The 222,547-nt window shown below is 57.1% G+C and overlaps 1 protein-coding gene, 1 long non-coding RNA gene and 1 other non-coding gene across 3 annotated transcripts; 2 read left to right on the top strand and 1 right to left on the bottom strand.

Annotated features, from left to right (window-relative positions):
- The first annotated feature begins 39,452 nt into the window (after positions 1-39,452).
- Positions 39,453-39,525, top strand: TRNAG-CCC (transfer RNA glycine (anticodon CCC)). The gene has a single exon. It is a non-coding gene; the product is annotated as a tRNA-Gly (tRNA).
- A 48,951-nt stretch (positions 39,526-88,476) lies between these two features.
- On the bottom strand, positions 88,477-182,674 carry NUP210 (nucleoporin 210). Its single transcript, XM_069562148.1, has 40 exons — positions 182,306-182,674; positions 168,301-168,437; positions 166,200-166,331; positions 161,441-161,537; positions 156,940-157,090; positions 154,315-154,447; positions 148,592-148,750; positions 147,967-148,035; positions 146,909-147,015; positions 146,063-146,203; positions 145,105-145,242; positions 144,002-144,157; positions 142,078-142,276; positions 138,483-138,628; positions 135,522-135,743; positions 134,856-135,029; positions 131,784-131,976; positions 131,197-131,303; positions 130,559-130,663; positions 130,368-130,469; positions 118,763-118,891; positions 116,314-116,441; positions 116,080-116,215; positions 114,530-114,592; positions 114,196-114,375; positions 112,461-112,541; positions 111,080-111,211; positions 109,729-109,887; positions 106,443-106,534; positions 104,522-104,696; positions 102,506-102,681; positions 99,991-100,211; positions 98,692-98,828; positions 96,560-96,683; positions 95,152-95,298; positions 93,485-93,735; positions 92,056-92,272; positions 91,290-91,385; positions 91,119-91,202; positions 88,477-89,857 (listed from the first exon to the last, which is right to left on the bottom strand). Exons 1-40 carry the CDS (start codon positions 182,476-182,478, stop codon positions 89,757-89,759), a joined length of 5,670 nt encoding a protein of 1,889 aa, XP_069418249.1. The 5' UTR covers positions 182,479-182,674; the 3' UTR covers positions 88,477-89,756.
- A 102-nt stretch (positions 182,675-182,776) lies between these two features.
- On the top strand, positions 182,777-201,557 carry LOC138424766 (uncharacterized). Its single transcript, XR_011250959.1, has 3 exons — positions 182,777-183,178; positions 192,277-192,428; positions 200,956-201,557. It is a non-coding gene; the product is annotated as an uncharacterized lncRNA (long non-coding RNA).
- The last annotated feature ends 20,990 nt before the right edge of the window (positions 201,558-222,547 follow it).

Here is a 222,547-nt window from a genome sequence, read left to right as displayed (position 1 = left end):
TTAAATAAGCAGGGTGACAATATACAGCCTTGACGTACTCCTTTTCCTATTTGGAACCAGTCTGTTGTTCCATGTCCAGTTCTAACTGTTGCTTCCTGACCTGCATACAGATTTCTCAAGAGGCAGTTCAGATGGTTTGGTATTCCCATCTCTTTCAGAATTCTCTACAGTTTATTGTGATCCACATGGTCAAAGGCTTTGGCATAGTCAATAAGGCAGAAATTGATGTTTTTCTGGAACTCTCTTGGTTTTTCAATGATCCAGCACCTGCCCTGCCCCATTACAAAAAATACATTTCTCATATGCAACTGGTCTTCACTGGAATTTCCAAGTCAAAGTTTCCAAAACCCTTGGACTTTCCTGAGCGCTTAGAGCTGCGGGAGCAGCCGTGAGTCAGACAGAGCCTCCAGTTCGCTTCTCAAACAGCCAGATCCTTAGTCACAGGCCGAGGTGCCCAGGCCCTCCTGGCAGCACCCGGGTAGTCCCTCGCTCTCAGTGGACACGATAAGATGGCAGGCGGTTCCCAGGCCTCAGCCGCCCCTCCCAGAAGGACCCTGGACTCCCTTCCAAGTGGGCATCAGCGGCGCAGCCACACCACCCAGGGCGCTCTGCCCCTGCCCCAGGGTTCGCGGCAACCTCAGACCAGCCCTCTGTCAGCTGGAGACTCTTCGAGGCGTTCTCAGGAAGCCCAAAGCAAAGGCCAGAGTGGGCTGGTGAGGAAGCGTGATGCCCAGTCCAAGGAGCTTGTCAGTAAGGCTGCCTGAAGCTCCCTGCCACGTGCAGAGGCAAGGGTGGCGTCCACAGAAGACAGTGCATCCCAGGCCCGGGGCCCAGCAAGGGCCTGGCAACCCAGAGTGCTCCAGCTTGCTGTGCGAAGAACCCATGATGGAGCTGGCCCCCACCTCACACACCAACAGCCACACCCGGCAAAATCACGTTTACGCGAAGGACAGCCCGTTCAAAGGATACCCTTCAACCGCGTGGCATATCGTTGCCAGTCCTAGGAGAGAAGCAGCAGTGCATGGCTCAGGAGGAAGGGGCAAGAGGGGTGGCCGCTGGGCGGGTGATGCCCGTGCGTGTGTGTGGCTGTGGCGCCCATGCGAGCTGGGCAGCAGATGGCGGGAGCCCCCCAGAGCCCTCTGGTTGCCGCCCACGGCCATGGGGTCCCAGGGGAGGGTGACTGCCCAAACTGGCACGCACGGAGGCGAGGTCACAGGAGCAGCCTCAAACCCCTTCACCCACCCCCAGGGGACTCCCCCGCAGGTCATCCAGAGCCAGGATGAGGCTTCACACGTGTGCACCTAAGGCCGGTCAGCGATGCCTTAGACTGGGATGCTCAAGACACACCTGGGAATGAGGATTCTTCTGGCACCGGAAGTTTGCTTGGGAGGTGAAGGCTAGCGGGTAGGGAGGTGAGAAGAGGGACAGCAGGTGCTTAATCATGGTTGTGATCGATCCGCCGCCCCCCATGGGAGACCCCACTGTGGGCAACAGGGAGTCCTGGGGGCTGGTGCAGAGTCCCCACCCAAGGGGTGAGACTGCTGGGGTCCTGCCGAGTCTGCTCCCGGGGGACAGCAAGTCTCCACGTTTCAGCCTGCCACACGGGAGGCAAGGGGTCGCCAGCCTCAAGAGAAGACCCCAGGCCCAGAGGTGCTGGCAGCTGGAAGTGAGAGGCTGGGGTGAGGGGCTCTGTGATCAGTGCTCCCTGGACTGAGAGAGAGCCGCTGTGGTCCTCACGATGCCCCCACGGATAACTGAGCCGCCGTGTGGACTTCAGAAGGTTGAGGCTACGAGTGATCGTCTTGCCCTCTGGTTTCACTTCAGCGGTGGGTCCTGCAGATGACTCATTCAGCATGTGTACCACCCCCTGCTTCCCTGCCCTGGGTACGTTAGCCTCTGGAAAACTGAACCCTGCATTTCCCAGACACCCCTGCAGCTAGGGTTCGCCTGGTGGCTTAAGTTCCTCTGGACAGATGTCAGTACGAGATTTAAGAACTGGAAGGAAACAATACAGGCTGGTGGAGGGACGGGGCTCCTAGCTGGCAAGGAACAGGGGCGCCTGGCCCTGGGCATTACAGACAGTGGGGTTTCCGTGGCAACAGGGTCAGATGGGGTTAAGCGACGGTCCGGGCCATGTTGTCCCTGGTGGTGGGGTCCCCTGGTAGTCCTAGCATCTGAGTCCTGACACCCAGGAATAAGTCCCCCCCTCTGTTCAAATCGGAAAGAGTAGATTCTGTCATCTGCAGCTAATCACTGTGACTGATACAAATTCAGATTCTGAAATCATCAGTCATTGTTTTCTTATGTGAAAGAAATACAGAAAAGCTTAACATGAGTAAAAACCATCTGTAATCCTACCACCTGGAGGTACTGTAATATTTTTGCATGTCTATTTCTAGACTGTTTTTTACATTATTTTCAGACAGTTAAAATGATGCAGTTTATGTCATTCTCTGCCAGCTCTGCTCACTTAATATGAATTATGAACATGTCCCTGTGGCCTTATCCAGGAGGCCGACAGCTCCTGAGACCAAATCAGTTTCCTTCCCAACTTGTCTCTCTCTTTTCCAACTATCATATTGAGGTATAATTGACATAGAAAAAGGTGTATGTATTTAATGTAAACAACTTAATGACTCTGGTTCAGTTCAGTTCAGTTCAGTCGCTCAGTCGTGTCCGACTCTTTGCAACCCCTCTTTGAATTGCAGCACGCCAGCCCTCCTTGTCCATCACCAGCTCCCGGAGTTTACTCAAACTCACATCCATTGAGTCAGTGATGCCATCCAGCCATCTCATCCTCTGTCCTCCCCTTCTCCTCCTGCTCCCAATTCCCCCCATCATCACAGTCTTGAGATAAGATTAAAAGCAGAGACATTGCTTTGCGACAAAGGTCCATATAGACAGAGCTACGGTTTTTCCAGTAGTCACGTATGGATGTGAGAGTCGGACCATAAAGAAGGCTAAGCGCTGAAGAATTGATGCTTTCGAACTGCGGTGTTGGAGAAGACTCTTGAGAGTCCCCTGGACTGCAAGGAGATCCAACCAGTCAATCCTGAGGAAATTAACCCTTAATATCCATTGGAAGGACGGATGCTGAAGCTGAAGCTTCAAAACTTCGGCCACCTGATGCAAAGAGCCAACTCACTGGAAGAGATCTTGATGCTGGGAAAGACTGAGGGCAGGAAGAGAAGGGGACGACAGAGGATGAGATGGCTGGATGGCATCACTGACTCGATGGACATGAGTTTGCGTGGACTCTGGGAGACAGTGAGGGACAAGGAGGCCTGGCGTGCTGCGGTCTGTGCGTCGCAGAGTCGGGCATGACTGAGCGACTGAACAGCAACCTTATTCCTGTAAAACCATCATCACAAACGGTGACATCAAGATATCCACCAGCTCCAGAAGTTTCCTCCACCTTCTCTGTTGTCTTTTTGTGATAAGAACACTTAGCAGAAGACCAACCCTCGTAACCAAGTTCCAGGCATATGATGTGGCATTCTTGTCTACAGGCCCCACGCTGGGCAAACGTCTAGAACTCACTCTTCGTGCGTGACTGAAGCCTTGTCCCCCTTGACCATCACCTCTCCATCTCCCCCTCTCCCCAGCCCCTGGCGACCACCGCTCTCCTTACTCTCGTCTATGAGTCTATTTTATTCTTTCACACTAATCTCAGCGTTTATGTGGGCCGTGCTGGGTCTCACTGCGCGGGCTCTCCCGAGTCATGGCGAGCAGGGGCTACTCTCTTGCTGTGGAGCGTGGGCTCCAGGGTGCATGGGCCTGCGGGGCAGCAGCAGCGTGCTCAGCAGCTGTGGCTCTCGGGCTCCAGAGCACAGGTTTAGGAGCCGTGGCGCACGGGCTTAGCTGCTCCGCAGCATGAGGGATCTTCCCGGACCGGGGATCGAATCTGTTTCTCCGGCATCGGGAGGCGGGTTCTTTACCACTGAGCCACCAGGGAAGCCGGAGTCTGACTACCGTAGATTCCTCATGTAAGTGTCGTTATGTAGAATTTGTCCTTCTGACATTCCACGGTGCATCACATCCCCCAGGTTTACTGATGTTGAGACACGACAGGGTTTCCGTTTTTGAAGGCTGGCGAGTATCCCGTTGCCCGTATACACCATACTTTGTCTGCCCGTTCATCAGTCAGCAGACATGTATGTTGCGTCCGTGTCTTGGCTACTGTGAACATGGCCGCAATCAACATGGGAAGGAGATACCGCCTTGAGACCCTGACTTCGGTTCCTTTGGGTACATACTCAGAAGTGGGGTTGCCGGATCCTATGGTGGCTTGACTGCTAATTTTTTTTGGTCTGGCTTTAGTATCAGAGTAACGCTGGCTTCGTGAAAGTAGCTCAAAAGTGTTCCTTCCGTTTTTTGGAAGAGTTTAAGTAATGATTGATATAAACTCTTCTTTAAATGTTTGGTAGATTTTGCTCGCAAAGACAGCTGGTCCTGGGTTTTCTTTGTTGGCAGGTATCTGGTTACTGATTCAACTGTTTCAACCTCCATATTTATTGGCGTCCTGCTCGAGCTTTCTATTTCTTCTTGAACCCATCGAGGCAGGTTATATGTGTCTAGGAACGTGTCCATTTCTTCTAGGTTTGATTCACTGGCGGGTAACTGTTCATGACAGTTTCTTATGGTCTCGGGGTAGAGCATCCTCTGTCCCCGCCTCCCTGACTTTGCTCAGCAGCGTCTCCGGAGAAGCAGTAGCGGCCCCACCACGGAGCATGGACATGTTCAAGGCTCCTTCACACGCCCGGCCACACCGCCCTCCAGAAGACCTGACACCAGTCCCGTCACCCCTGGATGGGGAGGCTAAGGGGCGAGAGTGGTTTGTTTCTTTCACGTTTATTTGGCGGTGTCAGGTCTTAGCTACGGAACGCGGGGTCTTTCGTTTCAGTGTGCTCACGGGCCTAGTTGCCCCTCACCACGTGCGATCCTGGTTCCCTGGCCAAGGATGGAAGCCACGTCCCCTGCCCTGCAGGGCGGCTGTTATCCGCGGGGCCACCGGGGCGGTCCCGAGAGACGAGTCTGCAGGTCAGCCCTGCACGTTGACCTCCCGGAGACCTGATAAAAATTCACACTGTGATACAAGAGGCCCGGGGGAGATGCTGTATTTCTAACAAGCTCCCCGGAGGATTCCCCCGGAGGCGCTCATTCGTGCCCGTGTCTGGGGTCCATGCTGACCCAGCCCCCGGCGCCTCAGCGCGCCAGGCCAGCAGCTCCTGCAGGATGGCCTCTGCCTGCCCCAGGCCGTCTCCATCCACCCTCAGCGCCAGGCCCCAGGGCCCCGGGTGCATGTCCGGTCCTCCGGGTTCTGAGTGGGCTTTCCACTCGGCGTGTGGTGTCCCTCAGGTCCCAGTGTACCCGCTGCCCGGGGGTGGGGTGGGGACACGGGGCGACTACGTGTCCTGCCTGCCCTCTTTCTCCTCATCTGACGCCAATAATACCCCTTGTTTTTATTTTGAAGACCCTCACCCAGGCACCCGGCCTTTCCTAGTCCATGTGGTTTAGGCGAAGTTAACCCTCTGTAACAGCAGAACAACCACAAGCTGAGCACGCGCGCTAGGCCTCTCCAGGCCACAGAGCTCACCGTCTTTGTTTCAGTAACCGGTCTGAGGATGGACACGTGACCTGGGTCCAGCCAGGGCTACAGCCACTGCGGAAGAGGGACTTTCCTGGCGGCCCACGGGGTAGGACCACACGCTTGTCTCTGTGTGTGCTTCCAAAGCAGGGGCACAGGGTCCAGCCCTGGTTGGGGAACTAAGATCCCACATGCCACTTGGCGTGGCCAAAAAATAAACTAAAAAAGCACTACTGTGGGTGAGACGGTCTCTCCACTCTGAGGGCTCTGCCAGGGACACTACAGGCAGCTCCCTGCCCAGACAGCAGAGCTGAGATACCTCCTGAGGTCAGAATTGGAGCCCCTGGGTCAAGCCGGACCTGAAGCTGACTTTGGTCTGGATGGTGGTGGGCCACAGAGGAGCTAAGACAAAAGCCATCAAACCAAGGCACCAGCTTGGGCACCGAGGCTCGTGTGTGTGAGTGAGTCTGTTCAGCACAAACTAGGGCGAGAAGAAGCTCTAAAGAGAAACCCAGACAGCGCTGATGCCCCTCTCCCCCCGCCACGCACCCACACGCACAGGGGTCCACGCGCAGTCCAGGCCAGAGCGGCAGAGGGCGTTGGTGGGAGCAGGCGGAGCGCCGCCGATGGAGAAGGGGACCCTTCCGGCCTGATGGGAGGGTTCACAACATTACTGGTATCTTCCCACGACATGCAATTAGCTTCAAGACAGGAATAAAAATGCGGGACGCATCAGGCGGCTATTAAGTAGCTTAATGGGGGCGTGAGTCAAAACAGCATTTAAATACGGTACGCCGGCCGACTTGGAGGCTTCAAGCAGCCACGCGGCTTCCATCTCTCCCTGGTGAGGAGGTCCTCGGCCTTGTCTTCCCCGAGTGCGGCGTACGGCCCTCAGATGCACCCTCTGGGGATCCACAACAGGAGGTGGCCGGGTCAAGGTCACACAGCCCAGGGCGCAGGCGGACACACAGACTAAAGCTCCTCTTACTGAAACCCTGGGTTTGGCTCCCCCTCAGGGGCAGCTTTCCTGGCGAGCAGCGGATGCTGAGACCCCAGGGCACTCGCTTGTTTGGCCCCATCTTAGACCTGACACACCGAATCCTGGGTTCTTTTTCTTAAAAAGCACCACCCGAGCTGTATACATTCTGTGCTTTGGGCCCCCCAAGGCGAGGATCAGCCCCAGCTCCCCACCCACCCGTTTCCCACTTCCTTTCTCCCACTCTTCAAGAATCCCAAACCCAAGGGCGTTGTCACAAACTCAAGACAAGTACCGCAAGGCGTCTGCTTCCAGGGTATCTCTGCCCACCCTCATCTGCAGTTTCTTCCCTGTATCTGATGATTTAGACACTTGTCATACAAACGACATCTACAGAGACCCTTTCTCAGAACTGCTGACGTGCCTCTTTCAAAGGCTTCTGCATCTTAAAATAAAGCCACATCCTCCTGCTCCTCCTCGGGCCAGTGCTGGGGCTTCCTGCTGCCAGAAACGGAGAGGCCCACGAGAAGCCCCCAGCCCTCCAGAGTCACCCCCACCTCCGGTCCCCTGCCCTCCAACCTGCCAGGGCTGGAGGAGGGTTAGAAGTCACAGCTGTGGGTGCCAGTGCTTGGCCCTGTCTCAGCCTCCATCCAGACACCCCCTGTCTGCCCTTTAGGACTTGTCAGACTCCCGGGGGCGCCTGAGGCACAGACTAAAGGGGCACACCTGCCTTTCCCGCCCCCGTGCAGAGGAGCTCCCAGGCTGGCAGCACCAGGCGGGGGCGGGGGCGCCATCCACAGGAGCTGGCACTCTCACCAGACCACCTCCTACCTGGAACGGGTGACCCTCAGCATCCCTGGGGACCCCACGCCCCCAGTATCACAGAGGACCTCACGTCTCTCAGTGACACGACCCAGGCGCGTGATTTTGCAGAGCCGCTCGAAATAATAAGTATTATTACTGTTACAACAACTAACATTTACTCAGCACTTGCCACATACCAGGCGCTGCTCTGATCACTTTGCAGGGACTGACTCATTTAAACGGCGCCCTGGGAAGAAGGCAGCGCTTTTATTTCATTTAACATTTCCGCTTGCCAGGGCTGCTTCGCTGTACCTGCAAAAGGAACACGTGCTCCTTGGAGCAAACAAACCAGAGCAGGGGCATGCGCAGAGCAAGCTCCCAGCCTGCCTCTCGCGCCCTGTCCGCCCGGTTCCACCTCCTCTCCCAGCACAACCAGGGCAAGCAGCCTCATGCACTCAGCCTGCCTTACGCCAACACATGGAAGCATGTATCGGAAGGCTCCTAAAATTAGCCTCCCCGTTTTCTGGATAACAAACTACAGCTCAGAGAGGCTAAGTGACTTGCCCAATGTCACACAGCAGGCAAGTGGAGGAGCTGGCAGTTACCTGACTCCCAAGTTTGATGGCAAAGCCTGTGACCTTACCCGCTAGCTTCCACTGCCTCCACAAACCATCAGCTTCGCGCAAAAGGAGTAATAATGATCATACCAGAAAACAGCAGCGCAGGTCACTGAGCACGGATCCCAATAGCATCGTTTTGAGCTGTGGTGCTGGAGACACTCCAATCCTTTGGCCACCTGATGCAAAGAACTGACTCATTTGAAAAGACCCTGATGCTGGGAAAGACTGAAGGTGGGAGGAGAAGGGGGCGACAGAGGATGAGATAGTTGGATGGTATCACCGACTCAATGGACATGAGTTTGAGTAAACTCCTGGATTTGGTGACAGACAGGGAGGCCTGGCGTGCTGCAGTCCATGGGATCGCAAAGAGTGGGACACGACTGAGCGACTGAACTGAACTGACACACGTCGGCCTAGACGTAACCAAAGCATCGCGAGCTGGTCCTGGGATGTGCCCATTTCACAGATGAGAGAATCGAGGCTTCACGAGGGGAAGCCCCTGGCCTGACTCACGCAGCTCTTGGCAGGACTCAGACTCAGGTCCTCTGACTGCCTCAGCCCAGGAAGGCAGGCTCTGCGTGGGAAGGGGCAAGGTTTGGTACTGAGTCAACAGGTAGAATGGCCACAGTCCCCGCCCCAAGCTCTCGCTGGCTACCCTGTGGCTCAGTGGCAAAGAATCCACCTGCCAGTGCAGGAGAGAACGGACTCAACCCCTGGCCCAGGAAGACCCCACACGCTGCAGACTAACCAAGCCCACGAGCCACAGCTATGAAGTCTGTGCTCTAGGACCCAGCAGCTGCGACTATGGCGCCCACGAGACGCACCCACGGAGCCTGAGTGCCTTAGAATCCATGCTCTGCGGCGAGAGAATCAGGCCCCGCTCCCCGGAACCAGAGGGAAAGAGCCTGCACCGCAGGGAAGACCAGCGCAGCTGAACATACACAGACGTGCTTTCTCTAAAAAAGGCGGCCCCCCTCCCCTCAGCCTTGAGTGGCCGAGATAACGCCCATTCCGCCTTCAGGGCTCCTCAGGCCCTGGATGAACCCCCAAAGGAAGGGAATTCACCCCTCCTTTGCTACTGAATTCTTGAAGCCGAGCAGGGCATCTATGCACTGCAGACATGGGATAAACACACGTCCAGGAAACTAGCGTTCAGGGAATAACGCGATCCTTCAGGGGAAGGCTGAGCCAGGCTAAAGCGACACGGTGCGTGAAGGATGCAGAGAGGCTCGGGGTCGGATGGGGAGTGCGGCAGGGCAGCGGGCAGGCCCAGCAGGGTCAAGGTGAGGCCGGTGGGGAGGGCAGGGTTTCTGATGAAGTGAGGCACACGAGGACGCTCTTGCCTCCCCTCAGGTCCTAACGGGAGACTCAAGTCTAATGAGCCCAGATGGCTCTCTCCACTGCCCTTGTTAAAATCTTCCCCAAAGAGCGTCCATCTCCCAGCGTGAGCGCTTGGAGGCAGGACGCCACCAGCGGGAAGGACGCTTGCAAGGCGCCTGGCTAGGCCGTGCTGACCGATGGAGCCGGCCCTGGGCACCTCGGGGCCAGCGTGCGGAAGTGCACCGCCAGCCTGGCTTCCCGCTCCAGGGGAAAGGAGTCTGAGAGGTCTCCCTCCGTAAACGCTCAGTCGTAAAAGATATTTGTGGCAAAGAATCGATAGCCCTGGATCAGGCTGAAGGCAGCGAACCGGAACCTTATAAATGTTCCAATCAAAGCCTTGCGCACGTTAAATGCTTCTGCTGTCCCCTTGGTGAGAATTATGAACTCCTTCAGACAGATGATCTTCGGAAAGGGAGGATGCGCTGAGAATGTGAATTAGGTCTCCAAGCAGGCTCCATCAGACCCTCCGCAAGTGTTGCGTCTGCAGCAGCACCGAGTTCAGCCTCACATGTGGCCTCGCGCGTCTCCCGGAAACTCTTTCCGGCAGTCACCCCATCCGGCTCCAGCGGCGGCAGCGTGGGGTGGGTCCTTGTCAGTTAGATCTGGAATTCCAAGGGGAGACCCAAGTGTGTCTGGTGGGGACCCCCAGCTGGTGAGGAGTGGCCGGCAGGGCTGCCCTCAGACGTGGCACAGCTGCCCCAGGGCAGGGGAGCAGGCAGAGCCAGCGACGTGGCCGTCTCCAAGGTCCCTTCAGCCACTGGGAGAAGTCAGGATGCTGAGATCTGACTGTTCCTCCCTATCAAAGCATAGCCAGGAAGCTCCTCGAGGGCCAGAGAAGGGGCGGCAGGGCATGAGACGGTTGGATGGCATCACTGACTCGATGGACGTGAGTTTGAGTGAACTCCAGGGTTGGTGATGGACAGGGAGGCCTGGCGTGCTGCGGTCCTCAGGGTCACAAGGAGTCAGGCAGCGCAACGACAAGGAAATGCCTCGTGGCCGGCTCGTGGAAAGCAGACTGCGTTTTGCAGGTAAAATAGTTCCCACGTGACGTGTGTGTTTCTGTCTGTCCCCGCAGGTCACTGCACAGGAAGCATGTGAAAAGCCCAGGGTGCCGCTGGTCCTGGGGTGGACGTCAGCAAAGCCCAGAAGGGCCTCTCAGGGCCCGGCTCCTGGACAGGGGGGACGAGGGTCCCCGACAGGACACAGGCTGAAGGGTCGGGGGGACAACGAGGGAGGCTTCTGGGAGGAGACGAGAGGGCAGCCACCTCCCAGAGGCATGTTCACTCACCCAGAACCCGGGGCAGGGCTGCCGCTTGTCTACACTTCCTCGCCTGTCCGTGGGAGGACTCACCCTCCCCATCCAAACCACACTGTGAAAACAGAAAGCCTGACTTTCTTCTTCCCTCCTCCCCGGCTGAGGACGGGGGACGGTCTCTGTCTCCAGCTGGTCCAGGTGCTGGGGGCCGGGGCAGGGGCGGGCAGGGCTGCACGCGGGGGATGTGTTTTCCAAGGTCCAGGTCCCAGGGAGCCCAGCAAGATCTGGAGTGGAGATGCGCTGGGTGAAACACCCCAGGAAGAGCACTTTAGTCCCGAGGATCGGGTTCCCAGTAGACCGGGGCAGGGGCTTGTCCAGAACAGCAGAAATCGCTGAGATCAGTGCTCCCGGAGCGGGGTGACGGGCTGCGTGCTCTGACCTGAGGTCTCTATCAGCTGTCTCGTCCTTTGCTCACACAACTCTCAGCGGTGGTGGTGGGGGGTGGTGCTGGCCACTGTCCCCGTCCCCTTTGTACAAACGAGCTCAGCGACCTCCCCAAGGTCACACAGCAGCACGTGGTAGCTCCAGGCCTGCACCAGGGAGGACAGTGTGTGCCCCCGTCCCCCTGCCGCCTCCGGATCTTTAACTACAAACAGGGGTGAGAAACACCCCCCCCTCGTCCCTCAGGGAGGTTGCCTGTGACCCAGAGACCCCGCATGCTTTCCCACCGCACTGCAGGCAAACAGCGCCGGGGAGAAACCCCTCTGCCTTGTTACTTCCAGGAGGAGGAGGGGAAAAACCCAAACGATTTCCTTGAAAGGCCAGTGGTAACCCAACTTGCTCCTTGGAAGACAAGTTATGACCAACCTAGATAGCATATTGAAAAGCAGAGACATTACTTTGCTAACAAAGGTCCATCTAGTCAAAGCTATGTTTTTCCAGTGGTCGTGTATGGATATGAGAGTTGGACTATAAAGAAAGCTGAGCGCCGAAGAATTGATGCTTTTGAACTGTGGTGTTGGAGAAGACTCTTGAGAGTCCCTTGGACTGCAAGGAGATCCAACCAGTCCATCCTAAAGGAGATCAGCCCTGGGTATTCTTTGGAAAGAATGATGCTAAAGCTGAAACTCCAGTACTTTGGCCACCTCATGTGAAGAGCTGACTCATTGGAAAAGACACCGATGCTGGGAGGGACTGGGGGCAGGAGGAGAAGGGGACGACAGAGGATGAGACGGCTGGATGGTATCACCAACTCGATGGACGTGAATTTGAGTGAACTCCAGGAGTTGGTAATGGACAGGGAGGACTGGCATGCTATGGTTCATGGGTTCGCAAAGAGACGCTACTGAGCAACTGAACTGAACTGAACTGAACCCAACTCCCTGGCATTTTGAATTTTTTTTTTTTTTCCTCAAAAGGAGTCTGGAAGGAATTACACAGTGTTCACAAAGACTGGAGAACTTCCAAGGACTTGAGAGTTCCCCATACGTGCCAGCTCCGAATCAGTCACCTTGAGACAAGAGCCCACACTCCCTCAGTGGGCACCTTGGGGGGAACTGTCCCATGCCCTCCGGCCACGTCATGTGCTTGAGGACATCCCTGCATGCCCTCCACCAGCACAGCAGGGCCAGGAGCCTCGGTCTGGCAGCCCTTCCTCCTGGCCGGGACCCCGTTCGGGGCAGGGGCGACCTCAGTGTCCAAGTCTGCCCAGGGTCTCAAGCCCGGTGGAGCAGACCCAGGGCAGCCTCGCCCAGCGGGACGGAGGGTCCCCCTGTTCCTGGGGGAGGTCAGAGCCTGGAAGGGTGGGCCTGCAAGCCCTTCTCTGCAATGGAGAGAGCCTGGGGCCTCCTGGGGGCTCCGAGGATCCCCCAGAGCCCTGCACAGTCAGCACGGCCCTGGGCTCTCAGCCTTCCCCAATGCTTGGAGAGTTCTGTCTCCAGCTTCAGCTAAAGGGCTTCCACCTCCCACAGAATCAGCATGGGTTGAAAACCAAGCCTCCACGGTCAGCCCCGAGCCACCAGGACGCCTGCCCCAGTGGACCGGCCCCACGGGGGGCGCCCTTCAGAGGGGGCCGGGGCAGTCGGCTTTGCCATCATCCTGAGCAAGCCACGTGAGCCATCGGACACCCTCAGCAGGGTTTAAAGCAGATGATCACAGTTCCATCAGAGCCAGGGGAGAGGGTTTAGGGCTCGCCTGCTCACCCCGAACGACACCGGGGAGCAATCACAGCTTCTCTGGAAGGTTCCACAGCTGCCTCAGCAGGCGGGCAGGCTCAACGGGACACGGGCGGCCAGACCCTGAGCAGCAGGCAACCACCTGGGGCCCACCTCAGGCTGGAGAGCGAGGCCCCAGGCGAACTGTTTCTGGGAAGAAGTTCACCCCACGGTGCAATTTCCGCTCATGAGCAAGTTTTGAGAATATGAGCATCTTTAAATAAGAATATTACAGTTGTGTCCTTAAATGTGACTTTAAGAAGGCATTGCTGGGCTTCCCTGGTGGTCCAATGGTAACAAATCTGATCGCCAAAACAGGAGACACAGGTTCGATCCCTGGTCCAGGAAGATTCCACATTCCGAGCAGCAACTTAGCCTGTGCACTGAAAGTACTGAAGCCCGCGGGCCCTACAGCCTGCATTCCGAGACAAGAGAGGAGCCCCCGCTCGCCGCAACCAGACACATCCCGAGCGGCAGCAACAGAGGCCCAGCTCAGCCAAATAAGTAACCGTTAACTTTAAAAAATAGAGGCCACTGCTCTCTCGCTCGGGAGTTGTGGCATCAGGGGGTCAAGCTCACCTCCATTTCTTGCCCCTCCCACCCCGTCCCTTCTCGCTGCAGGAGAGGAACTTCCCTTTCACGGGGACTGACTTGGCAGCAGAGCGCTGGCCAGGAGCTCACAGACACGCAGTGAGCCCGGCGGGTAGGGCAGTGAAGACGTAAGGCTCAGAGAGGCCCTAGGTTGTGACCGGGTCCAATGTCCACACCGAGGGTGCATGGAAATCAGACTACACACGTCGGCCCCACGGCCCACCTTTAACACATCTTTGCACGCTTAGAACTGAGCACAGCGTGTGGCCCACAGCAGGCGCTTATCAGCAGAGTGGACGTGTGGGAGAGAAGCCTCCAGCGCGGTGGTGCTGAGCCAAGCCCTGCGGAGACACACACACACACACAGACAGCCCGGGCTGGCGAGTTTGTTTGACACCTGGATTAAGCCTCACCTGAAGCCAGACTTTCCCTGGAATTCAACCCCATGAACCAATGCACAAATCCTCTCCTCTCTCCCAGCTTTTCCAGGGCATCTGTTTAAACTGGCCTTCCCATCACTCACAACAAAGTTCACACACACAGTGCAAACGTGCAGGTGTGCCTGCGTGTCCCGCCGTGGACTCCGGCCCAGCGGAGGACGGGCAATCCCCTTTCCCTCCGTCCTCCCCCATCACGCTCCCACTCTCTGAGCCTCTTGCTCCCGGCCCCCTAGCCCCAGACTCCTGTCCTTTCTGACGCTGTGGTCGGCTGTTCCCCCAGCAGGACCTCGGGTGCAGCCAGCACAGCCCCTACTCGAGGCCTCTGCACCCGCCGCTCCCTTCGCCAGAACCTCACGTGTCCCGCTGTCCTGCTCCCCGCTTCACTCCAGATCCGATCAAACATCGCCGCCTCAAGAAATCTGCTCTCCGCCACGCTGCCCTGAGCTCGGCCTGAAGTCACATCCACTTTGCGCGTGGACTCTCCGCCACCCCTGGAGCGTCCGCGCTGTGAGGGCCTTGCCATGGCCCCAGCACCACGCCTGCTGTGGATGGAGACAGTGGCTTGAGTCCGGGAGAGATCTTTCCTTAGACCATAATTGTGATCGAGGAAGGAACAGGGACTGAATCTGTGCAAATACGGTCCTCATCAGAAATGAAAAGTCCGACTAAGAGGGGGTTTACAACGGCTGCAAATATCACATCTGCGAAGAGCTCATTTGAGGGGATGAGACAATCCGCGGAAAGGGCTTCCGAGGTGGCTCAGTGGTAAAGACCTGCCTGCCGATGCAGGAGACACAAGAGACGCAGGTTCAGTCCCTGGTTGAGAAGATCCCCTGGAGGAGGGCATGGCAACCCATTGCAATATTGTTGCCTGGAGAATCCCATGGACGGAGGAGCCCGGCAGGCTCTGGTCCCCGGGGCTGCAAAGAGTCGGACATGACTGAAGTGACGGAGCACGCACGCAGGCGTGTTTAAAAGACGTGCCTACTCTGTAGTTCGGAAGGGGAGTGGGTGGCTTGGGTCAGAGCTCCTGGCGCTCGGGGAGGACCTGCTGATGAACGTGGCTGAGGCGTCTCAGGCATCTTCAGACAAGCGGGAGCGTCCGGGGATGAGCCGGCCTTTCTCTGAGAGCCGGGGCGTGGCCGAGCTCAGGGAGGGCGGCACCACGGCTGACCTTTGTGGGCGGGCACCGGCCGACCACCCTGCACTTCTGCGATGCTCCCCGCAGCCTGGCCTCGGCCACTGCCTCCAGGGCAGCAGCTTCCCCCCCGGGGACAGGGCCCGGAAGGGCAGGGCCCTGTCTCCCTCCCTTCCAGACAGCGCACTCATTCAGCTCCCCCTTATATTCTCCTCTCTTCTATTAAGCCTCCGCAGCTTGGACGCCGGGGCAAGAAGTTTCCTGAGGTCACCTGGCCCAGCCCTCCCCTGGTGCTTCATCCGCTTGCACTCACCACCTTCCCAAAATCAATATATATCCTTGAGAAAACAAACAAAAACACAAAACAAACAACGTGCTTCCGGGCAATAACCTTCCAGCCGCCAGTCACTTTCATGACAGCTCCTGGCAGGGGTGGGGGCCCTGCCCACGGGCCGTCGACTCCAGAGCACGGGGCCTGGCACCGAGTGACCCACGGCCGCCCCAGCCTGAAGGTCGGGGGGCCCGGGATCCCAGGAGTGAGGCAGGACAGAAACGTGCCGTCTCTCCCGGCCACCCGGCAGCAACGGCGTCCGCACCCTCCAGCCCCGACGCCCGTAGAAAGGGGTGGGAGCTGCAGGGACATCCACACCCGTGACGGACGCCACAACCCTCTCATCAGCCTCTGGCAACAGCCCGCGGGCGCTTGCCCCCTGCACGCGGCTGCCAGGGCCCTCTCTTGATCCCAGAGGCACCCGCGTGTCCAGCGTCTGTCATCCGCTCCCAGGCTCAGCCCCAGGAAATGCGTTTCCCGGAGCAGCGGCCGTGCAGCACCAGCGATGCCCGGGAACGGGCCCGTCCACTTGGAGGCCACTTGGAGGCCTGTGGACGGCTTGACTCTGCCCCCGTCATGAGCCAGGCGGGCTCTGACTTCCCCTTGAAGGATTAAAACCAAACAAAGCCAAACACAACCATGCTGAGGCAGGAGGCCAACTGCCTGCAATAACCATCCATTTCCAACCAGCGTGAGAGAGGCCCTTCAGGCAAACATGAGCCCCACACACAAACCGCCAGCCGCCCCAAAGCCCAAGACTGTAATAACGATAATTACTATCACCGTTCCTGTTATAATAGTAGCTTGCATTTTAATAGTCCTTTGCAGTATGAACAAAATCACGGCAGACGTGTAGAGAGAACTGGCTCTGTACAGGCGGCCGTCGAGGCGCTGGAGGAAGCGCACTCTTCTTCGGGGGACAACTGAGCTCATGGTTCACTGACCCGAACCTCACGCCCCGTACAGGAATGAACTCTGCACCGATCGTGGGCTAACGTGCAAAAATGAAAAACCAGAAACCCAAAAACCATCAGGAGAAAACCAGGGCCTGGAACTGGAAGCCTGTCACTCGAAACTGAAAGGGCAACCAGAAAAGGAGACGTCAGCAAGTTGGAACTCAGGGAGTGCAGCAGTTTTGCCTCATGAAAGGCTCTACAAAGACGGTGAAGAGACAGGCTATCAACCGGGACGCGTATTTGCAAACCACACACCCGACAAAGGAGCGGCGGTTAGAGTTATCCAGATTAGTGAAGGAGTGCACACAGTCCAACCGAACAAAACCACCAGCCCAGCTGGAAAATGGGCAGGAGACACGGACACATCGCCTAGTCAGACAGACAGGCGGCACAGATCAGCACACGAAAACATTCAACGTCACCAGCCGTTAGGGAAACACAAGCAAAAACCAGGGCGTTCCACCACCCGCCCCTGGTGAAGCTGAACGTCAAAATCGGAGGAACGCCAAACGCTGGGGAGAATTCGCTGGGACTGCAAGACGGCGGTGCGGCCACTCCAAAGACGCTGGGGGTGGTTTCTGATAAAACTAAAGATACAATTACCACGCGAACCGGCAATCCCGCTCTGGGGCGTTTATCCCAGGAAATGAAAGCTTCTGTTTGCACAAAACTCTCTACAGAGACGTACACTGCAGTTTTATTGTCATAGCCAAAAACTAGGAACAACCCAGGTGGCCTTCCGTGGTTGGTGGTTAAGCACATCCTGGACCATCCACAGCACAGAACGCCGCCCAAGAGGGAACACCGCTTGGATGGATCCCAAGGCCACAAGCCAGCGTGGAGAGAGCCAGTCCCAAGAGGTTATGCACAGTCCGCTTGCGTTTACATCACATTCTTAAACGATAGTTACAGAGACGGAGACAGCTGAGTGGTTGCCAGGGGTGATGTGATGCAGACAGGCGCCGTGTGTGGTTGCGAAAGGGCAGCGAGGGGAGTCCTGCGGTGGAGATGCTCCTCTGCGCCTTCGGCACCTTGACGGCGGGGGCGGACGCGCGGCCAGGACTATCTCTCTCTGTCTCTCTCTGTCCCTGGATGCTCACGGTGGGAGCCCGGCCACCAGGCTCCGGGGACGACCACACCACACGGAGCGGCTCTGTCAGTGGAGAGCCTCTGCCAGACCCCGAGATGACACCAGCATCGTCAGCAAGACAGGGAGCAGTGGAGACACCAGGGGGCCCAGCCTCCGCCCCAGGTCACCCGGAGCCTTGATGCCCGCCAGCTGGTGCCCCAGCCACGGTGCGGCTCAGGCCACGCAGCTCCACGGGGGCTAGCATCACACGGCATGAAGTACCGAGGTCGCAGAGCGTGGGTCCCCGGCTGAGTCCTCCTCCCCGCCCCCCGAATCAGGCCTGCGGTCCTGGCCGCCTGTCACTCAACTCCACCTCCCAGTCACTGGCAGGGGGCGGTACGGGGACTGGGGGGGTTGTGAGCAGCCCCCCAGGTCTCCTTGCTTCCATCTTCCATCCAGAGACCACGCACGTCCACAGGAGCGGCCCAGAGGGGTGACAGAGGGCAGCAGAGCCAGCCCAGAATCAGGGGCTTGTCTCAGGCAGGCACGCGGGGTCACTGAGGGGCTTTCTTGGGCTGCTGCAGACAGCGCTCCCGCCCCCAGGGCACCCCCACCTGGACCTGCAGGGCCGCCCCCGCTGGATGTCTCGGATCACAGGCAGGGGCGGCAGGCGCTTCAAAGGCAGCCTCGTCCTGTGCTGCGGAGACGGGCAGGCCTCCCGGGACCCACAGAAACCTTCCCAGAGAGGCAGCCCAGCACTCGTCTCCCTTCATTAGAGTGGGCGCGCCTGCTCCCCGGGCAAGTGGGATTCACAGCCTCGACTCTGCCCCTCGACTGTGCCCCCAGGCACGTCCACAGGGCCACGAGGGCTTCCTGAAGGTGGCGTTCTGCCAGGCGGGACTGCGCTGCGGGGCCCTGCCAGGCTGGGGCAGGGAGCGGGTGCTCCTTCTGTGAATCCCCCTTATACGCAGTCTGGAGACAGGAAATAGCGCCTGGCCCGTCTCCTGCAGGGCGGGAGGCTTCTACACGGCAGCCGCCCCCCACACCCGGCCAGCATTTACAGCTCAAACCAACTCCAGGGCGAAGCTGCAGACATGACTTGGAAACCCACTGCAGTCAGGGCACAGGGTCCCCAGGGCCTCAAGCGTCGTTAGACGGAGAGTGACTAGGGACCCCGAGATAGAGCCATTCTGTCCCCATCAGCGGCACCTCAAGGAGTAGCCAGACCGGGCTGGTCCTCACAACACCAGGCAGTCACCAGGGGGAGCTCCATCTTACAGATGAGACTGAGGTGCCGAGAGGTGACCTGCCAGGCGTGGCTGGCATCTGGCATCAGAACCTGCTGGGGATCTGTGTGCCCATTTTACAGGTGGGCACACTGAGGTCCAGAGGCGCCTTGTGCGGCAGTGGGAAGAGCTAATGCCCTGAGCAGCTGATTTAGAGGAGACTTTGGGGGGACTTGGTGTCAGCCGGGGCTGGGAAGGTCCAGGCTGTAAGCTCAGGTGAACCCTCTAGTGACCAGCCACCCTCTCTCTCTTGCCCTAGCTGGCCTCCAGCCCACCTGCCCCGATCGGGCCCTGGGAGGTGAGGGCCTCCCGCAGCCAGCCTGGGTCCACGCCAGTTCTACCTCAGTGCAGGCCAGGCCCTAAGATTGAGCAGAAGGGAGGCCGTGAGGTGCGTGGGAGTGAGCCCCCTGTCAGTACAGCGGGAACCACAGGCTCGGAGGGCCCGAGGGACCTGCCCGAGGTCACAGGCCTGGAAGCACAGCCGGAGCCCGCAGCCGCCCCCGCTCCCTGGCCTCCCTGCTGCAGGGACTCTGCCTTGAGCCCCCAGAAGCGTTTTCAGTCCGAGCAGCACGTCTGAAATGACAGAGATGACACCGCCTTCCCAGGGAAAGCAGAGCAGAGCACGCCAAGCCCGCCCAGAACGCAGCGAGCCAAGTGGCCTGCCTGTTTCCCTGATTCGAACAATTTCCGCTTATCCCCCACAGAGGACCTCTGTAATTCTGCCCCGTGGTCAGCCAGCTTATCCGAACATTAAAAGTTAATTTACTCGTTGCTTCTCCTGCCCGTTACAGCCCGTCTGTGGGCTTTCTTCCCTCCAAAGCATAAGCCTTGCCTCCTTGTAAACATGAAACATTTAATCAGCAATTCCGAGGCCTGAGCCTTGGCGTCCGATCACGTCTTCCCCGGGGGCTCTGTGTGGCCATAGCCACGGCTCAGCACCACGCGGGCCCCGCGGAGGCCCAGCCCGAGAACGCCCCCGTCGCGGCGGGCAGGCGCAGGGAGGCACTTGGCTAGAGTCAGAGGCAAGTCCAGCATCCGGCATGAAGGGGGCTCAGCGCCCACACAGTGCCGGTCTGATGGAATTTTCTGCAGCCACGGGGAGCCCTGTCCTGTGGCTCCGGGCCCGTGTGCCAACAGTGGGGGCGGCCGGATGGATACTCGGAGTCAGACCCGGCACAGGCCGTGGACCCGGATTCTGGCTCCAGCCCCAGCCGCTGGTGCTCCTGTGTTCCCGTGAGACGCTGGCAAGTCCCTTCCGTTGCCCACACCAGTGCTCCTCGGCCATAAGGTGGGGTCAAGACCAGCCACCCCCAAAACACTGACGTGCGGAACGTGAAAGCTTAGGCCCCGTGCCCTCCGAGGGGGGGTCCCCATTCTGAAGAAAAGCAGCAGCCCAGTTTCTGCTGCGGGTAAGAAAGCAGCGCACTGACGGAGGAACGTTCTAGAAGGGGACACACAGTGATGACATCAGGGCTCGCGTAGGCTGACGGGCCGGGGATTTTTTTTTTTTTTTAGCCTGGATTTTCCAAGCTTTCTGTGCGTTTCTGTCTTGCGTTGACCATAAAATCACGTATGTGTTGTTGTTCAGCCGCTCCGTCGTGTCCGACTCTACGACCCCATGGACTGCAGCACGCCAGGCCTCCCTGTCCATCACCAACTCCCGGAGTTTGCTCAGACTCACGTCTGCTGAGTCCGTGATGCCATCCAGCCGTCTCATATTGACATTAAAATAGTGCATCTGATCATCCGTGCATTCAGTAGCCACGTGCTGCCTGCTGGTGGCGCTGAGGGAGACTGGGAGCAGCTCCGTGTCACCAGAGCTGCGGGGTGGATGGGGGTTGAGGAGCGAGAGGACTTCCTGAAGGAGGCGGCGCCTGCCCCTTCTCAGGGGGCGGAAGACCTGACGGGCCTTTGTGGAGGGGTTTGAGGGCAGATGTGGGGCTCGGGCCATCGCCCCGCCCCCCCCCCCCCACGCCCGGCTGTTAGGACTCAGAAAACACGATATGTGTCGACTTTCATCCTGAAGCATGCGGCAAGCACCCCGACTTCCTTACAGGGGACATCGGGGGTGTGGGAATGCACAACCTCTCTGCAGAGTGACGCCCCCCCACCCTGAGCCGGGCCCCCAGGCTGGGTGGGCCTGCATCCTACACCCTGCAGGGGGGCCTCAAAGCCCATCCTGCTGCAGAGGCCACAGACGCCTGGCGCTCAGGGGCCTGCCCAGGTGGCTCAGGGCACCATGAGGACCCAGGCGGGCACCTGCAGCTCCCCACGTCCTTTGCCACCTCCTTGCTGGCCGGCCTCTCGGGTCCTTGCTGCCACTGCAGAGGCCAGCCCCTCAGTCAGCGGTCAGCCCGCCCCTGGGGTGGTCTCGCATGGCTGCTCGGGGTCACGCAGGCATCCTTTATCAAAGCCCGCGGTGGCCGTCGGGACTCCCACGTGCTGTCCCGGGGGGCCTGCTGGACTAGAGGGACGCCCCCTCCGGGACAGCTGCCCCCGCGGCTGAGGCTGCCGGGCTGACCACGGCCCCCGAGGGCCTCCTTCCCGCGGTGATGGGTCCAAGTCCCCACACCAGACCCTCTTCCCTACAGGTAACAGGAGCAGACGGCAAAAGCGCCCCGCAGGGCTCTTCCAGCCCGGCCTTACTAGGTGTGCCTGGACCGGAAGCACACGCGGCGATCCGAGAAACGCACACAGCACGGCCGCCCCTCACAGCTAACTTCCTCTGGGGGCGGCGGCTGTGGTGAGAAAACTAAAAATCTGGCTCCAAGGCGGCCCTAGTGGGAGAGAACCCACTTGCCAATGAGACGTGGGCTCCATCCCTGGGCGGGGAAGATGCCCTGGAGAAGGAAGGCGCCCCACTCCAGTGTTCTTGCTGGGAAATCCCACGGACAGAGGAGCCTGGCGGGCTGCAGTCCACGGGGTCACAGAGAGTCGGGCACGACTCAGCCCAGGCACACGGCCCCGTGCGGCACACTAGACCCCAGGGCGCGCTCCTCTCACACTGGACCCCGGGCCGCGCTCCTCTCACACTGGACCCCGGGCCGCGCTCCTCTCATGAAGGAAAGAGAGCGCCCATCAGCCAGCGCCTCTCCCTTCCCGACCCTCAGCCCCCGGCCACTGTCAGTCTCAGAGACTTGGCATTCTTCATGTCGATGGGACCGTCTTTCTCCCCCGCTTATCTCACTCAGCGTAAGGCTCCCCAGCCTCTTCCCTGCTGTCAGGATGGGAGGATGTCCTTCGTGGCTGAACAGGACTCCCTCCAGCCAAGCTGTAGAAGCGAGCTGCGCGGCCTCCCACCCAGAAGATGCAGGACACAGACACAGTGGGCGTCAGCCTGATGGAGTTCTTGGGGCGCAAGCCCCGCCCCGTTGCCATCGGCGAGCAGCTGCCCAAGCGGTTTCACCTGTGAAAGGTCCACTCGCCGACCGCCGGGAAGTCCCCTCGATGTTAACAGTGTCCTGGACTCCCCAGATCAGAAACGATGACCGTGCTCCACCTGTGTCTCTTGGAGCTAGAGTGTGTCACCGGGCTCCGCTCACTCCACATGTGCACGCGTGCACACGCATGCCCACCAGTGTGCACACGCATGCCCACTGGCGCGCACACACCTGCGCAAGGGCGCACACATGCCCTTCAGGCCGACAGTAGTCACGGCTCCCTGCTGTGGCCCGTCCTGGGTGCTGCCCCAGTCCCGCTGGCCTCCTTTACCAACTCACCCCTCTAACCATCGACCCTTCTTACTCCTCCCTGGGAGGAGGGTCTCTGTCTCCCCAGCACCCCCGAGCCTATCCGTTTGCCAACACACGCTGGACAAATTCCTAGTTGGGACCCTCACAAACTGCAGAGGCCCCGATCCTATCTGGAGACGTTCGCCCTCCAAGGCGTCCAGGAGACAGGGCTGCAAACAGAGCGCCCGGGACACAGAGAGCACCCCCCACACAGGGGCACCAGGGGTGGTCACCCCGAGAAGGCACAGACTCGCTAGCAGCAGCCGCAAGCGTGCGTGCGCTATGGTTATGCGAATCAGGACGATGCCGGGGAGGGGCTGATCTTGTAGCTCACCTACAAGTCCAGGAACACATTTACTGAATCAGAAAGGGATCTAGGAGACTGACAGGCAAGGGGCTCCTGCTAGCAGAGGGCTGACCCTGGTCACGCCGCCCCAAGTCCCAAACTCAACGCTCCCTGGCCCCCTGCTTCCGTCCCGTATCTACTCAGCACCCACACGTGCCAGGTGTCAGGAATTCACTCAGGAACGGGCAGGGATGCAGGTGGGCGTCTATTGGAGCTCCCGGGGGGCATCCCCCCCACAACGCTCAGTCTTCTGCCCTGGTCCCCTGGTCCACATCCCATCCTCACCGATGGTGGAGCCGGGCTCCCGCTCAGAGAGGTGCCTGCTCCCCCACCCCCCGCGCACAAGTGGAACCCCTTCCAGGTGGGTATCGTCCAGACTCAGAAGTGGGGAGCAAGGCATTTTCCCCCCAGAAGGGGCCACGGTGATGAGTCCCTGCTGGTCAGGGGAGATTACAGTCCCCATAGAGCCCAGGCAGGGCCTCAGGGAGTGGGCGCCGCCTCCTGCATCTCCCGTGGCCTCTGGGGTGCTCGCAGCTTGGGCATCAGAAAGGAACTGGGCATCAGAAAGGACCTGGCATCATGACAAGCAGCCGTGCCCTCCAGCTCCAGGGCAAGCCCAAGTCAGGCCTGAGAGGAGCAGCATCACCTCGGGCTGGGCATCTGCAAAGCCCTGTGGGAGTATTCTCACGATTCCTTGCATTCCCCCTCCCCAAACCTGCCAGGCAGGCGCCCTTCTCATCCTTGCTTTACAGTTGACAAAACTGGGGCTCAGAGAGCTGAGGAAACTCACCCTCACGGCTGAAAGCCTCAGTTTTCTGATCTTCACGATGGGGACTGGGCGCTCGGCTTTCAGGAGGCTGGTGTGGGCTGAGTGCGGCGCGCGGGCGTGGCGGCCCCCCGGGGCTGGGACAGGAGGCAGGAGCAGGACCCTCCTCATGCTCCTGTGCGGCGCCCTCTCCCGCCTCCACCCAAGCCAAGGGTTTCACACAGAAAATGTCCTCCTGCTTATACTTCCCAGGGTGGAATCAGCTCACTCCCATCCTGAACGGTAAGACCAGAGCAGTAAGGTGACTCAGCGTCTACCCCAAAACCAAGGCACCCTGCAACACTGGGGCCATTCTGAGCCCCAGATTCTCCTCCACATGAGAATCGGCAGACGTGTTCAGCCACTCAGCCCGTCAGAGCCCCAGACAGGACCCGAACACTCGTGCACCGGGACATGAGCGTGTATAACACTGCTGCCACACAGCGTAGGCACGCCTCCTGTCCAGACAGGAGGCGCCTCCCAGCCACCCCAGCAGTCCACCCACCCAGCCACCCACCCACTCATCCATTCATCCATCCACCCACCTACTCATCCATCCACCCACCCACCCACCCACCTACTCATCCGTCCATCCACCCATCCATCCACTCAACCGTCCACCCACCTACTCATCCATCCATCCATCCATCTATCCATTCACCCATCTGTCCATCCATCCATCCAATCACTCATCCATCATCCATCCACTCACCCACCTACAACCCATTCATCTCCTCACCCACCCACCCACCCACCCACCTACTCATCCACCCATCCTCCCAGCCACCCACCCATCCATCCACTCATCCACCCACCCACCTACTCATCCATCCATCCATCCATCCTCCCAGCCACCCACCCATCCATCCATCCACTCACCCACCTACATCCCATTCATCTCCTCACCCACCCACCTACTCATCCACCCACCCATCCATCCACCCACCCACCTACTCATCCATTCATCCTCCCATCCACCCACTCAACCATCCAGTGACTGACCGATCTATCCATCCATCCATTCGTCCATCTATTCATTCACCCACACGCCCACCCACCCACTCACTCACCCAGCCAGCCATCTATCCACCCACCCATCCACTCACCACTTCCACACCCATCCACCCGTCCACCCAGCCACCCGCCCATCCTCCCATCCATCCACCCATCTATCCATTCTTCCATCCACCCATCCACTCGCCACTTACACACCCATTCATATATTCACCCACCCACCCGTTCTTCCATCCACCCATCCATCCACAACTCACCCACCCACCCATCCACCCACCCACTTCCACACTCATTCATCTCCTCTCCCATCCACTCATTCACCCGCTCACCCACTCATCCAGCAACCTATATGCCCAGCGCTGTTCGGAGGCAGTGGAGGTGAAGCAGTGGGCAGGACAGGGAGGAGCCCCCTCGTCGTGGCGCTGTCGGGCTTGCAGAGGAGAACAATAAAGGGCAGGAGGCGATGCCGCTCGGTGGGCTGGGGGCGCCGCACACACCAGGTGGAAGGTGAGGCCGTTCCGCAGACCGGCCCGTCCCTCCTCCCCCGATTCTGGGGAGCTCCACTATCATCTCCCCCGATTCTGGGGAGCTCCACTATCATCTCCCCCGATTCTGGGGAGCTCCACTATCATCTCCACATCAGCCGGGCTACCCAGTGCATGCTCTGCTCACAGCTGCATTTCCCACTCATTCTGTAAACCGATGCATCATGTGATCAGTACCGGCTTTTAATTTTTATCAGCATCTCCTCTCTGGTCTCTTCATTCTGAATCACCTGCAGACTGAACGCCCTTGTGTGTCCAGCTTTCAGAAAGTCTGCCTCTCGCATTTACACGGAAACGAGAGTGAGGCTGAGTGCCTACCTTGTTCTCCAGGGACACACCCTCTCCGGCACCGAAGCAGCAGAGGTGAGGCGAGCCTCGTGTTTCTGTTCTTGTAGCTGACACGCCCTTTCTGCAAGGATGAGGGGCTTCTTCCTTTGGTCTGATGTGGACGCATCTTGGCGTTGAGGATTTGATGAAATGTTTCCAGGACATTGTGGGCTCATCTGACCTGCGGGTATGGCGCTCCGCCTCTCTGGTAGTAGCAGCCTCACGGGCACCTCTTCTGTCTGAGCGTGAGGACCGTCAGCTCCGCTGTGAGCATCACAAGAGCGCCCTCCGTGCCCGCTGCCTCTCTGCTGGTTGCCTCTGCCTCCTCTCCCTGCTTCCAGCTGCGCTCACTCAGCTCGTCTCGTCTTCCTTTTTGACACTTCCTCCATTTCAGCAGCGCCTCTCCTGTTCCTCACTGCTCCCGATTTATCTATCTGCACCTTAAACATGCTGCTTTGATCTTCAGTTCTTTTCCTTAGGTCTTCAATCTCCCTTTTCATCTCATCCTGATTTTTTTTTTCATCTTCTAATTTTTGAGCTCTCCAACTGAGAGTTCTTAAGCTGCTTTATAGCATGAAGCAATTATGCAAAATTTTCATTATGTTCTTTGAGTTCGTTTTCTGTTTTTAATTTTGAGGTGGGATTCTTTTTTCCTTCTATCATCATATTACAAAAATTTTCAAACAGAGAGACCAATTAAAAAGAGCTCAGAAATTGCTGCTATGTGACCATTTTGACCTCTGAAGCTGGCAGTGTCACGGTTCAAACTGATACCGTGAAAACTCAGTTGAATACTTATTTATACACTTTTCTTGCTAAAAAAAAATAGTAAGTTACCAGGATCACGATGCTTCACGCCTAAAGATTTTAGCCCACGTTTCCTAAAGGGGATGCTACTGTACAGAAGCCACAGCTCCGTGCTGGGTAACTTGTCTGTCCTTACTCCCCTCTGTCTTTCCATCACCCCATCGTTCTCGTTTTACCCTCGAAAGTGGCTGCACAGCCTGCCTCCTCTCCCGGACGCTCCACTGACTCTGATGTGGTGAGCATGGATTCCCTCCTCTCTCTCGGGGTCCGCTGTCCCCCTCTGGACACAGAGTGATGGCTGGGTAGCTGGGTGTCCCACCCCCTTCCCAACCTAGAGGCTGCGAGCTGCAGGCACACGTCGGCCCTTGTTAGGACATCCCAAAATCCCAGGTCATGCTCTGGCCCAGGACACCCCAAAATACCAGATCACCCCAAAATCCCAGGTCATGCTCTGGCCCAGGACACCCTCAAAATCCCAGATCATGCTCTGGCCCAGGACACCCCAAAATCCCAGGTCATGCTCTGGCTCAGGACACCCCCAAATCCCAGTTCATGCTCTGGCCCAGGACATCCCAAAATACCAGATCACCCCAAAATCCCAGGTCATGCTCTGGCTCAGGACACCCCAAAATCCCAGGTCATGCTCTGGCCCAGGGTGGCAACCCTGAGTCGTCTGTTGGCTGCCTGCAGAGGGCTGGGGTGACCTGGGAGATGGGGGAGGGCATTCCAGACCTTTCTGCCCTCTACTGGGGGACCCCTCTCACCCTCCCCTTTGCCCAACATGTCACCTCCTCCAGGAAGCCATCCATGTTTTCCCCACAATGATTTAGGGGACCCTCCTCTAGATGCCCAATGTTCTAAGGGTTCTCCCATCACCCCCTTTCCACGCAGGGATGTCACTGATGGACTCCATGTCTGTCTCCTCCTGCCGGACTGTGGGGGTCTTACCGGGGGAGTGAATCTCCACCACAGACGTGCCGGGCACACGGCCTGAGACGCGCTTCAAAGGACACAGAACGCAGGTGGTGTGGAAAAGGTGCATCACCGATAAAGGAAGTGTGTCAAGACTGTATAAAGACAGGCACTGAATTTTACTGAAATGAAGACATTCTGTCAACACAACACCTTAAGTAGAGAGCAAAGACAAGCCACAGAGTCAGTCACAAAACATCAACCTCACAACAAATCCGCATCCACAGTGTATATTTTTTAGAACCTCCCATGGCTCAGAAACAAAAAGACAATTAAAAAAAAAAATTAGCAAACGGCCTGTAGAGACATTTCACCAGAAGCAGATTCTGGAAGCTGGGAAACTTCTGACGGACAGGAAAATGCAAACGAAAGTCACGAGTAGGTCCCGCTGTGCACCCAACAAGGGGCAAAGGCAAACCCGAGGCAGGGGCTCGCCTGCTTCTTCCTTGGTGGGGAAGCACAACGCTGTTCAGAAATTTGATTCTCCGAAAGCACGCCCTTAGCAATCCCAGCCCTGAACACAAACGCATGCGTGTGTGCCCTGGAGTCACAGAATACCCAGCGGCAGTGAGAGTGGAGCAGTGTGGCCCCAATTACACACAAAACACGCGCCTCTCACACAGTGCTGGACGCGAGAAGCCGGGCAGAGGCAGGCTGCGCAGGACACACACGCTGTGGGGCTCCACTGATGCGAACACGACACCCGCGGCTCGTCACCCCGGTGCAGCTCAGGCCAGCGACGGGGGTGGGCTGCTGGCTGGAAGGGGCCGCCAGGGAGGATTCTGGGGCGCTGGTGTTTTCCTCATGTCTGTGGGAGACACAGGCGCGCTGCGGCTCTGTTCAGCCGCCCATCATCTTTGGGATCCCGTGGACTGCAGTATGTCAGGCCTCTCTGTCCCTCACCGTCTCCCGAAGTTTGCCCAAGTTCCTCTCCATTATATCGGTGACGCCATCCAGCCATCTCATCCTCTGCCGTCCCCTTCTCCTCCCGCCCTCAACCTTTCCCAGCATCAGGGTCTTTTCCAATGAGTTGGCTCTTTGCGTCACGTGGCCAAAGTACTGGAGCTTCTGCTTTAGCATCAGTCCTTCCAATGAGTATTCAGGATTGATTTCCTTTAGGATGGACTGTCCAAGGGACTCTCAAGAGTCCTCTCCAGCATCACAGTCCAAAGCCATCAATTGGTTGACACTGTGTCTTCCTTATGGGCCAGCTCTCACAACCAGACGTGACCACTGGGAAGACAGTGGCCTTGACTATACGGACCTGAGTCGGCAGACAAATGTCTCTGCTTTTCAACACACTGTCTGGGTTTGTCATAGCCTTCCTGCCAAGAAGCAATCGTCTTCTGATTCCAATATGAACATAAAGACTCAGTGAGCATGGGACTTCCCTGGTGGAGTACAGGATAGGAATGCCCCTGCGGGGGCAGGGCACACAGGTTTGATCCCTGGTCTGAGAAGACTCCACGTGCCTCAGAGCAAGCAAGTCCACATGCCTCGACTTCCTGAAGCCCACACGCTCGAGAGCCCAAGCTTCGAAACAAGAGCAGCCACCGCAATGAGGCGCCCCACACTGCAACCAAAGAATAGACCCCACCGCCACAGCCAGGGAGTGCCCGTGCCCAGTGACAAAGACTCCTTGCAGCCCCAAATACTTATTAATTAATTAAAAAAGAAAACTCAGCGAGCGAGCCGTGGAGATGGGCCTGCCCTCTGTGCAGGCGCAGCTGAAGAAAACGCTTTAAAATCAGCACAATGAAACAAGCGCTTTGGCATACGCTGCGTACTAACGCAAAGTGCGCAGAGGGCCAGACACAAGACGCAGGACAGCGGTCACCCTCACGGGGGCGGGGCTGGATAGCCGCTGCGTCCCCCTCCCACTGCTGGCCCCCGACTCCTGCCTGTTCCCGTCTCGGGGCGAAGGGAGCAAGTGGGGCAAGGCCACCGTGGTGTTTCACTTCCTGTCCTGCAGGGAAGCCCACCGAGTCATGGCCGACGGTGGGGGGCGGCCTAGGCCGGGGTCCAGCGGAGCAGCGTCCCCGGGCGCAGACGCCAGGGCTCCGCGGGGTGCTGTCCCGGCCGTGTACCTGGATCCTCTGGACCCCCAGTTGCTGCAACACCCCCAACAGCCTCTGAAGACTCTAAACTAAAGGGGAGATTCTACCCTGTGCTCCTGCGCCCTGAGACAGACCTGGGCTTGCAGTAAACCCGGAGTGAGCAAGGGAGTAGGTGAACGGACGTTTCCAGGCCGCGAGACCGTCCTGCTCAGAGCGGACCCTGGGACGTGCCTGAGGATGGAGATGGGTGTGTGAGCGCCTACTGAATGCTCTGGGCTGCACATGCCAGCTGGGTGTGCCCTAGGCTGGGGGAGGCCGGATGCTAGCAAAGGGGACTCCTGGCTCCCCAGCATCTCTCCCGGTGCCCGCAGGGCGGGCAGCACGTCCATCACTACCAGGAGAGGGAGGCTCATGGCACAGAGACAGGAAGGGGGAGAAGGAGGAAGCAGAGGTCCCAGGAAAAACCACCTGCCGCCGTGCACTTGCCTGGAGGACAGAGCGTGCCACGTCCTGGCTGCCCCGTGAAATCAAGGACACACCGATTCAATCAGAGACAGAAAAGGTGTTAGTCACTTAGTCATGCCCAACTCTTTGCGACCCCATGGACCCTGCCAGGCGCCCTGTCCATGGGATTCTCCAAGCAAACAGACTGCAGCGGGCAGCCTTCCCTTCTCCAGGGGCTCTTCCTGACCAGGGATAGAACCCGCATCTCCCACACCGCAGGCAGATTCTTTACCATCTGAGCCCCCAGTGAAGCCCAAGAGACGAGAATCAGCCACAACCAGGATAGCTGCTGGGGCCTGTGCCCCAGGGACCCGCAGGGGGCAAGGGTCCCATGGCCAGCATCACTATCGTCACGACGATCACCCTCTTGGAAAAGCAAGGGGTGGCGATGACACGACTTTTATTTTAGCAACAGTCCAAGTCTGAACAGCTTCAAGTCCTAAGTGCCAGGCAGGGCAGTCCGCATATGAGACGAGGACATTCATAAATGTTTCGGGGGCTGGGGCAGGGCGGCAAGGAGACAGGGACAATAAAGAGCTGAGATACTGCAGAGTATCCTCAGCAGCGACACGGGAGGAGTGGACGGGGTGTGGAGAAGGCGGGGTGCAGCCTCTGCGTCTCGCCCCGGAGGGAAGCGTGTGCGCCACCCCTGTCCTCACGTCATTTCCACTGACGCCACCACCCTGGGGGCTCAGAGGCCCTGATGGCCAGTGTGACAGCTGGGGGGCCGCTCGGTGGGGCTGGGGAACCCGCCTCTGCTGGGGCCTCAAAAACATCCCGTGACTTCAAGCCTGGGGGTGCCAGGGCAGGGCCCGCTGGCAGAGCTCACAGGACAAGCACCCTCGAGGCTCCAGCAGAACGGGCCCCCAAACCACCCTGCTGTTCTCAGCTCTCGAAGCCAGAGCTCGTGCTCCTCACAGACTCATCAATGTTCCTGACGCTGGGGTCACAAAGAGTTGGGCATGACTGGGCAACTGAACGGAACTAACTGAACTCAGGTCTCCTATTGGCAGCAAGAGAGGCCTTGGAAACCACGCCATACCACATCACCCCCAAACCCTGGCATGAAGCCCCCAAGGCTCCCCAGCCACTGCATACTGCCGCCGGCCCCCACCCAGCTTATGCTGGGCCCCCCAAGGCCCATTTCCAAGTTCACTAGCACGAGAAAGCTTCGGGCGGGAGCCCCAGACCACCTGGCAAGCAGTCACGGCGCCCACTCCACGCGGGCGCAGGAGCGCCCCCGAAAGCTGCTCACGGTGACGTCACCCTCAGGGACGCCCCCCGCTCCAACACTGGGACCATCTCTGGGACCCTGGCGGCCCAGCCGGGATGGCCCCGTGGCCATCAGGGAGGCCCCACCCTGCTGGGACGCCGCACGAGGCAGGCACACGGAGCAGAATGTTGCCTCATTCATGTTCGCCTCAGCCTCACTGCCCGCCTGCCCGGCGGGTCCTGGGGGGAGTGCAGGGAGGACGTGAGAAATGGACTCATTAAGATGTTAAATAATTCAAGACAGGCAGCCCCTGCCAAACCCTCGCGCTTTCTGCTGAGCAGCAGCACTGATGCTCGTCCAAGGCCCGGCCCAGGGGACAGTCAGCCACGTGGCCCCCAGACAGCACGGCTCCCCCAGGCAGCATGATGGTGTGACTTCACCTGGTGTCCCTGCGCGTCTCAGCAAGGCTCGGCGGCCGCTCCCAGCGTGCGTCAGCCAAGCTGACGTCGCCCAAGGCAGTCAAGGAAGGCACCTTCAAGACGTGAAGGTGTCTGCAGAGAGAGAACCCAGCCAGGTGGGGCCTGGGCCAGGGCGGCCGGTCCCCAGCGACGGTGCCACTCAGCTTCGGGGCCATGTCTTTCGAGAGCCCCAGATTTCAAACCTGGACACATCAGCTGGGACCAGAGGTGGCCCCTCAGCAACATCTGGGCGCTCAGGGAGGCAGACATCCTAATAATTACTGAATCAAGTGACTAATTAATAGTGAAGTCTACTTTCTGCAAAGCAAGGGACAGCCTGAAGGCAAGAGCTGACTTACTCCTCTGGTGTTTTAAATTGTCTTGGAGCAGTTCCCCGAAAAGCAGAGCCGGATATGTCCAACCTTAACAGGACCTTCTGCCCAGCTGTGAAGGGTGCGGCATCCCTGGACACCGGTGTCCTGGGCCCAAGGCTGAATCAGCCACGTTGGTGCCTGGCCACCCCCCCCCCCCCCGCACCCCCCACACATCCCTTCATCCCGATCTGCACGGATGGGGTTTGGCTGCCAAACTCCTGTTACTATTAATAGCTGCCAGCTTGGGAAAGCTTGTTTCTCAAACGGCGTTGGGAGCGGCTCACCCTGGGGGGAGAGATGGTGCGGGGGCCGCAGGGAGGCGAGGGTGGTAGGGAAGTCGGGGAGCAGAGGGCCAGGAGCGCCCACCGCATCTGTCTCCGAGGCCGCAGGAAGGCCTCCAGCAGAGGCGAGGGAAGCTGCTGGGGTGGGGTGGTTTTTCTGCCCTCTGAGGGCTGGGTCAGGCCCCATGGGCGGAGGCCAGGGTGGGGTCACCTCGGGGCAGCGCCCAGGGTGGACGCAGGGCTCAGGTTGCCGGCCCCCTGCCCTCTGCAGATCTCTCCGGCTCAGCCAGAGGTTGATGGGCCCAAGACCCCGCAGGAGGAACCACAGACCCCTCCTGCAGCCACCACAGCGTCTCCACACGGCGTGTGGGGAGGCCCCCGCTGTAAGCAGCAGAGCTCACCCCCCTGCAGCCCACCGGCCACCTTGGGCCCCAATCCCACCCAGCACTGGGCCCGGGACCACCCCCCACCCCCATGCTCACAGAGGGCGTGCTCCTGGGGCTTCTGGGAACAGACGCTCTGACGCAGGGCTGGGGGGCCTCCCGAGCTGTGGCACCGAGGCCGCTGCAGCTCATGGAGTGAATCAAAGGGGCTCCCGCACCAGCAGCGGCCGTGGACAGGGTGTTTGGCCCGAGATTCATGGTCTGGAAGGCGGGGCTGGGCGTCCACGGTGATGAGAGTCACAAAGGACCTCAGGGCCAGGCAGCTGCTTAACTGGGCAACTCACTGTGTTGCAGAGACGACCCCAGACCTACCCCCCGCGGCCCCCATCAGAGGCAGGAGCCCCCAGAGCAGAGCAGCAGAGGGGAGGAGGGGCAGCCAGCCTCGCTCACAGCCCTGCAACCCCAGGAGGACTTTCTATGTATTGTGATGAAAATTGAAAGTGTTAGTTGCTCCGTTGTGTTTTCCTGTGACCCTATGGACTGTAGCCCTCCAGACTCCTCCGTCCACGGGATTCTCCAGGCCAGAATACTGGAGTGGGTTGCCATGCCCTCCTCCAGGGGATCTTCCCAACCCAGGGATCGAAATTGGGTCTCCCACATGGCAGGTGGATTCTTTACTGTCTGAGCCAGAGATGCCTAATGTGAAATTCACCACCTTTAAGCGTTCGGTTCACTGCCATTAAGCACATCCAGGCCATTGTGAAACGGTCCCACCACCATCCCCAGAACCTTTTCATCTTCCCAAACTGAAGCTCCCCCATTCAACACTAACTCCCAGCCCTAGCACCCACCATCTACTGTCTGTCTCTATGAATCTGACTCCTCTGGGGGCCTCAGGTAAGTGGAATCATATAGTATTTGTCTATTTGTGTCTGGCTTGTTTCACTGGGCATGATGTCCTCAGGGTTCATCCATGTAGTAGCAAGCATCAGAACAGCCTTCGTTTTTAAGGCCGCATAATATTCCACTGCCTATAGAGACTACGCTTTGTCCCTCTGTCCACCTGTTACTGGACTCCTGGGTCGCTCCCACCTTCTGCATACAGATATCTGTTCGAGAGCCTGCTCTCAGCTACCCTGGGTCCGTGCCCAGAAGTGGAACTGAGGGTCACATGGCAATTCTGGGCCTAGTTTCTCGCGGCACTGCCACGCTGCGCTCCACGATGCCCGCGCCACCTGCATTCCCACCGGCAGTAGAGAATCTGGAGACTTTCAGTTTCTCCGATTTGTTCACCGGAAGGACTGACACTGACGTTGAAGCTCCAGTACTTTGGCCACCAGATGCAAAGAGCCAGCTCATTGGAAAAGACCCTGATGCTGGGAAAGACAGAGGGCAGGAGGAGAAGGGCCCTCAGAGGATGAGATGGCTGGATGGCATCACCAATTTAACAGACATGAGTTTGAGCAAGCTCAGGGAGATAGTGAAGGGAGATAGCCGTGTTCCTTGGGGCTGGCTGACCTGCCGGGTGCGAGGAAGCTGGGGATGGATGATGGACAGAAGAGGCAGGTGGCCTGGCCCTGCCACGGAGAGGAGGTGGGAAACGGCCTCCTGCCCAGCCCACCCGCGCCTTCCCCGGTGGTCACACGAGATCCCAGAGTCCAAGCTTCTGCCCACAAGAGGTACGCCGGGGACGCCAGGGAGACGGCAGCCGTCCGCAGAGGAGGCCAAAACAAAGGCGTTAGAGGGAAGAGGAAAAGCTTATTAATTTTTGGGCCCCAGTCCAGACCACACCTGGCCCATTTCAGCATTTTCTGAGTTCACAGACTCCGGCAGATGGAAGGAAGGAGGACATCTTGTGTCCTAGAAATTCACCGCCTGGAGCCACCTACAGAGGGGACGCTGATTCAGAATTCCAGGACGTTGATTAGCTTTGGGAGGGAGGGAGAGGCCAGCACCAGTGCAGAGGGGATGGTGTCAGAGCTGGGCTCTGAGGCTGTGCAGTGAGGCCGAGTCCTTCCCCAGCCTCAGAGCTGCTGGGCAACCTTGAACAAGTTATGCAACCTCTGAGCCTCTAGTTCTTGATCTGAGAAATGGAGACAAGAAGAAGCCTCCTGAGACCGTCATGAGGTATAACTGGGGGGAAGAGAGAAAGCGGTGGCATCCAGGGTGACGTGGAACAAGAGGGGGCGATGGGGACCCTGAGCACTAGCACCCCTGAGCCTTCCCTGGTGCTCCATCCAGCGGTTAGGGACCGCCTGTCAACGCAGGGGACGTGGGTTCCATCCCTGGGGCAGGAAGATCTCACGGGCCACGAGGCAACTCAGCCCTCGAGCCTACAGCCCTGCTCAGCAACAAGAGAGGCCCCCACAATGAGAAGCCCATGAACCACAAGGAAGAGTAGCCCCCACTCAACACAATTAGAGAAAGCCCGCGCACAGCAGTGAAGACCCAGCGTGGCCAAAAATAAAGAGGAATCAATCCAAAAAAAAAAAAAAGACCCAGCATCTCTAACTCCCTACCCAGGCTGGGAGTCCCCCGCTACAGCCTGTTTGGCCAGAGGGAGGGAGCAGAGGGGCATGCCCTGGCTTCCAGGTCCGGTAGGAAGAAAGATGCTCGCCACATCCGGGTACCAGGCCTGGGTAGGGCAGCGGATGAGACTCTCGGAAAGGTCTTCAGCAAGTCTAGGGCCTGGACTCAGTGCGGCCAGGATGCCCGCCCTCCCAGGGGCAAGGGGCAAGGGGCCCTGCACCCACTGAGGGGCTTCGGCCTCCTGACTTCACCCAGCCCAGCCGCTTTTCCATCGAGACCCCCAAGGGGCGCGATCAGCACCATTCTCTTACTCTTCACTACCGTCAGGCAAATACTAGAGCTGCTTCTTTGACGCCCACCAGGGCATGGTTTAGGGTCAACTCCGCGTTCAGAACCACACAACTGTCTTAGGCCACCATCCGCGGAAGAGGACTTGGGATGGAGCCACGGCGCACGGCGGGGGTCCTCCTCTGCTCAGCCACCACACCCCCATCTCGGGGACCAGGCAGGTGTGGGGGCTGCCTTGGTTTGAAACCTTCATGCCCCACGGGGATCCGGGATCTCCACTCACAGCTCCACCGGCACAGCGTCCAGTCTCCCGAGGCACACATCCGGTGTGAGAGCCGTCAGGCTCACAGAGCTCAAGCCTGGTGGCCTGCCAGGTGTCCGGGGCCCCAACCTGTGCAGGCGCAGTGACCAGCCAGGACACCTTCTATCTCAGGCCACGCTGCCTAGCGACCCAGGAGACAGACTCCGTTTGTCTGGTTCCCAGGAAAACAAGTAGGAAGTCATCAAAGGTCAAATTCTCATGCAATAGGGTTTTGCTTCCCTCAGTCCACACCTAGGACCCTTGGCTAACACTATCACACAGACAGTTCACTCACGGCCACAGGATTGTCAGTGCCCCATGGACACAACCAAGTAGAGTCTGCTAGTTAAAGCTGTGGCTGTCCCAGTGGGCACGTACGGATGTGAGAGCTGGACCATAAAGAAGGCTGAGCACCGAGGAACTGATGCTTTAGGATTGTGGTGCTGGAGAAGACTCTTGAGAGTCCCTTAGACTGCAAGGAGATCCAACCAGTCCATCCTAAAAGAAATCAGTCCTGAATATTCATCGGAAGGATGGATGCTGAAGCTCCAATACTTTGGCCACCTGATGCAAAGAACTGACTCTTTGGAAAAGACCCTGATGCTGGGAAAGATTGACGGCAGGAGGAGAAGGGGATGACAGAGGATGAGATGGTTGGATGGCATCACTGATTCAATGAACATGAGTTTAAGCAAACTCTGGGAGACCGTGAGGGACAGGGAGGCCTGGCGTGCCGCAGTCCATGGGGTCGCAGAGTCGGACACAACTTAGCGACTAAACAGCAACAATAGACCCTGCTTCTGACCAGTTCACTTTGTGGTTCACACAGTATCTTTTGATCCTGGGGATTTAATGCAACATTACATCGAGTAATAGTGGATGTGTGTGTTTCACACGCCAAAGACAGCAGTGTTTCACCAGAAGCATTTCCCTGGAAATGAATGGCATGGAGGGTTGTCATTAGATAGGACTTTATTAGGTCGTTACGATTTGGACCCATCTTTCTCTCCTCGGAACGTACGGGCAGAGTGAAAATGAGAGTTCGTCAAATAGGATTCAATATGCATGTATTCACTCAGCAGGCTGCAAGCGCCAGAAACACTTCCCGTCACACACTGAACAAATATTTATTAGGCTTCTAACACGTGTGAGACGCAGGCTGGGAGAGACAAAGAAAATAAAACACAGTCCCCGCCACTGACAGACTCAGAAAGGGGATTCAGAGGGACACGTAAGTATGTGGCTTCCTGGGGCTCCGATGAGGGAATATCCACAGGGCAATGAGAGGAAGGATGGGACAGAAATGAACTCTGTCCAGGGAAGGAGCAACTTAGCTTGGGTTCTGAAGGATGAATAGGAGTTCTCTAAATGAGCCGGCATCCTAACCAGAGGGAATAGCACGTGCAAAGGGCTGGAGGCAGGACAGAGAACCAGAAAGAAGCAAGGTTTGATGATTTAAAGCACAGGATACACCAAGAATCTAGAAAGGCCAGGTGATGCATTGATCCATCACTTTTAAATAGGCACCATAAGTTAGGAATTAAGAATGCAGATTCTGAAACCAGTGTGCCTGGGTTTCAATCCCAAACCATTTGCCATCTACGACCCAATGTAGCCCCGGGTTAGTTACTGAATCTCTCAATGCCTCAGTTTACTCATGTGCAAAATGATCAGACCATATTCAGACCCTGTTCATTCCTGCAGCACGTAATTCCTGAGCGCCTACTGCATATAGGGGCTCACTCTAGGCACCAGGCGACATCAGGGAACAAAGCAGGGATTCCCGCCTGCTTGTAGCTCACACTGCCGCGGGGGACAGGAGCAGAGAGGAGGACAGGCTGCGAACGAGGGGAGGGCAACAGGGGCAGCAGGTCCAGGGACCTGGGTGAGGCGGGCACCGTGGGCACCGAGCAGAGAGGGACGGGGGCCAGGCCAGGAGACCACTGAGGAGGCCGGCGGGGGCATGGCCCAGGCAGGGGCGGGAGGAGTCACTGGGCTATTCCAGGGGAGGGCCACCCAGGCAAGCTGATGAATAAGGTGGGGGAGGGAGGCAGAGCCGCTGAGAGCGCTCAGCGCACTAGATGGTTCAGTGCAGTTCAGTCGCTCAGTCGTGTCCGACTCTTTACGACCCCACGGACTGCAGCATGCCAGGCCTCCCTGTCCCTCACCAACTCCCGGAGTCCACCCAAACCCACGTCCATCGAGTCGGTGATGCCATCCAACCATCTCATCCTCTGTCGTCCCCTTCTCCTCCTGCCCTCAATCTTGCCCAGCTTCAGAGTCTTTTCCAATGAGTCAGCTCTTCACATCAGGTGGCCAAAGAATTGGGAGTTTCAGCTTCAACATCAGTCCTTCCAATGAAAACCCAGGACTGATCTCCTTTAGGATGGACTGGTTGGATCTCCTTGCAGTCCAAGGGACTCTCAAGAATCTTCTCCAACACCACAGTTCAAAAGCATCAATTCTTCCGTGCTCAGACTTCTTTATAGTCCAACTCTCACATAAATACATGACCACAGGAAAAACCATAGCCTTGACTAGACGGACCTTTGTTGACAAAGTAATGTCTCTGGTTTTTAATATGCTGTCTAGGTTGGTCATAACTTTCCTTCCAAGGAGTAAGCATCTTTTAATTTCATGGCTGCAATCACCATCTGCAGTGATTTTGGAGCCCAAAAAGAGAAAGTCAGCCACTGTTTCCCCATCTATTTGCCATGAAATGATGGGACCAGATGCCACGATCTTAGTTTTCTGAATGCTGAGCTTTAAGCCAACTTTTTCACTCTCCTCTTTCTAAACTAAAGAACTTCTTTAGTTCCTCTTCACTTTCTGCCATAAGGGTGGTGTCACCTGCACATCTGAGGTTATTCATATTTCTCCTGGCAACCTTGATTCCAGCTTGTGCTTCCTCCAGCCCAGCATTTCTCATGATGTACTCTGCATATAAGTTAAATGAGCAGGGTGACAATATACAGCCTTGACATACTCCTTTTCCTATTTGGAACCAGTCTGTTGTTCCATGTCCAGTTCTAACTGTTGCTTCCTGACCTGCATACAGGTTTCTCAAGAGGCAGGTCAGGTGGTCCCGTATTCCCATCTCTTTCAGAATTTTCCACAGTTTGTTACGAGCTAATCCTCCAGCAGTGCAGGGTTGGGCAGGGCCCCCACCGAGGCCGGGGAGGCAGCTGGGGTCAGCGGTCCATCCTGACCGCCCTCCCCCAGCCTCTGCACGACCCCTCAGCAGCCGCCCCTTCCACCAGGAGCCCCCACATCCTCTTGGTGTCGGTGCTGACCTCACTCTAGGGACTGTGATTCTTCCCCCAGCAGCCCCAGGCAGCCTGGCTCCCCGCTAATAAATGAACTGAAAAGTCAGTCTTCACTGCTCACAGCCCCACCGAGCATCCCAGAGCCCATCGTCTGGGAACAGCTGATGTTTTGATGACACTTGCTAAGAAGTTCGAGGCTGCTTTTGCTTCGCGTGGCTCACAGGAACACACTGTCATGAGAACCTGCCAGAAGTTTCAAGTTCACTAAAGAGCCTCATTTCGCAGACAGGGGACGACAGAGCAGAAGGCAGGCAGGCTCTGCAGACGGCCTTCCTGTGCAGGGACTGAGCCCGGCTGCTCCTCGGCCGGGCCCCCAGCCAGCCTCCGCCTCTGCAGACACTTCCTCTCCGCAGGCTCCGGGGGGCCGCGCTGGCCCAAACCCTGAGACCACCTGCGTGACCTTGGCCAAGTCACATACCTGCAAAGCCTCCCTGTGTCAACGGGCCGTGGGTAGAGTAATGATGACCTGGGTGCGGGTGTCAGAATGTAGGGCCCTGTGCGTGAAATGCTTGTGAGAGGCAGACATGCATTATAGCCACAGGGCATCCCTGGTGGTCCAGTGGTTAAGACTTCGCACTCCCAATGCAGGGGACCTGGGTTCGATCCCTGGTCAAGGAACTAGATCCCACATGCCGCAAGTGAGACTTTGCAGAGCCAAAGACATAAATAAAAATAAACATTAAAAAAGAGGAATTCAGCGGCGACTTTCACTGATTTCATATTGCAACAGACCCTGGAATTCTGAAAAGCCAAAATCTTACTATGACTTGCAAAGCTTGCCTTAGCATTTTTTTTAATGATCTGGTTTTAAAACATTACAGAACCCCTTTGTAGGGCCTGCAAGGTGCCACCCAGTCTGTCCCTGTGTGTCTCTCCCTTCCCAGCTTGGCCTCTCACCCCAGCTCCCCATGCTCCAGACTCACTGTCCTCCAAGCTCTCCAAACAAGTGAACATATGTGTGCCTCAGGGCCTTCACGCATGCTGTTCCTTCTGCCTGGAACACTGTTCCCTCCACTCAGTATCTGCCAGGCTCCTTCCTTGTCCTTCCTTAGACCTCAGCGTAAACATGGCTTCCCCAGCAAGCTCTCCTAGGCCACTCAGGCTAGGTGCAGCCCCTTGTACATTTCTCCTTGTGGTGCCGAGGACAATTTCTTTTCAGTCTGACAACTCCCTAAGAGCGTCTGTCTGTTTTTCTCTTTTAAGTGCAACAGCTCAGCCTGGTGCCCGGCACGTGGAAAGCAGAGGTGCAGATCATAAGACAAGTAACTCTGGGATGTTAGCTGGCGGCACTGGCGCACAAATACACTCTCACAGCCAACACAGTTGCGTCATGTCGGTCTGAGATCAACGCCCCCGCCCCGCCCCGCCCCGCCCCGCCCCGCCCCGCCCCGCCCCGCCCTAAACAGCCGCTGATAAGTTGCTTGCTAATTTCTGAGGCTAGAGTGTTATTTCGGTTCGCCAAGACCTGAGCATCACAACACGGTATCAGGACGATAGGCCCCTTGATGTAGACGCAATATGCATGGTAACAGCAGTTTGCACACACTGATGCTTCTGACGTGCTAACCATCATTAGCAGCACCAATATCACAGACACAGACCATTCAGCAGGGGCTCTGCCAGGGAGGACGTCACCAAGGGGAGCTCATTCATTCAAATGTTCGTTCTGCCCTCCGACTCACCAAGCTGGATCCTGCCCCAGGGCCTTTGCACAGCAGAGACTGTTCCCTCCTTGTTGGAATGCTGCTCCCAAACCCACCCCTGACTTCTCTTCCGCACGGCTCAGTTCTCAACTGGAAAGTCAGTTTCTCCGGAGCCTCACTCGGGCCGGCCCAGCCGCTGCCTCTGGATGACTGTCTGGATCTGCCGCGTCCCAGCTGCCTGACTTCGGGCCAGTGACTCAGCCCCTCTGTGCCTCGCCGTCTTCATGTGTCAAGTGACAACAGAAACAGTACTTATGGTGTTGACTTGACGTTTGCGTTCATATGTGTGAAATACACAGTACAGTCCCTGGCATACAGTAAGCCCTGGCAGGGAGGTCTGAGAGGGAGAGGATAGGTGTACACATATAGCTGATCGCATGGTTTAGCAAAAACTAACACAACTCTGGAAAGCAATTATACTCCAAAAAAAAAAAAATAGTGCAACTTGCCTAGCCTCTTCACAAAACCAGCTCGGGCCGGGCACACACATCACATGATTGGAGGATATGAGACCCAAAAGCTAGAGGAAACCCCCCGCCCTCCCCACCCCTGACAGGTCAGCCCAAGGAGGAGAGTGTGAGCTGCCTGGGGACTCGCTCATTCATCAGATTCAACTCCCATGCTTCCCCCAAACTTCAGCTCCTCCTGACTCCTAGAGCGGGGGTAAACAAAGTGTGGTCTAGCCACGTGACGAACAGGACACAGCTTGACAAGGAAGCAAGGTCTGACCCACACGACGACGCGGATGCACCCTGAGGACGTCACGGTAAGCGGAATAAACCCGACACAAAGGATGAAGACCATACAGGATCCCACTTGCACGAGGCGTCTAGAGCGGCCTAACCCACAGACAGCGCAGCTGCCAGGGGCTGGGGGCGGGCAGGCGGTGCCTAATGGGGACAGAGTTTGGGGAGACCACAAGCCCTGCAGGTGGGTGGTGATGAACGTGCTTAGCGCTGCAGACCTCTATGCCTAAAAACGGCCACAGTGGTAACTTACATATTATGCATGTTTTATCCCAATAAAAACAAAAGCATCACCTGGGACGTTCGTGGACAATGCAGTTTCCAGGGCAGCGTCCCTCAGAGTCCCAGACTCTGCAGGCCTGGGGTAGGGGCCTGGGAACCTGCATCTCAGAACCTCCCGGGGTGACCTGGCTGCAAGGGTTCCAGGGACACACCTGGAGGCACATGCCCGCCCCTACCCCACCCCCAGGGCCACGTGTCGCCCGGCGCTGGGAACCCCCGGGGACCCCCAGAGGCACCTGCTGATACTGCTGATGTCTCACTCAGACCCACGGACAGGATTGCCATCACCGCCATGCGGGGCAGCCGGGAGGCTGAAACAAAGCACCAAGGCCCTGGGGGTTCCGCCCTCCCCTCGGGGTCCCTCGGGGCTGACCCGAGTTCAGGTCCCCGGAGGGCCGGCCCCAGGGGCCCCCAATCCCTGCTGCAGACCCCTGCGCCCCCCGGCCTCCCAGCGCTGGCCCCCTAGCCGGGCCTGGCCGGATGGGCGCATCGCAGAGCGAGGGTCCGCCCACCCGGCTGGCCCGGCCCCCAAGCTTCCTTCCCTGCTCCCCTGGACGCCCCTCGGCTCCTCCGGAGACTCCTCAGGCCCGCAGCAGCCACCCTGCTCACACCTCCTCACACCCGCCGTCTCCTTGGGAAACAAAGACAGGAGACGCAGGGCTCCCCAGGGAAGGCTCTGGGGCGCTGGGCTCGCTTCAGACCCCAGCCGGCCTCTCGGGAGCTGTGCGGCCCCGGGCCGGGCGCCTGCCCTCTCTGCGGCTCTGCTGGAAAGCAGGGGTGATTCTAGCGCAGGCGCCCGGCGCCGAGGCCCGGGGTGAGACCAGGTCACCGGGCGGGGCTCCGCGCGGGGGCGGGCGTGGGGGGCGGGGGGCAGCGGAAACGGGCGCTCCCAGTGCAGCTCCGGGATCTGAATGGAATTTTTACAAAACACAAGCTTCCTCTAGCTCCTGAATACTTAGGTTTAATTTTATGCCTTCAAACCGCAGCACGGATTGTGGCGTGTGTGTGCGCGTGCGCGCACGTGCTCGTGTGCGGCCTGCTTACACGCACGCCGGCCCACCTCCCCCCAGCGGAGGCATCTCGGGGCCACGCCCCGCACCAGGAGGACAGACCCCAGCCCACGGCCCGCGGTGGGATGGAGCCCACCTCCCCCAGGCCCCTGCTTTCCTCAGTGGCCCGTGCCCTGTGCGGCCCCCGACCCACCCACCCACCCGCAGTGCCGTCCCTCCACGTGCCAGCCACCCCCACGCTCTGTGCCCCTGCGCACGCCTTCCCCAGGCCCCCCAGAGACCCCAACCCACCTCCCCCACAGCCGCGCACCCGGCCCTGCCCTGCCCTGCCCACACCGCCCTGGCTCCTGGCTTCTCACGTGTCCCTCCCGGGGGCAGGCGTCTGCGCTGCCCTCCTGCTGTGGGGCTCCTGGGCGGGGTGTGGGCAAAGTGACCCTGTCCACCTCCACTGGGTGGTAGGACCCCTGGGTCTCACGCACCGCGGGCCCACCCCTGCCCACCCCCACCCGGAAGAGGAAGCCCAGCCCAGCTCCTGGAAGAGGCATAGAACTTTCTCCAAACTTATTTCCCCTCCTTATTATCGTGTCCCGTTGCTGCCGACAGGGATACGTCCTTATGGCCCGACAGGAGGGGTTACTGGAGGACCTCCATATCGTCCCTTCTGGGAACTGGTCCAGCTGGGAAAAAGAAAAGAAAAAAAACCATCCCAGGCAGGTTAGGTCTGCAGCGACAGCCAGGATGGAGCCCAGCTACCCGGTGCCCAAGCCCAGGCGTCCAGTCCCGGCACTAGGCAGCTCTGGTTGTGCTGGAGGCAACGCAGAACACACCAGGGCGCCTGGATTCTTTTCCAGCGTTTACAGCCAGTGAGGGACGCATGCTATCACTCCAGGCCTCGTGGCTTCTCCCCACGAGAGCTGACAGCTCTCCCTCCCTTCCCGCTGCCGTGCCTCACGCGCGTTCTTCCTCGGAGTGTGCCGGCCGCCACACCGAGACGGGCACTGCTGCCCAGCCTCTGGGGCAAGATGGAGGAGGCGCTTCCATGGGGAAAGCAGGGGCTCTGGGCTCGCCAGCCTGGGGCAGGGTCCTGGGGTCCAGTGAAATGTGCCAGTCTTGTGTGTCCGTGCGTTTGATTTTCAGGTCTCCACGGCATCGGAGACCCCGAGGAGGGCTCAGAGGAGGCTCCCAAGAGAAGCAGGGCTGGGCTGCCTGGCCGCTCCCTCACCGGGGGACTCTCCGGGGAGGCACTGGGGCCCTGCTCTCCCCCACGACACTGGGGTCAGGGAGGGTGACCGCACCCTGCCAGCTTGGGGCGAGGTCACATGGTCAGCCCCGCCGGCAGGAACTGGCCGCGCAAGGGCCTGCAGGCACCCTCTTCCATGGGCTCAGAGGAGGGGAGAGCCCAGGTCCCCTGGGAAACAGCCCTGCTCATGGGCAGGTCTGTGCACCCCACACCAGCCCAACGACAAAGGCCCCCGAGACGGGCCTGGAGGACCCTCTCTGGGGAGATGACCTCTGGGGCTGGGCCTCTCTCCAGGGTCTCCCTGTAATCTGAGCTGGTCGTGGGGGGCTGGTGTGGGGGGCTGGGGCCTCGGAGGTGAAAGTACAAGAGCAATAGGGGGGGATTCTCTTCGGATTCCGTCTGCCGACCGTGAGGCCAGCTGTCCTAAGGCTGTGAGCCCCCTGGCTGCTCTACTGCGGACGTAGGGCCAGCGCCCCAGACGGCCCGGGAAGCCGAAGAGCGAGCCCCTGGTGCCGGTGACAAAGGGCCGAGCAGATTACTGACCGCTGGCTGCCACCGGGCTCAGCGGAGCGCTTGTCGTTTGGAGGAGCAAGGCAGTAGCAGACCTGGGGTGGGGGTGCGTGCAGGGCGGGGACCGGCCCCCAGGGGCGCGGGGTCTTGAGCCCTGTTCTCTCTGGGCCTCGGGCACCCAAGAGCAGCCAGCTGCCAGGAGAACAGGCCCCGCAGCCTCCGCTGAAGTCGCAGCCCTCAAGTTTAATTAGGTCCCGCTTGTTTACCTTTGCTTTTATTCCATTACTCCGGGAGGTGGGTCCTAGAGGCTCCTGCTGTGATTTATGTCAGGGAGTGTTTTGCCTCTGTTTTCCTCTAGGAGTGTTACAGGTTCGATGCATGAGATGACCCCGAGGGGTGGGAGGGGGGTTCAGGATGGGGGACACGTGTGCACACATGGCTGGTCCACGTGAATGTATGGCAAAAACCACTACAATATTGTAAAGTAATTAGATTAATCTAATCCAATTAAAATTTTAAAAATTAATGTTAAAAAAAATTAAGACGCAGCTGCTCCGTCTTCGCCTCCAGGACGCCGAAGGTGGCCGTGACGGTAGCCGTGAGCCGCGTCTCTGCCGGCACAGCTGACGTCTGCTCGGCTTGCTCCCCTCGGCCTGACGCAGAGAAGTTCAAGGGCGGGACCACCCCATCAGCTCCCAGGCGGAAACTGTGCCACCAGCTCAGCAGATGGGAGCCTGAACCCGGGTCTGGACCAAACACCTAACAGCCGATGGCCCGGGCAGCTCCACCCCGGGGCTGCGGCCCTCACAGCCTAGCCATGCGGGAGCAGACCCCCAGACGACGTCCATCGGACAGCTTTCCAAATGAGACCAGCTCCCCTGTCTCCTCAGCTGACACTTCCAGGGGCTGGGCCCCTGCCAGGGATGGGGCCAGCCCCCGTCTCCTCAGCGGACACCTCCAGGAGCTGGGCCCCTGCCAGGGATGGGACCCAACTCTCTGCTCTGCCCTCACTCCTGGGAAACTGTGGCTGTCGGTGGTCCTACGGACGCCCCAAGCTTGCCCCCCCCCCCCCCCCGCCAACTTACATCATCCGGAGTCTGGAGAGTTTTACTAAAAGAAGAAACTTGGTGCCTCGTGAGTATTAATGCACCCTCACTCGGACCCAAAGAGGCAGGTCCCACGTTCACCCCCATTTAACAGGTGAGGAAACTCTGGCCACACAGCACCCAGGCTCTGAATGAGCACACCTGTGGCTCCCGAGAGGCCCCTGGTGGAGACAGTGCAAGAGAGCTGCAGTCGAGCAAGGGCCCGAGACCCGAGTGGACCCCCATCAAGCCTCCACTCCTCACCTGCTCGGCTTGCACACATTCCAGCGATGGGAGGCTCACTACCTCACAAAGGCCTTGCCCCATCTTCAGGCACCGATGAACCCCAGAACTGCCTGCTATCGAGATGGGACCCCCTCTGCCTTCTCAAGGGAAGGGCATCTGCTCCCTCGGCCTGTGACCCTAGCCCTCAGCGCGTGCACACACACACACACACACACACACACACATAGATTTGGACCTGCGAAGGTGCCAGCTGCATGCAGGGCCTGGCTTGGGGCTGAGATCCACCAGAAGGGGCAGGGCTCCCAGCCCGGCTCTCTGCACCTGCGGCTTCTGGCCTCTGCTGGACGCAGCCAGGCTGCCCCCCTACTCTGCTGGCCGGATCTCCAGGATCCCGGGACTTTGGGAAGGGCTGTTCTGTGGCAGCAACAGAACACCCCCAGCAGGTCTGAGGGCTGTTCTGCTCGTTCAGGGCTGAGGGTGTGGTCTGGAGACCCCAGGGAAGCCAAAGGCTGCTCCACACCCGTTACCAGCCCCCGACACGCCAGCACACGGAGAAGCTTCCTGCTGTGGGGCTGCTCTCCCGTGTTCCCCAAGCCCCCTGTCCTCATGGGGGGTAGAGATGTCTCATGACATCTCATGACCCCCTCATGGGGTCCTCACGTCTTGGGGAGACCTCACTCCGTTCCCCCTCGGGAGTGTCTCTGATTCTCTCCAACGTATGCATCCCGGTTTCAGGGGTTTCACTTGGACAGAAGGTTTCGCTGAGAAAAAGTTAATACTATAAAAAGCCTGGGAGCCTCTGCCATCTGCGATCCGGTCCAGCGGGCAGACCACCCTGAGTTAGGGTGGCCCAGAACAACCACCTGGCTGACAACAACCAGTCTGTGGAGGACGGTGACCCGCCCCCCACCTCCCAGGCCAGACTGCAGAAACAGGGTGACCGCCCCTCGAACCAGCTGGGCTCATGAGGGAAGGGGTCAGCCCCTCGGATGAGGACCCTGCTAGCCAGGTCGCAGTCCCTGTCTCATACCCGTTGGCCAGCCAGAGCCTCTGAGACCGTCAGCATGTGAGGGGCACCTGTGGGGCGAGGGCTCTGCACAGACTTCCGGCAGGAGTTCTGGCCGTGGTGGTGATGGGCACTCTTGGGGGTGGACACACGTGAACCCCCAAGCGGGACACTTCCAGGCGGCCACGACGCTCAGCCCCATGTCACATGGCTTGTTGCTATTTAGTGGCTCAGTCGTGTCCAACTCTTGTGACCCCGTGGACTGGCTACCAGGCTCCTCTGTCCAGGGGATTCTCCAGGCAGCAGTACTGGAGTAGGTTGCCATCCCCTCCTCCAGGGGATCTTTCTGACTCAGGGATCGAGCCCACGTTCCCTGCATTGGCAGGTGGATTCTTCAGCACCGCACCACCTGGGAAGTATGTTATGAGTGTCTTACCACAATAGAGTGTGTGTGTGTGTGTGTGTTGTGTGTGTGTGTGTGTGTGTGTGTGTGAAACAAGCCTCCTGGGGCAGGGACAGCTGGGTGTCACCCGGAGCCCCAGGCCCAGCATGGGGCCACGCACCTGGACGCCCCAGAAACACCTGTGGATGAAAAGCATGAAGCCGCGCTGGTTGGAGCCGGGCCCGGTCCCCACCAGCCACCTGGGGCCGTTGCTCACTTGGTGGAGCCTGGCCTGCGACGCGTGGGCGATGGCTAGTCACGCAGAGGTGGCAGCTGGAGGCGCGGTGACCTTTCTGGTGCAGGTCCCGGCTGTGGGGCAGCGCGTGACCGCGTTGTGCGAAGGGGCAGGTGGGTGCTCGGGACCCCTCCCCCGGCTGGAGACCCTGGGGCTCGCCCTGAGCCAGCCTCTGGCCGCTGGGCTGCAGGTCTCATGGTGGGGATGCGGGGGCTGGGGGTCTCACAGTGGGGGTACGGGCGACATGGGATGGAACCCCGCTGCTCTCGGCTTCTTCCCGCTCTGCTCAGCCACCTCCCCAGGAGCGGAGGGCTGCAAATCCGGATACTTCTACGGGGTGGCCTGGGGGCGTAGACGGGGGCTTGTTCTGGACAGAGGAGAGGAGGCCCGCGGCGGGTGGATCGCCGCACGGTCAGACCTGTTCTTGGAACTTCTGCTGAGGGGCCTCGGCTCTGGGGGAGGGGGGCTGCCTGGCCCCCGGCCCCTGACGTCTCCTGGCGGGGCACACCTGCCCGACCACGGCTCCAGCGGCGTGGACGCCGCTGGGAGTGGAGAAGCGGAGAAGCGAGGGCGGATGAGTCCACAGCCTCCGGCCCCCATCGGGAGCCGGGAACCACCCCAGGGGGAGGGGTCGCTCCAGAAAGACGCTCCGAGGCCATCGCTAGGAGGCTCTGAGCTGGCTGTGGACCGGTGGCCTGCCGGCCCGGATGTCAGGGAGCCCTTTGTGCCGCCGTCGGCTGGCGCGGCAGCCCTCGGGCTCAGCTGGTCCTCTCTCTTCCACGCTGGATGCCCCAGTGGTCGTGTGTCCCGTGCCAGAGGCCATGACGCACGCGCACACAGACACACACATAAAATTTGCTCCTAGACCCCCCTTGGAAGGGCCCCCGCTCTCTGCTGGGGGCCCACACCCTTGAAGACGGTCCTCACCATGCCCTCCTCCGGGGGTCGCTCCCGATGGCGACACGCCGTGCTCGGAGTCCTGTATCCTCAGAACTCTTTTGCGCCCTTGGGGAGCTCCAGCTCCAGCCGCCGAGCAGGGCTGACATTCCCTGGGCGTCTCCCTCTGTCCGGGGAGGGCCCCTCCTGCAGCGCCGCCTCCCTCACGCCGGTTCCGAGACTGTTTTGCTGTGGATGAGCGTCCTGTCGGCCGCCGCGGTGGCTACTGCTTTAGAGCCTGGCTCCACGTGGGCACAGACAAGGCGCAGGAGGACACCCCCTTCTCAGCCTTTCTAGAGCTCGTCTTAAAGTCAAGGGGGACACGGCAAACAGCAACGCGGACAAGCCAGGTCCCCGGGTTTGGACCAACCACAGACGGGCCGCCGCCCACACCAGCCCCCGTCACCGCTGGCCTGGACCACCGCTGCAGCCCCCGCCCTCACCCCCTCGGGCCTGACCGCCTACAGCATCCAGAGTGGTCCTAGAGCGAGACCATGCCCTTCCTCGGCTCAGAAACGCCTGTGGCTCCCCTGTCCCTGGGGTAAAAGCCAGAGTCCTACCAGCCCCATGGACCCTCTGTCTGTCCTGACCCCCTACTCCCCCCGCCTGCAGCCCCACGGGCCTCCTCGCGGTTCCTCCATCACACATGCCTCAGGGCCTTTGCACCAGCTGCCCCCTCTGCCTGGCCTGCTCTCCCCAGGAAGCACTCAGCCCACCCCCTCACTTCCTGTTTGTCTAAAATCCCAGCAACATCCCCCCCGACAGCTCTCTCTGCTGCTCCTGCATGCCCCTCCACAGCAGCTCTCTAACACGCTAAACACCGTCCAGCTTCATCGCCATTTCTCTGCTTCTCCCCAGCACGGTATAAGCCTGTTCGGAAAAGGATTTTCTGGTTTCATGCCCTGTCGTAACTGGGCAGTGCCTGGATGATGCCTGGCACACGCAGCTGTGCTCAGTAAATATTTCTTGAATGAATCAAGTTTGCTGAAAGAACCCAGGCTTGCAGGAACCAAAGCTGCTGTGATTCTCAGTCTGAAAGATGCAGGGGGAAAGCCTTGAGAAGCCGACTGTCACGGGCAGGACCCAGAGGAGGGAAACCGCAGGATCTACGCACCAGTACCTGAAAGAGTGCAAGGGCTGGAGCCTGGGAGCGGAAGACAGAGGTCCTGATAAGGACTGCAAACAATTCTTGAATCAGGTGGCTGAGGAAGAACTCCTGGACCTCACAGAATTAGAGGCCAGGCGGCAGGTTCGACAGAGTGTCACGTGGTGGGAGTTCCCTGGGGGTCCAGAGGTCAAGATGCCACGCTTCCACTTCGAGGGCTGCGGGTTCAATCCCTGATCGGGGAACTAAGGTCCCACAGGCCTTGTGGCCAGAAAACCAAAACATAAACACAAGCGAATATATAAACATAAAAACATTATAAAGGAAGAGAAAGAAAGCGAAGTCGCTCAGTCCCGTCGGACCCTTTGCGACCCCATGGACTGTCGCCTACCAGGCTCCTCCATCCATGGGATTTTCCAGGCACGAGTACTGGAGTGGGTTGCCATTTCCTTCTCCAGGATATGTAAACAAAGAAATATATAAAAAACATAAAAGTATTCATTAAATATTGTAACGAATTCAATAAAGGCTTGACAAATGGTACGCATCAGGAAAAAACTTAAAAAAAAAAAAAACACCAAGAAACCTTCCCTCGGGTCCTTGGGCCTGAGACCTCAAAGTTCCCCAAATGGGAGGACTTCCGGCCTCAGACAGTGTAGAGCTTAACAAGCCCAGAGGCAGCAGCACAGAGGCAGCCCCGCGCTCACTGCAGACAAGATGCTACGTTAAGGGCTTCATGAACGTCAGCCCACGGAAGCCCCAAGGGGCCCTAAGGGGTAGGCTCCATCATTATCCCCATTACAGAGATGTGGACACCGAGGCACAGAAGGTCGAAGCACTCGCCAAAGGGAACGGAACCCGATGCGGGAGTGGGAGAGATGTCGGACCTCACAGAGACTGCAGGGGCGCCCGAGAAAGGGCATGGCAGCCCCGGGGCCCCTGGCTCCTCCCCGGAAGTGACCCCTCAGCCCCGGAAAGCGGCTGCTGCTGCTGCAGCCCACTCAGCCTGCAGGGTGGCTACAGGCGGTCAGTGCCACGAGGAGGGGGTGGGAAGAGCTCACACGCAGCAGGGTCAAATGGAGCGCCAGCAATACTTGACGGTAAAAGGCGTTTCAGTGCAGCTTGAGAGAAAACGAAATTCAACTCCATTATCATGAAAATTACATCCATTGAATATTAGATAAGAAAAGTCAGCGTTCGATTTCTGAAATGTAAGATGTAAGCGCACGCCGGGTGATAAATGTAATGATACTCTTAAGCAACTCTATTCTGGAAGCATCGAGAGCCTCATGTTTAGGGAGACTGCTGCCTGGGGGTCGCCACGGCGTATCTGTGCGCTGGGTCTGTACAGCCCGGCGCCTGCTCGCTAGGGGGGCTGGTAGATGTCCAGCAAAGGCTACTGGAGGCTGAGCTTGGAGGGCCCATTAAATGGGGGCACCCTCCAGCAGTGCCCTGCCCCCTGGGGCACTGGGCCACGCTGGGGAGCCAGAGCATGGACCAGGAACGAAACCCAAGGGGGTGTGTGGGGAGGCACGTCAGGTGGCTGGGGCAGCAGAGAGGAGCCAAGCGCACAGCGGCGACAGGCACCCACTGCGAAGGCGTCGGAAGGGCAGAGGGGCTGCGGGGGCCCAGGAGGCCCACCCCCCGCGGCAGCAGCCCCGCCCCGCCCCCCCCCCCCCCCCCCCCCCGCTCCTGCCCGGGCTCTGCGGTGGGGCCACAGGCGAGTTCCATTACCCCTCTGGGCCCAGTGTTCTCCGTGAAACGGGCGTGCTAACCAAGAGGTCCTTCGGTGAGCGGATGGATACATACAGCGTGGTCCATCCAGAGCACGGAATATTACTCAGCACTAAACAGAAATGAGCGATCAAGCCATGAAAAGCCATGGAGGCAACGAGTGGGGGAGGCCAGCGTGAGGAGGCCACAGCGCACTGTGTGACCGCGGCTCGGTGACGTTCTAGAAAAGGCAAACCTGTCAGAGGCGGCCAGGGGCTGCGGGAGGCGCGGGACGGACGGGGGGCCCGTGGATGCAAGGGCAGCGAGGCTGGTCTGCACGACACGGCGCCAGCGCATCCGAGGCTTCACGCACGTGTCCAGACCCCGAGAACGCGCGCCACTGAGAGCGAGTGCTCAGCAAACTGGGCTTTTACTACTAACGGCGTAGCAGCTCTGAGGCACAGCCAGTAGGGGGGCTGAAGCACCTCCCAGCCAGCCACCCCTGGAATGGCACCCCGCCCTGCAGCCCGATCACAGAATCGGGCACTGCTGCCCACTGCCAGAGACCTACAGGGTCTTCCCGGATTCCAAACCTCGCCTCCAGCCCACGTGTGAGCCTTGGGCTTCTGCTCCCAACAGCCTCCAAACCTGGGCATCTGGCCATCTTCCCCCGCCCCTGGTCCCCACTGAGCTCTCTGCCTCCCCTCCGCTACCCTCAGCCACGCAGGCACTGGCCCGAGACGCTGCCACTGGAACAGGGCGGGGCACAGAGCAGGCGCTCAGCGAAGAAACACACAGCCCAGCCCGTGCGCTGGACAGACGCCATCACTGCGTTCCACACTCGGGACTTGGGCAGCGCCGTGGTCCCCCCGGGCTTGGGTGAGGATGGCCGCTGCGTTTAAGCCGTAACTGTTGAGCATACACTAACTTGATGTCCGGAGACCCGTTACTCTGTTGCCGTTCAAAACTCCGCGCTTTGGAAACACCTCCTCCAGAACTTAGTGTCCCTCCCAGCCCCATCACACTCCCCTACCTGCTGCACCTCTGATCACTGATCAATACCAGCAGGGGGCTGGCGGGACACCACCCCCAGCTGGGGCTGCCCAAGGGATCATCCGAGGGGCCCAGATGCTGCGGCACTCGGTGGGAGGACTCCTTGCGTATACAGTTATTAATGACTTTATTTATACACCAATATTTAGTACTGCTTGCAATTAAGCAGATCTGCTTTCAAAACATGACTAATTAGAGAAGAGTCATGTTGGCAGGGAGAAGGCACGGCGTCCCAGCAGCCAGGGGCGAGGCCAGGTGCTGAACCTCAGACCCAGCGGGCTTTTGGGCACCCCCAAGCCTTGGAGGACCCCGGCAGGGGCAGAGAGAGGGGAGGAGGGGAGAGGAGGGCGGGAGCGTCGCCGTCCTCAAGCCGGGAGCCCTCGTTCGTAACCATGTTCTCTGGCCTGACACTGGCTGCTACCTGGAAGCCAGCAGAGAAGTCTGGAGCTGCCTGGCCCCAGGCTGACATCCTGGGGCGGGGGGCAGTCCTGGAGAGAGCTTGTGCAGTGGTCCACATGGGGTGGTGGGTAAAATCTGCTGTTAGTCACTGGCAGGCACCTGTCCCCATGACACCCTCACGGACTTGCATCCAGTAAGAGGCAAGATCTGCTCTCTGACTGCGCGGAGTGACTGCTTGCGGTCAGAACACGGTTCTGGTGGCAGAGGAGGCTGAAGGCCTTGGTTCCTGGGGGCATCGGTAACAGGACTCTCCCAAGCGCTGGCATCCCAGGCAGTCTGAGAACCAGTGTCCCTGGCAGGCGTCTACCTGACCCACAAGGGTCCCTGTCCTGTGCCAGGCGCTGAGCTGGGGCCAAGGACGCAGAGACAGAGATGGCCCAGAGGCCAACCCTGACCTTGACCCTGAGGTCCTCCAGGTGAGTGACGTGGGCATGGAAACAGACAGCTACACGGCCCATGGTGGCACGGAGCGCCTGGTGGACGCCGGAAGTCTCGGGAGTGGCCCGCCCCAGCCCCTGGGGGCGGGCTGCTGAGCATGGCGGGCACCCCCAGACCCCACGCCCCTCGCCCCTCAGCCCTGCTACTTTCAGCACCAGCTCAGCCGCCGGAGGCCGTCCCTCCAAAGAGCTGGAGAGCTGGGAGGGCGGGAGGGCGGACAAACACCATGAGGGGCGACGATGCCCGCCCGGGCGCGCAGACGCAGCCCCGCCTTCTGGGGAACACGCCCTCGCTGCTGGGGTGAGCGGGGCCTGGGTGTCTGCCCAGCCCTGGCACCTGGAGCGTGGACGCACCAGAGGTGTCCCGCCCTGGGGCAGAACCACCAGCCTCTGCGGTCGCTAGAGTCAGGGTCGGGGAGTGAGGTCTGGGGGCCTCTAGGTGAGGACCCCATCCGGCAAGGCACCTCTCCAGAGAAGGCCGGCCGTGCCCCCCACCCCACTGGCCACCGCAGTGGCTGGTGGCAGAGGGACGTGCCCCCGGGAGCGCTGTGTGTTGTGCACACCAAGGGAAGACGCAGAGGGATGGAGCCCCAGAGAGGCAGAGGAGGGCGGCTGTGACGCCGGGGGTGGACCAGGAGGGATGCGGGGTGGGAGAAGAGGTGAAGAGACGGAGCTCGGTGGCGGCGGTGATCAATGCACCGGGTGTGTTTACGAACATGCCTGCTCAGGCCTGCGTGGAGGCCGGGTTAGGAGAGGGAGGCTGCGTGCGTCCTGGGCCCCCGGGGCACGCCTGCACCCTCAGCGGGGTCGCTGACTCCATGAAGCTCCGAACCCACACAGCAGCCCCAAGTCCGGGCCGTGAGAGGCCTGGGAAGCAAGCTAATAAGCAGAGCGATGGACAGCCATCCGTCACCGTCAGCCTGAGGGCCTGGCTGGGCGGCTGTGGCCTCCAGGATGGGGCGCCTTCTGTGGAGGGTGGGTCTGCGCTCCTTGACTGCGCAGATGGGGTCGGGCTGCCCAGATCCAGCAGGGAAGGGAGATAGCGCCCAGCCACCCACCGTGGGTCACTCGGGAATACTTCCCAAGGGCCTCCTGTGTGCTGGCCCTGGGGGCTTCAAGTCAGAGCTGATGGGGGGAACAGGCAGGGGATCCCCACACGCCCAGGACAGGCTCCGAGGGGGAGAAAACTGCTTTTGTACATAGCAGGTACTCAAGTAATAATACCTGTTTCCTGCCAGCCTCCCCTCGCCCTAAGGACAGAGAAACAACTGCCCGCTGCAGAGACCCAGGCCTGGGCTCATGAGCCAGCGGCACCGGTGAGCGTTCAAAGCGCAGGCGGGGGGTGGACGAGGAGGCCCTTCAGGCCGGCCCTGCTCTGCATTCCGCCCTCGTCCCTGAGCTGCCGGTCAGCATGCAAGAGGCCAGCACGACGCAGGCTTTGGAAAGAATCCTTGAGATCAGAAGATTTGCTGGAGTGGATATAAATAGCCCAAAGCTCCCAGCCCAGCTGCTGAGCCAGCGATGCGGGCCAGGCGGTCAGGGGGACTCCTTAAGCCTGGGTCCAAACTCGCCTGCGTGGAGTGGCCGCCCCGCAATCTCCTCTGCCCTTCGGGCCCTGTGCCCCATCCCGACCCCGCTGCCTGTCCCGGTTCCTCTCTCCAAACGCAAACTGCTTCCAAACCAAGGCAGAATCATCCGCGGGCCGCTGGTTTGCTGAGGAGGGACTCAAGGAGCCAAGGGGCAGGGGGCACACGTGGGCAGGAACACCTGGGGTGCTGGGGGACACAGAGCTGTAAAGACCACCCTGTCGTCTGTGGCCCCAGGCCAGGGCCAGCCTGCTTTCACCCGATCCCTATAACGAATCTCATTCGTCTCGACATCAAACTGCAGATACGGCACCGTCGACACTAGTGAAAGGCATTTTCTGACAGGTACACAGCAGCCCTTCTCCCCGCGCCACCTCCCATCAGGTCTGCATCCCCCTGAGCGGGGCTGACCCCCTGCGTCCCCCTGCGTGCCCCTGACCCTAGCCTCTCTGCTCCAGCATCCCCCACACTGTACAGGCTGGCGCTTATGAGGCTTGGCAAGTACTAGTTATATGAAAGAATAAATGATGAGCCTCCGGCGAACGCAACACACGGGGGAGAGAAGAGACGGTCTGTCTCCCGTCTGTCCCTCTGTCTGTCTTTCTGTCTGTCCCTCTGTCTGCCTTGTCTGCCGGCAGCCCAGGCGGTACCCTGTCACGAGACACACACCATCCCCGAGGGTCCAGGGGCCCTTGCCCGACCCCCACCTCTGTGTCTCACGCTGTAAGAAGTAACCAGCCCTCGTAGCGCATGTCAGTGTCTGGAGGTGAACGGTCCAGGCTGTACGGGGCAGTACCCCCCAAGTGTCAGGGGCCTGGCGCCTTCCAGCTCACTGGCCCTGCCTCCCGACAGTGCGACCACTGTCCTCACGATCCACAGTGGCTGCCTGTGCTCCAGCCATCACCTCCTCATTCCAGCCAATAGGAAGAAGAAGAAACGGGGAAAGGACCCACCCCTTCCTTTAAAGACACTTCCTGGAAACTGCACACTTCTGCTTACCTCTTACTGGCCAGAGCAGTTACACGGCCATATCTAACTACCTGGGAGGCTGGGAAAGATGTTCTGTATTCTCCCTGGCATCGCGGCCATATTAAAACACAGAACACACCAAAAATGAGGTTTTAATAAAGAGAAAGCAGATACCGGGAGGCAGCCGTTTAGGTCACATGTCCTCCCCACCCGGGCCAGGGATCACCCCCTTTCCACCTCCAAGACCCCTTTCACCATCTTCCCCACAACCTGCCAGATAATAAGGCTTGAGAACTCCTGTGGAAGGAGCTCTCCCCCTCTCCTGTCCTGTGCTGACTGGCTCTGTCCTACGAGAAGGCTTCTCTCTCTCCTTGTGCCCACTTTTCCAGGTGAGGAGGAAACTTGCCAGCCTGCTAGGATGAGGCCAGGACCCAAACCCAGGCCCGTGTGCTCCCAGCTCAGCAATCTGTTTTAATCAAACTGCACTTGGCAAGCTGGGGTATGAGCGGGCCCCCGGCCCCTGACCTCCTCACGGGATGGAGCACCCTGAGACGCACCTGCCCTGGAGATGGCCCTGGAGATGTCCCAACTGTGAGGAGTACCCCCGTGCAGCGTGGGTCTGACTGCACCAAGGCCAGCCTTTCACAGACAGAGAGCCAAGCTCCGCCTGCACTGTGGCCGGGCTGGGCTGAGCCTGCAGGCCCCGGGCAGTCCAGACCCCACCTGGGGTCCCGCTCATTAAACCAGGGGCTCAGGCGCCACCGCAGGATGCACAGAGAGGTCCCCACGAGCCTGCGAGCTGGAGAGGGCACAGTCTGCTTCAGTCAAATGAAAGCAGAGGAGCGCTATTCAGGGAGGAAACCGGTGAGCTCTGGCTGAGGCTGTCACCTCGAGGGACGTCAAACACCAAGCTTTCCTAGAGGGACATGCGGAGCCCCGAGGGCCGTGCAAGAGAGATGCGCACCCACCTGGGGCTGGCTGTGCCCGCCCCCGACACCTGCCCCCACGCCCTGCATGGGGCAGAGGCGGCACCTGCTTCCCCAGAGGCAACGAGGCACCTCCCTGCGCCCCTAACCAGCCACCCCGCACACGTCTGCACACAGCAAGGCTCTGGAACTTGCTGGATGGAACCTGGAGCGCGGGTTCAGTGGAGAGGGAAAGACGGCCCCTCCAGACTCAGAGCAGCCCAGCCAGAGGAGACAGGTCGAGGCGCGGACAGAGCACAGGCAACTCTCCCCTCCATCCACCCCGGTCTCCGGCAGCTCAGGGCACGGGGCAGCTGGCATCTGGCGAATGACAATCTGGGGAGATGGCCGTGAATCAGCTCCTCCCCAGCTGCCTTCTCCCTCACGGACCAGAGTCGGCAGGCTTCTTCGTAAGGAGGTCGCGCCCCACGGATGCCGGTCCTGCTCGGCACCGTCCTGCAGATCCACCCTCACCCTCTCTTGCTGGCCCGGAGCTCTCAGCTCTCCGGGGACGGGAGAGAAGGGGCTCCCTGAGCCCTCCCCATAGGAAGAGGCCTTTGCAGGCCTTGTCTGGACCGCTGCCAGCAGAACCACCCTCCCATCGCCACTACTGCCTGGCCCCCGGGCAGAGCCCCAGGGCACAGCCGGTGTGGCTCTCAGGACCACAGACACAGAGTAGAACAGAACACGGGTGTGGGCTCATCTGGCCCTGCCACTTCCTAGCTGCGCAACCCCGGGAAAGACACGCCACCACTCTGAGCCTCAGTTTCCCCATCTGTAAGGGGGGCACACAGATTTTAAAAGGGGTCAGGGAACACACAGCAGGCACTCGGCCCACCTCCCAGCAGAGACCGCCTGCCAGGAAAGCCACCGACTCCAGAAGACAAGCAGGGAAAGCCCGGCTGCAGGTGAAGATGCCAGGCGATAGGCTTTGCTGAGCCCTCCCTGCCCGAAGAGAGAGTGGGCACACGTCCACACGGTAACTGACTCTGCGTGTACTTACTAATCGTGTGTGGGCACAACCGCAGCAACGTCACGCATGTCACAAAAGGTTGCCCCCAAAAGACGCTGAGGACGAAAGTCCAGGCTCAGTGGGAACAGAAGCCCCCTGTGCCTCCAAGGATGCTACTGACTGCCCCTGGGGCGCACACACTCCTTTCCGGAGCCCCTGGACTTGCTCGGTGTCAGCTGTGGACTTGTTTTAAATGCTCTGACCCCCTGGACGTGTAGCCCTCCAGGCTCCTCTGTCCATGGTATTATCCCAACAAGAACACTGGAGAGGGTTGCCATTTGCTTCTCCAGAGGATCTTCCCCAGCCAGGGATCAAACCCATATCTCCTTCATTGGCAGGAGTGGCTCTACCACTGAGCCACCTGGGAAGGCCCTCATTTAAAACATCTCATCTGAAACATAAGTGGTTTGCTGAGCGGGCAGCTGAAGGGAGCCAGCATCCGGTGCGGCCAGCGGGATGGAGGGGAGAGGCAGGGCTCCCAGCAGGGGACCGCCACAGCAGGCCAGACGGGGCGCCCCAGGGGGCCCAGGGCTGCGGCACACGCAGAAGACAAGACCCACTCTCACGTGGATCAGAACCACGAGGAGTTCCAAGATGGAAGCCGGTCCCTAGGGGACACAAGGGGTCTCCAGGGGCAGGAATGAAGCGCGTCCAGGCAGCGGGACCCGCCTGAGCCAAGGCACGGAGCGTGGAAACTGCATGCGTCGGCGTGAGCAGCAGAGGGCAGTGCTGGCGGCCACCCCACCTGGGGCAGGTTTGGGAGCGAGAGGGAGCCTGCAGGGAAATGATGTCTGGGCACGATGTCTCGGGAAGGGGGAGGAACGGAGAGAGAGGAGGGCTGTGCTCCTCGGGCTCCCTGAGAGGCAGGCAGGGGCTCCGCACACCCCCGGTGCGGGATCCCCGCCCCCGCATGCCAGCCGCCCCCTCCCCAGCGGGAGTGAGGCTGCTCAGGGTGCCTGCTAGGCTGGGGGAGCAGGGGTGTGCTCTTAATTACCGCAGTTATCACAAACGCGTCAGCCATGATCAGTTCCTCCAGACCACCCCCCGCCACCACCGCCCTCCTCCCTGGATGTTTTGGCGGCTCCGCCATATGGCAGAGTTAAAAATACAGCTCAGAGTGAGGGGGTGCAGACGGGAGTGGGCAGGTTCCCGGCGTGGCGGGCGGGCATCTGGTCAGGCCGGCCTGGGACACACTCTGAGCCCAGGTACCCCAGCTCCTGCTGGGCTACGGCTGGACAACAGCCGTCAGACAGCTGGCACCACGGAGAGCGACCCACCAGGGGCCGGACTGGTGCCAGAGCCCACACAGAGAAAGGCCCTTTTGGCCTGGGGGGAAGTGACAGCATGGGGCCTGAGCACCCCGAGTGCAGGGGAAAGAGGGCTGCAACTCCTTGCTCTTCCTCCCAGTGGGGGGCGTGTGCAGTCCCCTCCCGCCTGAAACTGGCCTTGGGATCTGCTTGACCAATAGCAGGTGGCAGAAGTGACCTCGTGGGATCCCCACGGTCGAGCCACAGGAAGCCTCAGAACGCGGCATTCCCAGCCTCCCTCCAAGCCTCAGAACCCCGGCTCTGGGGTCTCCAGACCCCCGAGCTGGAGAGGCCAGGTGTGGACACTCTGGTCCACAGGGCCAGCAATCTGGGTGTCTCCACTGGTTCCCAGATCACCGAGGAAGGTGTTCTGGCTGCTCCAGACTAGAGTGTCCACTATTTGAACACCACTAAGTAACCACCCTTAAGGCAGAAAGTGAAGAACTGAAGAGCCTCTTGATGAAAGAAGAGAGTAAAAATGTTGGCTTAAAGCTCAACATTCAGAAAACGAAGATCATGGCATCCGGTCCCATCACTTCATGGGAAATAGATGGGGAAACAGTGGACACAGTGGCAGACTTTATTTTTGGGGGCTCCAAAAGCACTGCGGATGGTGACTGCAGCCATGAAATTAAAAGACGCTTACTCCTTGGAAGGAAAGTTATGACCAACCTAGTCAGCATATGACCAACCTCGACAGCATATTCAGAGAAGGCAATGGCACCCCACTCCAGTACTCTTGCCTGGAAAATCCCATGGGCAGAGGAGCCCGGTAGGCTGCAGTCCATGGGGTCCCGAAGAGTCAGACACGACTGAGCGACTTCACTTACACTTTTCACTTTCATGCATTGGAGAAGGAAATGGCAACCCACTCCAGTGCTCTTGCCTGGAGAATCCCAGGGATGGGGGAGCCGGGTGGGCTGCCGTCTATGGGGTCGCACAGAGTTGGACACGACCGAAGTGACTTAGCAGCCGCAGCAGAGTAATTCCCAGCGACCGCACAGGGAGCATAAGACCCAGCCGTACCAGCCCCGCCCTGCAGCATCTCGGCTCGAAGGACGGGGCTTGCCTTAAGCCTCTGGTTTTAGAGCAATCTGTCACTCAGCCAGACACCTGGACACTGATTCGTTCACTGACTCCCTCATGCATTCACTCAACATGGGTTCATTAACATCCACCCCCAGGCAGCCACCCCGGGGAGGCCGATGTCCCTGCCTGGGCTGCTTCTACGGAGAGGTGAGTGAGGGGTGCTGGAGGCAGGGTCCAGGGGGTCAGCCAGCCCCACTCTCTCACCAGTCCAGAGACACCGCAGACAACACAGGCCAACGCCTGGGCTCCTTGTTGTTCAGCCACTAAGACGTGTTGCGCTCTTTGCGACCCCATGGAATGCAGCACGCCAGGCTTCCCTGTCCCTCACCACCTCCCAGGGCTTGCTCAAACTCATGTCCATGGAGTCAGGGATGCCATCCAACCATCTTATCCTCTCCTTCCGCCTTCAATCTTTCCCAGCATCAGGGTCTTTTCCAATGAGTCAGTTCTTTGCATTGGTGGCCAGAGTATTGGAGCTTCAGCTTCAGCATCAGTCATTCCAGTGAATATTCAGGGTTGATTTCCTTCAGAATGGACTGGTTGGATCTCCTTGCAGTCTGAGGGACTCTCAAGCATCTTCTCCAACACCACAGTTCAAAAGCATCAATTCTTCGGTGCTCAGCCTTCTTTATGGTCCAACTCTCTTGTCCTTACACGACCACCGGAAAAACCATAGCCTTGACTAGATGGACCTTCATCTTTCTGGTTAAGCAATGAGCTCTCCCTTCCGTCTGGACAGGCAGTTGGGGGGTTAGACAGGATGGGGCTTGTTCCTTTTATCCAGAACCCATGTGCCCCGCTCGCCTCCAGGACCCCCAAGTCCTACGGCGTCTCCTGCAGCCCCTGCTCTCTGGTTCCCCCTCCCGGAGCCAGGTGTCCTGTCCAGCGCCCTCCCCCAGGCAGACCCCCCCGGGGACGCCCCGCGTCTGCTCCCAGAGCCCCTCAGGACCGCAGCTGCTGGTCCTGCCCACCCACCGCCTGCAGCTTCCCCCCTCCTCTCCCTCACTGTCCTCTGGGTCCCTCTGCTGCAGACACACCGGTCTCCTCGTGGCACCTGGACCATGCCAGGTACACTGTCCACTCAGGCAACCAAAAGGGGGACCCAGTGACCACTGTCCCCGCCAGAGACAGCAGTGCCAGGGCCCCGAGAGAGGGCCCTCCCCCTCCAAGGGGAGCAGGAGGGGCGGGGCCTCACCCCAGGCTGACCTCCCGGGCCGCCCGCCTGTCCACAGTGCTCCTCAGCCTGTCAGGGAGCCCCGAGGCCTGTCCTGGGTCTCAGGCCCTCGCCTGTAAGGGCCCTGGTGCCACGGCCATCCAGGAGGACGCTGGGGTTTCACGGGGCACCTCGTGCCAGCCCTGCCCCGCTGGACACCAGGCAGGCATGGCCGACTGCGAGAGCCTGGTCTGCCGCCGGGACACGGGCTGCGGGAGCCCCGTCTTCTGCCTGCAGCAGGCCCGGTGCCCCGGGGGGCAGAGGGCTGCCCAGGGGCCTCAGGGTCCATGTGGCCTGACACTCTCCATGCAGAGCAAACAGGCCCCTCCAGCCAGCAAGATGGGGGGCAGAGCCGGCGGTGGGGGGCAAAAAGGACCGCGTGCCCAGTGTGTTGCGAGGGTCAACACACCGGAGAGGCCTCAGCGGCAGGCCGGCCCGTCCTCACCATGTGCTTGGGGAAACGCACCAGCCCCACTGGAGCCTGACAGCTTCAGAGTCCCTCCCCTGCACACGACACCTCCTGCTTGCCACCACCCCATCAAGTGGGGGCCACCACCCCCATCATTTTGCAGGAAAAGGACTCGGGCTCCTGGTGTTGAAGTAACTTCCCCAAGGAGACCAGAGTGAGGCAGAAGCCAAACCCGATGCTCAAAGGGAAAAGGCAGGGCTGTCCCAGGATGGACGGTGGTGCTGGAGGCAGTCCTGGCTCCTGGAGCCAAAGCCCGGGTACGCCGACCACACACAACCAGAATCAGCCCCAAACACGGACACCGCGCAGTGAGCAGGTCTGGCGTGACAGTGCCCGGGTTCTAGAGGCAGGCAGGCCCGCACGCGAATTCTGCCTCTGCCCTGGTGACCACTGGCAACCTCTCTGAGCCTCAGCATTCACATCTGCAAAATGGGGTGATGGTAGCCCCACGTGTCATGGAGCTGGAGCACCGGGAAAGGCTCGTTATTACCAGGGCTCGATCGTTGTCGAAGCTCCGGAGTTTGGGTGCCCAGAGCCCAGGGTCACTGTCTGTTCCTCCGTGAACCTCGCTTCCTCCAAGGAAAGCTGAGCGTCTCACAACGAGGCTCAAAGCACAGCTTCGTTGAGGGTGAGCGCCCTTGTTCCCCAGCCCCACCCCCCAAAGCTGACGCTGGTTCTCAGCAAGCGCCCTGAGCTGCTGTGCCCGCCCAGGCCTCGCCTGGCCCACTGTCCCCACTCCCAGGCCCAGCACGGCCACAGGCAGCACGTCCAACCCCAGACAGGCTGTGCGCCCACTTCCTGTCTTGGCGCCCTCGTGTGCTGTCTGCTGCCAAGAGACCATCCTCTCTTTCGCTCTTCAAGCCTGGCCTCAAACGCCACCTCCTCCAGGAAGTCTTCGGAGGCTGACGCCCAAGCCTGGCCATCTGCCTCTTGCTGGAGGCTGCCTGCACACCACTCAGCCCCCCTCTCACCCCGGCCCAGGGTCTGTGTCCCTGCCAACGTGGACCAGGCAGGGCTGAGTTACCAGGAGCAGTCAGGGGGGACAAGGAGATAGTGGGTCCGTGAGGCCCAGCCCAGCTCCTGCCTCAAACTGGTTCCACACCCCTTCCCGATGGACAGGCATGTTGTGAACAAACTACAAAGCCTTCACTGGAGAATCGGGGCGGGGTAGGGGTGGGGGGTGAGAGGTGTTCTGCCTGCTTCAGTCCTTTCGACGTTTCCATAGGTTTGGAAATTTCAAATAAAGCAACCCTCAAGGGCTGTCTGGGTACCCCAAGTCTCCCCTGAGCCAGCGTCCCTGGTGTCCTGCAGCACCAGGTACCCCGCAATCCCGCAACCTGGTCTCTGGAGCAGGGCCGCCTCCCCAGCCCACTGGCCTGGGGGCACCTGGGGCAAAGCCTGCCTTACTCCATCCGTCCTCCCCCTGGGGGTTGCCTGAGGCTGACGGGTGCCTGCAGACCTGAGCAGAGCTGAGCAGCTGAGGCATCATCATGGGGCCACCCAGAGAATCCCTCTGAGGCTGGGGAACGTGGAGTGCAGACGGTGTTTGATAACCTCGAGGCTGTGGCTCCTCACTCAGTAAAGCATGAGCACTCAGCACCCCTAACAACTGGTGTGGCGTCGCCCGTCAGCACGGCACTCCTGGAAGAGCAGGATTCGGACCCTGAAGGCCCACGGTCCTGGGGACCCCTAGCAAGGGCGTCACCCCGGGAAGCTTGCTCTGAAGTCAGGGTGTTTTCTGCTGCAGCCTGACCTGTGTCTGCAGGGTGGTGGGGCGGGGGTGGCGGAAGATTCGAGGCCCCCTGATTTCCCAGCTGCCTTGCGACCTCCTCGGCGGCTTCTGCTCCATTTCAGTGAGGTCAGCTCACGCCCCCCTCCCAGAGCCTGCCCGACGCCCAGCCGGTCACTTTGTTCCTGCTGCTCTGTGGCCAATTACACAGATGACACCCTGACTCACTCAGAATGGTGCCCTCCCCAAGTCGGGCAAAGCTTGGCTCTTTCTTACAAAAGCAGAAAGCAGGGAACAAAAAAAACCCTGAGATCAGCTGTCAAAACAATGTCATCGACGAAGCAGCTGACAAGCAGCCACACAGCTGACCGAAACTGCCCCTGACCCCAAACTCCTGAGTGCAAACCTCACAGGCACAGCCCTGAGACCTCCGCAGGCTTGGAGGCCTGAGCCAGATTTATCTCAGGATTTATCCTCCAGGCTGTAACAGAATCACTGGCTTAGCGTGCCGGACGGCCGGCAGACAGCGTCAGAGAAGCAGCTCCTTGTTTCTGCGGACTCGACCATCTGCCTGAGAAAGAACGGCTCGCCCCGCTCCCTGGGATGTGACCACGTGTTCTTCAGCCGGACTGAGGCCCTGCAGGCACAGAGCAGCCCGTTCCCGGTGGGGGGACATCCTCCTCGGCACCAGCTACTCGGCTGGGAGAACAAGAGTATCAGTGACCGAGAACGGGAGCCCAGTATCTCTCTTGGCCGCCCCCTCCGCCCTTGGAGATCAGAGAAGCCTGCTCAGCCTCTCCCGGCCTGTGCGAGTCCCCAGAGGTGGAATCAGAGGCGGCCGGGACCTCCGACCCTGCGGCCCTGGTCTGGGGTTCCCCGGCTACTCTGAAGATAAATGTGCTCTCGGAGGCTCCCAGCCAGGACCCGCCCCGTAAGGCGCTGGAGTCCCCTCCTCCGGCCCACCCCTCATCACCGGTCACCCTCGAGCATCACCCCTTCCCTCTCCCCTGAAACTGATGCGCCTTCGTCACGGTTAATATCAGCACAGACCGGAGGAGCACCCGTTTGGAAAGTCCGCAGAGACTGAACGCCACTGGAAACCTCCCCCAGAGTGAGTCACCAGCTCGCAGCTCCAGAGAAACGTCCTCTCCGGTGAGTTGACAGCCCCCGAGGGCTGGAGGGGACAAGGGCGCCGAGGCAGGCGGCTCCACTGGGCCTTCCAGCCTTGTCAGGCCGAGGCTGACTTTTGCTGGAAACTCAGGAGCAGAGGCCAGGAGGCAGCGTCCCATGCCACCCTGGGCCCCTCCGCACGGCAGCCTCGGGTGACGCTGCAGACCCGGCCTGGGTGTCAAGGACCCAGGAGGCGGGACAAGCGCCATGCACGCCGGGCCTCCTCCAGCGCCGCAGGCTGGGAGTCACGCAGGACCGACGGGAGGATGTCTGATCACTGGGGAGCGTGAAGGGCAGGTGTGGGCGAGGGGGGTGAGAGCAGGGTCCCCCACTCCTGGCTTGACACTGGACAGGCAGGAGGGCCACAGCCGGGCCCGGGACCTCTCTGAGCATCAGTCTCCACATCCGTGAAACGGGAGAGGCCACCGTCCCCGCCTCGTGGAAGTGCTGGGCCCACGAAAGGAGCCGGTAAACTCGAAGACCCGGAGCAGGGTGGGCGCATGGGGCGCCCTCGTGGACGCCACAGCGACGCACACACCTGCTCCCCCCGCGTCTGGGTCTGCATGCTCATCGGCACAGCTGTACCCGCGAAAGCCCATGCTGACTTTCTAATGGAGAGCACACAGACCCTAATCAAGCCCCTGTGTTCAGCAGGATCTACCAAGCATCTATTATGAGCCTGAATTCTTGCAGGGTTGGGAGGGGCCGGTTCTAGAAACATTAGGATGGAGCTGACTGACCACTGGATGTGAATTTTGATGTCACCAGAAAAAAGCAGTGAGACAGTCAATGGAACCAAAGGCGTCCCATTCCTTCCCTGCTATTACCCTGTTTTCCCCAAAGCCGAGAGACTCACGATGACAACCTTCAGCCGAGATGGGACGGGGACTTCCTGAGAAGGGGTTAAAGATCTTTGGGTGGAAAGGTTTCCCCCACACCCAGGAACTCCCCCGAGGACTGCCTGGGGGAGGCGGTCCAGAGATGACTGGCGTCCAGTGTGAGCCTGTCCCATGGCCTCTGTCTTCACGTTCCCCAGCAGGACGCTGCGCCTGCCAGGCAGGTGGGGGCACCCTGTCCAGCGGCCAAGGGGCCAGGGTTGCTGACTCAAGCCAGGCCCAGCCAAGCCTGCCTGCTCACTGGACCCTCAACCTCAGGGGCCCCAGTCTGCAGGTGGGGGGCAGGTCCTGGGAAAGTGGAGCGGGTCCCCTTGCAGGAAGCAGTCTCAACGGTTTGGACTCGCACTGCCCGTCGGCTCGGGCCAGCCAGGTACAGACCTCCTGGTCTCTACCCCAGGGAGCCGACCCCCCCACCCCGCCTCACCTTCGGGACCGTCTCCTCCAGGGTGCTGTGCCCCACTCCACATGCCCCAGAGGTCTCACCTTCCGACCTGTGCTCACCTGGGCCCCCAAAATGAGACCCTGCCTGACAAGGAAAGAGTGTGCCGTGCATTAAGCGCCCACTGTGGACATTTCCTGCACATCTTTTATCTTCTCTGTATACTCGGAAAGAGCCTGGTGGCAGCCTGTTCCTGTGAATTAAACACCCCGAAGCTAAGAGGAGGCCTGCCCCGCAGCCCCTGGGGCCCGGCCGCCTGCCTGTACCGTGCACCCCCGGCTGCCTTCTCCGCTCTCTGTTTTGGGTTTCCAGCACACCACCAATGGCTCCGCATCCAGTAGGCACTGAATAAAAGCCAGTTGCTCTCCCCCTTACTTCTTAGGCATAAATCACCTCTCTCCACGGATGGGCAGGGGCCCCTCAAATCTGGTCTGGAAAAGCAGCCCACAGCTCACTCCCCCAACACTGCAGGGGCCAGAACCCACCCTCCAGAAGGGAGAAGGCATGTATGTGCCACCAGCCCAGGGCATGGGCCCCATGGAGGGAGGGGGGCTCCAGCGCCCTCTCTCCTCAAAGGCTAGGGAAAGACACGGACGGGGAAGCGGGCCCCAGTCCTGTCAATACGCTCGAGCCTCCCAGCCCGACTCCTTACTTCTCACGTGTGGCCCCAAAGCCGCAGCACCCTCACCCCCAGGAGCTTGTGAGACCCTCAGGCCCTCCGGCCCTCCCGCTCCCAGACCCGCTGGTCAGCAGCATCCCCAGGCCCCTGTGTGTGCCTTCCAGCCTGAGACGCTCCCCTCCACCCAGAACTCCGTGTTGCCACCGTCTCTCTTGAAAAAGATGCGACCACAGGCTCTGAAGCCACGCTGGGGACGCGTGACCCAAGCCCCGCCTCAGCACCCCGGCTCCCTCTCTCTGAGCCTGCCGCCCGCACCAGCACTGGGGCTGGGGGTCCCCAAGCAGGCTCGCAGCATCCTCCGGCCACACCTGGTCACTGGAAGTGACTCTGAAGGGGAAGAAGGAGCCCTCGGACGCTGCTACGAGGCACCTGCCCACAGTACGTGGCCCCGGGGCCCTGCCTGCCGAGCCGCTGATGGCTTCCTCTGGGCCCGGCTCCTCCATGAGTCCCTGCCTGGGGGGTCAGGACTCAGGAGAGATCGAGCGACAGAGGGGTCTCGAAGATGCCGGAGCGCCAGGGGCAGAATACAGAGGCAGCGTGGGGCCTCTTCCCTCTCCAGTGATCCCGGCTGAGAGCGGTTCCATCCCGCCTCTGCCCTCCCAGCACAAACAGAAAGAAGTTTGCCGCTAGCTTGGCACCGCAGAGCCACCGGGCTCACCCGGGCCCTGACCCACCCAGGTGCCCCTCCTCCTCCAGGGCCCACTAGAGCCAGGAGCACGGCCCAGGACCACGCAGGAAGCCGGCCGCAGGGAGGCTTCTCTGTCCCATGACCGCAGCCTGCACAGCCCGGCCAAGGGCAGAGGCACGTGGGGTCTCGGGACCAGAGGACCAGACAGCCACACCTGGACGCCTGGGAATCAGTAGCCCCTCCCCCGAAGGATTGTGGAGTCGGGGTAACTCTTCACGCATCATTTCTGCCCACCCCTAACCTCCCAGAAAATCTTCCCTGAAGCTGCGTACCACTGGATTTCCGCCCCCTACCCCAAAACCCACACAAACAGTTTCTCCCCCTCCCCAGTCCGTGGTGTGTGGGCCAGGCGGTCCCAAAGACACGGGGACCGAGGGGTTAGACAGGGCGCAAAGCACGCAGGAACCCCACCCCCCAGGAAACCCGAGCCCCGCGCTCCCCGCCTCGCCCAGATGGGCACCAGGACTTGTGCGGAGCGGGGCCGGGCACACGACTCCGGACCCACGGGAGGCAAACGCGCGGCAGGGACACCGGGGCCCGCGCGGCCATGCAGTCCTGCCCCATCCCATCTCCGGCTTAATCCTCGCTCCGAAATAGCCCCGGGTAATCTCAGGGCCGAGAGGGCGGGTATTAACCCGGAGCCGCGAAGGGAGAGACGGCGGCGTCCCGAGGGAGGAGGGCTCCGCGCGTCCTGGGCTGGAGGCAGCAGAGAGTCCCTCTCCGAGGGAAGCTACCCGCGAGGGACCCAGGCCCGTTCGAGGGCGGGATCTGCGCCTGCTGCGCCCCCGCGCTCCGGGCCTGGGGTCTCCGGGTCAGGGGTTCCGGACTCGCCACCCAAAGCCCCGGGAGCGCCCGGACAGCCCTCTGTGGCGAGACCATCCCGCATCCGAGCTCCCGGGTCGCTGGAACCCGAGTCCCGAGCCGGCCGTCCGCGGAGAGCCGGGCGCGCGGGAGCGCCGGACAGCGCCCCGGAGCCCCTTTCCCTGGGAGCTCAGTCCCGCAGAGACCTCGTCCCGGGGTGGGCTGCGACCCCGCCGGGGGTACCCCGAGGTGACCCCTTGCCGGGCACCCTCCACGCCGAGCCCTGAGGGGCGCCGGGGGGCCCCCAAGAAGTTCGCGCGCCCCCGACACGCCCGCCGCCCCCGGTCCCCACTCACTTGTCGCGGTGGCCGCCGAGCTCCGGGGCGGCGCCGAGCGGCGGCGGGCCGGGGCCGGGGTCGGGGCGGCGGGCGCACGCGGCCAGGTGCCGCCGGTGCCGCTCCAGCAGGCCGGCGTTCTCGCGGCTCAGCCGCGCCACTTGGCGCTCCAGCTCCTCGATGCGCCGCCGCCGGCGCGCCAGCAGCTCCTGCTGCGCCGCGACGATCCGGGTCAGCTCCTGCAGGTACTCGGCCGCCTGGCCGGGGGGCTCGGCGGCGCTCGCCATGGTCCCCGCCTCGCGCGCGCGGGCGGCGGCGCGGCGGCGGCGCGGCCGTGGCTGCGCGGCGGGGACGGCGGCTCTGCGCGGCGGCGGCGCGGCGCGGGGCTCGGCCCGGGGGGCGCGGCGCGCGGGGCCCGGCGCGGCCCCGCCTCGGCGCCCGGCGCCCGCCTCCGCCCGCGCCCGCCCCGGGCGCCTCCGCGCCGCCGGCGGCCCCGCGGCCGCGCCGGAGCGGACAGGGCGCGGAGCTGCGGCCGCCGCGGGCGGGCGAGGAGTTTGCAAAGTGCCGGCTGCGGCGCGGGCGGAGCGGGAGCCGGAGCCCGGCGGCCGGCGCGGGAGGAGCGGGCGAGGGGCGGCGGCGGCGGCGGAGGGAGGGCGCCGCCTGCCGGCCCCGCGCCCCGCGCCCGCGCCCGCCGCCGCTGGGGTGCGACTCGCGCCTCCTCGCCGCCGCCTCGGTCGCGCTGAGATGCTAATCTCACAACAAATTCGGCAAAACAGACGTCCCTACATATTACCAGCCGCCGAATGGGCTGTGAGCAGCAAAATAAGGAACTCAGGAGCACTCTGGCATTTTTCTCCCAAGTGTGATGAAAACGCGGGGCTCGTGCTGTTGCCCACGCAGGACGAGTTTCCCAGGCTGTCCGATGTCCTAGACGGTTTAGGTGGCTGGCGGCCCCGAGGCCTCCACGATGCGGCTGTGGACCGAGTCCCAAGGCCCGGGTATGGTGTGACGGGCCCGCGGTCCCAAGACGCGCCTCCAAGGTGGCCTTTCAGTAGCTCCTTTAGTCTCTGAGCCTCAGGTTGCCCAGAGATAGTATTTTCTATTTCTTGGCTTTTAATAACCTTTTATCCTTTTCATACTCTAAATTTCCTTAGGACTAACCTTGTTCTTTTCCCGCCTTCTTGGAGAGCTTTCCACAGTTTGTTTTCTGGCAAATGTTACAAATTTGCCTCTGGGTAAAGCTTTAGCTACATCTCATGAGTTTCTAAAAACCTTGTAATAGTGTACGTTTTTTTTTTTTATATATAAATTTTATGGACTGTAGCCTGCCAGGCTCCTCTGTCCATGGGATTTCCCAGGCAAGAACACTGGAGTGGGTTGCCATTTCCTCCTCCAAATAGTGTACGTTTTGATGGTATAGTGTCTCTTTGTTAAGGCTGGCGTCACACTGGCTTCGATAAAACTTGGTATCCCACATCCATGATTGTTGACACCCCTTTACCTTAAAGAGATGATGGGCCCCACCTAGAGAGACCCCTGACCCTCTAGGGCCCTAAGGCCTCCTTGGGTGGCCCCTGGGCATGGCCTGTGAAAGAGAATGACAGGGGAGCTGTTTCGAGGTCCTCAAACTCACCGAGTACTTTTCCTAGGCTACTTGTGATGTTGTAGAAATGCATAGTTTTTATAAATCCTGTAATTATTTTCTCTAGGGCAAATGACATCCTGCTTGTGTGTGTGAAATGTGTTTATCGCTTCAGTTTATATTTTGAAAAGATACCGACATCTTTGCAAGCTGGTTCCAATATTCCTCCCTTTATAAAGATACCAGGAGCTTTCCCAAAAGGGATATGACCTTGACATCTAGTGAATTATTTGGGAGACCTGACCCTCAGGCCCCACGTATGGGGGTCTCTGCCAGTTTGGGAATGAAGGAAACTCAGGTGTAAATCTGGGGCACTTGAGTGAGGAGTGGGGGTGGGGAAAAGCTGATGGGGGGTGAGGAGCAGCTTCCCCCATCCCCCCACCAGCCGCCATATGCCTGTCCCCACCCCCACCCCAGCACCCTCTTGCAGCGGTTCTGGGTTGAGGGTGACCTCATGGTTCTATCTCCATGCTGCCTCCCCCTGGAACCCCCAGAGGCAGTGGGCTAACTGACCTCCCTCTGGATGAAGGACTAGACTCTGGACTCAGCCACCCAGACGCCCTTTACAGCGTCCCCACACAAGCTGATGATGTCAGAGCACTGAGGGGCAAGGTGGCAGATGGTGGAGAGAGGTAACCCAGGGTGCTTCAACACACCTGCAAAATGAAGCAGCGAACACGCACTCAGGTCATCCTGTTTCAACACTGCCTCTTGTCTGGATCCCCGCAGGGGACAACAGAGGGGACCTGTGCGTGGACGCCGCGGCAGCCGACAGGACCCCGCCCCAGGATGGGGCTCTCACCCGCCACCCACCAGACACGCCGGCATCTGAGAGCTCGGCAGTGTCCCTCTTCAGACACTGCCCTGTGCCCACAGGCTTGACCGCATCCAAAGCTACGCCCCTGCTTCCCTGAGGCCGTGACTGGTCCGCGCACGGGCACAAGAGACCAACGCCTTTGTCCAAACTCGGCCAGCTCTGCAGGGTGGTCCCAGCTCCAGAGCCGCTGACGGGACTCGCGGAGGCGGCCTCTGCTGGGACGGGCCTGTCGGCCAGCCCTCCTGCTGCCCGGGGCCTGGTGCTGGTCCTGAGAGCTTGGCCAGCAAGCCTCCTGCACCAGCCTCATCTCCCCACCCCTCCCAACCCTGTGTCAGCCTAGTGAACGTGCCCTTGCTTTGTGGGGGGAGATTCTAAACCTGAAAAACCAGTGGTAGCCTTTTCCAGTGTTATCATTACCTGAATACAAGGCCAAGGGGTAGAAAAAAACATACTACTATGAGCTGCAAAGAAGAGAGAGGTGACAAAAGTTTGGAGGTGAGAGGGGAAGGAGGGGCGTGTAGTAATCATCTATTAGCTTTTACTATCATTATCCACATTCAGCTTCGCAGTGAGACCATCTATCATTTAAATATCACCCTTTGTTGTAGAATCGTCATTTTTCTTCCTAAAAACCCTCCTGAGAGCTTTCTGACTCACCGTTACAATTTGGCCTGGTGCCTCCTTGGCCTGCTATGTGGCTATCGTCGGCGATTTCTTGGCATTTCCCTCCTGGACTGGGTCCACGCTTTCTTGGATTTTATGAATTCTCTTTCTTGGATTCATTCTGTATCTTGCTGTGAACATCCTCTAGCAATTCTCCCAGAGACGGCCTGTGGGAAGGTCTCAGAGTCCTTGGGTGTCTGAAATGATATATTTTCCCCTCGCACTCGAGTGACAGTCTTTCTGGGTATAGAATTCCAGGTTAAAATCAGGTTCCTCAGAACTTGGAAGGGTTTCTACCACTTTCCTTATCATTTAGTGCTGCTGATGCTAATCTGATTCCCCTCCCTGTGAGGAAGAAATTCTCTTGCAGCGGTGTTACTGCCCCCAATCACAACTTTTGGAAATCTGGTAGGGGGCTTTTCTGATCATCACGATGACGCAGTTCACTCTGGTATTCAGTGCAGTAAAGTCTCGTCTAACAAAACCACTCCATTCAAATCGCCAAAAAGAGCAAAGTTGCAGAGGCATGCTGCATGAAGCTCAAGATTCACTGTGAAGCAAGAGCGATCAAGGCCAAGTGGTCCCGGGGCAAAGCTGGACAAAAAGGCCAACAGAAGAGAAGAGAGCACGAAGAGAGACCCCCACACATGTGGCCAGCTGATTTTAACAAAGATGCCAAGACAGCCTAATAAGGGGAAGGATCGTCTTTCAACAAATACTGCTGGCACAACTGGATATCCACGAGCAAAAAAAGGAAAGCCCACACTTGAGGGCATCTACAAAAACTAACGGGGAATAGAGCATGACCCTAAATGTGAGACTGAAGTATATATACCTTGTAGGGGAAAAGCCACAGGAGAAAGTCTTAATGGCCTTGAGTTTGGCAAAGATTTCTTAAGTTTGACACCAAAAGCATGAACTCTAAAAGAAAAAAAAAATCCACACATTGGACTTGATCATGATGGAAAAAAAAAAAAAGAAACAATTTGGTCTTCAAAAGACACTGTTGAGGTCTTTTGCCCATCTTTTGATCGGACTGTTTGTTTTCCTGATATTGAGTTGCCTATATACAATGGAATATTCAGTTCAGTTCAGTTCAGTCACTCAGTCGTGTCCGACTCCTTGCGACCCCATGAATCGCAGCACGCCAGGCCTCCCTGTCCATCACCAGCTCCCGGAGAGTTCACAATGGAATATTACTGAGCCATAAAAAGAACGAATTTGAGGTGGCTTGTTCTAGTGAGGGGGATGAACCTGGAGCCTGTTACGCAGAGGGAAGTAAGTCAGAAAGAGGAAAACAGAGACTATTAATGCATAAATATGGAATCTAGAAAAGCGATGCTGATGAGCCTATTTACAGGGCAGCAGTGAAGACAGAGGCGTGGAGAACAACTCATGGACTCTGGGGGAGGGACGGGGCGGGATGAGCTGGGAAAGCAGCATCAGCACATATGCACCAGCGTGTGTGGGGCGGAGAGCTGGTGGGAAGGTGCTCCCCCGCAGGGAGCCCAGACTGGGGCTCTGTGATGACCCGCAGGGGTGGAATGGGGGAGGTGGGGAGGCTCACGAGGGAAGGGGAATGTGTGTAGTTGTGGCTGATTTCAGTTGTTGTGTGGCAGAAACCAACACAACACTGTAAAAAAAAAAATTTTTTTTTAAGACACTTAAGGGGATGTTGTGAAAAGAAGAAAGGCAAAAAGCAAAGGAGAAAAGGAAAGATATACGCATCTGAATGCAGAGTTCCAAAGAATAGCAGGAAGAGATAAGAAAGCCTTCTTCAGCGATCAATGCAAAGACATAGAGGAAAACAACAGAACAGGAAAGACTAGAGATCTCTTCAAGAAAATTAGAGATACCAAGGGAACATTTCATGCAAAGATGGGCTCGATAAAGGACAGAAATGGTCTGGACCTAACAGAAGCAGAAGATATTAAGAAGAGATGGCAAGAATACACGGAAGAACTGTACAAAAAGATCTTCACGACCCAGATAATCATGATGATGTGATCACTCATCTAGAGCCAGACATTGTGGAATGTGAAGTCAAGTGGGCCTTAGAAAGCATCACTATGAACAAAGCTAGTGGAGGTGTTGGAATTCCAGTGGAGCTGTTTCAAATCCTGAAAGATGATGCTGTGAAAGTGCTGCACTCAATATGCCAGCAAGTTTGGAAAACTCAGCAGTGGCCACAGGACTGGAAAAGGTCAGTTTTCATTCTAATCCCAAAGAAAGGCAATGCCAAAGAATGCTCAAACTACCACACAATTGCACTCATCTCACATGCTAGTAAAGTAATGCTCAAAATTCTCCAAGCCAGGCTTCAGCAATACGTGAACTGTGAACTCCCTGATGTTCAAGCTGATTTTAGAAAAGGCAGAGGAACCAGAGATCAAATTGCCAACATTCGCTGGATCGTGGAAAAAGCAAGAGAGTTCCAGAAAAACATCTATTTCTGCTTTATTGACTATGCCAAAGTCTTTGACTGTGTGGATCACAATAAACTGTGGAAAATTCTTCAAGAGATGGGAATACCAGACCACCTGACCTGCCTCTTGAGACATCCATATGCAGGTCAGGAAGCAACAGTTAGAACTGGACATGGAACAACAGACTGGTTCCAAATAGGAAAAGGAGTACATCAAGGCTGTATATTGTCACCCTGCTTATTTAACTTATATGCAGAGTACATCATGAGAAACGCTGGATTGGAAGAAGCAGAAGCTGGAATCAAGATTGCCGGGAGAAATATCAATAACCTCAGAAAGGCAGATGACACCACCCTTATGGCAGAAAGTGAAGAGGAACTAAAAAACCTCTTGATGAAAGTGAAAAAGGAGAGTGAAAAAGTTGGCTTAAAGCTCAACATTCAGAAAACGAAGATCATGGCATCTGGTCCCATCACTTCATGGGAAATAGATGGGGAAACAGTAGAAACAGTGTCAGACTTTACTTTTTTGGGGGGCTCCAAAATCACTGCAGATGGTGACTGCAGCCATGAAATTAAAAGACGCTTACTCCTTAGAAGGAAAGTTATGACCAACCTAGATAGTATATTCAAAAGCAGAGACATTACTTTGCCGACTAAGGTCCGTCTAGTCAAGGCTATGGTTTTTCCTGTGGTCATGTATGGATGTGAGAATTGGACTGTGAAGAAGGCTGAGCGCCAAAGAATTGATGCGTTTGAACTGTGGTGTTGGAGAAGACTCTTGAGAGTCCCTTGGACTGCAAGGAGATCCAACCAGTCCATTCTGAAGGAGATCAGCCCTGGGATTTCTTTGGAAGGAATGATGCTGAAGCTGAAACTCCAGTACTTTGGCCACCTCATGCGAAGAGTTGACTCACTGGAAAAGACTCTGATGCTGGGAGGGATTGGGGGCAGGAGGAGAAGGGGACGACAGAGGATGAGATGGCTGGATGGCATCACTGACTCGATGGACGTGAGTCTGAGTGAACTCCGGGAGATGGTGATGGACAGGGAGGCCTGGTGTGCTGCGATTCATGGGGTCGCAAAGAGTCGGACACGACTGAGCAAATGAACTGAACTGAACTGAACTAAGGGGACGTTTCTGGCCGTTCAGTAGTGAGAGGACTCCTCGCCTGCACGGCAGGAGGTCCGGGTCTGATCCCTGGTCAGGGAACTGAGAGCCCACATGTGGTGTGAAAAGCCCCGCGTCCCGGCAGACGAGCCTCCGGTCCCGGTGACGGTCCTGGCTCCCGGGGCCTGGCTCCCAGTCGCCGCCCTGGGTGGCGAGTGCTGCTTAGCGGTGCACCTCCTCTGACCTGGAGTCCCAGCCGATCAATCAGGGGCCCCGGCTGGGATCCTGCACGCTCTTCCCAGTCCTCACGCGGCACCACAGAACCACCCGCTGCTGGCTCTTCAAGACTGTCTTCACTTGTAGTTTCCTTTGAAAAGGAAATCCTCTACTTAAACAAACAAGAAAAAGACACTGTTAAGAAAAAGAAAAGTATGGGAGCAAATATTCACAAAATACATTCAACAAAGAGCTTGTGCGTAGACTGTACAAAGAATGCTTACAACTTAGTAATAAGACAGACAACCCAATTAAAAAGGGGCGAAAGGTCTGAACAGACATTTTACCAAAGATAGATTAATGGCAAATAAGCACGCAAAAAGATGCTCAGCTTCATTAGCTGCTAGGGACAGGCAAATCAAAATCATAATGACTTATATATGAAGCCAAAGCCATCAGAGGGCTTCCCGGGAGGCACAGTGGTAAAGAATCCACCTGCCAATTCTCCAAAAGACAGCAGTCAAGAAATGGAAATGACGACCCTCCAAACGGGAGAAAATTTCTGCGAGTCATACATTTGATGAGACTTTTGTTTCTAGAATAAGTAACTTTAATAACTCAACAATTTAAAAAGACAGCCCAATGTAAAGTGGGCAAAAGCTCTAAATAGACATTTCTCAAGAAAATATAATAAGCACAGGAAAAGATGCTTGACATCATTAGTGATCGGGGAAATGCAAATTGAAACCAATTGAAACCCAGCTGACATGCCACTTCACCCTTACTAGGTTAGCTAACATTAAAAATGCAGAAAATAATAAGCGTTGGCAAGGGTGTTGAGAAAGTGGACGCTCATACATAGCTGGGGGGAGTCTAACGTAATACAGCTGCTTTGGGAAATAGCCTGGCAGTTCCTCAAACATTTAAGCACTTATATGATCCAGAAATTCTATTCCTAGATATACAGCCAAGAGAATTGAAAACATACATCCTCACAAAAAGTTGTACACAAATGTAATAACAGCATTGAGCAAAAATATGGAAACAAGTCTCCATTAATTGATTGATACAAAGTGGTCTATCCCCTCAATGTATACTTTAGTTCAGTTCAGTTCAGTTGCTCAGTCGTGTCCGACTCTTTGTGACCCCATGAACCACAGCACACCAGGCCTCCGTGTCCATCACGAACTCTCAGAGTCCACCCAAACCCATGCCCATTGAGTCGCTGATGCCATCCAACCATCTCATCCTCTGTCATCCCCTTCTCCTTCTGCCCTCGATCTTTCCCAGCATCAGGGTCTTTACAAATGAGTTAGCTTTTCACATCAGGTGGCCAAAGTATTGGAGTTTCAGCTTCAACATTAGTCCTACCAATGAACACCCAGGACTGATCTCCTTTAGGATGGACTGGTTGGGTCTCCTTGCAGTGCAAGGGACTCTTAAGAGTCTTCTCCAACACCACAGTTCAGAAGCATCCATTCTTCAGCACTCAGCTTTCTTCACAGTCCAAGTCTCACATTCATACATGGCCACTGGAAAAACCATAGCCTTGACCAGACGGACCTCTGTTGAGAAAGTAATGAATATTTACTTGTTAATAAAAAAAGAATACAATACTGACACCTGCTATATGGACGAACCCTGAAAACATGATGCTAAGTAGAAGTCAGTCACGAAGGACCAGCTAGTGCAGGGTTCCATTTACACGAAAGGTCCAGAATAGACAGATCTACAGAGAGAGAAAGCCGACCAGTGGCAGCTGAGGGGAGGGGGTGGGTGACTGGTGGGCAGATGAAGATTTCTTTATGGGGAAATGAAAATACTCCAAAACTGATTGTAAAACTCTGTGAATGTACTGAAAAGCATTGACTCGTACACTTTAAACGGGAGAATTGTGTAGTATGTTAATTATGTCTCACTGAAGCTATTAAAAGGAAAAACACGCCACCATATCTGCTAGCACGGCTTCAGTTAAGGAGTCTGACCGCTCTTCCCGAGTCTTATCTGAAGCGGGCGATGCGGGTGGGCGGCCGGGAGGTGGGGAACCAGCTTCTCCAGGCCCAGCGTGCAGCCCACCTAGGAGCTCCCCACCCCCCGGGTTGGGCCTCTCTCGAGGCTCTTTCTGCTGCTGTGTTTAAAAGACGGTCTTCAGTCTGATGGAGCTCCGGGACGATGCGCGCTAAGCCTGTCACGGCTGGGGCGGCAGCAGCACATGCCCCTCGGAGAACGCGCTCCTCTGAAGGCAGCTGGGGTCGAGCCCTCCTCGACGCTCACGTGCACAATTCCAAACTCAGGGGTGCGTCCCACAGTAAACCCACTCACGAGCTCCAAGGCATCGTGGACAGTCCCTTTCACAGAATGTCTGTGGCCTCAACCATCAGAAACAGGAATCTTTAGTGTTAGATCCTTAGCACAGGGCCTTGCCTGCATTAGCAATCCTTATCAGGAATGGGGCGGCCCAGAGAGGGGGACTGGTTTGTCTGAGGAGACACAACAGAGGGTGAGCTGGTTGGATGGCATCACCAACTCTGTGGACGTGAATCTGAGCAAACTGGGAGACAGTGGAGGTCAGTGAAGCCTGGCGTGCCGCAGTGCACGGGGTCGCAAAGAGCCAGACACGACTTGGCCACTGGACAGCACATGGCATGCTAACTGCGTCCCAACCCCACGGAACCCTCAAGTCGGCCGTTCAGATGTTACCTTCATGATGGCCACCATTTAAAAGTCCACAAACAATAAATGCTACGCCATTCGTGGGAACAGCCCCCGTGGAAAATGGTGTGGAGGTTCCTCAAAAAACTGAAAGCAGAGTTGCCATATAATCCGGCAATCCCAATCCTAGACATATATCCAGGAAAGAACTACAGTTTGAAAAGACACCTACGTATACAGATGCACCCCACGTTCATGGCTGCGCTGCGGACAACAGCCGGGACACGGAAACACGCTAAATGTCCATGGGACGGATAAAGATGGGACACGCACACACACACACACGCGTGCAAGCGCCTGCTACTCAGCCACCAGGAAATGCAGTGACGCCCTAGAGATGACCACACCGAGCAAAGCAAATCAGACAAGAGAAGGACAGATACCGCATGGTCTCACTCAGCAGACGCAGGGCCTGACACACAACCCCCGCGGACCCGTCTGTGGAACAGAATCAGACACAGACGCAGGGAACACGTGCACGGTTGCCGAGGGGAGGACAGGGAGGGATCGGGAGTTTGGGATTCGCAGAGGCGAACTCTTACGCACCTCGCGGACAAACAACAAGGGCCTCCTGCCCAGCGCAGGGACCCATTCAATATCCTGCGATAACTTGTAACAGGAAAGAATATGAGAAAGAGTATATGCGTATGGATAATGGAAGCATTTTGCTGTAAGGAAGAAATTAACATAAAACACTGTAGATCAACTATACTCCAATAAAAAAATTTTTAATGCTGCCTTCATGAATTTTGCTGTTACTGGGTATACATAAAACACAAATTTAATTTTTTTTCTTTACTGTTTTAAACAAAAATATTTTTAGGGGCGTCCCCTGGTGGCCTCGTGGTGAGGATTCGGTACGTTCACTACAGAGGCCTGGGCTTCCCTGGTGGCCCAGCGGTGAAGACCCCAGCTGCCAGTGCAGGAGGTGCGGGGCGTGAATCCAATCCTGGGTCGGGAAGATCCCCTGGAGCAGGAAATGGCAACCCAGGAAGTCCCACGGACAGAGGAGCCTGACAGAGGAGCCTGGTGGCCCACAGTCCAGGGGGGCACTGAAGACCCGTGAGCAGCTCCTTCACATGGTCAGGACTGAAGGGCAACGGGCCCGAGCCCAGGCTGTGTGATGCGCTTCGGCCCACACCTCCTCGGGCGGGCCAGGGTCCCCCAGGGCTGTGCTCACCTCCCAGCCTCTGCCTTTCCACCTGTAAAGTGGGGATAAGAACAGTGCTGATGCTGGGGCCCCCGGCAGTCAATGGCCCTGTGAGGGCGGCAGGTACTCTCACCCCCTGTCTCTGAAGGACGCGGGGGGCTCTGAAAAGCCTCCGCGTGGGAGGACACACCCAGGTGGTCACCGCATCCACCGTCCCCTTACAGACAGGCTGAGGGGGCCCTGGGGCCCCGAGACAAGGCCGCCTGCTTAGCCAGGGGGCAGAGTACCTGTAGCCAGGAGGCTGTCGGGGGCCCAGCAACGTTTTGCAGATGGGGGTGGGGGTCGGGGGGGTGGAGGACAGAGGACAAACATACTAACGTGTCAAAATGAATAAATGTGTGATTAAGTGTCCACAGAACAGAACCTCAGTCAGCTAGTCTGTGGCTTCTCCACTCATTGCCGTGAGGTTATATATAAATTCTATTTAATGAGGCATGTGGGGGCCTTTTAATCTGTTTGCTGTGACGTGGAGTGGAGGCGCCCACACAGGGCCTAGCGCAAGGCTTAACACAGCCCAGCCCCGAGCAGGAGGGGGTGGCCAAAGCACCGTCATTCATTCATCCGGCAAGCGCTGAGCCCCGGGGGCCAGCAGAGCCCGCGTGAGGGACCCAGACGCCGCCTCCGGGAGTCTCTCCTGCAGCTAACTCTGCCCCCATCCGTCCCCCGAGGCCTGCAGGGAGCAGGGCAGGCCTGATGTCACGGACTCACGCTGCCAGCCGCAGAGCAGTGTGGACACCCAGCCCCACCTTCCCCCTGGGCCCCTTCTGGGCACACAGCGGCCCCGGAGACCCTCTCCCGATTCCTCGTGAACGCGTACGTGGTGGACGCCCCCTTCCAGAGGGCTGCAAGGAAGCCCGTCACAGATTCCCAGGGCTCCGACTGCATCTGTAATTAGGAGAACACAGTGGTTCTAATTTTAACATCACTCCCACCACCCCGACCGCCTCCCTCCCTGTCGTTTCTGGGAGGGATGCAGCCTGGGATCCAGTCTGTGACTTGCGATGAGTCATCTTTTGGAGAATTCTCAATACAGCGAGTGGCTTGAACCTCTTGTTCCGGGGTCCCTGACAGGCACCTCCCCCACTGAGCTGCAAGGCCCAGCCATTGCAGCGCCTGGGCCAGCATGCAGGTTGGAGGCCTCGGGCCTGTTAACCCTGATCCTTAGAAAGAAATCCAACCACCTCCCCAGGCCGGCCAAGCCTCCATCAGGCTGATGAATCACTCCCCCTACACACAACTCCTCCCCCGAGCGTAGGACTGCCAGATAAAATAGAGGTTCCCAGTAAAACTGGAATTTCAGATAACAACAAATGGCTTATGCAACATTTGGAATACACTTATATTAAAAAATCCTTTTAACCAAACCAGTCAATCCTAAAGGAAATCAGTCCTGAATATTCATTGGAAGGATTGATGCTGAAGCTCCAATACTTTGGCCACCTGGTGCAAAGAGCAGACTCATTGGAAAAGACCCTGATGCTGGGAAAGATTGAGGGCAGGAGGAGAAGGGGACGACAGAGGATGAGATGGGTGGATGGCATCACCGACTCAATGGACATGAGTTTGAGCAAACTCTGGGACATAGTGAAGGACAGGGAGGCCTGGCGTGCTTCGGTCCATGGGGTCACAAAGAGTCAGACACGACTGAGCAAGTGAACAACAATAAAAAACCTTTTGCTGTTCAGATCTTTAACTGGGTGCCCTGCATCTTCGTTCGCTAAAACCTGGGACCCTACTCCAGCCACGGGGCCCCTGCTCCGTCCCACAGTCAGGCCCAGGGCACTCCCACCTCAGGGCCTCTGCACATGCTGTTCCTCCGGCCGGAACACTCCTTCCCCGTCTCTGCCGAGTCCTTGGCTCAGATCTCGACTCACACGTCGCTGCAGAAAAGTCTTCTCCGACCACCAAACAGAAGCAGGGTCCTCTCCGCCTTCATCCCGTCCCCTCCCATCTTGTCTGGTATTTCTCGGGGTTCTTAGCACTATCTCTGCAACTGTGCTATCTGTTTCCGCTTTTTCCGTCTCCCCCAGTACAGTGCCAGCTCCACGAGAGAAGCCAAGCCTGCCAGGCAGAGGGCCAGGCACATGCCCGCTGTTGGCTGTTGAATATTTACAAGCAGCCCTGCAGGAGAGGGCAGCCCTCACCACCGCTGAGGAAGCTGAGGCTCAAGGCAGTGGACCACCGGGCCTTGGGCTCCAGCTGGGCCCTTACACGCCAGGATCGCTTCCCAGTACTTTCCGTGGATTCCCTCGTTTAATCTCACGTCCGCTCAATCGACGGAAGCACCACTGCGGCCTCCATTTCCGGGGTAAGGAAACTGAGGCACAGATCGGGTTGCTCACAGTGAAACGGCATGTGGGAAGTGGAGTCAGAATCTGGACCTGGGCTTTCTGACTTCAGAGAAAGCAGTGGCCTGGCCCAGCCTTTAACCTCACTCCCTTCAGTGTCTACAGCAAACCCGAGCCACACCGCCTCAGCCCCCTCCTGACCTCTGCGCTGCCCTTCCCTGGAACCGCCGCTAACTGCTCAGCACAGACACACGGACACACCCACCCCCGCCTCCTGGTTCCCTCTGGTCATCTTTGCAAGGGCTGTCCCCTCCTCTTGGCGACCCTTGCCAAATTACGGGTTTGGGATGAACACTGAATCCAGGGAACTCCACTCAACATTCTGCAATACCCTACATGGAAAAAAGAAGCCGAGAAAGAGTGGGTACATGTATAACCGAATCCCTTTGCTGTACACGGGAAACCAACGCAACATTGTAAATCAACGATACGCCAATATAAGATAAAATTTAAAAAACAAAACCCTTGGGAGGAAAGCAGGGCAAATTGGAAGCGGAGTCAGCAATCAGCTGAGGGGCTACAGGTGAGGCTGCGGCATTTGCCGCTTTAATGAGCTCTGATTGCCCTGTAATTAGAGAAGAGCACAGGAGCCACCCGGGGGGCTTGTTGAACTGCAGGCCCCCCGCGCAGCAGGGCTGGGGTGTGGCCTGAGAGTCTGCTCTTCTCACAGGCTCCCGGGGGCACCCACGCTGTCCATCTGAGGACCAGAGTCTGAGCGGCGAGGCTGTAGGGTGTCACAGGAGAAGGATGGGGGGGAATAGGAGGAGGATGGGAAGTGGGGGGGGGCTGGGGGGTGGGGACGAGGCGGGGAGGGGTGCAGGAGGAGAAGAGGAAGAAGGGAAAGTGCGGGAGAGAGGAGAGCTCCACCCTGGAGCGGGGAGTCAGGCCCGCAGAGAAGGGAGAGGAGAAGAGCAGCGGGGCAGGCTGACGACCAGCCCGGGCTGCCCGGAGCATCGCCCCACTTGGGGTGGGAGGAGTCGAGGCGGCTCAGGTGTTCTGAATCAGGCAGGGACATGCGCTGCCCTTCAGGGCCTCGCTGCACCGTGCTGGTTAAATCAGGACGTGGTTGGCAGAGGAACCAGCCCGCTGGGCCACCCAGCACACCCTCCCCTGCTGGGGCCTCTGCAGTTCCGTCTCCCGCCTGCCAAGAGCAAGGCGGCCCCGGGGTGGCAGCTGTGCTCCCCGGGGATGCGGCTGCGGCGGCAGGCGGGCAGGTAGAGCCCCAGCCTTGGGTCTGCTCCCTTCCTGGACCCACAGGTTTTGGGAGCTGGGGTATCTGATCAGAGCCGAGGGGGACGCTGAGGCCCAGGGAAGGGAAGGGCCTGGCTGGACAGTCAGGACCAGAAGTCTGGGGGAGCCTGGCTAAAGGGCCAAGGGGCAGAGGTGAGGTGAGGGCACGTTGTTTCCCCCAAACACATCCCGTCCACTCTCCTTGGGTGGAGCAGTCATCCTGCCAACTGTCTCCGAGGGGACTCCATGTTCACACACAGTGACCCCCAGGGTACCCCTCTGAGCAGCTGCTGGCCGCTACATGCCCACTCAGGCACCTGCCATACGGGGGGCAGGCTCCCCACTGCACACAGCAGGGCTCACAGCTCTGTGCCTGCTCCCTTACAGCATCTCGATAAAACTCAGTCCCCCCAGTTTTTCCAAGGTGACATCTGTGGCCTTTCATCCTTGGTTTAAAGGTATACTTTTATGAGTAGGACATAGAGCACATTAAACACTTTACAAGTTGAAATACAATGAGGATTGACCCGTAATTAGAATGTTTTATACCATGACTTGATATAATAGCTTTTAACTGTCATATGAAATAACCTACTCAGAATCTGAAATTATGTGAAATCGTACTGAAAGCGGGCTTTATCCAATTTGTCACTCAAAAAGTGAGAAACTTAAAAAGAGTAAGAGGTCAGTTAGATTGGGAAGAATTAACTTTAGAAGTTAATTAACTGACTTCTCTCCAGGTGTCCGGAATTCAGAACATCTCAACGCAGCCATGCACGCCCCTGGGGAATGCCACAGGCCTGGGGGACACAGGAGGCCTTGTTTGAATGCACTGAGCCATCACCCCAAATCGGCACTTCCCTGCACCCCCTAGTTTGGGAGCCAAGAGCTTTTTGTACCCAGAACAACAGGCCATAACTCTGTCCCAAATGGGTGAGGATATGAACCCAGGCCCCAGTGCGTTCCTTCCTACTGCTCAACACTGCCCCCAGAGGAGGCTGGGAGTTTCTGATATGCCTGGTCACCCAGCCATGTCCAACTCTTTGCGACCCTTTGGATTATAGCCCACCAGCTTCCTCTGTCCATGGAATTCTCCAGGCAAGAACACTGGAGTGGGTTGCCATTTCCTATTCCAAAAGCAGCTTCTAACCTGCGGCTCACATCAGCCCCTCTGACGGTGTCCCACGCCTGGTTCTGGCTCCCCTCCTCCTAGGAGCCTCCTCCAATCCAGCTGCGTCCCTCTGCTGAGGCTGCAGCACGCCCTACCCATAGGAGCAGCTCTGAGCCTTGCTGGGTCTCCCCCTGCCCCACCAGAAGGAAGCCTTGTCTGACTCATCCCTCCAGCTCCCACCCCGCCAGCTCCTGGGGAAGCATGGTGTTGACAAAGGCTGCCAGCATCTCCTGGAGGTGGTAACAGCACCTCACCCCTCCCGGCTCAGGGAACAAAATTACCGGCTTGACAGCCGACAGGAGTCTGCCTCCAACTTGGGCGCCTTGATCATTTTCCTTTGATTTAGACCATGAGCTCCTGTTCTCCTCCCCCACAGGGGGGCGAATGTCGTTTCAGTGGTTCCTGAAAATAAAGTATTACATTTATACAAACACCCTACCTCTGCCCATCAATGCCCTCAACCTGGACCTGGTGGGCAGTAGGGGCAGGAGGCGGGGCCTACATCTCCTGCATTTTAAGATGCTTCGGTCCCAAACCTATACTTTTGAAGAAAACACACACACACACACACACACACACACTCCAGCACACAAAACATCCTTTATCAACCCTCTATCTTTGTCAGCTGCCAAAGCAAAGCAGATCCTTTCACGTCTGGTTACGAGTGAGCTAAAACTAGTCCTTTCCTGCCTCTGAAATGAGCGGCTTGGGAGTAGGTTAGTGGGCAAGATGGGACTCCTCACTTCCGCTGATACCAGCTAACTGGCCGTGGCTGCAGGAATGCTGGACTGTAGGGAGTCCAAGGCAGAGGCCTGCCCGAGCAAGAGAGAGTTCTGGGAGCGATTAGCAATGTCTGCCAGGGACGCAAGAAGGGGCTGGGGGCACGCACGTGCCAGAATGTTTGCTGTTTATGAAGAAACTCAACTGAAAGCTGGTGGCCTGAGAGCAGGTTTCTTTGGCCCCCACAAGTTGGTTTTTCTAAAAATATATACATATTTTAAACTTTATTACCAATATGTATAAACCGGAAGGTTTTACCTCCCCCGAGCTGGAATTTCAGAGTCTCTAGAAAACCAGAAGAACGGGCCCGCAGGGCTCTGCTCCCACCTGGCAGGGGAGTCCAGTGGGTGAGGCCATCCATCCTCAGCCCCGCTCTCTCCGGGTCATGTGCTGGGCTGTCCCGTCGTTTGTGAGCCTGCACCTGCCTGCAATTTGGTTCCATCGGCCTGGTGAGCGGCAGCAGGGACTCCGGCGGGGAAGGTTTCACAGCCCCCGAGAGCGAGGGTGGGCTGCCTCCAACCCCCAGGGAGACGAAGCAAGAGCGGCTCACAGTCACTGAGTGCCATGGGCTTGCTCACCAGCACGCTGGGGGTCTAACACTGCAGCTCGTGGAAGCTCACAGCACACCTCCGCTTTGCAGATGGGGAAACTGAGGCTCTGAGAGGTCCCGGCCACCTGCAGGTGAGCAGCAGAGGCAGGCGCTCTGCGGTGGCCAGGCTCCCTGGACTGCTGCCCTTGGCCTCCCGACATGCCCCGCTCCGTGGAGAAGGACCCAAGGGGCGAGCCACCGCCACCCCAGGGCTACGGCACCTGGGAACCACGGAGCAAAGGGAAAATGGGCTGCCACCTTCCTGGTGCTCACAGTCGTCCCCATTTGCTTTCAGTAAATAGTCCCCAGGTGAAAGTGGTCAGCTGAGGAGTCTGCTGATGGAGTCCTCCCCTCGGGAGTTAATGTGCGCCGCTTACACACAGCATAAAACCCAGCAGGAGGATGGACGATCCCCAAACCCACGGTTCTGGCTTTGTTTTCTTCCCATCTCTCTCTAACTGAGATCGCTCACCTCATGTGATATTAAAACTGGGGCTCCAGACGGGCTCCTTGAGAGACAGTCGTGGGGGAAAGGCCCCTGCCATCCACCGATGGGTCCTTGTGTCCTGGGTGGCTACTCCGGGGGGGAGGAGGAGCGACCTTGACCGTCAGGAGAAGGGCCTGGTGTACTACCCAGGGGCGGCCCCCGCCAGTCCCTTCCTGTCTCTGGACCTCAGTTTTCCCATCTGCACGATAAGGGAGTTGAACAATAAAGAAAAGGACAACCCATGATTGTTCTCTGCTAATGACTTTCACTCCTGACCCCTCCTCTCACACCGTGACTTTGCAGCGCCCCCCCAGCCAAAGTAGCCTGTCCCCGGGCCTTGACTCAGATTCATGAGTCGCCTTATTCAAGAGACTGGAGAGCAGCGGCTCTCGCAGCACCCCAGCCCAGCCCCGGGGGGCCGCGTGTCCCCACCTCCTCTCTTGCTCCTGGTCGTCACCCGGCCCACTGGGGTGATGAGGCGGGAAAGAAGCCTGAGGAGGAGAAAGCCAGAGCTCCGGGGAGGAAGGCCCTGCGTGGTTGGCCTCCACGGCACCTGCCTGAGTGCCTGCTCGGGGCGCTGACATGGGCATGCTTCCCGCTCCTGTTAAGGCCACCAGGAAGCCCTGTCCAGCTCCAGGCAGAGCCCAGGAGCAAGCAGGCTGGAGGGGACGGGTCCGAGGCCGCAGCTGTGTCACTCAGATTCTGAGACAAGCGGCAGAAAGCTACCCCACAGGGTTCAGCCAGAAGGGAATTCATGCCGCGCTTTGTAGCAGTCACCTACTGCTGCAGTAACACTGCCCGACAAACCATCCCCAGCGTTGGTGAGTTTGTAACTGCCATCACTCACACCCAGGGCCAGGTGGCTGGGGATGGGGACGCGTGCCTCAGGTGCCCTGGGCCTCCTCGTGATTCTGTCAATGGCAGAAGCACATGGAGGGTGGGGGAAGCTGGTGAGTCCTCTTTAAGCCCAGGCTCTGAATGGACACGTGGTCACTTCCACCCATACTCCGCTGGCCAAAGCAAGTCACATGACCTCCATGGCGGCGGGGGGATGCATTCAGCCTCGGGGGAGGCGCAGGGAGGCGGAGGGCTGGGATGAATGTGCAGCCGATGTGCTACCTGTTACCCTGGTGCCACCGCGGGCTGGCGGGTAGGGAGGCGGCCAGGTGTTAGGAAGGCCGCTCTGCAGACGGGGGAACACAAGCCCCTTCCCACTGCAGACGGTGGGCCTGCACCTCAGCCACCTCATCTGTAAACCCCGTGCCTTTCTCACCCACCTGGACAGCCAGGCTGTGGTCTGTCTCAGAGCTGGTGTCTCAGACCTTGAGATGCAACATGTCCAATACGGCCCCCTCCCTGCCCCCAACACACACAGACACAGAGAAACAGGAGGAGACAGAGAGAAACAGAATTATTTTTTGGCCAAACTTAGGAATTCTAGAGGAGAAAAAAAAAATCCCTATGTGCAGTACTATATTTTTAGCACGAAATGGTGCTGAAAGCATTTTTTGGCACCCTTGAGAGAGTGAAAGTTGCTTGGTTAGCTTGGGAACAGAAAATGGAGGCAAGTCGCCGGGTTTTGTTAATAGCCTGGCCTCCGGCCGGGTCTGGCTGTTTCCAGTAGCATGTGCTTTAAGATGACGGTGACGCCCGGAGAGAAGAAAGCCCAGACCTCTCGGCCGTAGGCCTGGGTGTCCGTCCAGCTCCGTCAGGGGTCAGAGTGCCTGAGATGAGCGAAGGGAGAAAGGCGCAGTGATCAGTGAGGAGGCCAGCTGGGCAGACCCTGACACCTTTCCATTTTCACCTGGAGGAAGTTGAGGGGGTCAACACCCCGACCTCCAGTCAACCCTGAAGGAACACCATATGTGATTGTTTCCTGAAGGAACAATCATTCGTGGGGCTGGGAAGGGCCGTGGACACCAACTCTGGCTGACAGGTAAGGTGGGAGCTGTTTGCTGAGGAGCCTTCCAGAAGAGAAGCCTTCGGTCTTTAGAAAGAGACGGGGAGAGTTTGTCTCTGCGCTTCTTCTGGATGCTGCCGTGTCCAGTTGTGATGTGATACCTGGATCCTGGCAGCCCTCTTGTGCCGCTGAGGGGTGTGCCTGAGGGCTATGCTGACTTGTATTGAGTGCTGTGTGCCAGGCAGGCCCTGTGCTGAGCATGTGTGCATATGGGTGTGTTAGTCACTCAACTGTGTCCAATGCTTTGCCCACCACCCTCCTCTGTCCATGGGGTTCTCTGGACAATCTCTCTAGAGGAGATTCTCCATCTCCTCTGTCCTGGGTCTCCCACATTGCAGGCACCTTCTTTACTGTCTGAGCCACCAGGGGCATATGGTATCATTACATGCTTTCTAGGTGTTCCTGTGGACCAGACTCTGGAGACACACCGGGTCTGTTCCCATCCTCGAGGCTGGACCAGCCAGGGTGGGGCAGTGGGGCTAATGATGGTCACAGAGATCCCTCAGAGGGGAGGGGGGCCTGGGTATGCAGCCAGAGAAGAGAGCCCATAGAGCAGCCCTGCTCCCCAAATTCACACAACGGGAAGCGGCAACACCAGCCCTGGGTTGGCTCCAGGCAGGACGCATGGGGCTCCGGCAATAATCACACTCGTGTTAAGAAACTAAATCGAGCTTTATTAAATAAACCAAGTAGAAATGTGCCTATTTACATCCAAGTTGTCAGTTTGAGCTCAAGTAATATGCCAAGGCACAATTCTTCCTGTCTCTAGCTTTAAAAAAATAAACTGCATGGTCCAGCCCCAAAGGACTGAGGCAGGTTCGGGCATACGGCTCAGGGTCAAAGCTGGAGGCCCCATGGCAGGGTCCACGCGCACCAGGCTCTGGGGCTTTCTGGGGTGGTGCGGCTTCCCGGCCACGGGAGGGCTACGTCCTGGAGGTCTCAGCTGCCACATGGATGAGGGCTGGGCGGGAGGCCATTTTCCAAGCTGCCTCCTCCCTGGCCCGTCTGGGGAGCTGCCTTGAGGGAGCCCGTCCTGCAGGGCGCCGGCGGCTCAGGTCGGCGAGGTGCTTCATACAGAAGGAGGGGCGGAGAACACGGGCCTGTGTGTAGGCAGAGGTCTGAGCTCACGGGCGGCGCCTGGCTCCAGGTCAAGGACGCCTCCCTGATTCGACTCTGAAGCCCCTGTGCTGATAGGGAAGCTGGGACAGGCAGGACGGGCTGTCCCCCGGGGCAGAGGCCAAGTTCACCGCCAGGAAAACAAAGAACCACAGAGGAGACTCTGCTCACAGCGGCCCTCGGTGGGGGCAGGAGGCAAGGCTCCCGGCTCCGGGAGTTTCAGCAGCCCCTGAGGCTGAGCTGGGCACCCTGGCCCAGCCCCGAGGCTCCTCGTGTAGCCCTGGGGTGGCCCAGGCCACTCGCGTCCATTCACTCCAATCATTTCCCAGCAGGAGCCGGACGGGGGAAATGTCGGGTTTCCAGAGAGAAAAGAACTCACACAAATAAAAAACATCACTGATGAAGTCCTTTCCCTGAGAACACTGCTGTCACAGCATCTACAGAGCCCTGGTCCAAAGACGGCCACCTGCTCTAAGTCCTGAGAACGGTGTGATTCTAGAGACCCCGAAATGACAAAAGCTGCGTGTACTTCAAGAAACCCCAGACAACAGGTCGAGGAGGGAGCCAAAGTCTTCGCCTCTGCAAGACTCTGAGTAAAACAAAACAACAATAAAAGCAAAAAAAAAAAAAAAAACCCAAACAACAAACTTAAATTCCTACATGTTAAGATTGAGGTCTTGGGGACAGCCTAGACTCCAGTTACAGGCAGGGGGCAGCGGTGATGGTGGCAACGGCGGCTGGGCCGGGGCTCGCTCCAGGCTGGACCTGGCAGGCCTGTCCCCGGGGGCGGTGGGGGCCCAGGGTCTCGGCCCACTGCCTAGTGGGACGGGTACGGTGGGCTCCACAACCCCGAGGCGGGGCTGGTTCGGCGGGCAGGAGGGAGTGCGTTGAAAGGTGTTGGCCATGAGGCAGCAAAATCTAGGCGGGAAGAGAGATGTGGTCAGCCCAAGCGAGACCTCGACGCCCGCGGACCCCGCAGGCCCAGGCCAGACGATGGTCAGGAAGCGACCCAGGCTCCCAGGCCAGTAGGCGGGGTCCATAGGGGCCTGCTGAGCTGCACAGGCAGAGGCCTGGGCCCCAGCCTGACCTCCCAGAGCGCACAGCCTGCCGGGCAGAGACTCAGGATCCCAGGACCATGTCCCATCCAGGGCGCACTTGGGGAAAGGGGCCTGTCCATCTGGGCAGTGAAAGCTGTAAGAACAGACTCCAACGTGTGTAGGTGGAAGGCTCTGGAGTGCTCAGGGGGCAAGGTGAAGCCCCCGGCAGGGCTCCTGCTAAACAGGGAGGCGTGTGCTGGGGGATACGGGTTGCCAGGCGGGCGCCCACTGCAGGACAGCTGACCAACAGGCCAACAGACCGTCAACAACAGGACGGCTCTGTGAGCAGGGTCGACACAGGGGGGCGAGCTGCTGAGCAGTCCAGGCCTCCCCTGGGCGTCACAGGCCTGAGAGCCAGCCCGGACGAGGGCTGTGATTCTGGGCCCACAACACGTGGACGGTCCTGTTACCCAGCAACGTGCATCTATACAGAAAGCTGTGTCCTCTTCCAAGAAACGCACAGGCCCCTCGCACCCAGGCCAGGCCCCCGTGTAGGTCAGTAGACACCCCCTCAAGGACTCTGCGTAGAGGAGGGAACCCTTGGAAGGGAATCGGGAGGCACAGGGCCGCCTGTACAGCGGCGCGGGTTGCACTGTGCAGCCCCAGGGGACGCCACTCACGGGTCCCCAGGGCCTCAGACCGCAGAGACGGCTGGGTTACGAAGAGGAGCAAGCCACGGGATTCTTCTCTGAGCAGCATCTCCTTGGGACTGCCCAAACCCTCTCCCCTGAGTCAGCCCATCCGCCCCCCGCTGAGAGCCCTAGGAAGCAGCAGCAGTGGGTGGGAACCAGTTGTGGGGCACACCGGCAGACCCGGCGTCCCTGACCCCAGCCCCTCCACCTTGCCTGGTCTGCCCCAGGGAAAGCTCTCCTTGCCCAGGACCGACGTCCACCAGCTCCCGTTCCCCCGCCAGCTCCCGTTCCCCCGCCAGCTCCCGCTCCCCCGCCAGCGCCCGTTCCCCCGCCAGCGCCCGGACCTGCCCTCTGGGGTTCACAGCCCAGCTGCAACTCACGCCCAGGGCCGGGCCTTGTGAGACCCGGGGTCCCCCCACCCCCGGACTGCTCCGCGGGGCGTCTACTCACAGTGAGGGCTGTGCTGAGGGCTGGCTCTCGGGGAGAGAGCTGGCGTGGCAGGGGGCTCCCGAGGCGCGCAGACCGCGTGGTAGGCTGAGAGGCACGAGCGGCTATTAGTTTGGGGGCCGGGACGGCGGGGCAGATGGAGCGGGGGGTGGGGACGCGGTGCGCCCAGCTCACCTATGATCATGGCTGCCGTCCCGGCCAGCAGGGCGAAGAGCGTGAAAAACATGGCCTGGTAGGAGTCCAGGACGCGCTGGAAGAGCCCGGCGCCTTCTGCAACCCAGGACACAGTCACCAACGCGCCCGCAGAGCCCCAAGGGCTGTGCCCGCGCTCATGGGGAGGGGCCGGGCTTGAGCCCAGTCAGCCCAGGACCGCCCCGTCCATCTCCTGAGCCCAGCCCCTGGGCCCAGGGCCCAACCCCGTCCATCTCCTGAGCCCACCCCCTGGGCCCAGGGCCTGCCCCATCCATCTCCGGCTGCTTGAGCCCACCCCCCTGGGCCCAGGGCCTGCCCCGTCCATCTCCTGAGCCCACCTCCTGGGCCCAGGGCCCAACCCCGTCCATCTCCTGAGCCCACCCCCTGGGCCTGGGACCGCCCCATCCATCTCTGGCTGCCTGAGCCCACCCCCTGGGCCTGGGGCCCGGCCTCCGGGAGCAGGAGGAGGCTCAGCTGCTGCTCCTTCAGGGGTGTGCTGCCCCGAAAGCGAAGGCCATGCTCGAGGGGCGCAGCTCAGCCACATGTGACAAAGCCTCCAGGCCCTGAGCGCAGATGGGGGTGAGGGGAGCGAAGCCCGCCTGCCCGAGATTCGGCCACTCGCTCGGGGCGGGGGCTGGGGGGTGGGGCGGGCAGGTGCGTTTCTGCTCCTCCGCCCCCAGACTCCCGGTCCGCTCCTGCTGGACCACACTGACTGCCCTCCCCCCGGGGGCCCCGTCCCGTGACTCACGAGCGCCCGGGCCTCGGCGGTCCATCACGAAGGCCACGGTGACTGGGATGGTGACAGCCTGGTCAGTGCTGGGGCTGGAGAAGGTCAGGGAGGTGGACAGAGGCCCCTGGCTGCCCGCCGTGGGGTCCGAGATGCTGACTGTGTAGGTGGCGAAGCTCGGCAGCCCCAGAGACTTCTCCTTCACGAAGGCCAGCACGGCTGGGGACCCCGACTTCACCTGGGAGAGACGCCAGGGCTGAGGACGTGAATGCCGGCTCAGTCGTGCCCGACTCTCCGCGACCCCGTGGACTGCGACCTGCCAGCCTCCTCTGTCCATGGGGTTCTCCAGGCGAGAACACTGGAGTGGGCGGCCGTGCCCTCCTGCAGGGGGTCTTCCCGACCCAGGGATCGAATCCTCGTCTCTTGCATCTCCTACACTGGCACCTGGGGGGCCCCAGGGCTGCGGGGCACACCCCCACTTCTTCCTGACACTCACGCTGCCCTGCTGGCTGGGCACATCCAGCTGACAGGCGCGCAACCCACAGAGTCAGAGGAGCACGCTGTCTAGGCTGGGTATTTTTCAAAAGGACAAATCAGTGCCACAGCTCCTTTTAAATAGTGATGCGTTCTGCGAGCCGCCCCCAAGCTCGCTTCCCAAGGGGGCAGCTGGGGCTCTGCCACTGGGCTGTCAGATGCCAGCAGCCCAGCCCAGGGCCCAGCAGACGCTCCCTCGTCAGCAGCCGACTCATCTCTGCCTCACTCTGCACCCAAGGGTGCCGCAGCGAGACCGGAGAAGGCCGAGGAGACGCCGGCGGGCCCTGCACACGGCGCCCCGAGCCCCTCCCATGCTGCCGGGCCCCGGAACCCCCGTGCTACACCACCCTTCAGCACACGGGGCGGCCCAGGCCCAGAGCTGGGGACGTGCTGTGGCAGGTGTGCAGGACCTGCGATAGGTGAGGGCCCAGAGCCGCTCACCCTGCTCTCGGTCACCACCGTCCTGCCCTGAACTCACTCGCGGACACGTGATGTGCTTGCTGAGCACGTGCTGCAGAGGAGAGGAGCAGCCACGCCCCTCACACAAGCACACGGGCCGACAGACAGTGCTGGGAAGACCCTGATGCCCGGAAAGACAGAGGCAGGAGGAGAGAGGGTAACAGAGGAGGAGATGTTTGGATGGCATCACCAACTCAATGGACATGACTTTGAGCAAGCTCTGGGAGACACTGAAGGACAGGGAAGCCTGGCGTGCTGCGGTCCACGGGGTCACAGAGTCGGATACGACTTAATGACTGAACAATAGACAGCGATTCTGCTCTGGGGAAAAGGATGGTCAAGAGAGTCCAGCTCTGTGCTCATTTCCAGGAGAGGTGACCCAGGACCTCACGGCTGCAGCTGGTCCTGCCCGCCTCCCCCTCCCGGGGGCCTTGGCTCCCACCTGCTCAGCACTCACCTCCAGGTGCTCCAGAACCTCCATGGCACCAAAGACCTTCACCTCGGAGCTGGTGTAGTGGTTGCTCAGGAGGATTTCGGCCTGGTCAGCGTAAAGCCCCGGGCTGAAGGGCACCTCGGCCCCAACCTGCTCCGTGGGCGAGGGGCTGCCCAGGAGGCTCGCTGTGACCAGCAGCGCCGTCCGCTTCAGGCTCAGGTGCTTCAGCTGCCGGTCCGTCAGCGGGAGCATCGTCACGGAGCACAGGTACCGGCCTGCGGGGACAGGGGCACCGTTCTGCCCGGGCCCCTCCCCACCCAGGCCCTGCCACCGCCCCTTCCCCCCGGAGGCGCCCAGGTGAGGCATGCCCTCCTCCAGGGGCCTCCTGGCAAGGCCCTCTTCAGTGTCCTCGCCCGCCATGGGCCCCCTTTCTGGGCCCAGAGCTCCCGAGTGTCCTGGAATCCTCCGTTCACGGACTCCCCTTGGGCAGGAATGCCAGGTCCATCTCTGAATCTTAAGGCCCCACCAGGCTAGCTCAGAGCGGAGGTGAGGGACGGGTGAACTGGCACCATGGCCCGGCACTGGCCCCACGCCCAGCGGGGCTGACCCCTCCATAGCCGGCACCCCGGGTGCTGCAGGAGGTCCCACGGCTGCCTGGCTGGGACTGTTTGGGGTCCACGCCTGAACCACAGCAGGTGCCTGGGCTGAGTGGCCACTGCCGAGGGTGCCTTGGGAGGCTTGGTGAGCAGGTACCAGGGTGCCTGGGATGGGTCCCGGGTCCCCCCTGTGCTCCTGCCAGCCAGGCACCTGGAGGCCGGTCCCTTCCTTTCCTCCTCCCCCACCGCCACCAGCTGGGAGCCCCCAGCAAGTCAGCTTCCTGGCTGACTCTGTCCTTCAAGTGGGGGTAACAGCGAGCCCGTGTGGGGCTGTGCGGGCGAATGCACAGGGCCTGGGACAGCTGAGGGCCTACTCTGTGCTGAGCCCGAGCTTGGTCCCCCAGATCCTAGGAGTGGGCAGAGGAGGGCCTCGCCTCAGCCTGCAGCCAAATTCGTTGGGTGACACCGGGCCGCGCACCCTCAGAAAGAGCTGAGCAATGCACTGCACGCCCGTCTACAGAGACTCACGGCAACACTGACTCGAGCTAGGCGCCGTGCAGGCTTGTCACGGGGACTGTCCTGAGCAGTTGTGGCTGCCGTGACGGCGGCCCTCCTCTCAGAGCCACCCCGTGGGGCTGGCCAGCAGCTCCCCAGCTCCGGTCAGCAGGTCTGCGGAGCAGCTCCACTCCAGAGACGCCCGGGACTCTAAGAGCGAATGAGGGCCCTGCCTCTGTGGAGCCCCCAGCCAGAGCCACATCATGCGGGTGGCGCAGGGCACCACCCTTCCTTCCCAGGACTTGAGGGCAGCAGCCTCCAAGCTGAGTGAGAAGACCAGGAGAGGGCTTGGACCAGGCTTCTCAGCTCGGAAGTGCGTCCTCTCCCCGGGTGGAGGCAGCCGCTGGGAGAGGCCGGCGCCTGGCATAGGAGCGTGAACCCTCCCGGAGGTCGCAGTGGGACGCCAGGATGACCACATCCGTCCCCAGGTCAGGCTCCTGACAGACACGGGCCGCACGGACAGACTGCCATTGCGAGCCAGACACACCACAGGCACACCCAGTGTGCAGGTCACGTTCCCCTCCAGACCCGCAGGCTCACCCAGGGCGGCGTCAAACTCGGGCTCCACGCTGAAGACCTCTCGTGCCGGGAAGTCGAAGACATCCTGCTTGAACTGCAGCTGGCAGCTGAGGAGCGCTTCTGGGCGCAGGGCCGCGATGCCTTCCGCCTGACCGGGGGAGCACTCGCCTGCAGACGGGGGAGCAGTGAGGGGCGCCACACCCAGGCCCCCAGCCCCCGGCCCCCGCCTCAGCCCTCGCCTGCGGAGCCCAGCAGCTCTGAGAACCAGACCTGCACCACAGCCCTCTTGATGACCGAAGCTGATAAAGGCTGAGGGAACGGGCCATGTCAGCGTTTGCTCAGAGCCTGCGTCCAGAGAGCGTCCAGAGAGCGTCCAGAGGCTGGGCAGCTGGGTCTGCCCATCAGCACGTGTGTGTGTACGTGTGCTCAGCCATGTCTGACTCTCTGCGACCCCGTGGACTGTAGCCTGCCAGGCTCCTCTGGGATTCTCCAGGCAAGAACACTGGATTGGGTTGCTGTGCCCTCCTCCAGGGGATCTTTCAGACCCAGGGATCGAACACTCGACTCCTGCGTCTCCTGCATTGACAGGCGGGTTCTTTAGCACTGAACTACCAAGGGAAATGGGCACTTCATCCCTGGACACCGGTTCCCCACTGGCACCGAGCACTGTTCCTGTCCACGTGCCCTGGAGTGGGGAGAGGCCGCCACAATGCAGCAAAGCTGCCACAGATTGATAGCACTGGCATTTAATTCTACTGGTTAAGTGGTGTAACAACCTGTATGGATGCACTTCGGTTTCCCTGGTACTCAGCTGGTAAAGAATCCGCCTGCAATGCAGGAGACCCAGGTTCGATCCCTGGGTCAGGAAGATCCGCTGGAGAAGGGATTCTTGTATTCTTGCCTGGAGAATCCCATGGGCAGAGGAGCCTGGCGGGCTACAGTCCAGGGGGTCGCAAAGAGTCGGACACGACGGAGCAACTAAGCAAGCGCAGCACGGGGACGCACTTCTTTCCGGCAGCTGCTGCCCAGGACTGTCGTGGGCAGGGGAGGAGGTCGACTATTCCACGCGGGACTTGAATTACGAAAATCAGAATGGACAGCGAGGCCTGCTAGGCCAGCTTTTCAGGGCTGTGTGGAGGCATGGTGAAGCTTTCTCTAGTTGGTGCCCGGGGCTGACATTGCATCGCCAAGCCCAGAAATGGGCAGTTTCTCAGCATTGGGCCTTCAGAAACATCCCTCACTGGTTCTGCCTTAGAGGACTCGAATTTCTAAAGAGCTGGAAGGGGCGTTAAATGGGCCAGCCGGGGTTAAATGCCCTCTCAGGAGATGGGGAGGCGAGTCTGAGCAGGAAGGACACAGAATCCGATCTGAAGGGCCCGCTCCCCAGCCCAGCAGGGCCCCCCAGGCCTCCTAGCCCCTTGCTCCCTACCTCTCAGGTTGGAGCTCCGGTCTCCCACGGTGACCATCACTTTGGAGGCCGAGACCTCCTGGAAGCTGCCCTGGACGGGGCGGGCGTACTGGGCCACGATCCTCTGAGGCAGGCTGACCACGATCTGCGGAGGAAGCCGGGGCGGGTCGTTGAGCGCCTGGGATCAGGTACTGACTGCCCTTTCCGCGGTACAGGGGGCAAGGCTGAGGCTCCCTGGCCACGTGATTTGCTTGGATGGGGCAGAGCTGGGCTAGACCCCATGCTGGCTGGACGCCCCCACGGAACCAGCTGCCTCTCCCAGCACGGGGCAGGGTCGATGTCAGGCCTGAAATCACGTGGTAGTCGGGGGTGGACTGAGGACTCTGGCTCCCCGACAGCTACGGCCTCTTCTCTGAACGTCAGCTCGGTTAATTAATCTTTCAGTGAAGAGAGAAGGACCTATTTTACTTCAGTGCCATTTATTCAAGATGAACCAGCCTGACCAAAATGCAGGCCCACACGGGCATTTTGAGGGGTGGTCTCTCCCCGTTCACCGGTCCCACGCAATGCCTCCTCCCCCGCCCCAGGGAGAGGCCCCAGGCCCAGCTCCACTCACTTTTGCTCCAGGAGGCCCTGTGTGTTCCCGCCGCCTCTAGGGCTGCAGACTCCCCCCCTCCCCCCCACTCCCCTCACCCTTTGCCGTCTCCAGCGTTCAACCCTGGAGCTCCTGACACAGCTGCCCAGCTTCGTGGTCCCCAGCCCTGCCGGCAGGAGCCACAGCCACCTCAAACCCCGTTACCTGCCCCCAGCTCCGCCTTCCTCCCTGCTCCCCTCTTGGCTCCCCTCTCGTCGCCCAGGCCAGACCCTGACACTCACTCCCAAGGCTTCCTCCTCCCAAATGGTCACCGAGGTCCGATGACCCTCCCTCCTGAGTGTCTCCAAGCCCTTAGTCTGCCCCACCCAGAGGCCCCAGGCCTTACTGCCCCCTCCCTTGGGCTCCTGGACTCAGCCAGGTACCAGGCAATCTTTCCAAACGTACCTCTGGTCGACATCACTCTTTGCCTTAAAAAATTTCTCTGCTGAATCCCTACTGCATCTGGCCAAAGTTACAACATCCTTACTCTGGACAGCAGCGGCTCATGCCCATGAAGTACCATCCTAAGGGCTTCACACCCATCAACGACTCACTTATTTCACACAATGTCAGCCCAGAGAGGTTCACACAGAGACGTTAAAGGACAACCCGAGGTCACACAGCCTGTCCGTGACCAGCTGGGGTTTGAACCCACACAGCCTGGCCCCAGAGCCCACACACCTAACCATGCTAGGAGCTCCCTGGAATTGAACGCATGTTCTGATGGACAGGAAGGCCTGGTGTGCTGCAGTCCGTGGGGTCGCAAAGAGTCGGACACGATTGAGCGACTGAACTGAACCGAACTGTGATCCGATCACAACGCCAGCCTCCACTGCCCCAGAGCTGTCTCTCAAAGCCTGCACACGTCTGCTGGGTGGTGCCCTGCTCTGCCAGCCCCGCCCCTGCCCCCACCGCCCAAGCCTGTCCGGCTGTCCCCGGGGCTGCTCGGGGTGGGGGCATTGCTGTCGGTCACACAGTGCCTCTGCACCAGCTCGCCCCAGCAGCAGCGCTGAGCACGCCCGCTATTAGGTGACACTGCCGGGCTCCAAAGAGCACACGCTGCTCGGAGAATGAGACAGACGCGCGCAATGCAGCCCGACTCCGCTCGTTGATTGATTCCCGGCTGGAGATAGACAGGAGAGAGAGTGGTCTTGTTCGCCTCCACAAAGACTCAAAGGTGACTCGCTGGTGGAGGCTGGCTTTGCCGGTGATGCCAAATTGCTGCATGGCACCGCCCACAGCCACCACGCCCCAGGGGACGCCCACGCAGACAGTCCTGCCCACGGGGCTCCGTCGAGGTGGCATGGAATGCCCCCCAAGAGGCCAGCTCTGTCCTCCCACCGCCATGGACTGGGGGGTCCGGCGGCCTGCGAGGAGGGGCCTGCCCCCCACCAGGCTCGTGACCCCCAGCCAACTGCCCTGCAAGGCGCTGGAGCTTCTTACATGAAGAAGAGAAGCAGTCAGGAGGGAAGACAAGCTTTCCACCCCCGGGAGTCAAACACGTGTGCCCGAGGCCCACCTCCTTGTAGGTCCTCAGGTGCCCGGCGACCTCATAGTAGACAGTCACGGAGCCTGCCTGCCGGGCCACGGCCGCGCCGGTCTTGGGGTCGACGTGGAGGACGCTGCTGGCTGACGAGCTCCAGGTCCCGGGGACTCCTGGGAGGGGAAGCTGTGCGTGACCGTCTCCCACGCCTCACACTCCAGTCATTCCCATCTAGCCTGGCTCACCGGGCAGTGTCCCCGCTGCCCCAAGCCTGCCCCCGCCCTCCCCTGTCTCCTGGCCACGCCACCTGCTCCCTGAGCAGCCGAGGCCCCTGCCCAGTGCCTTCCCGCCGGGAACCTCACGGTCATTTCCCATTCTGGGTGACCCGGGCGCTGGTCCTCCAGGGCTGGCCCTCTGCGTGCCATCCCTCAGCATCGCCCCTGCTCAGCCACCCTGCTATGCAATCCTTTTTACACAAAGAAGGTGGCAGACTCTGAGCTGTCTGTCACTAGACGGCGGTCCTTAGTGAAAAGCCAACCTCGTTATACAATAAACATGATGAGAACATCCAACAACCACCTTCTATTTGTGGCAAATAATATCTGCTTTACTTTAAAGGCAGTGTGTAACTTTGTTTTAAAATGAGTTTGTTGGTATCGTTGTGACTCAGACGGTAAAGCCTCTGTCTACAATGCAGGAGACCTGGGTTCAGTCCCTGGGTCAGGAAGATCCCCTGGAGAAGGAAATGGCAATCCACTCCAGTACTATTGCCTGGAGAATCCCATGGACAGAGGAGCCTGGTGGGCTACAGTCCGTGGGGTCGCAAAGAGTCAGACACGACTGAGCGGCTTCACTTTCATCGACTCTTTTGCAACCCCCTGGCCCGCAGCCCGCCAGGCTCCTCTGTCTGTGGGAGTCTCCAGGCAAGAACACTGGAGTGGGTGGCCATGCCCCTCCAGGGGATCTTCCCGACTCAGGGGTGGAACCCACGTCTCCTGCATTGCAGGCGGATTCTTTACCATCTGAGCCACCAGGTCCCTGTAAAGAGCCAGACGGTAAGTATTTGGGGTTGGACATGCCTGACTGTCTCTGACGCTGCCACTCAGCACGCAGATGAAAATGGCCGCTGACACGGGGAGCTGGGGGTGCGGCTGAGCACCAGTTACAGCCCAGTGCAGAGAGAGGCCGCGGGCTGGCTCCGGTCGGGACAGCAGCTTTCCGATGCCCATTCCAGAACCTCACCAACCTCCACATGCACACCAGCCTCGGGGGGCAGAGCAGCCCTTCCCACCTCCCAACCCAAGACACGTGTCCCTTGGCCGGAACCCCTCGTACCTTCCGGGCTGACGAGTACCGTGGCCAGACAGAGGACATCCCCCACCACCACTGCCCCGGACAGGTCGGGGGAGATGGCCTGCAGGACGGGCAGCGGGACGAAGTCGGAGAGGCCGCCGTGTGCCGAGTCCCACGCCCTGAGCAGCGTCAGGCCCACGCTGACCGTGCGGATCACGCAGGTGTTGTTGGCGATGCCCTTCCCAATCTGCACGAACTCATCCCTGCAGCACCGGAGACGTGGCTCTCAGTCTTGGGGGTGGCCCCAGCTCCCAAGGAGGGGCTGGCACAGGGCCCTGGCTGGGCCCCACGCCTGCCCACTGCGCCCTGATGCTGCCCAGCTCAGGTTCATGGAGCAGCTGTTCTAGGTGAGGGGTCTCAGGCCATACCAACCAGACTCCCCCACCATCCATGGCCCAGACAGGACGGCCAGCTTCAGCACCCCCACATCCCACGGGGAGGCCGAGGCCCAGAGCAGGTGATGAGGCTGTGTTCCCAGCCCGCCCGAGCAGGGAACCAGGACACTCTGGGGACACGAGAGGCCCTCAACCGAGTAACCGGGACAAGGGCATCACCCCCGTCCACCTGCTTTCTCATCTGCCGAGTGGGGCTGACCACGTACCCACATCACAGGCTTGACGTGAGCTGCACACCCGGTCAGCAGCTGGAAAGAGCTAAGGTCAGGCCAGGCGTGCAGGCACACGCAGGCACTCGGGCTGGAAAGAGCTAAGGTCAGGCCAGGCGTGCAGGCACACGCAGGCACTCGGGCTGGAAAGAGCTAAGGTCAGGCCAGGCGTGCGGGCACACGCAGGCACTCGGGCTGGAAAGAGCTAAGGTCAGGCCAGGCGTGCGGGCACACGCAGGCACTCGGGCTGGAAAGAGCTAAGGTCAGGCCAGGCGTGCAGGCACACGCAGGCACTCGGGCTGGAAAGAGCTAAGGTCAGGCCAGGTGTGCGGGCACACAGGGGCACTCGGGGACCCCTGTGGGCTGGAAAGAGCTAAGGTCAGCGCCAGGCGTGTGGGCACACGCAGGCACTCAGGGACCCCTGCGGGCTGGGAGGGACGGCTGGGCTGAGCAAGCGGAGGGTCAGGGCCCCCGCTCCACGGCCTCCCTCCCCACGCCCCCGCCTCCCGAGCCCTGACCGCTCTCTTGGAGACGGATGCGTTGGCCATGGAAGGGCCCGTGTGACTTCCGCAGGGGAGTTGGGGCGCTGGACAAGGGGCAGCCTGTGCCCCAGGCCTGCAGATGCCCTGCTGTGTGCATGGAGCACCTCACAGGCCAGAGGCCCTCATAACCACAGCCTCAACTGGTGGCCCCGGGGATGAGGCCACTTTCCCACACGACAGGTGTAGACACGGAAGCCTGGAGGGGTGACCTGTCCATCCAGGCTCACAGGCCCCAGAGAGGGCAGAGCCAGGCTTGACTCAGGCCCAACTCCAGACCCCGCTCTCCCAGTGCCCGGGCCCAGGTGTGCTCAGCGTGGGGCACACCTCTGCTCCAGGGCCCGCGGGAAGCCCAGGCTGCAGGGGTCACCAGCCCCCGGTCAGGACCTGCTGTGCCCGGAGAGGACGCGCTGGAGCCCTGCTGCCTCCTTCCGGGCCTGAGGCTCCTCTCAGCTCCTCCTGGCTTGGCCTACATCCCCAGGGACAGTGGTTCTCAGCCTTGACAATCACCCAAAGGCCCTGTTACACCCAAGGGCCCTGAGAGCGTGCATTGAGGGTCCCCGGGCAGCGGCGACGCTGCCATGTGGGGGCCGCACTTTGAGAACTGCTGCTCCAGGGGACCCACAGGTGGGCAGGTCTAGCCTGGAGCCACGGCTCTCCTTCCTGGAGACCACTCCCCTTTCCCTCACACTCAGCCTGAGGCTGCAGTTCTATTCCCGAAGTGTCAGCCCGTGCAGCGCAAATGGGGCCTGGTGTTCAAGCCCTGCTCTCGGGCTGCGTGGCCTGAGACGTGCGGCCTGACCTCTCCGGGCTGGGACACGTGGGCAGCAGCGAGGAGTCAGCGAGACGGCGCGTGGGCGGGCCTGCACACAGCAGAGGCCAGCGGCCGTCGACTCTGTCCTCGCCGACCTCTGGGCGCTGGAAGGCGTGTGCCTTCTCCGGTCGGCTTTTGCAGAGGGAGCAGCGAGCGCTGTGCGTCCACCGGCTGCAGGGCTGGGGCTGTCTGCGTCTCCCCTGCAGCCCAGCTCCCACAGAGTCTTAGTACAAACCTCCAGCCACAAGCCCCGACCTCCGGGCTCCACTTCCTGGGCATTAGGGGACGTCCCTGCTGAATGACTGTCTCATAATAAAGACTCTCGGCAACGGCCCCTCATCCCTGCGGCCTGGCCGCGCCTGGCGCTCCTCCCGGGGTCCTGAGAGTGGGGCGAACGCCCTGCTCTTGGGAACCATGAGTGACGAACTCATCCTTCAGCAGCGCTGGCTTCTCCCCACGGTCATCGGTCACGTGTGAGTCAGATCTGGATGTGATGGAGACGTGACTTCATGTGGGGAACGCGGGGGGCCCACCGCCTACCTGTTAGTTGCAAAGTTGGGGATGGAGTTGTAAGCGTGGAAGACATCTCCAGAACTGTCGTGGAAGTGGATGGTGAAGGTCACGGTCACGCCCAGGGGCAGGGCCGCCAGGGCCTCCTTGTTCCGAGTGTGCAGGGCGGGGCTCATGGAGATCCTCAGGTAGGAAACAGGGGACACCTGGGGACAGCAAACAGCTGCGGTGGCAACGGCGCCAGGGACGCCCCCGAGAGCCCCCCGGGGACGGGCGCTGCTCCCGCTGCTCCCCCGCACAGGACCCCTCTGGCGAGACTGACGTGGGGTCTGGGAGAGACTGGCCCAGCCCAGATGCTGGCCCTCCTCCTCCCTGTGGTGGCTGGCCTCATTCCGAGGAAATCTAACCCGCAAGAGTCAGAGTCCATGACTGTGAAAAATTAGATCATTATTCATGTTGCAAAAACATCCCCTGGGCTTTGAATGCTGGGCTACGTCAGAGGACCTGGCTCTCCAGGCATACAGAGTAGAAACAGTGTCCGCGCGGACGGTGGTGGTGTCTGGGGTTCACTGCATGCTGCTGAGGTGCCTAGAGGTGCTCCAGGGAAAAGGGGGATGGGCAAGGAAGGGGGGATGGGCAAGGAAGGGGGGATGGGCAAGGAAGGGGGGATGGGCAAGGAAGGGGGGATGGGAAAGGAAGGGATGACAGCTTTTGGGAGCCTGGGAACCCGAGGTCCTTAGAGAGCCAACTTGGTTCTCTGTCTCCAGTAAAATCCATCGTAGCCAAAACGCCAGCCCCTCAAAGACCCTGCTTCCAGGGATGGGCACACAGCTGGCACTCAGTACCATCTGGTGACCCAGGACGAGTCCTCAGTCACTTTCGGTTACTTGGAAACTAGGGTTGAGGGTTCCTTGCTAGACGCTCATCTTGAAACAAAAAGATACTAGTAAGGAAAGAGGCCCAGGACCCAAGCAGAGTCTAAATATTAATATTCAAGAGGTCATGTATTTGCTCTGTCAGCAAGGATTATGTCGTGGTTGTGATGAGATGTGCAAAGAAAATTCTGTTCAGGATAAACCCTGGGACCCAATCCAGGGGACTCCCAAGCAGAACATCCCGTCTTCAGGAGCACAGAGAGGCATGCTGGGAAAGGTGGCGGGGGCGGGGGGGGGGGACCAGAGGGCACCAACCTGGGGCAGGCCAACGTGGGCTGGGGCCCAGAGCCTGACTCCCAGCCCCCAGGAGGCCTCGGCGACTCGACTGCCTCGCCTGCGAGACGGGCCCTCTCACCCTCCCGGTGCTGTCTGTGACCGAGTGCTTTCTGGGCCAGGACACAGCACACGCTGAGTTCATCGCGCTTAGGTGTCTGCTGATCCAGGCACTGCTGGCCAGACAGGACACCGGGGTGCCAGTCCTGCAAACCTCATACAGCTCTGGGCCCCAGTTACTCATCTGTGAACGGAGCTCGTTGCCATCAGTCATGTCCAGAGATCTTTGCTCTGATGCCCAGGAGGTGCTGCGGCTTTTCACCTATCGTTGCAGTTTAGTCGCCCAGGCGTGTCTGACTCTCTGCAGCCCCACGGACGGCAGCATGTTAGGCTTCCGTGTCCTTCACCATCTCCCAGAGTTTGCTCAAACTCATGTCCATTGAGTCGGTGATGCCATCCAACCATCTCATCCTCTAGCATCCCCTTCTCCTCATGCCTTCAATCTCTCCCAGCATCAGGGGCTTTTCCAATGAGTCAGCTCTTTGCATCATGTGGCCAAAGTATTGGAGCTTCAGCTTCAGCATCAGGCCTTCCAATGAATATTCAGGACTGATCTCCTTTAGGATGGACTGGTTGGATCTCCTTGCTGTCCAAGGGACTCTCAAGAGTCTTCTCAAACCACAGCTCAGAAGCATCAGTTCTTCGGCGCTCAGCTCCTAGGGCCTTAATAGTTTCTTACAATTTCTTGGCTAGAAGGTGAGCGTCTTTACTTGCACACCTGCACGGGGAAAACAGTACTACTGCTATTATTCCAAAAAGGAGGCAGACGAGATCCTACCTTGACAGCAACAATGATGGTCTGGTTGGCCCCGAAAACTTCTTGGGCGGTCACTTCGACCATGGACGTGCCGATCACGGACCCCGACGCCAGGAAGCCCTTCTCGTCAACATGCACGACAGGAACCTTCTCTGGCCCGTCCAGGACGCGGTAGCTCACAGAGGCAGCACTATCCCTTGGGAAAAGGAAACACACGCATTCTCGCAGACAACAGCGGCGAGACAGCCACAGAGAGGGGCCTGGGGTTCGGGAGTTCTGCTGCTCGCAGGGGAAACAGCGGCACAATCCTGGCCTCACGATGCACCAGGCCACCACGCACAGCCTGCTGCAGCTCACTGGCCACCGATGGGAAACCTCATTTGGAAAAGCAAGGGTTCCCAGTAGAGCAGCATCTTCCACAGCCGGCTGGCAGGAAGCATGTGGGAGCTGAGGGTCTCATGAGCCACACGGACGCCTGCAGTCAAAAGACCCTTCCATTTTAAGGCTTCCCTGGTGGCTCAGTAGATAAGAATCTCCCTGCCAGTGCAGGGGACACAGGTTCTATGCTGGTCCGGGAAGATTCCACGTGCCACGGACCAACTAAGCTCACACGGCACGACTACTGAGCTTGCGCTCTGCAACCTGCGAGCCGCAACTAGCGAAGCCTAGAGCCTGCGCTCTGCAGCGAGGGATGCCACCGACACGAGAAGCCCGCGGGCTCTGAGCCGGAAGGAGCCGGGAGGCCATCCCAACGGCCCACCAGCAACTGTGCGTCTTCAGACACACAAGTCCCCTCTCCCGGCCTCGGCTTGCTCAGCTGTGAAACGGGAGCGACGGCCTGGCCCTGTCCTATTTCCGCCAATAACCGGATAAAAACGGGCCGTTGCTATAATAAGAATGTGGTTCGGAAAACTACCGATAACGTGCACCAGAGAAGACAAATGACAGTCTCCTCTGCTCTTTTACATATTCATGACGTTACAAAGCAAGGAAGGAAGGAAAGGCTCCCAGGCCCGCCCCCCAGGCACCCTCCGTGCCGCAGCCCCACAAATCCTCTGCAGATGACTCCTTAAGCAAATGTCACCGCCTCTGCCTCAAATTCCTGCCCCCTCCATCAACGCCCTCCTCTTAACCCGCAGGACTCCTACGCATCCTGTGAGACCCGACCCCTGCATGTCCACGGGGGCCGTGCCTCCCCAGAATCCTGGCACGGAGGCCCTCCTTTGGGCTGTGGCTGTGGCTTTGTTCCATTACAAGCCTTCTCACACGACCCTCCCCTCTCCCCCACCAGCCTCCTCCAAGGCACCTCTACCGTCCATCTGGGATCTAGAGTCCAGCTCGGAGCCGGGCACTGACACTTTTGGCTGTGTGCCCACCGTGTGTGTGTGTGTGTGTGTGTGTGTGTGTGTGTTTCTCCAAAGTCCTTGCAATTCCCGACTTTGCAACTGCAGTTCACACACAAGGCGTCGCTACCCAAAGCACCGCCTCAGAACACTGTCAGGAGTCTGGTGTGCCCGCAGGCTTCAGAACTCGCTTCTCAGCCTTCACAGGCATCTCCACCACCCAGGAGGGGCCGAGAGCTGCACTGTTCACGTGCCCCTCCCCCCAGCTGATGTCCCAATTCCCAGGCTACACTGTGCGGCAAGTCTTAAAGACACGGGGCATCTGAGAGACTGCACCCCTCCAAGCTGGCACTTTCCTGCCTTTGAAGACGTGGATTTGTGCAGAAAGCAGGAGGCAATTCTGGGCTGCGGGGAGGAGAAGGGCCCAAGGGGAGATGCCGCAGACGAGCAGGGGCCGTCCCTGTGGCTGGGAGGAGGAGGAGGACGGCAGGGCGTGCGGCTGGCTCTCGGCACTCACGGCTCCTGCCGACGTTGACAAATGAGCCGTCGGATGTGAGCGCAGCCTCGCGACCCACATGGAGCCGCGCCGAGTCACGTACCTGTTTGTCTGGAGCTTGATGAATGAGCTCGGCGACATGAGCACGTGCTCCGCTTCTACTTCAGGGCTCAGCAGCCGCAGCTTCTCAAACACCTGGGGGAGAGGGCAAGTTCTGCTCTCCTGTGATCCCTGAACCATGTGCAGGGGCGGCGTGCCTCCCGTGGGCCAAGAGACCCAGGTGCCACCCCGCTAGGAGCTGGGGTGTGGCGGCGAGCGCTGAGCGTGTGCTGGGCAGGAGCAGCAGGTGCGCCAGGGAGGCCCCCGGGGCTCTTCAGGGGGCGGGGGCGCGACCCCCCGAGCTCTCAGGGTGTGCGTGTGAAAGGCGGCACACTCAGCGATGGGGCCTAGGGTCCTGCTCGGCGACACTGCCAGGCTGGGGAGGCTCTGTCTGAATTCTCTTTCCCCCAGCCAGACATGCTCTCCACGTCGGCCCCTCCCACAACCATCCCCCAGGCACCCCCCTCAGCCCCACCTCGCACCCTCTCTGCCTGCCAGGCTCCTGCTGAATCCCACAGCACCGGGACAGGGTGCCTGGTGACCTCTGGCCAGTGCTGATACACCTGACGATGTCGGGGGGATCTGCGCGTGCTCCTCCCCGGCAGCCCCGAGCCCACGAGGCAGCCCTCCCCCAGGGACTCCAGACCGCTCCCCGCGCGCAGCCCGCTGCGCCCACACCCTCCTAAGGCCCTCTGTCTGAGGGCCCTCGGGCTGCTGGCACCCTTGACACTGAGCCTGGGTGCTGAGCACACCTTGGGGCTCCCCGCTGGCTTCTGATACGATCAGACCAGCTGGACGCTCCGAGGGCCTGTGTCTAAAACCAAACGGGTGATTTCTGAAGAGGAAATTGGCCTCCGTCCCCTCCCGCCCAGCAGCTGCTCTGAACACACGCTCAGGTGCACCTTCCCCATCAGTAAGGAGGGTCCCGAGGGAAGCATCCTTGGCGCGCTCACCTCCCGGAGCTGGGGACGTGCTGGACACTACGGAGGGGCAGGGGTCCCTACATGGGGCACAGCCTCGGGGTCAGGGTGACGAGGGGGCCTGGGGGCTGTGACCGGGGGTCTCAGCTCTATCAGTGAGAAGCTGTCTCATCTGCCAGTTTGGCCGGTGGCATCACTCCACGTCCCCAGGACGAGCTGCACACTGGGCTTTTAGACAAAATCTTACTATTTTTCAACATTGGCAACAAATAAAAAACTGTTTTAAAGCATGGAATGAGCCAAATAAAACACCTCTGTGGGCTGGATCGAGCGTCTCCGAGTTTCCGACGCCCTTGAAAGTTACCTGCTGTCAGCCAGGAAAACCGGGGCGCAGAGCTGCTAAGTGACCCGACTGAGGTCACAGAATTCGGGAGATGCAAAGCCCCGTCTCTAATTCCAGGACAGGGTCAGAGCTCGCTTCACTTTGTCTTCAGCTGGGAAGAACACATGTCTGTGTGTGTGTGTCTGTGCGTGTGTGTGCCTGTGTGTGTCTGTGTGTTCGTGTGTGTCTCTGTGTGTGTGTCTGTGTGTATGTCTATGTGTGTGTTTGTTGTGTGTGTGTGTTCGTATTTGTGTGTGAGTCTGTGTTTGTGTGTGTATGTGTCTGTGTGTATGTGTGTGTGTTTGTGTATGTGTGTGTGTTTGTGTATGTGTGTTTGTGTATATGTGTGAGTCTGTGTGTGTCTGTGTCTGTGAGTCTGTATATGTGTCTGTGTGTTTGTGTATGTGTGTGAGTCTGTGTGTGTGTGTGTGAGTCTGTGTGTGTGTGTGTGTGTGTGTGAGTCTGTGTATGCAGGCAGGAGTCGGGGGCAGGGGCTGGGCAGACAGGCGTTTCTCTCTGAAATGTGCTTCTTCACCCTGCGTGGGGTCTGTGCCTGACCAAAAATGGCTTGTTTCCTCTTGAAGAGGGGGTTTGAACCGGTGTCTTTCCTCATGATATCTAGGAGTCGCTTTCAGTCTTTCTTTGCAGTTTCAGTTCAGTTCAGTTCAGTTCAGTCGCTCAGTCGTGTCCGACTCTTTGCGACCCCATGAACCGCAGCACACCAGGCCTCCCTGTCCATCACCAACTCCCGGAGTTCACAGACTCACATCCATCGAGTCAATGATGCCACCCAGCCATCTCATCCTCTCTCGTCCCCTTCTCCTCCTGCCCCCAATCCCTTCCAGCATCAGGGTCTTTTCCAATGAGTCAACTCCGCATGAGGTGGCCAAAGTACTAGAGTTTCAGCTTCAGCATCAGTCCATCCAAAGAAATCCCAGGGCTCATCTCCTTTAGGATGGACTGGTTCTTTGCAATTTAGGGGGACCCAGATATTACATTTAAGGGCTTCCCAGATGGCTCAAGTGATAATCTGCCTGCAATGCAGGGGACCTGGGTTCGATCCCTGGGCCAGGAAGATTCCCTGAGGGAGGAAACGGCAACCCACTCCAGTGTTCTTGTCTGGAGAAGTCCACGGACAGAGGAGCTTGGTGGGCTACAGCCCAAGGGGTTGCAAAGAGTCAGACACAGCTGAGCACATACGCACGAGGTCAGGATGTTACTGAGTCTCACGTTAGCAGAAGAGGGTCCCTAAGGCTAAACGTGCTCAGGGCAGTGGGGCTGGAGAGAGCCGTGGGCCAGGCCCTGGGTGGACAGCTCCATCCTGCCGCTGCCCCTTCGAGGGGCTCTGAGCAGGCCGGCTGCCCCCATCCTGAGGCTCGGGTCCCATCTGTGAAAGATGGGGTCACACCCTGTCTCCTGGGGCACAGCTCTCGAGGCCTTCTGGTTCTCTCCGCTGCCTGTTCCCTGGGATCCCCCTGCCTCAGGGCTTCGCAGAACCCAGATAAGGAAGTGGGGGGGGGGGCCGGTGGGGGGAGGAGGGGGAGCGGGAACGCATCCGCCTCCATCTTGTCCTCCATGAAATACAGGCAATTAGATGCATGCCCGGCCCAGATTTTCCAGCCTCTTCCCCCCAGAAGGCACCCAACTCCCAGTCAGCTCCTGCTCTGGAAGTGCATTGAGCTACTGCAGACCTCCAGGCCTCTGCACGCACAGGCCAAGCCCCCCACCGGCCCCCGCCAGGCCCTCCCAGCCCCAAACGCCTCCCCTCCACGAAGCCCACGGTCACCCCGGCCCTGGGCTCCCACAGCACCTCAGAGCCCCAGCTCAGCCCCGCCAGCCTCACCACAGCTCCCCGCAGGCCGAGCACCCCCCAGGGCAGGCCTCTGGCCCCCAATCCCCCACGTGTGCCCACACGCCCCAGGGGAGCAGCGCCCTGGGCTGGCCAGTGCTCCCCTGCTGACAGCAGCCCCTGCCCACCCGACCCTCACCTGGATCTGGACCTCGTCAGAGAGCTCTTTGGCGAGGCCCAGCAGCTGCCCGGCGGTGGGGTCCAGGGCCTTGACCACCACCCTCAGCCCGGTGCGGCCCTTCGCCCGGCCGAGCACGTTCATGGCAAAGTTGTACTGGGACGGCAGCCGGAGTGAGGCCTGCGACAGACACAGAGCGGAATGTCCCCGGGGGCCCCAGGCCTGGCTCCCACACAGGGCAGGCGCCCCAGACCCCCCGAGCCACCGCCTGCTGTCCCCCTGCTGCCCTCTCTCCCCAGTGGGGGCCTGCCAACCCCAGCACGCGTGTGGGGCGCTCCACACTGCAATTCACGCCGTTCCCAGGGCCTGTGGGAGCGGTGGGCCCCACCAGCATCTTCACCCAGGACTTCTCAGAGCCTTGGCTGCTGGGCTCAGGGCGGATCACCCGGACGACGCTAGGCTTGGGGTGTTGCCCACAGAGACCTTGGTATGGGGTATCTGTGAAGAAGCCACACGCCTGGGTACTGCGGGGATGCTCTGGGGACAGGATCTGGTCCCATGGGGTCAGGAGGAGGGGGTCTCATCTTGCATTGTATGAGCTTCAGGCAGCCTCTAAGAGACCCCATCCCGTCTGGCCCCCTCTCCAGGCCCCCACTGTCCACAAACAAGACAAGGAGAGACCCCAGGAAGCAGCCGCACTCAGGCCCCGGGTGACCGAGGCCCGCCTGGGGTTACTGCCTGGAGTCACAGGGCCAGTACCCACTGCACAGCCCACTGGCTGGGTCACCCGGGCGTGTCCGCCCTCCCCACGCACGGCCTTCAGCTCACACACATGGGGTGGCGTGTCTCTCCAGCACCTTCCAGCACAGACCTGGGGAGGGGCCAGGGCCCCCCTAGGGAGCCTAAGGGGACAGGGTAGGGCCCTGGGACAAACCTGGAGGAAACTCCAGGGCTGCCAGGGGCAGGTGACATCTTAGCAAGGGGGTCAGAAACTACAGACGGGGGCCCCACCCAGGACCCCATGACACTCAGGACCTCCGCGACTTCCCCACTAGGCTGCCGTTTCTGCTGCCTTCCACCCATAGGTTGCCTCTAAGCACCTGGGTGGTGCGGCTGCTCAGCAAGAACGAGCTTAGGAGGAAAAGGCTGAAGCCTGTCCTGGGACCCACGAGAGGGGAGCTGAAGGCCGGGTTCCTGGACACATGAAGGGCTGGAGGGGGCAGGGACCCCAGTGAGGGACAGGGTGGCTGCAGACGAGGAAGCCTCAAGAGGGCCTGACGGGCTGTAGTCTGGGATGGAGGGCGGGGTCTCGGGGGGGCGTGATGGGCTGTCGTCTGGAATGGAGGGCGGGGTCTCGAGGGAGGGTGAGTACCTCGTGGTGCCGCCCCCGGATATCCAGGACGTCTCGCTTGGTGACAGACCAGTGGAAGGTCAGGCCTGGCACAGCGTTGCCGAAGGAGAAAGGGTTCTGGTTGTTGGTGATCCCGGTGACATAGACGGGCATCTGTGGGGAGAAGCCAGGCCGGTGACCACCTGCATCCCATGGCTGGAGCCCCCGGACGCCCTGAGACACAGCCTGCACTGCCCTGCGGGGCCCACTGCCACCCTGCCTCCTGAGGGCAGGGCGGGGCCTCCATCAAGTCCTGCTGAGTCAGCGGCTGGGCTGGCACAGCGCCAGCCCGCCGGCCCGTCCTTCCAGGGCCGAGGGACCCCGATCCTGAATGGCCGCCTAGAGCTCTGAGGGGCCTGCGGCCCCCGGGCAGGCCGGCTCACCCTGTTCCCGTCCCTCTCAGTCTAGTGGGGGCCCTGCTCACAGCGGTGGGCCTGGTCTCCTACACTCTGGATTTACCAAGCGCTGATCCGAGGGCAGACAGACATGGGGGCAACGCAGCAAGGGGCTGGGGTGGACCTGAGTCCAGCTGCAGGCCGGCGCCCAGGTCCAATGCTCACTGGCTGCGTGGCCTCAGCAGACGCCCTAAGCCTGCCCCGCGTGCACCTCCTCGTCTGCGATGCGGAGATGACCCTGGAGCCACCCTGGGGGGCTGAAATGCATGCCACACGGATGACGACATACAAAGCACAAGAAAGATGCACGCCACCCAAACACCAGCTGCAGGGAGGCGCCAGGTGCTACTCCAGGCGCGGGGAGGTGCCAGACCAGTGGAGACACAGGTGTCACCCCCGCGGGACTTGCAGGGGTAGGCGCCACAGTACGGGAGCTGGCGCCCGGGGGAGAAGGACAGGGAGCCTGGGCTACGCAGCAGGAGAGGCGGGAGTGAGGCTGGACCCAGAGAGCAAACAGGGTCAAGGGGCTGCAGAATCGCCCCAGCAGAGGAAAGAGCGTCCCGGGAGCAGGCCCCCCAGGCTCATCCTGAACCAGGTCTCAGAGCTTGACACCTGCTGGAGGTTGCTCCAAGGACACAGACAGGAGGGGCCGGAGAGGTTCTGCCTTACCCGGGTCCCTGCCCCCATCCCTGTGATGGGAACCTCACCTGGGTCCCTGCCCCTATCCCTGTGACGGGAAAGTCCCTGGGTCCCCGTCCCCATCCCTGTGATGGGAACCTCACCTGGGTCCCCGTCCCCATCCTTGTGATGGGAACCTCACCTGGGTCCCCGTCCTCATCCTTGTGATGGGAACCTTACCTGGGTCCCCCCCTCATCCCTGTGATGGGAACCTCACCTGGGTCCCCTCTCATCCCTGTGATGGGAACCTCACCTGGGTCTCCCCCTCATCCCTGTGATGGGAACCTCACCTGGGTCCCCGTCCTCATCCTTGTGATGGGCGCGCGGATCCTCACAGCCTGGAGCAGCAGCACCTCCACCTCCACGAGATCCTGGAAAGAGGGCTTTGGGGCTCAGGCCGGCAGGGCTCAGGGCTACATGCCAACAGCAGATGTCCCTGCCTGAAACTCCCATTTCCGAGGCCGCAACCCTTTCTGCAGAGAGGAATGAAGTAGGCCCTCCCTCGTACTTAATTTTACTCTCAACACGCCTGGTACTTTCCTGTTTTTATAAAATTGATAGACTCGGAGTATCCACCCTGTGACTCAAAAGGGCTTTGCGGTCTGACCAGGATACTTGGAGACACTGGAACTGCTGGGAAAGGCGTGAATCAGTGAACTCAGGGCCGGGTCAAGGTCAGTCCCACCCACTCCAGGGGGTCCCAGCGCCCAGAGCTGTGTGCTTAGATGCTCTGAACTCAGCAGTGCTCCTGGACCACTGTCAGGGACCCAGTTTCCGTCCACAGTCACGTCACCCAGAAGGAAGCACTCTCAGAGCTGGGGCTCCAGCGTGGCTGGACAACCAAGTCGCTGCTCCTGCAAGTCACTGCCGTCCGCGGAACCCAGGCACCTTGAGCCCTTCCCAGAAGGGGACACGCTCTGCTCTGTCCTTCCCAGAGGCCCACAGAAGTGCCCGCCCCAGGAAAGCAGGAAGAGAGGAGAGCGAGACACCCGCCACCACCTGCTGGGGCCAGAGCCACCACGGGGAGCAGGATGGGGCCCCTCCTGGGTGAGGCCCTCCTAACTCGGCCTCCAGCATCTCCCCCGACCCAGAAAAGCTGCTAGGAAATGTCCCCCGCTCCGGAGAGGAGGCCTAGAGATAATTTAACCTCCAGCTGAGCAGATACTAGCGGCTGACTCAGGTTTTCTTCTCCTGGAAATATCAATCCAGGTCTGAAATACCACTGGCGCCCAGTTACCCTGGTTTATGGCAGCCAAGCCAGCATGTGCCTCTAAAAACACACCAGCTCTCCTGTGAGAATGTCTGCAAGCCCTGCTGGAGATGGACGAACTAAAGGCGGGAGGGCTCCGACATGGGCAACACTAGCTCAGGCCTAGAACAGCTGCGGACGGCCGTGGGTGAGCTGCACCCAGGCAGGGCAGACAGTCCAGAGAGGAGCCACGGAGGCACGGACAACAGGGCCTGCCGTCAAAACCACCACCCCACCCTGCACGGCAGTGTCCCCAAGGCGGGAGAGCTTGGGCCCATGCCGTAAGGAGCCAAGAGCTCAGCTGGCAAAGAATCCGCCTGCAACGCAGGACGCCTAGGCTCAGTTCCCGGGTCGGGAAGATCCGCGGGAGAAGGCATAGGCTACCCGCTCCCGGATTCCTGGGCTTCCCTGGTGGCTCAGCTGGTAAAGAGTCCACCTGCAATGCGGGAGACCTGGGTTCAGTCCCTAGGTCAGGAAGATCCCCTGCAGAAGGGAACGGCAACCCACTCCAGTATTCTGGCCTGGAGAGCTCCATGGACTGTATATATAGTCCTGTATATATAGTCCATGGGGCCGCAGAGAGTCGGACACGACCGACGGCTTTCACTTTCAGGGCCCCCCAGTCTGCAGAAGCGTGACCGTGGGCATGCAAGAGCAGGTCTGGCCTGGGAAGACGGGAAGGCGACAGGCAGGTGCCTCGGGCTCCGAGGACAGAGCAGGACTCTGGGAGAGGGGTGGTCCTCAGGTCCTGGGGAGCGGAGAGCCCCCGCCGTTACCTGCGACACGACGACCAGCTTGCCGGTCTCGGCGTCCACGGCCTGCACGACCCCCGACACGGCGCCACGGCCCACGGCGAGGCCCCGCACCAGCCCGGCGCCGCTCACCAGCGCCACGCTCTCGTTGCTCATGGAGAAGAGGATGTTGGACTGGGGCTGGGGGCCGCCCTCGGAGGTGATCTGGAGGGGCAGGCAGCAGGGCCCATCAGCCAGCCCCCCGGGGGCCCACACCCCGCCCTCCAGGGCCGGGGCGCTGACACCCCGGAGCTCCTCCCACAGCCCTCTCTGAAGCCCCAGGTGGTGGTGGGGGTAGGGCGTGGCCTTGAACGCCTACCTGCATTGTGGCCCCAATAATCAGTGTCACCTTCCGGGGGATCAGCCTAAACGGGGGGAAGACCTGGGCGTGGAGACAATAGGGAGACAGGCCGCTGGGCTCCAGGAGCACACGGCCGGGCGCGGCCACCCTCTAACTCCAGGGTTGCGGGAGCACGTGCACCGACTCCTGCCACTGAAGGGGGCCAACGAGGGCCTGGGGCCCCGGCCAGCCCTGGGGGGACCTCACGCTCCCTGGGCCCGCGGCTCCGGGGCTCTCAGGGGCGTGTTCCGCGCTGGTGGGGTCGGCAGAAACACCCGCTCCCCGGCCCGCCCGGGACCTGCCCGTCAGAGGCGGTCCTGCTGTGTGTTTCAGCAAGTCCCCAGGGCAGTCTGGCGCATGCCCACGTTTCCAACCCTCTGCCTTCGAGGTTCCCCAGCTTCCCTTTGGAAGGCTGACTCTTGCGGTTTCCAGATTTCTGCTGAATAATCACCTAGAATGGTTCTCTACTCCCACGGCCTCCGTACTTTCCAGACGAGGAAAGGGGAGCTCGGGGGGGCAGGGTGAGGAGGCCCTGTCTCTGTGGCAGAGTCCCTGCATCCTCCTCCTCCAACCCCACAGTCCCCGATTTGCCTGAAGACGCGCCAGTCAGCCCAGGGTGACAGGTGCGTGAGGCGTGCTCTCCGAAGGGCTGCCCTGAGTATAGGCGCAGAGGACTGCCTTCTCACCCGGAGGAGAAGGGCGCTCCTCCATCCTCAAGCACCACCCACACCCACTGGCACGAAGCCCCCCAGCCCGCGAGGCTGAGCCCGCAGGGACGTGGCGGGAGCAGCGTGCTGCCACCGAACGATAAGCTCCCACACGGCTTCCCAGCCCTGGCGGCCGTGGGCTCCCGTCTTAGCCTAACACCGTGGGGGCACCAGGTGGGCCCTGAGCTCCCTCACCCAGAAACGCTACTCTGGGGGCTCCCGTGAAAAGCCTGCTGCCTCAGGGCCCCAGCCACCAGTGCCTGCCTCTACACTCGAGGCCAGACCCACCGCTCCCCCCGCCACTCCCCCGTCTGTGACAAGTCACTCCCCTCCTCTGAGCCACACCAGGACCCCCGAGTCCCGGAGAGAGTGAGTGACCCAGCCCCCTCACTCCTGGGCTCCCAGACCTCCAGGACCACGGAAGGCCCCCTTTCAATCAGAGGACCCCGGAGAGTGGTTTAACATGGCCTCTCCACGTGGGGCCTTCCTTGGTGCCTCGGATGGTAAAGAATCCGCCTGCAATGCGGGAGACCCGGGTTCCATCCCTGGGTCAGGAAGAGCCCCTGGAGAAGGGAATGGCTTCCCACCCTAGTATTACTGCCTGGAGAATTCCACGGACAGAGAAGCCTGGTGGGCTACAGTCCAGGGGGACGGTTGCAGAGACAGCTGAGCGACTAACACTTTCCCTTCCCACGGGGCTACCTGGGCTGCCCCTAAAAGGCCCAGCCGATCACAAAGAGTGCCATGTCCCACCCCCACAGGGCCCTGACGTGCCCCAGGGGCTGGGCCGGGCCCAGGAGGCGTGGGGAGGAGCGGCTCTACCTCAATCTGCTGTGGGGCTGAGTTGATTCTCTGTCCCGCCTTGTCCGTCACAGTCGCGGTGAGGCTGGTCTGGCCGATGGCCACGCCGTGGACGCGGAAGGAGGCGGTGTAGTCGTCCGGGGCCTCATCGAGCGCCCTGGAACAGAGGGAGGGGCTGGGACCTCTCCCCCAGGCAGACCCGTCGCCGCTGCCCCCAGATGCCCTCCCCCGACCCCCGACCCCACGAGAACTCACACCAACGTGACGATCTGGGAGGCTGCCCGGAGTTTCAGGTCCATGAAGGCCAAGTACTTGGCCAGGAAAGGCTTCTTGTGGAAGTCCAGCACGCGGACATACGCCTTGACCGTCTTCCCGATCTCCACCTACATCGTGGGGGACAGAGACTCCGGGATGGCCTTCGGACGACCAAGGCCACCACCTGCGGTGCCTACAGCTCTCTGCAAAAGCATCCCCAAGCTCACAGCCAGAGGCCCACGATGACCTCCAGACTATCAGCCTACCAGCAAGCGGAACTGTTTACATGCTTTCCGTGTTCAGGGGGCCTCGAGGGGATACTCAGGGGCTTTGCCCGAAGCATACATGTGACATAAAGGTCACATTCTACTCTGAGAGAACTAACATCTGGGAGAGGGATAAACGAGGATGGGATTAACAGATACACATGACTGCATATAAAGCAGGTGAACAGCAAGGATCTATCAAGAGCACAGGGACTGCCTTCCGTATCTCACAACAACCTACAGTGGAAGCGAATGTATCTACGGGCTTCCCTGGCAGCTCAGCTGGTGAAGGGTCTGCCTGCGATGCAGGGGACCCCGGCATGACTCCTGGGTCGCGAAATCCCCTAGAAAAACCACCCACTCCAGTATTCTGGGCCTCCCTGGGGGCTCAGGCAGTGAAGAATCGCCTGCAACGCGGGAGACCTGGGTTTGAGCCCTGGGTCGGAAAGATCCCCTGGAGGAGGGCATGGCAACCCACTCCAGAAGTCATTGTGGGTCGCTGGCTGTGAGCTTGGGGATACTCCTGCCTGGAGAATTCCATGGACAGAGGAGCCTGGCAGGTTACAGTCCAGGGGGTCACAAAGAGCAGGACACAACTGAAGCGATTAAGGAAAGTGATGACCAACCTAGATAGCACATTAAAAAGCAGAGACATTACTTTGCCAACAAAGGTCCGTCCAGTCAAGGCTATGCTTTTTCCAGTGGGCATCTATGGATGTGAGAGTTGGACTGTGAAGAAAGCTGAGCGCCAAAGAATTGATGCTTCTGAACTGTGGTGTTGGAGAAGACTCCTGCGAGTCCCTTGGACTGCAAGGAGATCCAACCAGTCCATCCTAAAGGAAATTAGTCCTGAATATTCACTGGAAGGACTTGAGAGCTGAAGCTGAAACTCCAATACTTTGTCTACCTGATGGGAAGAACTGACTCATTTCCCTGATGCTGGGAAAGATTGAAGGCAGAAGGGGAAGACAGAGGATGAGATGGCTGGATGGCATCACCGACTCAATGGACATGAATCTGAGTAACTCTGGGAGTTGGCGATGGGCAGGGAGGCCTGGCGTGCTGCAGTCCATGGGGTCACAAAGAGTCGGACGCGACTGAGCGACTGAACTGAAGTGAAGTGACTAAGCACAGCATATGTGTCCATGAATAAATATAAACCCGGATCACTTTGCTGAACACCTGAAACTCACACAGCACTGCAAATTGACGCTACTTCAGTAAGAAAAGAACCGAGGGCCTAGTTAGAGAGCTAATCCACACCTTCGGATGGCAACAGGCACACACACACGCACACACACACACACGGAAGTCGCTCAGTCGTGTCCAACGCTTTGCGACCCCGCAGATTGTAGCCCACCAGGCTCCTCGGTCCATGGGATTCTCTAGGCATGAACACTGGAGTGGGTTGCCGTTTCCTTCTCCAGGAAGACATACAGTGGGGGTTTAATAAGCGCTCAGCAGTTCACACCTGGCAGCACATATTGTGCTCGGTGAAAACTTTGGGAAACATGAGCCAGAGGCGCTCAGTGAAAGAACACAAGTCTAGAAGCCACTCACCAGCGGAAACGAGATCAGAGAAGGCACATCCGAGGCTGAGAGAAAAGTGACTTTGAAGGAGCCCAAGCTGCGTGAATGCCCGCTTTAATGACCACCCCTTCTCTCCCTTGGGAAGACAGGACCCTGACGTCATTCCTCTGGAAACCGCTGCAGTCACCTCGTGTATCTGAGTTACGTAAAATCCCTCCTCACATTAAAGAAAAGCCTAGACCTATTATGCATTCCTTGCGCAGAAGCTCTTGGCATTAGTACGCTTTATTCATCTGCCGCTGAATTTCTGAGAATCCAAAAAGGACAGACGGGGGAGAAAGTTCAGGGTCTGGCTGGTCAGTCACCTGCAGCAGTCAGAGAATAGGAGTCCCCAGGCCGGGGCTAGCGTGAGGACAGCTTCCAGGTCCCCAGGCCGGGGCTAGCGTGAGGACAGCTTCCAGGGGGGTTACAGCCAGTGCTGACCGAGATGGAGCTGGACGCCCCCAGAGGCCGCCCTGCGCTGAGCCCAGGATGCCAGGTGAGACGGCGCTGCAAGGGCTGGGGAGATGCGAGGAAAGCACCCCCCACAGCCCCGCCATGCTCCCGGGTCCTGTGCAGCTAAAGAGGGAGCGTACGGGGAGGCTGACACTGACCTTGTCCACCACGCGGATGTACAGCTCCTGAATGTCCGAGACGTAGACGTCGGCCTTCGCGGGGGCAGGGAAGGCTAAGCACAGGTCGTGGACCATGATGGTGGAGGTGCCGGGGAGCAGAGGGCGCACCTGCAAGGCGGGAGCGGGGTGTGGTCACACAGCCGCTCGGGGCCCGTCGCCCGCTCGGAAAACCCGAACCCAAAGCCAGCCCTGCCCGCCCCTCACCGTGAGCCCCCACTGCCAGCTGGGAGACGGGCTTGGGATGTAATATGTTAGTGCCAGGATAGATTTCAAGGAGCATTTATTGCAACCTGGCACAAATTACAGAGAAGAAATGGAAGCTGCCCCAAGGGGGGTGATCAGAGCTCGGCAGAGAGAGGATTCACACCCAGGATCCCATGTCCAGGCCACCTGCTGCCACCTCCATCAGAGCAGAGCATCCTGTGGGGTCTCCTCTGATGCTGGCAGGGAGTGAGGCGGCTGCTTTCCACATGAAGCCCTCACTGGGGAACCCTAACCTGGGCCCACAGACTCTCAGAGCCTGGGAATAGGCCCCAGAGGCCACCGCATCTTCACAGTGAGCTCCTCGAATCTCTAATCTCCACATTCATCCCTACCTCCGCTGAGCTTGATGTGGCTCAGAGGCTAAAGCGTCTGCCTCCAATGCGGGAGACCCGGGTTCGATCCCTGGGTCGGGAGGATCCTCTGGAGAAGGAAACGGTAACCCACTCCAGTATTCTTGCCTGGAGGATCCCATGGACAGAGGAGCCTGGCGGGCTGCAGTCCACGGGGTGGCAAAGAGTCAGATGTGACCAAGCGACTCACACTTGGACACACTTTCCCTTTATTTGACGTAGAGCCTGCGTGAAATGTTCAGAGTGGATGAACTCATCTGAGCTGCTGTCTTCCAAGCTTTCCTTGCCAAAGACCTTCTTCTCTACTTCTTTCCAGGGATCCCACTTTCAGAAGAAGCCCTCCCCAGACAGCCTGCCTCATCACCACTTTCTCACGCGGCAGACGGACTTGCAGTGATTGGTTGTATTGCTTAGACACGCGTCTCCGCCGGGTAGTCTGGGGCTGGGCTAGGTTAAAAGCCTTCAAAGGCCACCCAGAGTGAGCTTCATGTTCTACGAGAACCTGGCATATCTGGCCCCTGCCCGGGGCTCTGATGTCACTGCAAACCGTGCCCCCCACGGCCGTCATCCTCCGAACAGCTTGCACCCGCCTGCCCCTCGGGGCTGCACGATCCACCCCTGAAATCTGGGCTCTTCCTCCCCGGCGTCCACCTGCTGGTTTCCTCTGAGCCTCAGCTCTGAAGGTCCCTCTCTGGCCAAGTCTCCCCTGGTGCAGGTGGGAATCTTCGCCCCCCTGCTCACTTCTCCTGGGGCAGCTCTGCCGCTCCCACCTGGTCAGCAGGCAGACCTCCTGTGTGTCCGCCCCAAGGCTGCGGTGCACGTACCGCAGAGGCTCAGGGCTGAGCCTCGAGTACGGCCTAGCCCCGCAGCGTCTATGTACATGGAGATTCAGGGTCACCGCTGTGAGGCGCTGGGTAACCTACGGAGACCTGCGCTTCCACCAGCTCGGCTTTGGTCCTGCCTTCATCGAGACCAGAATTCAGAAAGAAGTCTGCAAACCCCAGGGACCCTCATCTATCTGGGAAGCACTGACTAGTCCACACCCCCCTCAGCGGACATACAGAGACAGGCCCACCCAGGGTAGGAACCCAGCCTCAAAGGGGCGGTGCTGGGGAGGGAGCACAGCGCCCGAGCCGTCACTTTAGGGCGCCTTCTGCCACACTCGGCCACGCCTGAGAGCCGGACGCCACCAGCAGCCCGAAGGGAGCTGTCGGGCAGGGGGCCGGGCCGGACAAAGCGGGCTAACTACGCCTGCAGCGCTGGGCTCAGGGGCATAAGCACAGGTGAAGGATGCTCAGGGCACTTCACGGAAGGACCCAGGTAGCTCAGTAAAAATCCCAGACCGGAAACCCCGCCGGCACCCTGAACAACAACCGAGCCAGCCTGGCATCAAATACACTAAAGACGGGGGGTCAGAGCCACGGGTCTCCAGTTCTGTGGTGGACGATTCACCTGGCTGATTACATGTCCCCCAAAGAGAACCCACTTAAAAATCCCAGGAAGAAGCGAGGGCTCCGACCTGATCCCCCTGCAAACGTCACCGCCGTCGGGAGCAGCCCGTCACTCAGGAGGCAGAGAAATGGTGGCTTGCTGCACCCACGGGGAGAGACGCGCGAGGCGGGGGTGGGTGCGCAGGGGAGGTGCTTTTGTCTCTCCTTCAAAAGAGCCATTTTGCACATTTTAAACAAAGATCTAACTGACGTTGAGGAAATCGGTTTCTCTCCCACTTGATTTCCCAGCAGCTGGACGTCCAGGCACCTCCCGGGTGACAGGGGGCAGGACGGCAGCCCACAGGGAGACCACACGGCCCACCGGGCCACCCACACGTCAGCCCTGCCAGCTCACCCAACGGTGAACGGTGCCCCACGGGTGAGCCTGCCCGCCGCTCTGGAGACAAGCTGCTCTGGAGGAGGCGAGGGGGCAGGCTGGCGGGTGGCACAGGGTGGGGTAGGGGGTCCTGTCCCCACCCCCACTGTGCAAGCGTCACCACCTGCTTCTCCAGGCTCCAGACCCACTTGCCTCTTGAAGGACGTGCCAGGGGGATGCATGTGCAGGAGGGGAGGGGAGCGAATCCACGCCCAGAACCAATTCTCCTTCCTCAGGGGTGACACTGCCCCGAGAGCCCCGAGGAAGCCCTGTCATCTCTCTGGAGTGGGGGACACGTCGCTGCTCATTAAGACGCTGCCGTGGAGCCAGGGGCAGCTCTGCTCAGGACGTCTGCCCGCGCCCGCCAGGCTCCGAGGTGCCAATGCGTCCTCACGGCTCCACGCTCCCCAGGCCTGTCACACGTCACGCTTGTCCCTTGACAAGCAGCATCTATAGATGAGCGAGGACCCTGTGGATGCCTCCAAATGTCACCGGTGCCATCGGCTTCTGTCGCCCGTGTGTGCCCAGCAACGTTTCATGGTGGCCAGGCCCACGCCGGAGGTAAGGATTGTGCCCCCCGCAGATACGTCCCCCTCAAGGCCGGTGGGGAGTGGCCAGGGTCACACTGAGGCAAAAAATGCCACCCAAGGGGCCCCGCCCAGCCCCGAGGCTTCCTACGGGGCCAGGTTGGGGACCGGTTCCTCTGCCCACTGTCCCCTCTCAGGAAAAAGGTGGGACATACCTGAGTTCATGCCGCACAGCCGCCACCTACCACCCACCCGGTCTCAAGGAAGGACCCCCCACCCCCACGCCAAAGCACATCCTCAGGGGCACAGCTTCACGGGGACCAGCCCACAGCCCAGGACCCAGGAGAGGGGTCGGCTCCTAAGAGCAGGGCCCCTGGCTGACTGCTCCCTGCTGAGTCCCCAGAGCCTGGCTTGGGCTGGCACATGACGGGAACCCGCCTTTGCAGAGTGACCGCTTGATGAAAGGCCCGAGTGCTAGGCTCCTTCCCACCACCCTTAGAATTCCCACACGGCTTCTGCAAGGAGGGAGCCTGTGAGATGTAAAGAGGTGATGAGAATAAAGAAGCCCTGAGTTTAAGTCAGGTAAACCCTCCCATGCGTAAGCCAGCCGAGAAGGAAACAGAGGCGCCTGGCAGAGGGTTGGGGCTGTGTGAGCCTGTGCAGCCCTGGGACCGTCGTGCGGGCACCATCGCCCCGCAGCAGCCCAGGTGCGCCCGCGCCAGGCCCCCGCCCAGAGACACGCGGAAGCCGACACGCACCCACGAGCCATTCTTGCCTCTGAATGGGCCTCGATAGCAAAAGAAAGAAACATTTCCTCTGAGCTAATTGAAGAACTGCTGTGGGCTTCCTTGTCTCTGCGATTAAGGGAAATGAGAATGCTGCTAATTAGCAGCTGGGAGATGCTGCAGAAATGTGTAAATGTCCTTCAGAAGGAGCGCTCTGAGACGCCGCGAGGACCCGTCATCAGCTGTCAACACTCCGTGAAAAATCCCTCGTGCCCTTGGAGGAGGAGGCAAAGGAATCAGCGTCCGATTGCATCTGGAGCCGCAGAAGCGTCTGCGCAGGCCGAGGTCGGGGGAAGCAGAGACCCCCGGGGCCGAGGCCCCTCCAGGACACCTTCTGGGCAAACACAATCCTGGTGGGGCCTGCCTCGTCGGGCGCTGCTGGCATGCCCCACACACGGTACTAGACGAGTCACAGGGTCGTGTCTGCGGCAGGGATCAGCCCCTGTCAGCAAGAGCCGCGGAAGATGAGACGTGGGCGAAGGCTCGTCCACCACGCGGAGAGAGCACTGCTCCAGCTCTTTTATTTAGAGTCACCAAGCTGTGCCTGACTCTTGCGACCCCACGGACTGCAGCACGCCAAGTGTCCCTGTCCCCCACCGTCTCCCAGGGTTTGCCCGAGTTGTGGCCATTCATTGGTGATGCCATCCAACCATCTCATCCTCTGTCGCCCTCTTCTCCTCCCGCCTTCAATCTTTCCCAGCATCAGGGTTTTTTCCAATGAGTTGGCTGTTCACATCAAGTGGCCAGTGTATTGGAGCTTCAGCTTTAGCGTCAGTCCTTCCAGTGAGTATTTGGGGTTGATTTCCTTTAAGACTGACTGGTTTGATCTCCTTGCAGTTCAAGGGACTCCATGCTGTAGCTCTAGCTTGAGCTCTTTGGGACCATCTATAAACAGGGACATCATGCCTCTCTTGGCACAGACAAGCCTAAAATCTGCTGTCAACAGGGACCATACACCATAGGACACCGCAGGACTGAGCAGGGGTTCATAGTTCTGGGAAGAATTGACTCTGATGCTGTAATCCCGTCTTGAGTCTTTCAGACAAGCGTGCCAGCTTGAATGCCCCCCTGGACAGGGAGCTCAGTCTCTGCAGCAGTAGCCTAGTCCATCACTGACTCTCAGAGGCGCTTGTTCCTGGAGGAAAGGTCTCTCCCTGGCCCCTGGGCTGCCCTCAGGGCGCACTCAAGATGTGTGGTGCGCGGTTAACTGTGAGTAAAAAGGAGCCCGAGTTTTGTTGGCACTGCGCACATCTTTCTGAACTGGACACGTCCCTCTTCTAGATAACAGGGGAGTTATTTTTAATCTCCAGAGATAAAGCAAAGCAAGGCATATTTCAAGCAGTTGGAATCATGTACAATTTGAGGTTTTCCATTCAGTGGGAAGGATCTGATGCTGAGCACTCGTTTACACAGAAGAGGAATGGCCAGGGGATTGTCCTTTCTTGGACAAAAGGAATAACAATGCCTCGGGGGAGCTTCCTATGATCTCAGCCATCCAGCTGCCCCCAGACTCCCTCCAACAACACACGCTCGTCCACAGGCACCAAGGGACGGTTTTTTCTTGCTCTGATTTACGGCAATAAACCCAAGAGGCCCTGACATCCACGATTCTGCCTCTGAGAAAAACAGGTATGTTATGACATGCTTCCTCATGCTTCACCTTTGCGGAGGGGCTCCACAAGCGAGCTAAAGACCAAGGTTGCCCACTGGGGGAAGGTAAGAAAATGTCAGAAAAACAATGTAACAAAAAACCAATCCTCCTAGAAACTCGCAGGCTACCAAAACTGACTCAAAAAGAAACAATCTGAACAGACCAATAAGAGGTGAAGAGATTGAATTCCTATAAAAAAAAAACTATCCATGAGGAAAGCCCGTGACAACGTGGCTTCACTGGTTAATTCTACCAGACATTCAAGAGTACTTGTTACCAATTCTATACAGACTCTTCTAAAAGTTAGAAGAGGGAACATTTCTAAGTCATTCCATGAGGCTGACATCCTGATACCAAACCAGACAAAGACACCACCAAAAACCACAAACCAGTATCTCTCAGGAATATGAACATACACTCAATTAAATGCCAGCAAACTGCGTCTAGTTATACAGAAAAAGAATTACATATCATGATCAAGCAGAATGTATCCCAGAATGCAAGGCTGGTTTAACATCTGAAAGCCAATTAATGTAATACATCATATCAACAGAATAAAAAAAACCCCACACGATTATTTCAAGAAACACAGAAAAAATATTGGACAAAATCAATGTACAGGACTTCCTTGGTGTCAGTGGTTAAGAATCCATCTGCCAATACAGGGGACATGGCTTCGATCCCTGGCTTGGGAAGATCCCACAGGCCGAGGGGCAACGGAGCCTGTGCGCAGAGCTACTGAGCCTGTGCTCCAGAGCCGGGAGGGCAGCCCCTGAGCCCACATGCCCGAGCGTCTGTGCTCCAGAGCCGGGAGAATCCCCTGAGCCCACATGCCCAAGAGCCTGTGCTCCAGAGTCAGGAGAAGCCCCTGAGCCCACATGCCCGAGAGCCTGTGCTCCAGAGCCGGGAGGGCAGCCCCTGAGCCCACATGCCCGGGCGTCTGTGCTCCAGAGCCAGGAGGGCAGCCCCTGAGCCCACATGCCCCAGTGAAAGCCTGTGCTCCAGAGCCGGGAGGGCAGCCCCTGAGCCCACATGCCCGGGTGTCTGTGCTCCAGAGCCAGGAGGGCAGCCCCTGAGCCCACATGCCCCAGTGAAAGCCTGTGCTCCAGAGCCGGGAGGGCAGCCCCTGAGCCCACATGCCCGGGTGTCTGTGCTCCAGAGCCGGGAGGGCAGCCCCTGAGCCCACATGCCCCAGTGAAAGCCTGTGCTCCAGAGCCGGGAGGGCAGCCCCTGAGCCCACATGCCCGGGTGTCTGTGCTCCAGAGCCAGGAGGGCAGCCCCTGAGCCCACATGCCCCAGTGAAAGCCTGTGCTCCAGAGCTGGGAGAGGCCCCTGAGCCCACATGCCCCAGTGAAAGCCTGTGCTCCAGAGCCAGGAGGGCAGCCCCTGAGCCCACATGCCCCAGTGAAAGCCTGTGCTCCAGAGCCGGGAGGGCAGCCCCTGAGCCCACATGCCCCAGTGAAAGCCTGTGCTCCAGAGCCGGGAGGGCAGCCCCTGAGCCCACATGCCCGGGTGTCTGTGCTCCAGAGCCAGGAGGGCAGCCCCTGAGCCCACATGCCCCAGTGAAAGCCTGTGCTCCAGAGCCGGGAGGGCAGCCCCTGAGCCCACATGCCCGGGTGTCTGTGCTCCAGAGCCGGGAGGGCAGCCCCTGAGCCCACATGCCCCAGTGAAAGCCTGTGCTCCAGAGCCGGGAGGGCAGCCCCTGAGCCCACATGCCCGGGTGTCTGTGCTCCAGAGCCAGGAGGGCAGCCCCTGAGCCCACATGCCCCAGTGAAAGCCTGTGCTCCAGAGCTGGGAGAGGCCCCTGAGCCCACATGCCCCAGTGAAAGCCTGTGCTCCAGAGCCAGGAGGGCAGCCCCTGAGCCCACATGCCCCAGTGAAAGCCTGTGCTCCAGAGCCGGGAGGGCAGCCCCTGAGCCCACATGCCCCAGTGAAAGCCTGTGCTCCAGAGCTGGGAGAGGCCCCTGAGCCCACATGCCCCAGTGAAAGCCTGTGCTCCAGAGCCAGGAGGGCAGCCCCTGAGCCCACATGCCCCAGTGAAAGCCTGTGCTCCAGAGCCGGGAGGGCAGCCCCTGAGCCCACATGCCCGGGTGTCTGTGCTCCAGAGCCAGGAGGGCAGCCCCTGAGCCCACATGCCCCAGTGAAAGCCTGTGCTCCAGAGCCGGGAGGGCAGCCCCTGAGCCCACATGCCCGGGTGTCTGTGCTCCAGAGCCGGGAGGGCAGCCCCTGAGCCCACATGCCCCAGTGAAAGCCTGTGCTCCAGAGCCGGGAGGGCAGCCCCTGAGCCCACATGCCCGGGTGTCTGTGCTCCAGAGCCAGGAGGGCAGCCCCTGAGCCCACATGCCCCAGTGAAAGCCTGTGCTCCAGAGCTGGGAGAGGCCCCTGAGCCCACATGCCCCAGTGAAAGCCTGTGCTCCAGAGCCAGGAGGGCAGCCCCTGAGCCCACATGCCCCAGTGAAAGCCTGTGCTCCAGAGCCGGGAGGGCAGCCCCTGAGCCCACCTGCCCCAGTGAAAGCCTGTGCTCCAGAGCTGGGAGAGGCCCCTGAGCCCACATGCCCCAGTGAAAGCCTGTGCTCCAGAGCCAGGAGGGCAGCCCCTGAGCCCACATGCCCCAGTGAAAGCCTGTGCTCCAGAGCCGGGAGGGCAGCCCCTGAGCCCACATGCCCGGGTGTCTGTGCTCCAGAGCCAGGAGGGCAGCCCCTGAGCCCACATGCCCCAGTGAAAGCCTGTGCTCCAGAGCCGGGAGGGCAGCCCCTGAGCCCACATGCCCGGGTGTCTGTGCTCCAGAGCCAGGAGGGCAGCCCCTGAGCCCACATGCCCCAGTGAAAGCCTGTGCTCCAGAGCCGGGAGAGGCCCCTGAGCCCACATGCCCCAGTGAAAGCCTGTGCTCCAGAGCCGGGAGAGGCCCCTGAGCCCACATGCCCCAGTGAAAGCCTGTGCTCCAGAGCCGGGAGAGGCCCCTGAGCCCACATGCCCCAGTGAAAGCCTGTGCTCCAGAGCCGGGAGGGCAGCCCCTGAGCCCACATGCCCCAGTGAAAGCCTGTGCTCCAGAGCCGGGAGAGGCCCCTGAGCCCACATGCCCGGGTGTCTGTGCTCCAGAGCCAGGAGGGCAGCCCCTGAGCCCACATGCCCCAGTGAAAGCCTGTGCTCCAGAGCCGGGAGAGGCCCCTGAGCCCACATGCCCCAGTGAAAGCCTGTGCTCCAGAGCCGGGAGAGGCCCCTGAGCCCACATGCCCCAGTGAAAGCCTGTGCTCCAGAGCCGGGAGAGGCCCCTGAGCCCACATGCCCCAGTGAAAGCCTGTGCTCCAGAGCCGGGAGGGCAGCCCCTGAGCCCACATGCCCCAGTGAAAGCCTGTGCTCCAGAGCTGGGAGAGGCCCCTGAGCCCACATGCCCCAGTGAAAGCCTGTGCTCCAGAGCCGGGAGAGGCCCCTGAGCCCACATGCCCCAGTGAAAGCCTGTGCTCCAGAGCCGGGAGAGGCCCCTGAGCCCACATGCCCCAGTGAAAGCCTGTGCTCCAGAGCCGGGAGGGCAGCCCCTGAGCCCACATGCCCCAGTGAAAGCCTGTGCTCCAGAGCTGGGAGAGGCCCCTGAGCCCACATGCCCCAGTGAAAGCCTGTGCTCCAGAGCTGGGAGAGGCCCCTGAGCCCACATGCCCCAGTGAAAGCCTGTGCTCCAGAGCCGGGAGGGCAGCCCCTGAGCCCACATGCCCCAGTGAAAGCCTGTGCTCCAGAGCCGGGAGAGGCCCCTGAGCCCACATGCCCCAGTGAAAGCCTGTGCTCCAGAGCTGGGAGAGGCCCCTGAGCCCACATGCCCCAGTGAAAGCCTGTGCTCCAGAGCTGGGAGAGGCCCCTGAGCCCACATGCCCCAGTGAAAGCCTGTGCTCCAGAGCCGGGAGAGGCCCCTGAGCCCACATGCCCCAGTGAAAGCCTGTGCTCCAGAGCCGGGAGAGGCCCCTGAGCCCACATGCCCCAGTGAAAGCCTGTGCTCCAGAGCTGGGAGAGGCCCCTGAGCCCACATGCCCCAGTGAAAGCCTGTGCTCCAGAGCCGGGAGAGGCCCCTGAGCCCACATGCCCCAGTGAAAGCCTGTGCTCCAGAGCTGGGAGAGGCCCCTGAGCCCACATGCCCCAGTGAAAGCCTGTGCTCCAGAGCTGGGAGAGGCCCCTGAGCCCACATGCCCCAGTGAAAGCCTGTGCTCCAGAGCCGGGAGAGGCCCCTGAGCCCACATGCCCCAGTGAAAGCCTGTGCTCCAGAGCCGGGAGAGGCCCCTGAGCCCACATGCCCCAGTGAAAGCCTGTGCTCCAGAGCCGGGAGAGGCCCCTGCGAGGAGGAGCTCACGCACTACAACCGGAGAGGAGCCCCCACCTGCCGCAACTAGAGAAAGCCCGAGTGCACCAAGAAAGACACACTGAATTAGAAAACCCAGCACACTTCCACGTGGGTATGTGTGTGGAAGAGCAGGGAGGTGACTATTATGTGTGTGGAAGAGCAGGGAGGTGACTATTATGGTGGTTTTTTGAGGTCTTAAAATACTCTGAAGCTGACTTTGGTGATGTTGCATTTATCTACGAGCACACTAAGACCCACTGAACTGTGACTTTGAGTCAGTGGATTGTATGGTGTGTCAATCACACCTCAATAAAGCTGCTGCTAAAGACACTGAAGATTGAGGAGGGGCCACAGCTGTTGCTGAGCCAGTCTCTGCTCTCCAGTTTACCGCAGTCCCCACCGTGCCCTAATCACCTCCAGCACTACCGCTAAGCATCTACCGCTAAGCACCTGGTGTCGGCTAGCCCGGCTCTCCCCAGTGTGGTCCTTGCGTCCTGCTCACCTGCCTCACTTACTCAGCACCTGTCCCACTTCAGAAGCAACCGATGCCGTGACCCTTGCATCAAGACAGTCATCGGATGCAGAAAGTCAGAGAAAGGGACCTGCAGGGAGTTACAGCCGAGACAGCGAGGTGTCAGGCTAAGGCACAAATGTTCAGCACAGCCGTGGGCAAGGCACCGGGCTGTGTTTCTGAAAGGAGCTGGTGGGACCAGGTCCCTGCGAAGGCTGAGTCCGATGGCAGCCTTGCCCAGAATGAGTGTTAAGTGCTCTTGCCAGTGGTGAGGGCTCCCTCGCACAGACAGGCAGTGCCCAAAAGCAAGTGCAGACGGCAAGCCTGCAGGTGAGCCTGCCGCAACGCTCACCGCACGCCAAGCACCAAGCATCCGGCCTCTCCCGAGTCTGGGACCAAGCCTTGCTGGGCGCTGGGATGACTGTAAAGCTCCTTCAACGCCTGGCAACCACCCCCACAGGGGAATGCAGGCCTTCGGCTCTGAGTGGTGCAGAGCTCACGGCAGAGCTGCGATGCCAGGATACCGCGACTCACATAGGGCTTTGACATACTCCGTCCTGACGGTTTCCTTTTAAGCACAGTTCAGTTTTCGTGACCGTATAACAACGTGCTGTGCCGATACACGGGCAGTTAGGATGCGGGGTTGGTCAGCCTTTACTCTTTGTCATAGCCATAGGAAGCCCTTTCCTTTTTGTAGTTTTTGGCTTCACCACGTGGCATGCAGGGTCTCAGTCCCCTGACCAAGCATTGAACCTGTGCCCCCTGTGTTGGAAGCATGGGGTCTTAACCACTGGACTGCCAAAGAAGTCCCATAGGGCAATTATAAAAAAAAAAATTACACAACCCAAACGCCTCACAAGGAGAGAATGGCAGAGCACAAATGATTGCCAAAAAATCATCGTCGTCATCATCATCCAGCCTGCAGAGCAATATGGAGCAAGAGAAAACTTGAATTAAGGCCCTGATGAGCGTGGAAGGCTCGGTTCTTCCGTGGTCATGGCTGGGTGGAGGTCAGGGAAGGAACATGGAGAAACAGAAAGAGCCGACGTGTCTGTCAAGGCAACAGTCCTTCCCGTTCCCACAGTGTCGCTCACGTAATGATATTTCCATCGTACCCGAAAGGCCGACTGAAAGGAAACCATTAGGTAGCTAATAGCGTGGGCAGCTTGTGAGACACGATACGGGCTGCACAGGCAGCTCGAGGGTGTCTGCAGTGACCCCTGGGAGACGCTGAAGACCCTGCACTGGGACCGACATGACCCGCGGCTGACTGCAGCGGCAGGCGGGCGGAGCCCACACTCACCGTGGCGACGCCCTGGGCCTCCTGGTAGGCCACCCTGACCACGTCGGCGCTGCTGGTGTTGAGGAAGAAGTGGCCAGAGCCTTCTCGGACATGCAGCTCCGCCTGCGGGAGGGGCCGGGCTGGTGTCAGAGGGGAGGGGTCCTCGGGGGTCGCGAAGGGGGGCGGCGGGGTGGGGAACGGGGCGGCCGTACCTGCACGTCTGGGTGGTTGTAGATGGTCAGCTCTTCCGGGCTGACCCTCACGTCCTCCACCAGCATGAGTTCAATGGAGGCCGACACAGGTGTGAGGGGGTCGTGCTGAAGGGGCAAGGCCACACGGTCAGATCCAGGCGGCCAAGGGCCAGACAGGCACATGGGCACCCCCCACGGAAGAGCAGCCCCAGGCGCTGGCATCACACCGGGGACTGCGCTGTCTTGGGGACACAAGCCCAGCAACACCCGTCAAGCTTTGAGCTGTGTCCTGTGAGGCCTCCCCTAGTCCCGCCAAATCAGCCGCCCCCTGATCTGCCAGGGAAGTGGGGCAGTGTCCCAGGCAGTGGGGGCTGTGGGCTGACAGGGACGGGGCTGAACCACCAGGGCGCACTCAGCAGGGGCTGTGAGGCGGGCAGCGGCGGGGAGGAGTCTAGATGGGCGAGCCCCTCTGCCTTTCAGATGGACCCTCCTACCCCCACCATCACCAGATTGCAGGGAGCGCAGGAGGGGAGACTGAGGCATGGGGGCCAGCAAGGAGGCGCTCCCCGTCAGTAGGCCAGCCTCAGGACGCCGGGAGCACTGGGCAGAGCGTGGGGGGGGGTGGGAGGACAGCCCACCCCAGGGGCCCCGATCGGTACCGGCTGCTTCACTCTCGCCGCGTCCAGGTGCGGCTGCTGGTAGCCAGTGGCGGTGACAGAGATGGCCGTGGTGCCCGAGGCCCGGTGAACCGAAATGGCCTGCAGGCCTGAGAGCGAGAGGGAAGCCGACTGTGACGCAGCCCCGCCTCCCCTCTACCCAGCGTGCAGCTTGAAGTCTCCCACCGCCCTGAAATTGGGGGGCGGGGCACACCGTGTGCACCTCTGAGAGTTGAGGGGCCCTGAGCAAGCTTCCTAAAGAGGCTTAGAGGAGCTGGAGGGGACAGCTCAGGTCCTGGCCGCGAGGGTCCCCGACGGCAGCGTCAGGGGGTCTCGGAGCTCGGAGCAGCCGGGTCTGGGCTCCAGCCCGGTCCATGCACAAGCTGGGCCTTGAGCTCAGCCACCGTGTGCCCTGAGCTGCTCCCCACCTCCCACCCAGAGTCCGTTCCTCCCTCGCAGACGTGTGAGGAATAAAGGGGAGTCCCAATGCTCCCCAGGCCTCAGCCCTGGATAGACGGAGTCCTGGCCCCCCGCCCGCAGCCGCCCACCCCTCTCTGCGCCCAGCTCGCCGGTCGGGGGCTGCTGCTCACCGTGCAGCTTCCTCTGCCCACTCCCGTCATCCTGAGACACCAGCTGCAGGGGCGGGGCAGGCTCGATGCTGGCCAGCGACGGCCTGCTGGACTCCCACTGGACGCTCAGTGAGCTGAAGTTGTCAAACCTGCGGCCCTGCTGGTCGTAGGCGGCCAGGTCCAGCAGCGGGCTGCGGTGGCTGGAGACGGGAACCTGCAAGGAGCCGAGCTCACCTCGGGGCCTCACCCCAGGCTGCGCAGACCTGTCCCTGACACACGATGCACCTTGGGGGCTCACAGGGGTCCTGGCAAGCTTCTGGGGGTGACCCACTAAGGGATGCTCACTACTGCTGCTGTCAAGGTGCCCCTGACAGTCCTACACAACCCGGCCTCCAGTTCCAGCCCATGCTCCTCGACAGGGACCTCGGTGATGTCTGGAAACGTTTTCGGTTGTCACGACTGTAGGGGGCGCTACTGGCATCCAGGAGGTAGAGGTCAGGGTGCTGCCTAGTGCCCAGGACAGCCCCCTCAAGAAGGGAGGACCCGGCCCAAAGGGTCGGCAGTGCCGAGGGGACCAGGCGTCAAGCACGCTTGCAAGCTCCCTGGTCCTGCAACGGCAACACCACCCCCAAATTCACGGACGGGGAGGCCGAGGCAGCTCAGAGATGCTGAGTCACTTGCCCGAGGTCACACAGGTTCTGGGGTGGACGGTCTGGTCTGAGTGTAAAGCCCGCGGGCCTCCTTGGACGTTGTGCAGCCTCTCTCCCCCTGCAGGAGTCAGGCAGTGGCTCCATCCAAGCCCCGGCTTGGCACTCCCGGCCGAGGCCCAGCTCAGGAGCCCGGGGTCAGGCTGGAGTGCAGCCCCCGTCTGTCACTGTGGCAGGCCAGCCCTGTTTCAGCGCTGGTGATTTACTCTGCAAACACGTCCTGGGCGGCCTCTGGCTCCGGAGGGGCATAAAGCGAGACTGACATTGCGTCAGCACACACAGCAGGGATCTATCCTCCCCAGGTCCCTGCAGGACCACAAATCACAGGGGCCCTGTCTGCCTGGCTACGGACTCTGCAGGCCCACGGAGGCCGGATCTCAGGGCAGATTCAAGCGAGATCTACGACACACGAAAGCCCACGCAGAGCTGTGCTTGCTGCCCGTCACCATCTTTCAACCAAGAGGCAACCCTGGGCTGACCAGGAGGTCACTGCTGACTGACGGCCAGACGCAGCCCTCTTGGTGAACAGCCAGTGGTTATGGACAGGACGGATGCACAGGGATCTGATTATCTTATTCTCTGAAACTGAGACGGTCTGGCAAGCCTGGTGGGGCACGAGCCAGAATGAGGGGACTTTGGAGGGGCATCTGCTCTCCACGCCTGACCCCTCCCAGCCCTGTCCACTACGCCTGAGTTCGGAGTCCCCAGGCACGTAAGTCTGCAGAGTAAGAGCAGAGGGTGGCAGGGACGCGAGCCTAGAGGGGTGGGGGGTCCCCGGGCAACACCGCTCCACAGGCCCCCGCCTCCCAGCCCGACCCAGGCCCCGCTCTAGAACCACAGAGAAGGAGATGAGCACAGACATAGCTCGGACACGCCGAGCCTCGCGGAATCTGTTTGCACAGGTCAGGGGCAGCCCTGCGTAGAGCAAGCCTGTCAGGCCAGTTTCCCAGCAGCGTTTGCTCACTTTGCATCTCCGGGTCACGTCGTGGAAATTCTCCCAGTGCTTTAGGCTTTTTCATCATTTCTGTCTGTATCTGTTAGGGCATCTGTGATCAGGGGCCTTTGAAATTACTACCACAACTCACTTCTGAAGGCTCGGTTGGTGGTCAGCGTTGTTTAGCAATAAAGTAGTTTAAAATTAAGGTCTGTACGTGGTTTTCCTTAGCTGTAACACTACTGCACACTAGACAGGCTCCAGGATAACATAAACATAACTTTTAAACGCACCAGAGAACCAAGAAGTTCACGTGACTCGTTTTATCACAATATTCAAGCTGTATCGGTGGGTCTAGAACCAAAGCCCGGCTCTCTCTGAGGTCTGCCTTCCTGCAAATTCTACAGCGTTAGGACGTCAGGTGCCTGGGGGCAGGGGTGGGGGAGGAGGAGCAAACCAGAGGAGGAAACTCTGGGGACGCCCTTTATTACCGTTGGTTAGATGCTCAGTAATTGCGACCCCATGGATGGTAGCCCGCCACGTTCGTCCGTCCATGGGATTCTCCAGGCAAGAATACTGGAGTGGGTTGCCACTTCCTTCTCCAGGGGATCTTCCCGACCCAGGGATCGAATCTGCAGCTCCTGCATTGCAGGCAGATAGATTCTTTACCACTGAGCCACCAGGGAAGCCGGGGGACACATATTAGATGGGGTCACGTGCTGCAATTCACGGGGTCGCAGAGTCGGACACGACTGAGCGACTGAACTGAACTGAACTGAAGGCTAAGTAAGGCCCTCCAAGAAGGTAATGTGTGAGCAGAGAGCTGAGCGAGGCAGGAGCGGGCCTGGGCACTCAGAAGGAGACCATCCCAGTCAGGGAACAGCAAGCCAGACCACGGGGCCGTCCCTGGTCCAACAGGGGACGGAGGTGGGGTGGGGAAGGTGACGGGCAGTCCCGGGGCCTGCGGGCCTCAGGAGGCAGGGGTGTGAGTCTAGCTCTCGCTCTGGGCACATAGGAAGCCGCAGCAGGGCGGAAGCAAGAAGCAAGGTGAGACGCCTAAGCCCCCCTCTGAGCGCCGATGTGTGTGCAGCTTCCCTCAAGCCCTTAGTAACCCTGGAGGCTGCTGTCACCCCACGTCACTCAAGGAGGCGGATGCACGCGAGTGAGATCGGGGCTGGGCCTGCCGCCCTGAGCGGCCCCCAGCTCCAGCCTCACAGTGGACCCAGTGGGCCGGGTCTTCCCAGAGCCCGGACTTCATACGTCGCTCTTGCCACAGGGGATGAGAGCGGCGGCCGAGCCTGGGGTTGGAGAGGTTCCCTTTCTCCTGACACCACCACAGCACAGGTCCCGGGCACCCCACGGCACCCCCAGACGAGCGCCGCTGGGCAGGACGGGTGTGCCGATGAGGGAGGGGCGGCACCAGCCGTCGCCCGGCCCTTGGAGGCCACTCACCACCTGCTTGTTCTGCTGCAGCAGCGGGCAGGACAGGTCCAGCTGGGGGCTGGCGTAGACGGGCGTCAGCGTGAGCCGGGAGGGCTGCGCGCACACGAGCTTCACCACGGCGGGCTCCAGCGCCGGGAAGGGGTTGGTGACGCTGGGCTTGTTCCCCACCGTGAGGGCGATGACCTGGCAGGGCGGAAGATGCATCGCACACCCAGGCTCAGTCCCCGCTCCACTGGGAGCCCCTGGACTCACGGGGCTGTTCTGCAGAATGGGGGTGGCGGTGATAACCCATCCCGAGGGCTTACAACGGTCCAGGGATATGTGGATGGGAGACGGAGGGACCTTCCGGCGGGGGCCCTGGAGGCCCCTACAAACAGAACAGAACTGGCCTGCTCCAAGAGGAGGGTCTGGGGATGCCATGCAGCTTCGCAGGACTGGCCAGCACGTCTCAGGGTCCCGCCCCCTGCTCGGCCCACCTGGTGTTCACTCAGTCACCCCCCTGCCCTGATCCTCAGTCTGCCTGCCTGTAGAATGGGTACAACCGCCACAGCTGTGTCTCAGGACTATCTTGAGGATTAGACAAAATGAGGATGTGAGGCACAGCAGGGTACTCGGGGACATGACTTTCCACCCCTCCTCTGGCCAAGGTAGGCCTGGGGGTGGCTGCCTTCTCACCTGTTCACCCAAGACCTGGCAAGTCACGAGGATCCAATGTTGCTGGTAATTCCGGGAGGCAGGGGGCCCAAAGAGAGCCAGACTGATGCTGTCCGCGTCCTCTGAGGTGACGTTGCGGAAGAACTTGGAAGGCTCCAGGACCCAGGGTCTGGGACCACCCTCAAAGAGCATCTCCTTCGAGGAGCCAAGGGTCACCAAGGCGACAGAGGAGGGGTCCACAGCCTGTGGGAGAAGGCAGCAGAGTCGGCGTGTCCCCGGGAGGAGCAGGCCTGCCGGGCGGGGGGCTGGCGTGTCCCCCAGAGGAGCAGATCTGCTGGGCGGGGGGCTGGCGTGTCCCCGGGAGGAGCAGGCCTGCCGGGCGGGGGGCTGGCGTGTCCCCGGGAGGAGCAGGCCTGCCGGGCCGGGGGCTGGCGTGTCCCCCAGAGGAGCAGATCTGCTGGGCGGGGGGCTGGCGTGTCCCTGGGAGGAGCAGACCTGCCAGGCGAGGGGCTGGCGTGTCCCCCAGAGGAGCAGACCTGCCGGGCGGGGGGCTGGCATGTCCCCGGGAGGAGCAGGCCTGCCGGGCGGGGGGCTGGCGTGTCCCCCAGAGGAGCAGATCTGCCGGGCGGGGGGCTGGCGTATCCCCCAGAGGAGCAGATCTGCCGGGCAGGGGGCTGGCGTGTCCCCGGGAGGAGCAGGCCTGCCGGGCGGGGGGCTAGCGTGTCCCCGGGAGGAGCAGGCCTGCCGGGCGGGGGGCTGGCGTGTCCCCGGGAGGAGCAGGCCTGCCGGGCGGGGGGCTGGCGTGTCCCCGGGAGGAGCAGGCCTGCCGGGCGGGGGGCTGGCGTGTCCCCGGGAGCAGCCGGCCTGCCGGGCGGGGGCCCACTCTCTGGTTCTTGCCCCATGTGATGCTCCCTGCCCTGCCAGGAAAGACCTGTTTGGGCGTCTGTCTCCCCTCCTGGCCTACGGGCTCCATTAAAGGACGGGCATGTCTGCTTCCCCTCATATCTGCAGAGTGATCTCAACCACATGAGAAATGAAACACCACGTAGAAAAAAGTAAAATATTTTAAGAAGAGCAAATCACAACTACACTGGACACTGTTTCTCTGCCATCTCATCAGCAAAAATCAAGTCTGAGTACACACACTGCTGATGAGTTTGTAGCAACACATGCATTTCATTCATTTTTCCTTTGGCTGTGCCAGGTCTCGGCTGCAGCACGTGGGGTCTTTAGCTGTGGCACATGGGATGTAGCTCTCCGACCAGGGATCAAACCCGGGGATCGAGGTCCTGCGTTGGGAGCACAGAGTCTTCCCCACCAGGGAAGTCCTAAGCACACACTCTCTCATGAAAAGAAGCTGTTTTCTTGAGATACGATCAACGACAGATAACGTTATGTGAGCTTCATCAGTGCAGGATGGGGATTTGACGTTTGCACAGACTGTTGATGATCAGCACGGTACGTCTAGTCAACAGCTGTCACCACACAAAGTTACTAATGTTTTTTTCCTCGTGAGGAGAAGAACTTTTAAGATCTGCTCTCTCAGCAACTTTCAAATACAGTATTATTAAGAAATGTGTTCTCATATCCTGCTGGGAAAGATAGGAAAATGGCACAACCCCAACAGGAGCAAAGTCAGCAATGTCTGTCTGCTAAAATCACAGGCCTATTTAGCTCCTGTCCAAGCAGTATTCCTTCTAGGGATGGACTCGGAAGATAGGGCTCCATGAATACATCAACTGCAGGCTCAGAACTACGCACTGCAGTGTTATTTTTTAAGAGGGGAAAGCGTGGGGACAGCCCAAACACCCGTCAGCACGGTGCTATCTTTATGACCAAATAGCAAAGCCCTTCCCGTGTGTATGTGAAGAGACCTGCAGGTCACCTTCTTTGTTTTTTGGAAAAGGAGGAAGGTGCAGGACAGGATCTAGAGGACGGCACCTTCTGAGGCCAAGAGGAGCCAGCAAAAAACCCGTGTGACTGTGTGTGGTGATGGGCGCGAGGCACCCTCGTCATGGCGCTCGTTTCACAGTACAGACCAGTCTCCAGTCGCTGCGTAGCACCAATGAAACCCCACAGCATTATCTGCCGATTACGTCTCCACAAGAAACCCAGAACAACCCTGCGCTGTGGTCTGCCCTGCATCAGACACTGTGCCCAGGGCTAGGGGTTCAGAGATGATGGTTTCTAATGTCCCTGAGCTTGCTTCTGGTGGGCCAGGGGGAGAGGGAAACACACCCCAGACCGACAGGCCCAGAGGCGCAGACCCACCCTGCTCGGGTCTCCGTGCGAGGCTGCACGACCCCACGTTAGAGGGAGGGCCGGGCCCTTCTCGCCCCCACGTTAACTACTAACCCTACTGAGCATCTGCCACCTCCCAGGCACGGCGCGCAGCCCATCTGGTTTTGCTCAGATCCTCCTCCTCGCTACAGCCCTGCAAGGCAGGTGCTGTATTAACCCCATTTTACAGGCAAGGAAACTGAGGCCCTGAGAAATTAAACCAAAGTCGCAGAGTTGCTGCGGGACCTGGATTCAGACTCGGGAGTCAATGTCACAGCAAAGGTAGCGTGCTCTGAGCGGGAACACGCTTCACGCCTTCTGCTCGTGTGTACACAGGGAACCCAGACGCTGACGTTCACCTGCCACCCAGTGAGGGGCACGTCCAGACTGGACCCAGAGCCCCGAGGCCCCAGCATCCATACCATCCCCAGGGCCACTGTCCCCACCACGGGGCCCTGTGGAGACCCTGCAGGCTGACTCCAGAGTGGGCCAGGAGCCCCTCCGTCTGGATCCCTGTGGGGTCACTTCATCCGCATGGATGTCAGCACTCACCGTCCGCCCTCAGGCAGGCCCTGCCCTGCTGCAGGCTCCTGAATCCTGACTGAGAAGCGCCTCTGGAGCTGATCCGATTTAACACACATTTGCCAGAGCGGACAGGTAATTCGCGCCGGGGAAGAGAGGAGGGCGAGGCCTGGGGCTCACCTTGAGGGGCAGGTAGGCGGCGATGGTGACGCGGGCGCTCAGCTGCACGTGGCCGTGCCTGTAGCTGACGAGCAGCGCCGTGTAGCCCTGGGCCTCCGCCCTCACCGTGACGCCGCTGCAGTGGTCAGGCCCCGGGCGCAGCCTGCCTGCAATGGGGGCAGCAGAGGTCAGTGAGCCCGCGCCTCTGTCAGGGGAGACTCGACGGGCTGACGCCCTCTTTCACGCTGCACTTGATACAAATCCAATTTTTTTAACTTACCATTTTCAAGTATAATTCTCATACCAAAAAGCATACGCGTGTCGTAAGCATACAGCTCACCATTTTTCCCCGCAGACTGAACATGCCCTATTTCTGGGACTGGGATCAGGTACCAGCAAGACCTGCACCTCCCCGTGCCCCTCCTCAGAGGAAAACCTAACCACTTCTAAGAGCAGAGCCAAGTGCTGCTGGCCTTGGAACTCAAACAAAGGGAACTGCTGGGCAGAAGTCCTTGGTAACTGGCTCTCTCCTGCTCAGTACTGGCGGCATCAGAGTATTTTGGGGCTCTCTGTTCTATTTCACCAGTCTCCAAGTCTGTGCAGCCGCCACTCAGATTCAGTTACTATAATAAGGACTTTCCCAGGTGGCTCAGTGGTAAAGAGTCCACCCGCCAAGCAGGAGATACAGGTTTGATCCCTGGGTCGGGAAGATCCCCTGGAGCAGGAAATGACAACCCACTCCAGGGTTCTCGCCTGGGAAATCCCATAGAAAAAGGAGCCTGGCGGGCTACCGTCCACGGGGTCACAAAGGGTCGGACACGACTCAGCGACTGATCAACAGCAGCCTGAAACAGGTCCTGAAAGAGGGAAGAATGAGGTCTCCCAGTTTGTTCTTTCTCAGCATCGCGCTGGCTACGCTGCATCTTCCGGATTCCACACGAATACTCTTTCTCCACATTCATTTCACTCTTGAGAGGTGTTTTTTGGTGGAATCTTTAGGGTTTTCACATATAAGACTGGCTCATTTGCAAGCGGATAAGCTTACATGTTCCTTTCCAGTTTGGGTATGTTTTCTTTGCTTTTCTTGCCTAATAGCTTGGCTAGGACTTCCGCTATTGCGTTGACGCGGTGACAGCAGGTGGCCTCATCGTCCAGATCTCAGGGTGAAGGTTTTCAGCCATTTACCACGGAGTATGATGTCAGTTATGGGTGTTCATATAGGGCTTTTATTAAGTTCGCGCAGTTTCCTTCTATTTCCAGTTTGTAGGCTTTTATCAGAAAAAGGTTTTGAGATGTGTCCACTGGTCTCTCTGCCTCCTCTGAGATAGCGACGCGGTTTTCTTCGTCTGTTTTGCTACCGTGGTGTATCATGTTACCGTTAGACTGCTGAGACACTGCATTCCAGGAGAACATCCGACCCGCTGCTGCGCTTAACCCTTCTAACGTGCCGTTGGCCACGTGGGGCCACGAGGGCGCCCTCAGCTGCCATGAGCACGCACGGCATTTCTCTGGGGATGCGTTTCAGCACGCACGGCACGGCATGCCACAGACAGTGGGATTTCTTCTCTGGTCCTTACTGCCTGGGAGTGTCTATGCTCAGCTTCATCACTTTCGCCAACCGTCCTTCCCCAAATGGCTGTGTTGACTCACGCTGCCACCAGCGGCTGCGTGACATCCCCGCCAATCCGCGGTATTTCCCACCTGTTTGAAAAAACGCCATTCTGGTGGTATTTTACAGTTTTTTCCCCAAACACTTAGAAAGAATGACGCGATGAAGCTGCACACCCTGCGCCTTAGAGGCCACAGCGAACATTCGTCGCTGCTCCTCGGGGTGCCTGTCTACCCACCCAACAGTCCGTCCCACACCTTGCGCCTCTAGAAGTGAGCCTCAAGCGTCGGGGCACTTCCTCCTGAACGCTTTGCACACGTTCAGTAACTACAGGTCAGTATTTCTTTGGGTTCTTTCTTCCCCTGAGGCGCATGTATACACGGGGAGGTGCACAGATCTAGTGTAGAGCCCGTCGGCGGTTCTGACAAAGGCAGCGCCGGGACCAGGACCAGGGACCCCAACCTGTCCTTTCTCCTCCGACCGCAGAGCTCGCGGCTGCAGCCCGTGCACACTCCTCCAGGACACGTGGGGCGGGACGGAGCAGCGGTCCCCACTCGGGCCAGCGGGAGGACGGCCTCTTTCTTCTGTGCTGGTGTTTTGTCGTCGGTGTTCAGCCGCTCAGTCGTCCAGCTGTTTGTGACCCTGTGGACTATAGCCCGCCAGGCTCCTCTGTCCACAGGGTTCTCCAGGCAAGAACACTGGAGGGGGTTGCCATTTCCCCCTCCAGGGGATCTTCCTGACTCAGGGATGAAACCCAAGCCTCCTGCGTCTCCTGCTTTGGCAACTAGATCTTGTCCTGCTGAACCACCTGGGAAGGCCGTGCTGATGTCTGCCTCCCCACTAAACAGTGGCTTCTCTGAAGACACAGGACCCATAAGGCCTGGTTTCCCCTGGACAGTCTGAGAAGATGCAACCACAGCTATGGGGAAGTTTGTGAACACGGTGATGTCCCGGGATGTTCCTGGGAGCAGCTTCGCCTTCAAACAGCTCCGTGGATGACCACAACCACGGTGGCCCCACAGGCAAGCCTGCAAACACCTCTGACTGTCAAGCTTCCTAAACCCTGCCAGGGTCCAGCGGTCACTCCTCTGCTCAGAAACCAGAGGTGGCCCCCAGTTCTGGTCACTTTGAGGTCCACGTACCCCAAAGCCCCAGTGATGCAGGGTTTGACAGGTTCCACAACCTCAGACCACTGTGTGTGCACACAGCCCACAGGCGTGCCCAGGAACGCTGCTCCCCACCCCTCCCACCCTGCCCGGGGTGTACTCACCATCAGTCCTTGGTTAGCATCACCTGCAACCCCAGGGGACTCCGGGGACAGACTCCCCCGGGAGGCCCCGTTTCCCGGGCACTAAGGCTCTGGGGGAGTGCTGACACACCCAGCCTTGCATTCCACCCTGAGGACCTGGCTTTGGGCCCTCGGGAGACCCTGGGCAGTGACACGGCTCAGTCTCTTTGTCCAACACGTGGCCTGACCACAGCCCCTCCTTCCACAGAGGCCCTGAGTCTGGTGAGGTCATGCACGCCAAGTGCGCGCACCTCACCCGGCAGGGCTGACACTATGACTGAGGGCCACCACCATCACCACCCATTTCACCACCCAGCGCTGCGGGGACCTGGCTCCAGCAGCCCTGGAGGGGCAGACCGTGGCGTCTCCAAGGTGCTGCGATTCTGTCACTCATCAGAACCGCTGTGGACAGTGTATTCCAGGCAGCTGCCACATTCCAGGTACTGCGACAGGCACCACGACACGCGAGTCTCCTTAGGATGACGCCCATTTTACAGACGTGGAGACTGAGGCTCAGAAAGCCGAGCGACACGAGGGCCGCACAGCAGAAAGGTGCAGGGCAGACCATAGCTGGGGGTGGACAGGGGACAAACACCATTTCTCAACCCCTCCGCTGGCTCAGTTCCCGATTTAGGAATCTGGGCAACCCACGCTGAGAACTCAGGTCATCGGCGGTGACCCCGCCAGTCGGCGGCCGCTCACAGCGCTGCATTCGTTACCTGGGAGCGGCTGGAACACGCCCTGGTTCTCCACCTCCACCACCAAGTCGAAGTGGGAGCAGTCGCTCAGGGTGACCACATCGTTGGCACCGCCCGGCATGAGGCCGTGGATCCTGAGGGGCAGCTCCAGGCTCTGGCCCACGCGGGCCTCCACTGGGCACGGGGCGAACTCCATGCCACTGGGCTCGATAACGTACACCTGCAGGACAGGGTTGGGGGGTGTGGTCAGCCGGCTACACAGAGGAGGAAGAGCCGCTGCTCAGCTCTCCTGATTCCTGCATGTGGGCACTCAGGACCCGCTGGTGAGAAGCCTGAGCTTGGTGGACATGGTGCTTTGTGCAGGGGGCAAGAGAGACGTTCAGGGAAGAGATGCAGAGAAGGCTTCCATGGGAAGGTGACGTATGAGCTTGACCTGGGAGCGTGTCAGAGATGGTCAGACGGAGTCTGGCTGAAGAGAGGGTCTGTGCAAAGGCCCTGAGGCATGTGCAGCTCGGCGCATCGGAGGGAGGTGAAGAAGAGGAGAGCACAGGGTGAGAGGCGTCAGAGGGAGGTAAAGAAGAGGGGAGCACAGGGTGAGAGGCGTCGGAGGGAGGTAAAGGAGGGGAGCACAGGGTGAGAGGCGTCACCGGCGTCAACACCGAACAAAACTGCCCACACGCCAAGCTCCGTTCCAAGAGCTGGACGAGCTCACCCCATCCTCCCAGCCTCCTTGTCAACAAGGTCACTGGTGCCTCTGCCCAATAAGGAACCTGCTGTGGGGGTTGAGAGCCCGCCTGGCGGCAGCAGGGTGAGTCTGGGCCAGGCAGGCAGCCCCAGAAGCCAGGCTCCGACCAGCACACACGGCGGGCTCTGGGCTCGTGGGGGTGGGCGGGGCGCATTCTCTGAGGTGAATCAGCCCGCGGCCACAGATCATCCAAACACCTGGAAGCGATGCTGCAGCTAAGCTGTCTCGGCTACACCCCTCCTTATGTGAGAGTTAGGGCTTCCCAGGAGGCGCTGGTGGTAAAGAACCCACCTGCCCGTGCAGGGGACACAAAAGACTCAGGTTTGACCCCTGGGTCGGGAAAACCCCCTGGAGGAGGGCCTGGCAACCCACGGCAGTATCCAGTGTTCTCACGGACAGAGGAGTCTGGCGGGCTGCAGTCCATGGGGTCGCACAGAGTCGACATGACAGAAAGGACTTAGCACACACGTGAGAGTTACATGGATCTTTAGGTAGGTGCATGTGGGTCGAAATAAAAAGACGAGGACGACCTGTGCATTAACATCCCACAAAGTGTAGAAGGTTGGGGCTGGACACGCTATGTATGGAGCTTCCGTTTTGGCCCTAAATGGAGTGATAAAAGCAGCTGAGGTCAGGGTCAGGCGGTCAGGAAAGAGCTGGGGTCAGGAAGCCACCAGGCGGGGCTGTCCAGGGGGTCACTCCCATCTTCAGCCGTTGCTTGGGACGTCACTTGGGATGGATGCCAGGTATAGCGTCCCGGTCGGGGGGACTCCTGACTTGGATCTGAACAGGAATCAGAGGAAAGGAGCAGGCCAGTCTCTTGGGGTCTGGGGGCTTCCTCTCCCTATGAATTTACAAGCCAGCACCCAGCGGCCTTTCTGACCCAGAGTCCTATCTTTCGGGTTGGAGAGTCTTCTAGAGTGACTCGAGTACCTTGTGTTTCTGAATCCTCTGACTTCCCTCTGGGATCCCGGCGGTCCTACCACTGCCCGGTGTGGGATGGGATGGCTGTCTCCTGGGTCTGTCCATGAGCTCAGGAGCCAGGCTGGACCTGACCCCTAACCCCCTCCCCACCACAATCCCAGCCAAGATCAAGACTGACGACTAAAGGGTGTTTTTGAATTAAGCCTGAGGCTGGCTAAGACGGCGGCTCAGATCACTCCCCGAGCTGCCCTGCGACCGCCCCGACCCGGGCCTCACCTTCATCTCGCCGAAGTGCAGCGGGTTCTGCACGTCGTGTGCCTGGATCACACTGACCCCCGTGTCGCTGCCTGTGGTCGTCACGCCCTTAACAGTGACTGTGGCCACCATAGAGCTTGAGGAGGACCAGCTGAAGTTCCCGCTGCCACCGTGGGCCTGGGGGGAGGCATCACCGGGTCAGCCCACCTGCCCTGCCCCTCTATCCCTCTCCCTCTCGCACCTTCACGCACGCGTGTGGGCGTCGCGTCCCCACGTGGAGACACGAGGCATCAGCCAATGTCCGGCTGGCACCGCCCCCACTCCTCGCTCTCCCTGCCGTGTCTCTTTCTGGTCCTCGTATTCCACGGATCTCTGACACACACGTGTACGCATACGCCCCTGAGAGTGGCCCCAGGACCCAGGGGCACCTCCCGAGCTCAGGCTGCAGGGGGGAGACCCCAGCCACAGGCTCGTGATGTCCCTGCCCCTCCTGCATAGACCCTGCCCGCCCCGTCATCTACCGTGAAGTCAAGGACAGCCCGGCAGCCTCCGCGCTGGGGCCACCACCCCTGAACCCTGGAGGGGCCGGGAAGGCGACACAGCTGAGGGAAGGGACAGTGGGTCCCAGAGCACAAGTAGGACACCTGTCCTCACTGCCGGGAGACAGTGGGGTGGATGGAAGGCGGCCCCCATGAACCCAGCCCCAAAGGGCCCTGGGCCCTGCCACTGACGCTTGGGCCACACGTGAACTTCAGAGACCAAGAGCACCGGACGTGCGACGGAGTTCAGACATCTCCCCGCCAGGTCCAAGGTTTTCTCTAAAGATATTTACACTGCTTCCAGAAAGCAATTATTTTTATGAACAATAGAAACCACATGTGAAAGTTAAATTCACAGTCAGGACTTTCTTCATCGTGTTTTCTTTCCTATTTTTCAAGTTTTTTTTCTAATTACCAAAATACCCTACTGTGATAGAAAGCCTTGGAAGATACAGAAAGCATAAAGACTTTGATTTCAAATTCTTTCAACCAACAGAAGGTAATTTAACAGAAACAGAATGGAGTTAAAGCCCCAACACATGGAAACACCCAAAGAAAGTCACCCAGATGGGGTCTCCTAGTTACCTTTATTGTGTACTGATAGGCGCCTGCCTTTGATTGCCATGGAAACGTCAAGATGCTCGGATGAAGGGTGATGGGGCTGTGGATTTCCACCTCCTGCTGGTTCCACACAGGCACCCGTAACGTGTGGACCCCTCCATCCTGCAAGGGGGCGAGGGAGCCACACACCAGCATGACAACCAGACCCCCGCCCCTCCCCTCAGACTGTGGGGGAGTGGGAAGGAAGACGCCGGGTACCCTGCAGCCTTCTTTGTCTCCATGGAGACGGCTTTCAGTGGCTCTGCAACAGCCACTCGAGTCAGCACTGCTTGACTGCATCCTCGTGGCACTCCTGCCGGGACGGTCGTGGCTATCCTCCCTTTGCAGATGGGGAAACCGAGGCATGGGACATGAAAGCCACTCTCCCAGAGCCCCCAGAGGAGACCTGGCCACTTCAGTAGGAATCTCTGCCTGGTCCCCAGGCCACAGCAGCCTCCACTAGGCCCAGGAGAGGTGTAGTGTGGAGATGAGAATCCCTACACCAAGCTTCCAATCAGTAGAATCTGCTCCCACCGAAACCAACTGGCCTTTCAAAACCGGGGTGGGGGGAATTTAAAAACTCTGAAGGACCAAAAACAGTCAAAGAATCACTCATGGGTCCCAGTCAGTGCACAGCTGGACACACGGGCCCCAACAAGGGTTTCTAAATCCAGTCCCAGGGGTGAGGGCTTGCTTTTTCAGGAGCCAGCAAGTGGCAGAGGAAGGGGGCTCTGGCCCATGACAGGGACAGAGGACAGGGGACAGGCAAAAGCCAAAGCCCCCACGCCTGACGCCACTGGGAGCCTGGAGGAGGAGGGACCCCCACGGCACCCGTGACAGCACTGAGCTCCTGGGGCCCCGACTCCTCCAGCTCAGGTCCACCCTGGGTTGACATTTCTGCCTGCAGAGGGCCCAGGGGTGGCCCAGGGAGGTGCCAACTTGCCTGGTCCACCACAGAGGTGAGGGCCGCCTCGATGACCGTCTGGCCCCTCTTTGTCACCCTGACATGATGGTACGACCCATTCTGGGAAGAAGCCAGCACCTCAAAGAACTCCGCAGGGAGCACAGTTTCGATGCGGATGTTCTGGAAAGCAACACAGGATGGTGAGAGGAGATTCCGGGACAACTCGGGGAAGTCAGGACACGGGAAAGAAGCCACGTGGCCTCCAAAGAGCAGTCGGGCCAGACTGGTGAGCCGCACAAAACCCAGGACTGAGCTCTGAGCCCTGAGCCTTAGCCCCTTCGTGCATGACCCGATGAGCTGGTGCTCAGGAGCGCGAAGTCACAGTTGGCTCTCAAACCCCGTGGTCCCAACAAGGACACCACCAAATACAAAGAACAACAATGGAATCCCTTAGAGCTAACTTCCCCCCAAGACGGTGATGGAGCGAGTCTAGGAACACAAGGAAGGCGGTGGCTTCTGCCAAGAGGCCGAAGGGAAACCTCAGGGCCCACAAGGAAGGTCTGGATATTCTCAGGATCCTGGGAGGGCAGATGGTAGACACCACCCCCGCCACCATCACCGCCTCTATAACCCTGCTGCCTGTGGCTTCCTCTCCCTGCTCCAACCCTGATGGGAGTGCGGCCTTAGGGTGCAGGGTCGGGCTCACGGGGCCCTGAGATGCCCGAGGTTCCCCATGACAGGGTTTCCCAGGGATCCAGCAGCACCATAAGAAGCCCCCCAACTCAGCCCGCATGCTAGGGGGCCCTGTGATTTGAGGCAGCTCTTCAGGCACCTGCTCCAGGAGAAGTACCCCTGCACCCCCAACCAGGCCGGAAGGGGACTCACATCTGACAGGTACACCCTGTTGCCGGACTTGTCAAGCACTTCGACGGTGACTTCGTACAGACGGCCAGTCTCGAGCACCCACCTGCCACCAGGGTGGACCGTGAACCCTGCAGAAGAGGCAGGTGCACAGTCTCAGCACTGGGGTCACAGGGGCCTGCGGCTCAGGAAGAGGGCAAACCAGGCCCCGTGAGCACCGGGGCCACAGCCGCTCCGCTGCACGCCTCCCGGGGAGGGACCAGCGCCCATGAATGGCAGATCTAATGCCCACAGCAGCCCTGAGCCCTCAGAACCCGAGCGGACCTCAGATGCCCCTGGATCAAACCTGAACATTCACTCCCGGTGGCTTCAGGGCCCATTCAAACTTGACCTTATCCATGGTGGGCCCAGCTCTGACCCACAGTGAGTCTGCACCCTGAGTCCACAGTAGGTCTGCACTCTGGGTGCACAATAGGTCTGCACGCTGAGTGCGCAGTAGGTCTACACTCTGGTGCACAGTAGGTCTGCACTCTGATTTCACAGTGAGTCTATACTCTGAATACACAGCAAATCCACACTCTGGGTGCACAGTAGGTCTGCACTCTGACTTCACAGTGAGTCTGCACCCTGAATCCACAGTAGGTCTACACTCTGAGCACTGCCCTTGGGCAGCTGGCCCTGACTATGCTCCTCTGGGTCCTCTGTGGCTGGGAATTTCTCCCCTCCTCTCTAGGCCTCCAGCCTTCCCCTCTTTTCCTCCAAGACCATCTCGCCAGCATCCGCAGCCATGGTGCGGTCTGTGCAGCGCCCAGGTATAAAGCCAGGAGACAGAGCCCTCCCCACTCTACTCTGTCCTGCTTCTCTCCCTGAAGAGCTGGCTACCTGCTGGAATTTGGCCCACCCTTCCTCCACTTGTCCTGTACACAGATGGGGGAAGGACTGGGGGTCAGGGTGGGAGCTGATGTCCCAGGCCTCCCAGCCAGCAGATCTGGCCAAAGTGAGGCCATTTTCTGGGGAGCTGTTGCTTTCATCTGACTCTTTACCTCCTGTAATCCCAGATAACCCAGGACGCACACACTCACCTAGGTACCCAGGCTCCACCACGTAGATTGTGCTGTTGGGTAACCGGGAAGCTCCCTGCATGCGGATGCCTGGATTTTGAATTAAGGAGCAATGAACAGACTGGCAGGCTTCGGTCTGGTTCCTGTGGCTCCGTCATTGCCAACATCACGCAGGCAGAAGCAAGGATGGAAGGACCCCTGCACTAGGCCTGCAGAACACAGGTCTTTTCCAGGATCGGCGGCCACAGGGCACTTCCTCCACTCAAAAGGGGGCCTCTACAGGGACCCTGGAGACCGCCTGGGCCACGTGAACCAGTCTGGGACACGTGACAGCCCACATGCTGGTATGGGAACAGCCTAGGCCAGGCCCCTAGGATGAGACCAGAGAAAGTTCCAGAGGCAGGAAGGGGGGCTCAGCCCCAGCCACTACTCCCACCTTGGAGCCTCTCCAAGGAGTCCTGCACAGAGGTGAGCCGTTCTGCTCAGACACGGTGCTATTTTGGTCCTTTTTGATTTTCAGACCTTGAGGGAAAACTGGGCTATTTTTAGCCTCGCCAAGGTTTCAGGGAGAAAAGTGACTTGACTTCCAAACAGCACGTGTGTGCAGGACACACATGCGTGGACGCGCCATCCAGGAAAAGGATACTCTTGTGGCCAAGGACCAGGCTACTCTGCCCCAGCTGCACAGCAGTGACCGTCGACGTATCCTGGGCCAAGACCGCCACAGGCCGGCCCGGGGCTCCCTGCGGGTCCCAGACGTTGTTCAGAAGCTGTAGCTCGTACTGATCAGACGGCATTGAGAGTTCTGGCCACCCAGAAACAGGGATGAGCAAAGCGGGCGGAGAGAGCCAAGACAGGAAATGGTAAAAGTCAATGTCACTCTCCCTCACCCCCACCCCCACCCCCACCCCCACCACGGCAATCCCTGGACCCTGCAGTCAGTACAGCTGCTTGATTTTCTTTTTTTGCCTAGTTTTTTTCAGCACTTTCAATTTTAATAGTATTCTCCATGCCTGTGGACAAAGCTGACACTCTCCATGAATTTTCAGAGGCAATCAGTTTTCTGTGGATGCCATGAGCAGCTTTTTTTTTTTTTTTTTAATAATTAAGCACAGCCTCTGACTCAAACTGCCAGCATCTGGCAGGATACCAACATTAGAGCTTTTTCTGCTTGTCACAGAAGTAAATGACGCTGCTTTTGCACTGAGGGGCCCAGGGCAGGGCTCACTGGACCTGGCCATCTTCCGGGGGTCTGCAAAGAGATGCTGGTCTGTGGTGCCCCACTGGGTTTCAAGAAATATTTGTAAAGAATTTTCTCTCTTGCTGTCCTGACCTTCCACTGGTGTTCTCTGTGTCGTGCTGTGGAAGAGAACCCACCCAACAATTTCCCTGGGAAATAACGGGTTCTACAAACCCATGACCTCGGGGTCTGACCTTCCTGTGCACCTCACCCTGTTTATCCCACGACGCCCCTGAAACCCTCACGTGAGCACTGGGGGACCTGCAGAAATCAAGACCGGAAGCTTGCTAGGGGCCCCTCAGCAGCGGGCAGCAGACCTGGGACGCAGACCACAGGGAGCAGGACCACGTGGACACGCCCCCTCTCCGCCGTCTGTAGGACTTCCTATCAGATAGCCCACTCACCGAGCCTGTGTGTGAGGCCCCGCTCCGGCCCTCCAGAGAGGGACCACAGTCAGCTTCCCTGCTCACCACCTCATCCCAGGCGGGGGCTGCCCCGGGAGGCGCCCAGGACAAGGATCCGAGAGGCGTTTCATCCAGAACATCCTTCAGAACTCCCAGGAATTCTGAAAGGGGGGGTGGGCAACATGCCCATCTCCAGCCCTGGGGTACCAGTTGTGTGTTCCAATAAGTCCCCAGGAATTTGCCCTGGAGCAGAGTGTTCTCAAAGTGTGTTCCCTGGACCATCAGCATCACCTGGGAAGCTGCAAATAATTGGTCCCATCCCAGGCCCGCTGAACCAAACTCAGGGAGCAGGACTCTGGAAGGATCTTGAACAACAAGATGTAACTCTATTTATACATCATGAGAAACGCTGGACTGGAGGAAGCACAAGCTGGAATCAAGACTGCTGGGAGAAACATCAATAACCTCAGATATGCAGATGACACCACCCTTATGGCAGAAAGTGAAGAGGAACTAAAAAGCCTCTTGATGAAAGTGAAAGAGGAGAGTGAAAAAGTTGGCTTAAAGCTCAACATTCAGGAAACGAAGATCATGGCATCTGGTCCCATCACTTCATGGGAAATAGATGGGGAAACAGTGGAAACAGTGTCAGACTTTATTTTGGGGGGCTCCAAAATCACTGCAGATGGTGATTGCAGCCATGAGATTAAAAGACGCTTACTCCTTGGAAGAAAAGTTATGACCAACCTAGATAGCATATTCAAAAGCAGGGACATTACTTTGCCGACTAAGGTCCGTCTAGTCAAGGCTATGGTTTTTCCTGTGGTCATGTATGGATGTGAGAGTTGGACTGTGAAGAAGGCTGAGCGCTGAAGAATTGATGCTCTTGAACTGTGGTGTTGGAGAAGACTCTTGAGAGTCCCTTGGACTGCGAGGAGATCCAACCAGTCCATTCTGAAGATCAGCCCTGGGATTTCTTTGGAAGGAATGATGCTAAAGCTGAAGCTCCAGTACTTTGGCCACCTCATGTGAAGAGTTGACTCATTGGAAAAGACCCTGATGCTGGGAGGGATGGAGGCAGGAGGAGAAGGGGACGACCGAGGATGAGATGCTGGATGGCATCACTGACTCGATGGATGTGAATCTGAGTGAACTCCAGGAGTTGGTGATAGACAGGGAGGCCTGGCGTGCTGCGATTCATGGGGTTCCAAACAGTCGGACACGACTGAGCAACTGAACTGAACTGAAGACAACAAAAATGAGGGGCTTGCCTGGTGAACCTCTCCAGCGCCTCCTGTATCACAGGACCTTGCTGCTTGTCAGAGGTCCTGAGCAGGGAAGGCTCTGTGGATGTGAAAGGTTCCTATCCGTCCACAGGTGGAGGAGATTGCTCCTGGGCCCCAGCCCAGCCCAGCTACCACTGCTGAGGGCAAGAGGCCAGCCCCAAAGGTGCCCTTCCGTGGCCAGGAGGGCAGCCGGGCTCTGACCCCCCTCAACCCTGGCTGATCCTCCAGACGTGTTTCTGATTGCCGGAACCCCCACCCCCACCCCGTGTAGGCTGCAGGGATGACCACGGAGCTCCTGGGGAGGTGAGTCCAAGCCCAGGACGAGGAGAAGCACACAGCCCTGCCTCTGAGCCCAGCCCTGCAGGCAGCCCAGCATACAGTCGCTCTGGGCAGCCGCAGCTCAGGGTGCACTGGGTCCTTTAATAGCTGCGTCTTGGACTCAGGAACCCCTGCTCCACACCCATCCATCTTTCAACCTCAGCCCGATTTATCCCAGGAATTTCCAGCAGCCCTGTCACCGAGGTCTCCTTAGACACCCTGTTCCTCAGCCAGCACGTCCTCCCCACGTCTTGTTCTCACACTTGGTTACTGCGCCAGGCGAGCCTGCGACACCAGCCCCATGCACTGAGGACCAAGCAGGGCCTCACAGACACCCCTCTTCTGGGCCCCTCGCCCCCTTCACCTGCCCCACTGCAGGCCGTCACTGGAGACCCAGGTGGGTGGGTCCTGGGCCGCCCCCCAACCGCTGCGGTCCCCCCAACAGTGCCCACAGACAGAGCAGGGGCTCCATAAACAAACAGCCTCGTGAGAAAGCACGCCACCACTCAGCAGAGAAGGGCACGGCCATCCACTCCAGGATTCTCACCAGGAGAGCCCCAGGGACCCAGCACACGCTGCGTGGGGTCGCAGAGTCGGACGTGACTGAGCAACTAACACCTTCGCTTACACCGTCACTTAACGGAAGGCAGGCAGACGTCAGGAGATGAAAATAGGAGAGAAAAGGGGGAACACTGCATTTGGAAGGAAGAAAGACTGAGAGAAAATGCGAAGAACGGATTTGGGGTGACTGCCCTCTGGGTGTCATGCTCTGAGCCTTCTGCGGGACGTCATACAAGACTAGGGCTCGCCGAAATCCAGGTCCCCTGTCACGACGCCGTCCCCCTGACTTTCCTGTCTGGCAGCCCGTTAAAAATGACAGCAATGTGAATTCTATGTCAATTAAAAACAAGCCATCCAAAAAAAAAAAAACAACGGACAGTGCGTTTCCACCCAGATGTCTTGTTCACAGTGGGTCGGTGCTGGCTCCTCCCCGTCCGTCCCCGAGCATCTGTCTGGAAGGCACGCCAGCCCCGGCGCCTGGTGCCATCAGTCACGCAGGTGCGTTTATTTTTAGAGGCATTTTCCATCTCATTACCCTACAGATGCGAGGAAGGCAGCTTAACTACTTCCTCTCCGGGGCTAACTTTCCTGGGTTCCATTCTTTGCTTTCTACCGGAGGTCAGTGACCAAGCCCAAAAGTCGTCTGGGTGTCTTGGGATGTGCTGTCCGTCAGACACTGAAGGGTAAGCGGTGAAGTCGGCTTTATTAAATCTCCCCCAACCTCCCTGGTGGGGCACATGTCTCCACTCTCATCCACCCCTGCAAAGAGGCCACCCGCCCTGCCCTGGGAGGACAGAGGGCCGCTGTCGTGCCTCCCCAGGGCCGGGATGCCCCGATCCTGCAGGCGTGGGATTACAGGCAAAGCACTGACAGCTCTGTGACTATCGGGCATCTGTGCCTCGGTTTCCTCATCTGTAAACCTGTTTTCCTTCCTCAGTAAACCAAGGTAGTACTGAAACCCCCGTCACAGCATTGTTGGGTCATGACGTGACAAGCACGACGCCGAGGAAATGCTCACCACGGTCAGACGTCTCCAGACCACCTCCATCCGGTCACAAGGCGCTTCTTGACAGTGCGCAGCGGGAGGCGGTATTGTCAGGAACCCCCGCCAGGTTCACTCTGGCCTTTCAACCTGTTCCCACCGCATTCCCCCTGAGCACTCAGGGGCAGGATCCCGAGAACTCCGCCCCTGAGCCATCTCCCCTTCAAGAGTCTCAGAAGGCCACACCCGGGTCCTAAATCTGGGGGGCATGTCAGCCTCGGGCCAGGACCCCACCCAGCTTCGTACACACCCCACCTCCACACTGATACACACAGAAGAGCCAGACGCTGAGCGCCCACCACTTAGGGCTGCTCAGGACCCCCAGTCTCCTGTCCTTCAGCAGGGCACCCTGAGTGGGAGAGAGCTGGACCCCAAGGCCTCCCCAGGCCTGCAGCGCCTGCTACACGATAATGACAGACCAGACCCACCGCCCTGATCTGCAGACCCAGCTGTGGAACAGGCGCAGGCTGCTCCGACGTTGGAGCAGCTACACACTTCGTAACTGCTGCCCTGCCTCACAGACAGGAAGCCAGCAACTGGGGGAGGCGCCTGCCCGGACACGCCTCGCAGCCCGCAGGCCTTGAATGGACACTCTCGCACCCACGAGCCTGGACGCCCTGGGCTCTGACCACGAAACGTGTGTAAACGAAACAAAATGATGACGATGATAATTCTTAGCAGGCTTGGTGATGCATGAAGAACACTCACCACCAAGGATGCGTCACAGGTACGCAGCGCCTTAGAGCTTCCGGAACACATCCACAATAATTCATCCATCGTGCCCTCGACACAGGCAGAAAGGCCCTGAGGGCTCCAGCAGAGACGCTGAGCCCTAAAGTGGGGCAGTGCCTCGTCCAGGCCGCCCAGGAGTCAGCGCCAGTCCGACGCTGACTGGGAACAAAACCCAGTCCGACGGAAGCTCGTGGCTTCTGACATTCTTCAAACAAAGGGATATAAACCCCCAAGGACTGCAAGCAGGATCTCAAGATGTTTGTTCACCTCTGCTCACAGAGGCACTATTTATAATAGCCAAGAGGCAGAAGAAACCGTGTCCATCAAAGGATGAACCTCCAAAATGTGGTCTATACAGACAGTAGACAGGTACTCAGCCTTGAGAAGGGGGGACATCGTGCCGCCTGGTCCAATCCAGACAGGCCTTGAGGATGTTCTGCTCAGTGAAATAAGCCGGCCACAAAAGGCCAGACACTACACGATTCCACTCACATGAGGTCCCGACAGCAGTCGGATTCATAGAAACGGAAAGCACAAGCGGGCTGGTCAGGGGCTGGAGAATGGGGCTAGGGAGTTAGTGCTTAACGGGCTCAGAGCTTCAGTTTGGGAAGACGAGGAAGTTCTGGAGATGACGGTGGCGATGGCTGCACAATAATCTATCGATAGATATAATCAATGTCACTAAAACGCACACTTAAGAAATAGCTAAAACGGCAAGTTCCACGTCATGCCTATTTCACCGTGACAAAAAGGCTGCCTGAGCGCAGCGCGCAGTGGGGGGCCCACCTGTAATTTTCCCTTGCCTAATCTTCTGCACGCTATAGCGGATGGATGTCCCCACCAAGAGGTAGATGTCATGAGCCGGGTTCAGAAGGATGTTCTCCAAGACCAGCAACCGGACCTCCGCGGGGTGGACGTTCTAGCGTGAGGAAGACAGAGAAGGGGAGGTGAGCCCGAGTGGGGGTCGGTGTGGGCGAGAGACAGAACCTCGAGAGCTTTTCAGCCTGTTGACTGAAGGCAGGCGAGGCTGAGAAACCAAGCCAACACCTTGGGACGCCCCAAGCCCCAGGGGGCCCTGTGGCAGAGGGGGCAGGCGTTCAGAGGTCATGGCCAAAATACCCCGAGCACAGCACTTCACAGCGTGTAGCCTGCAGGTCAGTTTTAAATGTAAGAAGTACAGAGAAGATCGAGGAGCCAGGAGTGATGACTATGGAGACGGAGGCGCCAGGGGCTCCAGGCAAGAGCCCCAAAGGCCAGGGAGGTGGGGGGCCCGCTCGCAGCCCGAGGAGGAACAGCTGCGCTCTGACAAGCGCCCACTGTTCAGGCCACCCCGCCAGCCCGCCTCTCGTCCCCACCCAGACTCCCTCCTCAGGAAGCATCATGACAGACTGAAATCGGGGGCAGACACCTGCATGGAGTCCGGGGCGTCCCGGATGGTCAGACTCTGTGGGGCCGGCACCTTCCACTGTCTTGGAGCTGCTCGTCACCCCACAAGTTGGGAAAATGGAGGGCAAAGCAAGGGATCCCTGTCCACAGAAATGCAGTCGTGTGTTCCCTGGAGGACAAGCAGTGCTCATCCCTGGACGCAGGCCGGTTCTGCACCTCTCTGTAGGTCTCTTTGGGTTTTCTACTGAACACGCTCTGACATGTTACATGCATCCTCACTTAACGTTAAGTTAACCTTAAGTTAAGGTTCCCATTCCCGGTGACCATGTAGGAAGACCCTGCACTCACCCCTCCCAGTCGTGTCTACAGCTACATATGCAACAGCTTCCTCTTAAGGAATCCCCAAAAACTGGCAAAGCAACCTCTTCACACGGGACAAACAGCAGGGAAACCACATCAAAGCAACTAGGATGCCAGGACAGTCTCATCATAAACCTCACCCCTCACCGGGAACCCAAACCCGGGGCCTCTCCCTGAGGAGGGAAGGGTTTGGGTCTCACATCAGGCTCCAGTGCCTGAGAGATGAGCCCCAAAACGTCTGGTCTTAAAGACCTGAGTCGGGGGCTTCCCTGGTGGCTCAGTGGTAAGGAATCTGCCAGAGCCTGCAGGAGACACGGGTTTGATCCCTGATCCGGGACTATCCCACGTGCCACGGAGCAGCCAAGCCCGGGCACCACAGCCGCCGAGCCTATCTCTAGAGCCGGGGGGCGGCAGCTCCTGACGCCCACGCCCCTACCGCCCGTGCTCTGCAGAGACAGACGCCACCTTAGCGAGAAGCCTGCGCAATGCGAGCAGACAGCAGCCCCCGATCTCTGCAGCTGAAAGCCCGCACAGCAGCGAGGCCCAGCACAGCCGATAACCAGTACGTGCACTTATGGAAAAAAAGACCAGAGGGGCTGCGGGGACTGGCAGGCGTCCCTGAAGGGCCCGGCTGTGCAGAAACCTACCGCCTGGGGCCCAGAGCAGGCACAGCCCGTGGAGAGTGCTCAGGGAATTCCCTGGTGGTCCAGTGGGTTAGGACTCAGCACTTTGGCTGTTGAGGGCATGGGTTCAATCCCTGGTTAGGGAACTAAGATCCCGCAAGCCGTGTGGTGGGACCAAGATATCGGAAAGGAAGGAAGGAGAGAAGAAAGGGAGAGAAGATGCTCAGGCATGCTGTGACAGAGACTCAGCGCCCACTGGACTCGTTCCCGCCAGCGGACCCCTGCTCGGCCACGCCCCAGAGCTCAGACGCCCCCTCCCCGGTGCCCCAGTTCTCATATCTCCACCTGGCTTTGTAGCTACCACCCAGGAAACACGCCAGATCACCACATGCTGGGGGCTGAGGTCGGGGTGCTGAGCTCCCGGGTCCCACAGGCCTGTCACAATTGGAGAGACCGTTCCTGGCAGGACCCCAGCCCAGGGCACGCAGACAGCAGACCAGCACGCCCAGCCGTCCTGGGAAAGAGGCCGGTCGGCCTGCCCAGAGGGGCCCCCAGAGAGCTCTGCGGGGAGTGGGCCGGGCGGCACCACCACACCCCAGCCTCAGTCGAGCCCACCTGACTTACAGAAGCGGGGAGCACCCATCCCCGGGGCCCTGACTTTGGCAGCTGCTGCTGGACGACATGTCTCCACACCCGGCTCTGGTGCCCAGACATGGGCTCTCGGGTTCCATGGGACCGGAACCAGCCGAGAAAGCTCTTAACCAGCTACCAGCCCCAGCGCACAGCAGGAGTCAGCGCACCCCGGAAGCTGATCTTTCTAGAAAGCAGCCAGCAGCTGGGGCTCAAGACAGGGGCTCAGGGTGAAATGGAGGGACCGCCTTGGGGGTGCAGCAATGCCGGTGCTGGCTCCCTGGCCACCTGTTCCCAAGCACGGCTCACAGCAGACCCTGGTCCCCGCACGGCATCTCCTCTCCGCTAGTAAACACGCCAGGGGCCCATGCATCCAGACGCCGCCCCGGAGCCCAGGGCCGCCCGCGCCCACCTTGTACACGGCCTCCTGGATGCGCGCCTTGAGCTTGGAGCTGCCCGTCTTCAGCCCGGACACTAGGATGGTGTCGCCCTGCTTGGCCGCCTTCTCCATCTCTGAGATGTACGAGGGGGGGATGTAGGTGGACTCCAGGAATGTCAGGATGCTGGAAAAGAAGCGCGTGCTCAGCCCTGCCATGCGGAACCAGGAACCTCATGCATTCCCTCTAGGTGGCTCCTCCGCGTGCTGCCAGGGGCCACAGAAATGACCCAGTGGGTGTCGCCTAGAAAACCGTCCCCAGAATGCCCCGCCTCAGAACTTCCAGCATCCCCGGAAACACCCGGGCTCTCAGTACCCGGCCCGGCCCTTGGTCTGTACCTGGGAACCTGCATTTTATAAACATCCAGCTGTGACTCTGATCAAAGGTAGCACTGAAATCTGAGGACTGCCCACTTAGCTGAGGGACCCCTGGTGGCTCATGTGGTAGAGAATCTGTCCGAAATGCTGGAGACTTGGGTTTGATCCCCGGGTCGGGAGGGTCCCCTTGAGGAGGGCACGACAACCCCACTCCAGTATTCTTGCCTGGAGAACCCCAGGGACGGGGGAGCCTGGCAGCCTACGGTCCATGGTGCTGCAAAGAGTTGGACACGACTGAGTGACTTTCACTCAGTCAACTTTATGAAACGCTTTGGTCTCACAGACGTGAAGGGTGAGCCCCAGGACCAGAGGCCCAGCCAGGGCTCCCCACTAGTCCCACTCTCCTACTCTCCTCTCCCCGGCCAGCTCCTGCATCTGGGAAACGGTTCAGCGATGACCCCTCAAGTGTCAGGAACAAGGGATCACATTGCATCCTACCCTAGCCCTACCGTTAGGCTGTGGGAAGGGAGGGAGCATTCAGGATGGAGTGGGACCCCCAGAGCGCAGGCTGGTGAGCGGGGCCAGCCTGAGTCTTTCCTGACAGACAGATCTATAAATAAGCCTCCCATTCCGCCTGAACGAGAGCAGTCAGACATGCTCATTCTCCCCAAGATCGGCCGAGTGCTGCAGTGATTCATTTCCTCGCCGTTTCACAAGGTATTCCATGCTGAAATTTGTTTTCTTTGCATACAGAAGAGTTTGGGTTCTTTTTTTTTATCATTTTCTATTTTTCAGAGGATAATTACTTAACAATATTGTGAGGGTTTTCGCCATACATCCACACCAATCAGCCGGAGGTATACATACGGCCCCTCCCCACCCCACCCCTCTGGGTTGTCGCAGAGCATGGGGTCTGGGTTCCCTGCATCTGACGTCATGCCTCCCACTGGCTGTCTACTCCACACACGGTAACGTGCATGCTAAGCCATGCCTCCCACTGGCTGTCTACTCCACATACGGTAACGTGCATGCTAAGCCACTTCAGCAGTGTCGTTTCTGCGACTCTTTGCAACTCTATGGACTGTAGCCCACCAGGCGCCTCTGTCCATGGGATTCTGCAGCCAAGAATACTGGAGGGGGTGTCCTCTCCTCTCCTTCTCCAGGGGATCTTCCCCACCCAGGGAGCGAGCCCGTGTCTCTTACATCTCCTGCGCGGGCGGGCAGGCGGGTTCTTTGCCTCTAGCGCCACCTGGGAAGCCAAAGAATGCTGGAGGGGGCTGCCAGGTCCTTCCCCAGGGAATCCTCCCGACCCAGGGATGGAGTCCAGGTCTCCTGCATCGCAGGCGGACTCTTCACAGCCTGAGCCACCAGGTACATCTGTGTATGTTCAAAGCCATTCTCCCCTGTCGTCCCACCCTCCTCTCCCCCCCATTATCCCACCCTCCTCTCCCCCCCATCATCCCACCTCCTCTCCCCCCACCATCATCCTACCCTCCTCTCCCCCTCATCATCCCACCCTCCCCACCCCCTCATCATCCCACCTCCTCTCCCCCCATCGTCCCACCTCCTCTCCCCCCGGGTCCACAGCCCGTTGTCTGTGCTTGTCTCCTCTCCTGTCCTGCATGTAGGATCATCAGCACCTTCTAGACGCCACACGTATGTGTTCATAGATGAGATCCGTCTCTCTCTTCCTGACTCACTTCACTCTGTATAACAGGCTCTAGGCTCATCCACCTCGTTAGAACTGACTCATGCGTTCCTTTCCACAGCTGAGTAGCATTCCCTTGTGCGTCTGGACCACGGCGTCCTGACCCATTCCTCTGGCGACGGACATCTGGGTCGCCTCTCTGTCCTGGCTATTGTAAGTAATCGCCTGCTGAACTGAATAAAAGCCCAGGGCACTCTGGTTCCAATGCTCTCAGCACTCCTGGACTTGGGTCAGCACGCAGCTCACGCCCGGTGCTCGGAAGCTCCGGGCCGCTGTCAGGGCAGGAAACAGGGCTGATGGGGGGAGGGGGCAGGCAGCCCGCAAATCCTGAACACCTAGTGTGTGCCAGGCCTGGCGACGGGCTCGCATCCCGTCAAGGTGCTCCCCACCCGGCACCCCTGGAGGCGGGCACGGTGATGCCTCCATCCGCTGGCGGAGGAAGCTGGTGCTCAGGTGGTCACAGTCCTTGACGACGGCCACAGGCAGGACACGACAAGGCCAGGATTGGGCGCCAGGTCTCTCTGACCTAAAGCCTGCACTCTGGGCTTACAAGACAGCAGGAGTTCCAGAGCTCATCATTCAGGAGATGGAGGCTGACGGCCCAGCCCCCGGAGAGCTCTGAGCCAGGAGGGCAACTGGCTTACACGGTGTCAGGCTGTGAGGGTGCCAGCTGTGGAAATGGCCGTGAGCTGAGCCCCAATGCTTCCTGGAGCCCTGAGCTGGACTTTTTAAAGTGTAAATAAGAGGTCAGACTCATAACTCCCCATAAAAAAGTTATTAATTGCAGGGGGGAGAAAGCGACTTCAGAGTGGGGCACCTGGCAGCCACCACCCTCCCTGAGGATGACAGAGGACAAAGTCAGTGCTGCTTCATGGTAAGACGCAGGGAGAATGCGGAGTCTCGCCTCTGGTGATGTCCCTGCAAAGACGCAGACTCTGGGTCTAACAGAGGGAACGTCAGGTTGGAATGGGGGAAGCTCTACAAAATATCTACACTACCATCATCACAAGTCCCACATCCCGGGAGTCAAAGAAGGCCCAGGAAACTGGACCAAGTCCCCAGGCTGACGGAGACGAGGAGAGACAGGACAGCTTGAGGCAGGGGGCCCTGGGCTGCGTGTTTGCCACAAACGGGGTAAACTGGCAAAACCTGAATGAGGTCCAGTGATTGCAGGCATCAGTGTTAATTCCCTAACTGTGACGACTGTCTCGTCGATACGCAGGGAAGTGTCCTAAGAGATGGTAAACACACACAAACAATCGGGGGTCACAGCCAAGCTGGCTGCTTGCTCTCAAATGGTTTGGGGAATCCACTTCCTGTACCGTACTTGCAACTTTTCTGTAGGCTGAAAATCGCTGCAAATCTTTAAAAAGCAAGTCTTCCTCCCCCGCGAACTGTATTCAGTGCAGCTCGACCCGATGCAGCATTTTGCTCTTGTTGCTGTTTAGTCGCTCAGCCGCGTCCAGCTCTTTGTGACCCCATGGACTGCAGCTCACCAGGCTCCTCTCTCTCCATGGGACTCTTCAGGCAAGAATACTGGAGTGGGTTGCCATTTCCTCCTCTAGGGGATCTTCCCGACCCAGGGATCGAACCCACGTTTACGCGTCTCCTGCATTGGCAGGCAGGTTCTTTACCGCTGAGCCACCTCCTCTCAGGGGATGTTAGCCCAGACTCCGGGAGCGCACGAGTGCCAGCCAGCAGAACCTTCTGCCGATGGAAACGCCCTGTCCGCCCTGCCCAGTGCGGGTAACACCGGCCACACAGCTAACGAGCACCTGATGGGGTCCGTGCATCGGAGACCGACCCCCGTCTCCCCTGGTGTAAGCATGAACGGCCAGGGTGGGGCCAGTGGCCCCCATGCGGCACGGTGAGGATTCCCACAGACCAGAGCAGCTGAAGCCCAGCTCCACCCCTTACCAATCCGAGGCGAGTGGACAGGGGAACATAAGCCACACGGCTGTCGGGAGGACCGCCCAAGTCAAGACGGGGAGCGAGTCCTCCCACAAGGCGTCCATCTGTCTGCAGAACTGGCCCCCCGCCTCCTGTCCCGCCCGGCGCTGGGACAGGCACCCTCCCGTGCCTGGACAGCTGTGACCAGCTGTCACAGCTGAAGGGACCTCCTAGCCGGGACTGTTACCCACTCACCCACCGTGGGGCCCCTCCCCACCCCTCTGGCACCCCGTGACAGCTCCAGGTAACAGGATGAGCTTTCTCTGCTGCAGCTGGACAGCCCAGCGCCCTCGACAACGGCCCCCAGAACACACCCCGGGACAAGGCCCCGGGACAAGGCCCCGCACGGCTGCGCCAGCTGAACACTTGGACCAGTCCCGGGGCACGTCGGCCGGCAGCCTGGGAACCATCCTGCGCTCCTCGCTGACGGGGGTGCTAACAGTGACGATGAGGGTGAAAGCCCCCAGCCCACCCCCCTCCCACCTCCCTCCCACCTCTTACCGGAGCGCGTTGTGGGTGTCTGAGTAGCCGTCAGCCTCCGTGTCTTTCACGATCGTCCAGTCAAAGACCAGCCCGGCCAGCGTGCTGAACGTGTTTCCTGCAGGAGCAGAGCAGGGGTTGGGGGGTGCACCCGAGTTAATCCCCGGGGCCAAGGGGAGGGGCGGTGGACTCAGCACCACCCCCCATGGAGCGGGGGCACCATCTCCAGCCTCCCTCCTGGAGGGGAAACCGAGGTGTAAGGGATCAGGGTCACGTGACCAAGTGGGGCTGCGCCCCCTGACCCCGGGTCTCCGCCCCCTGACCCCGGGTCTCCGCCCCCTGACCCCGGGTCTCCCATGGACACACTGTGTCCCACCTGTGTGCCCCTCACCCCTCGAGTGGGTGAGCGCTTTTCAGTCTAGACAGCGGCTCCTGAGACTGTGAGTCAACCCCCCAGCCCCTCCCCATGCTGGGAGAGGAACCCCGGCCGTCTGGTTTCACGTGCCCATCCTCTCTCCTCCCCGAGGTGCCGAGACCCCCGGTCCCGGTGGAGGAGGTGGGCCTCGCACAGCTGGCCTCCGCTCTGAAGTCCTGACTGCCGGTGGCATGCCTTGGCCCAGAGGGGAGAACGGGCGGAGCCCAGCACGTGAGTGGGCGATGATTTCTGGAGGAACAGGACCCAGGCAGGGGCTGAAGCCCTCTGTACACACCTTCTCAAGGTAAGGGCAATGCCTAGCGCTGCTACTCAGAAGCAGGGCGGGAGATGAAACCTGGGGCTCAGAGGCCTGACCTGCCCGGAGCTACGGTCGCCTTCTCCCCGGGTGATTTTGGTCTTGCCCCTTTCCACTGGTTCCCATCATTTCAAATGAAGAAGCGCAATGTATGTGCCCAAGTTCACAAGCCCGCAGATCCGGCGGCCTGGCGCCTTCTTCCTCTAGTGGCCCACGGCTGGCCCAGCCTCTCCGCCGGCTCGCCACACGCCCCAGCACAGGCTACTGCCTCTCCCGCTCCACCTCAATCATCTTCGGATAGTCCCCACCCGTCCAGCCCCCAAACAGAGCCTCGGGGGCCTCGAAAAGCTCTGCGTATGGTGCGAAGACCAAGGCATTCAGAGTCAGACGGGCCTGAGAGTCTGCCCCAGCCCACCTCTGAGGTCTAGGGCTGTGGAGAAGGCCGAGAGGAGACAGGGCCCCAGGCGGGGCCTGCAGGGTGCCAGCCAGGTCACCATGGCCTCCTGAGGACAAGGAGACGGAGGCTGGGGCAGGCCTCCCAGGGTCTCTTAACCTGGGATTTGGTGACAGGAAATCCCTGTCTTCATCCACTTCAGGGGCTACGCTTGGAGCTCTGTTTTCAGCATCATAATCCCTTCCCGCCTGCACGTTCAGACATGAAGGGAGAGATGACTATGGGACCATTCCTAGAGCAGAAAGCATCCGTGGGCTTCTGGAAGTTTCGCCCACGTGGGGAGGTGCACACACAGGACCAGCGCCTGGTTTGCAGAGCCCTGGTTCGCTCAGGGCCCTCATCCCAAAGGGAAGGAAGGTGTCAGGAGGCAAGTCAGACTTGGGGCGGTTGGAAGGAGGCAGAGGTAGCCCCAGACACAGAGCTGGATGAAGGGGCTCCCTGGAAGGGCACAGATACCCCAATGTGAGCACAGACCCTCAGAGGCACCCAGAGTGCCTGCCCTGCAACTCGGGTTACACACAGACATGCCAGCTAGTGGGGTCCCCCCCTGCCAGCTGCTGAACCAACAGGCTGTGTCCCAGCTGAGCAGGCCCCGGGAAATGGAGTCACCGTCTCCCCTTCCCGGCCCCCCGACCTCCATGCTAAACCTCTAAAGCTGTGCCCAGATGTGCTCGGAAGCCGGATGAGGCCAGGGGAGAGGCTCACTCTGGCCAAAACGCAGCAGCTGGACCGGACGGTCCTGGGACCGGAAAGGCCTTGCCCGTGCTCCACCCGACACACCCTGGCGTGCTCACTCCCAGCCCAGGGGGATGGAAGGCGGTTGTCGTCATGGGACAAGAACTACGAGGGACAGGCCAGGCAGGACCCAGGACACCAGGGGACGGGGCACAGGAGGCAGGGAACCCCGGGGGCAGGGAGGGGGCAGTGAAGCAGCATCTCAAGTCCCCGAGGCTCCAAGTCCCAGCGGACCCCACTCACCACACACAAGTGCGAAAAGAAACGCATCAAAATTTCAAGACGGCAGCAGTGGAGCGTTAAATCAAGCCCAGGGCCCTGTGGCGCACAAGGCCCTGCGTGAAGCTGGCCCTGACGTCTGGGAGACGGAATGAAGCCACAGGAGACAGCAAGCAGTCTCAGCGCGACTTCTCAGAGCGGACAGCGAGCGAGGGTACCTCCCCGCAACACAGGATGTAGGACCCACACGGTCAGCAGGAGTTTGCAGGCTTGGGCGCTTGTCTGTTTCAAACGTGTCTGTTAGCCCTACTGGGTGCCGAGTGCTCACAGTAACGAAGAGATGCCAGGACCCAGTCTCTGGAGCTGGCACCCCCCGCCCCCCGCCCTGGTCTCAGGAGGGCAGCTGGAAAACATAAGCAAACACTAACGAACATTTGCTGGACCAAAGCCCACCGCCAAACGGGGAATGGTGGGACCCCGACCCTGTCCAGAGGCAGAGCGAAAGGCGCCCGCACCCCAAGGCCAGGCTGGGAAGTGCTGGGGGGTCTCAGAGGGGAGGGACTCACCCCACGCCGGGAGCCCCGAGGACAGGATATCACGGGGAGGCGGGGGTGCGGGCTGTGGCCCGGGGGGCTCAGCCTCTGAAAGCAGATGGGAGGTGCTCTGAGCAGAGCCTGGGTGTCAGGACGGGGGTGGGGCGTCTGGGGGACCAGAGCCACCCAGCGCTGCCCAGGCACCAGCCACATGCAGGCTGGGAGAGATCAGAAAACAACGAACCCGGGACAGACACCCTGCAGACCACCTCAGGTCAAAAAAATAGACCCCAGACCCTGGCGCAGACCCCAGAGCCCAGGAAAAACTCAGCATCAGGAGACGGCAGTGCGGCCTCTCCAATCTCAGTCTCAGGGATGAAACAGGGTCCCCGCCTGGCGGACCCCACACCTCTCGAGGCTCAAGCATCACAGCTTCTAAGAAACTCTCCTGACCTGTGATCTCCACGCCTCGCCTCTGAGCCCCCTGGGGTTGCTTCCCAAACTGTGGACCCTTCACCCTTTGCCCCCAGAGTGATTACAGACAGTGCCTGCTGGGGTACACGTGGGGCCTGACCTACATGTGGGCCCCAGCCTGAGATGCAGCACCCCAGTACCTGGCAGAACTCCGGAGGCAGAACCCACCCAGTGACAGCTAGCGGGCTGAGCGCCCACTGCACGCCAGGCGGGGCGGGGCCTGCACATCTGCTCACCAGCGAGGTGAGTGTCTCTATGTCGGTCTCGCCGGTCAGAGGGCAGTTCAGAGAAGCCGGGCAGCTCACCAGATGAATGACGCAGAGAGGAAAGATGGCGTGGAGACACTCCAAAACAGGACTCTGACCCCAAAGGACACTGGGTGATGGCTGGGAGACAGCTTTGGTTGACACAGCTCAGGGGCGCCCCTGGCATCCAGGGCAGAGACCAGGGACGCTGCTGACCAGCCTGCCGTGAGTGTCCTGGGCAGCCCCCACCACAAAAGATTATCTGCCCCAAATGTCAACCCCACGAGCCTGAGAAACCCTGATCTGGGAAAGTGCTTCTAGAAGCAGGGGCTAGAGCGGTCAGGGGAGGTTTCAAAGGCAAGGAGAGACTTGACTTGGACTGCAAGTTTTAGAAGCTCCTTTGTTGAAAAGATGTCTTTGGGCCTGACCTACTTTCTTCGACAAAACCTCCACCTACAAATACTCCCTTTGTTCCCTGACTGAGAGGTTGGGCTACGGCCGGGGCAGTCAGCCACCCAGCAACACAGATGCTGTGAGGAGAGTCCCAGCCCAGAGCAAGTGACTGCGCTATTGCAGACGGGAGGTCGGGGCATGGGGCTGGCAGCAGGGACGCACTGCCCACCACACGCATACATGTGTGCGCACACGCACACGTGCACACACGCACGCACACACGAGCACGTGCACACACGCATACATGTGTGCGCACACGCACACGCATGCACATAAGCACACACGCACGTACACGCGTGCACACACAGTGCACACGCGTGCACACACGCACGCACACATGCACGCACACGCACGAGCACGCGCATGCACACAAGCACACACGCACGTATACGCGTGCACACACGCACACACGCACGCACACACGCACGTACACGCGTGCACACACGTGCACACGCACGCACACACGAGCACGTGCGCACACGCACACACGCACACACACGAGCACGCGTGCACACACGCACACACGTGTGCACATGCGTGCACACACACGAGCACACGCATGCACACACGAGCACGCGTGCACACACGCACGCAGTCTGCAGTCTGGACCAGGAAGCCACGCCCAGCCCTCAAGGCCTCTGCTGGTCACAGCACCGACCCTGTGAGCCGCTCTCAGCTCCCACCACTGCCCAGACGATGCTGTCGCTTCCCAAAGACACGCTGTACCAACCGGGTCCCTCCAGGCACAAGGCTGACCTCTAGGCCCTGTGGAATCGTGGCCGTGGCCGTGGCCTTGCTGCCCCCAGGGGCCCGGTGTCCATTCAGAGGCGGTCCCGACCTGTGGCACAACACCCTCCTGGCCAGAGAAGCCCCCCCCCCACCCAGGGAGAGAGCGGGCCACAGGCAAGGGGAGGGCGGACAGCCCGGTGGCCTCACCTTCCGAGTCCAGGGCCTGGATCTTCAGCTCCAGCGGGGCGTCCTCCAGGTAGAGCTCTCGGGTGGTGGAGACGATCTGAATGCCGTGGATGAGGTCCACAATGGCGTCGCAACGCAGGACCTGGCCGGTGGCTGCAGGTGGGAGCGCACGGTCAGGCAGTGGGGGGCTCACACCCTCTCCAGCGCCACATAGGGTGGGCAGTCTCATGCTTTGGCAAAGACTAGGGGTAACCAATGACCCCAAAAACCCAGGGCTGGAAGAACCAAGTCACCCTTAGGAGCCTCACTTGGCCTGAGAGTCAGCCCAGACATCCAGGAAGTGAGGGCTTTGCAGGCACATTAATTGTCCGTCTTGTACTCTTCCACCCTGGGCCCCAGCATTTAAAGCTGTGGCAAGGGGCTTCCCTGGTGGCTAAGCGGTCAAAAACCCGCCTGCCAACACAGGAGACATAAGCTCGATCCCTGGTCCGGGAAAATCCCACGTGCCGTGGGGCAACTAAGCTCAGGAGCCGCAAGGACTGAGCTCGCGCGCCCTGGAGCCCAAGCTGCACGACGGAGAAGCCACCGCCTGGGGAAGCCGGGCGCAGAGCAACTCGAGGGCAGCCCTGCTCGCCACAGCTGGAGAAAAGGCCCAGTGAGGCCCAGCGAGGCCCAGAGCAAGTGAGCAAACACACGGCTTCTTAACGCTGTGGCAACCAGTCCCTAGACTCCCTAGTTCTGCTCAGGCTGTGACCTCTGAGCTCCCCAACAAGGGCCCTGGTTTGACGAGTTAGCACCCAAAAGGACGACACTGCTCTGAGCACCTGTCCCCGCGCAGAGATCAGGAGCCACACCCAGAGCTTGTGCATCTGAGCATGTGTACACCGCTGCTGCATAACACCATCAACGACGTGCCAAGTCGCTTCAGCCGTGTCCGACTCTGCGGCCCCATGCACGGTGGCCCGCCAGGCTCCTCTGTCCACGGGACACTCCAGGCCAGAACGCTGGAGTGGGTCGCCGTGCCCTTCTCACTCGACTATGAAAGAGCATCTGCACTTCCACACTGACATTTTTATCTGCTCCATCAATAAGATGCATAAACGGCATTACCTGGAGAATCTAGGGTAAAAAAATAACTTGGGATAAAGAATCATTCCGACGCTTCTCCAGGCATCATATAAAACTACTTGAACACGCTTAGCTTTCTGAGAAAGTCATTCAGCCTCATTATCAAAAGTCTCAAAAATATTTACATAGACTGTGACCCAGTAAAGCTGGGACTCTATCCTTGGCAGGAAATAACCTGAAAGAACCCAAAACTGTTTTCTTGTGCAACATGAGTTTCTTACATAACACTGAAACAAGCATCAGAAAACAGTCTGAATATCCAGTGCGGGGAAGGCTCGTTACGCAGCCAGTAAAAATACTCCTACACTAAAATGGGAGCCTTTCCATGCCATCTTCGGTGGGGGGAAAGCACAGCGGAGAATTCATTGTTTTCTGAGCACTCTTTGTGCCCCTGTGGACTGTAGCCCGCCAGGCTCCTCTGTCCATGGGATTTTCCAGGCAAGAATCCTGGAGTGGGTTGCCATTTCCTTCTCCAGGGGAGCTTCCCGACACAGGGATCAAACTGTTACACCTCCGGCAGTGGAGGGCAGGTTCTTTACCACTAGCCAGGGACGCGGGAGCCTGGTGGGCTGCCATCCATGGGGTCGCACAGAGTTGGACACGACTGAGGCGACTTAGCAGCAGCAGCAGCAGCGCCGCCTGGGGAGCCCCTTATGACCATAATATGGCCAATTAAAGACGCCGAAGTGAACGCTGCACGAACCTCTCCATTCCCAATCACTAAGAGTCATTTTGGTAACAAATAGCAACTTGGAAATGGAAGCCCCCCTCCACGGGAGGGAAAGCGGAGCATGGCGCTCGCAGGGGGGACCAGGCTGGGTGCTCCTTGCTTGGTGACCCCCCACCCACTCTGCAGGCGTCCTGCAACCCAGCAAGAGAAGAGGAAGTGTGCCCAACCACGGCTCCACAGCCCCAGCGGCCCAAGGTCTCAGTAGGGTGTCCCCACCTCCCCACCTCCCCGTTCCCCGCCAGGGCCAGGCCTGGAAGCCCTTACTGATGTCCTCTGCGAAGATGATGCTGGTCAGGCGGGCGGGCTGGGACAGGCGGGCCTGCACCACCGCCCTCCGGGAGCACTGCTGCTCGTCCAGGCCCAGAGGCTCGATGCTGGCCACCTCCGGCCGGGTTGACGACCTGCAGCGGGAAGATAAGAGTGCGCTCCCTGGAGCTGCTGGAGGGGCAGGGCTGCGACCCGAAGCCAGAGCTGCGGCCTCCGTCTGCCCCAGACTCATAGGAGAGAGGGGCCAGGCTCTGCCAGCTTCAGACTTGGGTGAGCTGGGCGGCCAAGCCCCTCTGCTGGGAACAGGCTCCGCCCGCCCCGAGCTCATCCCACAGGAGCCGGGACACTTGGAAACACCCCTACGTTCAACAGTCCTGACAGGGTAATTCCCTGGAACTGGAAATAACTCTCAGTGGGGAAAGTGCCTACAGCCCCCAGGGAGGAGGACAGGCCAGGTACCCGCTGATCTCTAGGCTGGGTCGCGCATATGGCAGCTTCCCAGACGGTCACCTCCCTACCCAACAAGCTCTGCAAACCCAGAGCCCGCCCACAGGAACCAAGACAACAGGCACTACGGCCCAGCACACTCAGGGCCAAGGTTACGTGAAGGTGGGCAGAAGGGCAGGTAAACATTCAGATGGACGGGTCCGCAGAATCCGTGACTTCCCTCAGAGACTCGGGCCTTGGACTAACCAGCTGAAGGGACAGTGTGATGAGCAGGCACCCAGGGTTAGCGTGAGGTTTCTCATCTGAGACCTGGTGTAGCAGCAGTTCCCAGGGGAGCGAGATGCAGAGAGTGGGGAGGAGCAGAGTGGACGCTGCAGTACCGGGTGAGCACAGCCACTCGGGAGGTCAGGAGATCGATGCTGAGGTCAAGGTGCTGAGGTCAGGAAGATGGGGTGCTGAGCTCAGGGACACGGGGTACGGAGGGCAAGCAGGCATTGGAGGCCACAGGAAGGAGCTAAGATTTATTCTGAGGACAATGACCAGCCCCTGGGCCATCTTGAGCAGGTGAACGTTCTAATCTGATCCCCACTTTTCAGAGCGCAGTCAGGGCTGCCCTCCATGTGCTCCAGGCGGGGAGGCCCCAGGGAAGGGCACCTGTGGTCCCCAGGGCTGCGTGCAGCACTGTGGTGCCCAGCAGGGAGTGGGCACTCCCGAGTCATGGCTGCCACCCCCGCCCTGGGCTTTCACTGCCTGGAGCCTCAGTGTCCTGGTTTACTTAGAAGGAAACTTGTACAGTCTGCTGTTAAAAGGCAACGGTGTGAAATATACCCAACTGATGTCTCCAAGTCGACGCAAGCCTCTCCAAGCTCAGCAAGGACGCTCAGACAGGCGAACACACAGCACCCAGCAGGGTGTAGCAACGCCTCTACTCTGAGAATGAACCTCACCCGAGGCCGAGGGAGACGAACGTCCAAGCCCCCAGGGAAATGCACCTGTGGTCCCCGCAGCAAGAGACGTCCCCCGAGAAGAGTACATTTCAGAGACCAGTGGAGACAACAAAGATTGAGCCCAGACAGGGAGGATCGAGATGGTCCGGGGCACAGCCTCGCCCCACACCACAGAACTGCGGCAGCTTCGTTGTTCCAAGGTGATTTCAAAGGGCATCAGACCTCCTCCCCACATGTGCACAGAGGCTCACAAAACTGCTGTGGGAATTAACACAACATTGTAAATCAACTATACCTACCTCACTTTGAAGAAAAAAAAAAAAAAACCTGACATGGAAACAAGAACAGAAAACAGAGAGCTCAGACCTGAGAGACCGGGAGACAAATGTGACGGAGGGCGCAGCTTGGATCCAGGGGACCCAGGGGTAAAGAAGGAAGCTCAGTGGAGGCCCTGACGCAGCCCGAGCCAGCTAGAGCTTAGTCAGCTCAAGTTCCAGGGCTACCGTTTCCCGTTCTCAGCAATCCTGGTCTGGAAGGATGGTAACTGCAGGGGAAGCTGGGCGAAGGCACAGAGGAACTCTGTGTTATCTTTGCAACTTTCCTGTAAATCTAAAATTGCTCCAAACTTTAAAAAAAACTTTTCAGTGACAAGGGGAGTGAGGGATGAATAGGCTGAGCACAGAGAAGTTTTAGGACAGTGAGACTACTCTGTGTGATACTCCAATGATACAGTCGCGACACATTTGGCTGCCACAATGAATCAGTGCCGGCTGTGTAACGGCACACAGACGTTGATTGTCATGAGGTGTCCACGCAGGTACAGCTTCCCAAGCGGCGCTAGGGGTAAAGAATCTGCCTGCCGTGCAGGAGACCTGGGCTTGGTCCCCGGGTCGGGACCATGCCCTGGAGAAGAGCCTGGCTACCCACTCCAGTACCTTGCCTGGGAAATCCCATGGGCAGTGGGGCCTGGTGGGCTGCAGTTCATGGGGTCGCAAAGCGTCAGTCACGACGGACCGCAAGCACGCACGCGCGTGAGCGCGCACACACACACACACACACGTGCAGACTCACCAACTGAAACAAATGCACCATCTGGTGGGGGATGTTGACGGTGGCAGATGCTGTGGGGGGAGGGGGTATATACAGGAAATTGCTGTAATTTGGGCTCAAATTTTTTAATCAACCTGAAACTGCTCTTTTTAAGAGTCTGTTGTAAAAAAATAAGACAGCCCATCGTCTTCTGCTTCTAACTTTGAGAAACAATGTGGGGAGCCCTGTTCCGTGGCCCCTGGGAGCCAGGAATCCAGGCTCTAAATCCCTCCCCAACCCCGAATCTCAGGCTCCTCAAGAACAGGGATGACAAGCTCTTTTCGCACTCCCTCAGGGCAGTGAATTAATCTCACTCTCCCAGTAAAGAAGTCAACGCAGAAAAGAGCAGACTGCCCTCATTTAAGTCCAAGAGGCCTGGAGTCCTCCCAGACCCAGGCCCCCCACGAGTGGCCCCTGAGATGCCTGCGGCCCCGGAGCCTGGCCGGGGGCACCCCACCCCTCATCCAGGGCCTCCAGGGCTGCGGGGCTCTGCTAGGTACAGGGACAGCCTAAGCCGCCCTGTCCAAGAGAAATACACCGCAAAGCACATCTAAATGTCTTCGCTGCCTTCTTAAAAAGCAGTAGGTAGGGGCTTCCCTGGTGGCCCCGTGGTTAAGACTACACTTCCACTGCAGGGGTGAGAGTCTGATCACTGGTTGATCTTAATTTTAATGACGCGTATTATTTCACCGCAAACATCCCGATCATCCTTATGACCCGGGGGCCCCTGTATTTTGGACACAGTGAGTGGTCCCGGGGCAGGCCTTCAGGGGGTGGAGAGCCCTGGGGATGGTGTCTAATCCCAGCCTGGGCTCCCAGCAGCTCTTAAAGAAGCCCCTCCTCTTCACACTTAGGGTGGGTACGAGGGCAGCCTGGAGGTAACACAGACCAGCCAGTGCAGCCGCCCACCGCCCACTCAGGACTGCAGCAGGGTCCAGCCAGCAGACAGGGGCTCCCGCTCAGGGGGGCTCAGGGCAAGGGAGCCACGGTCTACCCTCACAGGGAGCTGGGGTGCTGGAAAGCGCACCCCCCACCACCGCCCCCTCTCACCCGGCTCTAGGGCCCCACATCTGAAGCTGGCAGGCTCATCCCAACCACCTAGAGGGCGTAAGACAGGCTGGAGGGGTGTCTCTGTCCCCCGCAGAGGGTTATTCTTGGTTACCTTGGAGGATGCTTGCAGGCCCGTGTGCTCCGGCTGTGCCTTTAAGAGCAGAGAGCCCAGCAGGGGCCTGGTGTCGGGTGTCCCTGTCACTGGCGTGAGTCAGTGGAAAAAGCACTTTCGAAGGTGCTTGTCAAGGGATTCTCAGGGATTCCAAAGGGAAGGGACCCCTGGAGCCCAAATTGACAGTGGAGATTGGGGGCAGGGGCTGAAGACTAGGAGCGGCAGCAAAGGGGGCTGCTGCTCCACCCACAACGTCTCCTAAGGGGAGAAAGCCACACACACAGCCTGCTAACAGCGCCTGCTTCTGACCCCGGGATACAGGTGTTCACAGTGTTATTCCGCCCTCTTCTGCGTCACTCTAACTTCTAAACAACAGCACTCCCCCGCCAGCGTTAGATGGAACTTGGAGAGTTGCTGTGTGCTCGGAGTGAAGTGTTGACGTGACAGTGTCAGCTGTGACCCTTTGTGACCCCGTGGACTGTAGCCCGCCAGGCTCCTCTGTCCATGGGATTCTCCAGGCGAGAATCCTGGAGTGGGGTGCCAGCGCCTTCTCCAGGGGGTCTTCCCCACCCAGGGGTCCAACGCTGGTCTCCCGCACTGCGGGCGGGTTCTTTACCGTCTGAGCCTCTACAGCCCCCGGAGTGAAGGCGGGCTGGTTTAGGGCCTCTCTGAGGGCCAGGGTCAGGACACAGGGCTCCAAACCCAAACGTGGATGTTCCCTGCCGTTCGAATCACGTCTCAGTCCCTCAGAAGTGCTGTGTCTGCGTCTCAGAGCTCTGGTCACCCTGAGAGCTGCCCGCAGAGGAGGCTGGCTCCCTCCTGGGCTGCGAAGGGAAGAGCTGATCCTGCGCACTTCTGGAAAGCTGCTGCCCCCGGGACCTGGCAAGAGAAGAATCACCTCCTCCACGCAGGGAGGACGGGCCATTCTGCACAGACACGACGGTTAATCACCCCGCAGCCCGAGCCGGGCAGAGGGAGTGGAGATAAGGGGGGATGACAGGCAGGAGCCCCTTGCGTGCAGCAAACACAGAGATATCCAGACACGGTTCTTTTAAAACACAGAAGTGTGCTGGGGCCGTGCGGCAGCTCATTTCACGTGTCAGTCTGGCTGGGACATGAGGTGCCCAGCTACAGGGTCAGACATTATTCTGGGTGTGTCTGAGGGCGTTTGGGGATGAGATTAGCACTTAAACCAGTAAACCAGTAAAGGAAATTACCCTCCCCAGTGTGGGTGGCTCTCACCCACTCAGTTGAGGCCTGACTAGAACAAAAAGCCCCCACTCGTCTACGCTAAGTCACTTCAGTCATGTCCAACTCTTTGTGACCCTGTGGACTGTAGCCGCCAGGCTCCTCCGTCCACGGGATTCTCCAGGCAGGAACACTGGAGTGGGTTGCCATGCCCTCCTCCAGGGGATCCTCCCGACCCCGGGATCGAGCCCGCGTCTCTACGTGTCCTGCTTTGGCGGGCGGGTTCTTTAGCACCAGTGCCATCTGGGAAGCCACATATATATCTCCTATTAATCGTGGGTCTCTGGAGAAGCGGAGCAATATAGGGAGGGCATAGAAGATAATGAAAGGCATTGTCTACCCTGTGAGCCCGAAGCTAAATCCTTCGATCCACCAGATCACTTAACCCTCCAGCAGACATGTGTGGATAAAGCCAAACTGAGACTCAGAGAGGTTGAGTAGTTTCCCCAAAGCCACACAGCCATGAGTGGCAGGGTCAGTGGTCATAGCTGTGTGAGCCCAGATCAGACAGTCCTCGCAACACACGAGTGCTTTCCCCAGAAACACACGGCGCCACAGAGCAGCGAGGCGCAGATGAGCTTCTTTTAGATTGAGTCTCTACGTCTTTTAATTAGCCCACATTCATCTTTACTGTTTCAGGAGATACAAACGCATCAAACGTATGAGCTCCTAAATGTTAACATGGAGGAGCATCTCCAGTGTTCCCAAAGGTAGTCATTTTGAAGGAAACAGGTCTAGCACAGGCAGGACCTTGAAGAGGCAGCGTGCAACAGCGGCTGAGTGGCTGCAGTTTGGGGAGGAAATATCAGAGCGCATTCCTGGGGCAGCTGTGAGGGGCGGGGTCTGTCCATCAGCCGCCGGCTCCAGGGTATCTCAGACAAGGACCGAGCGGCCTCCACAAGGCTGGCCAGAGAGCTAACAACCAGACCGTGCCCACGCTGCTTGGGGAGGACCCAGGCGAGGAAGGCAGGGAAAGAGGGAAAGACACCACGCGGGCCGCAACGGCTTCCCCAGCCTTGTGGGCTCAGAGACAGCTGGGCACTCGGTAGAGAAGACAGGGTCTGCGTGGGGTGGAAGGCTGGGACGCCCACGTGGGAACCAGCCCTAACAGCCAGGTCATTTGGATACAGCCTCGCGTTTGCCAAAGAAGCAGGTTCAGGCTCAACGGCTTTTCTGCACAAGAGCCTTCCTCTGCCCCCAGTTTTTCTGTTTGCTGTTTTACTTGTTTTAAGTTTTCTGTTTACTTTATGCTGGCCGCACCGTCCTTTGTTGCGGTGTGCGGGCTTTTCTCCAGCTGCGGCCCACAGGCTCAGCTGACCCGTGGCACGTAGCGTCTTATTTCTCTAACCAGGTAATCATGCCCACGTCGCCTGCATTGGAGGGCAGACACTCAGCCACTGGACCACCAGGGAGGGCCCTGCCCCCAGTGTAAATGCACTGATGCAGCTGCTCAGAAAGGATGAGAGCTGCTTCAGCCTGTCCATCTGTCCTTCCGTGCATCTTCGCCAGAGGTCAGCAGGCCTGCCCACCCTCCCTGCTCACTCGCCCCAGGGCCCGCAGGAGGAGCTGGCCCTCCCCAGGCCCCTGGCACAGGCGGTGCTGGCAAGATGGCCTTGTTCTCTGCCGAGAAGGTGAAGGCCTAGGACAGCAGGGCGCTGCCACACACCAGTTGTGTGACCTTGAACAAACAAGTCAACGTCTCTGGGCCTCTGTTTCTGCATCTGTACAATGGGAAGAAAAATGATACCTGTTGCAAAGGGTTGGGGTGGCTTGGATAGGATGATAGACACCTTATCACAGGGCCTCGCACACAGTAAGCTCTCAAACTCAGGAACCAGGAGCAGGTGCCCAAATGAGCGCTTGTGGCCCTGAGGTGTTTGGTGAGATTCCAACCACAAGAACTTTTGATTTTTAAAGGGAGGAAGAGAACAGGGGTCCTTCTAGATTGTCATCACTGATGCCTGACCTGCCCATCCGCTTCCCTGAGTGAAGGGCCCCACCCCCAACCACAGACAGACATCCTCAGAGCCCCGAGTCAGAGCAAAGAGTCAGAGGTGGGTTTCCCGGCTGTGCTCCCTCCCCCCAGCTCCCCTCCCCCCGCCTTCCCTGAGCTTATGCTGACCCCACAGCCGGTCCTCCTTGGGGTCCCTAGTGGACTCATTCATTCAGGCACGAATCCATTTTTATTGGGTTTTGTGCGATGTTCCAGGCACTTCCGAGGTACTGGGAACACAGCAAAGTACCAACTAAACATCAGCTCCCCGCTTCCCGGAGCTCACTTTTTGGTAGGCGGAGAATAAGAAGAGACAAATGAGTGAGACCAGGGCTGTGGACAAACAGACGCCAGGGGAGGGAAGGGCTGCGGTTTCCACCTGGATGCTGAAGGGAGCCTCACTCAGGCGGGATGTGTGAGCAGGAGGGGCCCCCACGGGGTCCCTGAATAACTGCAAGAAGGGCATTCCGGCAAAAGCACAGGAGAGCGCAAAGGCCCCGAGACCACGGCAGGCGTGACCCTCCTCCCCGCCAGACTCCCTCGTCCACAGTCCACAGCGTGCTCATTTCTTGCCCCTGCTGCACGCAGGTAAGACCCTGGTGCCAGTTTGTACAGATGCCCTTTAAGAGGTCGACAGGCATCCTTGGAGGCTCAGATGGTAAAGAATCTGCCTGCATTGTGGGAGACCAGAGTTCAATCCCTAGGTCAGGAAGATCCCCTGGAGAAGGAAATGGCAACTCACTCCAGTATTCTTGCCTGGACAATTCCATGGAGAGAGGAGCCTGGTGGGCTGCAGGGGTCGCAAAGGTCTGGACACGACTGACAAACTGACACCCTCATTTCGGTTTGTCACGGAGTCTCTTCTGCTCCAAACGTGCCTCATTTTCTGTTATAAGTGACTCCTGAATGCTCTGCACGTATTGAGACCATTATATGGCTTTTCTTCTTCATTTGGTTCATAGAGTTGTTTATTGTTGGTCAAGCAATTACACTGATTGGTTAGTATTAAACCAACCTTGCATTCCTGGGAACCAGCCCAGTTGGTCATAATCCATTACCCTTTTTATATTTTTCTGGACTTGATTTGCTATTTTGTGAAGGAATCTTGAACTCTGGGTCTGTGAATTTCTTTTTCTTGTAATATTTGTGCCTGGTTTGCAATCAATGTAATATTGGCCTCATAAAAATAAGCTGGGAAATGACTGTTGTTTCTCTTTTTCCTGAAAGAGTTTGTAGAGGACTTGTACTATTTCCTCCTTAAATGTTTCACAGAATTTACCAGTGAGGCAACGCGGGCTTGTAGTTTTCTTTATGAGAAGGTCTGTGGCTGTAAACTTAATTTTACCAAATGTCCTAAGTGGACTGGAAGGCACCAAGGTGTTCTGAGAGCCCTCCCCCAGGTCCTGCACAGGAGAGGGGGCGGGGGCACCCCACAGCTGGGGGAGCCTGTGGCGCAGTGCCGGTGGCCTGCGGCCATGTTGCCTCCTTTCCTCTAGAATTTCTCACCCACATTCCAGCAAGACCACCCCCTCCCCCTGCCAGATCACAGCAGCTCCCGTCAAGGGCCCCAGCTGAGCAAACCCAGGGTACACACACCGTCCCCACCCCCAACACACACACACACACACACAGAGCTGGGTAAATGTGCACACGTGGGGACCCGTGTGCAGGGGACCCGTGTTGGGTTTTGGCTGCCCAGCCTCTGCCCCCCTCCTCAGTAACAGCACCCAGCTTTTCTGTGGCTCTTCTCCACCCTCAGACCATGAGGTTCCGGGCACCCATGCTCCTCGGACACTGGGAGGCCCGGTCAGGAAGCAGTGTGAAACCTGGGCTGGAAGGGTCCAGACCCAGGGTGTGCCCCCACAGTAGTGACGGGGTTTGCAGGGCTGGAACTGCTGTCCAGGGAGCCCCAGGCAGAGGTCCAGGCCTAGGACCTCAGACCAGGCTCTGCTGAGCTCACTGCACCCTGTGTGCAGCCTGAAGCAAATGCTGCCAAAACAGAGTTTATTTAAACTTTACGTAACTTCAAAGTTTATTTAAACTTTATTTAAACTATTGTGGTTTGAGTTTCCTGTCACATGCAGGCAACTCAGGACAGTCGAGCCAAGTGAAACCCCGACTGAACTCTTCAAGACATGTTGTCTCATTTCATTCAAACTGCTGGTACTATATTTTTTTAAAAAGAAAAAAGTGTCATTTATTATGTGCTTATTATGTGTCAGGCACAGAACGAAACACAGCACAAATATTTTATTTGCCTCCCAACAAGCCAACTGAAACTTCCATATGATACCCACGGAGACAACAGCATGGATGGGATGCAACTTGCCCAAGGATACATTCCTAGAAACACCTCAGTGAGGTTGGTCTCTAGACCGCTCACCCGGACACCACCCTCCCCTCTTGTGATAAATGCACCCAGATTGTTCAGAACAAAGCCAGCAGACTCCCTCTATCTGCAATTGCCCACAGGAGCGTCCAGGCCGACAGACCTCAGTGAAAACCGACTCCATGCCCTCAATTACCCCGACCCTGCTTACATCCTTAATTCTGCTTCTCAGCGTACCGTCCACTTTCCGAAAGCCCTACTGAAGGAACCTGAGTAAAACGGCCATTGATGAGAAGGCACATTTCCTGGGCATCCCAGGACTGAGAAGGCACAAGCCTGTGACTCGCCTTTTGTTTTTTTAAGTGGGCCTTCCCCGCCCCCCCAGGTTTTATTGAATCTGTTGCAACAGTACTTCTGTTTCATGTTTTGAGCATTTTTGGCCAGGAGGTATGTGGGATCCTAGCTCCCCGACCAGGGATCAACCCCACACCCTCTGCATTGGGAAGCAGTCTTAACCACTGGACCGCCGGCCAGCCCCTGTCACCTGGCTTTGAACTTGGCTCTGCTCGGTTCCCTATTTGTGCAGTGGGTGGTCACTCTTGAGGTGTTTTGTTTTCAGGATTGAGTGGAGAGTAACACGCAAAATATGCAAAGGAATTAGCAGAAACGCTGCTTCTGCTCTGTGGCTGCCTCGGCCGCCCCCACCTGCAGGACTCAAGTCCCTGCCTTTGGGCCTGGGTGTCTGGCCACCCACCCACCATGGCGGCTGCCTGGACACTGGTGCCTTCTCCAGTTCCCAGCCCCTCTCTTTCTACCTCCAGTTATATCCAAGCTACCCTTTTATCATTTTCCTACTTTAATTTAAAAAAAAATTGATTCTTCTTTATTGAAAAGGTACTTTAAAAAGTTTTAAAGTACCACGCCCTTTAGGCCATGCCCTTTAGGCCACGCCCTGAGGCATGTGGGATCTTGGTTCCCCCAACCAGGGATCTAACCTATACCCCTGCAGTGAAAGTGGAAGTCTTAACCACTGGACCAGGAGGGAAGTCCTGCAAAAGTATTTAAAGAGCAAACTGTATATCACTCGTGTAAACAGAAAGCCTATATCATCTGCCGTCCATCTGAAGCAACCATAAACAGAAACATGAGTCAAAACAATGTTGCTACTTCCAGGGATGGGGGTGAAGAAGGGAACGGGCTGATACCACAGTGCGTTAAGGAGACTAGAAGGTGGGTGTCGGGGCTGGAGGCCGGGAGGAGCGTTAGCCGACCCTGACTGAGTCTCAGTTTGGGAAGATGAAAGAGTTCTGGAGATGATGGCGGAGATGGCTGCACAACAACGTGAACATAGCTGGCGTCACTGAGCTGGACGCTTAGAGACGCTTACTTTAATGATATGTGTATTTCACCAATTTTGTTTCTTAAAGAAAAAATAGAAACACGTTGGCGCCAGAAATGAAATTTATCTTCAGGGTGTCTAACCGGACATGGGAACCCAAGGACAGGGGAGGTCAGGAGTGGAAAAAGGAGAAGTAATGGCTGTGCAATGAAGAGGTGGGTGTGGGCAGAGGAAGACACCCTCCACCCACTGGCTAACCGTCCCCCCAACACACACACACACAGAGGCAGGGCTGACAGGGCGGAAGTCACCGCGAGAGCAGAGTGGGGTGAGGGTCAGGGACAGGCAAGGGGAGCAGGAAGAAAACCACCCAGGAAGCAGGTAAACACACTTGCCGTCACCTCCTTCTGTGGGTCCAGGAGGGGGGACCCAAGCACCCATGGGGGAACCAGGACCCGTGGGCCGGGGTGGGGGTGGGGGCACAGCCAGGCCCCGGTCACCAGCCCAGCAATCCACTCCAGTACTCTTGCCTGGGAAATCCCATGGGCAGAGGAGCCTGGCACCCTACAGTCCATGGAGTCCTAAACAGCTGGATACGACTCTCCGACTGAGCGTGCACCCAAGCAATGACACGAAATATCAAAAAAGAACCAGGAACTTGTCACAAAACCAGCAATACTGGTGTGACGGGAGGGGTTCAGTCAGGTCTGGCCAATTAGCCAGAGGCTGCACATCCCCAAAGAGGGTGGGTCAGAAGGCACCGTCCCCTGTCCCCTGCCCCCTTCCGTGGGCTCCTGCCCGATGGAGACCACCACTCAGCCCCCAGAGCACCAGCCTCCCGAGGCTCGCACTGATGTGTGCACAGTCTTGACTTGATAATCTCTATAGCTCTCCTCACCTTAAAATTGCCTGAGTGTTTGATGCTATAAAATCAAGAAACAGGGAAAGCAAACTGAAAGCCTCTGGCTCAGGTGTGCAATGATCCAGAAAACTGGGAGCTGGGCTGAAAATGCAAAGGTTGGGCAAACACTCCCCCAGGGTCCAGGGGCGTTTTCACGCTCTCTGTTCTCCACTCACAGACTTCACAGTGACCTCCTCGGGTGAAGAAGAAGGCGGATAGAAAGCTTGCCTGCACACCCACTCTTAAAGTTCCAGGAGAGACTCTTCAAAAACTAAAACAGCACCTGACTGGGCTAGGAAAAGGGGACTGAAAACAAACATTTCCAGCGCTTGAAGAACAGAAGCTTTTCCTGTGACGTTAAGGGAGAAATCACAGCACCAAATACCTCTGAGACACTCAAGCAGTCACACATTTGCAAAAAAAAAAGACTATGGATCAGATTCAAAACAAGTTATAAGGTACTTAGCACTCCCCTGGTGCATCACAGACTAGGCATTTTTCGTTGTTGTTTTTCCCCCTTCCTCCTAAGAAGCTAGATAGGTAAATTAAAATCCATCAGTTTTTCCAAAAACAGCAGGTAGGGGGGAAGAAAAAAAAAAACAGTTGTTACTTCAAAAACAAAAAACACAGCTCTAGAATCTCAGGAAGCAGCACACAAGGACACCCAAGGGGGCTCGTCTGAAGCCAGCTGTTTGTAATAGTCGGCTTCCTTTTTCCTTGTTCCCAACCTCAACCAGAGAAGGAGCACAGTCTCAGGCCAAGTCTGGACTGACAGCTGATCCCCCAACACCAGTCAGGGCCCTGGACAAGGATGCAGAAAAGTCAGAGCGAAGCTCAGCCTCTGATACCAAGCCGGAAATACGACCCACCAGGTGCAGAAGGCACTAACCCGAAAGTGTGTTTGGCTAACTGCACTGTCATTTCAGGAGGCGACCTTCAGAAATCGAATCGGCACTAGCAACGCATGCAGGGGGCTCAGTGGGTGAAGAATCTGCCTGCAATGCAGGAGACGCCGGTTCAAGCCCTGGGTTGGGAAGATCCCCTGGAGGAGGGTTTGGCAACCCACTTGAGCCTTGCTGCCTGGAGAATGCCATGGACAGAGGCGCCTGGCGCGCTACAGTCCATGGGATTGCAAAGAGTCAGAGACGCCTGAAGTGACTCAGGAAAAAACAGTCGGAGCCCCAGCAGCATGCTCTCTCGATATCCACGGACTACTGGCCCCGCAGACTTAACACACGCTGGACTCTGTAATGCAATCACACCTGTTACGGTCTAGCCTGGGAACAAGCAACCAAATAAAGGAGCAGGGTGTAGCGTGTGGGCGGCACCCCTCCCTTTCATCTGCAGCAAGGTGGCAGGGAGGTGTGGTAGGGCCTCCGCCACACCCAGCACTCAGCGCCCTGCTGGGAATGAATCTCCTGCGAGTGGAGGCCTCCGCAGGCCGCCTTGTTCTCCATCCGAGGGATGGAGCAGCTGGACAGCATCGCCCAGCCACCTTGGGGTGAGGCGGACCCCTAGTCTCATTAGCTCCAGGGCTTCCCAGATCACACCCCCCACAAGGTGCAGAATTCCTGAGCCCCCAGCAAGCTAGGCATCCAGGCCAGCCCTGCTCCATGGGCAACCTGGGGTGAATCACCAACCATTCTTTTGCATCTTCCATCTGTAATGTAGCTGTGTTAGTCGCTCGGTCCTGTCTGAGTCTTTGCGACCTCAGGGACTGTAGCCCACCAGGCTCCTCTGTCCATGACATTCTCCAGGCAAGAATACTGGACTGTGTTGCCATTTCTTTCTCCAGTGTAGGTGTATCATGTGTTAAAAACCAAGGGTTTGTCCGAAAGACCTCTCATCAAAGGCTTATATTCCCTCCCAAGCCGCTGCACTGCTGACTCAACTCCCGCGCACACCTTCCCGGCTTCCCCACAAGCCGGGTTCCCACACCAGGCCGGCGCCAGGAACCAGTCACCAGACAGACTCCAGCGAGCTGCCTGCGTCCCCATCCCAGGGCTCTGCAGGGCGCCGACCACCCCTCCCGGAGCCTGAAGGAGAACGGAGTGCGACCACGTGGACGCGCATCCCGGCCCGGCAGCTCTCCTCTGTGACCCTCTCCCCCAGCAGAGGGTCCCTCCGGAAGCCCCGGACCGATAGGCCTTCGGAGGCCCTCAGCCGCGCCCGCCAGACGCCTACCGCTGGGCTCCCGGCCGCAGCCCCGCGCCCGGCAGGCCCCCTCCTGCGCGACGCGCCGAGGCCCGGGCGGCGCCATGCGCAGTGGCGGCGAGCCGCGCGCACGCCGCCGGGTCACGAGCGGCCAGCAGCCGGGGCCGTGGCCGATCGGCCGCCAGCCCGGGGCCCGAGAGCGCGCGTCGGCGCACCTGCTGCGCGGGCCCGCGGGGGAGCGCGGCTCCCCGCCTCCCGGCCCGGCCCGAAGGCCGCGCGCCGCAGGCCCCGCCGGACCTGCCCGGGGGCCGCGGCCCTCTCCCCGCGCCCGCGCACCTGCAGCGCGCCCGCCCGGCCGCCCGCGTCCCAGGCCCGCGCCGGGCCGCTCCTCACCAGCGGTAGCAGCCCTCCGAGGCCTCCAGCGTGAAGTTCACGCGCGTGGCCCGCGTGAAGGGCAGCAGCACCTTGGGGATGTTGAGCTTGGCCGCCAGCGCGCCGGGCCCCAGCGCCAGCAGCCCCGAGAGCAGGAGCAGCTGCGGCCGCAGCCCCCGGCCCCCAGCCGCCATCCTCGCCGCGCGTCCCCTCCCGCGACCCGGTGCCGGCGGCCCGCGCGCTCCCCTCGCGCCCTCCGTCCCCGGTCGCGCGCCCGGCCGGCAGGTGATAAGCGCGGGAGGGAGTGGGGCGGGGCGAGGGCCGAGGCCCGGGGCCACTTCCTGGGCCCCGGCGGGACCTGAGCGCGGGAACTGGAGGGGCCGGGCTCGCAGCCCCAGCCCCGGGCCCTGCGGGGCGGAGCGAGGGGCTGGGGCGCGCCCGGGGCCCCGCGGGGGGGTGGGTGAGTGGGACGGGGCGTGCGCCCGAGTCACCGCGGGCAGGGCGAGTACGGCGCCGGCCTGCAGGACGCCCGTCGACCGCGCGCGAAGCGCTGCACGGTTTCCCGGCCTCCACGTTCGGTCCCCTGGTTTCAGACTCCTCTCCGCCACCCGCAGCCATTCACTGGGCCCCAGGCAGCGCCCCTGGCCAGTGAGCCTGGCCAGGGCCTCACAAACAAGTCAGCCAGGCTCCTGAGACCTCGAGCTCGGTCGGAGGAGACCCCCATCAACACGCGAAGGAACGGGCTCCCAGGAAATCCGGAATGTGTACGCATCCTGGCCTGGGCATCCAAAAGAGGCGCCCAGTTCCGCAAGTATGAGCCACCTGCTGAAGACCTGGACCCTTCTATCTCCCCCAGGGAGGCACTGTGGTCCCCAGTTTTCGAGGAGAAACAAGGTGAGTTGGCCTGAAGGCCGCTCAGCCACGAAGGACAGCGCCGAGGCTCTCAGTCCCCAAAGCCCTGTTCTCTGCGCTGCACCCCCTCTCTTCCTTCCGGAAGCCATGGGAGGTTACTCAAAGGGCAGATTTAGGGGCTGACACCGCCAGAGCACACTCTGCCGCGCCTCTGCCCTCAACTGCACGCGACAGGGAACGCTCAGCATCAGTGAATTCTGGGCGCAGAAGCCTCCGATCTCAAATTCAATCTACAGGTTGTGTCCTGGGTTTGTAGTTGTCTTTGTCCAGACTTACAGGAGGAGAGGGCTCAGCATGTACCCTACTCCCAGTTAAGATGTTAATCTGCTGCGCAGAGGGGAGGCCCCAGCTTAGTGGGAGGTCAGGAAAGGGCGGAGCGAGTGCCCAGGGGCCCCGGTGTGAAGGGTCCAGGAAGTGTGCCCTGAATTGTAACCCGGGAGGCCCCCTGATCCCACTTGGCAGCCCACTCCAGCATTCTTGCCTGGAGAATCCCATGGACAGAGGAGCCTGGCGGGCTGCAGTCCACGGGGTCGCAAAAAAGTCAGATAGGACTGACAGACTCGGGCCCCCTGACGACCCTGTCTGAGGGTGGAGGGAGAGGCTGAACTTCAGTCCTGCTGGGAAAGGCTTCTGGGAGGAGGTGGCCCCTGGGAGGAGGTTGGGCAAAGACATCTCACTGGGTCTCAGAGAGGCCCTGATGGCCTGCCCTTCAGGGACCAGCCAGCTTTGTGACAGTAGGGAGGAATGTTTGGGGATCACCCCCAAAGCCTTTCCTGGCGGCTCAGATGGTAAAGAGCCTGCTTGCAGTGTAGAAGACCCAGGTTCGATCCCTGGGTCTGGAAGATCCCCTGGAGAAGGACGTGGCAACCCACTCCAGTATTCTTACCTGGAGAATCCCATGCCTGGAGGAGCCTGACTGGCTGCAGTCCATGGGGTCACAAAGAGCCGGACTGGACTGAGCTATTTCACTTTCACTTCCACTCAAGGCCTAAAGGCCGAGAGAGCTCTGTGAGCTGGGCTCTTCCCTGTGTGGAGCCAAGGGCTCTGGGAGGGGAAATTCCAGGAGGCTCTCTTATGTAAAGAAATGAGAGCTGTATGAATAAAAACAGCCCCAGAGTGGGTGTCTGTGAGGAGTTCTTAGTGTTCTTGTTTGCGTGTTTTATTGATTCTTTTTTTTAGTAAATAACGGATGGTTTAAGCTAAAAAGGCTGAAAAGAGCTCATAGTAAAAATGACTCCCCCCTCCTCCCCCTCACCCAGTCCCCTTCCCAGAGGCAATCAGTGTTTTCTGGTTGGGTATGCTTCCAGACAGATTTTATGCATATATAAGCAAATACATGTGTGTGTATATTTGAAATTCATGATGTACCTCGTCATGTTCCAATCTGCCCAGTTAAATTGGCAAGCCAGGAGCCTTGTCCAGCAGATAAGTAAATACAAGGAACTCGGTGGGCCACTGGGGATCTTAAGCCTGTCTGGTCCATGGCCAGCATGAATCCCTGTGACCCCACCTTTCCAGATCTTCTGATTATTGAGGAGAAATCAGTGATGTCGATTTGTAGAGAAAACATCTTGAGTGTAAGTGAATGTAATTTATCTTGGACATTTATCCCAGGAAAATGAAAGCTTAGTTTTCACAAAAGCCCATACATACAGTGTTCAAGGCAGCTTTCTTCAGAACAACCCAGCACTGAAAACAGCATAGGAGTCCTTCCATGGGTGACGGAAAAACGGACTGGTCAGTCGACACCATGAAATGCTACTTGGCAACAAAGGAAAACAGCTGATACACTCAGTAACTCGAATTCAAAGGAAATTATGCTGAGTGGAAAAAAGTCAATCACAAACGGTTACATATGGCATAATTCCACTCATATAACATTCTTAAAAATGGCGAAATTATAGAACTGGAGAACAGGTGAGTGCTTGACGGGGTGAGAGTCAGACAGGGGAGGGGATGGTGGTGATGTGGCTGTGAAATATGAAATCTTTGTGAGGATCGAAATGCGTCTTGACTGAGAAAAAGTGAACGTGTTAGTAGCTCAGTGGTGTCTGACTCTGCGACCCCATGGATTGTAGCCGGCCGGGCTCCTCTGTCCATGGGATTCTCAAAGGCAAGAATACTGGAGTAGGTTGCCAGCCCATCTCCAGGGGGTCTTCCCAACCCAGGAATTGTAGCTGGGTCTCCTGCACTGCAGGGTAAATCCTGGTTACAATATGTCCTATTGGTTTTTCCTAATTGACACATACTTGATTTATCGATACAATGTTGCCTTAGTTTCGGGTATACAGCAAAATGATTCGTTTATTTTTTTTTTCAAATTCTTTTCCATTATAAATTATTACAAGATATTGAAAGAGTTCCCTGGTGTCCTATAGTTCTGCAAGAAGTCACCATTGGTGGGGGGGGGGGGCGGCGGGGAGAGGGTACACAGGCTCTGTCTTAAACATGTCTCTGTCTGTGTCTTAAAACTACATGGGAAGGACTTTCCTGGTGGTCCAGTGGCTAAGGCTCCAGGCTTCCAACGCAGGGGACCCGGGTTCCATCCCTGGTCAGGGAACCAGATCCACGTGCCACAACTAAGACCCAGCCCAGCCAAATACACAAAAAAACATTAAAGAAAGAGTTGCATGTGAATCTATAATTACCTGAAAAGAAAAAAGTTTCATTATGCAAAGGGAAAAGCAAACGTACAAACAGGCCTAACAGAATAATCTCGGTAGACACAGCTTGTTGGCCACCTTAAGGTGCTTACCTTAAGGCAGTCAGGAAATTTCCCCTGAGGAAACCAGCCAACAGGAAGCAACAAAATGATGGACAGAACATTTCCCTTCCCTCTTTCTTTTGTCCTTAGTCCTGCCCACCCCCACCCCAGCCCAGCCCCGCCCAGTTGCCCACGGTGTCTGGGTCCCAGACTCTAAGCAGCACCTGCCTTCTATGTGTGATCTGCGTCCATGCCCTGCCTCTGGGTACCTTCTCTGGGAATCCAGTGCTTTATCTGAGTTTCAGGGGGCCAGGGGGCCTGGCCTGAGCAGGCCATGCTGCCCCAGGCACAGAGATCCCCCGTGGAAGGAAGGGACCCACGTTCGTCTGCCTGATAAATAAAGTGAGACAGGACAGTGACTTCTATCAGTGTGTGCCATGCCTGTTGTCTCCCACCACTCAGAAAAAATGTGCAGCCCTGAGAGCTGGCTCATTGGAAAAGACTCTGATGCTGGGAGGGATTGGGCGCAGGAGGAGAAGGGGACGACAGAGGATGAGATGGCTGGATGGCATCACGGACTCGATGGACGTGAGTCTGAGTGAACTCTGGGAGTTGGTGATGGACAGGGAGGCCTGGCGTGCTGCGATTCATGGGGTCGCAAAGAGTCGGACACGAGTGACTGAACTGAACTGAACTGAGGACCACGGGTACTGGTATTTCCTATTTGTCTTCAAATCAAACCGTTCACATTTATTTAAGGAGACTTTGTCAGTTCTGTAAATAGGAATGCAGCATCATTTGCTCAAATAGTAGCCATAAAATAAATACAATGAAACAATAGGATGCCATGATTCTACCAGGAGACACTGCTTCCGGAGCCCAAGGCCCACGCTCTCTGTTCCTGGGAGGAGGACCACGCCCCGGCCGACAAGGACCTTTCTCCAGGAGCGAATGAGGGTCGAGAGGGGATTTCAAAGGCAAGCAACCTGCCTCTACTGGCACGCTGTCGTATTAGAATCCATCTCTCAACTGTTTGCAACAAATATATTTTTTAAATGGTGCAGTGGAGAAGCTCACACATCCACAGTAGTTGCTAGAATAGCAAAACGAAGCCCCCGGCGGGACCCTCCACCCCCACAGCCACCGCTGTGGCCAGCATTGCTCCTTCTGCAGCCGACTCCAGCCCCTAACCATCTCACTTGAAACAATTCCGAGACATCTTACCATTTCATCTGCATTTCAATGTGTATCACTAAAGATAAGAACCCTTTTACATGTACACGATAACCACAAAGCTATCACCACATCTAAAAAATGACCAGTAATTCTCAGTCATAACATATCCAGAGTTCAGACTTCCAACTGTCATAGCTTTTTTTTTTCCCCACAAATTGTACTTTCAGAATCAGGATCCAAGTAAGGTGCACACGTTGCAATGGGCCGAAATGAGCTTTTAATCTGCAGGCTCCCCGGCCGGCTCCCTGCCTCCAGGCGTTGTCTGTGTTCCTCTCGCAATAGCAGCTCCTCTTTAGCGCAACTTCACGCCCGCCTGCCCACCCCCACGCCATCCATCTGTGGGAGCTGCCCGGCAGCCGTGGTCCTCCCGCGGCGTGAGGCCACAGCAGCTTCTAGTCATGGTCCCTGAGGATTAAGGTTAAGGTGGGGGGTCCCCGCTGTGGGCCTTCAGCACCATCTCTGAGATGGAAACCTCAGCATTTAGGGAAATTAAAACAAAAGAAAGAAAAAGGCTGGGCGCGATGGAACAGCTCCAACCCTGGCAAAATGCTTTCTAAAACTTCAAGGGAATGGCACCGTCTAATTAGGCAGAAATTGCAGCTTTTTGCCAGTGCTCAGACACGCCGCCTGCTCACCGGATCTCGTTTTGATTTGCACATTCACGCTCACGAGGGCGGCCTTCCCACACTTGCCACTTCCATCCCCTGCCAGGATCAGGGAATGCCCGGGCCAGTTCTCTGCCCCTGGACCACCGAAGCCCTCATCCTCGCCGCCCAGCTCTCTTCTTCCCCGAAGACCTCACTAGGGGACAGTGGAGGCAGGGAAAGCTGACTGAAGCGCCACACCGTCAGGCCCCTCGGAAGTGCTGGCACGCGTGCCATCCCACCGCCAAGCCTGACGCCAGCAGCCCTGGAGAGACACAGGGGGTCTCGACCTCACCAGGCCACCAAAAACTGGAGGAGGGGGTCTTCCCTGGTGGGCCACTGGCCGAGACTCTGCGCTCCCAACGTAGGGGGCCTGGGTTCGATCGTGGTCAGGGAACTGGATGCCACACGCCACAGCTGAGAGCTTGCAGGCCACAACAAAGGTGGAAGATTCTGCACAAACAAATAAATCTGAAAAATACTGGAGGAGAGTATGTCCTAGCCCTGGCTTCCCAGGTGCGCCCTGCCCACCACCAGGACGCGGACACTGGTACCAGAGTGGTTGACACACCACAGTACACGCATGCCTGGCCCACCCTCCAGAGCCCCCCAGATGCCTTTGGCAGAAGAGTCTAAACTCCTCCGTGATCTTCAGATCCCTCCAGGTGTATCTGCTTCCCACACAGCATCACCTCTTCCGTCCACCTCCCAGGCCCTCCCGTCCAGTGGGACACAGTTGGCTATTTCAACGTCTTAGGAATGAACGTTTTTTTGTAACACTCCTTCATAAGACAAAATTATTGTTTTGATTTTTTAATTAAAAGATTTTTTTTATTAAAAATTAAATAATACAGCCCCAAAGGGAAAGCTAATAGATTATTCTTTTTAATTATATTAGTACATTTCTTAAAAACATGCTTACATATCTGCCCATTGCAGTAATAAATAACATCAGGGTGTACGGGTCTATTCACTAAATAAGAATGCAATTAAAAAGAAGTTTGCAGTTTTGGTGGGGGTGAGGATTCCACCTGCCAATGCAGGAGACGCAGCTTCCATCCCTGATCTGGGGCAATCCCACCCGCCGCGGGGCGTCTAAGCCAGTTCAGCACCGTTGAGCCCAAGCTCTAGAGTCTGAGGGCTCCAGCTACTCACGCCCGTGTGCCCTAGAGCCTGCGCTCTGCAACGAGCGGCCACCACAATCGGAAGCCTGCACACCGCAACTAGAGAGTAGCCTCTGCTCAGGGCAACCAGAGACAAGCCCGTGAGGCAAGGAAGACCCAGAATAGCCAAAACACGTAAATAAATAAAATTATTTTTAAGAGTCATTAAGGTGATAAACTTTACATGAACTTCACCACCACCACAACAAAAGGATTTTTTTTTAAAACCCTTAACAGTAGCCACAGGGACTCTTTAGAACTTAAACCTACAGAGGCTTCCAGGCGTCTGTGTATTTCATCCCTGTGTGATGAATTAGAAACATATGGTGTGTCTTTTATCACTGCCATTAATCCTGCCTGGGCATGGTGGTTACGGAGACCAGACCGACTTCAGTCCATCCTGTTGCTGGGTGCAGCATCTCTGGACAGCACACCTTCGTGCTGTGGGCAGCCCCCAGCCCTTCCTCGGGCACAGCTTTCTCTGAGGCCTCTGCATATGCTGGTCAGACGCCGTCCCTGCTCCCTGTTGGCTGCGTGGCCCTGAGAAGGTTACACCTTCATTGACAACATGGAGTTCCTCATGGTCTCCAAGGCACAGACATTCCATTAAGACACGTAACCTTAGGACAGGGCTTAGGACACTATGTAGTCAACTACTTTCTCCACAAGGAGGACGTTCCTCTTCCTCAGACAGAAAACACTACCCAGATTTCTTCCCTTTGAATTGTTTCCCAATATTTAATAATCGGGGTTTTTTTTAACATAAAATCTAGCTTTATAATTTCTTTCAAAACATCAGAAGTTTAAAAAAAAAAAATCAGAAGTATTGGCAACACGGGGCTCATCTTTCCACAGGATAAACGACCTGCCAGACACGAGTGGCCGACATCTTTTGAAAGAAGGATTTTCGACCTCCCCAGTTTGCCACAGTCTCCACCACTCCCTACTCATCCCAATGAGCTTGACATTGTACAGAAATGAAAATTCAAACCCAGGAAACAAAATACATTAGGAAACTTTCATTTCACCCAGACTTGCCAATGCAGTGATCAGGAGGAACTTTAGGTTTTCCCATAACTTTCCATATGTCCACTGAAGCCAAGGGGCCGCAGTTCCGGCGACCTTGCAGCAGGCGGCAGATTGTCCGGCCGAGACGCCTGTCAGAGCCAAGGATGACTTCCTGCGTGAAGCTGCGCTCTCCCTCCCCGCCCATCCCGCAGGGCACTTGTTTTCATTTCGCAGAACAGCCAGGAAACTTTAGCTAAACTGTTCTGGGGGTTCTTTTTGTTTCTTGTTTTGTTTTTGTAATTCTTGGCCTGGGCACGTGGGATTTTAGTTTCACAACCAGGGATCGAACCCTCGCCCCCTGCAGTGGAAACGCAGAGCCTTAACCACTGGACCAACAGGAAGTCCCTAAACTGCGGACAGTATCACAGTATTTACATCACAAAGGTGCACGTTAGGCTGCGGCAGATCCTAGTGCCCTTTAAGTCAGGTGGAGAAGGAAGTGGCACCCCACTCCAGTGTTCTTGCCTGGAAAATCCCATGGACAGAGGAACCTGGTGGACTACAGCCCAAGGGGTCGCAAAGAGTTGGACACGACTGAGCGACTTCACTTTCACTTTCACTTTAAGTCCGAACGTGACTTGAGTGGATAATTTAGGTTTTGCATCCATTAGAAACTTTGATGAACTCAAAGTTTAAGTAGCTGGTGAGGGTGGAGGGTGCAGTTCTTTGCTCCCATTTTTACTCCGTGGGCCCAGAATGCTTTCTGCAGGATTGAGAAAGGCAGTGTCTATCGGGGAGGGGAAATTTCCCTCTCCCCTCATTGAGTTCCTGTGGCTGAGCTAATAATAAAATGGACACAAGACACGTAAGTAAATAAATTTTAATTTGTGCTCATAGAGGTTTCACAGTAATGGGACCTAAGAGGTGGCCAAAGCAAGAAGCTTGTATATTTCTTTAGACAAAGAAACAATAAATTTGAGAGGAATTGACAGGAAAAAGGAAATGAGGCTTTGGGAACTCTAATCAGAGTTGGGCCTTGGGGTGGTAAATTAAAGAAGTAACAGGTTTGTTTATATAGACTCTCCACCATGGATCCCCTGTTTCCTTCCACTTTCAGATGCAGGCAGTGGCCCTTTTACAGGAGAGATTTATTCCCTGCTTTCCGGAAGGCAGAGAGGAGGGTCACAGGTTCCCTCTTGTGCTAACATCTATCTCAAGTGTTAGCCTCTCAGCTGTGTCCGACTCTTTGTGACCCTAAGGACTGTGGCCCTCCCAGCTCCTCAGTCCATGGACTTCTCCAGGCAAGAGTACTGCAGTGGGTATCCATTCCTTCTCCAGGGCATCTTCCCGACCCAGGGATCGAACCTGGATCTCCTGCATTGCAGGCAGATTCTTTACCCTCTGAGCCACCGGCCAAGCCCTGAGTAATTTTAACTCAGAATAACCAGTGTGCCGTTAGGACCTATCTGGGGATGGCCCGACCTGGCAGAGATCATCTTCACTGGAGACTTCCCGCTTTCTCTCCTGCCATTTTTATCTCAGGGCAAAGACAGAAGTTTGTGAGAATATATGCAAGTTCTCCACCAGCTGCAAATTAGAGCTACTTGAACGCGGTGTTAGAGTCAGTTGGTGGAGAGCTGGAAAATCATACAGAGAAGCTAAACATACAGAGAATTCCCAGGAGAGAAAGTCCCAGCGACCAGTACACAGAAAAAGATCTGCCCCCTCCTTGAGCCCAGGGAAAGGCAAACTGAAACAGGAAGGAGCTGTCTTTTCTCACTGATCAGATCAGCCAGACTTTTAAAGTCTGACTCTCTCGAGTCTGAGCGAAGGCAGGGGAACTGAAGTCTCTTGCACGGCTGGTGGAGGTGTGAATTGCTCCAGCCAATTGGAGATTTTCAGTACATGTGTGTGCAAGTCCTTGGAAATCTGAGACCAGATATGTTTCCGAATTTTTAAAAATAATCTCTTTTTATTCATTTATTTTGGCTGTGCTGGTCTTGGCTGCTGTGCGGGCCTCTCTCTAGTTGTGGCCAGAGGGGGCTGCTCTCTAGCGGCAGGGGGCTGCTCTCTAGGCGGGCTTCTCACTGTGGCGGCTTGTCTCGCTGCGGAGCACAAGCTACAGGCTGCAAGGGGCTGAGCAGCTGCAACGCATGGGCTCTAGAGCGCAGCTCAGTGGTGGTGGCACGTGGGCTTAGATGCTCAGACACGTGTGGGATCTTCCTGGACCAGGAATCGGTCCCTCGATTGCACTGGCAGGTGGGTTCTTTACCACTGAGGCACCAGGGAAGCTGCTGTTTCAGAATCTTTTTCTTTTTCATTTAGTTTGAAAAGTAAAAGGTGCAGAAGCCCATCTTTGCAACACCACTCCCAGTGAATTCAGGAGCAGCACCTACTGTCAACACTTCAGCTGCTCTTAAATCAAGCATCAGTGCTCACACTGAATGGGCAGAAGACTTTAAACCATCTCAACACAGGTATGTCAGTTTTCACTGCAAAGGACTTTGATGAGAACTTATAGGCAAAGTGATGTGAGGGGTTTGGGGGGTTTGTTTTTTATTTCAGAATGGTGGGGAGGGATTTGGATCTGTATTTAGTAAACCTGAACACGGACATAGCTCAAGACCTAGCAATTCATCTCGTACATATGTACCTTAGAATATGAGATTTGAACTTTTTTTCTCAATTAAAAAATTCTGAAGCATAGCTGATTTACCATGTTGTGTTAATTTCTGCTGTGCAGCAGAGTGACTCAGTTGTGAAGATGCGCGGTCTTCTCCACGCTCTTTCCCCTTGTGGTGTATTGCAGGGCATCGCTACAGTTCCCTGGGCCATACAGCAGGGCTTTGTTGTTTATCCATCCTGTATATAACAGGTTGCACCTACTAACAGAATCTGAACTTTTCTGAGTGCAACCCGCAGTATGAGAAACACCAGTCAGAGGCTTCCCTGGTGGTCCAGAGGTTAGGGCTCCGCGCTCCCACGGCAGGGGGCATGGGTTCGATCCCTGCTCAGGGAACTATATTCCACATGCTGCGCAGTGCCATTAAAAAACAAAGCAACGCAATCACATGTGACCCATTTCACAATGCTTTGTGGGAGTGAAACGAAAGTTTCATGAAGCAGCATTCACCTTCCTGCAGGTGACCATTCTGATATCTTCTGTTTCATATTTCATCATTTGTGTGTTTAATATGTGCCAGACATAGTTCTAAGCCTTTTTCCCTATATTTCATTCTTTCAAAAGTTCTTGGATAACAACTCAATGATAAAAAAAAGCCAAATAACCCAATTTAAAAAATGAACAAAGGGCGTGAATAGGTATTTTTCTGCAGAAGATATATAAACAGCCAATGGGAAGATGTCCAACATTATCAGCCACCAGGGAAATGTCAATCAAAACCACAACAGGTAGCATTTCACGTCAACTGGGATGGCCGTGATAACCAAAAAGAAACATAGCAAGTGCTGGCGAGGATGTGGGAACTGGAACCACAGGGAAGGAAAACCTTTCCCCTGCCATGTTAGGTTCAGTAGTGGGAGCAGGTTAGCAAGAAGAAAGATAGACTTTTATAGGTACTGGAAGTTCACAGGAAAACATAATCTCTAAATAGCTGAGGACTTAACAGGGGAGAAGGATACGGGGAAATGCTTCCGTGGAATAACAAACGGGCTTCCAGAGGAGCAAACGGGAAGTCAGAAAGCCTGTGATGTTTGTTTCAGCCGGTGGTGCTAGTGGTAAGGTACCCACCTGCCAGTGCAGGAGAGGCCGGCTCGACCCCTGGGTTGGGAGGGGATGGAGGTGGACATGGCAGCCACTCCAGTGTCTGGCCTGGGAAATCTCACAGACAGAGGAGCCTGGCGGCTACAGTCCATAGGGTCGCAAAGAGTCAGACGCGACTGAAGCGACTTGGCAGAGCAGGCAAGCAGCTACGAGGGGCTTCCAGTCGCTTCTTTCCAGCCCTAGAAAGGAGGGTCCAGAAGTTTCCACCTTTAACCGAATGAAGGAAGCTCTGAAGAGGCTCTTCCTGCAACTGTGAATCTCAAATGTCTTTCCTTTAAAATGATCTTTCTTTCAACTCTGGAGGCCTCGGTGGGCCCCCAAAGGACCCTCGCTCAATGCTGACGGGAATGCAAAATCGTGCGGACACTTTGGAAAACAGCCTGGCAGTTCCTGAAAAATTAAACATAGAGCTGCCCTGTTGTTGAAAGTGAACGTCGCTCTGGCGTGTCAGATTCTTTGCGACCCCACGGACTACACAGCCCATGGAGGTCTCCAGGCCAGAATACTGGAGCGGGTGGCCTTTCCCTTCTCCAGGGGATCTTCCCAACCCAGGGGTCGAACCCAGGTCTCCTGCGTTGCAGGCAGTTTTTTACCAGCTGAGCCACGGGGGAAGCCCCCACTGTTGTTGTTCAGTTGCTCAGTCGGGTCCAACTCTTTGTGACCCCAGGCGCTGCAGCACGCCAGGCTTTCCTGCCCTTCACTGTCTCCCGGAGTTTTCCCAAACTCATGTCCATTGACTTGACGATGCTATCTATCCGTCTCCTCCTCTGCCGCCCCCTTCTTTTGCCTTCCACCTTTCCCAGCATCAGGGTCTTTTCCAATGAGTTGCCTATGAGCCAACAATTCTGCTCCCGGGTATATACCCAAAAGGAAAAGGAAACGTTCCTCTACACAAAAGCTTGTATACAGACATTCATTAGATTATTCACAGCAACCAAAAAGGGGAAACAACCCAACCGTCCATCAGCTGAGGAGTGTAGGCGAGTGTGGTCTGTCAGACAATGCAATACTGTTCGACAACAAAAAGGAAGCAAGTGTTGAGACGCGCTACAACGTGAACGAACCTTGAAAGCATTATGGTCAGTGAAAGCAGCCAGTCACAAAATGCCACAGGCCGTATTACCCCATTCATGCGAAATGTCCAGAATTTCCAGAAGCAGAAACGTAGCTTAGTGGTTGCCTGGCAGTGGGGGCGTGGGTGGAGAGCAGAAATGGGGAATGGTTGCTGATGGTCCAAAGGTTGGTTTGAGGGGCTCTGAGAATGTTCTAAAATTTGAGGGTGGTTGGTGACTTCCCTGGGCTTTCCTGGTGGCTCAGACAGTAAAGAATCTGCCTGAAATGCAGGGGACCCTGGTTCAACCCCTGGGTTGGGAAGATGCCCTGGAGAAAGAAATGGCAAGCCACTCCCCTATTCTTGCTTGGAGAAATCCATGGACAGAGAAGCCTGGCGGCCTACATCCATGGCGTCACGAAGAGTAGGTCGTGACTGAGTGACTAACACACGCTCGAGACTTTCCTGGGGGTCCAGTGGCTGAGAGTCGACACTCCCAACGCAAGGGACAGTGGTTTGATCCCTGGTTGGGGAATAAGATCACACTTGCCACGCTGAGTGGCCAAAAACTAAGTAAGTAAAATTAGAACATTGTGATGCTGGTACAACTCCGAAATACCGCGAAACGCTGTAAATGCATGAGTTTTCACGACACGCAAACTGTATCTCGATAAAGCTGTAAAAGAAGTTTGGTTGGAATCTGGGGCACTCTCTGCCCCCTTTCTGATGTCTGTGTCAGAAGCTTTCCCTGTCCTTTTTATACTTTAATAAAACTCTGCTATACACACACTCACACACACACAATTTTGGTTGAAATCCCTTACATTCATCTCTCACGCCGCTTATAGGTTGTGACCCACAGTGAGACGAAATGGCTACAGAGAAAGCCTCACGTGTACAAGCAGATGCGAAGAAGGATATTTATTGCAAGACTTTTTTGTGAATATAAATAAAGTGGAAGTGTCTCTAATTTCACTCTTGGGATAAAATGCAACAGTAAAAAACGATGACCCAGACCTGCAGATTGGCAGCTTGAGATCACAACACCACAGCGCTGCATGAAGCAGCCACGTCATCAGGGAACCCTGGGGCTTTCTGCTCTCAGGAATGTTCTTTTTCTTCGCCTGACTGACGGTCCCACGAGGGCTCACTTTGCACCCTTTTGTAAAACCAAACTCTTTTCTGTATCTGCATAAGTTATAAATAATTTAATTTTTTTAAAAAAGAAAATGCGGCATATTAGGTGCAGCTTGATGCTATTTATGTATACATTTTACAAACATGCCAATCAATAGCATTGTACCCATCGCCTGATGAACTATGGAATGAGGTTGGTGACATTGTACAGGAGACAGGGATCAAGACCATCCCCATGGAAAAGAAATGCAAAAAAGCAAAATGGCTGTCTGCGGAGGCCTTACAGATAGCTGTGAAAAGAAGAGAAGCAAAAAGCAAAGGAGAAAAGGAAAGATATAAGCATCTGAATGCAGAGTTCCAAAGAATAGCAAGAAGAGATAAGAAAGCCTTCTTCAGCGATCAATGCAAAGAAATAGAGGGAAAGAACAGAATGGGAAAGACTAGAGATCTCTTCAAGAAAATTAGAGATACCAAGGGAACATTTCATGCAAAAATGGGCTCGATAAAGGACAGAAATGGTCTGGACCTAACAGAAGCAGAAGATATTAAGAAGAGATGGCAAGAATACACAGAAGAACTGTACAAAAAAGATCTTCACAACAAGATAATCACGATGGTGTGATCACTCGCCTAGAGCCAGACATCCTGGAATGTGAAGTCAAGTGAGCCTTAGAAAGCATCACTATGAACAAAGCTAGTGGAGGTGATGGAATTCCAGTGGAGCTGTTTCAAATCCTGAAAGATGATGCTGTGAAAGTGCTGCACTCAATATGCCAGCAAATTGGGAAAACTCAACAGCAGCCACAGGACTGGAAAAGGTCAGTTTTCATTCCAATCCCAAAGAAAGGCAACGCCAAAGAATGCTCAAACTACTGCACAATTGCACTCATCTCACATGCTAGTAAAGTAATGCTCAAAATTCTCCAAGCCAGGCTTCAGCAATACGTGAACTGTGAACTCCCTGATGTTCAAGCTGATTTTAGAAAAGGCAGAGGAACCAGAGATCAAATTGCCAAAAACATTCGCTGGATCATCGAAAAAGCAAGAGAGTTCCAGAAAAACATCTATTTCTGCTTTATTGACTATGTCAAAGCCTTTGACTGTGTGGATCACAATAAACTGTGGAAAATTCTTCAAGAGATGGGAATACCAGACCGCCTAACCTGCCTCTTGAGAAATCTGTATGCAGGTCAGGAAGCAACAGTTAGAATTGGACATGGAACAACAGACTGGTTCCAAATAGGAAAAGGAGTACGTCAAGGCTGTATATTGTCACCCTGCTTATTTAACTTCTATGCAGAGTACATCATGAGAAATGCTGGACTGGAAGAAACACAAGCTGGAATCAAGACTGCCCGGAGAAATATCAATAACCTCAGATATGCAGATGACACCACCCTTATGGCAGAAAGTGAAGAGGAACTTAAAAGCCTCTTGATGAAAGTGAAAGAGGAGAGTGAAACAGTTGGCTTAAAGCTCAACATTCAGAAAACGAAGATCATGGCATCTGGTCCCATCACTTCATGGGAAATAGATGGGGAAACAGTGGAAACAGTGTCAGACTTTATTTTGGGGGGCTCCAAAATCACTGCAGATGGTGATTGCAGCCATGAGATTAAAAGACGCTTACTCCTTAGAAGAAAAGTTATGAGCAACCTAGATAGTATATTCAAAAGCAGAGACATTACTTTGCCAACTAAGGTCCGTCTAGTCAAGGCTATGGTTTTTCCAGTGGTCATGTATGGATGTGAGAGTTGGACTGTGAAGAAGACTGAGCGCCGAAGAATTGATGCTTTTGAACTGTGGTGTTGGAGAAGATTCTTGAGAGTCCCTTGGACTGCAAGGAGATCCAACCAGTCCATTCTGAAGGAGATCAACCCTGGGATTTCTTTGGAAGGAATGATGCTAAAGCTGAAGCTCCAGTACTTTGGCCACCTCATGCGAAGAGGTGACTCATTGGAAAAAACTCTGATGCTGGGAGGGATTGGGGGCAGGAGGAGAAGGGGACGACCGAGGATGAGATGGCTGGATGGCATCACGGACTCGATGGACGTGAGTCTGAGTGAACTCCGGGAGTTGGTGATGGACAGGGAGGCCTGGTGTGCTGCGATTCATGGGGTCGAAAAGAGTCGGACACAGCTGAGCGACTGAACTGAACTGATGCCTGGTCAGGAAAATAGAAGTTGTTCTAGCTATACTGAGCAGAAAAGTATTTAATGTAAATAATTGCTTTCAAGTGTGTTGAAGGGGATGAACAATAGGAAACAGTACTCAGACATCAGGAGGCTGTCTCTGTCCCCGGACTGATGTCGAGAATGCACAGGTACCACATACCCGCCGGAAGCCCTGCCCTCCACCATGAGCTCGGGGGCCTAGGGTCCGTCTCCTGCCACAGCTGAAAGCACCATCCACCTGCAGAGCTGGGGCAGAAAGGAGGACAGCTTCTTTCTCTCTCCTCCCTGACAATCTCCAAATGCAGAAACAAGGAGGTCGGGCAGATAGCTCGGAAGCTGCCGGTCCCGCAGGCTAAGCAGAGAGCAGGCAAAGACGGAACAGGGCTGACAGACAGAACCCAGCGTTTATACAGGAAGGGTTCCCACCCGAGTCGCGATAGGGATCTCAGCCAGCTTTGCTGCTGCTGCGGTTCAGCCGCTCAGTCGTGTCTGACTCTTTGCGACCCCATGGACTGCAGCACGCCAGGCTTCCCTGGGTTTCACTATTTCCCGGAGTTTGCTCAGACTCATGTCCATTGAGTTGGTGATGCCATCCAACCATCTCACCCTCTGACTTCTCCCTCTCCTCTTGCTCTCAATCTTTCCCAGCATCAGGGACTTTTCCATAAGCAGCTCTTCACATCAGGTGGCCCAAGTATTGGAGCTTCAGCTTCAGCCACACTCCTCCCGGTGAATATCCAGGGTTGATTTCCTTTAGGACTAACTGATTTGAGCTCCTTGATTCCCACCCAAGTCATGATAGTAATCAGAGTCAACTTTATAACAGTTTATGTCTTTAATTTTAAAAGTTAGATAAATATGAGTGATGGTTGATTATGACTTTGGAGACAATGGGCAGTTATTTTATTATTATGCATCTTTTTCTGCATCTCCTTAAATTCTAAGAGTCTAATATATTCCAAAAATCTAACTTCTAAAAATTCAGTCAAAAAAGAACTTAATGAAAAAGATACCAAAACGCTAACGATTTTTCTGTAGGGTGGAATTTTTACCTTTTGTTTTAAATTTTTGAAGTATTGTTTGACACCTGTATTAAATTTCTAGTGAAACATTATGGTAGGGATGCTCTTGACTTTCGCCTGATTTTACATGAGTGTAATAGTCTGGAGGAAATATCATGTCAAGAACATCTTTCTAAGCTCTTGTAACTAGATGAAAGATTAGCTTGAGACGTCTGTTGGTGCAGACAGCATCCTTTCAAAAGAAGAAGAAAATAATGACAGAGTCCGCGGATTGCTTCTTCATTCAGCTTGTTGAGAACCCTGGGACAAGCCTCTCTGAGGACTGACTCGGGACACAGAGATGGGTAAACTGATGTGCCAACCTGTTTACAGGGCACGACTGAGACTTATAGGGGTCCCAGGTGGGGCTAGTGGTGGTGCGCCCACCTGCCAGCGCGGGAGATGCGGGAGATGGGAGTCCGACGACCCCTGGGTCAGGAGCGCCTCCTGGAGTCGGAAATATTCCTGCCTGGGAAATCCCCTGGTCAGAGGAGCCTGGCGGCTACAGGCCACGGGGCCACAGATGATAGAGCGCACATATTTGCTCATTCAGGTGATGAAAATGTATTTCTCACATGCAACCGGTCTTCAGCCGCAGTTTCTGGCTCAAAGCTTCCAAAACCCTTGAACTTCCTGGGACACGAGAGCAGTAAGAACACCATTTGTCATAATATCTGGTTTCTTAACTTCGGCTTCAGAGCCACAAAGGTGAAATAGGGGTCCTGTTACCTATAACAAGCCCCTTTCCACCTCCACTGGGTTGATAAGGTGACTTGGGCAAGCATCTAAGGATGCGGCTGGTTACCAGGGGAACCAAGTTTGAAGAGAGGGGAGAGGACTGATTTCGGGGAGAGGAGATGGGCTGGAGGGCGAATGGCTGGCCAGCAGTCGGTGACTGACCAGCCGTGCCTGTGTGAGGGAGCCGGAGCACAAACCTGAAAGGAGGGGGTTCAGAAGCTCCCAGGATGGGGAACCAGAACTTGTCTACCTGTCACCATACTTTGGGGGTTTTTATGCAGGCCTCATCCTGTCGGTATGATTCACCATTAAGTGAATCTCCAGCCCCTCGCCCCCCTTCCCAGAGGTTAGGGGCTGAGCCTGAACGATCTAAGCTTCTAATCCCGGCTTGGTCTTTCTGGAGACAAGCCCCCATCTTGAAGCCATCCGGGAGCCCACCAAGTATTGCCTCAATATAACAAAAGGCACTCCTAAAATTTAAACAAAAAAAAATTTTTTTTGGTTTAAATTTTTTAAAAAATTTAGAAAGGAATTTCCCTGGGGTCCAGTGGTTAAGACTCCGTGCTGCCAACAGTAGGGGCCCAGGTTCGATATTCTTGGTCAGGGAACTAAGACCCCACACACAGTACGGAGCAGCCAAAACGTAACAACAAAAAAGACACTGCTATCATCCAGGAAATCCCAAGGGATGCAAGAGCTCTGCGTGAGGGTCCCGGGCCAAAGACCAGTATCAGAACAGACAGTGTTCCTAGCACCAGGCAAGTTAAATCAACCCCGTTCCACAGATCTGAAAATGGAGCAAGACCAGTGGCTTCCGAAAAGGTACATGACCACTTGGTTGGTAGAACAGGACTTTGAACTTGGTTCTTCTGACATCCAGGTCAGGGCTAAAGATATTCCCAATGATATATATATATATATATATTTTTTTTTTTTTAAATCAGAATTCTCTTCCTGTTTGCATTCTCACTTCGAGTGTGAGATGTCCACGTGAACAGGAACTGGGCCCAGATGCATTCTCTCTTCCACACTAATGAGCTTCAGTTTGCTTTTCCTCAGGTCAGCTCATGGACACACAGAGAAGAGGATATTAGTCATTCAAAAACATTTTAAAGGCGCTGCTGTGAAGGGCTCTGCTGTTCTCCAAAGCCAGTTTCTGCTCCCAGAGGTGGGATGAGACGATTGCCTGTCACAGAACTGCGTGTGTCTCTCAGCAAAAATGGGCTGCACTTGGATGCTGAAGAGCTGACATCCTAAGAAACTCAGGCTTCTGAGATCGGGGTCTTTTCCTCCCAGGCAGGAGAAAATGACACCCTGCGTGCACCTCACGGTCAGCTTTCCAGATGGCGTTGTCAACTGTGATCTTTCCATCCTCAGTAACCATCAAAGCACAGGGCAGAGCACTTGGGAGAGTGTCTTCAGGAGACCCAGCACACGTACGCTGTAAGGCTGTTCCCATCTTACACGCGAGGACACTGGCTCGCACAGGCGGAGTGAGCTGCCCGAGATCCCACGGAGCCTGACCAAGACCCTGGCCCCAGAGCATGTTCCTGTACTTGGGGGCTGGGATCAGGGTGAGGTTAGAACCCTCCACACGTCCAAAGGCAACAGCATTTTGCTTGTTGGTTTATGTCTTTAAAAAAAAAAAACACAACTGACCTTATTTATTTTTTGAAGTTCAGTTGATTTACAATGTTTTAGGTGTACACAAAGTGACTCAGATATATATACATATATATATAATTATATGTATATATATCTCCAGATTCTTTTCCATTATAGGTTTGATAAGATATTGAATACAGTTCTCTGTGCTTTGCAGAAGGACCTTGTTGTTTATTTTATATATAGTAATTATTTCTTTCCAGACAGGGAAATGGATCATGTTCCTGCTTAAAATATCTTCATGGTCTTCAGACCAATGGCCAAGAAATTGTGAATAATGGTCATTTTTTAAAGAAACACGACAGGTTAGGCAGAACATGGTAGTTTCTTCAAGAGTGGCCCTGAAATTCCAGTTTGAACCTGATTGACAGGTTTCACCTATAAGCAGAGACAAGACGCAGTGCCTCCAGGGACGAAGGTTTCATCACTGCCTGAATCAGCTGCTTCTTCCTCTGCCCCATGTCAACCCAGGATCCACCTGCTCACAGCTTTCTTCCATCCCTCAGACTAAACTCTGCCGCCCACCCCACCCCCCCGTCTATCCTCTGCACTCTGGACACAGGCCCACGGCAGGAGGGGACACCGAGACACAGCTTAGCCTGAGGATGAGGACTCGACCCCAACCTGAGCCTCGCTGTCTGCACACCCGCCCTGGCTCCTCCACCACTGATGGGCCTCGGTCAAGTAACCTCGACTTCCGTCCTGTCCTGATCCTGGACCTGCATTCTCTCCTGACACAGCTGCTTAGATTGTATTAACAAGGGCCGTCCAGAGAACCAGAACAGAACCTGCCCGTGTGTGCACACAAACACGCAGATACATTTCAAGAGATTTATTACAAGCAATGATTCACACAGTTAAGGAGGCTTGCAAATCTCAACATCTCTGGCCTGCAAGCCAGAGACTCAGAAGGGCCGGTGCTGTGGTCCAGTCCAAGTTTGAAGGTCAGAAACCTGGGAGAACCAAAGGGGCAAGTTCCAGCCCAAGGGCAAGAAAGCACCCAAGTCCCAGCTCAGAACTCAGGTCACAAAATTCCCTCTTACTCAAGCTTTTTTTTTCCACTTGGGTCTTCAGTTAGGGTTAGGGTTAGACTATATTCGGGTTGACAATTCAGTGTACTTAGCCTACTGACTCAGACATTAATGCCACCCACAGATGTCTTCACAGACACACCCAGAACACTGTTTGACCAAACGTCTGCCCCCAGACCCAGTCAAGCTGGCGAATAAAGCTTAATCTGCTAAGTTCCTCCAAGCACTGGTTCTGGACTACCCACAAATTCTGACACGCTGTGTTTTCACTCCCATTCAGTTCAAAATATTTTGAAACTTCCCTTGTTTTGTTTCTTGAGTGCACGCTCAGCCAAGTCCGACTCTTGCGACTCCATGGACTGCAGACCACCAGGCTCGTCTGTCCATAGGATTTCCCAGGCAAGAATATGGGAGCGGGCTGCCATTCCCTTCTCCAGAGGGTCTTCCCAACCCAGGGATCAAATCTGAGTCTCCCGCGTTGGCAGGAAAATTCTTTATCCACTGAGTCACTTGAGAAGTGGTTTGATTTAAAAGATTTTTTGAGATTTTCTGGATAGCTTTTTAATTTTCTTTTTAATTAAAAAAATTTTTTTGACTGCACCCCATGGCACGTGGGGCCTTATTTCCCTGACCAGGGATGAAACCTGGCCCCCTGCACCGGAAGGCAAAGCCTTAAATCCCTGGAGCACTGGGGAACTCCCTAATGAAACACTGGTAATAACCTGGTAAGTGCACACGACGGTATCATCTTCTGAACCATCTTGAAGGGCCCGGTTCACTGCATTACGCGCATTCACGTTGCTGGGCAAGCATCACTGCCATCGTCTCCAGAGCTCCTCCACATTATCAGGCTGACTGTGTCCCCAGTAAGCGCTAACTCTCCATTCCTCTCTCCCTGAGCCCCTGGCAGCCACCTGTCTGCATCCTATCTCTGTGAACCTGACCACTCTAGGAACCACATGTAGGTGGAATCAGGCAGTACTTGTCTTTTTGTGACCAGCTATTCGCTGAGCATAGCGTCCTCCAGGCTCAGCAATGCTGCCACGTGCATCAGAATTCCCTTCCTTTCTAGGGCCCAATATCCTGTTGTCTGCGGATACCACAGTCTGCTTGTCCATCGCCTGTTGATGGACACCTTGGGTGCTTCGACGTTCTTAGCTCTTGTGAATAGTACGACGGTGCACGTATTTGTAAAACTCTCTCTTGAGACCCTGCGTTCAGCTGTTTGGATGTTTATGCAGGAGGGGACTTGCTGCATCACATGGTAATTCTACGTCCAATTTCTGGAGAAACGATCACACTGGTTTCCACAGTGCCTGCACCATTTTGCCTTTCCACCAGCAATGCACAAGAGCTCCAATTTCTCTGCATCCTTGCCAACACTTGCTATTTTCTGGATTTTTAAAAACAATATCCATTCTAATAGTCGTCAAAAATAACTTATCTTCCCTGGTGGCTCAGCTGGTAAAGAATCCACCAGCAATGATGGAGACCTGGGTTCGATCCCTGGGTTGGGAAGATCCCCTGGAGAAGGGAACGGCTACCCACTCCAATATTCTGGCCTGGAGGGTCCATGGGGTTGCAGAGTCGGACACGACTGAGCCACTTTCACACTTTGAGAGTTACTTTATGGTCCAGAATGTGGACTCTGTGCCATGTATATTTCATTGCTACTTGAAAGGGATGTGTATTCTGCAAGAGTTGAATGTAATAGTCCTTAAATATCAACTAGGACAGTTTGTTGATAGTGTTGCTTAAATATTCTATATCCTTGCTGCTGTTTCAATTATTTTTTTGTCTACTGAAGGAGGTGTTAAAATATTCAATATTACAGACAATTTTAAGCTAATAAATTTGACAACCTACATGAAAGTAACAAATTCCCTGAGAATCACAACTCAGTGAAAGGGATACAAAAAAGACATAAAAAGTTTGAATAATCCCTTAACTTTAAAAAAATAAGTTTGCAACAAAAAACTTTCCCACAAGGAAAAAACCAGGTCAAGATGGCTTCTCTGGGGACAGTCTAGCACACGTTTATGAAAGAAACAATGGAAATTTACACCTTCTCTTCCAGAATATAGAGGAAGTGAACATGCTTCTCTACTCCTTTTAGTGGGCTGATATAACTCTCATACCAAACTCTGACGAAGCTATACAAGCAGAGAAAAGTGAAGATCAGTATCTCTGTTAAACACAGAAATCTTAACAAAATATTGGAAAAGAGAATCCAGTAATATATAAAAATATACTACATTATGACCAAGAAAGCTTGTCCCAGGAATGTGAAATTGGTTTCGCATCCAAAACTCAATCAGGGGACTTCCCTGGCGGTCCACTGGCGAAGACTCCATGCTCCCAACGCAGGGGCCCAGGTTTGATCCCTGGTCAGGGAACTAGATCCTACATGCCACAGCTAAGACTTGCTGCAGCCAAACAAATAAATAAATATAAAAAACAATCAGTAAATATCATCACCTTGAGGAGGTAAAAGGCAAAAACCACGCGACCATCTCATTAAGGCAGAAAAAGCAGTTTAGGACGCTCAACACCCACTCATGATAACCGCTTTCAATGAAATAGGAAGAAAACTAATAAACTGCATCTATAAATACACATAGTTACCCAACTGCTTAATAATGAAGCGTGGAAAACTTTTCTTCACTTCAGCCATGAGGCAAGGATGCCTAATCTCACCACGTTGATTCAACATTCTACTGGAAGTTCTAGCCAGTGCAGCAAATAGGAGAAAAAAAGAATACGTATCGGAAGGAAGAGATACAGCTGTTTCTATTTGCAGGCAACACCATTCTGCATACAGAAAACCCACAGAATCATACAAAGCAAAATCTGAGAAAAACCAGTAAGTGAATTTAACAAGGTTGTAGGTGTTACGGAGGAAGAAACTTTCCTCTGAGCTTCTAGGTTCTTCTGGTTGGTCTAAGCATTAAATTGAATTGAGATGGATTAATAGGAGAAAATCAAACAAGACTTTAATAATATGTATACATGGGAGAGACCCAGGAAAACGAAGTAATTTAGTGAAACAGCTGAAAGCCTCACCTGAAATAGCACCTTCAGCTAAATACAGGGAGGGTGCTGGAGGTAGTACTAGGTTTGGGACCTCAAAGGGCAGGAAGGCAATTAATTCACAGAGACAACGAAAGAGCAAATGCCTGGCAAACAAGTGATTGCTTGATCGGTACACGATGCAGCACTGAGAGAACCTGAACCAGCAGACTTTGCCGGGTCCCTCCTTCCTGCACACCCAGTTCACGTTGCCTATAGTTACCTGTCTTACAGCTCCCTTCCTGTAACAGGACCTGTATCTGTGTTCTTTGAGGCAGTTGTGTGTGTGTGCATGTGTGTGCGCATGTGTGTGTGTCCGTGCGTGTGTGTGTGTGTGTGCGTGCTCATGTATGTGTGTGTGTGTGTTCAGTCATTCAGTCATGTCTGACTCTGCAGCCTCATGGTCTGCAGCCTACCAGGCTCCGCTGTCCATGGGATTCTCCAGGCAAGAGTACTGGAGCGGGCTGCCATTCCCTTCTCCAGAGGATCTTCCTGACCCAGGGGTCGAACCCACATCTCTTGCATTAGCAGGCAGGTTTTTTACCACTAGTGACACCTGGGAAGTGCTTTAGGCAGTTAGGGAAATGTCAAAGATTCTTCCAGAGTCTTCGGGGCCTTTATTTTCAACTCAAAATAATCTGCAGGCTAGAGAGATAGTAATACATTTGGGGTTGGCGAATTTTGCTCCTTTACAGAGAATATAAGATCAATATATAAAACCTGAGTTACATATACTAGAAACAAGAAAAAATATGAAAGGACATTGTTTGTAATACCATAAGAACATCACATATTAATACTTAGAAACTAATAAAATAGATGCAAAATTTCTATATCAAAAAGTACAAAACATGATTGAGGGAAATTTTAAAAGATTTAAATAGATGGATGGATACACTGTTTTCATGGATTGGAGGATTAAAAATCTGTAAGATGTCCATTTTGGGGGGCTCCAAAATTACTGCAGATGGTGACTGCAGCCATGAAATCAAAAGACACTTACTCCTTGGAAGGAAAGTTATGACCAACCTAGACAGCATATTAAAACGCAGAGACATTACTTTGCCAACAAAGGTCTGTCTAGTCAAGGCTATGGTTTTTCCTGTGGTCATGTATGGATGCGAGAGTTGGACTGTGAAGAAAGCTAAGCATCAAAGAATTGATGCTTTTGAACTGTGGTGTTGGAGAAGACTCTTGAGAGTCCCTCGGACTGCAAGGAGATCCAACCAGTCCATTCTAAAGGAGATCAGCCCTGGGATTTCTTTGGAAGGAATGATGCTACAGCTGAAACTCCAGTACTTTGGGCACCTCATGCGAAGAGTTGACTCATTGGAAAAGACTGTGATGCTGGGAGGGATTGAGGGCAGGAGGAGAAGGGGACGACTGAGGATGAGATGGCTAGATGGCATGACCGACTTGATGGACATGAGTCTGAGTGAACTCCAGGCATTGGTGATGGACAGGGAGGCCTGGCGTGCTGCAGTTCATGGGGTCACAAAGAGTCGGACACGACTGAGCAACTGAACTGAACTGACTGACTGAAGATGTCCATCATCCCCAAATTCACCTATAATTTTAACACAAATCCAAGAAAAAAACTCAGCAGGCTGTTTAGTAGAAACTGACAAGCTGATCCTCAAATTTATATGAAAATGAAAAGGGTCTCAGTTCAGTTCAGTCGCTCAGTCATGTCCAACTCTTTGCGACCCCATGGACTGAAGCACACCAGGCCTCCCTGTCCATCACCAGCTCCCGGAGTTTACCCAAACTCGTGTCCATTGAGTCACTGATGCCATCCAACCATCTCATCCTATCGTCCCCTCCTCCTCCCGCCTTCAATCTTTCCCAGCATCAGGACAGCCAAAATGATTTTGAAAAGGGACAAAGTTGGAAGACTTACACTTTTTAATTTTAAGGCTCGTAGAGTAATCAAACTTTTATGGTACTGACATTTAAAAATAGACAGGCAGATTTATGATACAAAACGTACATGGTCAACTGAATTTTGGCAAAGATGCTAAAGTAATTTAATGGGAAACACAAGCTTTTTTCATGAGTAGTGCACAAAAACAGAAACAATAATTTGAGATACAGCCAGAACCATAAATTGTCTAGAAAACAACATGGGCGAATACCTATATGACCTTGGGGCAGGCAGAGATCTCTAACTAGCAAAACCATACAAGAAGACAAACAGATAAACTGGACTTCATCAAAATTTTAAATTTCTGCTCGTTGAAGACACTGGTAAGACAATGAAAAGACAGCCCCAGATTTGGAGAAAATATTTGCAAATATTTTCACAGTGAGATACATTTACAAAGGTATTCCAAAGGGCTAGAATGAAAAAGAGGGATCAATCCGAATGGCGATGAGAATGTGTTGGAATTTGAATCCTCATCCCAAACTGGCGGGTATGTGAAACGGTACAACCGCTTTGGAAATCAGCTCTTTTTAAAGAAGTGAAACATACACCTAGGATACGACCCAGCAATGTCCCTCCTAGGTACTTCCCCAGAGCAGCGGAAGGCTACATCTCGCGAAGAACGGGGCCCAGATGTTCACGGTGGCTCAGGCTGATTTAGCTCCACACTGAAACCAACCCAAATGTCCATCAGCAGGGGGTGAATAAAAGCAACTGTGGTATATCCATGCAAGGGATGTGTGTTGATAATGAACTGGGCGTGGATTAATGTAAAAATAGCAGTGCTGAGTGAGGAGGCAGGGAGGCAGCGGAGACGAAGCTCGGCTGAGGGAGTGCGAGTGGGCGGGGTTCCGAGGGAACTCTTAACACTCGAGGGTGAGAGGAATCTCTGAAAAAAAAAAAAAAAAAGCTATGCTGATTGCTTTCTCCTTGGAAGAAAAGTTATGACCAACCTAGACAGCATATTAATAAGCAGAGACATTACTTTGCCAACAAAGGTCCGTCTAGTCAAGGCTATGATTTTTCCAGTGGTCATGTATGGATGTGAGAGTTGGGCTATAAAGAAAGCTGAGCCCCGAAGAATTGATGCTTTTGAACTGTGGTGCTGGAGAAGACTCTTGAGAGTCCCTTGGACTGCAACGAGATCCAATCAGTCCATCCTAAAGGAGATCAGCCCTGAACATTCATTGGAAGGACTGATGCTGAAGCTGAAACTCCAATACTTAAGCTACCTGATGCAAAGAACCAACTCATTGAAAAAGACCCTGATGCTGGGAAAGATTGAAGGCAGGAGGAGAAGGGGACGACAGAGGATGAGACGGTTGGATGGCATCACCGACTCCATGGACGCGAGTCTGAGTGAACTCCAGGAGCTGGTGATGGACAGGGAGGCCGGGCACGCTGCCGTCCACGGGGTCACAAAGAGTCGGACACGATTGAGCTACTGAGCTGATGCTGACTGGTTAGTCAAACACAAGAAGGGTAACGGGAGGACAACGGGCATGATAAGTGTATACAAACATGTAGACAGTGAGGAGATCAGTGGGAGGGTGCACAAGAAGAAATCACAGAGGGGCATCAGGAAAGCTTTGAGGTGACGGATGGATGGATACACTCAAGTGCCTTGATCGCACTCTCGGTTTTCACGGTGTAGCTATGCCAACGTTTATTAAATTTTACGCTTTAAAAATGTGCAGATTGTTGTCCGTCTCAAAGCTGTCTTTAAAAGTGAAAAAAAAAATCAGCAAGATGAAACTGATGGAAAATATCAGAAAATTTACTTCTGACCAGGGTATTTTTCCAGAATAGGCAAACCAAGAAAACAGTGCCACAAAATAATACTGAAAAGACAGAGTTCAATAAAGAAAAAGTAGGGAAAAGTGAAAATGCATTCCATAAAAGACACACAAATGACCGATAAGTACATGACAAAGTGCCCGCTGTCAGTAGTCATCAGAGAAATGCAAGATGACACCACAGTGAGACAGCCCTTCCCACCCGCTAGAACAGCTGAAACAGTGATAATCCCAAATGCTCTCCGGGCTGTGGATCAATCGACGCTCATCCTTCACTGGTGGGAGTTTGAAAGGGTACAGTGGCTTCTGAGGTTTGTTCAACAGTTGCTTATAAAATGAGACCACCTCTGTGACCAAGCAATTCAGCTAGGTCTTTATCTAGTTAAAGCGATATGTCCACACACGAAGAAATCTCACATGCAAATATTCACAGGTTTACACCCAAGCTTCAGACTGGAAGTAACCTAAATACCCATTAGAGTAGAACTCATAACTAAATCGTAGTATATCCATAAAGTGGTACCAGTCAACAGTAAAATAAACAAACAAGCCCCAAACGTGAAGATGAAAACAAGTCCTACGGTCTTGATGTCGAATGAATGAAGCTAGACACAAAAGCAATATCTGGAATACATAAAGAACTCATTCAACAGAATAGCAAGCTACCCCCCAAATAATCCAACTTAAAGGGGGGCAAAAGATCTGAATAGGCATTTTTCCAAAGAAGATATGTGAATGGCCAATAAGCACATGAAAAATGCTGATCATTACTATTCTTTAGGGAAATGCAAAGCAAAACCACAGTGAGATACCACGTCACACCTGTTAGGATGGCCGTCATCAAAAAGGCAAGAACTGAGATGCATTGGCCAGGATATGGAGGAAACAGAACTCCTGTGGGAGTGCAAACTGGTGCAGCCGGTATGGAGAACAGTATGGAGGTTCCTAAAAAAATTTAAAAATAGAACTACCATATGGTCCAGTAATTCCTCTTCTGGGAATATATCCAAAAGAAATGAAAACACTTGAAAATATATCTGCACCCCCACATTCAAAGCAGCATTATTTCCAATAGCCAAGATATGAAAGCAACTCATGTGTCCATCGATGGATGAATGCGTAAAGAAAATGTGGTCCATCCATACTTTCCAGGTGGCTGGGTGGTAAAGAATTCGCCTGTCAGTCCAGGACACCGAAGAGATGCAGGTCTGAGATCCCTGGGTCAGGGAGATCCACTGGAGCAGGAAATGGCAACCCACTCCAGTGTTCTTACTTGGGAAATCCCATGGACAGCGGAGCCCGGCGGCTGCAGTCCATAAAGTTGCAAGGAGTGAGCCATGTCTGAGCACAGCACAGAAGCAGTCTCCATATATCCCACAATGGAAGACTGTTTACCATATAAGAGAGGAAATCCTGCCATATTTGACAACATAGATGGCCTCTGAGGGCGTGATGCTAAGTGAAATGTCTGAGAAAGATAAACACCATACGATCCCATTTACCCGTGGAATGAACAACAAAACAAAACCAGAAAAAGTGATCAGCTTTGTGGTTACCTCAGGTTACGAGGCGGGATGAAATTGGAGCAAGGTGGTCAAAGGATACAAGCTTCTAACTGTATGAGAAATAACTACTAGGGATGTAACGTACGGCATGGTATCTACCGTGACCACGGCTACATGGAAACTTATTAGGAGAACAAACCCTAAGACTTTTCATTATAAAGAGAAACAATTTTCAAAACAGTGCAGCCCCTACCAACAACAAGATGGTGGGTCCTCAACAAGTTAGACGTAGAATTGACATGTTCCAGCAATTTCACTTCTGGGAATATACGGAAAACAACCGAAAGCCGTGTCTTGAAGAGATATCTGTACACTCATTACCTGTCCTGGGTCACCCACACTGACTTTTATGAGAGAGAAATAAAACTCCAGCTGATTTAAGCTTGCTGTTGTTTCTGGGTTTAGCAGCCAAGTTTTTATCCCAGTCAATTCAAAGGATTCGATGAAAGAAAGAATGAGTATTGAAAGGACAGCAAATAAAAAAGGTCCTATGTGACCCAGCACCCCCCCTACTGGGCATATACCCTGAGAAAGCCACAGTTATAAAAGATACATGTACCCCAACATCCACTGCAGCACTATTTACAGTAACCAGGACGAGGAAGCAACCTTGATGTCCATCGGCAGATAAATGGATACAGAAGATGGGGTTCACATATATACACAATGGAACTTTCAGTTCAGTTCAGTCACTCAGTCGTGTCCGACTCTTTGCGACCCCATGAATCGCAGCACGCCAGGCCTCCCTGTCCATCACCAACTCCCGGAGTTCACTCAGACTCACGTCCATCAAGTCCGTGATGCCATCCAGCCATCTCATCCTCTGTCGTCCCCTTCTCCTCCTGCCCCCAATCCCTCCCAGCATCAGAGTCTTTTCCAATGAGTTAGCTCTTTGCATCAGGTGGCCAAAGTACTGGAGCTTCAGCTTTAGCATCATTCCTTCCAAAGAAATCCCAGGGTTGATCTCCTTCAGAATGGACTGGTTGGATCTCCTTGCAGTCCAAGGGACTCTCAAGAATCTTCTCCAACACCACAGTTCAAAAGCATCAATTCTTCGGCGCTCAGCTTTCTCCACAGTCCAGCTCTCACATCCATACATGACCGCTGGAAAAACCATAGCCCTGACAAGACGGACCTTAGTCACCAAAGTAATGTCTCTGATTTTGAATATGCTACCTAGGTTGCTCATAACTTTTCTTCTAAGGAGTAAGCGTCTTTTAATTTCATGGCTGCAGTCACCATCTGCAGTGATTCTGGAGCCCCCAAAAATAAAGTCTGACACCGCTTCCACTGTTTCCCCATCTATGTCCCATGACGTGATGGGACCGGATGCCATGATCTTCGTTTTCTGAATGTTGAGCTTTAAGCCAACTTTTTCGCTCTCTTCTTTCACTTTCATCAAGAGGCTTTTTACTTCCTCTTCACTTTCTGCCATAAGGGTGGTGTCATCTGCATATCTGAGGTTATTGATATTTCTCCTGGCAATCTTGATTCCAGCTTGTGCTTCTTCCAGCCCAGCGTTTCTCATGATGTACTCTGCATAGAAGTTAAACAAGCAGGGGGACAATATGCAGCCTTGACATACTCCTTTTCCTATTTGAAACCAGTCTGTTGTTCCATGTCCAGTTCTAACTGTTGCTTCCTGACCTGCATACAGGTTTCTCAAGAGGCAGGTCAGGTGGTCTGGTATTCCATCTCTCTCAGAATTTTCCACAGTCTATTGTGATCCACACAGTCAAAGGCTTTGGCATAGTCAATAAAGCAGAAATAGATGTTTTTCTGGAACTCTCTTGCTTTTCGATGATCCAGCGAATGTTGGCAATTTGATCTCTGGTTCCTCTGCCTTTTCGAAAACCAGCTTGAACATTTGGAAATTCACGGTTCACGTATTGCTGAAGCCTGGCTTGGAGAATTTTGAGCATTACTTTACTAGCATGTGAGATGAGTGCAATTGTGCGGTAGTTTGAGCATTCTTTGGCATTGCTTTTCTTTGGGATTGGAATGAAAACTGACCTTTTCCAGTCCTGTGGCCACTGCTGAGTTTTCCACATTTGCTGGCATATTGAGTTGCAGCACTTTCACAGTATCATATTTCAGGATTTGAAATAGCTCAACTGGAATTCCATCACCTCCACTAGCTTTGTTCGTAGTGATGCTTCCTAAGGCCCACTTGACTTCACATTCCAGGATGTCTGGCTCTAGGCGAGTGATCACACCATTGTGATTATCTGGGTTGTGAAGCTCTTTTTTGTACAGTTCTTCTGTGTATTCTTGCCACGTCTTCTTAATATCTTCTGCTTCCGTTAGGTCCATGCCATTTCTGTCCTTTCTTGAGCCCATCTTTGCATGAAATGTTCCCTTGGTATCTCTAATTTTCTTGAAGAGATCTCTAGTCTTTCCTGTTCTGTTGTTTTCCTCTATTTCTTTGCATTGATCGCTGAAGAAGGGTTTCTTATCTCTCCTTGCTATTCTTTGGAACTCTGCATTCAGATGCTTATATCTTTCCTTTTCTCCTTTACTTTTCACTTCTCTTCTTTTCACAGCTATTTGTAAGGTCTCCCCAGACAGCCATTTTGCTTTTTTGCATTTATTTTCCACGGAGATGGTCTTGATTCCTGTCTCCTGTACAATGTCACGAACCTCCGTCCATAGTTCATCAGGCACTCCATCTATCAGATCTAGTCCCTTAAATCTATTTCTCACTTCCACTGTATAATCATAAGAGATTTGATTTAGGTCATACCTGAATGGTCTAGTGGTTTTCCCTACTTTCTTCAATTTAAGTCTGAATTTGGCAATAAGGAATTCATGATCTGAGCCACAGTCAGCTCCCAGTCTTGTTTTTGCTGACTCTGTAGAGCTTCTCCATCTTTGGCTGCAAAGAATATAATCAATCTGATTTCGGTGTTGGAATATTACTAATTACTAACATTAAATAATACTAATAATATTCAGTGTTGGAATGGAATATTACTCAGCCATAAAAAGAACAAATTTGAGTCACTTTTAGTGGGGTGGATGAACCTAGAGCCTGTTATACAAAGTGAAGTAAGTCAGAAAGAGGAAAACAAATGTGGTATTAATATATTAGCACATATGTATGGAATCTAGAAAAATGGTACTGATGAGCCTGTTTGCAAAGAAGGAATGGAGAGGCAGATGGAGAGAATGGCTTGTGGACACAGTCAGGGAAGGAGGGAGAGGCATGGAGAAATTATCGTGTGTAAAATGGATAGTGTTATGCCCAAGTCGCGAAATCTCCCAATGACCACCAGGGAGCCGATATCCGATGCAAAAGCAAGAGAGTTTTTATTACCAAGCTCAAGCTGGGGCTCCCACCGTTACCGACACAGCGGCTATAGGGAGGAGCCCCGGGTTTTGGATTACATTGCTCATATAGGGAGTGTTCATGGAAAAGAAGGATTTCTAGGTAGGGGGACGTCTGATTGGTCACTTTCTTTCGAAGGGTTGTGTGTTGGTTTTTGATTGGTCCCTATTACCTAGGTAGACCACGAGTTCCTGAACATTAAGTGAGGAGATTCTGGTCTGGGCTCCGATTGACTCGTGGGTGGTGGGGTGAGGTCAGGGGATTTCCAAAGGCTCTTTTCCTGGAACCTTACAAAATGGAGTTGTTCTGTTAGCAAAATGGAGTAGCTTAGGTTCTTCACTCCCCCCTCCTCTAGGATCCAGGACAGACCCAATCATGGGTCTGGGGTCACCTCTATATTGTCTCCCGCTAAGGGGATCGTTGGCAGGGCCATGTATTGGGATCTGAGCACCATGAGCTGCTCCGTCACTTTTAGTGAGGTGGACGAACCTAGAGCCTGTTATACAGAGTGAAGTAAGTCAGAAAGAGGAAAACAAATATGGTATTAACATATTAGCACATATGTATGGAATCTAGAAGAATGGTACTGATGAGCCTGTTTGCAAAGAAGGAATGGAGAGGCAGATGGAGAGAATGGCTTGTGGACACCGTCAGGGAAGGAGGGAGAGGCGTGGAGAAACTATCGTGTGCAAAATGGTGAGGAGTCGAGTGTGACACAGGGAGCCCAGTCTGGCCCTCTGTGATGACCTAGAGGGGTGGGGTGAGGGGAGGGGTGGGAATCTCAAGAGACAGGAGATGGATGCATAATTATGGCTGAGCTGCATTGTTGCAGAAACCAAGACAGCATTGTAAAAAAATTTTTAAATAATGATTTATTAAAAAAATAAATTGTTAAAAAAAAAACACAAAAAAATAAAAAACATGAAAAAAGGGAGTTCTAATACACAGAAGATATAGACAGGCCCTTAGAGGGAGTCACCTCTCTGCCAGCCCCCAGCCTCGAGCTGCCCTCCCTCTGCACAAATTTCCAGCACAGCCAAGGCATCCTGGGAAACCGGCCCACGATCAGAAGGAATCTGGGAGCACTGACGAATGATCAGGTTGGCGGTCCTGGATGGATGCCGAGGTTGGGAAACAAATGGGACTAATTGCCTTGAACGCATCTGACCTAGCTTCCCCCTCCCTTGAAAGTGAGAGGGCACTAAACCTCGTCCCAGTAATCACGCCCATGCTTCAGCCATCACGGTCGCAGATCAAGAGCAAACCAGAAAAGGAGAAAAGAAGCCTCAGGTAGGGACTGCGACTAAGGGGGCACCCGCACTGGAGAGGCAACTGACCAACAGAATTAAGGGTGACCTGTGCTTTGCTTAGCAACTTGGGGGCGGAAATAAAGTCCCCCTCTGGTTTTTGAAACTAAAACAGCCTTCAGTCTGCACCTGCTAGGTAAGCATGACTTTTTGGAAGATGGTGAAGAATTAATCCAGCAATTCAAAGGAACTCTCGAAAGAGAGCTGGATCCAGCCTCGCACAGGGTGCGAGTTGGTCGGGATTTCTTCCGTCCCTGCCACACTGAGAGCTTCTGTGGAGCCCCGGTCCTGTGCAGCCTGGCCCTGGGCCAGTGTTCGGGCCACAGCGCTGTCCCACACTCTTTAAGGCCTGGGCTCCTAATCTCGTGTTGAGCCGTCGTCCCCAGATCACGCCCACCGTGCCGGGCATTCTTAGCGTAAGTACCATATACACTCCTCTGCCAACACATACAACTAGGCCTGGCGTTGAGCCCTGGTCGGGATGGCCCAGGGGTGATGTCCCCGTTGACGGCTCTACATGTCCATTCTTGCAAGGGGTGTCCAGTCAGGAACACCCCAACTGGCTAGACGGGTTAGTGCCTGCTGTGTGTGCTCTCAGCTGCTCACTTGCTTCAGATTCTTTGTGACCCCATGGACTACAGCCTGTCCAGCTCCTCCATTCATGGGACTTCCCAGGCAAGGATACTGCAGTAGGCTGCCTTGTCCTCCTCCAGGGGATCTTGCCTACACGGGGATCGAACCTGCATCTCTCGGGTGTCCTGCATTGGCAGGCGGATTCTCCATCACTGTGTCACCTGGGAAGTCCTAAACCGGAGAGTTCTTCGCACCCAGCCTTCTTTAGGTCCAGCTCACCACTATGTAATGTGCAGCTATTTTATCCCATTCTCTGGGTGGCCCAGGTGGGTCCTTTTAACACCAGGGGGTGCTGGGCAGGCAATTCCTCCGACCTACACCGGATCAGTCTAGGCTTCTGGCAGGTGGGAATTAGTCTTCTCTCCTCTCCCAGCAGGGGCACCTCCAAGGCCCACAGGAAAGATGAGAGCGATTCCACCCAAACTGATTAGCTCGATCACCTTGAATTGGTCAGGTCCCTTCCCAAAGGTGCCTTTGAAAGCCCAGTGTATCCAAGGATTTATTCCCGCTCTTTCTGGAATCAAGCCCAGGTGTGACTCTTCCCCAAGACAGCACAGATTATTTTTTTTCCTAAACCATCTAATTCCTTATCAGTGCGTGGCAGTCATAATTCACATTTGTGATGGAATTTCCCTTTATGGAAGGATTCCGTGGAAAAATAGATAGCCTCGGATTTTCCTTTTCTTACGCAAATGTCTTCCAGTTGCGCTGTTATCTCTGATTCTCATATTTGGTACAGCATGCTACATACAGTAGCTTCTTTTATAAATTGTAGGAGTAGCTTCTTAATAAAGGTTCAAGACTGCAGCACATTTTTCAGTCTATAAGGGGATTCTAACGAATGTCCTTTCATTTACGCTGACGTCAGTCATGAGAGAGAACGAGCCAGGGAGTGACGTGTCCCTTGTAATTCAGAAACTTGAGCTCAGAGTAGTGAAGGGACTTGCAAGATTACACAGGAATGGGAGCCAGGTAAATGGGCTTTACACCCAGACCAGCATTTACCCCAGTCTCTGCTCTGAGTGCTGCATCCGGCCGCCTCTGTAAAGCAGAATGGAATAGAATTTTGCATGTGCGGTAGAGCGCTCAGACAAAATACAAGATGCCTAGTTAAATTTGAATTTCACATAAACAGCGAATTTTTTTTCAGTCCCTGGCGGCTCAGACGGTAAAATTGTCTGCCTGCAATGCTGGAGACCCAGGTTCAATCCCTGGGTCGGGAAGATCCCCTGGAGAAGGAAATGGCAACCCACTCCAGTACTCTTGTCTGGAAAATTCCATGGATGGAGGAATCTCGTAGGCTGCAGTCCGTGGGGTCGCAAACAGTCAGACGCAACTTCGCGGCTTCGCGTTCACTTTCACTTTCTTTCATGTCCCGTATTGCAGGGACGCACCAATGTTAAGAGTCTTTGTTAATTACTGAAATTCAAATGTAAATGAGCATATTGCACTTTTATTTGCTAAACCTGGTAACCCTAACCTGGGGGACACCTTAAGTGGCCACTGAGGCCCAGAGAGGGACAGCGATCTGCTCAAAAACACACAGGAAGGGACTTCCCTCGCCGTCCAGTGCTTAAGACTCTGCCTTCCAATCCAGGGGGCGCAGGTTTGACCCCTGATCAGGGAACTAAGACCTAAGATCCCACATGTCTCGGGGTGCAGCCAAAAAGTAAAAAAAAAAAAAAAAGACACAGGAGAAGTCAGAGCAAACCCAGGACTGAGGGCAGTGTGCCTGTTCCCAGCTCCTGCCCCTGTGTGAGGCTGCCGAGTGCTCCCAAGTCGAGGGAGCAGGGGTGCTGGCGAGCACAGCTGTCCCTCTCCAAGTGCTGCCTTCAGGCCGTCCCCTCCCCAGCTGTCCTACCTAACCACCCACCCCCAAACCAGGAAGCACGTCCCAGTGCGGAAAGATGAGCAGAGCGTGGTCACACCAATTAGAGGAGATGGTGTTAATTGAGATTTCCAGACAGGGAGCACAGTCTGCTCAGGAAGCAGCTAATGAAGCAGGAGCCTCCAATTAAGAAGCAATTGGAGTGTTTGCCGCACGCCCAGCGCAGCCAGTGCAGCAGAGACCCTCAGGCTGCTCGCGTCCCCGCAGCAGCTCAAACGAGGGACCTCAGACCAGGCATCGCCCCTCCCTGGGCTCTGCTTCCTGGCTTGTGAAATGAGGGGGTGATGCCGGTTGCTATTTAAGCACCCTGCTGACCACCACACGGGCAAGTCCAAGGAGGTGGGAGGGTTCTTTTCCCTCCAGCACTGGACATTTCTTCACGGCATTCCAGTGTTCCCCGCCCGCTCCGCCTCCGCGCTGCACTCCACCTAAGGCCATTATTCTCTCATTTGCTGTGGACTCAAATGCTAGTATCTGTAATTTTCATCCCTTAATTTCTATTTCCAGACCCCATTCCTCTAGGTTGGCAATTGAAACATTGCTTTCTCCCTAACCCCAGGATACACCGACATCCCAAAGGGGTTAAATGTGATGCTGACGCATGTGTTGGGGGCAGGTCAGCAGCCTCCACTGAGGTGTCATCTCGGTCCCAGCCGAGCATCAGGAGTGGTCCCTGCTGGTTGCCATGGAGATCATGCTTCCATCTGCTGAGGATGCAGCCTGTGGTCAATTGATGGTTATAATGGCCCCAATTTTTCTTGATTCCTAACATCCATATGCTTTGGTAGTGCTTGCCCCCACTGGTGACAGGCTTGACTAATGTAATAGAAAGAGAGTTGACCAGCATGAAGTAAATGACTTTCATGTAGCAGGGGTCAGTGTTCATTTATACACGTGGGTTGCACTTAGTCTTGCTTGGTTAGGAAACACATTTCTGTATCTTCCCAGAGGCATCAGGGGACTTATCTCTTTTAATTGCAATGAATGAATGTCAGGATATGCTGCCTGGGATTTGCTTCAGAATGGAGCCAAAGATACAATTGAAACAAGTTCGTCACGAGTTGATCCTTACCGAGGCCAGAGGATGGGGACTTGGGGCTCTTTTGTATAATTCTTTCCACATTTGTAACTGTGTGAAATATTTCAATGGGGAAAAAGCCCCTTGAAATCCTGCCAACCCTCCGGAACCACAAAGTCGTGCCCACCCCTCCTGCTGGGGAAGATGACACAGCCCGAGGGGCACACTCAGCATGTTCCTGGGAATCTTCATCATGTTCGTGACCAAGGGGTCCGTCGTATCCAACTCCGTAATTCCATGGACTGTAGCCCACCAGGCTCCTGTCTGTGGGATTTCCCAGACAAGAATACTGGAGTGGGTTGCCACTTCCCCCTCTACGTGGCACACAGGAGACGCTCAGCAAATATCTGTTGGCTGAAGATCAGGTCAGTTCAGTTCACTCGCTCAGTCATGTCCCACTCTTTGCGACCCCGTGGACTGCAGCACTCCAGGCCTCCCTGTCCATCACCAACTCCTGCAGTTCACCCAAACTCATGTCCATTGAGTCAGTGATGCCATCCAACCATCTCATCCTCTGTCGTCCCCTTCTCCTCCTGCCCTCAATCTTTCCCAGCATCAGGGTATTTTCAAATGAATCAGTTCTTTGCATCAGATGGTCAAACTATTGGAGTTTCAGCTTCAGCATCAGTCCTTCCAATGAATGTTCAGGACTGATTTCCTCTAGGATTGACTGGTTGGATCTCCTTGCTGTCCAAGGGACTCCCAAGAGTATGCTCCAAAACCACAGTTCAAAAGCATCAAGTCTTTGGTGCTCAGCTTTCTTTATAGTCCAGCTCTCAGATCCATATATGACTACTGGAAAAACCATAGCTTTGACTAGATGGACCTTTGTTGGCAAAGTGATGTCTCTGCTGTATAATATGCTGTCTGGACTGGTCATAGCTTTTCTTCCAGGGAGCAAGCTTCTTTTAATTTTATGGCTGCAGGCACAGTCTGTCGTTCCATATCAAGTTCTAACTGTATGCAGATGCTTCTTGACCTGCACACAGATTTCTCAGGAGGCAGGTCAGGTGGTTTGGAATTCCCATCTCTTTCAGAATTTTCCACAGTTTGTTGTGATCCACACAGTCAAAGGCTTTGGCATTGTCAATAAAGCAGAAGTAGATGTTTTTTTTGGAACTCTCTTGCTTTTTCAATGATCCAGTGGATGTTGACAATTTGATCTCTGGTTCCTCTGCCTTTTCTAAAACCAGCTTGAACATCTGGAAGTTCATGGTTCACGTATTGCTGAAGCCTGGCTTGGAGAATTTGCGGTAGTTTGAGCATTCCTTGGTATTGCCTTTCTTTGGGATTGAAATGAAAACTGACCTTTTCCAGTCCTGTGGCCACTGCTGAGTTTTCCACATTTGCTGGCATATTGAGTGCAGCACTTTCACAGCATCATCTTTCAGGATTTGAAACAGCTCAACTGGAATTCCATCACCTCCACTAGCTTTGTCCATAGTGATGCTTTCTAAGGCCCACTTGACTTCACATTCCGGGATGTCTGGCTCTAGATGAGTGATCACACCATCGTGGTTATCTGGGTCACAAAGATCAGAGCAGTGTGCCTCAAATTAGAATAACAGGCTTCCGGCTTCCCTAAATCAACAAAATGATAGTAAAGTTCACCTGGAAAAATACATCTGCGAATAACAGCCAAGATTAGACAGAAAAAAGAAGGGACCAGGGCCCGCCCTAAAAGGACACAGCCTGGTGGGAAAGAATAGCTCGATAGATCAGTGGGGTGCTGCTGAGTAGCGGTTCTCAGCCCTGGCTTCACGTTAGGCTCCCCTAAAATGCTTCTAAAAGGCACACAAACAGGATACAGTGCTTGGGCCTTATTCCCAGAGACTGTGATCCATCAGGGTGGCCCCTGGGCACTGGGGTTTTCTTCCCTTCTAAAAACTTTGACTTTATCAGTGTTTAATTCTGTAGTTTCTTAAATGCCTCCAGGGGACTCTTGCGCAGCCAGGACTGAGAACCACTGGGTTGGCGAGTCCCGAAGCGGGCTTGGCACCCAGGAACGTGTAATTTATGGTACAGTGGCATTTCACACTGGTGGCAACAAGGAGGGCTCTTCAACCAGCGCTCCTGAGATAATTACTTCAGCATCTGGAAAGACCGCTGGCTGTTTGCGCCTGGCATCAGATTAAATCCCATACGGATCAGAGTCTTAAATGTGGCAATAAGAGAAGGAGGGGACGGGAAAGCCGTGAAAGTCCCTGAAGGAGCTGTGAATAAGTTTACAGTCACGGTGGGGACGATCTGCCAAAGCTGGTTATAAGCCTACAGAGGAAAAAGCCCGTAACTTTTAAAAACATAAAAACATTTGATTCCTGGATGTCACCAAATACGGTAAATGAAGCAAAAACACGAACGACAAACTAGAAAAATCTGTTTGGAATACACGTGCCAGACAGCGGACTAGCTTTCCGTGATTAACAGAGAGCTCCACTCTGCAGTAAGGTTCTGACACCAATTGTAATTCTGCCCACCAGTGACGATGTGTGGGCTCTATTCTGACAGCGAGCAAGTCTGTGGCACCAGCTGGGTGTCCTACTGTGTGTAAGTGTTAGTCGCTCAATCGTGTCCGACTCTTTGCAACCTCATGGGCACACCAGGCCTCCCTGTCCTTCAACCAGCTCCCGGAGTTTGCCCAAGTTCATGAGACAGGAAACCACAGGTGCACGCAAAACTTGAGCCCTAATGTGCATAGCAACAGTATTCCCCAAACCCAAAAGATGGGAACAACCCAAGCGTCCATCATCTGATAAATGGATAAGCAGGACGTGCTCCGTCCCTATCATGGAATGTTATTCTATCGCAAAAGGAATGAAGTCCTGAGGCCTGCTACGACGTGGGCGAGCCTCGAAAACATCCCACTCAGTGAAATGTCAGACATGGAAGTCCATATATTACATCATTTCATTTTATAAAATGTCCAGAATAGGCCAATCAATAGATGCAGAGAGGGGACTAATGGTTGCCTGGGGCTCGGGGGCAGGAGGAAACGCAGCAGTGTCTGTTAGTGATCACAGATTTTTTTTTCTGCGCGAGAGTGGTGATGAAATGTTCTAAAACTGATTATGCGGATGGTGGCATGACACTCAATATGTTGAGATGATTAAATTGTGCACTTTAAATGGGTGAATTGTTTAGCAGGTGAATTACATCTCATAAAGCTGTTAAGAAAACACTGACATATGACTTTTCACTTCTCAGACTGGCAAAATTAGTAAGAGCGTAAGGATATAGACTCCCTCTTATACCGTCGATGAAAGTGTAAATTGGTGGCACCTCTCTGAAGAGCATTTTGGCAACTGCTGCCAGATTTAAAAGCGCACACGCTCTTCATCCGAGGGCTTCCACTTCCAGCTAACCCTAT

The sequence above is a fragment of the Ovis canadensis genome, chromosome 19 (assembly GCF_042477335.2).
Source record: "Ovis canadensis isolate MfBH-ARS-UI-01 breed Bighorn chromosome 19, ARS-UI_OviCan_v2, whole genome shotgun sequence".
NCBI classification, from domain to species: Eukaryota; Metazoa; Chordata; class Mammalia; order Artiodactyla; family Bovidae; genus Ovis; species Ovis canadensis.
Note: the sequence above shows the minus strand (reverse complement) of the source record. Positions and strands in the feature narration are given on the sequence as shown.

Excerpts from the sequence above, each read along its gene's own strand:
- NUP210 (XM_069562148.1), bottom strand. The coding sequence starts at position 182,478 with ATGGCGGCTGGGGGCCGGGGGCTGCGGCCGCAGCTGCTCCTGCTCTCG. Across the intron at positions 146,204-146,908 it reads ACAGGGTGTACCTGTCAGAT|AACATCCGCATCGAAACTGT; the intron begins GTGAGTCCCCTT and ends GTTGCTTTCCAG. Across the intron at positions 91,386-92,055 it reads CCGCCGAGGCCCGGGCGCTC|AAGGCGCCGGGCTCTTCCAG; the intron begins GTGAGTCACGGG and ends CCTGGGTTGCAG.